General features: G+C 41.7%; 1 protein-coding gene and 1 long non-coding RNA gene across 4 annotated transcripts; one reads left to right on the plus strand and one right to left on the minus strand.

Annotated features, from left to right (window-relative positions):
* Positions 1–22342: 22342 nt before the first annotated feature.
* Positions 22343–221078, plus strand: EGFR (epidermal growth factor receptor). Of its 2 annotated transcripts, none has more exons than XM_037493498.2 (28): positions 22343–22452; positions 146114–146265; positions 147098–147281; positions 150076–150210; positions 153985–154053; positions 154855–154973; positions 156786–156927; positions 157981–158097; positions 162586–162712; positions 162808–162881; positions 163595–163685; positions 166228–166427; positions 167357–167489; positions 169894–169984; positions 171409–171566; positions 175781–175816; positions 188888–189029; positions 190340–190462; positions 191068–191166; positions 195834–196019; positions 205081–205236; positions 206067–206142; positions 209249–209395; positions 210933–211030; positions 212832–212999; positions 213344–213391; positions 214034–214139; positions 214906–221078. In XM_037493498.2, exons 1-28 carry the CDS (start codon positions 22365–22367, stop codon positions 215253–215255), a joined length of 3615 nt encoding a protein of 1204 aa, XP_037349395.2. In that variant the 5' UTR covers positions 22343–22364; the 3' UTR covers positions 215256–221078. The 2 variants fall into 2 exon arrangements, with proteins under 2 accessions (XP_037349395.2, XP_037349400.2); XM_037493503.2 differs by having other exon boundaries at positions 214037–214139.
* On the minus strand, positions 185760–188089 carry LOC119231756 (uncharacterized). 2 transcript variants are annotated; one of them, XR_008552072.1, is made up of 3 exons: positions 187941–188089; positions 187399–187528; positions 185760–185988 (listed from the first exon to the last, which is right to left on the minus strand). It is a non-coding gene; the product is annotated as an uncharacterized LOC119231756 (long non-coding RNA). The 2 variants fall into 2 exon arrangements; XR_005121944.2 differs by having other exon boundaries at positions 187885–188089.
* Positions 221079–288358: the final 67280 nt, after the last annotated feature.

Raw genomic sequence — 288358 nt, forward strand, 5'->3', positions numbered from 1 at the left:
TGAGAAAAATACGGAACTAAATGCTCTCTTAGTGTCAAGCTTTTCTATTAAAAATAAAAAGTTTTGCATAGAAATTAAACAGCTAATGCAAATTTTTAGGGATAAATGTGAAGCATTTCTCAAGATTCTTGAAAATGGCCAGGATAGCAAAACAATTTTGCTGCTATTATTGTTGTGCATAAAAGAAACTCACCTTGTGCTGTGCAAAACATTTCGAAATAAAATAATGCTAATTGATCATAAAATATCCATACTCAAAGAAAAACAGAAAAATGCAGAGAAATAGTGAGGTAAACACTTCTTAGTTCCATCACCCAAATATAATCGTGTTTTCAAAGGAATGCATTTCATTTCTTTCCATTCTATTTCCCTATATTGTAAAAGAGCTTGTTTAAATAGTTATCATCAATCATCAATTCTATGTACAATTCATGCAGCAATGACTATCAGCTGGGAAATATTTTCATAGTAATCACTGGCAGATACCTCCTCTAATCTACCTAACTTCTCATCTACTCATTGCTATCTGGGCTACAGAATCTCTGTTTAACATATCTAAATAAATGCCAGAATTCCATAGGTTCACTGTATATATAGATGCCTTATTTACCCTCAAGGGCAGCTTTGGGGGGGTGGGTGGCAGGAGGGGAGGGATTGGGGTCAAAATGGGGGGGTTGCAATTGTATGGGGAATATAAAAATAAAATTTATTATTTAAAAAATTAAAAAAAAAACAATTGTTAAAGTGTAATATTGCTTTTAAAATAAAGAAATATAAGTCTATTTGCTCAAAGTTACCCAGTGATCAATCATTGGGTCAATCATTGCCTTCAGGCCTCCAAATTGCTCTTCAGTTCTTCCTAGACCACTTCTATCTGTAAATCATCTGCACCCAAATTAGTATCCTGTAGAGGTGAATCTGGAGCTCCTCACTCCTCAGTTCTTAGGCTAGATTAGCTTTTTGGAAAGCTATAACTGAAAATATATGTGAATATTACAGTTCTGACTTGAAATTATAGGAAATGCAATCATCTATAACTCTGGATCTTTCTTTGGTGCTGAGCTCTTTATTTTCTGGAAGAATGAGATATACTCTGTAGTTCAACTACAGGAATGAGATATGCTCTATAGTTCAACTATATAACTGAAAAAAAGCATTTCAATAACAAGAATAAAATCTCAAAATCTTATCTATCCTTTTCCCCCCCATCTCTCTGTTTGACTGTGACTTGGCGTTCTCTGAAGCAGGACTGGTATTCTTGGAGTAGAAGAAACAATCTAGAAAGGTGAAAAGTTATCCTATAAAGGAGATATTTCAGCAAAAGGTCAGAACACAATAATTTCCCATTTCTCTTTAAGAATTGAAAATTGAGCCTCCCTGGTGGGTGCAGGTTGGGTGCAGCGCTGTGAAGCTGTCCACAGCCTCTGCAGTGCCAGTTCTATTCCCGGCCGGCGAGGGAGATACCCTCATGGCACAGCTGACCTCTCCTGCTTTGCCTGCTGCTCCCCTTAGCCATGCTTATGGTCTGTCTGCCTGTTCTGCTCCCCGCTCTGTCTCTGGTGAATCTTCTCACCCTCCCGCACCTCTGGCCTGTACACCAGCTATTGTATAAAAAAAAAAAAAATCAAAAAAAAAGAATTGAAAATCATTTTAGGACTTGCTGCCTTTTTTATTCATTTCCCTATCCTCACGCTTACAAATAGGGAAAGGGAATAACAAATGTAGCCATGTAAGCTCTGGGAGAGAAGTTGCTATAAGAAATCTTCTCCTTTCTCTTCTATGTGTCTAGTTCCACTTGGGTTCAAATGCACAGATCTTATTCCTGTGCACCTAAAACAACCCCTCGTGAGCAGAGTGAACTTAACTCAGGAGGTGAAGCATTAAGGCATGCCTCTCACCCTGCTTCCAAAATTGAAGCTGGGCCTCAAGGGAATGTAAAAAACATAGGTCCCAGTGTGGAGACACCTTGTCACGTGGGAGAAATGACAACCATCGGTGGAGAGACAGAAAACCACAAAGGCAGCAAAGGAGTCATTCAGTTCCTTTGCTGGGTCTTATCAGGCTCACAGAATATCCTTTGCCATGAGGACTCCGCATACATTCAAGTGACCTATTACAGAGATAATGTGTCCTAATTGCCTAGAATTGCACAGCATCACCTCACTTATCCAGGGGTCACTTGCCCAAACCGCCACTTGTCAGATCTTAGTCAAGAACCCAAGAGCAAAATGGGGCCCTTGAAACTTATTGAACTGGTGGAAAATTCAGACTTTGAGGTATAAGAACTTGATTCATGGAGAAGCCTCATGCAAAGGCAACTTCATTTTCACCTACATGTTTCTCTAAGACCATGATCATAGGAAGTCTCTACTACATTAGAAATAGCAAGTATGGGACCTCCCTGGTGGTGCAAAAGGTTAAGATACAATCTATGAAGCTACCCACAGCCTCTGCAGCAGGAGTTCGATGCCCACCCAGGGAACTACCCACATGGCACAGCAGACCTCTCCTGTCTCACCTGCTGCTCCCCTCAGCAGTGTATTTCAGTCAATGCGTCTGTCCTGTTCCCCACTCTGGTGAATCCTCTCACCCCCCACATCTCTGGCCTGTACCCCAGTTCTTGTATGCATAAATAAATCAATCTTAAAAAAAATAGCAAGTATGTAAAAGTTGATAGATGGTGAAGGATGGGGGGAAAATACCACCAGAAGTTAATCAACTCACAGCCACCTAGATATGGGTTCAGGTCAGAGGCTAATACATCTACATAACTCACCAGCTTCTCAGGGATCGCCACATCACAGCCCAGCCCAGTCTATGGATGAAGCTGAAGAATGATGGGTATCCTTGGTCCCTCCACACCCTTCGGATGGCAGCCCATACTCGAATTCTCAGACAAATCCTCCTCTAGCGTCTCTACTTGAATCATCCTGATACTATCGTTCTATTTTTCAGCATCTTTTATCTTTGCTACCCAGCACTTACCAGTTTCTGATCGTGTTATTTACAACTTGACTTTTTGTTACATTTCTCTACCTGCTTTGTGTTGTCAAATGTAAGAAGCTGCATAAGTAAGTGTTGGATAAATAAAGAAATCATCCTAAAGGAACATCTGCATTCCTGGATTGTATCACTTGCAAATCATTTCTTTAAGTTTAGCAATGCTCCTTAAAAAGATAGTTAAAGGGATGTTATTTCCTGAAAGGACAGGAAAGGTGGGGGAAGGTAACCAGCATTTATTGAGCAACCATCATGTACCAGAAACGTTAATCCTCACAATGACAGAGTAAAATAGGTATGATTAGTCCTCACTTCGCTGATGAGGAAATGAAATTAAGCAACTTTCCAATTTTATGCAATTAGTGGTAAAGTCTGGACTCAAGCCCAAGGTCCACATCTCATTACTTAGATGGGTAAGGCTTCAATTATCTTCACTTAAGGAGCAACTCATGCATAGTCTGGGACATTGGATGGGCCAGAACCAAGAACTGAGTTCCAAAGGGATTAATTAGAAAGGGAGGAAGGTCTTGTAGATTGGGGCTGAGTCAAGTCTGAGAGTCCAGACATGGAGACCAGGTTCAAAGGGCAGACATGGAATTATAAAAGGACAGAATCAAAAGCTAGGAGTCCTGTGAAAACAGGATCTGAGTCACTCTTCAGCCCACTTAAATCTGGCTTCCACCCCCCCCAAACTTCCCAAACAACTCTCACTAATGTCACAAATGACTTCAACATCACCAGATCCAATGGGTCATATTTGTTTCTCACCGTGCATGACTTCTTGTAGCACTTGGCATCTGACCATTTCCTCTTTTGTGAATCATTGTTTACCCTCTACCTAGCCTGGTCTTCCTCCTACCTATCTTTCCTGTCATCTCAGTCTAGCTTGCCACTTCATCCTCCACCTGGGTAATAAATGTGGAGGTTCTTCGAGATCAAGGTGAGACGTCCTTCTCTTCTGTCCCTCAGTCTTTCTCTCTCTAGGTAAACCCTTCCATTCCATGGCTTTAACTGTTATTTAAAGGTTAATGACCCTTTGAATTTTTATTTCCCATCCTACACTATACTTCTGAGCTTCAGACTTCACTAAGTGCCTACTTGGAATTGCAATTTAGATTTTCAAAGGCTCAAATGTAATATGTTCATATATAAAATCATCTCAATCCTGATTTTCTTCAATAGTTTCAATCTTGATGAATGAGTCATCTATGACCTTGAACAAGGCAGAAGATTACTGTGATCCCTTTACATCCCTCTCCCTCAATTTGTCGTGTATGTGTATATGCATGTGTGTATGTATGTATATATGTGTGTATGTATGTATTTTGAGCATATCTGTCTTCTGCCTTAATTGGTAGGCCCCACTCAATCTACATTGAGCCTCAATTTCTGGATTCTAGGCATCAATGATCTCCTTTCAGCTTGTAGCCCTATCCATGCCCCCTTTGGCCTCAGGGTTTTGACATATTTTATCCATCTGCCCAGAATGTTCTCACCCCTACCAACACCCAACCCCCAAAAAAAGCTACTTCTTTAGGAATCATTTGCTTCTCCCCCCCTCCAACATACACACACACTAGATCAAGTTCCCCTAATAGGTCCCTACAGATTATATAATTTGATTAGTGTCTTTCTCAATGAACTGTAAGCTCTGGAGGAGCAGGGTCCAAGGAGATCACTCATCATTGAAACAGCACAGTGTTTGCACAAAGATGATTTATCAAGTGAAAAAAGGGATGGAGGGAAAAAGGAAGGGGGAGCAGGGGAAGCAGTCCTAAGGGGATTTGTGAGTATGAGTGTTCATGGCTTATATATATGTCAGTCAGTGCCAGGCATGTCTGCTTACAGTGAGGGTAGGATGGTATTATCAGTGGAGAATATATGTCACTTATTTATTAGGCAATAAATGTTTGACTTGATATTTACATTTATTTGACATCACAAAGCTGAGTAATTGTTAATGAATTTTGAATGTTGATATTTCAGTAAATCCTATTTCCACACTACCTTTCAATTCAGAACTTAAGATATATTTCCACTACAGAAATTAGCAATAAGGTTTTTTTAAAAAGATTTATTTATTTATGCATACAAGAGCTGGGGTACAGGCCAGAGGTGAGGGGGGTGAGAGGATTCACCAGAGACAGAGTGGGGAACAGAACAGGCAGACTGACTGAAATACATTGCTGAGGGGAGCAGCAGGCAAGACAGGAGAGGTCTGCTTCGCCATGTGGATTGCTCCCTGGCTGGCTGGGGATCGAACTCATGCTTGAAAGGCTGTGGATTGCTTCATAGTGTGGTGCTTAACCCCTTGCGCCACCAGGGAGGCCCTGTGATAAGGTTTTTATTATTATTATTATTTTTAATTTGAGCAAGAGTGGACCTAAGATGACAGCCAAATTTGTGTATGATATAATATTGAAAGCAATTTTGCATAGAATCTAAGCAATGATATTTCCTATGCTGGCCTCCAGCTTTTCCTTCTCCAATCAGAGATTTCTTCAAAACACGAAACTCATCCCAGTGGATTTGGATTGCGCTCAATAGTACTCTGAGAGCAGCACCTAATCCTACCACCTTACTCACCACCTCTACTAACCCGCTCCCAGCATGGAGGGCAAAAGCTCCCAGTCTGGTTAGCCCCTGGACACAGTGCCTGGTACACAGATGGATGCAGTTAGGCCAGTGAAGCTCAATGCTGGCTCCTGGGGCTGAGTGGAGAAGAGAAATCTCTTTCCTTGGATGAGAGCATTGGAAGCAAATGAGCATCGCTTTCTGCTCTTTTCCTCTTTAGTTGAAGAGGAACTCAACACCCAGAGAAGGAGGAGATGGGTCAGGGAGACGACGTCAGTGGGCATGATTTGAGTGCTGGTGCCATTATGCTTCTAGGGTGAGTGAGATTTTCTGTGAAGAGCCAACTAGTATAGATGTTAGGCCTCTGGTCTCTTATCATGATGCACCTGACCTCATAATACCAAAGTTATCACAGACAATATGTAAATGAATATGCAGCATTATGTTTCCATAACATTTTATTTATGGATGCAAAAATTTGAACTGCGTATATTTTTTATGTGCCCCCAAGTATTCTTCTTTGGGCTGGTAAAAACTAATTTCAGTTTGCTGGCTTTAAAACAGGCCATCTGTCAGATTTAACCCCCCCACCCCCAACCCGGTCTGTACTTGCCAACACTCACTAAGCTTTTCAATAAACTGAGCTTGTAAATTCTTTTTTGGCTTAAATCAATCAGTGTTTTGGGATTTTTTTTTTCCTGCTATTTGTAAGAGAAAGAGTCCTGACCTTCTTAACCCACAGAATTTGTACCTAGGATTCAGTTTCTTTCTTTTCTAAGACTAAACAGCTAGGAGATCTAGCTGAGTTAATGGAAATGAAACTCTAAGCAACTCTTTATATTAGCTAAAATTTAAAAAAGTAACTTAGTTGTGAAATTTTAGTGAAAGTGAGACTGAATTATTGCTTCAACACCAATATGTACTATTCATTTAAACATTAATAAAGCAGTTTTTTGTGTGTTTTCTTTTTTTTTAATATATTTTTCTTTTTTTTAAAGATTTTTTTTAACTTACGCATACAAAAACAGGGGTACAGGCCAGAGGTGCAGGAGGTGAGAGAATTCACCAGAGACAGAGTGGGGAACAGAACAGGCAGACTGACTGAAATACACTGCTGGGGGGAACAGCGGGTGAGGCAGGAGAGGTCTGCCACACTATTTGGGTAGCTCCCTGGCCACCATGTGGGTATCTCCCAGAGATTGAACTTGTTTGGATAGCTTCATAGTGCTGTGTTTAACCCCTTGCACCACTAGGGAGGTCCTGTAAGTGTGTTTTCTTAAAAGCTTGAAACTTAATGGAAAGAACCTATTTGAGAATGGTATATTTGCATTTGATCTGCCAGGTTGAGCTCTCCAAACTAGAAAATATAGTATTAATTAATTTGATATTAATAATTTCATCATTGTCTCAGGTAGAATGTATTACTAGCCCAGAATATAACATTGACAGTATATTTAACAATTCCTTCATCCATTTGCCCCTCATTCAAGTCTGTCTCAATTTTCCATTTTTCTCTCTTTCTGCCCATTACGTCTTTATTAGTCATTAAGTTGATTCTTGGTGTTTTAAAAAACTGATCTTTTAATTTAAAACAAAGGGTGATAAACATAAGTTCTATAAATCAATCTCTATGCCAATAATTAACCCAGTCATATACTCTACAAGTTTGAAATACATGCTTAAAGTGACTTTTGAGAAGAGGAAATGGATTTTGTTACCACAATGCACATCCTAAAGTTGATAGTTGAAGTACTCAGAGAGGCAAACTAAACTGAAATTTAAGTAATGGATTAAAAAAACAGCAGTCTGTGAACTGCATCCATTTGTGTATCAGGCCAGGGGCTAACCAGACTGGGATCTTTTGCCCTCCATGCTGGGAGTGGATTAGTAGAGGTGGTGAGTAAGGTGGTAGGATTAGGTGCTGCTCTCAGAGTACTATTGAGCGCAATCCAAATTCACTGGGATGAGTTTCATGTTTTGAAGAAATCTCTGATTGGAGAAGGAAAAGCTGGAGGCCAGCATAGGAAATATCAGTGCTTAGATTCTATGCAAAATTGCTTTCAATATTATATCACACACAAATTTGGCTGTCATCTTAGGTCCACTCTAGCCCAAATTAAATAAATAAATAAATAAATAAATACCTTGTAATGATATGCTACTCTTTGTCCCTCTACCATAACAAAATTACTCCCTACAAGTTTGTATGTTGTCTCTGAGGGCGATGACTTTTACACTTTCATGGTGGCAGTCACTGCAACCAAATTACTGTGCTTGTTTTCACCTATAATTTTGCATTCCTGATGCTTGGGCAGTCTTCATGGTGACCATGACTTAGTGGTACCATTCCTTACAAATACTGTAGTTCCCTCACATGGAAAGCAAAAGATTGTGGGTACTTCCTTGATGTTATAAGAAATGCTTCCTTAAAGTATATTTCTTGGTGTCAGCCTCTGAGAACCATTAGAGTTCCTTTCCCATTTCCTTTTTCTATTAAGTAATTCCATCTTGGATTTAGAAACTGTCATATAATCTCCCTTCCAGATCATACAGGTTTGCTCATCCACTTTATGGGTGTACCAAAACCAAAAACAGTAATTACATTACAAGTCCCTCTATTAAACATCAATTCCTAACTTTTAACTACAGATATTTACTCCAGTCAGCACAGCACATGCATGAGTGAAGAGACCCTGCATCTTGTGGGGCCTAAGAGGTTCATGGCTCTACAAAGTCCTCCCCTGCCCACGTCTGACCCACCACTGGGACAATCAGTCATCCAGCCAGGAGGGCAGCCAGCAAAGGCAGCGGCAGCCTTGGTCAGCCAGAGTCCTGAATCTCATAAATACTGCAGTTTCTTTCATTGGGTCACTTTTATAGTTTCTACAGCACTTAAAGGCTATTCAAGCTCCTCTAGTCTCCAAACAGTCAAAAAGAAGTTGTGAACAAGCAGCAGGAAATCTGGGAGTCTGAGGTCTCATCCCGGACCAGAAGGCCCAGGAGAGTGACACCAGCCTCCGCTGTGTCTACTGTGAAGTCCCCAAGTCTCACAGAGTTGAAAGCTGGTCCTTTCTCTGTACAGGGCCAGCTCACTAGAGGGGTAGGTTGGCACACCTCCCTCAGAGGCCAGATGAGGACTGCAGACATTGGCGCTTATCTGTTTGTACCATAACTTATAATGGCGTTTGAATACCAGCTATATGATCTTTTGTTGCTTTAAGAATGAATTGAGTGGCTCCAAGAACATAAACATTTTTACAGATACTGAAGCTTTTCAATATTGCTCTCAAAATTTTAGAATGCTAGGAATTAATGTTCAGTTTTATCCCGAACTCTCTAGCATTACGCACACACACACATACATACATATATGTGTGTAAAAATCACTGAAAATTATTTTCAATCCTATTTGAGTTACACATTCATATACTCATGTTTCAAGTCCACTTACATTGATGGTTTTGCTTTTTCTTCACTATCATTTATAATCCCGTTTTAACCTATCTCTGGGTATCTGTCTCTGCTATATTTTCCCATTGTCAATTTTTTTAGTATATATTGCATTTTTTCTCTTTGCATTTTCACCTTAGCTGACTTGTAAATGACATATATGTCTACTATAAACTTTTATCAAAATATTAATTTACAATCTCATTATGAGGAATATTAATGAAACCATTAGATTGGTAATTAATGTACCTTTCCTAATCTTTCTTAGTTTAATTGGAAATTCTAACATCTCTATGATTTTAATTTCAGCTACAGCTAAATTTTTTCTGAGTGATTTTATTAGTATTTTCATTTAACTTTAGTTTGCTGGTTAATATTTTCAATGTTGAAATGTACTTTAGGCAAGAGATTCGAGTTTCTAGAAAGTTCAAGTGACTCACGCTATATTGTTGTTTGTGAATCAAGTCTTCTGGATTACAGATTGTATCTTGGTAAAGAAACAGTGAACATCACACTCCTGAGCTCCAACTGTTGTTATATTCAATTCTACCCCTACATCCTGCCCAAGGAAAACGTGCAGAAAGTCTGAAATACTAATAAAATCATTGCTATGCTAAGCTTTTAGACTTTACTAAAATACACACTGATTAGAGAAATGTGTCACCAACTCCTTCACCTTCCTAGCTCTTAGCATGCCACACTTCATTCTAGAAGAGAGATGTGAGTATAACCACAGTGTTTGCTTTGGAATATACTAGCTCTGCAGTCAACATCTAAATAGCATCCAATTTCCCTTAAAATCATTATTCCTTAGTGATTGTGGCAGAAATGCTTGGCAATCTTACCAGAATATAGCAGCTTTAAGGCAAACATTTTACATCAGCAGAAGAATAGGAGAGGTAGAATGTGCACTTGCCCTCCAACTAGGCAATTCTGCTCCTTGAGATATTTACCCAAGTGAAATAAAAACATATCCACATCCAGACTTGGACATGAATTTTCACAGCTGCTTTAATGCTATTGATAATAACTAAGAAGAACTGGAGACAAGTCAGTGTCCAACACTCTACATAAATGTGCATAAGTACACCAAATAAAGCTCAATGGAAAATAGTGAAATGCAAATTTAAGACATAGAAAAAAGCCCACTGAATACATGCATGTAAATTATACCTTAAGTTTCGAAAGCATAGATTTTTTTAAGGAATTATGAATTTGCTTTTAAAGATATGGGAGTAATGAAACCTCTAATTCTATTATCTTGTTTAAAACATAGAGACCCTCCCCATTACACTGAGCCTAAGTTTCTGGATTACATTTTTTATTTTTAATTTTTTTATTAATAATGTATCATTTTTTACATACTTGTTTGTTTCACCCTTTAGGTGTGGTCACCATAGTTTTCCCACCACTAAAACACCCATACTCCTCTTCCTTAGTCTATTATGCTCACTCCTCTCCTGATTTCTTCCCCTTCGCCCTCTCTCCCCCTCCCCTCCTGGATGGGTAGATACCTGGGAGTGGAATTGCTGGGTCATATTGAGATCCATTTTTTTTTTTTTTTTGATAAACCTCCACACTAATTTCCATAGGCGCTAAACCAGTCTACATTTCCACCAACAGTGTAAGAGAGTTCCTTTTTCTCCATTCTCCTCTCACCAGCACTTTTTGTCTTTATTTTATTTTTATTTTTTTTGGTTTTTTTACATGGACCATCCTCACAGGTGTGAGGTTGTATCTCAGTGTGATTTCAATTTCCATTTTCCGAATGATGAGTGCTGATGAACATTTTTTCATATGCTTTTTTTGTCATTTGCATGGCTTCTTTGAAGAAGTGCTTATTTAGTTCTGCCCATTTTTCATTGTGTTGTTTTTGTTGAGTTGTATGAGCTCTTTGTTGATCTTTAATATGATTCCTTATTACGTATATATTGGGCAAATATTTTCTCCCATTCAGTAGGGTGTCTCTTTGTTTTGGCCACTGTCTCTTTTGCTGTACAGAGATTTTTAGTTTGATGTGGTCCCTGTTGTTTATTTTTCCCTTTGTTTTCCTTGCTGCTAGAGATGAGCCCACAAAGATGTTTGTGAAGTTATGTCAAAAAGTGTTTGCCTATGTTTTCTTCTATGTATTTTATGGTTTCATGTCTTAACTCTAAGTCTGTTATCCATCTTGAGTTGATTCTCATGTATGGTGTGAAATAGTAGTCTAGTTTCATTTTTTGCAATTAGCATTCTAATTTTCACAGTATCATTCATTGAAGAATCGTCCCTTATTCCAGTATATATACCTCACTCCCTTGTCATATATTAGTTTTCCCTAAATGTGTGCTTTTATTTCTAGGTTCTCAATTCTATCCCATTTGTCTGTGGTCTGTTTTTGTACCAGTACCAAGTTGCTTTAATTATTAAAGATTTTAGTATAGTTTAAAGTCCTGAAGTGTGATACTTCCATTTTCCCCCTTTTTAGTAGGAGAGCTTTGGCAATTCAGAAAGCACAAATCTTCAAAAGAGGAAAAAAAGAAAATCCTTTTTAAATCAGAAGCAATGTACTCAGAAATTCCATTTGCAAATATATAAAATCAGTACTATAGGTTATTCATTTAACATTATTTGTAAATACTCTTACTGTCCTTCAAAAGGGAACTATGTAAATAAATTACAGTATATAGATAAAAAGAAATACTATACTATGGCAACAAAAATGAGGAACTTTAAATACTGATATGGAATGACCTCCATGATGGATCATTATATGTTCTTTAAAAGTGCAGAAAGAACACTGTATATGTAGTATTCGAGAAAAACTCCAAGGATATGAGAAGCCCAACTACTTCCTTAGAGAAAACTATGAAGCTGGAAGACTAGAGGTGGGAAGGAGCTTTTCATGCTACACAGTACTAACCTTACCTATTTTAAACCATGTGAATTTATTAAGTAATTCACATTTAAATTAAGTTAAATTAATTATATAGGCAGACACAAAAAATACTCCACCTTATCTCTTAACACTTAAATATTTAATACTTAAGTGCATCCAAAAAAATCAAGGCCTTTTCTCAAGGGTACTTTGACTTTCCACCTCCCATCTCATCTAGTCTCAGTGTGTGAGTCCAGCCCCTCCCTCTTTCTCCTTCCTGCTTTTCCTTATTCTCCACTGTGACCTCATTCTCCCCTGACCTTAGGAACATTTTCTCTAATATCCAAAGCAGTAGTGTCACAGAGGTGTCTCCATAAAAAGGGGAGGTTCTGTATTCCCTGCCCCACCTAATGAAGGGTAAAGTTGAGCAGAGATGGGAAACCAGAGAAGACTTGGAAAAGGACTTGGAAGAGGGCTGTGAAGCAGAAAACTAAAGAAGTCCCACTTGCTTCTCAGCTTTGGATTTGCACCATGGATATGGAAGGAAACTTGCAGTTGAGACATGTAAAGACAGTTGGATGAGATAACCGTGGGGAGGCCCACTGGGAGGCTAACAAGGGCAGCCGTTACTTTGATTTGTGCTTTGATTTTGTTTCTTTCATCCCAGACTTGCTTGCTGGCCCCTCCTGCCCCTGTCCTGTGGTTCCTGACCAGAAGGCACCTTAGACTTACAGCAAGATTTCAGACTTCATCAGACCAGCCTTGGCCCAACCATTAGGTAACATTGAGTGTTTTGTTGGGAAATTATTGTCCTTTACATCTTGTGTCTCTCTCTCTGCACATCATTCTATTCAGTGCTTTCACATTAAAAGTATGTTTTGTCTTTAAGCAGCAGATAGTAGAATCTCATTAGAGTATGCAGGTTTGGGGACACTGGGGTGCCCCTCAATATGCACACTAACAGTAGCACTGCTCCTCCATCCTCTTTCCACAGATCACTTTGCTATTCCTGAAATATAAAAGTTGTGACATCTACCTATAAAATATATGAAAAAAAAAGATATAAATTGGGAGACTTTTTCTCCTAAATGTGAAGATTTAATATAAGAAGTAGAGAAAGTACTTTAAAGATGTCAATACTTCCTAAATATTCATAAAAATGTATTAAAATTCTAACTTGGGCCACTCCTGGTGGCGCAGCGGTTGAGCTCTGGGTTGAGAAGCTGTCCAAAGCCTGTGCAGCGCCAGTTTGATCCTCGGCCACTGGCGAGGGTCCCACATGGCGCGCAGACCTCTCCTGCCGTGCCCACTGCTCCCCTCAGCAGTGTTTTGTCAGTCTGTTCTGCTCCCGGCTCTGGCTCTGGTGAATTCTATCACCCTCCTGCACTTCTGACCGTACCAGTACTTGTATAAATAAATAAATAAATAAATAAATAAATAAATAAATAAATAAATAAATAAATCTTTAAGATAAGATTCTAACTAAAACTTCACTTCAAGGAGACACTTGCCCCACCACTGCAGTGAAATTTTTTCTTGGTAAGGACATCAACAACATTCCAATGCCATTTTCCACTGAGGTCAAGGTATTTCTGGCTTGTGATGTAGCTGATTAAACCTCCTCTTGAAACCTGTTCTTCACTTGCCTCAGGACAGTAAATCAACCCCTCCTTTTCAATCTTTGCCTCTTCCTCTTATCTCCTGGGCTCTTCACATTAGAAGCTCCAGGGCTCAGGACTCTAATCACTTCTCTTTTCCATTTATATTCTCTTCTAATCCCTTTATAATCTCAATCTCAAGACTGTGAGTAGCATCCATACATTGATGACCCCAATGCTTAGACCTCTGACCTGAAGCTCAAACTCATATAGCCAATTCCTTCTCCAATATCTTCATTTGGAGAAGTCCTTTAAATATCTCACTCACACCTAGTAGGACCAAAATCCAACTCCTGGACTTTTGCCCTCTAAACCTCTCCCACTCCACTTTACACTCCAGTGAAGAAAACTACCACCTACTTCCTGACCAAGAGTTGGAGGTCCTCCTTGGCCCTCATCTTTCTCTCATGCCTCAGATTCAATTCTTCAGTAATTTGTGTTGACCCTTCAAAGTACATCCAGAATCTGACTATGTCTCACCATGCCCACAGCTCCCAGTCAGACTCACATATCACCTGGATTACACCCACAACCTCTTATCTGCCTTCAATGCTTTCTAGACACAGACAGACATAGGAGGGATCCAGTCAAGAATGACTGTTCAAAGTTTTGCTATCTCCACACATCTGGTTTTAGTATAAGCTGAAAATATCACAATGTCTTTCCAAGGCCCTGCAGTCCCCTTCCTCTGTGACCTTAGCTCCTGCCCCTATCCCATGGCACACTAGCCATGTTGTCCTCCCTGCTGTTCCCTATAACAGGGCTGCCTCCCAGGTATCTGAGGCCCCCACTCCCAGACCCCTGCTTGAATAGCTGCCTCTTCCATGCACTCAACTGCCTCCTTCCCATGAGCCTCACAGGTCCTTACTCTTCTTCCTTACTTGATTACTCTAAATAGCAATGACCTGATGGTACACCTGTCTCCTGGCAGTCTCTGCCTTTGATGGTGTGCTAGGCACTGTCCCAACAATTTAGGGATTGAACAATAAGCACTGCCCATCACAGATGTCTCTCAGCAGAGCACAGGTGCAAGTTTGATGACTGAGGAGTTTATCACATACATCAGACAATCTCACATTTCACTGGAACCTGCTGATGGCCATACTCTACTCGCTGTTCTCCTTGGGCCCAAACGACATGTGGAAACAGCACAAAGGTCTAGTCTCCACTAGTCCATACCCAAGAGTTGGTGGAGGGGTGACAAATCAATGGGAAGTGGCCAAAGCATCCCTGCTGCTGCTGAAGAGAAAAGATGGTGATATCTGTGTAGGAGCCACCTTGAAGTCATGCACCCCTCCTGGAGCCAGTCCTGGTTAAGCAACAGTCCCTTCACAGAGAAGGCATAATTACCTTTCCTCAGGGCCAGGAATGTGACATGTAGGAGAGGTCTTATAGGGACAAGCAAGTGGAGCCCAACATGAAGTAGAAGTTGTCTGACACCACAAAATTTATCTTAATCTTTATTTAAGCCTGGGATTACTATTCTCATAAGGCCAAGTAAAGGTGTCCTGTCCCAGTAAAACAAGAAAGATCTTCAGGTGGAGAAAGCTTAAGCCCCGCCCCCAGAGCAGGCTGACCAGGAGCCTGGCTCAGTCTAAGGCAAGCCTCAGCAAGGCACATATTAGGGAGGAGAGGAATCTGGACACCTGGCTGAGAAGCCACCTATCTAGGACATGGCCCTGTGGGAGGAGGAAGAGTCAGGCCTGCGCGTTAGGGCTGGGAGCTCAACTGCTGCTCTCAAGGTAGTTGGAGTCACCACAGTTGTCCATGACAGTAGGAATAGAAGCCCCCACGGCAATACCTAGAGACTTTTGGGGACTTTCTCTCCTTTGGCAGGAGCTAGGAAAAAGACACTGTGGGAAATCTAGCCAAACAACATGAAAGCAAATTTAAGAAAACTTCCCAAATCTCAGAAAAGGAAAGAGGGGGCAGCCACCAATATTCCTCTCCTTTAACCCACCAAGATGAGGGAAAACTCAATTCTCCCCCAGCTAACACATTTAAAAAGGAAAGATTAAAAAAGAAACAAAAAAAGTTCCTCAGGGGAAAAACCGGCAAAACTATAGAAAGCAGTTACATCAAATCTTTACTAGCACAATCACATTTTAAAGAGGCAAGCAATCAATGCTGGGCCAATCAGAAACCAATAACCATTTTCTGACACTCTGCAGCCTCTGTGGCACAGAAGCAGGGTTAACAGCCAGCCATTCCCAAGTAGAGTTAACTCTGCAAGGTCAAAACCTCATTCATGCTGGCTAAGTGCCCAGGGACGGGTAGGCCTGGGTTCCAGGGGCTTCTGCCTCTGGTCTTTGCAATGACCCTCAGAGCACGGAGCAGCCTCTCCACCATTTTCTGCACTTGACCTCAAAATCTCTACTGCACCAGCACAGCTAAAGTATACCTAAACAGCTGCACTGAAATCCCAAAATTAGTCTGGAGCTAAAGACTTCTCCCCACCCCCACACCCCCGAAGGGAAGCAAGATTCAAAGCGACCTCTGAAGAAAGGCAATTGGGAGCTATTGTGTGGTGCCGCTGTGGAGCCCTGCAGCCAGGCCAGCGTGCCAGTGGATGGCATGCGTGGCCGGCCTATTAGCCTGTCCATCTGCAGGCGGTGTGAGCACACGCTGAGGTGCCAGCCCACTTCGGGACATTCATGACCCTTTTTTCCTTGCAGCTGCTACAACAAATAGCAGTTCTTTTAAAGGCAAGAAACAACACCAGTCCTCAAGGTTCATAATTAGAAATCACAGGGGGAAAAAAATCACTGTTGCTAGTTGTGCCATTAGGAGACTAAAGGAGTATTCTTTAAAAAAAAAAAAAAATAAGACTAATTTTATGTTTGGATTGTTCATATGACCTTGAAGACTAACTGAAGGAGAAATCTAATGGGTCATACTTCACAGCTGGACTCAGAGGTGAGCTCATGAACTGGGTTTGTTTATTGCTCTGGGTGCATATAATAAAGCCAGGAAATCTCAGGGTGGGAGGAGAATGTTATATATGCAACCACAGGCCTCAAAAAACACATGCACAAGTGGTTTTTGTCAAATCCTGTGTGCTTGTGCCTCATCTACAGTGTTCCAAGTCTTAACAGTCCTCTGTCGCATGTGCTACAACCTACAAAGGGAAAAAATTGGCAGTTTGGTTGGAGAGATTAGAAGAATAAAATGTACTCAAAGTCACATTTAGTTGATGACAATTTTCAGTTCCCTTTCATGTCCCCCCTCCAACTATGTGTGTGATACACAATGTATGCATAATATTAGTATGTATGTGTTATAAGATATGTACTGCATGAATTTTAATATCAACCAAAATCTATAATTTAACATATAGCATACATACAATAATTTAAATATTTAACAAGGGGTTGTTAGTTTCTTCTACAAATTAAGATAGGTTGTAATGAAGTAAGAAATAATCTGAGCATCTGGAAACCTGTCTAAATCTCTTTCACATGCATCATGTAATGTCACCTACATGTCTCACTGAGGAGTCTGCTCCTGTTATCACCCTCACCTTAGCTCGGACTAGGGAGGAAGCCACACTACGAACACCACCAGCCAACAAGACAGAGAGAAGCATGCCTGGCTTCTGAAGGCCTCTGCCCAGATGTGAAATGTATGGATTCCTCCCATTAGGATTCTGTAGAGACAGAGAGAATTTCCACCCTCTGGGTGCCAGGTCCTGAGTGACACTCTACATTTCTCTACTGAACTACACTAATAGGTCTCCAGCAAGATTACTAGGAAGGATAGGCAAGCACTTGCCAAGTGATCTTACCAGGTGACAGAACTACTGTCACTGTCGGAAAATCTCACTAATTTCCGGTGACATAGTAATCTTCCTAAATGCAAGCATGAGAACTGTAGCTATATTTGACACCCTATTTTTTGATGGTGTTGAGAAATCAGTGGAGATGAGAATTAAAGAAGATGAGAATGGTTCTTACCCTTACACCTGCAAGCATGCAAGGACACACACACACACACACATCCTGGTCAGGTGACCTTTTTTACAGACTGATTTTAAGTCTCTGTCTCTCAGTCACTTTAGACTCACTAAGATTTAATAAGTGAGTGGGGAGTAAATATCATTTATTCCATCTTTGAAGGTTAATAACATATCTAACAAGTCTGAAAACAATAATTTTATTTTAACAATAAAATTTGCTGTTAAGATATCGCTCTTTTTTTACATTCTATTTAAGCAGGTGCCTACCCTGCCATCTCTGAAATACAGGGCTTTAGTCTGAGGTTTCTCCCCATCTGAGTTTCAGCGACTCAGGCTTTCTTTTGTTTCATTCCTCCAAAATTAACAACTACAAGAATTTCAAATTTACCATTCAATTGCAGAAATTAAAAACCCACTTATTTCGAATATCTGTAACCCTGCTGATAATTTTAAACCAACAATATTCTCCCCCTTGTGGTCCCTGAATACCTGGCACCATCTAAGAATGTTACTTGACTGGAACTTCTGAAGACTTTCTGAAAAGTGATCTCTTCTGAAGTACTTTGTTACATAACAATTTAAGATAGTAGTTTTACTGGTCTTTTAACTCTTTCTAAACAATATCCATTTATTAAAAAAAAAGAAATTCAAATAAAACATGAGAGAACTATTATCTGCATCTATATTCTGTGTGAAGAAAAATAAGGTGATAGAACTATCTCTCCATTTGTGCAGTACCTTGAATTCCTGTTTAAAAGAATGTAAGCTTGACAAGCGATCTTTGCCACATGATCTTTACAATATAAATTTTATTACAAAGTCTATTAAAGTTATTAAATTGTAAAATGGATAAAATGCCCCCCAAATACATCCTTAGTTGTTTCCTAATAAAGCACACATTTTACCATGCATTGCAGTTTAATACAGACAATTATTTTAAATAAATAAACCAGAATAAACATGCTGATTTGTAAAATAAGCAATGATATTTAATTCACTCATCCTCATAAACCTCTACTACCACGCTTAATTTCCTCCCACACCAGCTCAGGGTCAGGTCATGTACATGGTGTTTGCACATGCACCATACAGTGATGGACAAGGCTTTGTTCTCAGTTCTATAGCAGAACTCCATTTCTCCCAGCCATTCATTTTTAATTGTGTGTGTGTGTGTATTTCAATAGATATATAAATGGTTGAATTTATATATATATAAATATGTATATATGAAATTTCATTTGAGGTTTTCTCCCGTTTTTATGAAATGACATTGTCCACAAAGATTTCAAATGACTAATGAAACTATGCCTTAAATTGTTCGCTTTAAGTAAGAAACAATATTGACCATGGGTGACTGGAACAGAAGAAAGCAAAATCTTGGGTAAAGGGGAACTACTGCAATTGGACTCAGAGGGAGAGAATAGATGGGCTAGGCAACCAAGTCAGCCCAGGGGCACTGAGGAGCCTCAGTGTCTGGCCCATTACTGATCCTCCCCTCAAGAAACTGCAAAGGACCGACAGCTGAAAGATAAGTCTCTCCTGATAGCCAGCTACCTGATTCTACCAAATTTTCTTCCCGGAGGAAGAGACAACCCTGTCACCACATAGCTGTGTCATTTCAAAACATTTCTTTAGGAAAGCTGAGTGCATGTACATTGAAATAGAGACCTGATTTAGAAATGTCTGTTCTTCTGGAATGTGAGGGTTAGAAGGGACCTAAGTCCCTAGTCCACACCCCCCTTAGTGCACTACTCCAGCTTAACAACTTTCCTGATGATGGAGAAAGCCTTTCTCCTGGGAGGCAACTTAGTCCACTAATAGATAGCTCCAGTAGTTTATAGAAAATAATGTTTGAAATTCCCAAATCTGCCACCCTGGTATTTCTCATCAACACTAGCTTTGACCTCAAAGGCCAGAGAAAACAGGTGGTGAAATGCCACTCGTCTGAGCTAAAACTTCATCTGAACCTAAGCAAACAACCTGTTTTTCCTCCTATCCCACAACGTATATAGAGTCAGGGGATTCACTGCCATGTTCTTTCTAGGAAAGGTTAAACTCTTTAAAATACTCAGAAAGCTAAGAAGAAAACTGCTCATCAGAGGAGAAAAAAATATCTCCATCTTGTGTCTAGCAAAGGGAATGAATAGCCTGTGTTATGAAAATTAATAGACCTTATGAGTTTTAATGTAGGAAGCATTAGAGCTTCAGCATATATTTGTAAACATAGTATGCCTGGATGCTTTATCCAGGAATCTGTTGGACCAGCAGACATTTTGCTTCTACCTTCTCTAAAATCTTTCCAAGAGATGAGTTTGGAGTCCTGAAGTCCCTATTTGCTCAGGGTCACAAAAGTTGCAGTATGAGAGTGATGAAGACCATGGTCAGGATTTGGCTTCAAGGCTGGACTCATTAACTAGCTAGTGTGCTTTGGGCAAGTTAATTATTGCACCTCTCTAAGCCACAGTGTCATCTTGCTGTAAAGGCAGAAAAAAAGTGTAGCAACTCCTGAGTGGTCAGAGGAGCTTATTTCTGATCAGTACTTGGGACTATGGAATTAGTTTGCTCTTGTGTTCCTGTGTGACAATGCCTTTGTCTTGTATGTGGCTTGGGGATCATCTTGCAGAGACCCAGGTGGCAAGCAGCCATCATTCAGGACCCAGAGTAAACAAAATGCTGTCCTCTCAAGAGGAAGCATTTCTGCCATCTTGGCCATACTGCCTTTTCCTTAAATGTACCATGGATAGCAATGGAGTTTAACACCTGTCAAAGATCATGCATCATCCTGAAAGTCAGCCCTCCCAGCAGGATCTGGGGGAGAAACAGAGTTCACACAGGTGTCCCACCCATTCCTGGGCCTACCCATTCTTCTCTGTCACAGGAATCATCCAGTATGGAGTTGTGTACCTGAAGTATCACCCTCCCTCCTGAGTCATTGTCGCCATAAAGCTCTACTTTTTGAGATGCTGTCAGATCAAATCAAAGGATGTTATCATAGGATAACATACTATGGAGGTCCCAGCTATCTATTTCTAATAGACAGGTGTGAGAACGTGAAATCTCACACCTTGCCTGCTTTGGGGACACATGGGAGAAGTTAGTTGTCGCTCCAATTGATGGGTAATATGACTTTCACCAGCCATTGTATTTCCTTGATAAAGGGGTCAAAGCCAAGTTTTTGGTCTCACCTAGTAAGTGCACAGGAGCCTATGGAAATGTTCTGTACAACTCACTCCCAGCTTCATCCTACATCCACTGTTGTTTTTCTCCTTGACTTTCTTTAATATGTGTTACTTGCGTAGATGTGGTTTTTTTCCAAACTGTTACAGGTCCTTGTTTGGAGCATGTGGAGAGAACCAAACACGTGGCCTGAAAAACCTTTACAGATTTCTTCATCAGAAACTCAGAGGGCTCAGTGGCTGTCCAGATCTGTTAAAACAAAAGAAATAAACATCAACAACTCTAAATTCATAGGAAAAACTACAGGTCTTCCCAGTAAGAAGGAGAGCTTCAATCTGCACTGCTGCATGGAAAAGAGAAATACAAAAGTCTTCTCCTCTAGCCATAGAAAAGGGACTGGTTCAGCTCATTCTAAGTTTGTGATTTCTGCTCGCAGGAGGGGATCTGGTGGTAGAATGGGGCCAGAATACATTTGTCTTGTAGGCAAAGGAGCAGTGAGTGTTGGCATTTAGCTAACGCTCCTGCAGCAGGGGAAAGTCTAATTTCTTCTTCTTTTGGTAATTCATCAAATCTTTAGTGATTTATCCTGACATTTCTCCTACTGGATTTGCACAGGGCTGACTCAGGATACCGGGGTACCAACTTTTCTAAGAGTATCTGCACTAGTGTGTCAAATCTTTATTCTTAGCACCAAACTTTTGCAAAGTAATATACAGCACATATTCACTTTTCAGGCATCCCTGGTCAGTTCCTAGCAGGTGAAATGCTGAAGGCTCCCTTCATTCCCAGACACTTTATTCAACAAGCATTTCTTAAGGCCCATGTTTGTGCCAGGAGTTGTGTGCCCTCACTTCAGATGATTTCGAGGGTGCTTGACTGGTGCTTGAGAGCCACCTCAGGTGCCTGGGCCTCCTTCCACGCGGATGTGGGGAGGACCAGCGTGGACCAGGTCAGGCGCTAGCCTTCGGGATCCCGGTGTGTTATGGAGGAGCTGAGGGCCAGTATAAAGGGGATGGATCCCCCTCTGTAACATCTTGTCTTGAAACTGTTTGCCGGGAGTTTGTAAAATTCTGCTCCGTAATTTGGAGAGAGGAAAGGATGGCACAAATTCGCCTGGACAGAAGTGGGGTCACCTGCATAGCAAAGCAAGTCAGCGAGACCCCGGTCCGGAGGGACAGCTCAGGGGACGCCCACTCGGAAATTGCTGTGAGGACACCCGCTCGAAATTGCTGTGAGGACACCCGCTCGGGTCCGCACACCGTCGCCAGCCCGGCTCCCATCTGCGCTCCAGTCCCGGGCCGCCCGCGGTCCGCGGCGTCTAGTCGGTCCTGCCCTGTCCAACCCACGGTTCCTCCTCCCTCCTCCCGGCCTTCTGCTCCTCCCCAGCCCTCCTCCTCCTCCTGATCCCTCCTCCTTCCAGCCCGGCCTTCCCGCGCCGCCGCCCCCACGAGCGAGACTTCTGGGCAGCCCCCGGCGCGGCAGCCTCCGCCCCCAGCACGGTGTGCTCGCCGGCGCGCAGGCACCGGGTCCGGAGCGAGCCCAGAGCCGCGCGCCGCCGCCTCCCCGACCGGGCGCCCGGACAGGCTCCTCCGCGTCCGCTCGAGTCCCCGCCTCACCGCCCGCCGCGGCCGCAGCGCACAGCGCCGGCCCCGCGCGCACCCACTGCGGAAAGCGGAGAGCGCCTCGGGCAGCGATGCGACCCTCCGGGACGGTGGGGGTCTCGCTCCTGCTGCTGCTGGCCGCGCGCTTCCAGGCGAGCCCGGCGCTGGAGGAGAAGAAAGGTAAGGGCGCGCCCGCCGGTCCCGCCGCCTCCCCGCCCCGCGGCCGGCCCAGCCCGGCTCCGCACCGGCCCGCCGCCCGCCCCTCCTTTCCTGTTTCCTTGAGGATCGGCTGTGCTTCTGGCCGGGACCGTGGGAGGAACTGGATGTTTCGTTTCTAGGCTGGGCGAGTCTGGCGACGGGAGGTGCGAGTAGGGGCGGTCAGGGGCCGGGGCCGCGGGGCTGCGGGCGGGGTGTGGGACCCGCCACCCCAGGAGCTCGGCGCCCCCGCAGTCCTCGCAACTTTCTTTCCTAACTTTCCTGCGCTCTGGCACCCGGGTCCGTGCGCTTTGGCGCCGGGTGGTTAGGGTTCTTACGGTGCCAGCCAGCGCTCCAGCACGTGCGCCCTGCGCTGTCGGCCCAAAAGGCCTGGCCCGACCGGGGGCGAGCGCCCCGGGGACTTAGGACCCCTGAAGGAGGACTGGCGGAAATTCGGCTCCCGACTTCCACCCCGCCCCCACCGCCCGGGACGGGCGTTTTCCCGACAAGAACCCCCTCGCCTCCTCCCTCTACCCGTGGCTCACCCCGACGCCGGCTCGCTGGAACCCGCCTGGCCAGCCTGGTCCCGGCCCCGCCCGCAGGTCTCTGCAAGCCTTTTCCCGGGCGTGGAGCCTCGTACTGTGAGACCCGAAAACTCGTCTCTGTCACTACCTGTGGCTGCTGGGAGGCGAGAACTTAGTTTCCTCTTTGGCAACAGGGTGGGTGGGGTCGGACCGGTCCGTAGGCGCAGACCCCAGCGGGTCGCCGGCTCGAGCCCTCCCGCTGGCCCGCAGCTGCCTTCCTTAGCCTGCGCCCCTCGTGCCCGTGGGGTCTCGTTAAGTGGTCGCTTCCCGGGCACTCCTGAGACCTGCACCCCACCTGCGACCCTTTGGTCTTGGCTCTAGACTGTGCAGTGAAACTGAACGGGGCCGGGGACCCGCCGCGGCGCGACGACTTGGCCCTAGTCCCCGACCGTATTTTAATCCAGGGCTCACAGAAAACTCCCTCCTCAAAATTCCGAGATCTTCTCTTTGGGATGATTCAATTAGCTTTTGGAAGGCTTTGAAATTGGGCCAACCAAAATTTTAAACTTAATTTTTTAAAAAATACTCGATTGATGTCCATGGTTCACATGTGCCAAAATGTCCAGACTGAACATGAGCGAGTCTGGCTTCGTGACTACCGACCATAAACCCCTTTGACATGAAAAACATGCCTCAGAAAGTTTAATTGCACAATTTCAAAATCGAGCAGCAGGGCACCAAGAGTCAGGTCTGTGCTTGCCGTTGATGTCATTAGTGCCAGAGTTTAGTTTGGTGCTGAGAGCATTTGTTGGGGGAGCTTTAAGGTGTAATGTAGTGGTTCCCAAACTTTGTTGCATGTTAGAATCACTTGGGATTTTAAAAAATAAATAAATAAAAACCCTGTCTGGTCCTACCCCCAGACATTCTGATTTCATTGGTCCGCAGTGTGATGTGAGCCTCGGGATTTTTTAAAACTTTTGCATGATTCAATTGGACAGCCAGGTTTGGAAATTATCTGCATAGAGGAAAGATTGGTAGAGTCTCCAGAAAGATTACCTGCCACTGTGAAGAGCTCTTTTGGAACATCTTAACATCCTTAACATCTTAACAACCTTGCAATATATGGGAATGAAGGGGCAGGGTGATTTGAATAATAATGGATTATTCTTTTCTGAGGTCCTAGTGGAAAGCTTACCTGCTCTGCCCACCAGAGAGGGGCCTCCTCCTTTCTGATTTGAGCTGGCAGGCTTGGTTTTGCTGCAGAAATCTGCTGGTAGTGGGGTCTTCTGAGGCATGTGGTGAAACTGCCTTTCTGCTGCAGGGGACCCCTGCACTTACTTTAAATTAAGCTCTTAGACTATTGCAAAAGCATCCCTTTTCTCACTGCAGAAATATTCCAGTTTTTGATGCTACCCTTTGAACACAACAATTAGTGCCTGCAGGTTTGTTTCTGAGGAAAAAAAAAATAGAAATACCACTTAATTTGCCTGATTGTCCTGTAATTGCTTAAAATAGACTCCTCCTGAATAAAATAGTGAGAGTAGGCAAACAAATGCCATTTTGTTAAAGTAACAAAAAAGACCAAATATTAAGGAACAAATTATTAAAAATATAAGAATTGATTTCTTTTTTTTTTAACAAGAAATGTTGAAATCCTATATCAACCAATCCAGTCAGTTTTGTTCCAGAAAACTTACTCATAGAGATATTTGTTTGGTTCTAAAATACAGTGTTTTCTATTCATACTGTACTTACTGGCAGACACTGTTTTAAGTGTCATTTTAATCCTTCCATGCAGCATATGAAGTGGGCATTCTCATTATATATGCAGAAACTGAGGCAGAGAGAAGTAAATCAACTTTCCCACAGCAAGTAACAGGCAGAAGCAGGATTCAAACCCAGCCTTCTCTGTCAGGAACGCCTCTTAACCCCCAGCTCTGCTGCTTGTATGAGTTCTGGTTTTCAGGTGCATGAGCATCTGTGTCCCATGATAGGAGGGGACAGAAAGGCACCAGGGCATTGGGAGGGTCCTTGTGTGAGACTTGGAGCCATCTGCTGTCCATGCGTGGCGGTAAGCTTGGTCACCAAATCAACAATGAACTTGGAGATTGCTGGAGGGATGTTGAGCAAGCCCTTTGCTCTTACAAAATGGAAAGGTAAAGGTGTTGCTCTAGAGAACTCCTGGGTGGTATTCCAAGGATGCAGGAATTCTCAGCCACATGAGACTGCCTTGGCCTCACCCTCTAAGGACATTCCTGATTCAGGAAAACTGGGCCATTTTGAGAGAAACAAACATTGAGTTTTTGAATTGTATTTGAAGTGATGGCTCTTCTTTCTTCAGGGAGATCAAGCCAGAGGAACACATTTAGTCCTAGCTGGAAACAGGAGGCTTGTCCTCTCCTCCCAGCTCTGGGTGAAGTGACACATCACCTACTACCACAGGCTTTCGTGTCCTCATTACTGAATCCAGTGGATATTTCTTGAGTGTTCAAGTTAAAAAGGGTAGGGAGGAATCTTAATGATTTCTATTATTGCTTCCCAAGTATGGATCTTTAAGTCACTCACTGAGTATTCAGAATTTGCTTTTCAAATCTGAGACGGAAGCCAGTGGTATGTGCCCGACCCATATCCACCCTCACGTAGTTCTGTCTAGCAGTAACTGGCTGATAGTTGACTATCACTTCTGGCTCCATACCTTTATTTTTTAGTCCATAATTTTTCAAAAACATCTAAATTTGAAGAAGCTGATTGCCAAAATACATTGTACTACATACCTAGATTTGGTCTGTGCAATAGCACTAATATTTACTAAGATGTTTTTATAGGGAGCGTCACCCTGTTTAATAAGAAAATATTCTTGTTTTCCTTTGGTTCAAGCTCCAGGACCAACAGCTAGTGTCTGAAGCTTTGTTGAAAGGAATGGCAAACCAACTCTAATATTAGATTGATGATTATGGGTGTTTAGGGAAGAAAATCCCATCATGGTGCCCCAGGCCCTTATATAGAGATAAGATCAAAATGTTGGGGACACTCAGTAGATTACTTCACCCACACCGTGTGACTTGCTGTGGAAAGTGTGGGGTGTTTGTGTGTGAGTTTTATGAGGACTTGGTACACACAGTAGGACTGGGCTTGTTTAAAGTTAGGTTTTACTAACTGAGAAAAGATCAAGGATCTAAGTTATGGTTGTCCATGCGTTGTTTCCATGTAGATGCTATTTAAAAACTAGAATCTGTTCCTGAGACCCTGTACTGAATGGATCCCATCTTGTTTCTTCTGTCACTTCGAGAAATTTGAAATTATTATAATAAATGCTTTTATTCTCAGTTATTTAGTCCTGACTTACTCTTGTACCATTAGCATGCATGTGTGGACTTGAGCAAACTTCTTAGCTTGGCTATTCCATTTGATGTCATAATTTTGGCCCATACATCCTTTCTCATTTTCCTCTGAAAAGGTTATCTTTTCTAAGAAAATTCCAACAGTTGGCTCTGCTTCTCTAAGGATCATCTGCCATCAACCTATGGCATAAGCTGGTTAGTTTGACTTTAGGCAAGGGTTCAAGCTTTCAGATTTTTGTCAGATAACCAGGTTGACTGAAAATTTCACTTTTTCAGAGTCACTTGGGAAAGCTTCCTTTCTGCACATTCAGATAGACACAATTTATTCAGTTGTCTAGAAAGTTTCCTAAGCCAGATGGGAGTAGGGGGAGTGGTCAGGGCCAGTGAGCATAAGTGACTGTTTGCTTAGCCCTGTTAGAAGCTGAGTGCTGGACTTGACATTTTAATCTCCGAAGGCCTTGAAGTATAATATCACTTGCCTGCCCTGTTGACTAAGCATTTGTGAACCACATATGCTTAAAATAAATGTTACTCCTACCAAATTTCAGCATCTTGCTTCAGAAGGTATCAGTAGTAAATAAAAACTAGCATGGGGCCTCCCTGATGGTGCAGCGGGTTGAGCGCAGCGCTGTGAGGCTGTCCACAGCCTCTGCGGCACGAGTTTGATTCCTGGCCGGCCAGGGAGATTCCCACGTGGCATGGCAGACCTCTCCTGTCGCGCCTGCTGCTCCCCTCAGCAGTATATTTCGGTCGTCTGCCTGTTCTGCTCCCAGCTCTGTCTCTGGTGAATCTTCTCACCCTCCTGCACCTCTGGCTCCAGTTCTTATATAGAAATAAATAAATCTTTAAAAAACAAAACCAAAAAAACTAGCATGGGTGGGGTTGAGGGGAACAGATAGAATTTCCCTTTGCTCCATATCCTATCACATTGTGGTGGGTTCTCAGGGGAAGACCCAGAGAATCCTATTGTTTTCTGAATATTGCTGAAACCTTCATTACAAGAATTTCAAATTACACTTCAGGGGACTAATGGTTATATGGGAGTGCCTAGTGCACGACTCTAAAGCACCACAATTGTACCACATTACTAGGGGCCAGCTCACATGGCCCTGTTCAAATAATTACATAAGTTAACCACTATTGTTTGCCCTGAGAGTATAAGGACAAGTATTGCTACCTATTACCCCTTAGGCTGTTATTTGCATTTTTTTTTTTTTAATGTTGGAGCCACAGTGAGCAGTGTGTACTGTTCCAGCCATATTTTGAGATGTAGGAATGAATCAGACTTGGTACTTTCCCTAAAGACTGGCAGTCAATTAGGGGAAGAATGATCTGTAGATAACAAGTGTGAAACAATGTCATAGAAACAATGATCGGATTCTGTGCAGGGTAAAGAAGATTTCTTCAGGGTAAGATTTTTTCAGGGTAAAGAAGATTCTGTTGTTAATCTTTGCTTTTAGTTCCACCTGAGGAAGGGCTCATGTAAAGTCCAAAATGGATGGAATTATTCATTTGAGCCTGCAAAGAGCTGTTGGAACTTTCCTCAGATGTGAAGTGCATTTCAAGAGAAGTTCTGGCAGTAGCAGGAAGAGCTCTGTGTAATGGGTTTGAGTGTCATGAGAAGAGAAGGAGTAGATGGGGAGGATGTGGGTCATTGAGAACTTCGAATCCTCCTGTGAAAAAGGGGATCACCGTGGAAGTTGAGGCCAGGAGCTGTCATTGTTTCTATGCTCACTGTGGCATTTTAGAAACTGCTCACTGTGGCATTTTAGAAAGACAGCTCTGCCAGTAATATGGGGAATGGACTGCCGAGGCAGCAGTGAAATGGGGAGATGGGTCACTGCTGCAGGAGCGATGAGGAAGCAGGAGCAGTGAGGGCACAGAAGTGACTCTGCTTACCTGGAGGCAGAACACATTGACAACTGTGTCACAAGCATAAGAAATAGAGACTCCCAGAGGACACATGGGCTTCTGACTTGGAAGCCTGGACTGATACTGAATTGATTCACGGCAGCTGTGATGCTCGCAAAGCAGGGTCAATCAGGGGTATGAGTACTTAGATGGAAAAGTCCAGGAGGAGTAAAAGATGCATGTCTAGAGCCCAAGAGAGCAATATGGCCTGGACCTGACATTGTATTAGCTATTTCAGTGGCAAGCATTGTCTTTGGCTGTAGAACTAGCTGCCCCAGCCTATCTATGGTCACTGTTACCGTCCTTATTGAGCCATGGCAGGTTCTGGATTACCAGCTGCTTTCTGACTTAGGCTGCTATGGTTAACAGTGTATATAATAAAACACATTGCACATGTCAGTACATATGCTATATGTAAATAGATCCTCAGATGGGAACCACCCCTCTCTCCTTATTTCTTATTTAAGACAGCACAGATTACTTGGTTTAGTACATTACCAATGTACAAACAGTCCAAAACTAGGTGGAAAATTATTTTGTTTTTCTAAGCAGTAACTTTTGAAACTCGAACATACCTTAGAATTACCTAGGAGCTTTTAAAAAGAAGATACCTTGCTGCACTAAAAATCAGTTGAATCAAAAATTCTGGGTGCTGAAGCACTGCCACATACATTGTGTGAAACTCCTGAGTGAGTCTGATGAGTACATTAGGTGGTGTGTGTAGATTGTGGCTGAGAAGAGAATTTGTCTTTGTTCTCAGACTCCCATTTCTTATTGTCTGAGCTTCCTCAAGTTCCATGAACAGTATTTCATTAGTAAGTCAGCCTCAAAGTTGTTTCCCCCCGCCCCCATGAGTTGTTCCATGAAATATCACCATGGTGGCTCCCAGCATTGCTTCCAAAGGTGGGGACTCCCAGTCCAGCCTCTGAGTAAGATGCCAATGGGGTGAAGGGACCAGCCCTGCGGGAGGTTTGATAAACAACCCCTGAGCTCTAGCTTGGTCCCAGATACACTAAAGGAGCATGACAGCTCTGCTTGTCTGCAGGGGACTCCCATTTGGTAGGGACTGAGCAGGGAGACACCTGAATGACTTGCTGTAACACAATGTATTGTAATAGTTGCAACTGAGACTTCAGTGGGAACCCAGAAAAGAGAGTGATTTCTGTGATAGGGCTAGGCTCTCCATAAGAAATACCTGAGCTGGACACACAAGAATGGGATTTTGTCAGCTCTCCAGGCCAAAGGAAATGAATTAGAAATTACTGTGGGCCTGTGCTGCTTTAGAAAATCCCGCATTTCTTGTTGTTTTAAATATTTGAATGTTTTAGGAGCACAGGGGACTGTGATGATGGTGATTGGGTGCTTTGGGGAAGGAGATTCTATGGGGACTCAATGTGAGGGTGTGGGGGAGAAGAAAATATGGTCTAAAAAATGTAAAAAATGATAAATGTTAAAATAAAAAAAGAAAAAAATTTGAATGTTTTATAGCAGATGCTAAGGTTTTAGAATCCCCTGCTTTATTTTTGTAAATAACCGTGAGAAAATTGACAGTGTCACAAGTACAGTGGCCCAGGGTCACACATTTAAAAATTAAAATGGTCTTTTTTTTTTCTTTTTTTTCAGTGACAGTTGTTGTGAAGAATTGAGCAAAAGTTTGAACTATAGTTGACAGTTTGGCATTTACCCCAGTATCGTGATGAAAAAGGAAAGTGTAGTTTCACGTCCTTTATCTAACTCCTGCTAAAGAAAGGAGAGAATAAAAACAAGAGACAACATAACACCACATAACCCTACACACAATAAATATATATTGAAGTAGAAAACATCTTTCCAGAGCATTGCCACTTGGCACGTCTGTTTCCTAATTTGCTGTTGAAAATTGCACAGATTTGCCTGTTTATTTGAAGAGATCATTTGGAAACAAACAGGTAGAGTCATAGAAGATGAAGGATAAAATTTCATGGCTGGTGCTACATTATGTACGTGCCTGTATGTGAAAAGAAATAGAGAAGTGGTTTTTAGGCCACTGTCTATTTAGCAGTTGTTTAGAAAAGCATCTGTGAAGGACTTTATTTTAAAAGCAGAAATGTGATTCCTGGCGGTTTACAACTACAGACTCACATGCCTGCACATGGTGGTGATGTCACAATTGCTTTAGCAGTTGTATATCCTTACAATTGTATATCCTTGCAAGATCCTTGAGATCTTCAAGACTTTTTGCTTAGGTTCCTTCCTTTTACTGTAGATTTTGGAGAAATTCGATGCATCGCATGTAATCTCTGATATGACAAACCAGGCATCTGTGGAAAAGTGCATGATTTTACTTCTTTGCCTATACTCATAAATTCATCCTGTTTTATTGTCTGGAATAAAAACAAATCAGTTACTGTATCTGTGCAGACCCTTAGTGACAGGTAAGTGTGCCCTAAAAATATCTTAAGTAGCACTTTAGAAAGTTTTTCAGAAAGCTTGCTTTACTGTCAAAAACCTGGTTTTACTTGTTTGTCAGCAGCTATGGAATACCTGAAAATTATAGAAGAATCCATCCCATGGCTTCTCTGCATTTACACTGTAACTGCTGCTTCATTCCTATCCATTGAGTGTCATAAATGCCCAAAACTGTGCTGAGCAAGATAATTTGGCAAATAATTTTAAGTTTGATCTAGTACTAACCTGCAATATCTTTTTTAAACTAAAAAATATTTTCAGATAACATTAGAAAGTTAAATAATTATCTCTTTTACAAGAAAAGAAATGAAGAATCCCCAGTTTCATCTACCTTTGATTAATACCATATGAATGACAGAAAACAAAAGTAGTCATTGAAGAATTATTGTTAGTTTTTAAAGTTTTGACTTTTGGGGGCTTTTAAATATGATTCATTTCACAACTTCTTCTTGGCTTTGGTTTGTTACAAAGTTAATAGAAAATCAGAAAACTTATCCTTGTATTTACTTCTTGATTTCCTTATCTCTACTGCCATTTCCTGGTACTTTAATAGAATTTATGCATGGTTCTATTTATGAGTGAGAATAATGTATTGCCTTATATATAGCCTCCCTCCCGCCTTCCCTACCTTCCTCATTCTTGTTTTGCAAGCTGTTATGAATAAGCTTTTGCAGGGAAAGAAAATTCTGACAAATCACTGCAAATAAAAACCTTTTACAAAGGACTGCAAAAATACACTATGTAATTTTTTTAAATTAGAAACTGTCAAAGACAATAGGTGTTTATGATTTTTGACACAAATATGCATACACTTGTATCATTCCTTGAAAACTGTTGCTAAAGGAGTTTTCCTTAGTGTATAGCTTAATATAATTTTTCCTGTAATTGTTGTTAGTTACAGGGGAAGATAAAACAGGTTAGAACCCACCTTCCCAACAACTTCCATAGAACAACTAAGCTAAGTGGTTCTAAGGATCATTCTGCTGGAAACATATGTGAAATTAAAAGCAAATCTAAATGCATGCAAGATATGTATTTAGACATGTTTCTAATAAGTGTGCCATCCCTATAATTTAGATGCTAAAACATTGATGTCATAATAATAATAACACCTTGCATTTGTACTGCACTTTACAATTTACACAATCTCTCTCCGAGCCCAACAACCCACAGGATAGGGATAATTACTGCACTTGGAGGTGAGGGATCATAGTGCACAGGCTCACAGCAACTCTGCAGTTGGGCTGTGGTCACTTGGCTGATCAACATTTAGATGCTAAGAGCTCTTTCTGCTGTGGGACAGATGCCCCCAATACCAGTGTAAAATGTCCCACTTTGAAAAGTCTTTCGTTTACAGTTATTAATGCATCCTATCTCTCTTAGTCCTGTTTGTGAATCAAAAGATTAATAGAAGTGTCCATCAGCATTACTTATGCTTAATACCCCTCACAATTTCTTTCTGTTCTGCTCCATTTTGGAAATTTCTTTTGTATGAAGTATTTTTTTTTAAGAATTTAGTCTCTTCTATGTGTATTATAAGTGCCTGTTTCCTACAATAAAGGGTAATGAATTCGTGAGGCTTGAAAACATTTATTTTAGAAATTACAAGTGTGACTTTTTAAAGTTGTGTCATAGGGCCTCCCTGGTGGTGCAGGCAGTTCAGCGCCACCCTGTGAAGCTGTCTGCAGCCTCTGCAGTGCCGGTTTGATCCCCACCGGCCTCGGAGCAGCCCACATGGCAAGCAGACCTCTCCTGTCCCACCTGCTGCTCCCCTCATCAGTGTATTTCATTAGTCTGCCTGTTCTGTTCCCCGCTCTGTCTCTGGTGAATTCTCTCACCCTCCTGCGCATCTGGCCTGTACCCCAGTTCTTGTATAAATAAATAAATCTTTAAAAATAAATAAATAAAATAAAGTTGTGTCATAAACTCATACATTTGCCAGGACTATAAATATGTGAAGAAAAAAAGTGGAAAAAGCAATTTGCTGTAGCAGTTAAGTCAGTTAGCACATACCTGTGGCAAAATATGCTAGTTCATTTATATAGATCTATGAAGAGTTGTTTTTGTGTAATAAAAGAGATCACACATTTAAACTCTTTAGGAGGTGTAAACACCTTTCAAAAAAAAAAAAAAAAAGGAATTTGACAATAGAGTGGCACTCCAGGATTGCTGGTTTTCTTTAATACACACTTTGTAAGAAGTCATTCTGACTGCCATTATACTTGAAGCTCTGACTTTAAAGAAAAATTATTATAAAAGCTCAAAATTATCCACTTAAAGCAGGCTTGTTGATTGAATGTGTGGAATATGGCATGTGATGGTGAGTAGATTGCTCATTGATGGGGAGAAACCTTTCTCAAAAGGAATTTCGAAATTGTGTTCATTTCCCTCCAGTAGGAAGGAAAGAACTTCTTTTGGTTATTGTTTCTTCTTAACATAGTGAACACCTCATTATTCCAGCAGAAATTCCCCCAAAGGCATTTGTATTTCACAATTATAAAGTGAAACAGAAAAAGATTATGTATGTAAACTTAATTAAATGCACTGTCAGTTGTCATCTGTGTGCTGCAGATTGAGAGATGATCACTGAGCAGACATGTGGATTGTGGATTGTTAGAGCCTGTGTGTCAAATGCCTGGGACATAAACTTTTATTGATTTCAGGTACCATTAATATTTGGGCCTCTAAGTTGTACAAAAGTTAGTTGGGCAAAAGCTATCTCACTTTACTTTCCATCAATAAAAGATTGAGAAAGGGCCTCCCCTGGTGGCACAGCGGTTGAGCTCTTGGCTGCAAAGCTGCCCATAGCCTCGGCAGCGCCTGTTAGATCCCTGGCCACCAGCGAGGGTCCCACATGGCATGCAGACTTCTCCTGCCTCCCGCTGCTCCCCTCTGCAGTGTATTTCTCATCAGTCTGCCTGTTCTGTTCCCCGCTCTGGCTCTGGTGAGTTCTCTCACCCTCCCATGCTTCTGACTGTACCCAGTGCTTGTATAAATAAATAAATACATCTTAAAAAAAAAAAAAGTTTGCCAAGGCAGTCAAAAGTTGAGCAATTTGGTGAAATGAAGCAATATAAAGAGTCAATTCACTTTTGCCCACTGGAAACTCTTTGTTTCACCACAAACTCAGTGAAGTATCTGGTTTGGGGGATAGGCAGCTGAATGAGAAAATTTCCAGAAAAATGGGAGACTTGGTTGGTTATCTGAGTCCATCTTCCCTCCTGACACTGTATTGTTCTTGAAATCTTGGCTAGAAAAAATTAGGCTTTTAAATTTGTTGGGCAATGGCTACTAATTCTTCATAATGTCACCCTGTTAGAAAAAAACAAAACAAAACAAAACAAAACATTCAAATGATAGCCAAGGATAAAAGTAGCCATGAACGTGAAGCCTGGACCCTGTAATGGAGCCAATGGAAATGAAATGCCAAATGGGGGGACCCTGTAATGGAGCCAATGGAAATGGGAAGCCAAATGGGGGGGTTGCCATAGTATATTCTTCTCTTGGGGTTTTTGGGCTCCCTTCCCTACTCCCCACCCCCATACTAAGTTTTGAGAAGAGATTGGACTTTGTTTCTTTCCAGGTCTGTGTTCTCTCATTGAGGTGAAAAAAGACAAGTTGGATGAGTCAGAAAACACAGGTGATGAGGCCAGCGTGACGAACACAAGTTTGTAGTCTAGGGAAAAGTCTGGGTGATTTATGAACACCTTTTACAAGGTTGAATTTTAAAGCACACGTTAATATAGTAACCTATGTTTGCAACTGGTACCTTAAGTCTAAGAAGGGGGTAATGGGGACCTCCAATTTGTACCTAGCTGGTCAGGTAACAACCTGACCTTGACTTGGCACCTGAAGTTAGGAGAGGGAAAAAGGAGGAGCAGTCTCTTGTAGGACCAAGCCTTTAACCTGTGGGATCAACACTGTTTCTGGGTAGATAGTGTCAGAATTCAGTTAAACTGTAGGGTACTCAGCTGGTGTCCCAGAATTGCTTGCTAGATGTATAGGGAAACCCCCACCCATACACACAGCAGAAATGGGTGATCAAGGTACCATCAAGGCACCAACAAAGACATCCTCCACTTTATTTGTGATAAAGAGCATGCACCAAGCCATTCAGAGTCTTGTCTTGAAAATGAAAGCTCTCAAAACAAAAGTTTCCCTAATCCTTCCTGCTATGAGTGAGACCAATTGTATGGGGAATATAACCAAGATGAAAATGCATCATACAATGTGCAAAAATGAAAAATGATGTAAAAATATATAAAAGAAAAGAATGTAGTTAATAATAATAATAATAATAATAATACTTATAATAGAAATTAAAAACAAAAACAAAAGTTTCCACCAGGTGGATGTTTGTAAACTTCTCTTGGGTCTGAGTATGCCCAAAATCAAGTCTGTGAGTGATGTTGCCAGTATGAACTTTATCATAATAGGCTAAAAGTCCTATTCCTAGAAGTTTAGTGATTTTTTGTTTTACTCCTATAATTTTAGTGATTCTGGGAATAATCACTAACATTCAATATGGTCAATTCATTTTTTTGGTATAAAGAGACAATAATAGCCTTCTATCTCTATCTATTTGATGTTAGGGCCTTACTTTCACTCAAAAGATTGTTGCTTTTGTCTTTCATATCTTTGGCTAAGTGCTCCTCATTTACTTGTACAAACTGATGATTTATTCCTGTTCTATTTTCACATCAGGACTTTATCACTCCTGTGCCTGTGAAGTCTCCATTTCTTGCCTCTTTTATCACGCTTATCCCTTCTCTCTTTTCATCACTAAAGCACATGTGGAAATGATGGAAATGTACCTCTCCAGCCCAGCCTTTATGTCTTTGTGGTCCTCTGAAAGCCTGACCATCTCACAAGGAAGAAGACAGTCACCCTGCCTGGGAACCTCGGCCCCTTAAGCAATACCTAAGCTCCCTAAAGGGACAAGAGAATGGATCTGAGCTTTCCCTTTCAATTATTACTTGATGTGAAATTAATTGAGCTCTCTCAGTTGGAGCTAAGTTCACTTGTGATGGATTTTAAGCCACCACGCTGTTGCTAGCGATGGTTGTTTCCATCCAGGGCTCCACCTGAGAACCTCCTTCGGTTTCCTAACTCTCCACCTTGTTTGTAATAGGAGGGCAGGTGCTTATATGGAACCAGGAAAATTTACAAATTATTTATTTCTTCTATCATTATTTTTGAATATGCAAGGTGAGAGACTGGTCATGAATTAACATATGCTAGAGATTTACTATTTTTAAACTTGTTTTAAGTCTGCTAGCAAAACTAAATTGCTTTTGCTGCAAGAAACACCAAAAATGAAAAAGCTAATAGTTCAGCGATGATCATTTATCTCAGAGGCATTGCTAGCAGGATAGTTGCTTAAACAGTGAGAGAATTTATGAGATCTTTGATTTACAAATAGGCTAAAGGGTGGTCTAGCCCTTGTGTGGTTTACACCCTCGTGAATTTTGTGGACCCACGTGGTGCCTTCATGGGGCTGTGACCTGCTTGGCGGCTATCCATTTGAAACATGGAAGGCACAAAGTGAAGGGTCTGTCATGTTGGGGTCTAGAATATTAACTTATGGTTAGCATTTTTTTAAAAAAAGTTAGATAGGGAAGAAAAAAAATGTGTGTTAGGAAGGAAGGATTAAGAAAGTTAACTATTGCATTGGTGGCATAATAGTGAGCACAGCTGCCTTTCCAGAAAGTTAACTATTGTACCTCCCCTCCATCATGATTTTAAGCATTAAGTTCTTCATGTTCAAGACACCTTTTAGAGTAGATATTAGTTGGAACTCAATGTTTTGATCTTATATTTGTCAATAATAATTTTATTTAATATAGAAGTTAAGCAGATTTTTTATTGTATAATTCTTAGATCTTAGTAAAAACAAAACATTGAGTACCTTATAGAAATATGAAGTGTAGATTGCTGTATAGCAGAGATTTTTGTTGTTAACTATTTTATCTTTAAAGAACTATAAATTCACAGGAAGTTGCAAAATAAGCACTGGGAGGTCTTGTCCACCTTCCCCTAATGGTAACGTCTTAGCGAAGTTTTAAATATTTAGTTTGACATCTTTATCTAGTATTAACCTAGGCTAAAAGTCTAGTATTAACCTAAGTTAAAAGCTCACTGTTTTACTTAGCTAGTGAAGGGATATTATAAAAATCATAGCCTTCACAACACTGTCTAGAAGTTTTTTTTTTGGTATGTAACATTTGGAGGTCATGAAGGCATGAGGAGAAAAATGAAACAAGGGATAGAGGGAGAAGATAGACACACAGACAAATAGAGAATTAGGGAGCTAGAGAAACCGATCAATTGAATGGTTGCATAACCCAAATGCCCCCTTGTAGTTTTGGGATGAATTTGCACATGCTAAGTTCATTTTCATCTGTTTGGCCTCTTTTGCTATCTTTAGTTTAAGTATAGTTGCCTGAGACAAGGGTCTTCAGATGCTGTGATGTCATGTTCCTGATCAAATGATCAGATGGAAAATCCATGAAACTACACTTTTTTGATTTGTATACTTTTCTACATGAATGTTATACTTAATGTAAGTTTTAAATACTAGATTCACAGTCACTTGGTAGAGAAGCTAAAAACCTACAGAGAAAGCCAAAATTGTATTAGAAAATTCAGGATCCCCAAGAAGATATTGCACTTCAGAGTCAATGCAGTGCTTCTTTCTTTGGCATCTTAGATAGTGAAAAGATCTCTTTTACTCAAAGTGAGACTCCTCTTATTGTTACTTCAATTAACTCTACATTAATTACGAATTATTTTTAAAATAGGGTTGAAAGTGGGTAGCAACAGGTGACCCACTCCTACCCCTTTACATATATTTAGCTCCCTCTGAGGAAAGACTCCTCATCTAACAGGTGTCAACCAGCTGCAGAATCTTTGCAGAAAGACAGTGTCACTGAGGGTAACAGCTGACTTTCCTGCCTGTTTTCTCCCACTCTGACTCTATATTCAGATCCATACAGGGAAAGAGAACAGCAAACCTGTCCCCTGGAAAGAATGTTCCCGGTCCACACTGCAGATGTGTCCACATTCAGGGGTCCTCTGGTCAATGGTCTCCAAAGCTTTTCATTTCTCCATGCTTGTTATCTTGCACAGCCGTAAACTCTGCAGTTTCAGTGGTGTTAGGTTGTGTTAATAGATTAGTGCAATTAGGCAGAATCTTGTGTGCCTGTCCACTTTCACTTTTCAGTTTAGTTCAACTCGTAGGCAGTATCACATGTTTACTGTGGACCAGAAAATTGCTGCTGCCAGTTACATGGACAGAGCGTGTAGTCTGTGCCTGTGAGGAGCCTAGAATTCAGAACCCCACTCAACTCATCACATTTCCAAAAGTGAAAATTTAGTCTCATGTGGTTTGTGACTTCTTTGGAATGGGAAGGTGCTCACAAGGAGCCAAGCTGGGCTCACTAAACAACAACATCAAAGCCTTTACTCACTGTCTTATTTGAATAATCACATGAAAACCAGCCTCATTTCCCTCTTTCCTCTTCATCTGAGTGACCAGTGGACAAGTCTCAGCACCTATTCTCTCAGCAGACCTGAATTAGTTAAAAATACAGGTATTCACATTTCTCAGTGGACATCTGAATTGTTTACTAATAAGCTTGGTAATTGTAAGAGATGTAATTTCAGCCTGCTGGTAGAGCTGGTCCTCATTGTCAAAACAGGTGTTCAACTCCCATTTTCATTTTGTCTGGAAGATTCTGACTTCTTTTTTTCTGTCCCCAAAACATTAATACTTTTTCCCCAAGATCTCAGCTCTGAATGCCTCTTCAGAGGTGAATGTTTTGACACAATGGGGAGATGGGAGCCAATTGCGAGGCAGTCAGCCATCTGGGACCCTAGTGCTGGACAAACCTCTGCACCACCACCACTTCATTTGGCACCAGGGAGGTTTATTCTGAAGACTGGGGTACTGAAGGTTGAAGAGGGTGAGCAAGGTGATTGTGAAAGGGGAGGTAGAATGAGAACCCCAGATGATCTGGCTTTAAGAAAAAATATAGACAGTGAGAAGCTGGAAGTTTGTCTGTTGTGCCCTGCTTCCTGGAAAATCCATGTACCATAGAGAGACACTCCTATCTGAAGATCATCAACCCGAGTCTAAAGACATCAGAAGGCAGGAGCGTGAAAATGATGAGTGAAGGGCGCTGGAGGAAGCATATGAAGCCTGCAGCATATGAAGCTTTGCAGCAATATGAAGCTCCAGAAGAAGACCAGCACAAATAGGAAAGAAAATGTGTAGTGAGTGCTGAAGGTGTACTGATTTATACATTTATTGAACATTGACAGTGTTCACAACTTGAACTGGCTCCTGAGATGCAGAAATGTATTTGATGTCCCCACCCCATACCTCCCCATGGAGGTTATTAAGTAGTATTGGTACAATGATGGAACTGCTCTACAGTTACTTCTCCCATTGAGGAGCCTTTTGAATTTACCCACAGACTAAGCCATGTGGTAGCAATAAATCACAATTGTGTGTGTGTTTGTATGTGTGTGTGTGTGTGTTCAACCCCACCTTACAGTCGCCTTTTTTTTTTTCAGATTTATTTATTTATGCATACAAAAACTGGGATGCAGACCAGAGGTGCAGGAGGTGAGAGGATTCACCAGAGACAGAGTGGGGAATAGAACAGGAAGATCTACTGAAATACACTGGTTAGGGGAGCAGCAGGCGAGGCAGGAGAGGTCTGCTGCGCCATGTGCGTTGCTCCCTGGCCAGGGATTGAACTCATGCTGCAGTGCCTGGCAATAGCTTGATAGCACTGTCTTTAACCCCTGTGCCACCAGGGAGACCCCTTACAGTCACTGTAGCTTAAGGATTTGAGAGGAGGAAAGAAGTTTTGGTTTTATCAACTATACATATTTACCATGATTTCCTTTCTCTTGGGTCATTCATGTGCTGCCATTGTCCATTGCCTGAAAATAGTTCTTTCAATATTTTGCTCAGTGTTCTTGTTGTTTATAGCAGGAAGAGAGTCTGGCACTTATTACTCAGTAATGTTCAGAAGCAAAAGTGTGTGGATGACATTTTATAACTTAAAAACTTAGTTGCACAGGCAGTTCTTCCACAGTTGGGGTCCATGGAAATTGTTTTCCTATTAAAAGGGCCTATGTATTGTTAAATTTGAAAAACATCAACCAGTGAATGCCTCTTGGGTATCATGTCTTTTCACATTCCTTATTATTATTATTATTATTAATTATATATATAATATATATATATACACATCAATTTTCATTTTTGTGCAGTGTATGCATTCTTATCTTGGTTATAGTCCCCATACAATTCCCACCCCCCTGGTTTTGATCCTACCTCCTCCTCCCCTCCCTGTAGTGTGTCTCTGGTTTATAGTTGCTTGTTGATTTTGATTTTTACTTTATTATAATTAGTCTTTTTCCCGGTCCCTTATTTAGGTTTTCTAAATCCCTGCTATGAGTGAGACCATCTGGTATTTTTCTTTTTCTTTCTGGCTTATTTCGCTGAGCATGATCCCTTCCAGCTCCATCCATGTTGCTGCAAATTGCATGAGTTTATCTTTTTTGATTGCTGAATAATTCTTTTGTGTAATCGCAGCAATTGCAAGGAAAGCAGTCCCTCACCCCTGGTACCCCATAACAAGCACAGAGAAGCAGGGAGCTGATCATTCCTGAGGTCTAAGGATGGAAAATCCAGAAGATGGACCTCTGAGTTCACTCTTATCGGACACCTTTTTCTAAGTCCAATTAAGTAAGCTCTAACCTCTGACCTCGTAGCTCATATACTCCCGGTGAAACAGAAATCCAGAATTCCATGAATGTGTCACTGAGAGTAAACAAGTGTGTTTAAACAAGTTTTGTATAGGTAGAGTCAGTGTTGTCTCCATTAGATCTGGTCTCAACAAGGAAAGTTGCTTATTAGAAAGTTTTGTTGCAGGAACCCAATGCTTTCTGCATCAGGTTTGGAATCTGACCTGGGGGAAACCCAAAGAATGATTTTTTTTTCACCCAGGAAAATATAAAGAGCGGATTATCTCTTCATATCTATATATATATTGCCCATAAACTTTCTGCACAATTACTATATGAATTTCTTCAAAGAAATAATTCATCCTGAGACTCAGCTAAATTCAAAGTAGAATTCAGAGATACTTAATAAAATGGTGGGCTTGGCAGACTGTATATTGTGTAAATCCTTTGTTTGATATAACTGGAAAATTTTCCATTAGAGAGAAGTTTAGGTAAATGCAAAATGGGTGGATTAGATCTTCGTGATTTATTTTACTCACTGCTGTTTTTATGTCAGAATTGTGTAAAATATTACAAAGTAGCACTTAAAAGTGCCTTCTTCAGCTCTTCTTTATTCTGTGTTTCATCTTTGTCTCTAAAAAATAGGAGAGAGACTTTATATCTGTTTTTCAGTGTCTACTGAAACTTTGAACTACTATGTTTTGGAGTCAGCTTGCCTTTTCCCAGAAAATCTAAGGTTAACATTAAATAACTGCATGTTTATCCAATCTTGTTTACAGGAGCATTAGAAATTTGGTAACCTTTGTATATACTTTACACTGTAAACTAGGTAAGAGGTTATTGGAACATTTAGAATTGCACTATAAACTTCCAAAATTTCAGGTGAAGGCTACTGCATTTATATCAGAAGGTATTTTTTATTCATTTAGGAGTCAAATTAGCTGTATGAGAAAGAATAAACATATGTAATTCTACTTGGAAATCTCTACAGAAACCTGGACAACTTCACGATCTTCACCCAAACTAATAAGGCCACTTTGACTTGTTTCCGGCAGTGAGAAGCCCTTAGTAAATTCAGTCTGGGCCCTCAGTAGTTAATGTAGTGACTACAGGGTGCCAGAGTCATCGATTATGGGTAGAAGTTATAGAAAACATGGAGTGGACCTGTAGCCTCTGTACTTCTTTTTTGTCATTCTAAATTGTTTACCATCATTTATGTTCTGATAGAGCTATCTCATTAGACTTTGAGTTCCATGCAAAAAGTAGCTTTATGGTGCAGTCAGCCTGTGATTCCCATACCCTGAGATGGACACAGCAGGCACTAAGTAAATACCAGCAGCATGCATTCAATTGAATATCTAAGGTGTGACTGCATTTCAAATAGACTTCTGAAATCCCAACACATCTGTTTATTAACTGGAAAGTATGAATGTTTTACAAAAAGAAAAAAAAAAGACTTTGTTTATACCAGTAAGTGATTAAATTGTATTAATTTCAATTCCTGGATTTTCTCACTACTTTTTTTCACATTTAATTTGGAGTACATGGGAAAACAAGTATGTTTAAAGGAGTGTGGTGATTGTTTTCTTACTTACTTTGCTTTTCAGGGACTTCATCTCTAAAGTAGAGAACATATGTTGGTTAAAACATATTTTTAAGGAATTATTGGTTGGATTAAAATGAATGGTTATCAAGGCAAACTGTATCTTAATGCAATCATGATTAGACCTCTTCATATTTAAGAGTCTAACAATTGTCTGCAGTATTCATCATTATCCAGAAAATTCAGGGCTATAGACTTCTATTTTTTTTAAGAAGTTGGCAGGCAGGTCAGAGAATATATGATATTCAGAGTCCCTCGGTAATCAAAAACACAACTAATTATTTTTGCATGGACTATGATAAAGTGATTTTATGTGCATAAAAATATTATGACTATGAGAACACTTAAATATTGAATTAAAAATAAGCTTGATTTTCACTTACCTGGGAAGTAGCTATTAACTGTAACCTTGAAAAACAGTATGAGCAATGAACTTGCTCCATGCCAAGTGTCATGAAAGTCAAATAGTTGCTGGTTATTGATTAATGACAAAAGACAGAAGTCATGTCCTTTCTGTCTGGATCTGCCCAGAGTTGGCATGATGGTCAGAAGACCACAGGTACAAAATGAGGAGTTAACAGTGGAATAAAATTGAATTCCAAGAACAGGGAATGTAAAGTTCATTTAATCCTGTGACTTATATCCCAAATACCATATACGTATTTATATTCAGTGCAAGATTTCCCAGTTTTCATTCTGTTTTCCATATGGCATGGGTGTGGTGAGAAGGGGTTAATGTTATTTACTCTGTGTAAAAGGAAATTACAATGATAAAACATTCTGAATCATCTACCATATGAATTTTTAGATCTTCAAACCAGAAGACATAAAATAGAGGGAACCAAAAGAAGTATTTAAACAAAATAACAACAACAGGCAAACTTTGCAGGCATACAGGAGTCTGGAGAAGAGTTTGGTCTTGACTTTGACTTACAAGTTTAGGAGTGGTCTTTGTTTTACCTTTGGTAGTGGAAATTAGACTTGTGACTGTGAGTTCTCTTTTGTTGTTTTCAAAATAAGAATATCACATATCTAATATTGTGATAAACTGATATCCTTTAGCAATATAAAGTACAGCCCTGTATTGGCAAGTGTTCTACCTATTTCCAATCTAATGGCATCTATCCCTCAAGCTGTCATTTAATGACCGTGTATTACATGCAAGGCACTGGCCTCAGAGTTAGTACTTTGAGTATAGCTCAAAGTATAGCATAGCTCAAGACTTGAGTCCAAAACCTGGCTAGTAGACTTGGGGAATATAGAGCTCTAGACTAGTTCATAACTAGGGACAGTTTTGCCATCACTATCCCCACTCTTTGCCCCCAGGGCCATTTATCATTTTCTGGAGAAATTTTTGGTTTTCATCCTGCAGTGTGTTACTGGAGCCTGGCAGATAGAGTCCAAGGATGATGCAAAGCATTCTCTGCTGCACAGGATAGCCCCACGACAAGCAATGATCCCTGTAAGAGAATGCTAGTAGTGCAGAGTGGAGAAAGCCAGACTGGGGCCAAGTCAGCCACATTCAGCCTTTTCTTTTTCATCTTCTTTAATATTGCATGAGAATACACTCATATTTTTTATTCCTCTTGTTTTGGAATTAGTGTTTCCTTTGTTTGGTTCCGTTTGTGCTGAAAAGCGCCCCAGCCAGCAGAGAGCTGGCATTCCTGACACACCGGACCTGCACCAGCTTGTCCAACCTGAAAACTCACCAAGTGAAAGCAGCGTCCTGTGAAACTCCGTAATTATGCCCATCCATAAACTGGCTTAAGAAGGAATCCATGTGAGGCGCTGGAGTTAGAAACGGGCCGTTCGCTGTTCTAGAAGCAACATAAATTTAACATAAAACACGTGCTTTTCTTTTTCCTTCTCCTCTCCTCCCCTTCCTGGCAATGCAAGCATGTCATTAGGTAAAGAAATCTTTCATCACAGCGCTCCCTCAGAACCAGAAGAAAAACCAACTTGTTTCAGCCCCACTTTGTCATGGTAAGAGGCAGCTGCTTCATTCTGAAATCTACTTTCTCTTGATAGCAGCCTGCCCAAGAGTGAAAATATATTTAATAGTATTATACAAGTGAGTAGTACATGTATATCTATTTCTGTTTTGTGGTACTTTAAAACAATGCTCTTTGTGCCAAGATTTTAGATCGCTGCATGTAGAATAGGGGTAGCAAGCCTCCTGCCAGGCAGAGGTCCTAGTGTCAGCACCAAAATCCCCAACAAGTCTGAGAAGTCTCTGTGTTTGGCTACACTTAGAGGGAGTTAGCGGACAGAGTCTTGGAACAGGGCCACACCCTGTGGGACGTTCCCTTGGCAGTTGGGCAGGACAGGTGACTGAGAGTCCTTAGAATTACAGCTCACCTTGAAAAACAGCTCTGGTTGTGAGCCTACATTCAATATCATTTCTTCCCCTATAAATTCTGTGAAACCATAAAATACGACACTTTCTTGAACTTCAGAGTCAGACCTGTAGCAGTGCCTGGCCTAGCGCAGGTGCTCAATAAATACTTGGTGAGTTAATGCCTGGGCTAAGAATTGAGGAGGTCTTAACCCAGCTTTCTGATATAACAAAGAAACTAAAGGTCCACAACAGTTCTGTGATGGAAAGAAAAAGGCAGCTTCATGACCCAAGATTTGTATGGCCCTGGCGACCATGTGCTGGTAGATGCCCAGGAAAACTGAACATAAACCCCTGCTGGTACAGATATCTGCCACTGTACTTTTCTGAGATTGCTAAAAAGTCCTCCCCACCCCCATTGTTTTAGTTAATGTCTCTTTTGCTGTACAGAAGCTTTTTGATGTAATCCTAGCTGTTTATATTTTCCTATACTTTCTTTGTTTTGGGGGAATGAGTCTTTAAAGATATTGCTGAGATGTAGGTCTTGTAGTGTTCTACCTATATTTTCTTCCATATATTTTATGTTTTCAGGTCTTATGTGCAATTCTTTTATTCATTTTGCATTGGATTTTGTGCATGGTGTGAGGTAGTAGTCTAGTCCCAGCAATTCTACTCTTAAGAATCTACCCAAGAACACAAAACATTAATTCAAAAGGACACCTGTGCCCCTATGTTTATTGCAGCACTATTTACAATAGGTAAGATATGGAAACAACACAAATGCCCAAAAATAGATGACAGGATCAAGAAGAGGCAGTATATATACATAATGGAATACTATTCAGCAATCAAAAAGATAACCTAATGCCGTTCACAGCAACATGGATGGAACTAGAAGGGATAATACTCAATGAAATAAATCAGAAGGAAAAAGAAAAATATCAGATGATTTCATTTATAGGGGAATATAGGGCACCCAAGTAAGGGATCAGGAAAAAAAATAAAAAAGCAAAATTAACTGGCAACTATAAAACAGAGAAATTTTGCAGGGGAAGGGAAGAAAGAGGAAGAGGGATCAAAGCAGAGTAGGGAAGAGCACAAGGGACTATGGTGATAGTGCACGGGTAAATTGGTGGTGGGAACTTTATGGGAACTACACCTGAGAGGAGAAAGTATGCTTTGTACAAAAATGAATAATAACCTAAAATATATATAAGTCAATATTTTTTTTAAAAAAGGTCCCCCAAATTGTTCTGCAAATGTTTTTGAGTCTGTTCTTACCAATCTCTCTTACTATTGGAAGATATCACTGGTAAATGTGCAGAGTGAAGAGGAAATAGCATAATTGGTGTTTTGTAAGTATGTTAACGTAGTTAAAATACAATTGTTATTCTTGTTTTGTCAAGAGATACTAAAAAAAAATGCCTTGTTTAGATAAGTAACTCTAGGAAGCATTTTATAAAAGGTCTTAAATTTATGTTTATTTTTATCAATGTTTCCCCTGAAAATAGTTGAGGCATTTTGGGAGAGTCACAATATGATATGGCCATTCCAGAAACTTTTTTTTTAAAGACTTATTTATGCATACAAGAAGTGGATGTTGACCAGAAGTGCAGGGGGTAAGAGGATTCACCAGAGACAAAATGGGGAGCAGAACAGGTGGATCTACTTAAATACACTACTGAGGGGAGCAGTGGGTGAGACAGGAGAGGTCTGCTGCACCATGTGGGTTAGCTTCCTGGCTGGGATCAAACTCATGCCACCCCACAGTGGCTGGCAATAATAACCCTGAGACTTTAACCCTGTGCCACCAGGGAGGCCCTATTCCAACAACATTGAAAGTACAGGAGTTCAGTCTAAGGAAAGGGAGGCCCTTCACCAGCTCAGAAACCCTGGCCATAGGGAAGTCCTTTCCAGGCTATGGTCTCAACTCCACACCTGGTTTGATTGTTTCCTAAATCATTGTACACAAAGCTATCTCTGGGAGTATCTGCTAGAACATTTAGTTACTGAAAATATCGGTTTAGAGGAGTCTGCATTACTGGAGTGTTGTTACGCAGAAACACTTTTTTAAAAAGGGTCTAAAAAGAAAAAAAAAAAACTAATGCATTTAATCAAACTGGTTTTAAATGAAAAATACATTATGTATACTCTTGAAGCTGACTTGCTCCTTTTAAAAGATTGTAAGTAAAAGGGTCAAAAAATCTTTCTGTGGTATAGTTAATTTCAAAATAATATAAGAAATTGATGTAGCTCAATAGCTAACCCCCCAAATAATCCAATTAAAAATGGTCAATGACTGAATAGACATCTTCCAAAGAAGACAGTCAGTCAGATGGGCAACAGGTAGTAAAAAAGTGCTCAACATCACTAATAATCAGGGAAATGCAAATAAAAATACAATCAGATATCCTTCACACCTGTTAGGATAGCTGTCATTAGAAAAGATAAAAGATAACAGTTACTGATGAGGATATGGAAAAAGGGAACCCTTGTGCACTGTTGGTGAGAATGTGGTCTGGTGTAGTCATTATGGAGAACAGTTAAAGAGAGTCTTCAAGAATCCAAAAATACAGAATCCAAAAATCCAAAAATACCATATGATCTAGCAATTCCACTTCTGGGTATTTATCCAAAGAAAATGAAACTATTAATTTGAAGAGATTACTGCACTTACTTCCGTGCTAATTGTAGCATTATTAAGGATAGCTAGGATATGAAATCAATAGACGTGTCGACAGATGAATGTGCAAGTGAAATGGATTTAATGGAATATTAATCTGCCATTAAAATAGGAAATCTTGGCATTTAAAATAGCATGGGTAAACCTGGAGGGCACTATGGTATGTGAAATAAGCCAGATAGAGAAAGACAAACACTCTGTGATCTCACTTACATGTGAAGTATTAAAAAAAATAATTGAACCCTTAGAAACAGAGTTGAGCTATGGCTGCCAGGGCTTGGGTGGTGGAGGAAATGGGAAGATGTTGGTCAAAAGATACACACTTCCAGTTATAAGATGAGTAAGTTCTGATGATCTCATGTATAGCATGGTGATTGTAGTTAATAATACTGTGTTATATACTCAAAGTATTGCCGAGAGAGTAGACTTCCAGCCTTCTAATAACTACACCACAAATGCAATATGTGAGGTGATAGGTGCATTCAAAAAGGAAAAGTGTGTGCTGTGTCATTTATACACATATGGTTAGAAAATAATCAGCCAAATGAAAATTCCTGACATATTCATTAACTAGGAAAATATTCCCCTGGGGAGCAGAAACTTCTCTTTAATTTTTACCCCATTATTTTCTATTTCTTAATGAATAATATATTAATATACTATATGTGTACATTATAGTTAGATAACTAATCATTTATCAGGGGAATATTCTCAAAAAGCTTTTTTTTTTTTTTTTGTTAACAGGAATACAATTTAAAAAAATAGCTTAGTCCACTGGTTTTCAATCTGTAATGAGACATGTTTTATAAGAATTTTGTTAAGGGCCTACCTTGGTGGCACAGGGGGTTGAGCGCCGCACTGTGAAGCTGCCTTTACAGCGCCGGTTCAATTCTGGCTGGCCAGCGAGGGTCCTGCATGGCGCGGCAGACCTCTCCTGTCGCACCCGCTGCTCCCCTCAGCAGTGTATTTCATCAGTCTGCCTGTTCTATTCCCTGCTCTGTCTCTGGTGAATCCTCTCACCCTCTCGTGAATCTGGCCTATACCCCAGTTCTTGTATAAATAAATAAATAAATCTTTAAAAAAAATTTTGTTTAGTGACATGTCCATCTGGGGTGAGGTGTGTGCAGTAGGTGACAAGCATGTGCATTGTGTAAAGCTGTGCAAGTGGGGCCCAGGGCTTGCCTGGAATGTGGGCTGTAAGCACTGATGAAACTGGGGAAGTTTAGGTAAACACAGCTGGAGCTGCCCTGTGGCCTTCGGGTGACCTTGGACATCACTACTTTACCTTTGCCAATGCATGTGAATCTTCTTCAATTTCTTTTTATTTGTAAATCAGGTATCTGATAAAAGAATTTATATTCAGAACATACAAAGAACTCTTAAGACATAATAGTAAAAGAAATAACCCAAATAAATTATCAGGCAAATAATTTGGTTAGCTGCATCTTCTTTGGCAAGGTAGGCTCTTCTGTGATGCTCTTCAAGTGGTTTTGTCTGTTTTTGATTAGCAAACTTTCGCGTGAGCAGTAGAATTCAGTGGGTAAAGGCAGCTCTTTACAAACTGACTGGGTCACACTTGGGCTGCGCCTCTTGCAAGCTGTGTGGCCCTGGCCATCATCCAAGTATCAGATTCCTCAGCTTAGGAATGAGGGTAGAGCCTTTGCCTCTGTTGGAACACTAAATGGGATGGTGCTCACAGCTTGGTATGGATGTTCATGGAGATTCTATGGTACTGTCCATAGAAAATATAGTAGCAGCTGACTGAGAATTCAAATAAGAAGAAAATTAAACCCACTCACCTAGAATACATTTTCTTTTGAATGACTTTAATATTAAAATAGCATAAAATATTTATGAAGGAGCTGCACATCAAATATGAGCTGTGTATGAATTAATGGAAAACTATACACAAGTGAACAGTGGTATAAACAGAAGTTAGACACACCAAGCCAAGGCCCAGCAAGGCTCCCCAGTCTCTGTTAGTAATTATTTCTCACACTTTCAACTGCCCTGATTTCAGGATACTCAGAGGACCTGAACCAAGACAGGAAACTTTGGTTTTATGGGCCAGTGTTTGGATTATTGCATAAAATTGAGATTAAAATCATCAGACCATTGTTGCTTAAACTTAGAGCCACCAATTTAAATCTTCACTGCAAGTACACTGGCAATGCTGGCAGCAGCCAGCAGCCAGTATAGTGTCTATGAAATGTACAAAGCATGACCCTGTTATTTCAAGTCAACCCAAAGCAAATTTTTGTTATCTTTCTCTTTTGAGTCACCTAATTTTGCAAATTGTATATAGTTGATAGTGAGCTGTCTCAGCTATGCTTCAGTCAGTTCAATGCTTAAAATTTAAATTTTACAAGAGTCTTATTACATTTTTTTCAAATGCCTATTACTGTGTCAATTCTAACCAGTATACCTTTCTGGGAAACATTTTATATATATATATTATTTTTTTTTAAGGAAAACGTTCTGCTATGAATGTATGTTGTGTCTAAGGCTTATCCACCTCACTTTCCCATGATATTAAAAGTAAGCATGCTATATTTGTGATATGAGTGATATTCAACAAGTCCCAATATCACATACTCACAAGAATAACATGCTACTATTTTTGACAAGAATTTTGAAAAGCAGTTTGAAATTCTTTTATTAGAAAAAAAAGTGCTGCATCAGTATTTGTATTGATGATTGGTGGAAGTGCATAACCAGAATCGGCTCGTGCTCTCACAGGCTTTTACAGAGCTGAGTGGTTTCAGGCCCTGTGCTCCAAAGATAACTGAGTCAGAAAAACATGGACCAAGTTAGTGGAGACTTAGGACCCAGCCTAGATATTTAGACCTCTGTTGCTTCTTTAACACCAGAAGGAAGAAAGTCATTTAGGGAAAACCCAGCTGTAAGAGGATGACAGAAACCAATCAGTGTAATCTCACTTAGAAGAAATGTCTTTTTTTTTTTTTTTAAAGATTTATTTATTTATTTATTTATTTATACAAGCACTGGGTACAGTCAGAAGAGCGGGAGGGTGAGAGAATTCACCAGAGCGGGGAACAGAACAGGCAGAAGGACCGAAGTACACTGCTGAGGGGAGCAGCGGGCGGCAGGAGAGGTCTGCGCGCCATGTGGGACCCTCGCCCGGTAGCCGGGGAGCAGCCGGGGATCAAACCGGCGCTGCAGAGGCCGCGGCAGCTTCGCAACCCAGCACTCAACCACTGCGCCACCAGGGAGGCCCCGAAGAAATGTCTTAAGGTCAGGGGGCACAGATACATAAAGATGGAACTAGGAACTAAAAATGCTATTTTTACATATTTCCAATCCTTTAAAGTAATGGAAGTGCTATTTATTTTTGGTATGTATGTTTAGCAACAGTACTTTGGTCTTACTAATGCAACACAATTATTACCTGACTTCTTTTACTTAGGTTAATAAAACTGTGAATCCATCCACATTGTAAACATCAATCTGATCTTTATACGTTGGTTATAGAAATAATGGTCATTGACATCTCCATGGAAAGTTCCATGCCAGGTTTATAAACTACAGGAGTAGAATAGAATTTCATTTTATCTTTAGTATGGGGAAAGTTCAGAATTACTGCAATCTCCAGTCCCAGTGGATTTCGTCACCAAAACACTTCCCTCTTCATGATATCTCCTGAAGCACAAATCCTGAGACATATCATCCAGGCCTCTCCACAGATATCTCCCTGCATGCAATGTCCCCCCTAACCCCTCTGCCACACACCCCACCCTGCACTGGAGAGGGGAGGACTATGCTTTGCAAGCAGATGTCAGCCTTTGAACATTTCTACAGAGGAAATTTGACACTTCTTCCATGATTCCTTTTGACGATTGGGATTAGGTGTTCCTTCATCAGTCATGCTTTCTCCTTTCCTCCTTCAGTCTCCTGCCCTGCTCAGCTCAAGGCCAGGCCTCTCCCTGCTGTGTGCTGCCCCTCTTCCTTTCCCCCCCATATCTGCCGTGGTTCTTCCTGGGGCCACAGGACCAGAATGAGGCCTCCAAAAGTTTCAACAGGGCAACAGAGAGCAGGCAGGTGCTTCTATTTACAAAATAAAAACTGAAAAGAATTCCAGACTCTGTGTCCCAAGATCAGAGCTGCACAGACCCCTTGTTTAAGTGCAACAGAAGGCAGCTGTGCCGTTAGAGCTGAGCTGGAATCTGGCCGACTCTTACCTGAGAGATTCGTGATCTCACCCACCCCTCTGGAGACACTCAGGGTCTCTCTAAAAACACTGCTCGAACCTGGCTCTTCACCTCCCAGCCGCTAGTCTAACTGGACTGAAGCCTTCTCTGCTCAGCTCCACTCTTCTCACTCTCTCTCTCTCTATGGTGGTAAAATATGCACAACACAGTATTTACTGCCTTGACCATTTTTAAGTGTGTAGTTCAATGGTATTAAGGCCATTTACAAGATGTGTATAGGACTCTTTCATCTTGCAAAACAGAAACTATCCCTATTAAACAACAGCTCATTCTCCCAGCGCCCTCCCCCAGCACCCACCACTCAACTTTCTGTCTCTTATGATTTTCATGACTATGACCTCACATGAGTGGCTCGTGCAGTATTCTTCCTTTTGTGACTGATGTGTTTCACAGCTTAAGGTTCTGGAGTTCATCTATGTTTAAGCATACTGCAGAAGTCTTTTCCTTTTTAAGGCTGAAGATACCATTATACGTATTTGCCACATTTTTGGTTTTCTAGTCTTGAGTCATTGGCCACTTGGGTCACTTTCACTTATTGGGGATTGTGAGCAGTGCTGCAGTGAACATGGAGGTCCGCTGTTCTTTCACAACCCAAATCTGACCAAGTCATTCCCCAGCTTGAGTCTTGCACAGCTTCCCACACCTGTGGGATAAAGGCCAGTGTCCTCTAGTCTCCTCTAAGCTCCCCCCAGGTCTTGTTAAACAGTGTCCTTTGCAAAGTCTTGCATTTCCATCCCTCCATGCAGAATGCAATTCTAGTACTCTTATCTGGTGAAATACTCTGTCAAAGAAAATACCGAAAGCCAAGAGCTCCAGTGCCCCACCTCTGTGTAACCACCAGCGCAGACTTCTCCCTGTCCTTCCTTTACCATAGCCCCAGAGCCCCTGCAGGAGTGAGATCTGCTCTCTGTATATCTGTGTCACCTCCAGCACCTGGGCTCCCGGAGGGTGGGCACAGCATCCCAGGCATGCTGATTTCCATGCACCCTGATCTGAAATGTGACCCCTTCTCTGATGAAGCACCCCACTTACTGGAAGGTCCCATGAGCAGCGTGATGGCTCCCCCTTCCTCCAGGGAGAGCTGCAATGAGTTTATCTGTTCACAGAGAAATGGCCTGTTCACAGGCATGGCTGCACAAAGATGGAGTTCAGCCTTCCCCATCAAGTCAGGGCCACAAGCCTCTGAAGTCTGCTAGTCTAAGGTTGAAGGGATCTTGCTTTTTTTTTTTTTTGCCAAAGATTTTATTTTTATTTATTTATGCATATAAGAACTGGGTTGTAGACCAGAGGTGCAGAGGGTGAGATGACTCACCAGAGACAGAGTGGGGAACAGAACAGGTACATCTACTGAAATACACTGCTGAGGGGAGCGGTGGGTGAGACAGGAGAGGTCTGCTGTGCCATATGGGTCAGCTCCATGGCCAGGGATTAAACTCATGTAGTGGCTGGCCATAGCTTCATAGTGCTGAGACTTTAACCCCTGTGCCACCAAGGAGGCCTATGAATGGAGCTTTCTAAGAGTTGCACCCATGTGTCCAGCCCCCACCTGCTCTCCAGCACCCCGTCACCCCACTGCCCTCCACTCACTCAGCTCTGGCCACCACTCAGTTTCTCAAACTGAAGTTCTTACTCCTCAGAATTTGCACAAGCCGTTCTCTCTTGTCCCTGAGATCACCTTTGATATTATTTGTTTACACTTTAAATGGCTCAGCCCTACAAAGGCACAGCTCTTACCTGTCCCCTCCCTGTGCATTCATGGGCCTGTATGACAGCTCCACGGACACAGAGGACATTGAATTGCAGAAGAACCCAGATCTCACTCTGCACCTTCTTCAGCCATGCGATGTAGGTCAAGTCCCTTGTCCTCCTGGGGTCTTTGTTCATTTTCCAGAAAATAATAAGAAAATTCCCTCTTCCTTGGGGGTTGGAGAGCTCACACGGAGGGGCCTGCATGGTTATGCCCAGTAAAGGCTAACTCCGACCTTGCAAAGGAGACTCACAAAATCCCTCCCCCTTACACAAATTATTCATGATGACAAATGTATTGGCACGCGGGCTCTCAGGAGCGATTTGGCCAAGTCCCAACTGTACACCTAGGCCTTGGTGTCCTGAGCCTTCCCCTTTAACCCTTTCACTCAGCAACAGTCAGACTTTTCTTTCAGCAATTAATCACTAATTATTAGTGCTGGAAATAATAGTGTAATTCTACCTCATGCTGGCTGCCTCATGCTGGCTGTGTTCTGTGGAAGGCAAGCTAAGTGCTCCTATCCTTAACAACCTCAGACTCAGGTCCAGCTGTGTGGCTCCTGGAGGAATAGGCAAGTGCAGCAAGTCCCCTGCTCCTGGCCCCACATCTTCAGACAGGTGGTGCTGAAGTGCTCCTGGCCTCGCATCTTCAGCCAGGTGGTGCTACCAGGCTTCATGCACCATGGCTGAGTAAGTAACCAGGAAAGCAATGCACAGAATCCTCTGGGAAGGGGGGGCCTGCACAGCACCCAGGACTTCTGGTGCCAGGGCTGGCAGGTGGCACTACTAAACGTAATGCACGGACTCAGGTGGGGGAGCTGTCGGGAGAAGCAGCAGGTGAGAGCTTGCACAGCTCTTTAACCCTCTTGATATCTTCCTGCTTCATGCATGAGCTCAGCTATCCAACATCTGGACTAGAGAGTAACATTTGGAGGAAACAAAGAAAACCCAACTCCTAGAATTAGGAGGCTCCCTGTCCCTTCTCTCTCACAACGGTGCCCTTCAAACACTTTAGGGATACAGTTTTGATGCGAAAGATGTTATTTTAGTTTTCTAACTCTTTGAGCATATTTGCGTTTCTTCAGTCAAGGAGAAAATGCAACCCACTGCACATTCTTCAGGGCAGACTATTTTAATTATTACCAGTTTAATGTGTTTTGCTTATTTAATGAAAATCCCTGTGGTTCCCTGACATGCTTCAATGTCATAGTTTCTTATTTCATGCAAAGACTTTACTGCCCAACTCCTGCAGCAGGAACGCACTCCTCAACCTCAGGGGCTGGGAGGGCCCTAACCCCAGGAAGATGACACTAACCACACAGCCCAAGTCACTACTGCAAAAGTTCCAGAGGCCTCAGCTCCAAAGGACAATGCCTGCCTGCATGTGTGTGCTGGGAATTTCAGCTGCCTGAGGCAAGTTGTCAAGACCACTCTTTGAGATTGGTGTTTTCTGGCCTTCTCTGAAATTTTCCAGTTTTGATAGTCATTGGAGCCACCTCCCTGCTGTGCATGTTTCTATTCCCAGGAGTTTCACAAAGTGATGACAGAGCAATGCCTGTTTCATTCGAGAGCTCCATTTACATTGCTTTCCATGTAGAAACCACGATGCCAGCCTGGGCAGAGGTGGACCAAGGCCTGGGCCAGTGCCTGCTGGAGGGTCTCATGCCTGGCCCCCAAGAAGGTCCTTAGTTTGTCCCGGCTTGGGATGGGCTGATCTAAGAGAAATGTGAATCTTGGAATCGTTTTCTAGCTAGCCAGGGCCAAGAGGCAAAGTTCACAATTAAAATGCGGAGAAGGTTGGAGAATGGAAGAATTCCTGCTCTAATTTTGGTCGGCCTGCCTGTTCTGCCCCACCCACTGCCCCTTTGTCCAGGTGACCTCAGTAGTGGCACATTTCCTAGAAGGACATCTGATTCCGGCCATTCCTGTCAGGTGATTCACCAGAGCTCACACTCTTTCATTTTAAGTCCTTAACTGATCTGCTTTCCAATGAGCTAGTTTTGTTGGAAGCAGGCAAACCCGATTCCCCAGGGTCAGTGATGATGTCTTCATCCTCCAAGGAAGAGTTTCTGTTTTCCCCAACTTGCAAAAAAGACGTATCAGCAATTGCTGAATGCTGCCCTTCTCAGGGGCTCCATAAATCTTGGAAGAGGAAGTTGTGCTTGCCAGGCTGCCTGTTCTTACTTATTTTCTACCCCAATTCTCCATCCACTCCCTTTATAGAAGGTCTAAGCACTTCAAGTCTCACTCCCTAAAACCACCTAACCTGCTCCCCTGGGAAGGGATCCATTGCCCCCCAGCTGTAGTAAGGAACCTTGGTATTCTAGTCCAGCCCCAACTTGACCTTGGGTGACCATAAGCAAGTTTCTCAGAATTCCAACCCCATGTCAGTCTCTCTTTGATGTGTTCCGAGCTAAGTCAACTTAGCTCGGAAAACATCTCCAGGAGAATTAAATGCCATTTTGAAGACAGCAGGAAGAAACCATGTTTGTCCAGACAGGAGTGGCTATAATTTAGCCATCCCAGGAGCCTTTTAATGCTTCTTGTTCCTGACTCACCTTCGGGGCTGGGGCTCAGAGAGAAGGGAGAGTCCTGATGTTCTATGGGTCAGCAAATGTGGTGCTCCAGGCCATTAAACACTGATGGTGTCCTTTGTTCCCAAAACTGGGACACTTAATCTCAAATGCGGCTTGACCAAAAACCTGATTCTGAAAGTCTGGACCTCCTGGTGGCCAGACCCTGCACACAGAGCAAGGGACTAGGTGGCCTGGTGCCTCAGGCATTCACGTACCTCCCACTGTTGTGGGTCCTTGCAGTTTCCTCATGGCCTCACTGTTTTTACATTCACTCTTTGACCACCCTTCCTCCCCCCAGCACCATCCTAACCCCACTAAACACACTTCTGCATGGTTAAAGGCTTCCTCTGCCTTATGGACGCAGAGCATCCCTACAAGCCCAGACCTCCTAAAAACTGCAAGTTCAGCTGTACCTGTTCCTGCAATGCCCTAGGTACTCTCAGTCCTATCCACATGGGCACCATGTCATATGTCCCAGCCCACCTCATCCTCCCTGTCCTTTGGGACCCTGTGATGACTAGCTTGGGCCAGCCCCCACCATCTCCCATGAGAATGCTATCATTGTCTCCTGCTTGTCTCCTTGCTCTGTCTCAGAGATTCTCTGCATCAGTGCTAGAGCAGTCTCTGAAATGGTGAGTCACAGCCTTGGCTGCACATTGGAATCACCTGGGCAACCTTAAAAATCCTAACACTGGCCCCAACCCCTGAGATTCTGCTGAGGTTGGTTTGTAATGGGGCCTTATGGCAGGTTTTGGAAGCTTTCCAGTGGTTATGCATAGCTAGGATTGTTCTAAAATGTTTTAAAATACCAATCTGATCGCATTACTAGCTCCTTAAGTGAATTAACTCCCTTCATCTACGTTCCAAATTGAAAACTTTCCTATAAAGTTCAAAACTGAATATATATCAGTAGACACATTTCACTTGTGCATTAGCTCATTTACCCCAGAGGCACTATTTAGGAAGTGCTTACTATAGCTGTGTTTAGCACATTATATACCTACTAGTACACAGGATAATTTCCCCTTAGCTGCATGCCTTGAATGAGCCACATCTGTGCATCCAAGATCTTCTCTCAATTTCCGTCTCCTTCCCTAACAGTGACCTACACACACACACACCAATGCTACTGTCATCTTTACTGATCCTAGTCATGAACTCCTTCAATTTGCATCTTTGACTATTTTCCCCATGTTTTCTCTCAATTAGATTTCTCCCTACTTGAGGTCAGTTTCTTGAGTTCTGTGAACTCAGGTTGCTTAAATGGTGCTCAACAGACCTAGATAAAAGAAGGGCAACTTCTGGGAGCCCCAGAACCCTCATCTGTGTAATGGCATTGGGCTGGCTAAGCCACTGTGCTCCTCCAGCTCTACGCTTGCGTTTGCTCTTAATAATTAAGTGATTATGCAACAATTTATTCATTAAAAAGATCATACAGGGCCTCCCCTGGTGGCGCAGCGGTTGAGCACTGGGCTGTGAGGCTTCCCGCAGCCTCTACAGCGCCGGTTCATTCCCCGGCCGCCAGCGAGGGTCCGACCAAAAAAAAAAAAAAAAAAAAAAACCAGATAATACAAAAGGTGAATTAGACCCTTAACTACTAAAAAATAATTCACAAAATGTGGAAACCAGATAGGCAAGGGCAGATTGAATAATAAAGGCATCTGTGATTATATAGTGATTGTGGAATTTTAAGAGTTTTATAGAATATTCATAAGTATGTCTGATATTTAAATAGATAGTCATCCTATGTTTATGTGGATGGTGGTAACCAGAAAAATTAAGAAAAATAAAGGAACTTGTTTAATGTTTTATAATCAGTATAGCAGCTACCAGTGTTATTTATGCAGTTTCTGAGAATATCATTTTTGATCTGAAGATCTGATTTCCAGACTGGTGATAGATAGCCAGGATCTAACTGTCAGAAATATATTTCTACCCCTCTAAACAAACTCATTTGAGTATGCAAGAGGAACATGATGAATTATACTTCATTTGTCTCTTATGGTTCCCACTTCCTGTATTATTGCTTTGCCTTTGACAGTTGTCTGGTATCCTTCCGGTGGCACTTTTCTGTTCTTTGTTGTGGGAGCTCTTTTTGTCCAGTTTTTAGCTCTCCTGTGCGTAGCTACATTTATATTTAGTAGTAAATTTGTTGGCATGGGGTGAGTAGAAGTTCTTCTTATGCCATCTTGAATCCTTAATCAACAACTCTCTGGTAAATAATAAAGTTCACTTTAAAATGAATGGAAAAATCTAATTTCAGGTTCAGTTGTAGGTCAAAAGTCCATGTGTTCCTTAGTCTGTTTGTCTCCAATTATCTTATGGAAAATTGTGAGCTTTTGGTGTGGAAATAATTTTCTTTAAGGCAATATTTGTTGAGTGACTGACGGAATGAAAAAACACCGATTGCATAAGTGTGAAAAAGATCTGGGTGTTTTAGTTGGCTGCAAGTTCAATATGAGCCAACAACAGTGCGACATGGATGCTAGAGTATTAATAAAAGCACAGTGTACTGAATTCAGAAGGTGACCGTCTCGCCCTCCCCTGTGCAGGTCAGCGTGTGTGGAGTGTGGTGTGTAATTCAAATCAGATTTTAAAGGGGCCACTCAAGCTGGCCTTTGTGGGGTGGAGCATAGCCAAGAGGGTGGAGAATCTCTGCCGAGTGCTGAAAGCACAGAGAGACCTAGCCCTGTGGACAGACCTCACCATGCAGCTTCCGCAAGTGTTTGGGGTGCTGTGACCTGGGAAAGGAGTCGACATGCTCTCCTTGCTCCAGAGGCAGAACTGAGACAATTGAAGTTACAGGGAGGCATATTTTGGATCAACCTAAGAAAGAATTTCATAAACAGCTAGAAAGAGCCTAAAATGGAATTTGCTGTTCATAAATTTGTAAATGCCTCACCCTGGAAGTGTTTAAGCAAAATTGGGATGGGCACTGTTAGTAATCTTCTCTCCATAGAGGAGATGCCAGCATTCACCAGGAATGTGGGCTCCCTGGCTACTAAGTATCTCTAATTCAAACTTCTCATAAATTAACAAAGCTTAGAATTTCAAAGAAGCCACTGTGTTAAAGTTTGTGACTTGGATTTCTCAGTGACACTTACACAAAACCAGTTTCTTCCACAGCCGTTACACAAAAACCTAAAATTTTTAGTTAGATTAAAACTGAAGTACAAGAGAAAGGGCGTGTGTAGCGGGTGTGGTTACATTTTAGCAGTTTATTACACTTTACTATGAACTGACTGCCACTTCGTACAAAATGCAGTCTCGCTAGCCTTCTTTCTTATTTGGGTCAAGTCATTGATTTTCTAATATAAATTGAGGGTGGGGCTGGACATTTTGAAAATCCTCGGTCTGCATTTTGAATTCAGTAAGTTGAGAACCTGTGTGGTCTCAGCAAAGCCAGAAGACAGTTCTGCTTAATGCTATGCTAGAACTCTGTTGTGTGGGAAAGAATCATGTGAGTGAAGACTTTGCCGACTCAGTGACACCGACGCACTGAAGTCCATTTCATTAAGGTTATGTATGCTTTTTAAATACTTTATCAGAGTCTAAAAACAAGTAGGAGTTTTGTTATTAACCAATTAAGAACAGCTTAAATACAGTATACAGTATATTAAATATAACACCTTAATTAAGAATTTAACTTGGTAAATGTTGACTTAGTGATCCAAAATATATGTATTTGGAGAGCACTAGCAAAATAAAAGAAAAAAGAGCACAGTGTTTAGCGATGGTAAAGCTGAAACACGTCAGAAGGACTCAGAATTTCCAGAATTTCTTTTTCTCTTGGTCTTGGCTCTGCCTCCAGAGATTTCAGAGTTGCGGGTGAATATGGGAGGAGTCTGTGAGAACTAATAGAAGCGACTAGATTGAGCAAAGAATTAGTCTTGCAGCCACAGAGCATGCAGCTGACATTTCCAAGTACAAAAGGAACAGGAAGCAAGTGTCACCTGTCTCTAAGCCAGGCAGTGGTCTTTCTCGGTGGTAGTATCACGATAAGCAGTGAAAAAAAAAAACAAACATTTATTTTATTAATGAACAGTCTTTATTTTGTGGAGACATTTTTAGGTTTCAAGAAAAACTGAAGGGAAGGCACAGTTCCAGTAGCTCCCCTTGCTCCCCCATCTCCAGCTTTCCCTTTTGTTAATGATCTTCACTGGCAAATGTACTTGTTGCAGTTGATGAGCCAGTAATGATACATTATCATTAATAAGCTCACAGTTCCCAGCAGGGATCAGTCTTGCTGTTATGCCCTCTGTATCTGTATCTTCAGGCTTCACATCCATGGATTCAGCCAACCACAGATGAAAAGTGTGAGTTATGTCTTAGCCCATGATGGTTCGATGGTTCGTCTGCACTGAACATGTGAAGGCTTATTGTGGTCATTGTGCCCTGCAAAATATAGTATAGGAAGTATTTACAAAGCATTACCTTGTATCAAGTATTTTAAGTAATCTAGAAATGGTTGAAAGTATATGGGAGGATTCACATAGATTATATGCAAGTACCAACCCATTTTATATAAGGGGCTTGAACATCTGCAAATTTTGTTCTCCGTAGAGGTCCTGGAGCCCATCCCTTTCAAACACTGAGGACATCTCTGCCTCCTATGGATTTTGACATGTATTTAACGACATATATCTATTTCTGTATCATACAAAGTAGCCCACTGCCCTAAAAATTCCTGCCCACCAATTCATCCTTCCCTCAAAACTCAGCAACCATCTAACCCTCTAACCCTATACTAAATATATTTATTCTTACACTTTGTTTTACTGCATGCTTACCATATTTTGATAATGTGAAAGTACTTAGCCTGTAATAGGTGCTCCATGTAAATTTGTTAATAAAAAATTGTATGAGTGCATGTATAATCCAAGTTTTACTAGATTTTTATCCATTACATCACCGTGGTGAGAAAACAGTGTTTAATAGAGACGTGCTGAGTTGACAGTGGAAGTGTTCTTGACCCAGATAACATCTGGGTGGAAAATGAACTAGAGACTCAGAAAATCATCACTTACTTCTGGGTATTGGGCACTGCTGGCCTTAGGGGAGCAGACAGCCAGCCTGGGAGCATGTGCTGAGTGTCCACTGGTGGTTCCCGGGGTTGCAGGCTGATCTGTGTTGGGCATCTGAGGCAGCACCTGAGGCTTGCAGGCATTCCTTTAGTCCCCACAGAACAATTTAATTCTAATTCCTCTCCATTGTTCTCAGTTGTCTTGTCTTATCTTTTCAAGTGTACACGTTTATGCACTTTTAATCACAGGGTTGTCATTTAAAGTTATATTCTTATTTCATTAAATGAATGTACTCTAGTTAGCTCAACCATCCTCATATTGGCCAGTTTTTTTTTTTCTTTCCTTACAGTTCCTGATATTTCTGTGTTCAGTCAGAAGACAGAAAACTCCAGTAGTTTTATACAAAATTATTTTTCCCTTTTGTATTATTTCCTTAGGGTATATGTAATTTAAGAAGTGAAACTACTGCAATCTCATGGTAAATTTTTGAATTTCACAGTGTAATGCTGATTTTTTCAAAGTCCTACATTCTACAAGTATAATAAGGCACAAAAGTCTTTTAAAATGGACATTTTCTTAGTATCTTTTCCATTCATTCCTTGTATATGGATTGCCAATCTATTTCTAGTCTAATCTAATAACTCTCTAGATTAACAAGTGCCCCTCAATAAGTGTGGCCACAGTGGGGTTCTTGTTGTTTTGTCTCATTTCAAGAAGATGTTTTATAACATTTCATCTTGTGTTTTGGGAGCCCTGGCTGGTTGGGAGCCCTGGGCAGGTGGCTAACTGTGTGATAGACACCCTAGCATAGAGATGATTTTGGGCTTGATCCCAGTGTAACAATGCAGTTCCCTTGGAAGAAGAGATGAACAGATTTTTGGAACTGTGTTGGCTACAAGGCCTAGAGGAAGAGCAGGGCTTTGGAGCAGAGGCCAGGCTCACTCCCATTTCTGCCCATTACCCATGACATAGCCATGTGAGTCTTAGAAGTGACATGTGTCTTCTGATTATTATAGTGGGAACTCAACAAATGATCGCTGTTTTCAGTTGTATTACAAGGGACACAGCCACATCGATGGTACTTTAATTTTGTCACTTATCAGTCTTTGAAGGTGACCCTAAGGAAGATGCACTACATGTTGAGAGATGCTTCTGGTGCTGCTTAAATACGGGCAGACCACAATCTGAGTCCCCCATGTGACTGCTCTGGACATGTTTCTACTAGCAGAATCTGTATTGAAAAACATGTCTCCCTGTGAAACAATTAAAGTGAATGGGGTAGATTTGATTGATCATATTTAATAAGCCACTTGGAAATCGATATGCAGGTCTCCTGTGTGTCTGAGGATTCTGCCTTTTTTTGGAGCTGTGTGTTGAAGTTCAGTTCTCAAGTCCCAGTCCTGGGAAAATTGCAGGGCCTTTACAAACAGGCCCATCCGTGACATGGATATCAGTGGTCCAAATGCGGAGAGCAGTGCTTCCCACTGCTCTCAGCTGTTTCCAATTAGCACAATATACATAACCTGGTTGTGTCTTTATTGGTACAATTCTCCCATGTCCATGCAAATTTTAAAAGCACAGAAGGAAAGGAGATACAAAATGGATATGTTTCAAAACACAACAGCTATTGCACGAATGTCTTTGCTTCATGATAGGAGCCCTTCATAGACCAGGTTTGCTGTATGCAAGGCAAACTTTTCCCTATTACAGACAAGAATCTCAAAGGGTAAATATATATGTCACTATATAAATATAAACATATCTCTGTGTTAAATTTCATTTTCCATATGTGGATTTTTGGAACCAAGACAAATGAAACTTAGCCAAGAAACTGAATAAGTAAACCAATATGATCAAATATCCCTAACTTACTGGTTTGTTTATAATGTTGATATAATTTATGCAGCATCCAAGAACCTGTTGAACATCACAGACATGAAAGTCACTGAATGTACACCATTGCGGAGATGAGCTGATCTGAAGATCAGCTGCTGGGCACTCTATCCTTCTAGGGTGAAATTGGTGGTTTGCAATTGTAGTGTTCTGTGTGATGGAACTCTACTCTGTAGTCTCAGCTGCAGGGAGTTTTGGGACCCTTGAGGAACAACTAAAAGACCCCAATAGACCAGAAGGGGAACTCGATGTTGGGGATATGTGGAAAGAAAGAAATCTACCTCTTAGGAGCCAAAGAGCGCTGAGAAGGCTAGAAAACCAGAGATGGAATGAAGGAAGTAAAACCAGATCAGGCATCGGCTCCAAGACTTTGTAAAGAAGGAAACCATTTCTGAATAAGATTAATTTTCAGACAAGACAGGAAGTTTGGAAACTTTCTCTTTTGAATTTGTGGCCCACTGTGTAAGAGACGAGTAAATATAAGGGGCTTTGGAAGTGTATGCACAAAAATTGAAGCAATATGAAAGGGATAAACGGTAGAAAAATGGGAGAGCTACACCAACATACCCCTTTCTTAACCTTTAAATAAGACCTAGAAATAATTCACAAACAATTGTTGATCATTACATACCTTTTCCCTTGAATGAACATGTGTTTTCTTTCTTATCACTGCTTGTTTGCATGAAAGTATTCATGGGTTTCTAAGGATAATTTTGGGGTACTTGGTTCATTATATTTGTGCCACTTGGATCACGATTGATAGGCATGCAGACAGCCATGTGCCACCGCACAGTCACAGGATGGTTACACAAAGGTGACAGGCGGGTGGGGGTGTGGTTCACCCTGGATCCCAGTTGTCCTCATTCCTCCCAGTTCTTTGGAAATATCAGAAACTGAATTGTGGCACATTGGAAAGGCTACTTAAAATGCAATGCTATGCCCTGAACTTGAAAATAAGCTTTTAATCGAAGTTTGTGGAGCCTTTACTGCTCTCACAAGATGAAGCTCACTGTGTTGTGAATGTGTGCCCCAGGCCAGGCACTGCACTTTAAGCCCATTATTTCATTGTGCTGGTGCTTAAGAATAACCTACAAGAGAGACACCATGGGTCCTTTTTTATTGGTAAAGAAATGAAGGTGGGGGATCAGAGAGGTAGAGTGATTTCTCCAAACTCACAGAGCCCAAGGCTGTGTGCTGCTGAAGCTGTTTGATCAGCTCTCACACATTTCATCTCCATTCTCATTATTTAGAGTCAGATGGGAAGAACAGACTGGGTCAGGTTTCAAACAGTAAGAGAAAGGAAGGAACATATGCCTGGAAGCAAGAGTGACTGGCCTCCTGAAACTGGCTTCATGTACCTACTCTCATTTCCATCCTTTTCTGCCTTTTGGCAGTTTTCTCTCCCCCACATTTCCTCTCCACCATGCTCTTGCTTGAAACCTCTTCCCTGGTGAAATCATTAAAGTCCGAGATTTTATTTCCCGTTGGTTCATAATTTCAGATGGGGCCACATGTGTTGATACAATTGGAAAGTAGTGGAATTCTTTAGACCACAAGCAGTATTGTGGAGGGTTTGAGTGTGTGTGTTTAAGATTAAAAGACCAGGTGTGGAGAGGAAATATAACGAGCAAAAACCAGTTTTTGAAAAGCGAATACTAAACCTACACTGATGGAAAAGTTCTCTGCCCACAAGGGCCTCTCAAAGCGTTTTACCATCAGCACACATGCTACCATAGCCTCCTGAGCTGGCCAGAAAGAGTATGTCATGGGCACAGAAGGAGGCTCTGGAGGGAGGTGCCAATTTCAATAAGGATCCATGCAGGAGAGGAGCATTGCTCTAGGGTGGAACCACTTAACTAAGACATGCTTTTCACAAAGGAGACAAAGAATGAGGCAGACATGTCCCTCAAGATCAGAGGCTGTTCTTACAGGTATTGGATTGTAATTCAACTGCTGTCTTCTTAAACTGAAATTAAGCTACATTAGCACATAGCTCTTGGAATTATTTGCTTGGTGTTATACATTATACTTGCTTTTCTTGACTTTTCACCACCACCTGAAATCTTAAGGAAGTAAAATGTTGATATGCAAAATAGGGCCTCCATGGTGGCACAGGGGATTAAATCACAGCACTAGCAAACTATCAACAGACACTGCAGCACAAGTTGGATCCCAGGCCAGGGAGCTAACCCACATGGCACCTGTCTGTGGGTGACTTGACCTCTCCTATCTTGCCCACTGCTCCCCTCAGCAGTGTATTTCAGTAGATCCACCTGTTCTGGTCACCACTCTCTCTCTGGTGAATCATCTCACCCCCTGCACCTCTGGTCTGCACCCCAGTTCTTGTATGCATAAAAAAATAAAATAAATCTTTAAAAAGCTTAATATGCAAATAGAGGGTTTTGATTGTTTTGTTACTTGAGCATCACTGCCCTTTGTAGCTGATGGAAAAGCTGATGGAACGACCTTTGAGCATTCTTATTGTTGTTGCCCCATTATGGGTGATGCACAACATGTAAGAACCATATCAGGTATTTTCAACTTAATTACCTGAGCATAATAAAAGATGGTTTTCTTTTTTTTAAAGAAAGGACGATGAGTCTTTCATAGACTAAGGATAAACTTCCATATCCAGGTGAATGTCAGTTTTTGATGTACAACAGAACATATTTCTTTAAACTTTAGGTTACACATGCCTGTGGATATAGAATGTACGTTTTAATAGTAGGTTGTATGTATTACTCACAGGTCATGTTTGACTGTCAAATGGAAGTCATCTTAATTTATGATAATTGTGTCATGTTCCTCCCAACCAGAAAGCCAATTATGCAACCTTTATCATCCACACAAGAAAAATAATTTAATGGAGTGCTCACTGCAATTTCATAAATCCAAAATTGGATATTTTCCACAGAGCATCCTACATTGCTTTGGTAAGGAAGATATATTAACATCAAGATATCCAAAAAAGACCCCTCCCCTATTTAGTCCATTTTCCTATTTGTGAAGCACAGACCTCAAAGTGATTTCACTGAGGTCCATAAACATTTCTGCTTTCCTCTTTGGGTCTCTCAGACTCTCACTTGTCCCTATTTGTTGATATTTTCAGTGTAAAAATAAAGCCTGTTTAGAAACTAGAAGCTTTTACATGTTCACAAGGGAGTTAAGAAAGTTGGGTTTTCTCACTGACCTTAGATTTCTGAATGCTAGAAATTCAGATACCAACTCTAAAACAAAAGTCACGGGATAAAGGTGTGAAAATAGACACAGATGTGACCAGCTCGTGACCAGCAAACACACCCACCTCATCATGCATGTCTAGCATCACCTGGTCCACGTGACCACCTCCCACCCCAGAGAAAGTTCAGCCACGAACCAAACCAAATAGAACAGCATCAGCAAGCATATAAGGAATGTTTTAGAGACTTTTATCCAAGAGCACTAAATGGATGTTAGTATGGGTTCCAGAAGTCACTCCCATTATCTGGAGGGTCATGTTTTCTGGTGTTTGTTTGAACCTGGGTTGATGGGGGCGTGTTGGGGATTTCCCCCTCTTTCTTAGAAATGTAATTCTGGAATTCTTAGTCTTTCTGGAGCTTCTTGATGCTTTCTGGGTTTTTCAAGCATAAACACGTTGATGTTCTGAGGCTGTTACTCCTGAGGGAAGACGGGGGTGGGGGGGCCCGAGGAACTGTTTAGCTGTGACTCATATGTCATGTGGAAATTCCCCATGCAAGTGACTCTCAAGAGTTAATGCACTTTCAAAGCCTCTAATTGATCATTCCAGAAGAGTCATTTACTCACTAGAAGTATCTGGGTGGATACTAACACGTGTATCCGCAACAAGATTAGTTCTATTTTAAGATTAAAGTACAAGGCAAGAGCTGGAGAGTCATTAACAACTGACAGCCAGTTTCCCATTTTTGAGAGTATTCATTAAAAGATTCCTGTTGTAGAAGGAATAAGAAATGGCTTGGGATCATGGCACCATGAATCATACTGTACGGATGTTAACTCTGCTGGGAAAGGTATGTGAATAAACTGGAGGGGATAGAGCAGCACCCAAAGGTGTTGGGTGGTGATGGGCCATGGCCTCCACTCCTTTTCACTAACATGTTTTGATACCCGTAGCAGAGCTGAAGGCAGAGGGACAGCAGAGTGAGTGATTTTTCTAGCAAATGAAGCTGAGTCATGTAGCCTCTGTCATTCCAAAACTATTCTTTACTACTACATTCCTTTCCTCTCGCCTTCCTTTATAACTCTGATGTCCACTTCTACTGTGTATTATGAAAAAGATACCAATTCCAAAAGGCTGTAGGTTGTTTCTAGCATAATTTTCCCCTTGCTAAGACTAATGATTGAAATACGCTACAGATACAATGTCTATATAAGGTGCAAAAACAGCTCCATGGGTAAGTGGGGAATCCACCCTGGAAAGCACTCACCTCTCTGCCTTGCCTTTTGCAAGTGAACATTTCCCTCCATTTGGAAAGACATTGTTACTCTTCAGAAGGTGGAGAAGCTCAAAGTCAGAAATACAAAGTAACATTTCAAACCAACATAACCTAGTTTGTCTTTTAAGCCTGTGGTTTAAAAAAAATCGCAGAATTGATAACTGAAGATTTAATGTTGTGGCATTTAATAGAAAACAAGTCATCACTATGCCTTCTGTTATGTTCAGACATTTTTCCCAAATACAAAGAAATGTTCTGTGTGTGTGCAGTCTGGTGAGTGAGCACGAGCAGGAGGACAGGGATGCAAATCCAGGTCACAGCACCAAGTGCACATAAATTCAAGATTTCTAGAAGCAGATCAGTTCAAAATGCACTATAACAAATCATCTTGAAGGCCTCACCAAGGCATGTCTTCCCACTGTCGTGTGTGTTGTGCTGAGTTTCCAAAGAAGGCTGTTCAATAACTTGTTTCTTTTTTAAAAAGATTTATTTATTTACTTATTTGTTTGCTTGCTTATTTATTTATTTATTTATTTATTTATTTATTTATTTATTTATTTATTTATACAAGAACCGGGGTATAGGCTAGATGCTCGGGAGGGTGAGAGGATTCACCAGAGACAGAGGCGGGAACAGAACAGGCAGACTGACGAAATACACTGCTGAGGGGAGCAGCGGGCGTGGCAGGAGAGGTCTGCCGTGCCATGTGGGACCCTTGCCTGCCGGCTGGCTGGGATCAAACTGGCGCTGCAGAGGCTGCAGCAAGCTTCACAGCATGGTGCTCAATTGCCTGCACCACCAAGGGAGGCCCTTAATAACTTGTTTCTTAGATTGATATTAAGAAAGGGTAAATTCTTCCTGTTCACAGGGTTGGGGGGACATGATGGAACATGGACTCAGAAAAAAGGAGCATCTCCTACTACTAGAAAGGCCTCTCAGTACAAAAAGTCTTTCAGGCACCAAAATCATCTTTCCTGGCTCCTCTGCTCTGAAATACACTGCAACAAAGACTAGTGATGTACACAGTTCTTAAGCTTGAAAACTGATACAGCAGGAAAAATATGTGATTTTTCACTCACACATATTCTAAAACGCGGAAGTAACCAATGCATTCATATGCAGAGTTAAAATTACAGAACTCAATATGAAGATTGGTGATTCCAGGAGACAGAACGGGAGGTCAATGTGCCTGAGCTGACCAGGTGGTTCTGGCTGACAGGACCTCTCTTCTAGTGCGTCTCTGGGCTAAGCTGAGGTGGGAAGACCAAAACCCCTGCAGTGCCTGGACCTGGGACTGCGCCAGCTGAGAATAACTTCATTTGCAGAGTTCAGTGATAAAAGGCAAGAAAAATAACTCAAGCTGGAAAGTGCTGCTGTATCCTAAAGTGCTTTCAAAATCAGTTAGGGACACAGTACATGGGAAGAAATGAGACAATTATTTCAAACTCTTCCATTTGCTTGAAGTCATTCATATAGAAAAACATACACTAAAGCAAGTAAATGAGTGACCAAACAAGAAAAACAATGGAAAAAGTTCCTGAAAAGTTCATTGCTGGTGAGTGATGTTCAAACCTAAAGTGAGGATCCCCCTTGCCTCAGCAGTCAAAGAAAATAATCATTGTTTGACTTTCTGTTTGGAAATAACAGAGCAATAATGATTCTCCATAGACAAAAAAGTCCTCAGTTAACAACACTCTGTCTCATATATTCTTAAACATCAGGCTTGATATTGAATTTTTTTTCTGGAAATAGAGAAGGATACAAAGGCAAGTTTCCAAACTACCAGCAGCAGTCCCTTCTCTTTTTTTCTTCCTGACCTGCCCCTGCTTTCCCTGGGGTCAGTGTTTCCATTGGCTTCAGTTATTTCTGGTGGGAGCAACCCCAAATTAGATAAGCTTTCTTTAAGACAGCCAGTCATCACACAAGGTCATGACTAAGACTGCTGGTGTTTCGGGTGCAGGGCACAAACACTGTCGGCTAGCTGGATACTTAGAGGTCTCGTTACGCTTGGTGGTTGCTGTTCTCTCCTCCTGCCCATCTCCTCTCCTCCCAGTTCAAAGCCATCACCTTGTGCTCTGTGGGCAGCAGCAAATCAGTGCCTCTGCTGAGATGCTGAATGGTCCATTGGCCCATTATGCTATCAACATCTAAGAACAAACATGGGTGAAGTTTCAACTCTAAGATTTAAATATGTGCATGCATGCACACACAAAACCATGAATTCATGCATGCACACACATACACATACATATATATACAACTAGAAATAGTCTTTTAAATATGGTCAGATGCTGGCAATAGAAGGAGACTATGCAGTCTCCAATCTGAGAGTTTCCTTTTGTAGACTAGAGAATTAAGGTCCATGCAGATGGTCAGTTTTGTAAGAGGATCGTTGATCCTCTAATATATGCTGTAATTCGAAACAAGTGCTGATTTTAAAAGCAAACATACAAACCTGTACAAGGAGTCATAGATGCATACTTGGATCTTCTATTTGTTGTTCTTATCTGCAAGTAGAATAATCCATCAACTGCTACATCTTTCTCATTGTCCCAGAAAGGAAAGGATGTGGAGAAAAAGGAAAGAATTTTTTTTTTTATATAGAGGCATGTTTTTATTTATTTGTTTGTTTTTGTTTATGCACACACTGGGTACAGTCAGAAGCGCGGGACGGTGAGAGAATTCACCAGAGCCAGAGCGGGGAGCAGAGCAGGCAGAAGGACCGAAGTACACTGCTGAGGGGAGCAGCGAGCCGGGAGCAGCCGGGGATTGAACCGGCGAAGCGCTGCAGAGGTTGCGGGCAACTTCGCAACCCAGCGCTCAACCCGCTGCGCCACCGGGGAGGCCCGAAAAAGGAAAGAATTGAAGGAAGATGAGGTGCTTTCTTCCCAGGAGAGTGCATTTAATCTTTAAGCTTTATACTTTAGAAAGTTTTGCTTAATTCCATGGCAAGCTGGGTTGCTCATCCTGCAAATGTGTCTGATGCTTGGAGCAGGTGAGGTCTGTCCTGCTATTTGGAGCAGGGGATGACATGGAGAGTGGTCCAGAGTGCGTTGTAGCTCTTCTGTTATTCCACAGTGTCTAAATGTTTGCTTTGAGACCAAGAAGCTTCTTCCCACCCCAAAACCAAGCAGAGAAAATACTGTTGAGCTCCAACAGTGGTAAAGAAGTAGAAATGGATTCGAGGATTTGTGTCATTTCAAAAACAGGAAGAACTATGTAGTAAAGCAGGGACCTGCCATTCCCATTCCATTAATTTAATGCAGTAATAGAAAACTCATCAAAGATATAAATGCATATGCTTACTTATAAACTTGACTTTTTATATTTTTGTGTTAAGGCTTTAGACACAATAGGAAGGAAGTGATTATCACCTCCTGTTACTTATAGTTTATATATATATATATATATATATATATATAATTCAGTATCTTCAACAAAATTTCACAATTTTTTAAAAGAGAGAATTAAGAACAAACAGCCTGAGTATATTGAAATGCAGGGCCCAGGTTACTCTCTGTAGCATCATGATAACTCATCTTCTTTCTCCATTCAATCTCCCTTCAGATTGTGAAAGCCTTTCCTTTCTGAATAGTTTCACCGCTGTGTGCATGTGTCTATTCCCACATGTATAGTTCACAACGACTCTAAATAGATACATTTCTACTTAAACATTAAGGTTTGGAATCTGCATTTCAAATATCTAAACAATCACATCATTTTCTACAAACTGTATTTCAAAGAGAAAAAGAAGACACAATTTATTTTACAAAAATAATCTTAGCATATTCAGGTCACGTATACAAAGATGTTCCCGAATGTGACTTATCTCTTTAAAGATAATTAACACAGTTTTCTGGGCAAAGCTAGGCAAAATATTCAGTATCTTAGCAACATAACATAATAGAGCCAGTGTTACAGCACATTTTTCTCTTAGATCAGATCAGAAAGTACCACTGAGAAAGCCGTGCAGAGGAACCTAAAAGAGTTCTGCCGTCGCTGTGGTCAGTAGGTAACCTGCAGGCACCTACTTGCCTGAAGCACACCATGAGCAGGACTTTGTGCAGCTCCTTTATATGTCAATACAGGAAGGTGAAATGTGTACATGTTCTAGTGTTCCAGTGCAAACTTACATTTAACTCACACAGCATTCATTCAAGCATCATGGCTGTTACTAGAAAGAACTTTGGGACTTTATTCTTTAATAAATCTTTGCACGGACTTAGCATACACAGTGAACTCAATTTTAAAGTTTCATTTGTAGCATAAGATCAGAGTGGAAAATCACAGATGCTGGAGTAAGATGAATGAGGTACAAAATCCCCACTTACCAACTTGGGTAGTTTAGTTCATTCCTGAAGCCTCTTGTGCTGTGCTTCCTTCTTGGGACCTTGGCTCTGAGGAATAGCACTTACTCCCAGGACTGCGGTGTGGCATGACGTCTGCAACGGGTGTCAAGTGAGCAGTGCCTGGCGTGTGGTATGTTACTGCTGTCACTACTAATGCTGGTGAAAGGTTCCCTTTTTAGGGAAGTGACTTTCCTTGCAAAGGCACCAACTATCAATGCATAAGAACAGCTTCCTGTCAGCTCATGTATCCATTTATTGTTTCGACTAATAGGACAAATATCTTTATGACTCTGGCCATACGACAACCAACTATTTAGTTGTGTTTAGATAAATACTGACAAACACTTGCAAAATTCTTTTTGTGGTCCTTAAAGAGATCATTAAAAGGTGACTGTGCAAGAATAAGATGTCAGCAGTCAACCAACATCTCCAAGTAAACCTGTTTTCTTTCCATGTGTATCTGCCAGGTTCCAGAGTGTCATATACAAAGGAGTGTCGTTTTTTTAGGTACTTGACTATATAGTTCTGTGCATACACCGTCTGAAAAGTTACCTGATATCAGTCTCAAGTGTCCCCATTAATGTCTTATCACTTTTAGATAAGAATTACTCGAACTTCACTCCATCTGATCCCCCTTGGAGCCAGGCTTTTGGAGAACGACCTGACCAGTTTTGCCCTCCGTGGTTCTCCCTCGAACTGATACACATGTTTAGCTTCTATATATCTTTTCTTCTACTGCTTAACCATTTAATTACCTGTGATTTGTATAAATACTGAAGAACTTTCTTCAAATATGATCAGGATTCATCAAAGAAGGAGTCATTAGATTTGGAGGTGCACCACAATGTGATGGGGGAGTGCCGTCATCCTCATCACTCTGGGGACTCAGCTTACTCTGTGTGTGTCCCCTCAATATCCTCATCTCAGCTTGTTTCCTCTTTTGTGGGGATACCTGAGTGGACCGCCTTCCTTGTGGGGGACCTGTCGTGAGAATAAAATGCAGCACCCAGTGGAGAAGCACAGCACCGCGTGTGGACGAGGCAGGGCTAGAGGTCCAGGGCCAAGTGCAGAAACAAGGACACGAAGCAGCCCAACTCTCTGACCAGGACTTGAGTGGACCCCACATTTTGTGGGTGGCATAGGGGGAACTTTATGAAGTTCCAGTTTGAATTCAAGTTTGAATTGACATATCATTGGATCTTAGCTAAGTTAAGAGTTTTCTTTTGTTCCATTTGTCCCATGAGGAGAGCAAGACTCAGACATGAAAGTGATTTCTAGAGTCATCTAAATCTCATTCCTGTACTTTTGCCATCCTATTAATTACATAGAGACACCCACATCTACGTCAGATTGGGTTTCCCCCACCTCTTAAGATGTTATCGGTTTTGTATAAATAAAAAGCAAATATGCTGTTGACTTAGTCTAGCAATTATAATATATATTTTTCTTTCAAGACATTGCATGCTTACCGGGATATGCATTCTCTACAAGAAATAAATTTTAGGCAAGTATAATTAAAACACTGTTTACATATCTTTCCCTTTATATTGAAATTATAATCATTTTTTTCTATTGAGTTAAAATAGCTCTTTCTGAGGGAAAGTGAGTTTCACTACACGTGCCACCTGATGTGGTAAGGCTTGCAGGGCCCCTGACAGGTGCTCCTAGTGAGGTTTACACAGAGGCATCAAGACAAGGCCACAGTGCTTGGGGCTCCCTATTCACTGCAGGGCCCCCTGGCTGCCACAGTGTTCCTCTGGCAGAGCGTAAGCTCTTTCTAGGTGCATACTGTTAACCCTACAGAGTACATAGAGGCGGGCTTCCCACCCTTCCTGCAGGCTCTGAATCACTCGAAAGTGCTTCACATAGTTGTTTTGAAAATGAGTCCAGTCCAGAACCACAACTTCTGGAGGACCATATGTTCACTGTACAGTCCCATTTGAGTCCCCTCCTGATTGATCAGTTACTTTGTGAATCTAATATTCTTGCTACATTTACATTCTGGCTGTCTCCAACTTAGAACTGAAAGTTATGACCATGTCACCACAATAGAGCACTGGTTTACAGCTGGTTTCCCTCATCTGGTTTGTGTGCATAAAATAGAAACAGAAAGTGTAAGTAGTAACATACTATTCTTTCACTCAACCTGAAAGGCCACTAAGTCTTTTCAGAAACATTTTTGATGCTAACATGAATACTCTTTAGCATCTAATTATTTAAATCTTCTGACCTATTTTCTAAACACCTGCTGCATTTACCATGGATGTATAGTATTATTAAAGGATATCTAATATTTAGGAATGCATGTTTTATATTATAAACTACTACTAAAATTTTTCCATCATTTGCAGTCAAGGGAAATTTGTGATCACTTATAAGGTGATTAGCTGGCAAAAATCAAAAGTATTATTTTCTGAAGGAAGCTGAGGACTAAAGACTACTCTAAATTTCAATTAATAAATAGAGTTCTCTTCAGAAGGGTGTTTCAAGAAAACATTTTCTAGAGAATGTATGGTATTTTTTAGAAATCTTTGGTGAAGGCTCTCACTAAAACAGTAAATCAGTGGAAAGCCAATGTAATAGCAACTCCAAGAAGCATCTCACAACACTAGTAAAATTACATTGTCACCCTCTTAACACTGACAGAGCATTTGTAAGTCAGGGCAGAGAGGTAGCTGCTGCTTGAGCAGGTGGGGACTCTAATCTAAAAAGGAAAGCAAATGGACACAGTAGAACTTACAGCAAAGAGAAACAAATGTTTTTGATGACTCCATCAGCCAGAGACACCATCTCTGACAATGTGGCCTTCGCACGTCTGTGTGCAGCCTCTCCCTGTTCTAGGCCGAGCACAGCCTCCAGGCTCCCTGGCACCTGGAGTAACCACATTCATTTTGCTCTGATCCTTTTTTATGGAACTCATTTTGTCAATCGAGTTGTAAACCCGACAGAACTTCTTGTCTTAGGGCTTTTATGCTGGAGACAAGTTATACTGAATTTCAGAATATACTCACTGAGTAGACTTAGTAACAACAACAAAAAACAAAAACAAGAAAAAAACCAATGTATTTTGGAACAAATTTGTTAATCTGAACTTTCTCCCAGATTTGCTCATACCCTCATGACAGCTGATAGATAATTGTGTCCCTCCTAAACCCTGGGAACACACCCCCTTGAACTTGATTACAGAGGCTACCTGGAATCCAGGTTTCTCTGACGGGGCTTCAGAAGGCAGAGCCTACAGCGAGCGGGGATGGGCTCAGGGCTGTCCCAAGTGTACCGCAGCTGCCTGCTCTGGCAAGCTTGGAGCTACATGATGTACCCAGGGATTGGAATGCTTTCGTTTTTTTAAATTGGTTTGTAAATAGCATTGCACAAAAATCCATGCAAATCAACTCTCCAAATCAGAGTTTGATGAGCTAAAAACACCATTAAATTAGATGGGCTGGCTTTCAATTGGTGAGGGTACCATAACGGTTCTTTAAAATAAGACAAACACATTGCATGATAATTTCCATTCAACTGGAAATGTCCAAGCCTGTTTACCTCAATTGATTGTCCTTGTCCACTTGTCCAATTCAGCAATTATCCATGTGTAATTAGTTATGAATAGCACATTTGAAATTAAGACAACTCGTAAGATACTGCTGCTATTTTTATGACATTCTTTCAGCATTGTTTTATCAAATTGAAATGTATTAAAATCCAAACTAGATGTTAGTTTATTAATTTTTCATGTAACATACCTTGCTGAAAATGTGAAATGGGACATGATTGTCATCATAATTGAATAGAAAACAGAAATGATAACAGATTTTAAACATTCTTAAAACCCAAGAAAGACTTTAAAGTTCCTTCAGTCTACGAGGCAACACTCAGGGAACCCAGAAAAAGCTGGTTGTATTGATTAAAGAGAATCCCAGTAACTACTGTGCCTTAGAACTTTTGGTGATTAAAATTTTGGGAATATTGCATGGCCGGGACTTAGGAACACAATTAATGTAAAGAGAATAATTCTCCTTTGTACTTTATCACCTGATACACCCATTTTCACACACACACCCCCAAAACACACACCAGCCAAAAACAAACAAGCAAATACATGTTTGCTTTATCTACATGCACCCCTTTATCTACCTCATCTATATGAATTTTTCAAAGCTCATCAAAGTAAGAACTATTTCATACTTGATTACTGCCTCTTTCAGTACCCCTCTCCCCAAAGGAAATAACTTCTCCTTTAAATTTTACTTGTATAGAGCCCCTCAGTTTTGAAGAAGTTGTTCATGTATATATTGTCACTTCCCTATTAGATTGCAAAACCTTTCAGAGCTCCCCTATATTTTATGAACTTTGTAATGTCTCACATTGCCCTGTCCATGATCAATAAACACATAAGTAAAACAGTGAGTGAGTGAATGAGGGGGATATACTAGCAACTGAGAAACCCAAATTATTTCTGCTTTGAAAGTTCACTACAGTCATGGGACACAAATTAAAGATTAAGGGACACAGATTAAGTCATGGGACACAGATTAAGGCCAGATTAAAATTGCACAAAATTCCATATTAATACCAATATGTCAGTACAGTTGTTAAACACCCATGTAGTAATGGAGTTGATAAATTATTCAGTGTCTTAGTGAGATCAATTATAGGTTATTGTTTAGACTCAAAAAGTCCAAAGAAGACATTTAGATCAGATCTTCATCCTTTATAATTTAAGGTGAAAATTGGCAGTTTAATATTCCACGCTAGATGTGGCATTTTTAAAAATAGTTCCAGCAGAGTATCTGGCATGGGCCTCGGACACACAGAAATTCCTTGGTAATCACTGAATATAATTTCAGTGAAAAAGATCATGTTAAATCTATACCATAGTTTCCCTGGGTGGTTAAAATAGTACATAAGTAGATATTTAGTGCAACATAATCATGATACAGCTTCATGGTTAAATTTTCTGATCTTGGTCATTTCATTTACATAGAGAGTGAGAATTTGCCTTGTCTGTTTTCTAACAGTGAAAATCACCTGTTATGTGATGTGTGTTGGCTCATGCACCCAACCACATATATTCTAGTCTGATGTCTTGCAGCATGATTGTGATGTAGCTACGTGGCAGAGGTGTCAACTGAGTGGGGTATTCAGGCTATCCAGGCCAGGGTGGCTCTTTAGACTAAAGTACCTGAAAGAACCAGACTTGCTGGGAACTGGAGCAGGCAGGAGTGGGAACTGAGGGCTCTCCAGAAGAATGGAAAAGGCCTCAGAAGCCCTAGAAACTCATTGGTGATAGAGTTGTCATACAAAACAGATGCTGTTCTGGTTGCAAGCTCAACTTTTCTTTCAAACTGAGGCAGCAAGAGAGCTGAACATTATCCCCTGGACTGGGACTGACGCCGCCAGACTTTGTTATGTTTGGCCAGCAAAGCTTCCACAATTGTGGCATTTCTCCAGTTAAAAGCTATCAGAGCCTGTGGGGTGGGTGTGGAGGGGAGGAGGAGAGCAGGAGGTACTGACTCTCTGGGGGTAAAGTGCACACAGGCAAGAGGGCCTGCCTCCTCCCTGGCCAGGAGCAGTCCAGAGTAGGTTGCATGTGTACCTCGCAGCTTTCTAGAAACTTTGACGTGTTTACCCTTTTCCCCTTTGTGATATGTTCCATACTCGAATGTTCCATTGCCTGTGGGTGTGGGAAGGCAAGGAAGGCGGGGAAGAGTGACCGTGTAGGGGCCAAGGTAGAAGCAGATGAGGGGCATTCTGTCAGCCGCACTCCACCCCAGAGTCCCCAGAAGCCTACACAGAGCACAGAAGTTCTCTAAACAGCTGTGCCTTAGGGCACCCCAAAGTCTCCAGAGGTGACAAGCACATTTAGAAAGATTTTTTTTTTAATTTTTTAATGACTAAGGCATACATACGATTTGCACTAAACCCAGTGATACCTTGGAGCACAGGTTTTATAAGCTTCTTCATTCTTCCTCTCATTGCAGTGCCCCAAGGAGAATGGATTTTACACATTGTCAGGTGTCTTCCATACTCATAGAAAAATGTTACATCTACTTGTCAGTTTTGGGATTACACTGACACTGCAGTCAATGAGTCTGTTGAGTTTAAGTACCAGTGACGTGGGCCTGGCCTGGACGCCGAATGGTCCTCAGCACAGCACCTAACTGGGAAGGGCCGAGGATGGGCAGTCCTTGGGCACCACGAGGTCTCTGGCCCAGGTGTCTGTCCATCACTAGTGCCTTCTCCACAGAGAGCGGGGATAAGACAAGAAGAAAGTCCGGAAGCTCTGATGTTGTGTGGCCTCTCATATCCCATGAGGCATGACACATGCACAAATTCAGGGCATCTCCAGGTACCAGGCAGCTGCCAAGTTCAGTTCTGGTTTCAAAAGGAGGAAGAGTGGGAGCATGTGGGAGTTTTCCCTCCGTGCAGCCCTGACTGATGGCACCTGGTGCAGCTGCTCCAGCTTGGCCACAGAGAACAGGCCCACAGGACACCCACATGTCACTCAGTGACTGTGCAGATGAAACAGGGCAGACGGTGGACTGGGCAGAGAAATGCAACCACAGAGGGGCCTGACATGGAGCATGGAGGCCTCTATCACTGAGGGCCCCAAATGGGGGCCAGGGTCAGAGCAGAGGTCGCTGCATTTAAATAGTGACTGTTTTAGGGAAGTGGGTGCCCCAGAGAGGGCTGTGCAGGGAGGAAGACAGATGGCCAAGAGCAGCCTGCTGGACTTTAAAGATGGAAGGAGCACAAGTGCTACTATTTACATGCTGAAAAGTGTTTTAGAAAATTATGTGAAGCTGTTAGAATCGAATATTTCATTTTATTTCCCCCAAAGCTATGTTCTTTCCAGGTTCTTCTTTCTAAGGCTAGGATTAGAATGATAAATGAGGTAGGTGTTGGATCCTACATTTAAACTGAGATTTGGTTCAGCCTAGGTTTTATTGCATTAATTTCTATTTTTAAGAACATTGCACACATACTATTTATCCTGATTATGAGTCTTCAACACCCCCTAAACTTCTTGTCCAAGGAGCAGGCTGTGCTTGCTTCGTACCTTCCATCACTGACCTAAAAAACCTGAGAAGAGAAAGGAAAGAAGCCCTACTAGTTTATAACAAAGTGGCTCCCTCCCCTGGGAGTGTCCAGCAAAACTGAAAAGTTTTGAGTCTGTGACCAGACTGAGCCTCTGTCTATTTTGAGAGCTCTGTATCTATTCTACATATGAGTACTTTGTCAGATAGGAGGTTTGCAAATATTTACTCCCCAGTCTGTAACTTGTGTTTTCCACCCTTGAATGGGTGTTTTGCTGAACAAATGTCTTCAATTATGAAATTCAGTTTATCAACTTTTTTTTTTTGTTCTGCACCGAACTCCAAATCAGAGGTTTTCTCTTATGTCGTCTTCTTACAGTTTCATAGTTTGATTTTTAGACTAAATTCTATGATCCATTTTGAGCTTATGTTTGTAAATTGTGTGAGCTTTAAGGTGAGATTTATTTATTTATTGCCTCTGAAGTCTATTTGCTTGATCTGAGTTCAAGATGGATTGCACAGCTAAAGTCAGGAACTTTTATTTTGTGTCTAATACCTGTCAGTGACTGCCACTTGCAGTGTGGAACAAATGTGGGACATTGCTCCCTGTGAACTATGACCTGGAGGTGACACACTGACATCCGTCATTTGTCAGGGGGTGGGGTGCTGGTGATGATGATAAACCTCCCTCTTTAGAAAAGTGCCCTGGAAAAGGACACAGTACAGAAATGAAAGCTCGATCCTGGGTTGTACTGAAATCATACACATGCTTGTTGCGTTGATGTCAGTTTACAGGTAGAATTTTTCCTCATGGGACGCAACAGCAATTTGATTTAAACAGAAACATTTGTCAGGGCTCTGTGAAGATAATGAGTGGAAATGATTAACAAGACCATTATCAGTGTGGACTTTTGGCAGCAAAGGAAATTATATAGGTGGCCCAGCACATGTACCTGCATCCTTGATTCTGTGGAATCTCCTTCCCCTTCCGCTGTAGGAGGGGATGCAGCGCTGAACAGGGAGGGCCAGCAGTTTCTCAGCATTCATGCTGCTGTATGAAGCGGTCTTGTGTAGACTGTATCCATGTGCTTCACTGTGTAGTGCAAGCTTCCATCAAGGACTGGGTCCTTCCTCAAGAAGCTGGGTCATGAGCTAACTGGACTACAATCCCTCAGGCTCACCTACCTATAGCCACCTGCTACTCTTTGGAGTAGCCTCTGAATTTTGGAATTCTTGGTGCCTCCATGGGCAGAGCAACTCCTGTGGATAAGCAGGCAATTACCAAATTACCCACCAGCCCAGGTGGGAAGGGTGGCTTCTGGGTAAGCACAAGTCTTTAGTAACTATTGGCAGAAGCCCAATAGAGATGGGAATTCAGGGGGTTATTTTGTAGCTATTTTATTTTCATTTACAAGTTGTTTTCCTCTATCCAGAACATGATTTTGTCTTTTTTCTTGATTATTCTATGAAGGATTTTGAAGCCCATCACAGGCACAGGAAGTCACAGAAAAGATTCCCAATACTATCGAATTCAGTGACTTACAAACATTTTTACCTTACCAAAGCAAGAACTATAGTTTAAAATGCCATATATAAAGTTTCATGAACTGTCCTTTTATCTTTCGCTTTGTCCATTTTCTTTTCTCATTGTTCTATTTCTTTTTCTTTTTCGTTAAACCGGTCTTACCCAACTCCAGGGATTTCACACTGCTGAAACGAGAGCCACAGTTTGAAACACCAACTCCCCACTCTGTGGCATGCCTCCCATACAAAATAGGAAATCGAAGCTGTTAGTGGTGATTAACCCAACTTTGTTCAAAACTAGTGACAAAGTGGCAGAGTCCAGACTAGAAAATTGTTACATCAGATATGTGAACAAACTGGTGTCCTTCATTATACCTCGCTGATAGAAAAACAGCCTGGAACCTTATACATCTACCAGACACATTATATTGTCGCCACTGTCCTGTCCTCCCTCTGCTCCCACCCCTGCCCCATGTCTCCTTTATAAGCAATTTTGATTTCATTTTCTGTCTCCAACCTGCAACTACATAGCCTTGTAGAGACTTACAGAGTTAAACTCAGCCGGTGGCACCTGAGGCTAGAGAGCTGCTTAGACACAGATGCACCCAGGAGAATAAAGCAGGGCAGCCTCCTTGTGTGGGTATTTTCTGGAACCTCAAACATGGGCTTATTTTGTGATAAATCAGTGCCTAAGATTTGCATTTTATCGCCTTACAGACTTTAAGTCTCTGGATCTGTATGTGCAACCAGCCACCCCTCCATGCTGCTCCCAAGTGCTCTCTGTCTGGGAACCTTCCTTTGTGTCTATGCAACAGGGGTCTCTGCTGAGATTTTCCTGTTTCTGGTGAGATGGGAATTCAGGCAGCCATTGCATACCAGCTCCCGGAGCTGGTGTAAAATACAACCAAGTGGGTGACTTAAAAGAGTAGAAATTTATTCTTTCACAATTCTGGAGGTCAGAAGCATCAGCAGGACCGTGTTCACTCTCAAGCCTGTAGGGGAGAATCCCCCGCCTCTCCAGCTCCTGGTGCTGGCAGCAGTCCTGGGCAGCCCTGCCTGGCACCATGCATCACCCCAGCCTCACTTCCATCATCACATGGCCATCTGCTTTCTCCCCAGGTGTCTGTCTGTCTCTGTATCTTCACAGTGTCTTCACATGGCCTCCCCTCTCTGTCTGTGTCCAATTTCCCTTTTCCTTTATGAGAACATGAGCCATTGAAACCTAGTCTAGCATGACCTTATTTTAACTTGATGATGTATTGAAAATGAAGTCACATTCACAGCTACCAGAACAATTAAGCTCACAAATGTCGTCACCACAGCACTTCTCCTTGGAGACCTTGATGTTAGTGGTCTTAATCACTGCAGTATCACAAGTGACGTAGACCCTGAAACAGAGGATCTCAAAAATGCTTTGAAAATCTTATGTTTACTTCCTTAGCCTGCAGACAGCCAGTCAGCCTTGAAAGCCAGGGAATGGCTTCCTTGGATTGTCCACGATTCACCCCGTGGAGCTCTGCCGGTGGCCCAGAACAGTTGTGGCTATGCCTTGTGTGTGTGCCAATGGCCCAGCCCCCTGCTGAGAACCATCTTGGCTGAACTTGTTCTGAGGATGACACACAGCAGGTCTCTCATATAGGGGGACCAAAATCTGTCTGTATTATATCAGAGAACAACATTATGTCCTGGGTTTTAAATCCCTTCTGGGCTAAGGGAGAACTCTGGTGAGACCTCTGTGGGTAATAACTGGAGACTGAGAGAGGAGAGAGTCTTTCACTTCCCCCCCCAAAATTTGCTGCTTTCTACTCAAATTTGTGTTTTAAAAAATGTGAACTAGGGGCCTCCCCTGGTGGTGCAGGCGGTTAAGCTCAGCGCTGTGGGGGTGTCCGCAGCCTCTGCAGAGCTGGTTTGAACCCTGCCGGCTGGCGAGAGTCCCACATGGCGCGGCAGACCTCTCCTGTCTTGCCCGCTGCTCCCCTCAGCAGTGTATTTCATCAGTCTGCCTGCTCTGTTCCCCACTCTGTCCTCTCACCCACCCGCGCGTAAATAAATCTTAAAAAAAATGTGAACTAATATACCAAATACATTTAACATTGAGATATACTGAGAAGTCTTCGGTGAAATCCACTGTCTTCATGTCAGTTTAATGAGTCACTGGGAGACATACTGGGAATTCTGGCCAGGACCAGGGTGTACCCCAGTGTTCTGAATATAAGAAGTCAGGAGGAACTGGACTATACAGATTGGCAAGATTAGAATCCTAAAACACAGACTCTGATGAATGGGACAGAAGAGGAGAAATCTATTAATAACAAGATCAAGGCAAAGCCAGCTGCAGAGATGAGGGTATGGGGGATTGGGGAGAAGAAAGCTGGTTTAGCAAATGCACCCATAAAAATATTTGAGGTTAAGTTTACCATAATGAAATAAGAGCCCAAACTATGGTGTTATGACAAATTACCATGAATGTCATGGTTTTAAGGGCACATGTATCATCTCAAGTTTTTTGCCTGTATTCTCAGAGACCCAATTGCTATGAGAAAGGTGGGTTCTCATTGGAGCACATGATTCTCCAAGCTCTTCCAAGTTTTGGGTAGATTCCAGTTCCTTGAGGCCCTTGGCCCTCAGGGCTCTGGAGTCTGCCCCTTTCCACAACCCATTCACAGCAGGGCTGTTTGCTTTTTTGTGGCCATAGTGTCACCATCTGTTAAGAACTGCCACTAACTAGGTCATGTCCACCTACAGCACTCTCCCTTGTGATTTGGGACCTTAATGACCTCAGCAGAATCCCTTCACCTTTGCCACATAACCTAATCATGCATTTGGGTCAAGCTGCATTTCAGGGTAAGTGAGGGATACAAAGCTGGTAAATTGACTGGAAATGCTCTGTTCCGAGGCTGCTTGGGGAGGGATATTTGTATACTGTAAACATGTATACATTTGCACATTGGGAAAAATCACAATGACAGAGGAAGAGAAACTGGGGGTTTTTAACTGGGGTGGGTATACTAAGGATGTAAGAGGCTTCTTGAAGGTTGTTACTGGGAAAGAGGAATTTGACAACCTAGTGTTTTGACCTTTGGGGCGGAGTAAGGACACACCAGTAGGCTTTCATTCCAGCCCTGTGGGCCCACACAGCCACATCCCTTCCTGGCTCACCAGCTCATTTCTGTCTGAATACCTGAGTACAGCCCATGATGTTATCAATGATGCTAATAACTCAACAAACAGAAATAAGTGGCATAGGCACATTTTTTACTGAAAGGTATGCTTAAGGGAAGGTATGTTCAGGGAAGATAATTCCTTCCTTCATTTCTCTACTCCTTCACATAATGATCATTTAGTATCAGAAAGTTGGAGCAACATTGGGCCTCCCTGGTGGCGCAAGGGGTTAAGACGCAATGAAGCAATCCGCAGCCACTGTAGCACCAGTTTGATCACCGGCCAGGGAGGTAACCCACATGGCACAGCAGACCTCTCCTGACTCACCCGCTGCTCCCCTCAGCAGTGTATTTCAGTAGATCTGCCTGGTCTGCTCCCCACTCAGCCTCTAGTGAATGCTCTCACCCCCCGCATCTCTGGCCTGCACCCCAGATATTGTGTGCATAAATAAATAAATCTTAAAAAAAATGAAAAAAAAGTTGGGGCAACAGAGCTTTTCAAAAGTTCATGGCCTCCCTGGTGGCACAAGGGGTAAGACAAAACCTACAAACCTATCTGCAGCCGCTGCATCATGAGTTCGATCCCCGACCAGGGAGCTACCCACATGGCGCGGCAGACCTCTCCTGATTCACCCACTGCTCCCCTCAGCAGTGTATTTCAGTTGATCTGACTGTTCTATTCCCCACTCTATCTCTGGTGACTCCTCTCACCCCCCACATCTCTGGCCTGTACCCCAGTTCTTGTATGCATAAATAAATATTTGGAAAAAAAGTTCATAGTGTCTCAGTGCACAATGGCCAACCTACCTCATAAAAAAATCCTCAGAGCTGTTTGGACATGCAAATAATACATACCAGGTTAAACAAAATGCTAAGGCAGTGTTGTCAGTTGCATTATGCCTGAGGTTTCAGAGTGAGTTCAGTTACCTCTTTCCCAGTACATTCATGCAAATCTTTTTCTTTTTTTTAAAGATTTTTATTTATTTATTTATACAAGCACTGGGTACAGTCAGAAGCATGGGAGGGTGAGAGAATTCACCAGAGCCAGAGCGGGGAGCAGAGCAGGTAGAAGGACCAAAGTACACTGCTGAGGGGAGCAGCGGGCGGCAGGAGAGGTCTGCGTGCCATGTGGGACCCTCCTCCAGTGGCAGGGGAGCAGCCGGGGATCGAACCGGCGCTGCAGAGGCTGCGGGCAGCTTCGCAACCCAGCGCTCAACTGCTGTGCCACCAGGGAGGCCCCATGCAAATCTTTTAAATCTTGCAAAAACACAGCACCATAGCTGTCTTCTGTAGGTCCTTTCCTCAGCTTCAGGAGGAAAGGAAATAGGAAGCTCTGGGTTCCTGGTCAGATGGACACTGCCCACAAATCCAGGTCTTCCATCCACTCCCTGGTAATGACTCCATGTTACTTTTCTTCTCTAAGAACTGGGTCTTATCTTTAAGGGAATAAAAGAAAAAAGGATATTAATTTCTTCATATGTAATAATCTACTTTTTGAGACATGGCCTCTGAGGTGGCTGGACAGGAATCCAGGAGTTTCATTTCAACCATATCATAACGTCAATGGTGTGGTTAAAATATGCTAAATGGGGTTTGCTAAGTATTAGAGAAGAGAATTAACATTTGGAGAGACTCCCATCTGCCAGGTCACCTAATTGTCATATGAACTTTCTAAAAATAAGGAAATAGGGGTTCACAATGGCCCCAAATGACACAGCGGTAGATGGAGAACTCAAGCTAATGTGTATTCAGTTCCATATTCCCCCACTGTACCTGCTGCCCTAAGTTTGACGGTGTTCATGCTTTGTGTAAGTTTTCACCTTGCCCCTCCACTCCAGGCTAGTACCCTTCTCCACCATAACCTCCTTGATGTTCAAACACACAATGTTAGCGGGATTGTAAAAGCTGCTATTTGTCGAATGCACGCATGTACCAGGCCCTGTGGAAGATAATTGTCATGAATTATCTGACTTCTTTATTGCCTCACAGTTTCCCTGTTTAATATCTCCCTCTTACTGCTAAGGACAATGAAGCCCAGAGACTGAAAACTTTCCTCTGTTTCACACAGCTGGTGAGTGTAGGGCTTCCAATCAGAGGCTCTTCTCATCTTATAACCAGTAATTATGAGCTGTAAGATTGAAAAAATGAAAGACTATGGGGATCCAAAAAAGAGATTATTTCACTCCCTTGGAGGAAAAGTGAGCTCTGGAAAGAGAAATATCACTAGAGTTTGGGGGAAAATGAAGCTGTGGCTTTTCTGTGAGCCAATTCTTTCCTGGCAGTATCTTGGAATAAAACCAACTATAGCAGAACTGTCCGTTTCCTTAGGCGCTGCAGGTTGACTTTTCCCCTCTAATGCTTTCATCTCCCCCTTTTCTTTTGCCTCATTAACTTTCTGCCCTTCTCACCAGACTGCTGTGCCACCCTCCTGAGGCAGAGGAGGCTCTGTGCACTGCTAGAAGCTGGGAATAGGGCTGGAGGGCTGAAGAGGTAGAGGTATGGTGGGGCGGAGACTGACGGGACAGCAGCAGCAGATCGCAGGCCAAGCTGGAAAGACATGTGAGGTGTGGCCCATGAGAGAACAGGAATTTTTTCTTTTCTTTTTGTTTTTCCTCCCAAGCCATGAATCAATCTCAATGTCTCTGTCCCCTTCCTCTGTCTTTTATCCCTCGCTCTGTCTGTTTCCCCTTGCATGCTTGCACTCTGTGCACAGTACTATCCTAATATTTCTCTTTTCTACAGACAGGAAATGAGAAACCAGTTTTTTTCAGGCCATTCAGGAAGTTGTCCAGAGTTATAATGGCCCATTATCTAATGGTCAGAGTTTACTTAGGCTTTCACTACTTCCACTGCCCACTTAAAACAAGGAAAAATATTTTCCTCCGCAGCCATGAGTGTGCTATTTAAATCTGACCACAGATGCTCATACTCTGCTCATTCCCATCAAGAACTCATAGCAGCCATGCTGTGTCCTCTAACATGATTTGATTTTCTCTTCAAGAGACTTCTCATTTTTTTTTTAAATCTGTGCTCTAAGCATGAGGTTACAATCCTCAATGTAAACCAGCATTCTTAGAGAACTGATTGAACCTGCTCGGGCTCTTGTTAAATGCAGCTTTCTAGGCCCTGCCTGGTACCAAAGGTGAGATTGCTCAGACAGGCTCTTGGTGTTCACCCCAGCAGTCCTGTTCCCCACACCCAGAGAAGGAAGAGCATTGCTTCAGGTGGCCACGCCTGAAGCCCATAAGACACTCAAAGATAAGGAGGTGCTTTTCCCTGACACAGGGTGTGTGCATTTTATCAAGCGCACTAGTGACGGAAGCAGAAGGTGCAGAAGTGGTTGCTTCGTGTCTCACGTGCCCTTCTGCTCCATTCCAGCCTGCAGCAGCCTCTCCTCCCGCCTCACTCCTGTCTAGCTTCTCACCCTCTTCCCATATCGCTCCTCCCTGATGATCCCCGCCCTCCTGTTACCCCTTCCCCCATGTAGCAGTGGGAAGGGCACAGTGCAGGATTTTTATGATTTGAGCAGACGGATAAAGGAGGAGTCCTGGAGCCCTCCGTGGCTTTTGCAGGCTTTTATTGGTATCTGCCAGGTACATGGCAGGCAGGGGGGTGGGGTGAGGAGAGGGCGGGGTGGGAGGCTGGACAGCCTCCCAGCCCCCAGCAAGTCTTCACACTTTCTGGGCTCTCCAGGGTGTTCTCTCATGGCCTTTACTTCTCTGCTCCTTTTGCTCTGTTGTTCTGCTGGAGGCTCTCTTTTGCTGTGCTGGTGTCTCTGTGACGCAGCCCTTATAAGCCCAGTCTCTCAGCCCAGGTGTGCCACCTATGCAAGCCCACACCCCATCCAGGTGCCCGCCGTCAGGCATGCATGCCAGACCACAGGGATCCACCATCACTCCTGACACCATCCACCAAAAGCCTGACACTTTTTACCTTACCCTACCCCCACCAAGTCTCCCTCATTTCTCCCCCCTCCTCCTCACCCCTCCCTCCCTCTTGCCTCTCTCCCTCCTCACCCCTCCCTCCTGCCTCTCCCCTCTCCTAGTCTGTACCCTTCCCTCTTCACTACTCCATCCTCCCTCCCCCTCCTCCCCTCCATACCTCCCCTTCTAATGCCTCCTCTGTCCTCACTGCCCCTCCCCCTCCTGCTCCCGCCTTGTTCCTCAAATCCCCTCCTCCTTTGCTCCCTTCCTTTTCTCCCCCTCTCCTCTCTCTACCCTCTCCTTTCTTACTCCTGCATCCTCTGGCCTCCCTCTCTCCTACTACCTCACTTCTCCCTCCCTGTGTGTCAGACCATGGAAAGGAACTGCTATCACTAAACCTGTGTCTTCCTAATCCTTTAACCAAAAGGGAAAACAGGTATGTTTGCTGGTAGCTGTCTGAGGAGGACCCATGGGAGAAGTGATAGCTGGCACAGTGGCCTCTGTTCACACCCTGCTGTAACGGAATAAAAAGCATGTGCTCTCCCCCATGCCCCTGATATCCCCAGTGCCTGCCCAGGGGCCATCCCTCTCTGTAGGGAGCAGGAATGGCCACTGAGCAGGTTTTCTGATCCCATGCAGACCGGATGAAGGAGGAGTCAGGGTCCTCAGTGGTTTTTGCAGGTCTTTTATTGGGATTTATCAGGTACACGGCAGGCAGTGGGGCTGGGAGGCCTGCCAGCCTCCCAGCCCCCAGCAAATCTTCACTCTATCTGGGCTCTCCGGTGATCGGTGATCTCTGCTTCTCTCTGGCTTCTGTTCGTTCTCGGCTTCTCCTGGCGTCCCCGTGACGCCACCCTTAAAAGCCCAGTCTCAGCCCAGGTGAATCCCATCTATCTATGCCCACACCCTATTCCAGGTGCCCGCCATCAGGCATGCATTCAGGACCGCAAGGATCCATCATCTATCCTGATGGCAGGAGGGCAGAAAAGCCTGACATTTTTCCTTACCCTACACTCTCCCAATTGGGTAAGCAGCCCCACAAAACTGAGGTGCCTGGATGGGAGAGGGACTCAGCCCCAAGAAAATGAGGACCCCTTTTTAGACTCCATATTCTGTTCCCAAGTATCCCTGCTCTAAAAATAGGATCAAACCTGGGAAGAGCCCCTTGGTCAAAGGACCCCAGGAAAAAGCTCAAACTCCACTCTATAAAACTGCAGCACAGATACAGGAAAGGTCCTCAGGATGCCTTGTGAGGCAGAACCAGGTATATCTCATACCCTTGCTAGAAATGTATCTGCACAAGGGCAGTTTCCCCCAAGCCTCCCTGAATAAAGCCCAGGTCACACTTCTGGTTGTTCAGATCACACAGGGTAATTTCAGAGTAATCTTAAAGTCAACTGCCAGGCATCTGCACTTGCAAATTAAATGCCCAGCACATGATTCTGGGAAGGTAATCGTTCATTACAAAACAAATTACAGGGAGCACCTGTGGGCTTGCACCCTTCCCGTCATCACGACTTTCCCTGTCATTACCAGAACCTATCCTCCCTCTGGCCTAATGAGAGCCTCCTGCATTCTGCTAATGGGAGCTGCCTTATCAGCCCTGTCTCTTTACTGCTGACACTGTTTTCCTTCTGGAATGAAAGGTCTTGCGTCTCACTAACGTCCCTAGAATCTGAAAACATCAGACCCTGGAGATTTGCCAGCCTCCTTCCTGTGTCCTCCATACAAGACCGCCTTCTCTCCCTCCTCTGCGCCCTCCAGCACATCTTTCTGTCTCCCTTTATTTATTCATTTGGTTGCATTTTAATTACACGAAACAAAAGCACCTCCCTCTGTAAGTTCAGTGCTGCAGATAGAATAAAAAGCAAGAGCTGTGATTCCACCCCTTTCAAACTCAACCCCACTGTTGAGAATCGGGGATGGAGAGGCAGGGAGTGGGTCTCTTCTAAACTTTTTCTCTGAATTTTATATACAAATATATAATAAAAATAGTTTATATGACTTCATAGACTGCGTATTGTTTTGCCAATTTTATTAAATTAGTTTCACTTTACCTGGGCTGAGACTGTGTTTTTAAGGGCGGCGTCACAGGGACGCCAGCAGAAGCTGAAAGAGAAGCCGAGAAAGAAGCAGAGAAGCCGAGAGAATGCCGGAGAGCCCAGACAGAGTGAAGACTTGCTGGGGGCTGGGAGGCCTGCCGCTCCCCAGCACCCTTGCCTGCTGTGTACCGGTTAAATCCCAATAAAAGACCTGCAAAAGCCACTGAGGACTCTGACTCCTCCTTTACCCGGTCTGCTGGATCAGAAAACCTGCACTGGTCCATTCCTGCCCTTACACCAGCAGACCGGGTAAAGGAGGAGTGTCCTGGAGCCCTCAGTGGCTTTTGCAGGTTTTTATTGGGATTTACCAGGTACGCAGCAGGCAGGGATGCTGGGGGGCCGGGAGGCTGGCAGGCCTTACAGCCCCCAGCAAGTCTTCACTCTTTCTAGGCTCTCCGGCATTTTCTGGTGGTCTCTGCTTCTGCTTCTATTCGTTCTGCTTCTCTAGGCTTCTCTTCTTCTGCTGGCGTCCCCGTGATGCCACCCTTAAAAGCCCAGTCTTAACCCAGGTGAATCCCATCTACCTATGCACACATCCTATTCCAGGTGCCTGCCATCAGGCATGCATTCAGGACCACAGGGTTCTGTCATCTATCCTAATGGCGGGAAGGCAGAAAAATCTGATACTTTTTAACCTTACCCTACAACCAGGTACACCGCAAGCAGGGGGTTGTGGGAGGCTGGCTGGCTGGCCTCTCAGTCCCTGGCGAGTCTTCACTCTTTCTGGGCTCTTCGGCGTTCTCTTGTGGCGTTGCTTCTCTGCTTTTCCGTTATTTCGTTCTCTCGCTCTGCTGTTCTGCTGGTGTCCCCGTGACACCATCCTTATAAGCTCTATCTCTCAGCCCAGGTGTATCCCATCTAAGTAGGCCCACACCCTATTCCAGGTGCCTACCATTAGGCATGCATTCAGGACCACAGGGATTCAACATCACTCCTAATGGTGGGAGGGCAGAAAATCCTGATACTTTTACTTACCCTACAGATAAACTTCATCATGATCTCACTGATTTTCTCAGCAATGCAGCTAGAGAGGTACCAACCCAAAGAAGTACTATTGCCAAGATCACCAACTTGATAAGGAGTCAAGCCAATATTTTAACTCCAATTTCTAATTTAAAGATCAGTATTATTTCACAGAATCATCATGTTATTAGGGAAGATGCCCTCAACTTTGCAAAATGGTCTTTTAAACGAAAAGAGTCACAATGATAGAATGCAAATGTTTTTACATCTCTGTATAGGTTAAAAAATAATGAAAACTGCCACCTTGTTAGATTCTGGTGACAGTTTCTAATTCAGAGACATTTAGCTGAGAAGTAGTACCTCACCAAGGCAGATTCCTCTAGCCCAAGTGCCCCTTTATTGTCACTGTAAGCACAGGGCCAAGAAGAGTGGATCAGTGTGAGAAATGCCAATCTGTTGGCCAAGAGTTCCCTTCTTCAGTAAACAAGCCTCAGCTGTGATCCACAGTCTAACTAGTTGCAAGATCCTTGAGTAGAATGTAAGCTATGGCAGGGCTGCCTCTCAGACAAGGCTCACACCCTCCTGAGGAGCCATACACAGGTGGCAGGATGCTACCCTAACTCAGTGCACTTACATGCATGCACACATTGCCCCTGTGGTGCAGCCATCCCAGGCCAGGCAGGTTCATGGTTGATTCGGGCAAACAGAAAAAGAATCTTGGCGCCTTAGGTATATCTGACATACCTTTAATGCTGAAGCAGGGGACTGGATACACAGACAGACCAGCAGGCAGGCAGGAACCAAATCTCCTAGCTCCTGCAATACCCAGCTTCTCAGCCTGCGTATCCATGTTTTTGGTGCACGTGCCCCATGCCCATGCTCCCAAGCACCTTTTTGCAACAATACAGTATCACATATGGGTAATGAAACCTGAGAAGAAAACAAAGCCGCAGTTGGTGGTCACAGAGCTGGTGGCTCAAGGCAGAAAAGAGATTGTTACCCCATGTTCTTTACAACACACACACACACACACACACACACACACACACACACACAGAGTTAAAGTTATGAGGAACAATTAAACGCTCTGAGGAAACCCGGCCAATGATGTGGCTGCACTCATACATGTGCACTAAGTTAGAGTAGGACTTTGCCAGCTGTGTGTGGCCCTTGGGAGGCTGATGAGCCTTGTCTAAGAGGTGAGTTCATGTCTTGTGATTCCCACTCAAGACAGGATTCTGAACACAATGTTGTGGGTGAAATTTGTAAACTGTTCCTGTCTTCCTTTTGCATTTGACTTGACAATTCAGTTACATGCTGAGTCCTGCAGATTCATTGAGGCCTGAAAACGCCCTGGAGGCTGAGATGAGGTGACTCCCAGTCTAGGGGAGCATCCTCTCCAGTCATCTGGCAGATCTTTGAGTAGGATTCACATCCATTGCACTTGGAGCCCTGCAGTGCAGTTCATCACATTCAGGCTTCAATTTCTTTCTTTCTTTTTTTTTTTTTTAAGATTTATTTATTTATTTATACAAGCACTGGGTACAGTCAGAAGCACAGGAGGGTGAGAGGATTCACCAGAGCCAGAGCGGGGAGCAGAACAGTGGGCGCGGCAGGCGAGGTCTGCTGTGCCATGTGGAACCCTCGCCCAGTGGCCAGGGATCGAACGGGCGCTGCAGAGGCTGAGGGCAGCTTCGCAGCCCAGCGCTCAACCACTGCGCCACTAGGGGAGGCCCCAGGCTTCAATTTCTTGTCATACCATTGTGTAGGGCACTTGTGAGTTCAAGAGAGACCTAGCACTCACCTACCCCTATGTTTTACAGACACCACAAATGCAGGGAGCAATATTATCCTACTTTTCATTCCCTAAAACTGCTTTTTCTTAATTTATTACAGAACTGGTTTTGAAGAAAGTGTTTTATGTCATATGACGAAGCTTCAGGGAATTATATACCCTCTTGTCAGTTTAAAACAAGCCATCCCACTGCATGTCTGTGAGCACCAGGGGCAGCAGGTGAACCCCATTCCTGTGCTGGTGATTATAGCATCTGCCCTGGCGTCAGACACAGGCTGCTCCAGCTGGTGGTGCAGCTCCAGCAATTTCCAGATAATAAATGTGGTTTTGATGATGTAGTAGAGATGTGTTAATTTAGAGATTGGGGTAGTGATTAGGAATTTGGAGCTACTGCTAGCCTTTCTACAAATAGCCAGCTAGCATATTGAGTGAGAGCCTGAAAACCTGTGGAGAAAGTTCACAGGATCCATTATTTTGTGTATGTCCTTATAAGTTGTCCAACATTTTGTGTCTATACAAAGTCAAAGCCCAGAGGTAATGAAAAGTAATTTTGCCTATGTGTGTCCTAATTTCCTCAGCTGACATCCAGAGAAGGTGAAATGGATGGTCTAAACTCTTGTGCCGTAACAGCTCTGCTGGGATCGGGGTTTTAATGTGTTTTACCAGTAGAGTCCTATGATAACTGGTCTTGTCTTGTGCTCTCTTATTCCTACTTTCAGTGTTTGATATTACAGAAATCATATTGCTGTGCTTTAAAAAAGAAATGCTTTTCTGTTAATGGCTGTATTGTTATTTTTATACCACTGATTTTGGAATCACTGGCCTGGCCAATTTAGAGCCAAACATTGGCAACACAGAGTTCATTTCTAAGTCTGGACCTAATTAATGAAAACAAAGCCAGATCCAGTCTCACCTCAGTTGTGTGGTCTCTACATCTTTCCTTACAGATCTGTATTCTGGAAACAGTAATTTCTGTTCATAGCTGTGGATAATTGATAATAAAGAAGTGATTTTTTTTTAAGACTTATTTATTTATTTATACAAGCACTGGGTACAGTCAGAAGCACAGGAGGATGAGAGAATTCACCAGAGCCAGAGCGGAGAGCAGAACAGGCAGACTGACAAAGTACATTGCTCGGGGGAGCAGCGAGCTGCAGGAGAGGTCTGCACGCCACGTGGGACCCTCACCCGGTGCCCGGGGATCGAACCGGCGATGCAGAGGCTGCGGGCAGCTTCGCAACCCAGCGCTCAACTGCTGCGCCACCGGGGAGGCCCAAGAAGTGACTTTTTGATGGGGAAATTTCATCTATACCAGTTCTACTAGAGTCTAGGGTTCTGTTTGTTGCATTTTTGTGTTTTGTTTTTTCAGCATAGTAGAGCTTTCTTAATTTGGGGCATAAAGAGATTCAAATCTGTTAATCAAGGACTAATTTCTCTGTTTCTCAGGAAGTGTGGTTTAGGCCTTCACAACTGTGTTCGCTCCTTGCTTGGCCATCACTCTGTTTCCGGTCACATTGTAGATGTGCTTGGTGGCCCAGGGAGTTGCTGGGAAGGCATGGACATGCGGAGGTGCTGACAGACATGGAGCAGTTGGTATCATAAAGTACCAGCTATGATACAGATGATGGCAAAACCATCCACAGGACAGGAAGTGCACTAATGGAGGCTTACATCCAGCCAGTGGGAGATAGGTGCATCGTATAAAAAAGAAACCTTTTTACAAAGCTTTTCATGGGCTCATTGAAGTTATGCTTTCTCCATTACAAAGGAAAATTTGTCCTTAAGAGGCCTGCTTGACTGGATGACATGTGCAATAACGTTTATTCACTTGGAAACTAGTCTCAGAGTTTCCATTGACTGGAGAGGAGAAAATGAATTGGCCTAAGTCAGCATCCAGTCCTTATCCTAAGGAGAGGAGGCAGCTGCCTGTGCAAGTTGTTCTTCCTGAGCACAGCAGCAGGTTCATGGTCAGCCTCTGGGCAGCCATCAGGGAACAGGCTGGCCTCTCCTGTCAGAGTGCAGTCATTGAGGGCTTTAGGGATTTACTTTGGGGACAGTAGAAAGACAGGTGCTGGGGGAATCCTAAAAGTTGGAGACCAGAATCTAGGCCATGGAATCTACGTTGGGTCCACAGTGAAAACAGAAAGAGGAAGTTATCATAGAACGTTCTACAGTTTCCTCTGGCATCATCTTTTCTGGCTGATGTATCTGCATAGCTATCTCAGAGCCATAAAAAGAAGTAAATACCTATTGTGTGGGGTCTGTTGCTGTTCCTCAGAACTGCTGTGGAGTTACATTTTCATGTGCTTATTTTTCAGATTCTGGACAAACCTCTGTTTGGCAGATGATGCAGAAAAATTGAAATATTAGAAAAGTCCAAATTAATTTAGCAGAAGCATTTTGGAGAATTCAAAACCATGACCTATAGTACTACAAATTCATTGACTCTTAACTTTAGTTAAGCAAAAGAAACAGAGTTCTGGGGGACATCTGAACTTGGAAAACTGCCTGGAGGAGTTTGGAAGACCTGAAAAGGAGGCTGTCCTAACTCCTGGAGTAGTTTGCTTAGTCACCTTTCCTCTAAGTAAGGCTCAAGATTCAATAACTCAGAATTGCTCTGTCATTCTCTAGTTGAATTACCTTGCAAGTAGGGAACAAAGATGGTAATTTCCCTGAGGACACAGGCTGTCTTTATTCACCATGGTCCATGGATGCAAACCTGTGGGAAATACTGGGGGAATGAATTCCTAACCTTAGAAAACAATCATTCTCAGCCAAACAGGAAAATTAGTGTAAATACAGTTTGCTTGTTGGGCTTCTTTGAGTCTTTAACACTGATACAGGAATGATTTCTGGAAGGTTTCATAAAGTAGTTTTACAGTCATGGGGAAAGGAGAGAAATGTATCTTGAGACTAAAGTTTATGTTTTGTTGTGATTCAGTAAAACTATGACTATCCCTCTTGGTGGTCATCATGTAAGAGTGAGTGTGTGGTTCTTGATTCCTGGTAGTACTTATAACACCAGCCATTATTGAAAAAAGGGTCTTGTTTAGTGCTGTACATGGGTGTTTCCACTCTGCACCCAGAGAGACAGGCACTTTCAGTGCTCAGTGCTGAAGGCTGGAACCAAAGTGGGTGGTGAGGTCCACTGATGGCCTCAAATCCGAAAGGGGACTGCAGGGCGGCAGCAGCCTCAAATCCCTGCTGGCTGACCACAGTGCTACCTCAGGCCAGCAGTCTTATCTCTGGTGCCTTTTACCTCTGACTTTTATTTCTCCCAGTAAAAGAGGAAACAGATTTATTTTTTTAAATCTGTGACAGAGTAAGCAGTAACAGAGTTCAAGCCCCTCCAAAGGGAATGACGCCCACATTCCAGGTCGCATGGGCACAACCCAGGCTCTGCTCCCAGTGATAGATCCATCATTCAGTATTTGTCTCTTAAGACCCCCACCCCAGCACTTACAAGACTCAGACCCACAAACGTGGACCCACCCTGCAGGGATGTGCTGTCTTCTGTCTATTCAGTTTCCTCTCTACCATGCAAAATTCAAAAGGTCAAATCACTTAACCTCTGTAAAACTCAATTTCCTTTCCTTTAAAGTAGGGAGAGTACTGGGACTGTTATGAGGATTAAGTGAGAGCTGCCACAGAAACTCAGTAATGTTAGAGCCATTATTCTGAGTCTCCTCTCTGTGACATTAGGCCTCCTTGGAGAGTCATTTCCAAAACCGGTTCAGGGAGTGCTGTGTTAGGCCTGTCCTCAGTGGGGGACAGCCTGGTTCAAATAACTACTCCTCTCAGTGTATTTGTGGGGTTGAGGCTGACTTAACCTCAGTTTCCTGATTTATGCAATGAGAGAATTAATAACTGATGCAAAATATCACATATAGAGACACAGGCACACACATGTACAAACACATACACATAGACATAGATGCACATGGATACACGCAAGTAGACACACACAGACACAGACACACAGTGCACATATGCACAGTTACATACACATCCACATGAAAGCACAAACACATAGACATGGACAAGCATACACACACACAGACACACACACAAAGGCTAAGTAACATTTACTAGGTCAAGAGGAGAAAGTGAAGTTCATTTCCATGTTTTCCAGAAGGAAAAACAGAGACACAGTTTGCAGCCAGTGAAACATAGAGATGGTTCCCAGCCCCTCCTAAGTCAAAATTTTGTCTATGAAATTTCTCTCACAGTGCAGTACATACTTAGGTGTTTTTAACATCCTTTTAAAAATTTTTGCTTTTGTATGGTCTCTTTTATTCTTATATAGTCTCATTATAAGAAATGATTTTAGGTATGCAGCTTCCCTCAAAGGGGCTGAGGGTAAATGGAATAAAACCATACTGAAGTCCCCATACAATTCCCAACCCCCCCTTGGTTTGATCCTACTCCCTCCTCCCCCCCATAATGTATCTCTAGTTTATAGTGGTTTGTTGATTTTGATTTTTAATTTATTATAATTAGTCTTGTATGGGGACTATAACCAAGATGAAAATGCATACATTGTGCAAAAATGAAAAACAATGTAAAAAATATATAAAATTAAAATACTACTACTAATAAAAATAAAACATACTGAAGTCTTGAGATACAGAATCTCCAAGTGGGAACAGAAGCCCCTAACACAGCGACAAGAACATGAGGGCCAGCCTCACCACGCGCAGGTGGAAACAGGCCCCCACGCACACTTGTGATTTCATAACCCGTGCACCAGGGGCGCCCTGCCATCCTGAGCCTCTGTGAAGGAGTGGGAGCGAGCAACATGGGCTCCTGACACTTCCCACAGGGCCAAGTGGGTGCAGGGAGGGTAAGGGACTGTGCTTATTCCAGAATTTCCTTCTCCTGCTTTCACCTACACATTGTTCACCGGTTCGCAACTCTGGCTACTCACCGGAACCACTGGAAGAGTTTTTAAACACAATTACCTACCCCAGAATGATTAATTCAGACTCTCTTCAAATAATAGTTTATTGTTATTATTATTTTGTTCTTACATCATCATAGTCCCCATAGTTCTGCCACCACTATATCACCCTTGAACCGTCACCCTTGTGTTCTTCCCTCCCCTGTTTTGATCCTCTCCACCTTACCCCTCCCCTGCTATATGCCTCAAATTTATGGTCAGCTTGCTAATTTTGAATTTTTCATGACCCTTTTGGTTTCTGTATATTCCACATATAAGTGAGACCATCCGATATTTATCTTCTGACTTATTTCGACTAGCATAGTCCCTTCCAGCTCCACCCATGTTGCTACAAAGGGCATGAGTTTGTCTTTTTGGATCACTGAGTAAATATATTGCAGCTTTTCGATCCAGACAACTATTTTGGGGCATCAAATGACAGTTTATTTTAAAACCCTCTAGAGCCTCGGATGGCTTACTGAACGTCTGATTCAATACCAGTCTCCAAGTTTCCCTTCCCTGTTATTGCTTGTAAGTGGCACACCCCTATCTGTGCCCTTTTTCAGAAGGAAAAAGAAAAATATCAGATGGTTTCACTTATAGGAGGAATATAGGGCAGCCAAATACAACTATAAATCAGAGACATTCCACAGGGGAATGGGAGGGAGAAGGACCAAAACCAGGGTGGGAAAAACACAAAGGTCTATGGTGATGGCGCATGGGTGAATTGGTGGTAGAAATTCTGGGGGGACTACACCTGATGTAAAATATATATAAATAAGGAAATTAATTTTTAAAAAATGTAGGGATTTGTTTCACTGGCAAGTATAGAAGTGTGAGTTTATGCATCAAGGTTTCTTATTACTGATTCAGTTGATCATTTTGCACTAGTTCTGTTGCTAAGCAGCTCACACTTACATTGGATGAAGAACTCTTGTTGGCATACCCTGAATTATCCTAAGTCACATTAAGGAGGAAGAGCAAACACTGCAGCCCCTGTGGGGATGGTCTTGGCCAACAGACCCCTCAGTTATTCCCCATGTTGTTTTAATAAAACAACAAAACGGTAACCAACCTATCTGTTAAACAGCAAATGGATGTCAATTACCCCTCATACCTAGAGGGAATTAACTTGTAACACTAATGAAGCAGAAACCCCTTCCAAAGCCCTGGGTGGTCCTAGCAGCATACTGGCAGGGTCTCATATTTTCTGAAATCTACCATAAGGAAAACATTTTGTGAAATCTTTGTGACTTCTCATTCCAATTATTCACTCATCTACCTAATTTGTACACATAAGCCTCAGAGCCCAGAAACCCCTGTCTCCCCACTGCAGACCCCAGGGAGATAGGCTGCATATCAGCCAACGTTGCTGTAGGTCAGTGTACAAGGAGCAGTATCCAAGATGGGTTCTGTGTTTGGTCCAACATTATCCATAGGGTGACTCCACATGTGAAAATGCCAAGTTGGTACATATGTGTGCACTGGTGTGTGCCTCTAAAAGTTATTTTTGCCCCATGCCTTTCTGTACTCTTGATCTTTCTCTAAACTTTATAAAAATGGCATTTACTGTATTATTTTTCTTGATTTAAAAAGTTTAAGTGTTTTTTCCCCAAAGGAAGTTTGGAAAATATTTTATTATAATGAGAAAAAATTCTCAAAAAGTATGCTCCACAGAATTAACTGCTGCTAACTTATCTAAAATTGGTGGTTTTCCTAATGAAGAACCTGTAGTGAAGGTGGTTTTCCCAGTACAGACCCTATAGCGAAGACCCCTTATCAGAAGCTGAAAACATATAGATTTTTCAACATCTAAATAGCCTGTCTGAATAACCAGCTTGTGGACTAGCTAGGACCAGGTTGAGAGACAGACTTCTGGTCACCCACTGATAGTAGATGGAAGCATAGAGGATTTCCAACAACCAGGACTGGTTACATGTGAAGTGGTAACTTGATATGATAAAATTTCCTCTGATAGTAAAAATACTCACAGATAATTATTTGTTAAAGTGAAAAGTGAACCTCTCTGGTGGCTCAGGGGTTAAGTCACAGCACTATGAAGCTATCTGCAGCCACTGCAGAGATCAAACCCCCGCCCACTAGGGACCTAACCCACATGGCGTAGCAGACTTCTCGTGTCTAGCCCACTGCTCCCCTCAGCAGTGTATTTCAGTCAATCTGCCTGTTCTGTTCCCCACTCTTTGTCTCTGATGAATCCTGTCACCCCTCACACCTCTGGCCTGTACCCTAGCTCTTGTATACATAAATAAATAAATCTTTAAAAAAATAAATAAAGTGAGGGCCTCCCCGGTGGCACAGGTGGTTGAGTGCAGTGCTATGAAGCTGTCTGCAGCCTCTGCAGTGCTGGTTCGATCCCCAGCCAGGGAGAAACCCATATGGTGCAGCAGACCTCTCCTGTCTTGCCTGCTGCTCCCTTTAGCAGTGTCTTTGGTCTATCTGCCTGTTCTGCTCCCCACTCTGTCTCTGGTGAATCCTCTCACCCTCCTGCACATCTGGCCTGTACCCCGGTTCTTGTAAGTAAATAAATCTTCAAAAGAAAAGATAAAATAAAGTGAAAAGCTTTGCAATGTATTAAGTGAGAAAAGGCAAGTTTCCAAAATTATATGTAATAAGATCCCATTTTTGTAGATCACCTACCATGGGGACATAGAAAGAATTCTGAAAAGATAAATGCCATGAGAATATCATTGGTTACTTTCCTTTTTTTTCATATTGTCTTATCTATAATTCCAGTTTTGCTTCAAAGGACAGGCTTCCTCCATCATTGTAAGAAATTTAAAAAGTATAATCAAAAAGGGAGTATCAGGCCTCTCCTGGTGGTGCAGTGGTTGAGCGCTGGGCTGCGAAGCTGCCCACAGGTTCTGCAGTGCCGGTTCGATCCCCAGCCACCTGCGAGGGTCCCACATGGCATGCAGACCTCTCCTGCCGCCTGCTGCTCCCCTCAGCAGTGTACTTCGTCAGTCTGTTCTGCTCCCCGCTCTGGCTCTGGTGAATTCTCTCACCCTCCCGCTCTTCTCTCTGTACCCAGTGCTTATATAAATAAATAAATAAATCTTAAAAAAATAATAATAATAAATTTTAAAAAAAGGGAGTATCAACAGGCAAACCTATTCTGTCTTCCGTTTCTGGTTTGAAGCTTCAGTTTCCTTACTTGTTAAAAAAGTGCAACAAGGTGTTGAAATACAAATAAATTAACTGTAAAAGGTGTCCCAGTGTTATCTGTGAATCAGTTTGCTAAGTGTTATGACTCCTGACTCTGGAAGTCTGACTTCTAGGCAGTTCTGTGGGAACCACCGCAGGAGGCACAGACCATCAAGTTGGGACAGAGACTGCACCCACATTCAGCCACCAGAATACTCTCAGTTTACCTCCATGCTTTTTCCTTTCTTTCACTCTCCTTTCTCATAGCCTCACAGAGGAAATTAAAATCACTTTCTAAAATACTCCTGCGTTCTTTCTTCCTGTCCTTTTCTCACGCCATGGTGTGTGGTTTTCTCTGTATTCCTCTGTTAATTTATCCTCTGGAATTGGAGGTCCATGGTTCCATGCCCAGAATGCCGTCAGATGTGGTTGATCTTCCCCCACATCTGATCAATTACACAGAATTTTCAGACCATATTAACAGCTATCCCTTCTGGGGTAGGGCAGCCACGTGGTTTTGTCTTGAGCCATGGGGTGAGTGATTTTTTTTTTTTTCTCTAATTCTACATTTGGCTGTCAGAGTTGGAAGTCAGCGTGATGGTACAGCCAGAAGAGTGAAGTTTATGTTCCTGTCTATTAAAAATAAAATAATTGTTGGAAATAGCTGAGCAGGACAATTGGTTCCAGAGGCACAGACAGCATTCAGGTGCCAGCTAGGAGAGGGCACTTGGCACTTGTAGCTTGAAGAGCTACAGGCAGTCACTGAAGGACCCTCTGCTTTCAAAACTACCATTTCTGGGGGCCCTACTATCACTGGCTGCAGATCCACTTTGAGGGCAATTCTTCCCAATCTTTGACCTGTGGTGGGGTGGGGTATCCTGCTGACAGTTCTGGGACTCCTCACCCAGAACTGGGTTCATGAGAAAGCACGGTGTGGATTTCACAATCACTCCCAGTGCCTTCTGCCAACTTCTCGGAACAGATGTGGAATAAAAAAAAAAAAAGACAAAGGACCCCCAGTCTCTACTTAAGACTGTAACTGAGGAACATAGGCTAATCTCATTTAAAATCTCAGAGAAGGAACCAGCACATTAATTGTACTAAGGATTACAGATGCTACAATGTAACTTCATCTATGGTTTCTGTCTTTTCTTTTTCAAATTTTTCTAGACACAGGGTCTAGTAGCACTCCAGATATGTCAAAAAGAAGTTTCCATTGTGGGCTTGCTGATCAATCTGAACAACAAGCCAACATTTTAGCATCTCCAAATCCCCCTCGCACAAGCAGGCTCAGGTCCCTCCAGACACCTGATCATGCCCCTCAGAAGGAGTAGTGCTTAGCTTCCACCTAAGATGCCCCAAGCCACCTGACCCAGTTTTCTAATTTTACTTATATCAAGAACTTCACATAGACAGTAGCTTCCTTGGGCTTGTCATGAGCTCACAGTCGTAGGATAGCTCCCATCACATAGCTCCCATCACAGCTGTGTCGTGCACACAGCCGTCCTCTGTGACCTAGCAGATGTTCTGTGTAAACAATTGTATTAATTACATCTTAAAAACATTGTGCTCGCCAGATCCTCTGGGTTTGGGTGAAGTCTGAAGTGGGCGGAAGGCCCTCAAGAGAGAAATGTCTGCAGGAAATTCTCCCCCTCCTGTAGCTGTCTGTTTTCTGAATTGTCTTAGAGCCACCACAGCTGTTTACTGCAGAGCCCTGCTCACAGCTGTAATTACTCCAGGCTTTGAAAGGGATCTCTGCTACGCTTTTAGAGGACCGTGCAGGTGGATCTTATTGTCATCCCCGCGTGAGTCCTTAGGGTCTTGTGCTCGCTGAGATGTATGGTAAGAGAGGTCACCTGAGCCTTGAGTGCCCACCAAGCTGTCTGCTCCACGAGCTATGCAGAACCCCTGTCACTGCCAGCACCCCAGGGTGCTCCTGAAGTCTCCATTAGAACATTCTGATCATAGGGAATTTACTGCCAGAGACAGGGTGCTCAGTTTTTTTTTTGACAGCACAAATATTTTCTTTTAAATTGCTGTTAATACAAGTGCCTGTGTCCCTGTATCACCTTTATGCTGACCCCTCACACTACATGAGTGTTTTTCTTTGTGCCAGCCCCTCAGCTTAAAGACAGCTGATCTCTAGTCCCCAGCTGACAGCCCCTCCCTCCACCAGCCATCAGACCTGGTCACTCTGACAAGCCCTGTGAGCAAGGGCTGACCAGGAGGGACCAGAGCTTCCTGGGCAACGGGAGGCTTCGCCCAAGACCTGTGACTCTGACCACTCCTGCCCACCCCACCTGTCCTGTGTACTCGGGGCTTGTGACCTAATGAAGTATTTGCCATCTGTCCCTTTAAAAATTAAGTTTTATTGTGAAGGTTCTGAGGTTAACGTGGGGCTGGAGGGAAATGGACTGGGGGATTCTAGGGAATGGTGGTAGGGAAAAACAGGACACACAAACATTTGACTATTTAACATATCAAAATCTTAATAAATGTCAGTATTATCTCATTTTATCTGAACAATTACATGATAAAGTTACTATAGTCTTCATTTCCCTTGTATTAATTTTATTATTATTATTATTATTATTATTATTATTATTATCTGATGCCCAATGTTACAATGTTGAACATGAAAGCAGCAATTCATAAAATAAAAATATCTAATGAATTTACTGCCTGGTCAAATACTATTCTCCACTTAAAAACTAAGATATATTTTTGTCTAACAATAAACTAAATCTAAAGTAATCATTTTAAACACCTTTTTATCCTTCCTTGTTGAGGTCACCTCAGGTCTGATTCTGTAACCCGACATTCAAGGCAAGACAAGCTCTTCTTGACTTTACTTCATCCTGCTTTGTATGGCTTTATTTACTGAATTATGATGAAAATATTGAATTCAAGACTGGGCCCTACATTATTAACTCCAAAACCCTTCATCTCCTTAGAAATCAATCCACTTATCAACAGGCTGTGCTCACCCCATAGGACTCCATGAAATCCTGTCAGCTGTATCCTGCCTTTTCTGCAATTATTTGGGAGATCTGGCAGATACATTGTATCTGTGTGTCTTATTGATTCCCCTTCTGCTCCATCTATCAATCCTGCAAAGCTGCCCAAAATGAAGCAAGTTAGTCTCATATGATCTACATTTCCTGGAAACCCTTGATGTACTCGTAACAGATTATTTGTCTTTAAAAAGACATACATCAAATTTTAATAACTACATTTTTTCCTGTGATGGGTATTTATCCTCATCTTCTTTGCCATTTCGAAAATTAGAACAAGTTTGACAGTCAACAGTATCCCACAGTGCACTCTATTCTCTAGGATTCCCTAAGGTTGAACAGGGGTAGCTCAGCAATTTTGAGTCCTGGTCTTCCTATTGCTTTTCTATTTCACTTATATATTGTTATTTAAGATTGTAAAAAATATTCAAGAAACTCCTTCATGTTCCTTGGTATTTACCCAAATGAATTGAAAGTGAGTATCCACATAGAAAACTGAACATAGTTGTTAATAGCAGTTATATTCATAATTATCAAAAGTTGGAAGCAACCAACATGTGCTTTAGTGGGTGAATAGATAAGCAAATATCCAGACAATGCGACATTAGCCATCACGGAAAAGAAATGAGCTATCCGAACAATTCAACAAATAAATAACAGATAACCCAATTAATAAATGGGCAAGGATATGAACAGACAGTTCACTAAAGAGGATATCCAGAAGGTCAAAGACATAAAAAAAAGTGTTCATCATCACTCCCAATAAGAGACATACAGATTAAAGCTACAATGAGATACCATCTCATACCCATGAGAATGGTACATATTAAGAAGACACCCTGGGCCTCCCTGGTGGCACAAGGGATTAAGACACAACCGATTAGTTTGTCCGCAGCCATTGCAGCACGAGTTCGATTCCCGGCCAGGGAGCTACCCACATGGCTCAGCAGACCTCTCCTGACTCACCCACTGCTCCCCTCAGCAGTGTATTTCAGTCGATCTGCCTGTTCTGTTCCCCACTCTGTCTCTAGTGAATCCTCTCCCCCACCCCAGTCCCACCACGTCTGGCCTAGACCCCAGTTCTTGCATGCATAAATAAATACATGAATAAAACTTAAAAAAAAAAAAAAGAAGACACCCAAACAATGTTGGAGAGAATCAGAGAAAAAGGAACCTTATTACTCTATTGGTGGAGATGTGAACTGGTGCATCCATTATGGAAAGCAATCTGGATTTAATTTAAGAAACTAAAAAAGGAAATACTATATGACCCAGCAATCTCACACTTGGCCATATATACACAGAATATGAAACCGTCAGTGAAAAAAGCCATATGTTCTGCAGGGTTCATTGCATCATTACTCACAATAGCAAGGTCAGGGAAGCAACCGTCCGTCATCAATGGTTGAATCAAGAAACTGCTATCTATATACACACCATGTAGTGTTATGTAGCTCTAAGGAAGGATGATAACAGCCATTTGCAACAAAATGGAGGGAATTTGAGAAAATTATGTGCAGCAAAGTGAGTCAGAACGATAAAAATAAATGCTGGACATTTACATAGCAGGTAATTCAATAATGTAAAGCACTTTCAAAAACTAGTGGGTTTTAATAAACATCCTGAGGGCTCTGAGCTTAAGAGGAAAGGGTGGGGTGTGGGGAGCTGGGAAAGGAACAAGAGGATACAAGGTATGGTGGTGGTGGGGAAAGAAAAAAAAATGAACTATCAAGACATGAAAAGGACATGTAATAAACTTAATTGCATATTACTATGTAAAAAAGCCAATCTGAAAAAGGCTACATGATTCCAACTCTATGACTTTCTGGAAAAGGCACAATTGGAGACACTTAAAAAGATCAGTGGTTGCCAAACATTAGGAGGGAGGGAGGGATGAATAAGCAGAACACATAGGAATTTTAAAGCAGTGAAAACTGTTGTATGATACCACAATATGGCTTCATGTCATTATACATTGGTCTGAACCTATAGAATGTGCAATGTCAAAAGTCACCCTTAATATAAACTGTGGACTCTGGGTGATAATGACACGTCAGTGTAGGCTCATAGATTGTGATAAATGCCCCACTGTATGGGAGATGTTGATGGTGGGGGAAACTGTGCATGTGTGAGAGCAATGAGTATGGGGGAAATCTCTGTACCTTCCCCTCAATTTTACTGTAGTCATTAAACTGCTTAGAAAAAGTAAAAAAAAACTAATAATAATAAGACTTCTGACAAAATTTTTCTTAAGACATACCATATAGCTATTGATTGATATTCTAAATTAGAGTAAATGGTAATGTTAAATTTTGTTCAAAGCTTGAAGGAGATGGAAAGTCAATTCCTGCAGATTTTGCAAGCCTTGTATTTGAAAGGAAATTTTAAGATAGTACAACTAAAAAAAAAAAAAAAGGCAACATGCTTTGACTCTGGATTTTTGAAATACATCTAAGTGGTTTTCTTTTCCTCTGGAGAAATTGGGAAGTTTGGGAATACAGAAAATATAAGGAAAAGAATCCCCAAATGGGTCACAAAATCTCTCTTTTTTAATTGCTGTTTTGTTACTAGATAAGTTTCAGGAGGATAGCTTCACACCTTGATAAATGTATATTCCACACCATACCTACCACCAAAGTTCTAATATCATTCACCACCATCCATTCAACACCCTCTATCCATTCCTCCTACCCTACAATCCCCTTCCCCTCATGTTTTGTACCACCATTCTGTTGTCAGAATCTAAAGGTTTATTGTGTTTGTTAATTTACTTTGTTTCTTTATATTCCTCATGAGTGAAATAGCTGGTGTTTGTCTTTTTCTTTCTGACTTATTCCATTAGTATCATTACCCTCAAGGTCCATCCATGTTTTCACAAACAAGATTTCATCTTTTTAATAGCTGTGTAGTATTCCTTTTGTGTATATATAGCATGGCTTCTTTACTCAGTCATCTGTTGATGGGCACTTGGGTTGTGTTTATGTTTTGACTATTGTAAATAATGCTGCAGTGAGCATGACTTTCTGAATTAGTGTTTTTATATTCTTTGAATAAATACCCAAACATAAGATAATGTTAATTCTTATTTTTTTTGAGTACCTCCATACTGTTTTCCGTAATAAGTTGGCTACACCACCTTGCATTCCGACCAATAGTGAGTTTATTTTTCTCCACATCCTCATCAATACTTATTTTGTCTTATCTTTGAGATCGGGCATTCTCACAGGTGTATATTTTTGCACTGAAGTTCTTTGGTCCAGTTTCAGTATTTTCTTCCTAGAGATTTGTAAGCTGTTTCGAAACATCTCAGACTTATTTGAGGCTTCTGCTGTTCAAAGACCTTGAGTGCATTCCTGGGCAAACTATCACTACTCACTAAAGAATTCTCTCAACAACCATTATCTTCACAGGCTGAATTGCTAAAAAACAATGCCAAACAAACAACTAAGACTTTCATTATTTTGAACTCTTGTACAGGAAAGCCAGAATGCTTTATTAAATTAATAATCAGGGCCTCCCTGGTGGCACAAGGGATTAAGCACCACACTATGAAGCAAACCACAGCCTCTGTAGCTCCAGTACCATCCCCAGTCAGCCAGGGAGCAACCCACATGGCAAATCAGACCCCTCTTGTCTCGCCCGCTGCTTCCCTCAGCAGTGTGTTTCAGTCAATCTGCCTGTTCTGTTTCCCACTCTGTGATGAATCCTCTCACCCGAGTCTCTGGCCTGTACCCCAGCTCTTGTATGCATAAATAAATAAATCTTTAAAAAAAAATAAAAAATAAATAAATTGATAATCATTGCCTAGTCTTGACAAATCCTTAAATATATGTCCTCTCTCAGCATTATCTGAATTGTAAGGAATTTTAAAAACTAATTTACTAATTAATGTTATGACAGAAGTCTTTTATTGTAATCTGTCTTAAAAATATCTCTCATTTTCTAACACCCTCTAATGTATTTTTATAAAAATACCCTTACAAAATTAATCAAATATTCATGAACCTGTAGTGTTGCATTAAGAGACAGAGTTGGAAGCTGGAATATCACTTTAAGTTCAATCTAAGGAAGGAATTTGTGTGATAGAGCTAGCAGGTGGGATGCTTTGGGAAGAAATGAGATATGGTCGATGGTGGTGTCCAAATCTGAGCAAGGAATATCAGAGGGATTCAGACTTAGAGTATGTTCTTCTAAACATAATAGTCTGTCAAAACAATTTCATGTGTAGAAAACATCTAAATATTCTGGAACCTGCTTTCCTTTTAATGTATTGATATACAATTGATTGTAAATATACCAAATACTATTTGGTACTATTCATGCAGGTTTCGTAATCTCTGGTTGCAATAATAGCAGATACTGTATAAAAAGAATATTTTAATTCATGAGAGTTGATTTTTTGATTTGGTTTCTAAAAATTCATTATTTACATTCCATTGTTTCATTTTTATTTTTCAATACCAGAAGGATAGACATGGTTTGGCTTATAATAAAGAGCAGCAATGTTCTTTTCTGCCTGAGTCAAAACCCTATTTATAGGATATATAGTACATGTGCCCATAGGAGCACCATGGACATGCTGAGAACGAAAGAATATCTGCTGCTAATAATAATAAGAAATGCTTATCAAGTACTTTCTCTGTGGTAGGCTCTGTCCCATGGGGTTTAGATTCTCATTAACAACCCTATGTGGCAAAAAGCAATGTAAGCAATTCAGCCTGAGGATACTGAACTAAAGACCCTAAGTAAATTTCCCAAAACCACACAGCTAATAGATTGCAAGCTGGATGAAGCCCAAGTCCTTTGGTTTCCAACTCCTCTGCCACCACTGCCTTGGGTAAGTGATGCTGGACAGATGGAGAGCTAGAGTCACACTGGATTCAAGACAAGCTGTGTTTCAATCCTGCACCAGTTTTCTACTGACTGTGTGACCTTGGCAAGGTCATTTTCTAGACCTTATAATGTTATCATCTATGAGTTAAGAAAAACTAAGCCCTTTTGGGGGGCTGACTTTGGGGTGCCAAGGATGTGTATGGCACTCATGCCCAATATATTAAGTTGATATTTTGCCCCAGGACAAGCAGCCGCCTTTGCTCATAGCCTGACTCCTCCCAGCTTTTCCTCCTTCAAGTGATGCAGGACTCAGCTCAGTAACTTTATAGGGCCGTTGTCTCTTTTCAAAATCCATGTTAATGGCCCTGCATTATTTTTTTGTTGTTGTTGCTTTCCATTGAAATAGTAAGTAGGCAGCCTTTCAGGGAAAGTGATTTAGGATAATTTATTGTTTATAGTTTGGTTTCATTTGATGTAATGCAGATCAGCTGCTCTGAGAAAGCTACTCAAATGGAAGGGACAAATTTAAGTTAATATGCTATTCAGGGCCTCCCCTGGTGGCGCAGCGGTTGAGCGCTGGGCTGCAAAGCTGCCCGCAGCCTCTGCAGCACCAGTTCAATCCCCAGCCACCCTCTCCTGCTGCACCCACTGCTCCCCTCAGCAGTATATTTCGTCAGTCTGCCTGTTCTGTTCCCCACTCTGGCTCTGGTGAATTCTCTCACCCTCCCGCGCTTCTGACTGTACCCAGTGCTTGTATAAATAGATAAATAAATCTTTAAAAAATATATGCTATTCAGTGATAGAAATATTATTAATAATGAATGACTACCTTTTTTGGTTAATATAGTCAGTTATTCTATAGAAATGCTTCTTTAAATTGTGCAGTGGGTGTTTGCTTCAGATTTTAGGATTTGGAGTATGATCAATATTTTAAATTATTTGAGCTTGTGATTGTTGCATCTTTGCCTTTATTGCTTATTTTTAGCTATCTTGTCAGATGTCAAATACTCAGGCAGGAGCCATACATTCAGTTATTAAGTAGCTCTTTCAGAAAAGTGTATTTTGTATGCAATTATGGCCAGGAAAAGAGATTACACACGTGGAAAACTGAAAGAAGGATGAACTCTAATGGCTTCAAGTACTTGAGATGAAACTATTTCATCTGTTACTTTTTAATACCATTCTAAGTGGTTTCTTAATTTGGTCCTGAGTTTTTAAAATGGCTTTCTTTTGTTAGCCCAGAGGGGTTGATGCTAAGACTGCCTTATAAATCAGGGTGTTAGAAGTATATCTTCTATGACCTAAGAGATCTTGGGTTTGGGGGAGTGAGAGGATACAAACTTCCATTAATAAGATTGATAAGTTCCAGGGATTTAATGTCCATCATGGGGACTGCAGTTAACAATACAGTATTATAAACCTAAAATTTGCTGAGACAGTGGATCTTAAATGTTCTCCATATGCATACACAAATAGCTCAATATGTGATAGGATGGATGTGTTAATTGTCTTGACCTTGGTAGTTATTCCACAATGCCTAAATTTATCAAATCATACTGTAACCTTTCAATATATACAATTTTATTTTGTCATTCATTCCTCAATAAAACTGTACAAAAGGGGAGAATCTAGTAGTTTTAGTGCTTTACATGTACCTCTAATTGTTTCTCTCCTTTTCATCATGAAAACAGTTCCTGCATAAATGACACCTGTAATGAATGAGCTGTGAGCACAGCCCTGGGAGCATTTCAGGAGCTTTGGTGCAAAACCTAAGCCATCTAGCTCTGACTCTGAGGACTTTATGTCCGGGGGGAATCAGTGAACTTATTCCAACTAGAGTATGTATAGAAAGAATAAGAAAATCCTGATTTAATTCTAAATCTTGTGTATATTTCACCTTATTCTGTTGTGTAATCTATTTTAATTTAGTTGATTTGGCAAGATCTCTTTGAGCGATGAGGCATAATATAAAACAAGTGTTCTATTTGATGAGTGACCTTTTAAAAACTAGTTATTTTTATTCTCTCCTCTGAAAGAAGTAGAATAGTGAGAATAAGTAATAAAATATTTAAGCATGAGAACTAGAAGGGCTGACACATGGATTTCTGGACTTTTTCATGAAAATAAGAAAATTCAAGAATTGGAAAAAGAGGTTTGCAGCGAGTCCATAGAGCCCCAGGGGTAGTCTGTGTCCCAGGTTTCCGGCTGCAAGGGCTGTAAGGGCTGCAGTAGCAGGCCTTACCTTGGCTAAAGAGCAGGCAAAAGTGTCATGCTAGGATGTGAAGACAAAGGCCCTGGTAGGATATTATACATAAGCATAAAAGCTAATAACCCTCCCCACCTCACTCACAAAGCCTGTATGGAATTAGCTTTAAGACATCCTGTTCCCCCTAACACCAGCACTGTCTGGGATGATGTGAGCCTGAAGGTCTCACTGTTGGGTCATACCCACTCTGTGTTTAGGACTGAGAGCTGTAGTACCTCTTATTCCGGGTTAGAATTCCCTGATCCTGCCATGTTGCATTTCCTCAACATGTAGCCTTAGTGTGGTAACTTTTTGTTTATTCCGCAAATCTGCAATGCAAATGTGGATTTTTAAAGACAGTTCCTTTAATTGATTTTATCAAAAATTTAATTGGTATTTAGAGATCTTTGTCCCAACAATGCCCTGTCAACAAGCATGCAGTGAAGGCACAAGGGAATTCCACTTGTCCAGAAAACATCTGACTTCGGAGGAGTCACAGAGACAGAATAATATTTGCATTTCAAATTGGAAGATGGCTTTGTACAAGTGCCTATACTATGTTATCTAAGAGTTTGTTTTCCTCCATGACATTGTTTTCACCTACTTATCTGAAACATTATTGAAAATACAAGACTACTTGTAAAAGCAATGGTTTGCAAACGAAGAGAACTATTTAATCCCATGTAAATTGTTGTTGTTGTTATACTATGCATAAAAATCTCAGGAGACAAGGGCTGGTTTATAACTCAACTGCTGGAGTTTTCTGTATTTCTTCCTCTTCACTTGTTATCCTTCAAAGATGAATCTGAAACAAAAGTTCTATTCTTTTAAGTTGGCATAAGTTCTGAAAGGTGATTTTTAGCTGCAAATTGGCTCATTCCAAGTGCAGGATTCTCTGCCCTTGAGTTAGTCTGTTTTTCATGTAGGGGCCCAGGAAAGCCATGAACAAAGGTTTGATAGTCTAGTCATATAGTGTGGCATAATGGTCATACATAGACTCTTCTGGAAGTGTGATCTGGGGCAGATAGATGTGGTTGACAGCAGCTTCATGAGGCCATTGGTGCTGCTCCCATCTCCACCCCCAAAACCAACACAGACAAACACTCCCTCAGAGCCTCTTGTGAGCTGAAGCAAGGATGGCTGGTATGCAGAGCAAAGGAGGAGAGTGCCGGCCAAACCTGCTAGACCACTTCTGGAGCAACATTGTGCTTTTCTGATATTCAAAGTAACATACTTATAAATATTTAACAGTAAGACCTTCAAAAATTACAAAAATATATGGCGTAACGTGAAAAATCCCCATCGACCTTGCTCCCCACTCAACTGAGAAATCACAAGTTTGTTGCTTTCCCCCAAATTTTACTGATCACATAGTATGTCTGTGTGTATATATGGGAATGTGTGTGTGTGCATGTATGGATATAGGCAATGAATTTTCAGCAAAAATAAAATCCCATTCACATTGTAATTCATAACTTAGAGCTCATTACTCCTGCTTGTAATCATGTGCTAAAAGTTCCTTTTCTTTTTTAACTTTATACCTGAGCACAAAGCAGTCCTTTCCTAGCTGTCCTGTATTCCAGTGTATGGGCGAGCCCCAGCCTATCTATCCAGTCCTCTTGTTGGATATTTGGTATATTTCTATAAAAAGGTTGTGTTAGGGGAAAAGGATGTCCTAAAGCTAATTCCATACAGGCTTTGTAGACTCCACCCCCCACTCCAGACCAAAGCCAAAAGACACTGGGAACTCCAAATCCCATCACCACCAAAGGGAAGGTGGCTGGAACCTGAGGGTGGGGTTAAGCAGCCAGGTGTGGTATAAAGCCAGACACATGGGCTTTGGAGGGGTTCCCCCATTGAACGGGTTGCCTGGTTGTGGGTCCTCACCTGCGCGCTTAAAAGGGATTTATTAATACTCCACTACAGGCACACACAAAAGGTTAATAAAAGGTTTATTTACAAGGGAAAAGGAAATAAGGAAAATGTACAACTCAGGGAGAAAATAGGGAAATAAAGTCTTTAATGCGTCAGCCGACCTGGAAACCCAAAAAGCACTCTCAGAGCTGGCCGGACACTGTGAGCTGGCGGAGAGCCAAAAATGGGGGGACCCCTCCAAAGCCCACGTATCTGGCTTTATACCAGCCTGGCTGCTTAACCACACCCTTAGGTCCCAGCCACCTTCCCTTTGGTGGTGATGGGATTTGGAGTTCCCAGAGTCTTTGGCTTTGGCCTGGGGTGGGGGTGGAGTCCACAAAGCCTATATGGAATTAGCTTTAGGACATCCTTTTCCCCCCTAACAAAACCTCTGGTCACAAAACTTAAGTTTTTTTTTTAAATGTTGGGGTTACATTTTTGCCCTTCCACATGTGCATCTGTTCCACTCAATCTCCACCAAACCACACATGCCAATCAATACCCCTCTGCTTCCCTCCCCGCCCCCCCCGCCCTTTGCCGGCTCACTCCCTCCACCAGCCTTTAAATTCTTCACTAAGTTCAAGATTTATCCCTACTGTATTTTGCCTGTGAGTGAAACCATCCAACATTTATCTTTCCCTTTCTGACTTATTTCACTCATCTCACTACGAATCAGAAGTCACCTTTTCTTTATTCGTGAATAATAGTTGAAGAGCTGAGGTTGTTCAGCCATGACAGGAAAGACTGGAGGAAATTGCAAATATGATCCCCATCCTATAAGTTTAAAGGACTGTCATTCAAACACATTGTTGGACTCCGGGTGGAAGAATGACAGAGGGTGAGTTGGTGGAAGTGAGACAGTGTGCAAACTTCTGTAGGCTTATTAGAAGTACAAATGTAGGGAGTGCTGGCACCTACCAGGCCTGGCCCTTCACAGCAAGGATACAGACTGAGCAGGGTGCCTGCCCTCGGGAGCTTACATTTTAGCATGGAAATACAGGGGGAAAGATAGAAATAAACAAGAAAATTTCTGGTTCTGGTCATGCTCAATGGAAAAACAGAAGGTGGTGTTATAGAGAGAGTGAGGAAGAACAAGGAGCCACTTTTAACTGGATAAACAGAAAGGCCCAAGTCAAAAATAGGCTACCGTTTTAAGAGTAAATTCTGCAACCCTGGAAGTTAGAAAGGAGATATGTTCATGTGCATAGAGGATTAAGTTATGAGATCTGCAAAGTCATTTAAAGTCTCTTTCCACATAAAATACATTGATGTAATCCAAGCAAAAGGTATTAACAGTGGTTCATATGTTTTCCAAGTATCACGTTTTATTGCAGTCAAATTTCTTGTCAGATCAATTGTACAGAATATCTAGAGGAACAAAAGATGAGGCTTTGGGATGTATTCCCAGGTACTGTGACTTCAGGCTAATTTTGCCCTTGAGGTATGGTCTCATGGCCATCTTAAAAAATAATCAAGGACCTGCTCCAAGGCACAAAGCACAATGCCTGTTGCTTACTGGTTGGGAGTGATTCTCTTTGCCAGGGACCAAGCAAAAAGCAAGACGAGACAGGTCCTGAAGCCATAACTCAAAGCTTTACTCTCTTTCCCATATGAGTCATTATTCGTCAGAATATTACCTTTGCAGAGAGGTTTAATTCCATTTCAGCCCTTAAAGTGATAGCTGCTTCCTCCTGGCTTAGTTCTACTCTTTGTCCCAAAGAGCAGATCCTGTCTATCCTTTGGGCCAGGACTGTGGGCAGGCATTTATTTGCATGACAAAGAGGCCAGTTTGATATTTCAACAAGCAAAAACAAACATATGAAATCATTCTCTTTTTAAATGAGTTCCAAAATAGTTCTCTTGTGAACTTCAGAGGAAGAGGAAACCCAAATCTTCATCCACAGTTGACTATGCATTTGCTGTCTGTGCATGACCTCAGCAGGCTGCCTGTCCACATGGAAAGAGGTTATCAAGATAACTGAATGTGGAAATAGACTAAGGTTTAAAAAGAGAAAAAATTGAGTAATAATAATACAAAACACAATATTATCGTTATAATATTCTCTTGGGGAAGTGGGTAAAGGAGAAGATTCATATGAATCTTATGAGAATTTGCCAAGAAAGTAAAGTTTTAAACTTTCATAGTAATGTAGTGAAAGTGAGAGAAAAGGGTTTCCGTAGAGACATTTGCTTCAATGTATTGATCACCTCTAATCCTGCAAGATAACAAAATAGAAGTGTGTGTCTATAAAATGAAGCTTGCTTAGCCTGGGGAAGGCAGGCAGGGGTTGGGCACAATCCAGGGTTTTCGATGGCACCAAAGTCAGTGATTTACAGGTGTTGGCTTTAAATCTTAAATATGTTAAGATTATTAAAATATTCATAGCTTGATTAACATGTAGCCATTACCAAGAAATTCATGAGAGTATTTCTGTGTGGGCAGAATCAAGGAGCCAGGCAACTCTCTTCTGTAATTGCTGGGTTTCTATGCTCCTTCCCCTTCATGTCCGGAAGTTGAATTTGAACTATTGCTTTTCAGACTCTATCTGGGACCAATTTTAGCCCCGCTTTCCTTTCTCCTCTTCTCACTGGCCATCAGCCACCAGACTGTAGTGACCAGCTGGCCCCTGGCAGATCTGGGACCCAGGTGTGAAGTCGCTGGAAAAGCATTTCAAAGCCAAGAAGGGAGTGATTTCATTTTCCATTGACACTATGCAGAAATGAGGGGATTCAAGTGCCTTCAGAAAAGCTTCCTTCCAGCAAGTGGAGTTTTGGGGAGTTTCCAGACTTACACTGCTTTTATTCTTGGAAGCACCATTGTTGCTTTTCCCCCCTTCCATTTATATCCCAGGAACTGATTCAGAAACCATAGAAATTGGATTTGGAATCGCTGAATGCTTGCAGACAGCTGACACTACTCTTCCCAAGAAATCCTGCCAGCTGGGTTAGGGTACCAAGTGGTGCATGCTCTCCTGGACTGGCCAGCTGAGTCCTCCAATTCCAGCGAGCTCACATCTTACAGCAAAGTGCACTCGAACTAAAGTGTTTTTGCTTCATTCTTTAGACATTTTGTGGTTTGGGGCTCAATCAACCAGGGTATGATTTGCAATCCACAGTAACCGGTTTCAGAGCAGCTGCCCAATGAGACAGGTTTCATCTTGCTTGCTGGGTTGTGTGTGTGTGTTGTTTTTTTTTTTTTTTTTTTTTTTTTGTTACCATCACACCTTTTTTTTTTATTAGACTTGAATTTCAGTTTCCTGAGCCTCTGTTACTACTGATTCAGACAAGCTTTCTAAGCAGGACCTACCAGCATTCTTGAATAAAATGCAGCAATGAATATTGCCCAAGATGTGGTCTAAAATACATTATAGACATCATTAATATCCAGATTGAATATAATCCTGTGGAAACGAAGTTCTTAACTTGAAGTATAAGTGAGCTGGCTTTGCCTCAGGAGGAACATTGAACTGAATGAGTTCAGTTAAACAGGTTAAATTAAGATAAGATCAGAATAGACTAGTGTTAATCTGAGAAGTATTTTACACTCCTTATGTTAGAGTGTTCTTCTATCAAAGACGTGGTCTTTTCTGTTAGCAGCCCACTAGGTAAATAGCCATATAAATACCACATTTATCAAGTCTTGGGATGGTGCAAATAAAAGGAAACAGGAAAGAGGTGAAATGCATACCATTGATTATAAGTTACTTTGTGCGGACATTGTGCTAAAAACTTTTGCCCTATTATCTCTTTTACCCCAAGAGTCACCCCAGGCTGATGTTCAGAGGGGATTTAGACTCTGGGAGAAGTTGATGATGGCTTAAGATCACATGCTAATACAGGACAGAGCTGGACCTGGGGAACTCAGGGTGTAACTGAAACTAACACCACCTAAAACATCTTTAGCTGATCAGTGGACAGGACTGATAAGCAAAGGGAAGTAAAAGCATTCCCATATTCCACCTGATGCATAGAAGTTGCCTTTTACATATTCCTTCCCACACTGAAAACAAAACAACACAACAATAAGAATTTAAACTGTTCTACAGCTGTCTGCCACTCTAGTCTGAAAACTTTCACCAAGAATCACTTTCTAAACCTTCTGCAGTTCTTAACTATCCACATAGAGATCAGCACTATTTTAAGTGTGGTTAATCATGTTGACCTCTGCAGTTGAATGTCCTCCTGTCATCTGGCCTTCCGGTGGTCTGAAGGCAGCCATCAGAGATAGCAGTGCCCTGCATGGGAGTGACAGAAGTGGGCCAAGCTGAGATGCACCACTACCAGGCAACCAGGCAGCTGGTGGGAGGGGTCTGTTACTCAAACCCATAATTTGGGGTCAAAACAAACAGATGATTAGCTGGGGGTTGTCACTTTCAATCAAGGGCTTTAGCATCGTCTAGACATGGCTTCGTAAGGAGACCTGGGGGACTCCCTGATGGCTGCAGACAGGAAGCATGGAGGAGGGGCTGTAGCAGGTCCAGATCAGAAAGCTGGCTGAATCCAAATGCTTTCTGCACATCAGTAACCTCATGTGGAAAGTGACAGGGGATTTCCTACGTATTTCTCAGACTTGCTATTAGAAGTGAAAAATTAAAATGGGTATGAACACTATTTGAAGTGTGATATCTTGACCATCCTTGTAGGTTGGCAGTCATACTGGAACTACAGCCAAAGTCCCTAGATTCCAGCCTTAGTCTTTTATGAGAGGTGTCAATTGGATCATTTTGATACTTACGTAATCAAAGGAAGATGAATAACATCATTTCCTGTAGACTCAGGGTGTCTACACAATTTTTATTCCAAACTAGGACACTTTTGAGAGTAAAAAGAGGGTGGTAACTGGGCCATACCCTGGAACCATAGAATGGAGAGAATCATCAGGGCAGAAAGAACCATGCTTCCCACACAGTTAAGGAGATTTTCAAAATACAAGTTGGAAAGAGATTTTGTTACTCAACTTTCAGTTAAATAGAAAGCTCAGTGAATGAAAAAAAAAAAAAATTCCCTAAAATATTCTGACTAATTATGACAGGTGCTGATAGTCTGCTGACTCTGTCTTATGGTTGTGGTGACTAAAGGAGATAAATACGTGCCTAATGTAGTGAGCATTCAGTAATTTGTTCATTCAGTAACTTGTTCAAAAAGTCTCCTAGTCAAATCACCTTCCACCCAGACAGTTTCCTTATTTTCCAAGTGAAATCTGGTTCTGAATTCATTTTTTCCTCTAAAGATGTGAAAAATCTTTGATATGCATCAAACATGCTTTTCCCATGTAGACAAGTAAATCATCCTCTCTTCACAGTTCCATTATTTTAGCCATAAGTGTTTCCCAATAAGGAATCTGTAAGGGGAAATTCAATAAAAAACTTCAGTTAGACTCTTACCCAAAACACAGCTTTTGTTTAACATTTTGCTCTGTAAATTCACAGAAGCTCAATTCTGATACAAATATCCATGAATACTTAGCTTTGACTAGACCCCAAGGTGATTTGATAAGAAGCAGGATTTTCCAAGAGAAATCTCAAACCAGCAAAACTAAGGAATGTGCCAGATGAGGAGTTTAAGGTAACAATTATTACCATGCTCGCCAATTTAAGAAAAACAAAGGGTGATCAAAATCAGGAGAATGACAAAGATCGAGAAAATATGATACTACAAGAATTACTGGATCAAAAAAATACTATAACCATATTTTAAAATGCAGTCAAAGGGCCTCAAAAGTAGACAAACATAAGAAATGGAGAGAATCAGTGAGCGTGGAAGCACAGTAGAGGGGAACACACAAACAGAATAACAAAGAGTAAAAAAGAAAATGAAAACAGTGTAAGAGTTCTTTGGGATACCCCCTATATCATTGGGTTTCTAGAAGGAGAAGAGAAAGAGAAAGGCATACAAAATGTATCTATAGAAATCATTGCTGAGAATCATTTCAATCTGGAAAATGAACAGATGTCCTAATCCAAGAAACCCAGAATTCCAAACAAAATAATACCAACTGACACACTCCAAGACACTGTATAATTAAGGTAATGAAGGCCAGTGACAAGGACAGGATATTAAAAGCATTGAAGGAAGGAAAAGTAATCTGTAAGGTTAGACTTCCTCAGACTTTTCAGTGGAAACCTTACAGGAAAGATAGTTATACTATTCAAATAAAACAATTTCCAGCTTAGAATACTTTATCCTGAAAGATTATCATTCAAGGCAGAAAGAAGGATAAGAAGCTTCACTGAAAAGCAAAAAATAAAAGAATATATAAGAGCAAGCCATGTATGAAAGAAGTACTTAAAGGGCTCTGTTAGAGTAACAATGAAAGCAATATAGAGGTGACAGACATCTAAATTATACAATGTGGAAGATGAGGAGAATAAAAACAGCCCATCAGAATTAAGTTTGAGATCAAGTGATCCAAAGGGCCACAGATAGAGTCCATTAGAAACTAATATCAGTAGATGCAACAAACATGAAGCAGAAATTGTTTGGCCTCTGGAATTGTTTATTATGAATTCAAATCTAGCTAGAATGCCCACATACCTCATGAAAGCAGGATGCATGCCTTCCTGCAGTCACCTTGGGCTGCACTGGGGGACTTGAACAAATCTTGCTGTCCAGGTGTATCCTAGAGTTTTGATATCCTTGGTCTAAATACTCCCTGGGGACACTGCTCCAAAAAGATACTGCTAATGATGTCTTCCCTTTTACTTCACATTTGATATCTTCTCCTTGACTTAAAATATAAGACAAGTCCATTCTGGTATATTAGAAAAATATAGAGAATATTAAAAGGTATTTAATTTTGTTAGAACACTCAATTTTATATCTGTGGATAATAATTTATTTAACTCTTCCTTGAAACTGGACAATTGCAAAATTTTTAGCTAATATATTTTTTAAATCTACATTTCTAATTTTTTATAAGGAACATTGGCTTTGATATAATTGGAAAATTAATTCTCTTCTATAGTATCCCTGTCCAATAGACTTAAAATGTTGGTATATTGTATTTGTGATTTTTTTCTTGGTATTACCACAAAAAATTAAATATGCAATTACAATCTGTTTAAATACCAGATTTTGAGAGAAGGAAGTTGCACAAAATTAATGAAACATTGCAATTTTTTAAGTTCAGATGAAAACTCAATATAATTTCAAAAAGTATCCTAATCTAAAATGTCACCAACACTCTACTTAAACATAAGTACAATAAAAATGTGTCAGACATTGATCTCTTTTAACTTCAAGATAAACTGTAAGGATCTGGCCTGCCAAGATTACAGCAAACACACCACAGGGTAAATATTCAGTTAGTGATTGCTGTTTTTCTTTTTAATTGATGTATAAGTGACATTTAGTAGTCACTTCTTTCTATGAATTCTGTTAATAAGTAGTATCGTTCTGTATCGTGTTTAAGAAGTTATATTTATCATCACCTAAGATTTTAGCTGTGATAATCAGTCCCCAGAAGGAAGATCGACTCTCTGGACTCTAAACCTCAAGAGCTTCATAGCAGCCTTCTTGAGGGCAGAGACTCAGAGGCATTCATTCACCAGTCCCTGGCAGGGGGGGCCTCAGGAATAATAGGGACACACCCATAGTCTTCATGTTCCTCCTACAGTTCCCTCCAGATGTCCATGATGCTGCTGACGGGACCTAGTCATTCATTTATGTCAAGTCTGTCAAGTACAAGAGCTTCCTGTGGGCCTTTCCCTCTCCCACCTGATTCCATTCCTACAACAATGTTGTAGTGTCGTTGCTGAGTAGCTGGACAGGTTGGCTCCTGGATTGCATACCTGGAATAGAGAATGACATTTTATAAAACCCTGTAATCCTCAAGGTGATCATGTATATTATTATGTTTTAAATAACACAAGTTGTGTGTGTGAAGATGCGTAGGTGCTTGTGCACGTGCACACTCACACACACAGCATTTCCCAGGTCACAAAGATAAACATCTTAAATGTATTTCTAAGTGAAGCTTCACTAGTTTTTATTACCTTACTCAGGGAATGTGGAGGAGGGGGAAAGAACATGAGGGTCTTTGGTTGTTATAATCTTAACTGTTTGACACTGGAAAATATATTTTGATCATAATCATTTTTTAAAGATTTATTTATTTATGCATACAAGAACTAGGGTGTAGGCCAGAGATTCAGGGGGTGAGAGGGTTCTCCAGAGACAGAGTGGGGAGCAGAACAGGCAGATCTACTGAAATAAACTGCCGAGGGGAGCAGCAGAGACAGGAGAGGTCTGCTGTGACATGGGGCCAGCTCCCTGGCCTGGGGGTATAGAACTCTGATAGTTTCATAGTGCTGAGACTTAACCCCTTGCGTCACTGGAGGGCCCTTGATCATAGTCTTTAAGAAAGATTATCCTAGGAAAAAAAAAGTTTGGCAGAAAACATTCAAAAAAGTTACATTTACTCTTGGTTAAATCACTCCAATATGCAGGTAGTTGCCCTGATCCTGGGCTCTGGGAAAGTCAGGACTTTCGTCCTCTGCTTCTCCTCTAAGGGGGCAGCCGAGACTTCCACACCTGCATTGTGCTAGGAACTCCACCCCTGCAGCTCTCCATGAGAAATCCCACCACCCCAGCATCTCTGGAGGCACCGTGAAGGGTCTGAGCTGTCAGGTCCTTCATGCTCTCTCCTCTCCAGCATGCTCCCCTCTGATAACCAACTCCTGAAGGAACTTTGTTCCACCCAAGCAGCTGCTCTTCTCCTAGAATTTTTTAAGCAAATTTTTCTTTCAACTATAACATAAAGTTAGAAAAGAGTGCGGATCAAAGGCTTGCAACTTGACAAACGCACACCCTAGCACCCTTTTGTAGCCAGCACTCAGCTCAGGACTCAGGCCTCTTGCTCTTCTCCTGGGGTCTGGCAGCCACATTCTCCTGATGCTAAGACCAGGGTTTCATTTTGCCTTTTCTTGAATTTTGTATAAGTGAAATCATCAGTATAGACTTCTATGTCTGGTTTCTCCCTCAACATTATGGGCACAAATGTGCCCATGTTGTTCTCTGTGATTGTCTCTCTCATTCTTGTGTCTCTGAATTCACTGGGAGAGAATCACAGAGTAGTCTGTTGCACCAGTCACAGGTGTGAAGGTCGTCGCCCACCCCCTGCAGTCATGAGATGGTGAATATTGCAGGACATGTCTCTTGGTGTGCTTTTGTGTACACTTCTCTTAGACATCTGTGAGAGAAACTGCTGGGTCACAGGGTCTGAGTTTGCTTAGTTTTTTAATGATATTGCCAAAAAGTTTATCAGAGTGACTTGAGCAAGCTACAGCTGCGATGTTTGAGTGTTCCAGTCACTGGATCATCCTCAACACTTGTGTCATCTGACTTTCCATTTTAAGACCTGATACATGTGCTCCCTGCAAGTGTATTGATGAAAATTAATATTAATTAACTTTAATAAAAATTAATCAGCTCTCTTCAAATTCATCAACCTAGCCTTTAGTGTCTTGGAGAACATACAGACCAGAGTCAAGCAGATTTGGGCTTAAATACTGCCTTTGCCCTTGTCAGCTGAGGAAATTCACATTATAAATCTTGGTTTCTTCTTTTGTAAAATTGCTATAAAGGCCAGTATTAAGTGAAGATTCATCAGCATAATGTCTGAAAATAGCCAAGTCCTGAGGTACACTAGATTCAATCATGGCTTGTTGTTCATATCTCAGTCCCTACAGATTATTTTTTTCTTTTTTAGCACAAACTCATGTTTGTTACAGAAAAGCTACCAGGAGGGTTGTGTATGGCTTTCAGCCACAACCATGACCACGGATGGTGAACCAATGTGTGGTCTATTTTGCTTTGTTCTCTTCTCTGATAATGTGAATTTTCATAGTTTTCCCATGGCCATTCCTAAAACCAGAAAGGATAATACTCAAAAGAGAGCTTGGAAGTTATCCAGTCCAACAATTTACTGCCCTAAAACCATAACTGAGCCTCAGAGAGATGGAATGTCTTCTGAGACCATGCAGGTGGTTGTGGCCTCCATGTAATTAATATTCACCCCCCCCATTCTAGTGCTAGTGCTGGTTCCATCATGTTTGTTGCCTCTAATAATTATAAGTCTGTTTTTAAGCAATAATGACGATAACTTCTGACATGCAGTTGCCAGTTCCTAAGTGGTTCTCCATAAAATCCCAAAGATTGTTGTGCATGCCTCCTATATTACCTAGCTTTTCAACAGATTCAAAGGGAGATTTCTTTACTTTTTTTTGATTCAAAGAATTTACAGAGTCGATAAGGATGTGGTTAGAGAATTTCTTGCCATCCTTTTTTTAGATCAGTGAACGTTTATTGAAGGAGCCGGTGAATGGATGAGATACCACAAGGAAAGCTGTAACCATCTAGGAGGCAGGGACATTTCCTCTGGGAAAAACCTATTTTCTCAGTCTCACATTTGGTAATGATGTTACAGTTAAGCTCCAAAAAAATAAACAAGATGATTTGTCAAAACAGAAGGACTTTTGGTAATGGTTGCTGCTGTGGGAGGACATTTGATAGTAAAAAGGGATGGCTCTGGATGAGGGGAGACCCCCCCCCCAGAACATGCTCTGTAAGAACCCTGAAGGTAGCCCAGCAGGGTCTTGCTGAGAGCATGTTGTAGAGTTTTCACAGGCATTTTACAGGATACTCCCGGTAGATCCGGTAGGAAACTGCCTTGTAGGGTTGCCACATGTGATCAGCTGTCAAAACCACTGGTGAGGTGTACTTGCTGCCACAGTATTCCAAAAGACAGAGTTTGGGGGCCTCCCCAGTGGCACAGTGGTTGAGCGCTGGGCTGCGAAGCTGCCCGCAGCATCTGCAGCACCGGTTTGATCCCCGGCTGCTAGTGAGGGTCCCACATGGCACGCAGATCTCTCCTGCCTTGCCCACTGCTCCCCTCAGCAGTGTGCTTCGTCATTGTGCCTGTTCTGCTCCCCACTCTGGCTCTTGTGAATTCTCTCATCCTCCTGTGCTTCTGACTGTACCCGTGCTTGTATAAATAAATAAATAAATCTTTAAAAACAAAACAAAACAAAAAAAAAGAGTTTTGCAGCCAGAGGAACTGAGTAGGTATTTTGATTGGGACATGGGAAAAGGATTCGTAGGAGGAAAAAGAGTACTCAGTACACTACTAGACAACTTTTTGAAAAGGCCTGCAATTAATTGCAAATGAACTTTATAGCTTTCACATCTTTATCAGATTAGCCATACTGTGAAATCAAGGTCTTAATAATGATACATTATTAAACAGATGGGTTGGTCTGAGGTGCACACCTGTGTGAAACTGGGCCCAGAAGAAAAGAGAAAGAAGGGCATCCAACCCAAATAGGGATGACACCCCCCAGATTTAGCATCTGTAAGTCCTATGTGAGAATTGCATTGTCATCATGCTTTCATATTTTGGGAGCTTTGATAGTCTCCAGTGAAAGTTAAATGTTTGCATTTATTCCTTCATTTGTCTTCATAAGCTGGTCAGAAGAACATTACCTTCCCGGTTTTAGCAGAAATGCCAGAGCAAGGTAGCTTGGAAGGTAAGTGAGCATGCCATCCCAAAGCCCAGCATAGGAAGCTGTGTCTGTATTTCCAACGCCTCCTCTACGCCTGGAAGGGTTATCTCCTGTGGATTAACAAACACACAGCAATCACCCACGTGGGGCGGGCAACTGGCAAGTCCAATAAACAGCAAGCCTGCCCTCCAGGCGGTCCACATCCAGACTATGATGGTCTGGTGCCCCACAAGGGCAGGCACTGCCAGGGCTGAAGATTGAAGCAGCAGATTAGATATCAGCCCAGTCACCTGATATGATCCTCAAAAGTTTGCATAACTGTTGTCCAGGTACCAAAACAACAAGAACACTGGTTTAATAATTTCACTTAAAAAGCTCAAACTGGAAAGCTAGAGTTCAGCTTTAAAGCTACATTTCAAACATGTTTTTATTTTTAACAACTTCTGTCTTCCAAAGAAGAGAAAGACGAGGGCCGATGGCAGGCGTAGAGAAAGCCCAAGACCACTACCCTCTTTCCCGTTGTTCATTTTACAACTAAAGTGGTACTATGTTTATCATCGCAAGAGAAATGTATCATTATTAAGACCTTGATGCCATAGTATGGCTAATCTGATAAAAAAGTGAAGGCTATAAAGTTCATTTGCAATTAGTAATTGCAGGCCTTTTCAAAGACTTGTCTAGTATGTACTGAGTACCCTTTTTTCCTCCATGCACACTACATATAATTGTCTACAAATCCTTTTCCCATGAGATGTGACGTAGTAAGATAACAGACTCAGAACTGAAAGTCAGACTCTTTCTTTGATATAATAAGATATGAGATAATTGCTTGATACCAATTCATCCTGTGGAGTGTTTAATAAATGCATCTACATTAATTAAATGTTAACTGCAGTTAACGATACTACATTCTATACTTGAAATTTGCCAAATTAAGTATCCGCACACACAAGGTAACTGCGCGAGGTGATGTATGTGCTAATTAACGTGATTGTGGTCACAATGTGTATGTATATCAGATCATCACATTATACACCCTAAATACATACTATTTTTATTTGTCAGTTATACGTTAGTAACGCCGAAGGAAATATATGGGAATAACGCTGGCTCTGATGGGATGCCTCTCCAATAAATGCCTAATGCGTGGACACTAGCGTTTCAGCAATGTCAGGCATGGCCTTATCCCAGAGAATACCAACATGCCTTTTCCCATCCTTCTCAGAGACTGAATTTCTTCAGCAGATAATCTCTCTGTTCTGGCCACTCCACCAAAACTCATCTAGGAAGGGCCCAAAGAACTTACCACCACCATCTTCGTGCTTCATCTCGTACTTCCCTTCCACTTACTTGGTTTTGAAGCCTTGACAACACACATCTGCATTTGTCTCCGTGTTCAGTGACCCGATAGCTCCTGCTCCTCCAGGCCCCTTCACCTCCCTTTAGTGCTAGGAAGGTTTCTTCCATCCCAAGGACATGTTCTGTTGCAATCAGTGTCCATTCTAAGGCTCCCTAATGCTTCCTGCATCACCTCTGAATCTGCATTTTTACAAACTCCCTAACAATCCATCTGCCTATCAGGGTTTGAGAAGGGGTCTGATGGGAAGGGGTGTGATGAGCTTCTGAAGTATAGCTATTGCTGAGGTCAGAGTTCCAACGGGGAGACCAGACACACAGTGGGGAATCTCTTTGTTTCTTGGAGGCAGTAAAGCCACAGCCATCCACCTGGCCCTGGGAAGCTGTTTTTTCTCAGTTTCTCTCTCAGGTTGCATTTCTCTCAGTGAGTTTAGGTGCCATCTCCCTGATGTAAGAAGTACAGACAGGAGGCTTTTCTGAGAAGCTGCTGCCCAAGGCTGGAGGGCCTCCCCCTCCACCCCCATCCCACTTGCTTGTGCCTGTCTGTGTATACACAATGGCCAAAAGGGCTTGTTTGTGACTTGTCTCTACTTCCTGGTATTCTGTAAGAATGACTCAGTTCACACATGGATGTTGAATAACTTTATTAATGGCCAAAGGAAGTGCTTTCTTGGTTTGACAGTCACTTCCATTCTTGCGTTTGAAAGTTTCTCACTTTAGTAGAGAAAGGAATGTTTGACAACAGGGAAAACATTTATGTGGAAATGACCCATCTGAAACCCAGCTACTCATTTTTCCTCCTGAGTGTCCGATTAGCGGTGGGGGAGGCACTCACTCAGTGTGTCCTCTGTCTTCCTTCCTAGGCCAGCAGCAGCATGAGGCCAAGGCCACTGTGTGTCCAGTCCCAGGCATGGGCTACCACATATTCAGGGCCCAATAAATTTCTGATGAATGATCAGGAATGGATTTGTTTTTCTTGGAACGTTGTTGGCACATCTTGAAACACTCTATGGAGTGGAGATGGCTCCTCAAACTGCATCTTATCATTATTATTTCATTTTCCCCTGGTTATGGGTCCATCTGACTTAAAAGGCATTATTAATATTGCTTGTAAGAAGAAACGTTGATGGAAATGAGTCAAATGGAATTATGGTTAGAAACTTGCCAGGTGTCATTTTTGGGAGATTAGATAACTGTATTTTCTAGTGCAGAGAATCGCCTGTTTGTTACAAGTTAGGACTTTGCTGGACTGGTTTACAGGGCCAGGGGGAACGAGATAAGTGAATCTTCCAGTGAGAGGTCATCTGTTTTGAAAGCAGGGAAGATTCCATGAGCCAGATCCAAGTGTTACAACATCGGGTAATGTCTCAGACCATGCAGGGTAAGGAAGCCCCAGCTGAACATAAAACAAGAATCCCTCATGCTGTCCTCATTGAAAGGACATGTAATCCAAGCCTTTGCATGCTTTGATGTTTATGGTCAGGAGTAGCTTTGGGGATAAAACTCTGATACCAGAGAAAAAGTGAACTTTTTTCACAGGCCTTCAAGGGAGCAGGCTACTGCTTTATTCTGCCCTAAGCTCTGTTCTTCCAGATGCTTTTCCATGGAAGAGGCACAGAGCACATACTACTGTCCCCCAGGAACCAGGGGGTGACAGGTGTAACATGTGGGTTTGATGGCAGCATGCCTTCTTTCCTCTCAGATAAAGGGCATGGTCACTTCTTGATGGGAAGTACGAAAAGGTTCTACCCTTGTAGAGTTTTTATTGTCTTGCTAGCCAGCTGGCTGCAGCCATGCTCTCTGTTGCTCTGTCTCCCTTCTCCACAGCCGTCCTGGCCCATTCCTGGTTCAGAGAATCACCATTAAACACAGACTAGAAACACAGCGCTCTGCAGCATTGTGGGTGTTTTTTTGTTTTGTGTTTTGTTTTGGTTTGTTTTGTGTTTTGTCTTTTGTCCGACCGCCAAGCTTTCCTGGATAACTCCAGGTAACTGAAGTTAATATTAAAAAGAACTCTTGACCAGAATAAAAAGTCATGTAAGTGATCCATGCATGTGTGTACTGTGATTCATTCACTCATCTGACAAGAGCTTTTGTTATCCTGGTGTTCCAGTGGCTTAGCTGGGAACAGGGAATATTCTGCTGGTTCTGTTCTGAGCACGTGGCTCCTTGCTCTCTGATTCCATCATGTGTGCTGTATTGTACACTTAGCGTTTGTTACAACAAATCTCATGTTGTGTTCTTCCACAGTAACATTGTTAAAAATGTTTACAGTCATGTTGTGTATATTATTTTTTTTAAAAAAGGTCAATTCAGATCACTAAAATCTCTCTCATCCATATTAGGAGTTCTTTATTGGTTCTTTATTATCCCAGAATGGTTAGAGGGTGGATCTGAGTTCACTTTATGGGAGAAATGATAACAATTTCCTTCGGTAGTCTTTGAAGCAAGCATATATTTAATCAAAGAAATCTCCCTGAGGACCGCGGGACCTCACCATAACCCATACGTTCCATCCCCGAAAGCTCAAGCACCTGCATTTCACTTTCACCTTTCCCCCTCCTTGCTCTCCACCTCCCTCTTGGAGCACTAGCCCTCATCATCTCGACTTTTTTAATGTGATATTCCTTTTAGCCATTCCTAGGTAACCTCACATCCTTTCTTAAGCAGCCTAAAGGCCAATCTCACACCATCGCCCCTCACTTTCCACTCACTCCTAGTCCACAAAACCTTCTGTCCCCACTACTCCTGTCATCTTTCTGATCAGCCTGCTCCTCCTGCAGTAGCCTCAGGACCCACTTTCTCAGGAGATGTACCTATCTTCTGACTGTCCCTTCATCTGTGCCCAGATTCTCTTCCTGTCTTCATTCTCCCTTTTCTTCTTTGCACAATGCCATTTTATTCTCCAAAATGCAACTCAGCTGTCAGATCCTCCGGGAAGTAGTTTTTAGGTACCCTCTGTCCTCTTAGTTGCAAATTAGCTATCTGAGCTGTTGTTTTAACTTGTTTCTCAACATGTCCCACTGCCTGTGCCATCGACAGGCCTTCAGGCAAAGGCCAGTGACTGTGCCTTGTGTTCAGTAAATGCTCCTGAATGGATGGATTGAACAGTTAATTAACAGCTCATAGTAACACACCTTCAAGCAAAGATCACTTTAAAATAATCCATATGCTGGGTCATTTTAGAATGATCACAAGGCTGATTAACGATCTACAGAGAAATCACAAGATGAGGTCATGGATTTCGTTTTAATCTACCAGCTTATTCTAGAAGATATTAACAATTATCTACCTACCTCAAAATTTTTTCATGCTATGTCTTAAATTTCTTGTCTGGAAAAATATATGACATGTGACTATTGACCCTTTGTGGTGTAATCTAATGAGTTTCTAAGTAATTCATGGAATGATGATGACATTGTGGTCCAAGCCAAGGAATAAAATAGACAATATTTGACAAATAAATTTATCTGCTCACACAGTTAAAAACAAGATGTTCAAAATTTACTTATAGAAGTTAGCATTATTATTCCTTTTATAAACAGATATAAAGAAAAATATAGCTAAGGTTCTCTGCTCTAGATTATTATACCCTAGAAAAGTTGTTTTACTTGCTATGAGCTTTCTGGCCTTTACTTCCTTTATAGTGTAGTTTGTGGGAAAATACATTTCTGCATGCTTGAAGTGTACCTCTTTGCATAGCTCACTAATGTACACAAATACTTGCAGGCTATACTCTGAAGAGCTTCATCTCAAGGTGTTTCATTCACAAGGCTTTGTAAGAAGAGCTTTAGAGCTGCAAAGTGACCCTAATAAAAATGTCAGTTTAAAACCAAGATGTATTTGAGAGGGAACGTCTGCAGAAGACAAAGAAAGTGATCAAAATGTGTAGTAAGCCTTAGAAAAGACTAGAGCTACTGAGCTTCCCCCAGCTCAAACCTAGAATTCAGCCTGTGTGTATGTTAGTCTGTGTGTATTTTGTGTAGTCCTGAAATCTAATAAGGCGGGTACATAAAGGAAATGGATGGGAACAAAAACACTGTAACTTAAATTACAGGGGAAAACTTTGCTCTAGATCAGTCACGGTTTTAAAATGTCCGGACTTGTTGATATTTCCTCCCGTGCTACTGGCACAAAATGTCCCTATGACATTCCATACAACTTCAATCAAATCTAAAAGCTTTGTTACAGCATGTTTTATTGATATCAGTATACTTCAAATCTCTACCAGGTTTCTGCAGAGGCACATTAGGCTTGAAATTGTTAAACCATTCAATTCATACCTGAATACTATATAAGATATGAACTGAGGCTCTGGAGTCTTGATTGACTCTGGCATTAAATTTCCAGGTTTCCAAAATTGCAAAATAAGTTCTAAAATATGGCGGTGTTCATCATAGTCTGTGGTTGCAGCCTATGGTTGGAAAACTACAGTGTACCCTCTATGAATAACTGTGGACTTCAGAGTTTTCATGAAATCTGCATGGTTGTCATGTTCGGATTTAGACAGGGCATAACTAAGCCAAAGAATGGATCCCTCTGGGCCAACACACTTGGTTGACTCAAGCCCAACAGGAAGATAATCAGAAGCTCTCACCTCCTGAGGGGCCCCAGGCAACAGTCATCCACAGTCCGGGTGAGAAGACTGGCCGCCATACAGGGTCAGCCGCTGCTCTTACCCTGTCCAGACTTCATTTACAGTTGTCCCCTGGAGTTGAGGCTCTAGTGCTCCTGACTGCATGAGTAGCTCCAGCAGCCTAGTTTGTTACTTGGGAAGGTGAATAGCTCTGGGCACCACTCTCATCCATGCTTCTGTGCCCACGCCATCCCCAATGCTGGGGTTCAGACTCCTCCTCCCATCAGGTATTCTGGTGAGCATGTGCAAAAAGCTCCCGTGCAGAGGCATTTCCAGGATATTTTGTTAAGATGCAGATACTAACCCTTGAAAGCTGACTGTAGAACTGAAGCATCCAGAGAGGAGGGGGAGAGGGTAAGAACAAAGAGGGAAGGAAACGCAGTGGATTGTGGTGGTGGAGTATGGTTGAGTTGGTGGTGGGTGCACAACAGTGGCAGTACCTGATGAGGCTGTCTTAATAGTACCTCAATTAAAAATAAATATTTTGTTATTTATTTTTTAAAAGATTTATTTATTTATTTATACAAGAATTGGGGTACAGGCCCGATGCATGGGAGGGTGAGAGGATTCACCAGAGACAGAGCGGGGAACAGAACAGGCAGACTGACGAAATACACTGCTGAGGGGAGCAGCGGGCGAGACAGGAGAGGTCTGCTGCACTATGTGGGACCCTCACCGGTTGGCCAGGATCAAACCGGCGGTGCAGAGGCTGCTGACAGCTTCACAGTGCAGCACTCAACCACCTGTGCCACCAAGGGAGGCCCTAAATATTTTTTTAAATAAAAGAAAAAAAACTAGGGAAATGTTAAAAAAAATGGAGATTCTGACTCAGTAGATGTGTAGTGGGGCTCTGACTCCCCATTTCTGATAAGCTCCAGGTAAACCACTTGTCTGTCCACACTCCCTTGAGGCCTCAAGGCTCTTCTTCACTTGGCAACAAGGACTTTCTTTAAGTTAAAAGAGAGATTATTTTATCTTATGAAGGTATAACATAGTATAGAGAAAATACTCTTTAGTCATAAATAAAGTATGCACCATCAAAACCACATGCTTGGTCGTAAGGAAAAGATCCGTGTTTGAAAATACAGGCTATTGTGCCTCATTCCACCCATCCGCTTGGAGGGGGTAAGCCACAGTCACCACAGCACTGACAATGCTGAGCTCATCACCACCAGCCCTGGCGCCCATCGTGATGGGTGCCAGCTCTTCCCACAAAGCTCACATGTTCCCAGGAATCATTCTTTTTTGTGAGACTGTTGCCTCGTGCTTCTAAATAACTTAGGCAATTAAACTTTTTGTTTCGAGTAATGCATAGAATCACAGGTAGTTGTAAGAAATTACGCAGAGAAATCGTGTGTACCTTTTGCCCACTTTCCCTGTGGGAGCACCTGGCACCATCACTACCAGGATGTTGGCACTGACACAAGCAAAGTACAGAACATTTCCATCACCATGAAAGTTTCTCCTTACACACCCACTTCTGGGTGCCCTCTAGGTCCTTCTCCAAAAAGCAGCTGATATTTTTAAAACACAAATCTGGACATGTTTCTCCTTGTTTGAAACCTGTCAGCAGCTTCTCACGGCTTTTAAAATGGACATTAAAATCCATAGCAGCAAGCCCATGAGCTGGACTCCCTGCCTCTTACTTGCTTCTGCTCTCTCAGCTTCTTCTCACTAGACTTCTCACAGAGCCTTTCACCATCAGCACCTCCTACAAGAGCCCCCCAAGCCCCCCATATAGTAGGCCAAATTCCTCATGTCCATAATTGCTAAGCCCAATGGCCACTCCTCAAGGAATCCTGCCACAGCTGCAGATGATCAGCTGTCTATACTCTCGGAGCACCCCAGCTGGTATCACAGCCATCCTTCATTGTCAAAAGGCTCATCATTGCAGAACTGTCCCCCATGGATTTCATGAGGCAGGAACAGTTTCAGTCCTGTAGCTGCCATGTCCCTGGACCTCACCTAGTACCTGCACACACTGACGCTAAGATGACGATGATGACAGCGGAGATAATGAGGATAAAGTCAGCTCTCATGAGCCAGACATACCTTTACAGACATCAACAGCTTAATGCTATGACAACTCCATGAAGGAGGTATCTTTTACCTTCATTTTATAGATGAGAAAAGTAAGGGTCAACCAGGAGAAGTAATTTGCCCAAGGTGACATCACTGGTGCCCACAGAACTGGTTCAAAAGCAAGAATCTACTGAACATGACCGTACTCTGCCAGGATGTCCAGCCCCTGTGCACCTGGCCACCCCTCCCTGGTAAGGTGTTCTGTGAACACTGGCCAGATGAACAAGGAAGGGAAGTGTTTCTGGTGCTGGCTCTGATTAACTACTTGCAAAGAAGCCAGACATGCTCAGAAATTACATGGGGCCTTTATTCTGTGATCTTGATTCTTAGTAGTTTCCAAAATTGGGTTGATTTTTTTTAATAGCTTAAGTATTAGATAGATATGAATTAAGAAAGTCTAAATTATTTGCAAGTGTAAACTATAAAACACTTTGTAAATGTTATTTTATTTGTGAGGGAATGAGTGGACATTCATTATATGAAAGTATTGTGGGATTTGGAATATAAAATTTACTTAGGAACTGTACTATAAAGCAGACACAAATATCCAGCAAACCTAAACACCCGCATTTAACCTCAAATCAACACCAAATGATAATTGAATAGACTTGCAGGGGGGGTGGGGGATCGCAAGTATATTTCTAGAGGTAACAGCCATTCCCCAGTGAAAACAAAGGTATTGTCTAATTAATGAGATTTCTCTGGCCCTTTGCACAGCAATTCTTATTCTAGTTGTTATGTACTGTTTTTGGTCTTCTGTTTCTTTTGCAAATTTCAATTTACATTTGATGAGTGGTTGATTCTGCTACCCAACTTTTGGACTGTTTCTAAACATAAAATTGCAATTCCAGGTAATTCTGCCACAAAGATGCGGGTCTCATTAGGAAGGTGGGAAGCTAGGAGACGACTCAGTCTAGTCTCACCAAACTAACAGCCCATGCTTTATCCAGTTGTTCTACAGATGAGTTAAATGTTTTAGTAATCCTAAAAATTGATGTGCTTTTTCCATGAAAGGAAGTGTTCCCACATTTTCCAGAGGAGAGGCATCTCTAGCCTTACTCCTTCATCCTCACATTCCCACCCCCTCACCCTTGCCACCACCCACACAACATCTGTAGTTCTGAAACTCAAAGCACAAATTATTGTAAAAATTAATTGAGCTTACAAAGAAATGCTTGTGTAGAAAACTTTCTCAGCTTTAAGGAAAAATAATCTGGTTTGAATAACCAGTCAACAGAGTAGAAATTGTTTATTAGAAGACTTTCCTGCAACTCCTTAGGAGTAAACCCCTTCTGCTACTACCAGCCCCCTTTCTAAAGACTTGACAGCATGCCAGAATAAGCAGCCAAAGGACGGGCTCCATGAAAAACATGCAGCACACACTCATCATTTTCACTTCTCTGGTTACTGTCCTCAACAACTTAAAAAGCAAAACGCAAACAAACAATAAAAGTGCTTTAGATTACAGATCGAAATATATGCCATGTGCTAGGCCTAGGCCTCCTGGCCATTAAAGGCCCCTGGACACCATCCTCATGCAGCAAAACAGCCTTGCAGGGACATGCAGACCCAGACTGCCAGGAATGAATTTATCTCCACTAACATGTTCTGTCAGATTGAACAGGACAGCCAGAGAAGCCAGGTTTGGCACAAGAACAAATAAAAAGTTTTCCCATCTCCTGGAGTGATTGTTGATCCTGGATTGGGTGCTTAGACATATCATACAGCTTTCACTGTGGTGGTTTCTAGACCCAGGGACTTGACTCCAGCCCCATCATGCTGTTGTTCCTTGCCCGTAATTATCTGGAATTTCCTAGATTTGACCTCACAAGCAAGTGAACCGAGTTTCTTTCACTGTAGAGCACACTAATGAAAGTCTGGTAACTTGCATTAACAGTATCTGCAATTGGAAACAGCATTTGTGGTTCCTGGGGATTAATCTCTAATTTTCATCAAGGGAAAAAAAAATAGGGTTCCTTCCTTCAAGATAAGAAAATCCACTCCAATGTTTTCTGACCTAGAATTACTGCCATGGTGGATGTTTCACCTTCATCGTTGCACTTAAATGTAAAGGCTATTAAAGAAGTTTAACCAAGAGGAGAATTTTAAAATGTTAACAAGCAAGGCAGAAATGTAAATGTGAAGGTAGGAATCCTTTCAAAAGAAGATGTGAAATATGCTTTGTGAATCACCTGTGTGAGTTATTTTTATGCATTCTCTCAGGTGGTCACTCACAATGAAACAAGGATTGCAATAACAGGTTTTCTTGTGTGTTTTTCTGACAACTCCATGTTCTTGGAAGATATCATACAGTTAAAATATGTTCAATCAGAAAATAAGCTTTCAACACCAGAATTTTGTATCTTCAATCAGTAGCAAATTCAACTCTATTAGTGTAGTAGGATGTGATAGAAACTAAAACCTAAGAGAAGCCCAAGGAAGGAAAAATACTTTCTCATCCAAGTTAGAGAGGAATTTGCCATCAGTCCTACTATTAATAAATGCAGTGAGGATTCCATCTTCATTGTTCAACTGCCATATTAATTACTAAATGTAAAAAGAAGTGAATCAAGACTGCTGAAAACTTAGATTTGATAATGCAGATATTTTAGTAATAATATTCATCCATCTTTTATTGCTTGCTGAGTTTCTCAGTATGATAAACTAAAGGGAAGCCAAAGGAAACATAATGTTTGCTGTTCTCAGATGACATATTATTCTTTAAAGAGACAAAATGTGCTGTGAAACAACAGAATGCTCTCACCATCCAAGTATGAACCAGTGCACATCTCAAACAGGCCACCACAGGGCTAGGGGAGCAGGGAAGCAGAGCCGGATGGGGAGTCTTTCCAGAGGATGTCGCTGGGAAAGGAGGCCACACACGTGGAGCTCCCAGGAGTGTGAGGAGGAGGAGCTTCTAGAGGAGCCCTGGGTGAGAAGCAGTCATTGTCTTCAAGTGTCTGCAGGGCTAAAGATAGAAGAGAAGTAAGTTGTATAAGGCAGAGGAAATGACCAGGGGACTAATTCAGATAGTCTAAGGAATGATTGTGTGACTGATTTATAAATACCTGAGGGCCTGCTTCACAAAATCTTAGCCAAACTGCAACTCTTATAACTCACATGGTCATGCAGAACAAGATGCATTGACATGAGTATAGAAAGTCAGGGTTCCTGGATGTCATGGGGTGGGGGCAGGTGTGCTTCACATCCACTCAGGATGCCTAGAGTTGCAACACTCCCACCCAAACACACACACACACACACACACACCCTGCACCTGTGGATTGATTTGCAATACCTTTGTATCTTCAGTTCCTCTAGCTAATGATAAAATTAGATCTTAATCCCAACAAAACTCTTTGGGGATTGTTTTTGGGGGGAAGTGAATCACTTCAACCAGATTTGCCTTCTAGAAAGTACCAGATAAAGGAAAATCTAATCATATACTTCTGACATCCTGTTAGTCCTTCCTCTAACACAGAAGTTGGCAAGGATAACCCATGGGTCAAATCTAGCCTCCTGCCTGTGTTTGCAAAGAAAGTTCGATTGGCACAAGATAGGGCTTCCGATTCATCACTGGTCGATGACTGTGGTGTTACTGTAGCAGCAGAGTTGAGCAATTGGAATGCAGACCAAACATCTGCAAACCCAGAACTTTAACTCTTTGGCCCTTCTCAGAAAAGGTTGCCAGCTCCTGCTCTGGAACATTGTATGGAATGCTCCGGCCTCTATTTTCTGGACTGAGAACTGCGGCATAGAAGCCAGCACTGCCCGCCATCTGCACTTGTTTCCTTCCTCAGGTGTGGGGGAGGAGGGGCCCATCCAGCACCAGATGTCATGCCTGAGAACTGTTGCTCTTAATCAACAACTCTCCTCATGGCAGCCAAAGGTGCATTACAAACAATGGTGTCTGACACAAAATTAAGACGCCTCTATGGCAGAAACTTTGTTTGCATCTCGCTGGCTGGTTCAACTCAACTGATTGTTCTTGATTTTCAGGTCCAGCAAGGGACTTTTGGGTCACAGAATGACCAGGGAAGGAGGCTCTGGTCCTCTATCAGGACAAGGCCTGCCTTTCATACTTTTTATACTTTGACTTCCTCTTGCCTGTGCTAAAGTGAAACTTAGGAGGAATTATTAAATTAGGTAGGAGTAGTGGAAAAAAATCGTTCCTTTAAAAATAGACATTAAATAGAAACACGTGCATACACGCAGCACACAAATCCAACTACACTTACGAAACCATAGGTCAGGCAAGGCCTTTTTCAAGTGAAGAAATAACAACAGTAGGAAATGTTCTGAGCAGCAAGCTGGGAGCTCTCTTAAAGGAATTCTCCTAAAAGGCACACATTAGGTGTGGCTTCCTCAGTCTTAAGTGCCCAGCACAGGCTCACAGGTCACATGTGGGTCCGGATGCTGTCCTTTTAAGCCATAGGGTCATCCCTGTGACCAAGGCAGGCAGGTCAGCCGAGATCAGCATCAGCTGTGCTCCTCAGTGGCAAGAGCCCAAGGCTGCTTGCCAGGCCACACACAACAGTGCGAGCAAAAGGGCAGGAGAGGTCACTCTCCGAGAGTGCTTGGGAGGAAGGAAGCAATTCATCCTGTTGGGATGCAGGCCAAATTTGATTTAGACTCATCATGGTGATATTGACAAAGGGCCTGCACATGTCAGGTGGTCTACCAGGGATTCTCCCATCACGTGAATCCTCCCAGGAGTCCTCCATTCTGTTTATTTTTTTAAAGATTTATTTTATTTATTTATGCATACAAATGCTGGGGTGCAGGCCAGAGGTGCAGGAGGATGCGTGGACTTACCAGAGAAAGAATGGGGAGAAGAACAGGTGGATTGACTGAAATACACTGAGGAGGGAGCAGTGGGCAAGTCAGGAGGGGTCTGTTGTGCCATGTGGGTTAGCTCCCTGACCAGGGGATTGAACTGATGCTTCGGTGGCTGTCGATAGCTTCATAGTGCTGAGACTTAACCCCTGGCACCACTAGGGAGGTCATCCATTCTGTTTAGAGATGAGAAAAAGAGAGTTAACATGTGGGCAGGCTGCCTCATCGGCCTTGTGGCTGTCCACTGTGGCTGGAAGGTGCCAGTCAAAGTCTGATTGTTTATTTTTCTGTAGTCAAACAGCTGACCAATAGCTTTGAAGTTTTTTTTTCTTTTCAAATACTTTATGGCATAAATATGAAGTACTGGTTCAAATAGTTCTTCTGAGAACCTGTTGTGCTTCTGTAGCCTGAAAATGAGCTAGCAGCAGACTCTGCTCAGTAGTAAATCCAAGCCACTCATCTTTTTTAGGAACATAATTTTTTTTTCCTGTCACTGCCCCAGCTCGTTTAAAGTTTAAATATTTTTCCAAGGCAATGAGTACTTCAGCTTCATTCTTGGTCACCACCTTTGTGTGTGTGTGTGTGTGTGTGCATGTGTGTGTGTGTGTATTATTTATTTATTCATATACATTTTATATCATTGTTCATTTTGTGCAATGTTTGCTTTCTCCTCTCAGGTGTAGTTCCCATAGAATTCCCACCACCAATTCACCCATGCACCATTGCCGTAGTCCCTTGTGCTCCTCCCATGTTTTTTTACACCATTTTATTAAATATGTTTTAGTTGAATAAGTGAATGAACAAAAAACAAGCAACCTGGCCTGCCTGGTGCAGAGCAGAGAGCAGGGGCAGAATGAGCCTCCCCAAATCTCAGCAGCACCACAGGTGTGGACTTCAAAATGCATTCTAGAGGAAGACTCAGCCAACAAGTCCACAGCCACATGGGGACTAACTCTGTCTTTGTCATTAGGAAGTATGTCATGTGAACCTGAACACATGTACAACAGAAGGAATGTCGCTAGGTGGAAGCTGAGCCTAGAGGAAAGCAATCTTGTCAGCCCTTAAGCCCGTGAGGGCATGTCTAGGAACTGCTCTCTGATGTGTAGCTGAGCTGTCCTGAGAAGTTGTTGAGGAAAATAGCAAGTTGCCACCACACATTCTGATGGCTTTGGGGTTGCTGGGCCTGTTGTCACGTAATGTACATGCCTTTCACACTTTCCTACTGTTTTCTTCTTGTCAGTTCTCTGCTGAACAGCCCAATTCTGTCAGCGTAAATGATTGTGCTACGTAGGGCGGTCTTGAGTCAAACTAGTTAGGTGTGAACCCATGTTCAAGTGATGGTCTTTGACGCCACCCACAATGTGGACTTTTTACTTTCCACTTCCTTCCAGACCTGTCTTCTCTGGACTTACCTCCTGTGAGAATAGATCATGTCTGCTAACCCCCAGCCACATGCTGCCTCATGCTCTCCAGTCACCTACCTCTGTGGTGACCACCAGCAAATCCAGTGAGCAAACCCACACCTTTCTATGGGTTGTTCTGGTAAGAGAGCAAGTGGCTCTTCAACACGTCCACATTCTGGTGGCAGGCACAGTCTTCTTGAGAAAAGGTTTAGGAAACCATGTGCAAATGTAGGAACTGATGTAATTCTTGACTCTGCACTGCCCTTCTCTGGTGGGTCTGAGTACTAATCTGAGAAAGCTCTAAGAGTAGGTCAGAAGATCCACAATTGCAGCGGAGGTAAAGGATATGAGTGGTGGTTTAGCCCACAAACTTTTGGAAGGGAAGTGGTATTATTCACTCCAAAAGTATGCCCATATGCAGAGAGAACCCCAGAACATGAGTAAGCTAGACCCAACTCAGAGAATAGAGAAATGGAACCTGAACCAGGAAGGAGATTACCTGGATGTTTGTAGAAAGGAAAAAACGGACACATTGAATTCGTACTGTTTGGATTTTCACAGAGAGCTTTTAGACCAAATCCAGTACACTGTCCTTCCTCAGGGTACCATATTCAGTCAGGGAATCCTCCAGTTTTATGCATATTATATAGATCATATGTCTAGACCAGTGGGATTTGATGTAGATTCTGAGATTTAATCTGATTTATGTGATTCCCCCTTCCATGAAGTTTAGTTCAGTACATGTGTTTGAAGAGCAGATGATCAAATACGTCACCAGGCACATAGTTAGGTATTAAGAGATTTATTGGCTTGGATGAATAAAAGATCAGTGGGTATTTTTTTCTGAAATATTATTGTAGTAAATTTCTGATAGTCAAATAAGAGGTCAAATTCACTAGCCACTCAACTACCTACAAAAAATGCAATGATTGCCAGCACTGTCACTTAAAACTTTGATTTCCGTTTTCAGCATCCTACTTTGGACAACATCCTATAATAATGAAAGTGATATTTTTCTTTTTAGAATATTGAAGCATCCCAAACTCCAATACATTCTATCAATTCTACTGAACAGGTTTTGTTGTTGTTGTTTTTTTAAATCCTTGGGGAGAAAACATTGAAGACAGATGGGCAGAAATATAGTGAATGTCTTGGTGCTGTGAATGCTGCTATGATGAAACCTCAGAGATTTGTATTTAGAGAGATTTGTGATTTGTGAAGCACTTCCATGTTCACAATTCCATTACTGCTCAAACCACCCCCCTTGTTAAATATTTCATGCTTGTCCCATTTAAACGCAAGAAAACTGAGACCCAGAGTGGAGGTGCCTGGCTGGAGGTCCACCCAGAATGACGCTGTTACAGCCTTCACACTGATAGGTATTTGGTGATGTCACTGGAAACATATTCCACATTCCCTCATAGAACTAGCTACCTGGGATTCAGACAGCAGCTAACTCCCAAGGAGTGGACTTGCTGTGCAAGGCATCCTGAGCCTCCTTGATATCATTTTTAAAAATCATACACATGGTTTAGGATTATTTTGATGACTAGGAAGAGAATCATGGAGATGGAAATTAACACAATTTGGTATTCTGCTCCCCAACTCAAAATTGAAAGAGGGTTTATTTTGAAATCTTCTGCTTGTTAACTTAATTAGAGTTACTTTAGTTTGCAGTTGTGTTGAACATGCCAAGGCTTGACATGTTGAGTCCAGTAGACATAGTATAATTTACATGGCAAATTATCAAATATTTAAGAGGACTTTTTGAGTCTTTCATGTGCATTTCCAAGTTGCAGTGTAGATTTAAACTCAATTTGACAGTCATCTTTGGATGGTTGCAAACTGAGAACTACTTACTAGTTTTGAAATCAAATACAACAAAATACAGAACTCGATAAAATAAAAAGTTGTGGAAAATATGGGGCCTCTTGGTGGTGCAGGGGTTTAAGTCTCAGAACTATGAAGCTATTACCAGCTACTGCAGAGTTTGATCCTAGGTCAGGGAGCTAACCCACATGGCGCAGCAGACCTCTGTTGTCTCACCTGCTGCTCCCCTCAGCGGTATATTTCAGTGGATCCACCTGTTCTGCTCCCCACTCTGTCTCTGGTGAATCCTCTCACCTCCCTCCCTCTGTACCTCTAGCCTATACCCCAGCACTCATATGCATAAAAAAATAAATCTTTAAAAAAAAAGAAAAAGAAAAAATTTTCACAATTATAGTGAGACTTTTCCTCTTTGATTATAGTGAGACAAAGCCTTCAATTAAATCCAGAGTGAATTTTAAATGCTACTTTATATTTACTTTTATTGTTTTCCCAATTGTTTCATTATGTCTCAACCATCAAGTTTCTATTTTCCTATTATTGCAAACTGTGATGTGAGTTGTTTTTTAGTCTAGTCTTGTTTTTTAGTCTAATTGTGTTTTTTAGTCATAATTTATAATGTTTTTCTCTGGGATAAATTTGTTTTATGCACTCCAAAACCAACATAAAGTAAATGGATTTGTATAGATCAGGAAAAAAAGTGCAACTTGAGCATTCTAAGCATTAAAGCGTCTGTGCGCAGTACATGGTATTTTCTAAACACTGCCATAGGTAGCTATTCTAAGCATCATTGCAGCTCTCATATACTCTCTCTTATTTAATTTCTTGTCAGCTATCTCTCATTTTCAAAACACTTTCATAAAACCAGTTAACATGAATAGTGCAAAACTTTAAAGATCTTGGGCCTCCCCGGTGGCGCAGCGGTTGAGCGCTGGGTTGCGAAGCTGCCCGCGGCCTCTGCACCGCTGGTTCGATCCCAGGCTGCTCCCCGGCCACTGGAGGAGGGTCCCACATGGTGCGCAGACCTCTCCTGCGGCCCGCTGCTCCCCTCAGCAGTGTACTTCGGTCCTTCTGCCTGCTCTGCTCCCCGCTCTGGCTCTGGTGAATTCTCTCACCCTCCCGTGCTTCTGACTGTACCCAGTGCATGTATAAACAAAAACAAACAAACAAATAAATAAATGAATGAATAAAATACGTGCCTCTTAAAAAAAAATAAAAATAAATAAAAAAAAATACTCTGGCAATTACTCTGTCTTTTCCCTTATGGGTTTTTTTGACTGTGTGTGTGTGTGTGTGTGTGTGTGTGTGTGTGTGTGTAGAAGAACTGGGGTATAAGCCAGAGGTGCAGGGAGATGAAGCAATCCACAGCCTCTGCAGCATGAGTTCGATCCCGGCCGGCCAAACATGGCACAGCAGACCTCTCCCGACTCACCTGCTGCTCCCCTCAGCAGTGCCTGTTTTGCCCCCCACTCTGTCTCTGGTGAATCCTCTCTCCCACTTCCCCCTCCCCATCCCTGGCCTTTACCCTGTCTCTTGTATGCATAAATAAATAGATCTTTAAAAAAAAAAAAAGAAAATGGGGCAAAAATAAAAGCAAAAGCAATCCAGGAGGTCAAGGGGAGAGAGCCACAAGAAACCAGCTACTTGGGCAGCCATTAATGTGTAATGGAGGGAAAGCAGCAGATTAAGACAATTACAAATTGACTTAGGCAATTCCAAAAGTGTTTAAGTAGATTTGGGAAAATGTGAAAAAACTTGTTTTAATACTGTGTCTTAATCAGTAGTACGGATTTGCCCAGGCTTGTGGACAAAGAGAGGTGTACACCCCCATTGACACAGGGATTACTCCATAAAATAAAGGGTATTTCAAGAGAGAAAGAGGCAGATTGCTTTAATGTTTAGTTAAGATAAATGGTTGGGGGGTGGGAGGAGAGGGCGTGTTTCTTGAGAAAAAGAATGACCACACCATGGGTCAGCACCAAATGTACCAGGATAATATTCAGGTAACTGCCCATCAGACATTTGCCTGAAGTGGTCACTAAAAGCACAACATGATGAGAGTGAGCTTTAAAAATATATGCTGTAAAACAGCCTGACCGAAAGGGTAACAGGCATAATTCCATTAACATGAAGTCCCAAAACAGGCAAGACTACTGTATGTGAAAAGAGTCCGAGTGGCAATTGCCTGTGACATTTGAAGCAGAGCTTGTCTGAGAAGGGCCCAAGGGGGCTGCTGGGGCGAAGGGGGCTGCCTCTGTTCTGATAGCATCATGGGCACACCAGTGTCTTGCCTGTAAGTTCTGGTATCTCAGAGTTCGTGGATGTTGCTTCAACATCGATGACAACAACTAGAAGCTCTATTGAGCTGCAATCCGAGGTATACCAAGGCGAAGTGTACTGCTCACTGTACTTTATTTTAAAATGCATCAAAATGGGGAACATAAAAATAAAATTAAAATAAAAAAATAAAATAAAATAAAATGCATCAAAAAACAAGATGGATAAAGTGTAATAAGTGAGTATAGTAACATGTTTATCTAAAGGTGTTCATGGTACACTTCTTTCAGCTTTGCTATAATTTGTAAGTCCTTATAATAAAATTTAAATACAAAAATTTAGAGCTCACTGCTCTTGATTCAGGAGAATTTGTCTTCAGATTTGCAAGTGGAGCAGATCACTAGCATTTTGTATAAAGCTTGACACAAACACTTTTGTCTGGTTTTCCAATGTATAATCCTATATTAAATATTCATTTCAATAAATTGTTTTAACACCTAAATTCATATTTTAATGAAATTCTTAAAGTACTATGTGACTTACTTTCCTTTTCTCATTTGCCATTCTGCAAAGGAGCTATGTTTGATGTTCATTGTTTGAATAAGCCTCGCTGCAGATCCAAATGTTCCCAATTCAGACAATACTGAAGGCCAGCATTACTCATGGAGGCCCCCTAACATCTGTCAGATACACCTCCTGTCATAGTACCATCACATTTCCCAAAAGCCATTTTAACAAAAGAAAGTCAAAAGCTTTTGCATTTATTCAATCTTCATAACAATTCTGAGAGGTCAATGTTACATCCACTCTATTTTTTTTTTTTTTTGTGGCACATAGAGTTTAGAGAAGTTGTTCTAAGTCACAAAATGAGAAAGTGGCCAAACACTTTCTCCTGAGTTAAAAACTCTTGCTCATTTTGCTTTTTCCATACCTGCCTGTGATTTTTCTTTTTAAGTAATTTTATTGATATCAGTTGTCTTACATGTAAATTATCTCACTGATTTAAGATTATACTTTTTCAATCAAAGAATTTAGGTCAAGTCATTCTTGTCTTCACCCCAAATTTCACTTAGATGATGTCATTCCATTTTGGACACAGGGCAGGAAAAACCTCAGGAAAAAAAACAACCTTATAATGATTTCTTGTAATACTTTAGTAATTAACCCTGGAACAGCATTCAGAATGGACTTGCCATAAACTGACAAATAATCTATCAACTGTTTTCTTGTTCTCAAAAGCAGACAGGCTAGATAGTTGAGCATTTCTGGGTTATGCAATTCTTTGCCATTGTTCAAAAAATAATGAAAAACTTCTGCATGAAAGTTTTTCTATATTTAGATTCATTTCCTCAGAATAGGTTTTCCAAATTGGAATCACCATGACATAGAGTTTGTTTATTTAAACAAGTTGTGCACTTACTTCCAGAGTGTTTTATGAATTAAGTTTCACGTCAGTAGTGTGAAATTTTGGTATTATCTATTTTCTGAAAATAAAATATATTTTCATAAGTCTTATTTTCTATAAAAAATACGACTACAGAATTGAAACTGGAAAGAGTGGGAGTAGGTGCAAAATGGGGAGGGGGCCAAGGGACTGTGGTGGAGGATTATGGATACTTTGCTGGTGGGCATGATGTGGCAACATGCATCTGAAGAAATGTGAACAGATATCCCTAAATTATATGCACTGTTGTAAACCAGTCTTACCGCAAAAAAAAAGTCCCCCTCCTTCTTTCTTGGTCACATTGATTAGGAAGTTATTCATCCTATTACTACTCAAGTTTTGCTTATCTTTAAACTTTCTTGATTCTATTATTTCTTGATGCCAGTAAAAAAGCACTTTTTAAAGTGGTTCATAATAATTGTAAACAATGAAGAATGGTGATAGGCAATCCTCAAATATTTTAGGTATTCATTTAGCATTTTTGAATAAATGGAAGATAATACAAGTATGAATTTTTTAAATGATTTTTTTTCTATAACAGGCTAAACTTAAATGGAATATTTCCTTTTATATTGATGGAAGTTTCTTTCTCATTGTTTTCAATAATAAAAATTCTCTGTTCAGCTGAGAGAAACTTACAAGCTGGTATCCTTGATCATTTAAAAATGAAAGCAACTAGTTTTGTTTTCATCACTCTGTATACTGAAGAAATTTTTCTGAAATTTGCTCCCACTATTAATCAGCATCGTTCACTTGGTGGTCAGGAAGGACCTCGCCAGTACTTGTGCCCACCTGATACCACAGTCTGTCCCTGGGCTAGCAACCTTTGTTCCCAGTGTGCCAATCAAAATGTACATGTTATTATCAAGACCCTGCGCCTACACTGGTGGTGGCATCTTAAGGACCTTAGAATTAGGAAATCATTCTGGCCCCATCAGCATGTGTTGCCGCCAACTGTGTACAACTGTTCCAACTTGTAATTAAAGCAGCCCATACTCCATGAAAAGGCAAACCAGAGATGTCGGATTGACCCCAACTATGGTTGGAAGAATTATGGAGTTATGCTGCCCCAGAGTCAGTGGAGAGGGGCTCCATCTGGCCCACCATCGGTTTCCATGTGAGAATCCTCTCCAACCCAAAACTTGAATGAGCCCACAGAAGGGAAATGAGGGAAAACCCCGGAGTAAAAAGGATGTGAAGATTGCTTCATATTTAATGTCAGTATAAATGCCTTGGGTTGATTATGTGGCGTCTGAGCTTGTGCTGAAATGCAAAGACAGACAGTCAGATGATGCACTTCAGAGCAATCCCCAGGTTCAGGGAACAAAGAAGTCTATAAACTAGACGTGTAAATTCAGAAAGGGCTCCTGAAGAAAGTGCCTGTATATTGACTTTGGCCTTGTTTTTGTACTCAGCCACCTGCTGCTGATTGCAGTCATGCCTTTACAACATGGAAGAATCTGGCCACTTCTGAATCTAACCCCAAAGCCAGAGGCCATATTTCCACACTCTTATGATAATTTCGGTTCAAAGTATAGTCCCATAATGAGCTCCCTGCTTCAAAAGCCCCAAATCTCTTTGTTTTGTTATGCTTGCCTAAACATGTCTTTCAAAGAGCTGCGTTTGTAAATAAGACTTTAATATAATCTCCTTTGCTTTTAAATATAGACTACCAAGTGTATTTCCATAGTCTACGTTTGTATCCTATTTTAATATGTTTTCCTGTGTTTAGTTTGCTACCTCAAAACAGGAGGGAGTTAAACATGCCTAGGTTGTATAATCGCAGGGGAGGGGCAGAGCAATTGCATGCATACCTGTGCCAGAGGGGTCACAGGGACCAACTGAGGGTCACTATGGCATCTCACTAGCCAGGTGTGTTTTTAAATGTGCCTTGTCATTTCTGTTATTTTATAAATATTGTGTGATTAGAGCTTTGATTTGTTCTTTGATACATCAGCTTAGAAAAATAGTTTTACTCTCCAGCCAGTTGTTTTTTGGGTTTTTTTTAAAGATTTATTTATTTATTTATACAAGCACTGGGTATAGTCAGAAGCATGGGAAGGTGAGAGAATTCACCAGAGCCAGAGCAGGGAACAGAACAGGCAGAGTGGCGAAAAACACTGCTGAAGGGAGCAGTGGGTGCAGCAGGAAAGGTCTGTACCATGTGGGACCCTCTCCGGTGGCCGGGGATCAAACCAGCGTTGCAAAGGCTACAGGCAACTTCGCAGCCCAGCGCTCAACCACTGTGCCACCGGGGAGGCCCCAGCCAGTTGGGTTTTAATTTATATCCTTGCCATGGATTTTTAAGTCGTACAATTTTGTGGTCAGAAAATAGTGTATGTTTTACTTATAAATAAATATCCTGTGGGTGCACAATAATGTGACATGTTATATTTTTGCAAAGTAAAAAGTTCATTATATAGTTGATAACTCAACATTGTAGTTTCATCATTTATATATTTATGTATAAATATATATTTATGTGTAAATATATGTTATTTTTCCTAGCTCTTATAGACCATTTAGTCTTAAAGATTTTCTTTCAATTTTCATCAATTTCCCCATGAATTTTTGACATTTTTAATTGCATGCATTATAGAATGAGTTATCCCTTATTAGGTACCTTACATGTATAAACTAAAATTTTTTTGTCATATTTGCCCATGGTCTTTGATCAGAATTAATATTGTAAGTAACCGAAGTAAACAAAGTTGAAATCTCTGAATATTGTTTTATGTTAGCTTTGTTCCTGTACTTGGCATTTCATGTAGTATCTTTTTTCCTTTTGTTGCAGTTTGCCAAGGCACAAGTAACAAACTCACCCAGTTGGGCACTTATGAAGACCACTTTCTGAGTCTCCAGAGGATGTTCAACAACTGTGAAGTGGTCCTTGGGAATTTGGAAATTACTTACATGCAAACGAACTATGACCTTTCCTTCTTAAAGGTTAGTTCAGTGAATTTCATTGTCTTACCCACATATAATAGGAGTGAATATATTCTATAAAGGCCTTGGTGAATTTAATGACATGTATTTGCATGTACCATGGCAATTATAAGTCCTAAGGAACTACAGATGCAAGTTTTATAAGGCTACTTTACCAGCTAGTTATGAAGAATATTGAAAAGACCAGGCAGACTGGCATTCCACTATCACCACTGATAGTGATAGTCATTTTTAATCATTGCTTCAGGCATGACATGCTGGTATACTGGCTCTTTAAAAATAAGAAGTCCCACTATGTAGCATTTGCCTATCTCATTGGGATAAACACTCCCCAGGTAGCTGATTTCCAGCTACCAAGAGTTTAACAACCAGTTCACAAAATTCCCAAGTATTTCACAATAGGTTCTGGTGAACTGGTAGGAGCCAGCTCAGAAGGCCAGAGTTTGCTGGTGGTTGAATTTTGGATTGTACTAGCCTTCTACAGGGGTCTTTCTTCCTTTTGCTTTTCTTTTTCTTTTGGAAAGGAGAATGCATGCAAGACCAACATAGAATAAATTAATAAAACATCTCCACTTTCATCTGAATGTGTTGAACACCAAGTCAAATTCAAGTCACAGCATTCCTCAGTAATGCACGTCACCCTTCATCATTGCCGTAGATGGGTAGGCAGAACAGCAGGAATCATCATAAAGCCTGTCACTTCCCACTTTCCCACCTGCAGTCACCTCTGTGTTTCACATGTGTCAGTCACTGATGTGCACAGTTCAGTTTGGTGTCCTGATCACCCAGACCCATTTTCGAGAAAAATTACATCTGAGTTTCATCCCCCTAGACCATTCAGGAAGTGGCTGGCTATGTGCTCATCGCCCTCAACACAGTAGAGAAGATCCCTCTGGAAAACCTGCAGATCATCAGGGGAAACGTGCTGTATGAACACACCCACGCCTTGTCAGTCTTATCCAACTACGGAGAGAACAGGACGGGGCTGAGGGAGCTGCCGCTGCGCAATCTACAGGGTGAGGCCAGACACAGGGACTGAGTGCTGAGAGCTACTCAGATGACACTCAGGGAACCTGTCACTCCTCTTCATTTGCCCAGAGACTTTTCTCATCAAATACAAGCATATTGCATTCAAGATGCAGCAGGTGAATTCCCAAGATAATAAATGAGAGGATGGGAAGGGAAGATTTGTGTCAGTACCAGTTCTTCCATGTTAGTGAGAAAGAGAGAGATAGTAAGAAATGGTAAAGGTTCTGGGAAAAAGTATGACCAGATGACCTAGTCTGGAAGAGAGACTTTCTGTGTCAATCTCATTCATTACATGAACCTCAGATATAAGGGATATATAGTAACAATCAACTCGTATTTGAGAGAGTTTCAGAAGAGATGCTATTGGATAGAAAGCCCAGTTTCTGTTAGAGATAGGGAATAAAGGCATTATGGGAGAAGCTGGAGTTCCTGTGAGTGGGACTCAAGTGAGGGTCCTGTGAGATGAGAGGGGATGGATGCTGATAGAAATAGAAGCTCACAGTAACTGTGTGTGGTGTCTTGCTCTGTGGCAGCTGTGGTGCCAGGCATGTTAAATCAGTAACTTCATCTAATGCCCATGCCTTCCTTCAGAGCATTACTCTCTGCATTTTTCAAATAAAGAGATGGTGCCAAGTAATCTTCCTTAGATCCCAAATGAGTGAAAACACCAGATGGCCACCCAACCTCTGCCCCTGAGTCCTTGCCATCCCTGTACCATGCACTTCTGATGGGAGATCCACTGGGAAGGGTCTGGAAGAGAAGGTGCAACAGAGACTTCCCAGGAGCCGTGGGGGCCCAGAGGCTTAAGTGCTGGGTTGGAATGATGTGTCAAAGCCTCATGGAACAAACTGCACCACCCTCTGGTTTGGCTCCTAGTTTTCCATGCTATAAAACTGCCTTAAAAATTCCCACCCACCTCTTCCTTGCTCGGAGCTCTATGGAGGTTGCTCTGTGTTTCTGCTGGCACTGAGGGCACATCCTTTCATCCCGTGGAATAGCCTGTCCATGTGCTCCCCACACCCCATCAGTCCGTCTCGCCTCACAGTGTCTCTGGTGACAAGCAGACATGGCTAGGACTTGAGGGCTCCACATCTGACCAGCCAGCTTCTGCTGCATGTTCAGTGCAGCTCAGTTTCCTCATCTTCAAAACTGTGGGTGACAACAGCAACCCTTCCCAGGGTTGCTGAGAAATTAAGTCAATTACTACAGACAAAGCACTTAGGAGCTATTTCTGCTGTTGCTGTCATTTCTGTTATTGGTATTGAAGTTGTATAAATCCAGATCACTTAATGTTATTAAATAGTCATTTAATATAAATTCAATACCATTGTTAATAATTAACTCAGTGCTTCTACAAAGGGAACAGTCATTAAATGTTGAAAGTAAAAGTCAAAGAATGACTGTCCCCCAATTCTTTGTCTTCTCAGTACCAGGCAGGGCCACCGGAACCCCAGCACCCATGCATCCCCTTCTTATTTTACTGTTGCTGATTGTGGGTGATCAGGCAGACCCCCGACCCTGACTCCCATCTTACACTCTCTTTCTGGACACCAGGTCCTGTTGTTTTCATTGTTGCAGCCTTGATGTCACTTTTCTGTCTTTCTCATCCTGAGTTCTCACAGAGTCTCGCCCACTTGACATCAGCCCCTCCCGAGAGAACCTTTCCACACGACTGTCAGACTTTACATCTGAAACTCCACAATTGGGCCTTTATCAACTTCCCAACCTCCTTCCCCTGACCCCTGTGTTCTGTGCCATCCTCTGAAGAAACCACTCAACTGTCTCTGCTGTGCCTTCATCCCCACAGCACCCTCCTCTCCTCCCCCAGTGTGCTATGGGAAATGTCATTTTTCTCACAGCCTCACTGCCTTTCCAGGGCGAACCCTGTTTTCTGTGCTGTACTGTGTGTACTGTGCCCACCCCTACCTGTGGGGGTGCTGGGCCTCATTTATGCCTCTGCTTGCATCACATGGTCATTTGACCATGGTAGGGGTCAACCAAGACCACATGTACAAACCAGTTAGCATGTACCCAATCCTTCCCTGTCTTGTGGTCTTCTGGGGGCAGGAGGTCATCAGTTCCTCGAGAGAAGCCAGCAAAGCAAATCATCTTTGTAGATCCGAAGCCCTTGGTACAGTGTTTTGTGCACATAAACCATTCAGTCAATGTTTATGTTTAATGTCATTGAGGTGACACTCTTTGTGCTCAGACTTGGATTTCTCATATCATTCTTGATTTTTCATGCCCTTCTCGTTCTTCCTTTGAAACAGCTACATTGTCCTTTACATCCTTTACATTTCTGGTATCCATTGCATGTCTGTGTCACACATGCCTTTTTCTTGTTCACCCCATTCTCACACCCTTTCTCCCATGACATTCTCCTGGCTTCCTCATTGCCTTTTCCTGTCACTCAGTCACCTGCTCTTCCTGTAACATTAGCCCCTTCCTGTTGTCATTCATGTCTGTCCAATCCAACTGGTCAGCCTCTCCAGAATCAACAACCCACTGTGCACTTTCTCTTCATGCTGTGCCACTGACAGGCTTCATCTTCTTCCTTCTCATATGTCTACATCTGATCATTCTTGCTCAAAGACACACTTCAGGGGAAAATCCTACCTCCCCCACATCAGTGTTATCAGTTCACTTTCCACCTGCTGCCATTGAAGCTTTATGGGAAATCTACTGCACTTCTAACAGAATGTAAGATGTAAAGAAATGCACACAGACATCGTGAGATTTTAGAGTTGAAGATTTGCTCACTGAGCTTCCTTTTTCATGCAGAAATCCTACAAGGCGCCGTGCGATTCAGCAACAACCCTGCCCTGTGCAACCTGGATTCTGTGCAGTGGCAGGACATTGTTGACAAAGATTTTCTGAGCAACATGTCAATGGACTTTCAGAACAACCCAGGCAATTGTAAGTGCTACCCAGTGTCCCCTGTCCCAGCTCCTGAGTGGGCCAGAGTCAGGGAGTGTAGGGTGGAGGTGAGAGAAGTCAGATCAAAGGTCAAGTCCCATTAATCTAATATAAAATGGTAGCAAATGAATTATCTGCCCCTAGAAAAAGATTCTCTAAGACAGGGAAGTGTGTCTTTCATAGTGACTGTTAGCACCCTTGCAGGCAGGACAGAGCCCCCAAGACAGCTGAGCACCGTGTGGCCATCAGTCCTGACTTGGCTTTTCCAGCCCGCTGGGGGAGACTGGACAAGGGTTGTGTGCTTCTGACAGACTGCCAGGACTCAAACTGGCGCCAGGCCCTCCGGGAGCATTGAACTGGCTCTTCCTCCTGAGATAACAAAACTGGGTGCAGTTTGTCCATGTTGCCCCTGGTGCTAACAACCTAGTCCCCGCTGTACATCAGGAAAGCAGCCATGCAGGGCATGCCTGCCAGGAAGCCTCTTGGTCTGTCCTTGAAGGAAACCAAGACGCATGCTTACAATGTCCCAGTTCTAGTCAGCAAATCCTTCCTGATGTCCTGGGTCATTCAGTTCTTTTAAATAAGAAACCAGCACCATCATTTTCCTCTTTTCTGTGGTATTAAATTCAATTCAGTGGTATTAAATACATTCACATCCATCTCCAGCACTTTTCATGATCCCAACTGCAATCCTTACTCATTAAGCAACCACGCACTGCTGTCCTCCCCCTAGCCCCTGGCACCCACCATCTACTATCTGTGTGTATGAATTTGTCTTCTCAGGGGCTTCATGTGAGTGGAATTGTATGGTAATTGTCCTTTGTGACTGACTTTTTTCATTATATATATATATATGTATGTATATTACTGTACTTTATATATATAATATATATATGAGAGACATTTAAGAATGAGACAATAAGAATAAGCCTGACTAAATCAAATGTTCATAAGGAAATGATGTTTAAAGCAAATAAAGGAAGAATCCTGTATTCAATAAATTGTTTTTGGAATGACTTAATTACTAAGAAAAAAATCAAAGTGACAGAACTACAAAGGATTTTTTAAAACAAACTGGGCTACTCCATTGGTAATACTGGAAATTAGAAATTATCATTCACCTCCACCTGTGTTTTCCCTGTTAGTTCCCTGACTAATAACAGTTCAGAAACCCATCTTTCTCCTGTGGAAGAAACACTGCCCCCACCTAGTGTCTTTCAGGTCTTATAGAGGCCTTCTGAGAACTTGTCTCGTTCAATTTTTGCCCAAAAAATTTTGAAAGGTGATTTAAGTGTTTTATGGCAATGGATTCAAGAAATGCAGAAGGGTTACCAAAGTGTCCCATCATTGTTATTTTTGAAGTCACATGGAATTTGAAGTTTGAATGGGTAGGTTTACCTGAAAGTTCATCACCACTTCATATACAATATAAAATTCCAAATACATATTTTACATATAATAAAATGTTGATATATATGTAACTGCTAGAAAAAAGGTGAATATAAAATATTTGTAATATCAAGTTGAAGAAAAAACAAATTCAGATAGCATAAAAGAAAATTGCTATATGAAAAAAAGTTAATGATGAGTTAGGAAAATTGTGCAATCAGATATTGTGCAATATCTGATTGCCTTGAAAAGGTTAATATTCTTGCTAATGTGGTTAAAGTACTCTTAGAACTCCTAAGAACAAGGTGAACCTCCCAATTAAAAAAAAAAAAAGTAGGCCAAGAACTTTAGCCCGCCTCTTCTTTACACACACTCACTCAAGAAATGAAGCAAAATGTTGTTTGATACTATAATAAAGAAGTTGAAATAAAGAAACATAATTTTTGCCTTTGCTAAACATAATTTTTGCCCTTGATTTTTAAATACATAAATCAGCAGAGAGGTGAAGAAAAAAAAATTCTCATTCTGTTTGTAGAAACATAAATTAATAAAACCTGGTCAGGGAGAGAATTTTGGTAATAGGTATTGAAGCTTTAAAACATGCAAACCTCTGACACATGAATTTGATGTCTAGGAATAATAAGAAAAAAATTTAAAAAGTGAATGAAGTCTTAAGAGTTGTAGAAAAATGCTTGTGTACAAGAATATTCCTTGCAGTCTTCTTACAATGAATTTAGAAATAGAATATATCTAAAAATAAGAGGTTGGTTGATTAAATTATAGGACAGCCTTGTTATTAAAAATCATATTAGGTAGAAAAATATATAAAGGCACAGAAGATTTGTCATAACATTTTTTAAAGATTTATTTATTTATACAAGAATCAGGGTACAGGCCAGATGTGTGGGAGTGTGAGAGGATTCACCAGATCTGGACAGAGCTGGGTACAGAACAGACAGACTGACTGAAACACACTGCTGAGGGGAGCAGCGGGCGAGACAGGAGAGGTCTGCCATGCCATGTGGGTATCTCCCCAGCTGGCCGGGGTTGAACCCACACTGCAGAAGCTACCGACAGCTTCACAGCACTGTGCTCAACAACCTGCACCACCAGTGAGGCCCCTGCATTTCTTTTTTTGTCACAGAGGGTTAAGAACAGAATTATAAGTTGAGCTTGAATTAATTGGTTGGCAAATGTTGGAAGAGTATTTTTCTTTTATGATGAGTATTTAATGTGGAAAATATGGGGAAGTAGAGGGTAAAAAGTAAAAATGACATGATGTACAATCACTTGGAACATTTTATATATTATTTCTTTTCTCTTTCTTTGCCCTCTTTCTCCCTACCCTCCCAAATGTAACTCCACTCATCCATTTGGGGTTTGGCTTCACCATTTTCCATTATTTTACAGAGAACCAGAATTACATTACACCATTCTCCTCTGGAGACATTTGTAAAAATAATAAGTAATATTGAATGGTGTCCTGGTTCAACAACCACTTGGCAATCTTTAGCTCCTCTGTTTGAAATCTAGATTCTCCCAGAGATTAAATTCTTCCTGACTGCTGGAGACTTTGGCACACACATCAATTCCCTTTAGTTACTGTGTCTTCATATTCAAAAATATCTATGCTCTGATCCCTTCTTAACAAATATGGTGGTCAGCCTGTTCTCTATATATACATATAATGCTTTGGTCTTCATTTTTCTCAATGCTGATAAATGCACAGCCAATGAGATTAAAAAACTTTGTAGCCGTAATTTTAAATGATTATTTATAGAAGCTGCAAAACATTAATCAGTTGCAAATATTTCTAGACAGTAGCTTAAAAATTAATGACTTACATTTTGGGTAACCCACAAAATGATACAATACACATTGGAAACATTTCAACCTTGTGCAACATTTGGACTCCAAGCTCTCTTGCTTGGAGTCTGGGAATTTTTATTTATGCCCATCAGCTCCCTGGGATGACTGACCCTCCCAGTCACTCAAGATGGCATATGAGAATGGGCACCATCCCACCAGATTATGCACCATAACCTGGCTGTGGAGACACTGGAAACTTCTCCAGACCTAAGCAAATTTGAAACCTACACCCTTGAGTTTACTTAAATCCCAGTTATCACGACCAGTGATAAGTTGATAATTTCTCTCTGCCTCTGTTTCTGCAACTAAAAAATGTTACATGACTTATCTTATTTTTCTTAAGAAAGTCTTTTAATCATCTTATAAACCAACGAGTCAAACAGAAAATAAGAACTTTGAAAACTATTCCTTGTTTCTAGAATTTCCTTTGCTCAGGGCTTGGGAAGGTGTCATCAGTTTTCTATTATTTGTTTTCCTTCTCCGAGATATGAATTAACTATTGCTTTTAATTTTTAGGCCAGAAGTGTGATCCCAGCTGCCCCAATGGAAGCTGCTGGGGCTCAGGAAAGGAGAACTGCCAGAAACGTAAGTCAGGAGCAAAACTCCAGGTGCCCCCTCCTCTTGTACTTACATGGTTGTTTTTGTTTTCCCTTTGAAGACTTCAAAAAGCACACTTGATTTTAGAGCCAGAGCTTGCATGAGCAATTGTCCTCAAATTCACTGTGTGTGTTATTCCAGTGTGAACTATTCGGGTACTTTGGCCTGTCAGCAATAAGTGAAAGCCAGAACATGGGTACCATTCACTTTCTGTGAATGTGTTGGACAGATTTCCCTGGCAACGGGAAACTTGTCGGTTACCTGAATCCCTACACTTCCTCTTTTCTCTCCCTTCCTCCCCTCTTCGTTGGCACCACGTCCATAGAAGCATGAGCAACGTTTTTCAGGTTCGTTTTTCTGTAGGAATCCTGCTCCAGGAGCATAGATGGCCTGGCATCTAGGGACATGTAAGCCCTTCATTTTAATGATGACATGGTTTACATCTTCTTAGCACTAATTCCTGGCAGGAGCTTTTCACCAGCAGCACCGTTTTAACAAGTATCTAATTATTTCCAGGTCTAAAAGTCTAGACTAAATCTGGTTGGTTTGCCTAAGTATGTGATTAAAAACAAATGGGGGGGAGGTAAAGGTACAAGAAAAGAATGGATGTAATCTAATTTAGTTTGACAACATGTGAATGTTTGGGAATTTTAACAAGCCATGTAATCGTGAAATCCATTCTCTTGTTCAGTTTTTCAAGCACTGTTTGCAAGTGCTCTAAGGTCCCTGGGAAGTGATCTTGCCTCCTCCCTGGCTCCTCAGCTCACAGCCATCTGTGCTTCTTTTCAGTGACCAAAATCATCTGTGCCCAGCAGTGCTCTGGGCGCTGCCGCGGCAAGTCCCCCAGCGACTGCTGCCACAACCAGTGTGCCGCTGGCTGCACCGGGCCCCGAGAGAGCGACTGCCTGGTAAGTGAGCCTGCAGCCCTCCATGCCAGCACTGCCCACAGCCCAACCCCTGGGGCTTCTCCAGCCCAGGGTATAAAGAACGGCCTGGGAGAAACGTGTCAAGTAGCATTTGTAGTAGCAGATGCAAAGGTTGCTCTTTGCCAGATGACAAAGCTTCTTTCATAATCCTGCATTCATCACATACTTTATGACCTTGGGCAAATTATCTGACCTTTCTACCTAGATTTCCTTGTCTGACAATGGCAGATCATAAAGTACTTCTCTACTGAGTGATCTAAATGACACAATGCATGTGGTGTCTGACCCAGCCCCTGGGTGTGCCATGAGAATAAAGGCCAAATATGTGTTATTTGTCCTTAAATGTTTATTGTGGCTGGCAGCAGCAGCATTGTAAAGCTATTTATTGTTTCACCTGTTTCTCAGTACCAACCTAAGGAGTTGACACCGTAAGGGTCCCTAAAATATAGAGAGAGATGTTTAAGACCCATCCAAATCACGTGACCAATGCATGGCTGGGGCTGCATTCAGATCTTCTGACCCTACTCCCTCTGCTGTCTCCACCACAGCTCAGAAGCCTCCTGCAACCCCACTCAGGCATTTCTTTGTCCCTGTGACTGTAGAAGGCTCTGACCAAAGCCTCATTATACCAGTGACAGTGATTCTACCTCATGGAGCCCCAGTGACTGAGGGTGGCACCTGAATTGTGATACTCTTGGAGGTCCTGGAGATGCCAGGCTGGGAAATGAGTCCTAATGTCAGTACTAGCAAGAGGAGATACCCAAGGGCACAAGACAGGGAGGCCCACCTAAGGTGGATGCCAAAAGACTCTGGTTTCAGGAAGGGGAAGATTTTTAATTCTAGAAGCTGACCAGCCCCAAGGAATTTGACTGGGTTGGTCTGGACTTGTTCTACTGCATAGCCTGAGGGGAGAGATGACATTTGATCAAGGCCACCCCTGTATTTGGTCTGTCCTATGGTCATGGCACCATTCCTCATCAAGTTTCTTTGTGGTCTGGCAATAAATTCTAAAATCTAGCCTCAAGGTTTTTTTTTTTTTTTTTTTTTTTTTTTAAATAAAGGAAATGTAAATTGAGTTTTAAAATGTAAATTGATACAACCATTTTGGAAAGCAATCTGATTTTCCTTACACTGAAAATGGAAATACTGCATGACCCAGCAATAACAATCCTATTCTTGGCCATGTATCCACAGAATATGAAACAAAAAACCCTTATGTTCCATAGTGTTCCCAGCAGCATTATTTGCAATAGCTAGGACATGGAAGAAACTTAAAATGTCTCTCAGCAGACAATTGGATGAAGAAGATGTAGTATATGCACACCATGGAGTATTATATAGCCATAAAAAGATTGAAATGCAACCATGTTCAACAGAACAGAGGAGTCTTAAAAGAATTATGTGTAACAAAATAAGTGAAAACAATAAAAACAAATATTGGACATAGGATTCTGAGCTTAAGGTGGGGAGGGTTGTGGTAGGGGCACAAATTAAAAATAAATAATAATAATTTCATTCCATAGTTGACACCCTACAGTGTGAACCCCTTTGTCATTTTGTAAATTATTAAAGTGATCTATTTTTCTCTAATCATAATCCATAGCTTATCATGGCTGAGACAGCATATTTAAGAAAAACCACGCTTTAAAGGGAGAGGTCCCCCTTTCATATTGCTAGATTTTTCTACTCTGTTCAAGCACCTGGACATTAAGAAGTGTCACCCAAGCTTTCTGAACAGAATCAAAACACTGAGCATCCTTGCCCAGCTTGCCCAGTGTGTATCCTCTGTGACAGGTCTGCCGGAAGTTCCGGGATGAAGCCACTTGCAAGGACACCTGCCCCCCGCTCATGCTCTACAACCCCACCACTTACCAGATGGATGTCAACCCGGAGGGGAAGTACAGCTTTGGTGCCACCTGTGTGAAGAAATGTCCCCGTGAGTCCCTCACTGCAAAGCCCTTCCAACAATCAGGCCTCCATTTCCTGTTTTCCTTTTTAAGGATCAGTAAATCCCCTGGTCTCTGGTCTGCTTTGAGTCGCTGTGTCTGCCTCCTTGTCAGACAGGTAGCAGGGCAGGACTGGGTGCACAGGAGAGGAGCTAATCTATCCAGCCGCTTCTCTGTGCGCCCTGTTGCTGCCATGTCTCAATGCTAGGACAGGAACCACACCTGGAACTGGGGTCCAGGCATAGCCCCCTGGCCATTGGGCATTTTTCTGTTTAGCTGTTAGAACAAACAGGTATTTGGGACACTTAATTGAAGAGTGTGCTGAAAGACTGGCCTTCTCAAAATTCTGGCAAAAGTGTCTCTTAGGAGAATTGTAGAGAAAGTTGTCTGACTTTGAATAATTTGGCCTTAGTTTTTGCTTATTTGAGTTCACATTCTACTGGTGGCCATGGTGTTTCAGAAAATGCTGACATAAATTATTTTCTAATAGAATGTACAGTTGTCTAGTCAAAAACCTTTGGAAAGCAATCTTGATTTCTAGGAAGGGAGATTAACTTAAAGAAATTTAAAGAACATTTATGAGATATATAGACATGAAAAGTTTATATTCTGTACAGAGAAAATGACTCACAAATAGAATAATAAGCCGTTGAAGGTAAATGACAAGTTATGATAAAGAAAAATTGCCACAATTGTGACACAGATCTAATCTGTGAGCGTTCAACCTACAGAAAAGAAAAAAAAAAAAAAAAGAGCTTTCAAGAGATGTTTAAACTGTGTCCATGCACAATGATTTCTCCCAGCACATTCATTCCCTGTCTGTGATGAAATATCTTTATTTCCCACTTTAGGGTCTGAAAAGCTATTAGAACTCTTGAGCGCGACTCCTTTTCTGTTTGCAACCTGTCATCTTTGTCATTGAAGTAATAAAACCAGAGGACCTGGGCCTTTTCATCAGTCCTCCGTGGGCGACACAGGCGTTTGTGTGTGGCCCCAGCACCTGGTACCACTGTCATCACCTCCCTTTCATGTCTCTGCCCCAGGGAACTACGTGGTGACAGACCACGGCTCCTGTGTCCGAGCCTGCAGCTCCGACAGCTATGAAGTGGAGGAGGATGGCGTCCGGAAGTGTAAAAAGTGTGATGGGCCTTGTCGCAAAGGTAGGAAGCATGCTCAGGTGCAGGACCAGGCTTTTACCTGTGGGGGAGCTGGGTGGTTGCTGCAGGTCTGCGCTAATGTCTTCAGGCCTAGAAGTCTGGTTCTTCCTTTGTGCTGTGCCCTGATCTTGGAGTGTGCTCAAGCCTAATTTATCCCTACTTATCTTTTACCTTTTATTTTGAAGATTTTCAAATACCCATAAATGTTGCAAGAAGAGTGTCATAAACTCCTATGTTGCTTTCATGTAAATATTGCAGCTTTTCTGGGGGCCTCCCTGGTGGCACAGGGGTTTAGTGTCAGCACTATCAAGCTATCGGCAGCCACTGCAGCATGAGTTTGATCCCCAGCCAGGTTGCTGAGCCACATGGCACACAAATCTTACTTGTTTTGCCTGCTGCTCCCCTCAGCAGTGTATTTTAGTAAATCCACTGTGTTCTGCTCCTTACTCTGTCTCTGGTGAATCTCTCACCCCCCACCCCTCTGGCAATACCCCAGTTCTTCTGTGTATAAATAAAAAAAAATGTAGCAGCTTTTCTTTATCTTTTTAAAGATTTTATTTCTTTTTGCATAGAAGAACTGGGATGTAGGCTAGGGGTGCAGGGGTGAGAGGATTCACTGGAGACAGAGTAGGGAACAGAACAGGCAGATGGACTGAAATACAATGCTGAGGGGAGCAGCAGGTGAGACAAGAGAGGTCTGCTGAGCCATGTGTGTTAGCTCCCTGGCCAGGGATTGAACTCAGGCCATAGTGGTGATAGCAATGAGACTTAACCCTTAGGCCACTGGGGAGGCCCCAAAGCTGCAGATTTTCATGTTTTGCCACATTGTTTTTGTTCCATGTCTGCATTTATATACTGTAATAAGCATTATGTGGTTGAGACATCAGCATGATAACTTCCACCTGGCTGCAGAGGTTTCACTTATAATTCAAGCCAATCACATATAATGACAATATAATTTGTGGGAGGAAATCCATATTATAATAATATAAGCATACAATACAATTCGGTTGGCAGTACAAAAGGGGTGGTGGGGGGAGACATGAACTACTAAAACAAGGTTTAAGAGACCAGCCTAAGAGCTATGCTCTGCGTGTAGAATGTTTCTTGCAGGGTGAGGAGGGAGGTGCTACTTCTCCAGGCAGAGCCTCTGGCAGCAGATGCCAAAATCTGGAGAAAGCTTCAAAGACTCCACAGGCATAGAGTCCAGAGGATTATAGATTGGCCTATTTCATCTCATATTTAAATGGCTGTGTAGGTATATTATCAGAGCCACCTTTTAGTTTTGGGGTTTGGCCTCTCAGTGCAATTAGGTCTGTCTCAATCCTTGCCTGTGTCTGTTTATCAATATCTTTGCAAAATAGTGGTCACTTTCATTTTAAATTGTAAACATTAGTCATTCTGTTTCATTTACATACATTTTCTGATCAGTCAGGATTATTGTAATTCCAATATATATTCCAAAATATTGTAATTCCAATTAATGTAATTCCGTATAACATCTACATGTATATGTGTGTGTTTGCCTATATGTTTTTCTGAAACATGTCACAGTTAAAGATATCAGAACACTTCACCCCTAGCCATGTCTTAATGCTTTCCTACAGACAGGGCATTCTCTAATAACTAAGACAGGTTCATACTTGGAATGTTAACATCAACTCAGCCCCACTTTCTAGAACTCAGTTTAATTCAGACTTCACCCCACTATTCCCATGTATCATTTCCAGCTGCTCATCCACCTAGGCTCATGTTTTTTATTTAGACGTGCTGCCACCATGCTGTCACCCGGTCCCCATACTCTTCACCAAGGGCCACTTCTCAGGCCATCTCCACTTGTTTGCTTTTCTCTTACGTGACCAGATGTTGTGGAGAATCCAAGCCAAGTGTTTTGCAGAATGTCTGTTTCCTAGTCTGGCTTTGCCAACTGCTTTTCCTGAGGTTGTGTTCAATAAAGCGTTTGGGCAGGAGCATTGCATAAACCATGTGAGTGCTTTCTCACTGCATCACACCAGGTGGCACATCCCATTACTGATGATGACAAATATGAGTTTGCTAAAAGTTGTTTCTGTCACATTTCTTGGTGGTTATGAGTCATTTCCCATGTCTGCCATTTTTTTCTATAATTGTTAGCTGACATTCTTTTAAAAAAATATTTTGTACCATGTAAGTTCATGAAATCCTTTTTTACTCAGTCTGTTGTAATCCACTCCTGCCATTATTGACTCCCATGTCCAAATCATCTCACCCGTAGCTGGCGGAAGTCTTTCTACCTGGCTCCCCTGTCCCTTTGGCATAGCCTATATTCCAGCCATTCTACTCAAAAGGTGCTACCCTACTATGTTGTAACTGTTGTAACTCTCAACTCAATGAACAGCTTCTGACCTTGAATTACCACTTCAAATGCCACCTTCCCTGTGATATCAACTGAAATAATTTCCCCTCTGCTCCAAATAGACATTCTGTGCACCCGTCTCACAGCCAGACATCCTTCAAGTCCATGTTGTCATATCCTCTCAGTCCCTTTGGGAAGTCTGTACTGATATGATCCCCATTTTACAGAGCAGGAAACTGAGTCACAGTGAGTCTGAAGGACTTGCCCAGGCCCAGCAGCCAGGGTGGTAGAGTGGAGGTGAAGTCCATGTAGGTGGGTCTGTGTCCTCCCCACCTCATGACCCCTGAGAGCAGGTGAGTCAGGCTCTGAGAGGCGAGTGTCCTCAGCTTCAGGAAACAACCTGGCAGAGGAGACCTGGAAAAATGAAAATAGGAATGTATGGGTGGGGGGATCAGAGGGGGCCAGGCACAGAGGAAGTAGAAAGAGAAGAGTTAAGCCACTGAAGGGAGATTACTAGCAGGGATCAATAAACTCAGAGATTTAATTTTGTATTCAACACACATTTTGATTATCTTGTAATCATCATGGCCTGTTTTTCTGCACACCCCTAATTCATATGCTCAGAGCAGTGGCCCAAACAGATCCTTGAGATATAGGACAAGAGATACTGGGCAAGGAGGAAGTGCCAGGAAAACAAATGCTTGATAAATGCCAAATCTGATGTGTCTATGAGTGAATATACAATTTATCTCTAAATTTAGGGCTTAAAATAACCCTCCCTTCACACACAAGCTGAGCAAGAATGAATGTTCTCTGACACATAGAATCCTCCAGACCTGTTATTAAACAGCAGGTATCTGCCCCAGGGCTTTCTTGCTGGAGTCACCTCCTTCTCTATCATCAGCCAGATCCTTAGAGGCCTAAAGAAACCTGGCCAATGAGTTCCCAACCCATAATGGGTTGGACCCAGCACAGGTCAAACCTGGAGACTCTCCATAGCTAGCAGGATGGGTTCACAGCCAGATTTGAAGTCTCTGTGCCACTGACATGGAATTCCTAGAACAGCAGAGTCCAGAGGGAGCTGGAGGATAACTGGCTTGGCTGTTTCCCAGAGGAGCAGAAAGGACCCATCCTGAAGGGAGATTTTTAGTAATTGTATGTCAAAATAAAGATAAAGCCTGAAGATGGGTACCAAGAATTGTGCTGTGAGTTCTCAAGGATAAATGGGCTGTAGGGTGGAAATGGCATTTGAGGTAGAAACTCAAGAGTAAATATAAATTCCAAAACAGGTTCAGAGTGTGGAAAAGGGCATTTGAGACTGATGTAGCAATCAGACACACATCAAGTAAACACAGCAGAAGAAGAGCAGTTTAACTGTGTGATAAAAAACATTATAGTATTCCCTATGATGTAATATCAGACAGCCATTAAATTATTTGTGAAGAGTTTTAATGATAGGACAAATGTTCACAGCATAATAAATGAAAAAACAAAAACTAACCACATGCTCACCATAGAGGATAGATGGAAGGAATGTTTCTAAAATGTTGAACACTCATAGTGAAATTGCTCGTCATTTTGGTCTATCATCTTTATTCTGTGTGTTCAATACTTTTAAAATACACTCTTGCTAAAAAAGAAAAGCTCTGCATATTGCTTCTGTAATATAGACAACGAAGCCACATACCAGGTTAGGGCAAGGGAGACTAGAGAAGAAGCGCTTCAGAGGGCACTGTCAGAGTTATGCACAGAAGCTGCCTGACAGCAGTAGGTGCATTGTGCTACTGCAGAGAAAGGAAAGGAAGTTGGAGAAGTTAAGAGCAACTGGACGCTATGGTCCAAGTGGGAAATAATGAGGAAGAGAGCATGCGTCCAGGGAAGGCAGTGACAGTGACAGCCTCTCCTCTAACCTGTACAACCCCAAGCCTGCTAACTTCCCAGTACCTATTAGGCCCCAATCCATGGTTGTTGAATGACTGAATGACAGCATGGCAGTATTGGTTCTCATGGCTAGAATTCCCTTCCTCCTACCCTCTGCCTAAGGAACCCTAGTTATTTTTTCTTTCTTTCTTTTTTTGAATTTTCTTATATTGTTGTTCCTAGCTATTCTTTATCCAACGAATGTGAATAGAATAAACATGTCCCTTATTTTACAGTTTGTAATGGAATAGGAATTGGTGAATTTAAAGACACACTTTCCATAAATGCCACAAATATTAAACACTTCAGAAACTGCACCACAATCAGTGGAGATCTTCATATCCTGCCAGTAGCATTTAGGGGGTAAGTAACAGATTAAGTTCCTTGTGTAGAGAAAGAGAATCTGCTTTGTTCACTGGTAGAGATTGCTAATCAGTAACCATAATTTCTTGTTTCAGCGACTCTTTCACACGTACTCTTCCTTTAGATCCAAAGGAACTGAATATTCTGAAAACAGTAAAAGAAATCACAGGTATGTGCTGGGCTTCAATGGGGAGCATATTTACTCTGCATGCATGAGAGGGCTGGACTCTTTTAAGGAAAGACTCGGTCATTTATGAGCTCACATGAACATGTTTATCCCTTGTCTCCCTGGCCCAAGCCCCTGTCCTAGTGGCTGGGACCCTCCTGGGCAGAAGGAGCACAGGCTCTCAAGCCTTGTGGACCGAACCTCACATGCTGCTTAGTCACTGCAGGTCCTGGGCTCTGTCTGTCATCAGAGCAATATGTTCTTCCCTCCTAAGAAGGGATAATTAGAGCGAAACATGGGGTTTTTTTGAGGATTTATTTTGTTTGGAAGATTTAAATAAAGAAATATGCAAACTTCATGAATGTATTGGCTCAGTACATGGCCCACTGTCATTGAGAACAGGATCCAGTTCAAAGTCATCAGAGGTGGAGCCGACAACACTCTGACTGCAGCACCATGTGACAGCCCATTGGATGGGCATTGGGGAGGCACAGCAAGAGATGGGGATGCCAGGGAGAGACAGGATGCACACTGTCTAATGTGCCTTAGCTGGCATCTACACGTGTGTGTACACACGTGTTGATGATGATAAAAAGTAGTTGATAAATCTTCACACTTTCTGCTTCTATTTAGTCTCTTGAGAGTCCTATAATAGTGTCTCATACAAAAGAAATGTCCAGGTGGTGTGTGTTTTGAGCTTTCCATTTGTGTTGTAGGGTTTCTACTGATTCAGGCCTGGCCAGAAAACAGGACTGACCTAAACACTTTTGAGAATCTGGAAATCATACGTGGCAGAACAAAGCAACAGTAAGTTTCCCTTCATCAAAACCTATAGATTATTTTTTATTTTGAAATAAAATATACAGAGAGTTTGAAATTAGACTTATGGAAGTGTTCCAAAGATAGTACAGAAAGTTGATATATATCCTTCACCCAGCTTCCCCTAATGTTAACATCTTACATAAGCATAACATATTATCAAAATGAAGAAATCAACAATGGAAACTTCTCCTAAGGTTAACATCTTCCAGGAACTTGATACAAGTCTGAAAATGAAAAATTAACAATGATCATTTCCCGCAGAGTTAACATCAACATAAGTTTGAGACAAGTATCAAAATGTTGAAGTTCACAAGGGGGCAATGCTGTTAACTAAACTACAGTTTTTCCATATGCCTTTATTTTGTTCTGGTGAACCCCACACTGCAGTTAATGGCATATCTCCTTGGGCCCTTGCAATCTGTATAGAGTTCCTGTGTCTCTTCTTATCTTTCATGGTCTTGACACTTTTGAAAAGTGCTGCTCAGGCGTTTTGTAGAATGGTTGTTCTTTTCTCACAGTTTGATTTAGATTATGCATTTTTGATGAGAAGAGCATTGAGGTGACAGACATCCTTATCAGCACATCATGACTTGAGGGTGGTGGGGGATCTGAGCCACTGTTGAACATTACATGTTGTCTCTGGATTTCCACTTTTCAAGTTTAACAGTGAAGTACATACATGCACATGAACACCATTAATGTAATAAGAGCAATGTGCTGTGGTGGGGAGGAATTTGGGAATCTGTTTGTCAAGCTTGCCTTGGAAATAGAACTGTTTCCCATAATTGACCCCTTAAAGGACTTTATTGTGTGGTATTAAATAAAATCTCAATGCAGCACATATAAAGTATATATTGTTCTAATACTAGACATACAGCTCTCATTGCTTCCTAGAAAAGCACATTTGCTCCTAATTGTCAGGATGCTTCTGTGTCCAAGATCCATAGATCAGTTTTCTTAGGTCACTGGTATGGTATCCAGTGGGATTAGTTTTAGGGATTCAAATAAAATGAGAATTATTTGTTTCTTTTCCAGTGATGCTCAGGCCATAGATATAAAGTAACCCCTGGTTCTAGGGTATGACCCACCAAAGCCAGCCCTGCCCTGCAGACAGACACAGTTTGTCCCCATTATCTAGTTCTCTTGGGCACATGTTGGGAGAGAATTCTTACAATAGTAGTGCAAATATTCTTCACAAGGCCCCTCAATTTTTCTCAGGAGGAAGATTGTGGGATGAGAGAAATAGGAATGGTAAGAATAGAAGGAAAAACAAGGAGTCTCCATATTCTGTTTTAAACATCTGTCATCTCATTGCAGTCTTAATTTCAGTCTCTTCATTCAGCACTCTCTCAACTAGCCCATTCCCACTGGTGTCCATCCTCACTGTGGGTATCCTTATGGATGGCCAGTGAGCCTCCTAAAAATGCAAATCTCTTTCCTGGGGTTTTCCTCTTTTACAAGCATCCCAAATTTCTCCACAAGGAGTACAATCTTCTGTGCTCTGACCTTTCCACCCTGCCAGACACCCTCTCATTTCTCTTACCTCCCCAATTCTGCCCCAGCTTCTGACTTTCAGAGCTCATCATATCAGCACCCAGCTGGTCCTCCAGATGGATCAGCACTTCCCTCCCTTTACTCTGAATACCTTTCATCCAGTCACTTGATATACACACATTGATCCTTGTAGAATTCTAAGTTTTGGGTGGTGAAAAAAAACATATAACTCCTGCTTCCAAGGGCTTCATAGCTATCACCTCTTCCAAGATCCCATGCCTTCCCAAACATCCCTCCCCAGCGTTGCTTAGAGACCTCTGCTCTTTGCCTCTCTGGTGCCCATTAGCACCATTCTCCTGTGCTGGCTTAAAATTTTCTCTCATGTAATTGTCTCCAGAGACAGGAAACATATCTTTAACCAACATAAAATTTGTCACATAATGCCTCAAATGTTTGTTCAACAAATGGAAGGATGGATGTGTGGAGGGGATGTGTGAGTAATGAGTGGAATGATGAATGAGTGAATATATATGGATTGATGGATGAATGGATGGATAGTTTGGTAAGTGGGTGGTTAGGTAAATGGATAGGCGTATGGATGGATGGTTGGGTAGGTGGAGAAAAATGAACGTGTTTCCACCAAGCAAAATAAAATAATGACATTAAGACATTTATTCAGGGGATTCCCCTGGTGGTGCAGTGGTTGAGCGCTGGGCTGCGAGGCTGTCCGCAGCGCCGGTTCGTTCATTCCCTGGCCGCCGGCGAGGGTCCCACCAAAAAAAAAAAAAAAAGACATTTATTCAGCCATTAGTGCTAAAGAGCTAAATGAACAATGAACTGGATTTTTCCAGGAAGACCTTCCAAAACCACTGTCAATTTTAAAAGTTGCAATATATAATCTTCCATAATATGACTTAACAATAAGTGGAAGACAGATTGAGTAAATCTTAAGTGGTCCTAAAAAACAAAAGAAAAGTTTTTGGTGATATATGTCTTTATAATTTTTCCCAATTTTTTTTTCTCTCCAATTTAGTGGTCAGTTTTCACTTGCAGTTGTCGGCCTGAACATATCGTCCTTGGGATTACGCTCCCTCAAGGAGATTAGTGATGGAGATGTGATTGTTTCAGGAAACCGAAACTTGTGCTATACAAACACAATAAACTGGAAAAAACTATTTGGGACCTCAAGTCAAAAATACAAAATTATAAAAAACAGAGATGAAAGTGACTGCAGTAAGTATGGCTTTGATTTGTTTGTGGAGATGGCCCAATGGGCCTTTTATTTGGATTTGGACACTCAGAGGCCATTCCCAAACATTTAAATTACTTTTTCCTTTTCTGAAAAAAAAAAAAAAAAAAAAATAGAAATCTGTATATTCCTTATTGTGAAGTTATCATGTGAGGTTTATCAGAACTTCTTCCAGATCACTCATTTCATAGGATGAATTCACCTTGAAGTTTAATCTAGAATTATTGGTGATTTAAAAAACTAAATTTAATATTAATTATTTTACATTTTAGTGATAGCTTCCTCTCTACTCGTTTCTGCCTCTAAGAAGCTACACATATGTGCACACAGGTGTGCGTGTGTGTACACATACACACACACACAAATGTATGAACATGTCCCAGTGACATTTTCAGTTATGATTTTTAGGGCCACAGTCGACTCCTAAAGCCAGAAATGCACCTTCACCTTGTTCTGGGACCCTGACTGCCAGCAGAAGAAGATCTGAGTTCCAGTGCTGATCTGATAACTTTGAGACCTTGGTCCATTTATTTAATATCATTAAGCTTTGGCTTCCTTGTCCATGAACTGGAGTAATTAATTCTAATTCACATAAATTATATTTCCTGGTAATTACTCTTTCAAAATGTTCAAGATATATTGAAAGAACTAAATGAAGTTCTATATGTAAAGTTATTGGCATGGCATTTAGCACCTGGCATGTCACCATCAGTTATGACTTTCATCAGCAAAACCCTATCCTGGTGATAAAAAGGGACTTGTAGTTGGCCTCAGGAAGTCAACTGTGTCATTGTGTTCTGGTCCTAGCATGTCTATGCAAGTCAATGTCACAGAGAGCCCAGCACACATTTATGGGTGTTGCCTCCTTGTTCACTGTTTCATGACTGACCTGCAGCTCACTCTGTCTTCTCAGAAACCATGGGCCACGTGTGTGATCCTTTATGCTCCTCAGAGGGCTGCTGGGGCCCAGAACCCAAAGACTGCTTGTCCTGCCGGAACGTCAGCCGTGGCAAGGAATGCGTGGAGAAGTGTAACATTCTGGAGGGGTAAGAGGCCTTTCACAATTCCTTTTTTTTTTTTAATAAAAAATAGACCAAGGATTACTTTTATGGGTTCAAGTTGATTCCTCCCCCTTCTTCATTTTTCTTCTGTTATTTGTTGGGAACTGTTAATCACAAAAGGAATCAAAGAAACTCTTATTATTACTTAAAACAATCCAATATTTTATGGAGTCTCGTACTGGAAATATTTTTTTTTTATGTTGCACAGAGTTCCTTACACAAGTAAGACAATGACAAATGGTTCGTACCGCCAACTCATAGCCATTTACTCTTTTCTTTGAAGTACAGTATTCCTGGTTTGTCAGATGTATTCATATAAATTATATTTCCTGGTAATTGCTCTTTTAAAATGTTCAAGATATACTGAACAGTGCAAATAATCTTATTTTTTAATTTTTTATGTGTTTTTCAGTGAAGTACTTTTTCTTACATCTTTGTTAATTTGGAGGCAGTATACGATTTCTCCCCTCAGGTGTGTTCACTGTAGTTTTTCTAGCATCCAAACACCACTCGCTCTTCCCCCACGAATCCCTCCATTTCAGCCCTCCTTTTCCCACTTCCCTTCCTCTGCCTGTCCAGGATGCCTCAGATCTATGATCAGCTTTCAGGTTGTCTTTGTCTAAGCCTTTACATGGTTTCTCCACATTGCACTGTAAGTGAAATCATCTAATATTTATCTTTCCCCATCTGACTCACTTCATTTAGCATAATTCCTCCTATCCACATTTCCACAAATTGTACAACTTTACCTTTTTTGATCACTGAGTAGTATTCTATTGTGTATATATACCACATCTTCTGATTCACTCATCTCTTTTGAGGCATTTAGTATGTTTCCATATCTTGGCTATTGTAAATAGTGCTGCTATACACATAGGAGTGCAGGTTTCCTTTCAAACTAGTGTTTTTGTGTTCTTTGGGTAGATACATAGGAGTGGAATTGCTAGGTCCTATGGCAGATCCGTTTTTAGTCTTTTAAGGTCCTCCACACAGTTTTCCATCAGGGCTAGACCAGTCTATGTTTCCACCAATATTGTAAGAGGGTTCCTTTTTCTCCACACCCTCACCAGCACTTGTCATTTCTGAAAAAAGTGTAAATAACCTTAAATTTAATAATGGACAAAGAAACAATCATGTAACAATTTTTCAGTTTATTTGTAATCAATGAAAAGTAAACCGTGATTCTATGGGAATCTTGACACTGAAGACTTTGAATGACCAGGAATAGTGACTAATAAGAAAGTAATATTTTAGGATAGAAACTGAGATCATTTTTTCATTTGAAGGAAACAAATTTTGTGATAGTGCCATAACAGTTACAGATGACTATGGGAAATCTTTTTCCTGTGTCGCTATCAGGATTTGGGCCACAGGTGGGATTTGAAATATTCAGGAGCAGGAACAAGTTCAATTCTGTAGGAATCCTTTAGGTGATAGGCCAAGTAACCTAACAGAATAATTTGCATAATTGATAGTGCTATTACAGCAAGTGAGAAATATTGGTGTAATCTTTATGGCTACAAATAGAACTAGTCTCCTGTTTTCAATGTTCAAGTCTCCTTAAATAAACAAGGTAGATAAATTAGCAGTGTTGGTAGTACCCACATTTTTCCATCAGAGACCAGGTGCCTTGCGCCTGCTCCCAGTTCAAGCCTGTCCCAGAGAAGTGCAGAGAAAGACTACAGGGCATATTGGGTTTAATTAGAGCCATGTCCTGAAAGGGGAATTTATGGCACACATTTTAGGTGTAGACATTTCTGTTCACTGCCTGGCCAGTATGTTTCAGTCTTTCCACACAGGTTTCAGTCTTTTCAAAAATTGTTTTGTCTTCTTGCTTAATATTAAACATTTTAAAATTTTAAATAAATATTTTTTAAAAAAATGTGGCGAGCCAAATTTTTCACTGTATTTCATTCCTACTGATTTTGGTAATAACCACTGACCAATTTTAATGTCTTTCTGTTCTTTTTCTGTGCACTAGGCTGTAATTACCAATTCTTTCCAGCTTAAATTTCCATGAGTCTGATAAGAAGCCCCTCTTAGGCACTATTTTCTATGTTTTCATTGTTGACTGGCTTGAATAATGTACAGAAACTGTGCCTATAAGAAAATGTCGGGAAGATGTTTTGATTATAAATGAAGCTTCCATGTGTTTATTCTGGGAGAAGATGACCAAGGACCAAGGATTCAGTTAATAGTCTCGTTTATTATATCAAAGGATAATCCTATAGCCCAACCATTTGCCTTTTACCTAAAACTGTTTTGAATATCTGAGAGGTAAATTTGTTTCTCCTGTAGGGTCGGACAGATCAACTCCGACGGTGGTCAGCTCCTGGAGTGTCGAACTGGCATCTTCAGGGACACTAATTGCTTTCCTCTCTCCTGTCAGGGAGCCCAGGGAGTTTGTGGAAAATTCCGAGTGCATACAGTGTCATCCAGAATGCCTGCCCCAGGTCATGAACATCACCTGCACAGGACGAGTAAGGAGCATATTGGTGTCACTCACTCATGCACAGGGAAAGCCTCACAGTCCCAGAACCACAACCAGGGCCCAGCCTCACATCACTCCATGGCTGCCGAGAACAGTCATGTGTGCCAACCTCCTAGAAAAAAAGGCGCCATCTCAGAGCTGGTCAGAGGCTCTGTGAGTGATGACTGAGTCCCAAGTCATCACACAAGCTGCCTGGATCACCATACGCCTTTTCTGTCCTGTGTCCCCAAACACATCACAAACACGGAAGTGGATGTGGTGTGTTGTCTGTTAGTTTTCACTATTTCTGACCTGGGTCATCATTGCTTTATTATTATAATCAAGCATCATCAAATTTTTGTTGAAAGTTTACAAATATTGAAAGATTAAAAAAAAACAAAACTCCTCAGAAAACATTTTAAAATTAAGTTTCATATCTACATGTTCAATAATAATATTTTCAAAGTATAATTGATAATTCAGCTATCTCTCACACCAGTGTCCTTATGTTGTTAATTCTCAACATTATTTCTTTAAGGATTTCTGTTTGAATTTGAGCACCAGTGGTCTAAATTCACTAATTGAGAACATTTTTAGAATGTCTTTCTAAATTGTTTGAGTGTATAGGCTGCTGACAGTAGTTTATAGCTGTGGTGGGTTAAATTTTCATCATGGAGATAAGGTGATGGGTGTGATACGGACTCAGTCATCCAGTTGTTCTGACTCTGGGAACACTTGAAACTGAAACAACAGAGAGATTCAGCCAACAGGCAGACACACCCTCACTCCTTTTATTTAAACACTTTATAAAATGTGTGGGGCATGACCCCCTTTGTTTTTGTGAGTTTGACCAGGACATTCCAAGGTTGACAAATAGAATCAAGTTTAGCATGTTACACAGTTAATTATGCAACCACCATTGCATTTACATCTGCTACCTTCTTGTCTCCAGAGAAACACTGATGTGGGTTTTCTAAAATTTACCTCAGTGAGTCTGACTTCCCTCAAGCTTCCCTTTAACTTAAAATACAAATATGCAAGAAAATCCTCTTGATCATTAAGGATATAAATACACTCTCTGACACAAACACACACACACACACACGCATATACATATACATATAATATACATATACATATATGCCAACCAAGATTTTTTCTGATAAGAAAAGATACCCACAATGTACAAAGTAAAATTAATAAGGTATATAGTATAGTTTCTTTCATTTTTCTATTTTATATGCATTTGTAGTCATGAAGGTTTCTAGTAGGCCACTACAGCAGTCACATCCGGTGAGTGCAGTCACAAATGAACCTCTTTCCTGAGTTACAAAACTCTTCATCATTTGACTTTTTCACAATAAGTATTTTAAGTAAAAATTACTCAAATTTTGAAGGAGACAGACATGAATGCATTTCTCCACCTCAATGCAGGGACCAGACAACTGTGTGAAGTGTGCCCACTACATCGATGGACCCCACTGTGTCAGGACCTGCCCTGCGGGTGTCATGGGGGAAAACAACACCCTGGTCTGGAAGTTTGCAGATGCCAATCGGGTGTGCCACCTGTGCCATGCCAACTGTACCTACGGGTGAGTGGGGAATGCAGAAGAACAAAATGTTTCCTATCCTGCAAATTCATAGGTTGGATGTGCCTGCAGAGTTTCCAGGGAGTACATTGCAGAAGTCTGAGTCAGTGTGCCTGGCCATGCAGCAGCAGCCTCCGGCCCATGGGCAGAGTATGGCTCACAAGTGCAGAGAGAAACCTCAGCCTCTCATGATGTTTGTATTTCTTTTTGCTATAATGAAATGACTCTTGCTTTCTGGTGTAGCTTCTAGTTATTACTGCTAATATATAAGCTGACTTTTAATTGGGGACATACATAGTCATCTTCTACTGATAGTTTTTTACTGAGCTTAGAAATAGTGTTTTAGTTCATGATCTTGATTTTTCAGGAAAACAATCATATCATCTCCAAAAATGGTATCTTCATCTCTTTTCTAAAAGTTTCAGCTTGTATTACGAGGGCCAAATTTTGCAGAATAATATAAGAAACAATGATTGTGGATATCAGAATGTTTTATTTCATGGTGGTGGGAATGACTGTAATGAATCAACAACAATATTTGCTAGAGTAGTCTGAGCTATTTATTATCTGACTAAGGGAATAGCCACCTATTCCTGACTTTTTTTTTTAATTTATTTTTTTAAAGATTTATTTATTTATAAAAGCACTGGGGTACAAGACAGAGGCGCAGGAGAGTGAGAGAATTCACCAGAGACAGAGCAGCGAGCAGAACAGGCAGAATGACTGAAATACACTGCTGAGGAGAGCAACAGGCGAGACAGGAGAGGTCTGCCACACCATGTGGGAATCTCCCTGGCCGGCTAGGAATTGAACCAGTGCTACAGAGGCTGCATCCAGCTTCATAGCACTGCTCTCACACTGTTGTGCCACCGGGGAGGCCCTTCCTAATTTTTAAATCTGAAGTGGATTTTGAATTTTACTAATTTCCTCCCTTATAACAATTTAAGTTTTTCATACCTTTCCCTTTATGCATATCAGTGTGTTGGTTGTATTTACTATTTGCTCACTATACAAATCATGGTAAAAACTGCTATTTTTTTAAAGTAATCTTTTTTATATTCCCCTAAAAATAAGTCATTTTGGAGCACATGCTCTGACATAATATTATATTGGCTGTATAAAATAATTGTATCTTTCCTTCTTTTGCTTCTGTAAACTGTGTATGTGTTTGCATGTCTGTGAGTGTATGTCACTGGGTTTGAGGCAGGGCTTGGGGAACCAGAAAGTCTTTGGGCAGTTGGAATTTTCAATAAATTTGCCTTATAGAAAACAATTCTGGGGCCTCCCCTGGTGGCACAGTGGTTGAACGCTGGACTGTTAAGCTGCCCGCAGTCTCTGTAGCGCTGGTTCGATCCCCAGCAGCGGGCAAGGGTCCCACATGGCACACAGACCTCTCCTGCTGCGCCCGCTGCTCCCCTCAGCAGCGTATTTTGTCTTCTGCCTCTTCTGTTCCCCCTCTGGCTCTGGTGAATTCTCTCACCCTCCCATGCTTCTGACTATACCCAGTGCTTGTATAAATAAATAAATAAATCTTTAAAAAAGAAAAGAAAACAATTCTGCCAAATGTAGACACAATTCAGTCAATATTTAAATATAAAATGTGAATTACTATTTGTTTAATGTCTTTTTATCCAAATAAGTTGTTATTGTCTGACTTTAGTCCCCACTACAATTATATTTCCTATTCTATGTCCCACTAAAACTGTATTTCTACAATTTCTGTTTCTCCTTGTATTTCAAGTACTATCTTGATGCTATGCTTTTGCCATACAGAGCTTCATCAGTATTTTACCTTTCACAAGAATGTTTACTTTCCTCATTCTTAGTCTTTTTTGTTTTTGGAAGAGCATACATTTTTATATAACTTTTTTATTACTATCTGTATCTTCTTCCAAAGTGAAGGACTTACATGAGAGGAATAGATTTATTTTTTTTATATTTTGTAGAATATTCATGGGGTAAGGAAAAATGGGAAAATTTTCTTTTATTGTGTATTTGTGATGGGCACAATATCAGATACAGTCTCCTTGATTCCCCACAGTGACTGCCCTACTTTCCCCCACTAAAGCACACTTTCAAAGGTTCAGTGATCCCTCCACTCACTATCTAGTCTAGGACGGGGAAGCCTGCTTCCAAAAGTCATCCCCTTCCCACCAGGGCAGTTCCCTTACCCAAGAGAAAAGATAAGGAACTTAAAACAAATCCATTTAAAATGGAACTACATTTCCCTTTTTTTTTAATTGAAGTAACATACCATTATAACATCCTACACATTTCCATCCATCTTGAAAATCAGCGTGTGTATATACTACCTGAAAGAACTACATTTTTATAGTAAGTAGTGAGAAATTTTCTTTTAAATTTTTATCCTAATAAGCTAAGTCATATAAAAAGTTTGCGTAAAAAAAGAATTTTGCCTATCTTAATTATATTTAACAAAAAATAAATCCAGCGGGGTCAGAGAATAACTTTTCTCACCAAATGAAATGACAGCATGCATGATAAGGCCACTTTTATTTAATATTCAACAATCATTTGTGCAAAATTATGCCGGGGCAACTTCAAGTTTCCCAGGGACCTCTTAATCTTTTATTAGTCATACCATTCACTCAGAGGGCACCTGTCTGTCACTGTCCTTGTTGGTCATCTCTTCAAATGGAAAGTGGCCTGTCCTTCCTTCTAAACTTCTTTAAAAAAAATTATTTTTGTGTAGAAGAACTGGGATGTAGGCCAGAGGTATGGGGGTGAGAGGATTCATAAGACCGAGTGGGGAGCAGAACAGGCAGATCTACCAAAACACACTGCTGAGAGGAGTAGCAGGCAAGACAGGAGAGTGTCTGCTGTGCCATGTGGGTTATCTCCCTGGCTGTGATCAAACTCATGCAGTGGTGGCTAGCAATAGCTCCATAGTGCTGAGATTTTAACTCCTGTGCCACCAGGGAGACCTTTTGAGCTTCTTATTTTTCAATAGTTTCTTGCCAGTAATCCTTGCAGGTTTTCCAGCAACACTGTCACAGGCTGCAGAAACCCTGCATCTTGTCCAGAATTTGCAGTTTTAACCTGCACTCATGTTGCATCACATCCATTCTGTGACAGTCAAGGAGCTGCAAGGCATCATGGGAAAAGTGCTAGTGAGAAGCCTTAGTTTGAGTAGGATTTGAAAAATCATCAGTGGTCATTCATCAGTAAAGGTTTGTTATCTGTGATGGCTTGGGTTTGCTGAGGAGAAAGTAGACTGTGAAATTAGGAGGCTTCCCATGTGGTCTACACCCGGAAGAGGCCTATGTAGGAACACAGGCCAAACACCCCATAGGGGCAAGGCTGTGTCATTTGGTATGTGGAAAAGGGAGCACAGCCCTCAAGACCAACAAGGCAGAGTGTAGCAGTCAGAGCCTTTGGGTGAAATGGGAAATGTCAGATCAGGTGACAGTGTCAAATGAGCATCCCAGGCCTCTTCAAACGTTTGAATGTAGTGCTTCATCTTCCCCTGGCCATGGGATGTCAGGATTTTCCACTTAACTAGCTTATTTTATTTTCTTATTTATGTTAGTACTGGCAAAGGTTGCTGCACATCAAAGCCAACTTATTCTGTCTTTTAAGATATTGTCCTATAATCAGAATGACAGCCATGGTCTCCTCCATGGGCAAGAGATGCTGGCTGCTCAAGAGTCCATTTAGGACAAATGTCATCTCTGCTGCACTGGAGACATTTCATCTGCATGAGGAGATGGAGCCAGCTCTCGCTCCAGCTTTTGGTTGTGACACCATCAATGTCATTTCCCTGCCATCAGACTCATGTCTCCCCTCAGGTGTTCCTCCCCCTACTTCTTAATCAGTATGGCCCAGAAGTGGTTCTCAACTCTGCTCCTTCAGCTCCCCTGCCATATTGCCATTTTGACATGCTAGTCAGCTCTACCTACATTAACATAATACATGGAAACATTTCACTAATGAAAACTAGAAACTGTCTACTTTGTTCAATGCTAGAATAATCCCTGTCACAGACATTCAAAAATATGTGCTGTGTGAATGAACAAATGAATAAGTTCATAATGCCTAAATGATTTACCACTGCCCCTATATTAAGAAGTAATGTGATTTTATTTATTTAAGAGTAATTTAATATATAGTGCCTTAAGAATCACTTTAAAATGTATCAAGAAAAAATGCTAAAAAGTTTGAATGATCAAAATGTGTTTCTCTTTGAATTCCTACAGCTGTGATGGGCCAGGTCTTGAGGGCTGTCCGAATGGGTAAGTAATAATTTTGTGTCTAATAAACTATCAGAAATAGCCACAATGCTAAGGATGAAATTGGTGTTTTCCCTGCATTGCCGCTTGCACTCTTGCCAGTGTGGTTCTACCTCCTCCTCTGGGCCAGCAGCAGTCCCCACTAGCATAGCCCACACATGGGACCCCCGGGCTCCCCTACCCACTTTGTCCAGGACATAGGACATGAAGTGTAGGGCTTCTCCGGGGAGCTGGGCTCAATGCCAGCACTTCAATCCACATAACCTGCATCTACCTTCTCTCTTATTTCCCTCACTAACCCAGTTGGCCTTATCAAACCCTATGTTTCAAGGACATGAATCTCAACTATGTTGGTTGGGGAAATAGAATAATGTAAGATGATTTTTGAATTCTCTAAGAAGAAATTTTTTTTTTAAAGTTCATTTTTTTAAAGTTCATTTGACCTACTTATAAGAAATTTGTAAGAACATTGGCACATGTTTTTGTGCAAATGATGTTACTAATTAATCTTCCAAACTCATTTACATTTCTCTCTAAAAATATGAAATTCAAGTTGACTGAAATAACAGTCTCAATGGTAGTTAAATAATGATTTTATTAGATAATCCCAAAAAGATTCATACCTGGGAAACAAATTTTACTCTGTGAGAACTGTTCCAACAATCACAAGTTTCAGTTTAGTTTACATACTTGTTACAGAGCATACAACACAGAAGAAGAAAAGGAACAGCAGTCCTTGATGTCGAAATGCAATTATTCTTTTTTTTTTAAGTTTATTTTTTATTAAAATTTTTATGTACATCACTGTTCTTTTTTTTTTTTAAAGATTTATTTATTTTATTTTATATAAGCACAGGGTACAGTCAGAGGCGCGGGAGGGTGAGAGAATGCACCAGAGTGGAGAGCAGAACAAGCAGAGTGATGAGGTACACTGAGGGGAGCAGCGGGCGGCAGGAGAGGTCTGCGCGCCATGTGGGACCCTCGCCCGGTGGCCGGGGATTGCACCGGCGCTACAGAGGCTGCTGGCAGCTTTGCAAGCCAGTGCTCAACCGCTGCACCACCGGGGAGGCCCAAAATGCAATTATTCTTGATGAGGCTTCTGGTTTTTAATCTATAGGTTTAGATCTTTCAGTTTCCTAAATTATCTTGAGCTAAAGAAATGTCAATACTATTCATGTACAGAGGAGGAAAAATGATGAGATTTAATCACTTTCCTGCTTGCTAAAGAATGCGCTGTGGAGACACAAAGGCTAGGTGCTCAGTGTTAAAATCTTTAGCTGGCTCCTGAATCATTCATGGGGAGGTGAAAGGTTGGCTCCTCACAGCCATCAGATTCCTGCGTGCTGCTTCACAGAACAGGACAGAGCCTGTTTTAACTTCATGCAAATAGCTTTGTTCTGTTGCCTGCTAGCCCAGGGATGGGGAGTCCCAGAACATTAAGAATATGTCCACAATATCCTCCCTTTTGATCATGATCAACCTTTAGTCATTGTATTTGTGACCAATATCACACCTTCCATCCAGCATTAGGGCACCTCTTGAATGTTTTACCTGTACTTCACCTAGAAGTGTGCATGATCACATCCACCTTCCATCATGATCCAAACCCTTAACCCTGGTGCCCTAGTGCCTTATCAGAAAATATAAAATTAAACTTGCGTTTCATTTGTCATTGTGTATTTTAATAATTCCATGTACTGGGCTATCATATTTTTTTTCACTTTTCCAAGATTTCTTTTATTTATTTATTTTTTAATTTATTTTATTTTATTTTTATATTCCCCATACAATTGCAGCCCCCTTATTTTGACCCCAATCCCTGCTTTCCCTGCCCCCCCCATAGTGTGTCTCTGGGTCATAGCTGTTTGTTGATTTAGATTTTTTCTTTCTTATAGTTACTCTTTTCCCTGGTCTCTTATTTAGGTTTTCTAGATTCCTGCTATGTGTGAGCCATCCAGTATTTTCCTTTTTCTTTCTGGCTTATTTCACCGAGCATGATCCCTTCCAGCTCCATCCATGTTGCTGCAAACTGCATGTGTTTATCTTTTTTGATTGCTGAGTAATATTCCATGGTGTATATGTACCACATCTTGATCCCGTCATCTATTTTTGGGAATTTGGGTTGTTTCCAAAGCTTAGCTATTGTAAATAGTTCTGCTATAATCATAGGAGTGCAGGTGCTATCATAATTTTTAAAGCCAACATCACTTGTAACTTTTATAATAGAGTGTAACAATAACATAATAATAATTAAAGCTATACTTACTTGTAAGAGAAGGTAAAGAGTTAAAAAGACAGCCAATCCAACCAAGAGTTCAGTGCAAACATGATCAGATTCCTTACCTAGCTGAACTATTCCATTTTCCCTTTTGTCAGTTGAGATTTGAACTTTGTGTGAGTTTCTGTTACTTTGTGGAGACTATCCATGAGTTCATCGTCCAAAGTTGTAGTTTCTCCTCAGGACATTGGATCTCTATGGAAACAATTTTATTGGGAGGTTTCAATTTAATCTCCCAGTCAATATTATCATAAGTCTGTTTATTCAATTATAATAATTTTACCCACTGTGCCTGTGTTAGATAGTTCAGAGTTCAGTCAAACAGTTGTGTCCAATTTCTAGAGGCAGTTCTGTAGGCGGGTGCAAGCAATAATAAGAAGCACATGGGGAAAAAACAAATGTCAAAAATTGAAGCAAACAACAAGTCGGTATTTCAAAGCATCTTCAGATGGCAGTTTCTCCTGGGTTTCAGCTCTCTGATGTCATCGGATATGTAGAAAACAGTAAATCATGTCCATGCAGTCACTGCAGTGACCTCTCTGAAGTTTTATCAGATTCTCCATTTCCAACTTCATGGTTTCAAGAGAAGATCAGTCAGAGGTTTTAATTAAACTAAGTCAAAGAGATTGGCAGGAAAAACTGGAAACCTTCATTTGGAAAGTCATACGCAGATACTAGTAAAATTTAGGAATCAATCCAGTTCACAGGGAGATGGTAAAAACTTTTAAAGTGATTAAGAGGACCATGATCTCATTTCCACAGAAAATAAGTTACTGAAATACATTTTTCTCTCCACTTTCACCCCAATTCTTCTAATAACCATGGTAAACTTTCTTTGTAAATTAGGTCTTAGGCAGGTTTTTTGTTTCTCTCTCTCTCTCTCTCTCTCTCTCTGTGTGTGTGTGTGTGTGTGTGTGTGTGTGTGTGTGTGTATGTAAACAGAGTAAGAACAGAAACATACATATAAACTCTCAATTTGCTTTTCTAGCATTTAGAATGAGTTCTTCCGGCAGGTTCTCAAGGCTCAGGGAATCATTCATGTATTCTTACCATAGTTCTTCCTGTGTTCCCTTTATCTTTGTGTAAATTCTCTTTTATTAAGGTCCCCCAAAAGCCCTGGGGTTCCTGGTTCCATTGAGGAGTGACTTTCTCTACCCTTTTCTCCTTTTCTGATAGAACTTCTAGAATCTAAAAATTTTACATTTTGCGGGCTCTACTCATGAAAAAAATCTAATTTACCATTGTTGTAGTCATAGTCAACTTAGGAGAATGTAGGTTTTTTTTTTAATATGGAAAAAGCAAAGCATAAGAGAACTAGTAATATTTTAAACAAGTCATTAAAATTTATTTTAGTCCTCCATAGTTCATTCAGCCCATGTAGATCTTGAACACTTGTTAGCAATATTTGAGTCCGGTTTTTTCCATGTGTTCTGAAATTTTCCATAAGCTCTAAAATTAATCCTCATTCATTTTCATCATAAATATTCATTTTGGAGTATTTACCAAAGTCATTTTCCTGTGTATTTTTATGAATACAAAACATTAGAATAAATGTCTTCTGTTAATGACACAAGACCTTAAAAGGATCATATTTAAAGATAGGATTATAACAAAATTGACAAGGATTTTTTTGTATTGTTTTTTTTTTTTTTTTTTTTTTTTAATAGAGGCATGCTTTATTTATTTGTTTGCTGGTTTGTTTGTTTTTTTTTTTTTTGTTTATACATGCACTGGGCACAGTCAGAAGCACGGGAGGGTGAGAGAATTCACCAGAGCCAGAGCGGGGAGCAGAGCAGGCAGAAGGACCGAAGTACACTGCTGAGGGGAGCAGCGGGCGGCAGGAGAGGCCTGCGCGCCATGTGGGACTCTCCTCCGGTGGCCGGGGAGCAGCCGGGGATCGAACCGGCGCCGCAGAGGCCGCGCGCAGTTTCGCAACCCAGCGCTCAACCGCTGCGCCACCGGGGAGGCCCGATTTTTTTGTATTGTGGCATAAACTATTTTAGAGTAATAACTGTAATTTACATGTAAATTATAACAATACACTAGACTTTTAGAAATTTCATATAAGAACACTCATATTAGTATTTACATGCATGCTCAGGAGGTTAAACATTTCTCCTTATGCGGCAGTGTCTCCCATGAAGTTTTAATACACTGAATAGTCTAATTTGTTCAATATCTGTCTTTCCACAGGAGGAAAGGAATCATTTTTATGAGATGCCTCAGGAATTTTTCTAAGACTTCTATTTTTCCATTTCTTTTCATTAAGCAAAGACTATTATTTTTAGAATTTTTCATTTCAGAGCACTTTTGTCATAAACATGAACATGTTTAAGATATTTTCATAGATTTATATGAAACAATATTAAATTATCCAGAGTGACAATTAAAGATTTTAAAAGCAAATATCTCTGACATGGTTCAGCACATTTCAGCTGACAGAATTAGATTTCTCTCACTGTACCAAGACTGAGAGTAAAAGAACACCAGATTTTTATTACTTAAATGGCTTACAATTTATTATTAAAGCTGCCCACAGCTTTTTTAAATAATAAAATACTTTGTCTTTTTAAGGGATGAAAGAAAATGTTTCCTTGCCTAAGTATACAATTAATGTTAAAGTTTAACCTTTAAAAATTCTTGAAACTGTTTAATTTTATCCAGTTGGACCACAAAAAGTTTCTTTTCCTAAGATTTCTCTTTCACAAAACTTTTACACTTTCCTTTTATTTTTCCATATTAAATAACCAGGTCTAGCTTGAAACTAAATCTTTCTTTTTCCTCAAAAAAGTCTACATTCATTAAACGTTCTTTTTTAGTGAATACATCTTTTTTCTTTACATATGGATATATTTTCATTAGCTTTAATTCAATGTGTTAATTAGAACTCTTATTCCTTAAATCTTAGTTTCCAGTGTAAGCAATTGTAAAAATTATCATAGCATCATATACAGTATAATTTTTAAGAAAAGTAGACACATTTTACTTGTAGATACAAAATTTGTTTAGTCTGCAATAAAAAGTCAAAAAAAATCTAAAATTTCAGTAATTAATATTTCAGCAGAATGAGGAAATAATACAACTAAGAGCAGAAATAGAGCTCAAAAAGACTACATAAAAAATCAATGAAACTAAGAGATGTTTCTTCAAGATGGTAAAATAGATAAAACTCTAGCTAGACTAACAAAAAAAGGAAGAGAGAAAACATTAATAAACAAAACAGCAAATCAAAGAGGAGAAATCACTATACATAGCACTGATAGACAAAAGATTGTAAGATATTACTGTGAACAACTATATGCCAATAAATTCAATAACCTTGAAGAAATGGATAAATTTCTAGACCTATGTTTCTACCAATATTAACCCAAGAAGATATAAATGAACTGAACAAACCAATCACAAATATGAAAGTTGAAACAGTAATAAAAAAAATCTTCAAAAAGGGGGAAGCAAATATTGTCTAAAAAAAGTTTAAAAAATGGTAAATGTTAAAAAAATAAATAACTAAAAAGCATTAAAAAAAATCTTCAAAAAGCAAAAACACAGCATCAGATCGTTTTACAGATGAATTTTATCAAACTTTTAAAGAACTAATGCCCATCTTGCTCAAATTGTTTTTACAAATACGGAAAGGAGAAGGGGCCTCCCCGGTAGCACAGCGGTTGAGCGCCGCTCCGCGAAGCTGTCCTTAGCATCTGCAGCACCGGTTCGATTCCCCGCCTGCCAGGGAGAACCCCATATGGCTAGCAGACCTCTCCTGCCTCGCCCACTGCTCCCCTTAGCAGTGTCTTTGGTCTGTCTACCTGTTCTGCTCCCCGCTCTGGCTCTGGTGAATTCTCTCACCCTCCTGTGCTTCTGACCTGTACCCCAGTTCTTGTATAATGTAAATAAATAAATCTTTAAAAAATATAATAATAAAATAAAAATACAGGAAGATGAAATGTTCCCTAATATAGCTGAAGAGGGAGATCCTATATTTCTAACACCAACAATGATATCAGCCAAGGTTACTTCAATTAAAAAAAAATTGAAAAAGCCATAATGTTTTTTATATACAAACAACAAACAAGAAGCAAAATAAATTAAGTAAAGGCCTCCCTGGTGGCGCAAGGCGCAACCTATGAAGCTCTCCACAGACACTGTAGCACGAGTTTGATGCCCGGACAGGGAGATACCCACATGGCGCAGCAGACCTCTTCTGACTCACTCGCTGCTCCCCTCAGCAGTATGTTTCAGTTGATCCACCTGTTCTGTTCCCCACTCTGTCTCTGGTGAATTGCCCCACCCCCGCCACACTTCTGGCCTGTAACCCAGTTCATGTATGCATAAATAAATAAATCTTTAAAAAAAGAAGTTAAGTAAATAACTCCATTTACTTGGTATTGGTGCAAAAATAGATACATGGAAATAAATTCATGCACATGCCAGCACCTAACCTGTGATTAACCATTCATGACCATAAAATAGGGAAAAGACGGTCTCTTAATAAATGATGCTGGAAAAACTGGAAAGCCACACATACAAGAATGTACTTTGGATTTTTCACTAACACAATATACAAAATTAAATTCCAAATGGATTAAAGATTTACATATGGGACCTGCAACAATAAAACACATAGAAGAAAATATTGATGTCACATTCTATTATATCAATAATAAAGATATTTGTGCTGTCTCAACCCTATGGCAATGTATTGAAAACAAAAATAACCAATTGGGATTACCTTGAGTTAAAAAGCATCTATACAGCAAAAGAAAATACAGGACTATTAAATAGACACCCTACTGAATGGGAGAAAATATACAACTGATAAGGGACTAATAGTTAAGATATATGAAGAACTCATACAGTTCAACAATAAAAAAGAAATAATCCAATTAACAAATGGGCAGCAGATATGAACTGACAATTCAACAAAGAAGACATCAAAAGCCTTAAAGGTATATGAAAGGTATTCATTATCACTTCTGATAGGAAAGATGCAGAGTGAGATACCATCTCACACCCATGAAAAAGGGACATATTAAAAAGACCCCCAATAACAAGTGCTGGAGAAGATGTGAAGAAAAAGGAATCCTATTCTATGCTTGGGGGAATGTGAACTGGTGATCCCATGTGGAAAGCAATCTGGATTTTTCTTAAAAAATCAAAAATGGAAATACTATATGACCCAGCAGTCTCACTGTTGGGCATATGTTCCACAGTGCACACAGCAGCACTAGTTAGAATAGCTAGGACATGGAAGTAACCTAAATCTCCTCAACAGATTAATGGATCAAGAAGCTGTGGTACCTATGCACCATGGAGTATTATGTTGTCATACAAATGGATGAAATGTAGCTGTTTACAATAAAATGGAGGGAACTTGAGAGAATTCTGTGCAACAAAGTAAATCATAACTACAAAAGCAAATACTGGACATTCACACAGCAGACAATGCAACAACTAAAACACTTTCAAAAGCTAGTGGATGGATATCAATAAACATAGGGGCTTCCCCTATGTTTAGGGGAAGGTCGAGTGTCCCACATGGCACTCAGACCTCTCCTGCCGCCCGCTGCTCCCCTCAGCAGTGTACTTCGGTCCTTCTGCCTGTTCTGCTCCCTGCTCTGGATCTGGTGAATTCTCTCACCCTCCGGCGCTTCTGACTGTACCCAGTGCTTGTATAAATAAATAAATAAATAAATATTTTTTTAAATAAATAAATAAAATAAACATAGTTAGGACTCAGAGATTAAGGGATGATGGTGAAGAAAGCAAATTTTGAATCATATGGAAGTTTTATGACCCAAGAAGTTGGATAAAATGAACTATTTAATCACTAATATATTCTGCATAATATTATTCATAATATTTTTTTGTATCGGTTAATACAATATTCTGTTACTGGAACTAATTTTGGCCCTCTTGAATTTGTGTTATAAAGAACCTTAAGAAAGCATAATTAAAGACAGTCTCTAAAGCAATTTCAGGTCTCCATCCTATGGTGAACATCCAGTGCATGTATTATCACTTGAAGTCAATAACTATGCAGCATTCTTCTCAGTTCATACAAAAAACAAGAGCACAGTAGTATTTTATGCTTTGCCTATAAAGATGAAAATTAAGTAACACAAAGATATGCAAATGGGGGGGATTTAAGGACACTAAGGAAATGTAACAATTAAAATAATCCAAAATTGTAAGTGATGAAATGTGAACAGGGTCTGTAGATTAGTGAATATTGTTATATTAGTGATACTGCCTAGGTTTTGGTAGCTATGTAAGATGTGAGCATTTAGGAAAGCAGCGGGAAAGAAAATAAGGGGCTGCTTTGTATTATTTTTCATCTTTTTTGTAAATCGAAAATTGCTTCAAAAGGAAAAGTAAAAAAACAGATAGAGAGAGAGATAGATAGATAGATAGATAGATAGATAGATAGATAGATAGATAGATAGATAAAAAGAAAGAAGTCAGGGTGGGGAGGGGGTGAAATCTTCCGGGAAAGCTTTAAATAAATTCCAATGAACGGTCCTGCCTCAAACCAATTATTAAACCTCTGGGTGTGGAAATATGTGTGTGTGTGTGTGTGTATATATACATATATATATATATATATATATATATATACATTTCAGCAGAATGGTTTAGATAGCCAATGAATTCCCATTATTAAACCTAATAAAAATTTAATTTTCCCAAAAAAGATTTGGGTAACTTTAGTCGTGTTAAAGGAAACAGATTCAAAATGGAGTTAAACTTCCATCAAGGTTTAATATCCAAGAGGTTGCAGCTTCAGCTTCTCCCTTGGAAGGAATCCAGATCCATTGTAGCAAAAGTCCTCGTGTCTAACGTAATCCTTTCCTTTCCTTATTAAACTTGCTCCACTCTCTAAAAAACTTTCCTGCTAAATGTTTTATTTATATTACCTTTTCAAGCAAGTCTACCTGATCAGAAAACTTTGTCATTCCTATTGGGTCAAAATTAGATTTGGTGACTTGGTCTTAACACAAAAGACTTTTTTTTTTTGACCCGTTATTTCTTGATACCTGTCATTAAAATTCGTAAGACCAAGTCAGAAATTTTTCTTATAAGGTAACATGAGCTGATTTTTTAAAATAAATATGGATAATAAACCTATCATATCCAATGTTAGAACTTTAAAGTCATATGTTTTAAATTAAACCATTAATTTTTTAAAAAGATTTATTTATTTATTTATACAAGCACTGGGTACATTCAGAAGTGCAGGAGGGTGAGAGAATTCACCAGAGCCAGAGCAGGGAACAGAACAGGCAGACCGACGAAATACACTGCTGAGGGAAGCAGCTGGCGGCAGGAGAGGTCTGCAAGCCATGTGGGACCCTCACCCAGCGGCCGGGGATTGAACCGGCGCTGCAGAGGCTGCGGGCAGCTTCACAATCCAGCGCTCAACTGCTGCGCCACCGGGGAGGCCCTGAACCATTAAATTTTAAAGCTGATTCTCATTAACCAAAATTATCCTAGATTGCACTTTCTTGGAAAAAACATTTTGAATTTGTTTCTATTGTATTTCTGAGTTTTGAAATAATTTATGTAGGTATAAATAATTTATACAGGTATAATTTATACAGGTGTATATATGTAAATATAATCATTACCATCTGCAGGTAAAGTAACAAAATATATACTTAAACATGCAGGCAGATGCAGATATTTCTTAGTTTATTTTTTAATTTTCCACATATAAATGTGAATCTTACTGCTTTGTAACAGTTGAAAAGGACTAGTTTATATTCTCACATAGCTAAGTTTAGCATCTGAGGAGAGGTGGCCAAGGAAGCTGCTTCGAACTCTTTTTTTCTATTTTCGTTCTTCTTTATCCAGTTGTATTCTGGGGATATTGCTGCCTTGCAAACTTGCAGTACTGGTTCTGCAAAGAAGAAAATACTGTCTTAGAAAAATTTCAGTCTCTGAATGTCATTTTCTAATTCAGCCAGTGTTAATCACAGTTATTATAAAGGTTCTTTTAAATATCTCGTTTTGTTTTTTTTTTTTTGTCAAGACGAACAGAAAACATTTTGATGATGTGAGAAAACCTCAGACTTGTTCCATAGATAACCAAAGAAAAGACTCATGTAATTTCTCTAAAGGCTGGTGAGAGTAAAACCCTGCTGTGTTCAGCCATAATTTTATAACCAAGCCCCAGTTTTCTGGAAGGAAAGGTGGGTGGTAATGCAGAAAAGGAAGATGACAAAAATAAAAAAGGTAGACTTTTTTTTATTCTTTTTAGTTTTTTTTTGACCCTACTGCACTCATTTAAGTATGAATTTAGCACACTTCAGAAGCTCAAAAGAGCCCCCTAGTGGCATTTGAAACCTGCAAGGCCTTTTAGTATTATGGACCTAAAAAGAATTTTCAAAGGCCATAATCTTGGTAAGACATGATTTTAAGGCCTTTCCTATCAAACTTTAGCTTTACTTTTAGAAACATTTTTGCTTGATTTCTGAGCCAGCTTTCTGTAGTTGCGTGCACAAGTTTATCAATTCCCGTGTATCCTGCCTTGATCTTCTTAAAGTGAGATCTATTTTAGTAACAACCTCCCATTTAGATAGCCAGTTACAAATGTGTGCCCTGTAAGTATTACACATAAATTCTGCCAAGTGCTGGTAGGTGACTGGTCACGAGAGGTCCCACAGGTTTTCCATGTTGGTGGTTTATTTCCCATACTGGTTCAGCGATCAAATCAGTGACTAAGGTGTGGGTTAGTGTGTGTTGCTTATAGCCCAGCTCCTAAGGGTGTCCCAGGTCAGTTCAGCCTCTGTGTCCTGGTTTTCTTAACAGTTAAAGTAATTGTAGGAGCTCAGGTGCTAGTGATCAGCCTTCTAACACTCGCCCTCCACCCCCAAAAGAACCAAACTATTCTGATGTGTAGTCTAGAATTCTCTGTGAGGCTACATCAACTCTCAGGAACTTATCTCAGACACCTCTGTTAGGTCTCCAATCACTTGAGACACTGTAGTGCCAGCCAGAGGGAACAAGGTGTCCTTTGTCTTAAGAGTCAGCCTGAGCTGGCTCTCATTCATGATAGATTTTGTTTTGATTAATTGAGCCAGTCTGTCAACTTAAAAATCCAAATGAAAAACTTAGTTTCAGTTGAAAACTTACTCCCTTTAGTTCTCTGGTTTAGATCCAAGAAAACCTGTTCATCCAGTTTGGAATTCCCCTCCCTGAAAGAGATAAAGTGCCCATCCAAACAGCATAAAACAATGGTTTTCTGGTTCTTGTAAACTCAAAGACCATCTGCCATTAGCTGGGAGGCCCAAGACCACAAGGGACTCACCCTTGCCATGGCTCAGGATGCTGGATGGGCCGAGTGGGCCTTGCTGGTACCAGGGTTCCAGGTCCCCTCAATGCTCTAAGCGTTCTCAGGCAGTTCTTCTGAGTCCATTCATTGTGTCCCCAACTGTTAACTGAAAAAAGTGTCTCAGTGATAGTTAGGCAAGGATTTTGTTATGTAACCAAAAAGAGGGATTAAACCTGGGAAACATAGATTTTACTCTATGAGAACTGCTCAGCAATCACAAGTTTCAGTTTAGTTGCTTTATCTGTTTCTGAGTGGCACACCACACCGAAGAAGAAAAGGAACAGCAGTCCTTGATGTCAAAATGCAATTATTCCTGATGGGGACTTCTGCTTTTTAATCTATAGGTTTAGATCTTTAGATTTCCTCAGTTACCTTGACCTAAAGAAAAGTTAGCACAGGGACTTAGCCACTTTCCTGATTTCTAAAGAATTCACTCTGGAGACACAAAGGCTGGGTGCTCACTGTTAAAATCTCTAGTCATTGGTCATTCCTGGGGAGGTGAAAGGTTGGTTTCTCACAGGTATCAGATTCCTGCATGATGCTTCACAGAACAGGACAGGGCCTGTTCTGACTTTCTGCAACTGACTTTGCTCTCTTGCCTGCTAGACCAGGGACAGTCAGTCCCAGAACATTAATTAAGAATATGTTCACACTCAGATGTGATGGTTACCTGAGAATGATGCCTTTAGAAAGACTCTAAAATTAGAATCTACAGATTCCAATAGTTCTTTTCCCAGAGAGCTTAAAAACCTAGGTTCTGATTTTGGGTCTCCCTGAAATTAGACACAACCCCCATGGGAGGAAGGAGCGGTTTGGGGCTGCGTGGCGACTTCCTCATCTATAATAGTCTTGCTCTTTACATTGAAAGCCTATTACTATATAGCTTCCTCCAGACCCAGTCATAAAGCAGGTCACTTAGGTGTGGTCTTGCGAGCTAGGGACCCCCCTCCAGGAGTCACACCACTGTCGAAGGTGCCCTTTCCCTAGGCTGGCTAATAGACACTTTATGTCCCGGCTTCTGGGGTGCTCATGGGTCTGGGGTTCTCCTGCATCTAAGGTGTTTCTGTACTTGAGCTACTTGTGAACCTAGGATACTCATAGATTCAGGGTGCTATGCTTCAAATGTGGACATTCTCTGGAGACACACACTGATAGAAAAAGCATCAGTGAAGTCTGAGTTACTTTTTTGAATTATGTGTTTTTATAATCAACACAGTTAAATATAATCATATGGAGAGGACCAGATTATTTTCTTAAATGCAGGAAAAGCAGGTGGGGGAAGTTGAGAGGAACTTTTTACTAGAGGAAGTTGGAAACTGCCTGAAACTCTTGGTTCAGAATGTTCTACTTTTGGAGATGGTTTCAAATGATGGCAGTGTATCAAAATATGCAGGAACATGTAAATTGCCAATGTAATGAAACCTGCCAGCAAATCTCACCCTCCCATGTCAACATTTCATTCCAGGTCCAAGATCCCATCCATTGCCATAGGCATCGTGGGGGGTCTCCTGCTGGTGGTGGTGGTGGCCCTTGGGGTCGGCCTGTTTGTGCGCAGACGTCACATCGTCCGGAAACGCACCCTGCGAAGATTGCTCCAGGAGAGAGAGGTGAGTGCTCCTGGCCCTGTGCCCCCCATCAGGGCCCTCAGGAAATTTTACTCTCCAAACCTCCCATTAGCCGAGAGGAACCACAGCATGCCCCCAAAATCACCCACCACCCCAGAGAGGAATCTCCCAGCACCCCTCTGAAGCCTCCACTAACCAAGACAGGAGCAGGACTAGCCTTGAAGACTTGTTTGAAATTGTGTGGTTTATTATGTATTTTATTTTATTTTTTTAAGATTTATTTATTTATTTATGTATTTATACAAGAACTAGGGTACAGGCCAGAGGTGTGGGAGGGTAAGAGGATTCACTAGAGACAGAGCGGGAAGCAGAACAGGCAGACAGACCGAAGACACTGCTGAGGGAAGCAGTGGGTGCGGCAGGAGAGGTATGCCACACCATGTGGGTATCTCCCTGGCTGGCCAGAATCAAACCCAGGCTGCAGAGGCTGCGGAGAGTTTCACAGCACTGCGCTCAACCACCTGTGCTACCAGAGAGACCTAGTATTTTATTTTAATTGTATTATTTTTTGTAATGGAAAAGCATCTCTGACTGCCCATGTATGTAGTTAGATTTTGGTACATCTATCCGTTGGAACGCACATGTTTCTAGAGTAAGTTCCACAGAATGGTAAAAATACAGACCCATGCACATGCCCAGCAGACCAGCCTCATGAATGGACCCCTTCAAGTTACTATGAAGGTGTTATTATTTGAAAAATGCCCCTGTCCACACCATGGCTGACTTCTGCGGTCTGATGTGACTGTCCGGCCATGTGCCCATGCCACAGTCCTGGGAGGAGGACCCCAGAGCAGCTCAGGGCGCGTGGCTTGTGTGTTGTGGGTCTAACAGCCTACTAAAATGACACCATATGAAAATGTTCCTCACCACAACATCCTCAATCCAGCTGCTTGACTTGGAAGCAAAAATGGAAATTGGTTTCTTGAAATGTGGCTCATTCAGAGCTCCTGGTTTATCCTCCTCTTTCATCATGTTCTTCAGGGAAGGTTCCATTCTCCCTCTAAATGAGAGCATCAGTTCTTGTGCTAACATGGGACCATGTGGCTGTCTGGACCTACCATACGCACTCGCACGCACACAGGGCACTTGGTGCTGAACTGAGGGGCTGCCCCAAGATGGGCTTATCAGCCCCTGCCCTCCATGCTGCTGAACTGGGGTGAGGGGTACTCTCTCCCTCTTGCCACCCCCTACGTTGCTGTATTCTGAGCTGAGGGGCCCTTACACTCCCCTTGTCATATATTGCCATTGCATTGAAATGAGCTGAAGGTCCCTGTTTCCTCCTTGTCTTGCAGCTTGTAGAGCCCCTGACACCCAGTGGAGAAGCACCCAACCAAGCGCTCTTGAGGATCTTAAAGGAAACAGAATTCAAAAAGATCAAGGTTCTGGGTTCTGGAGCGTTTGGCACAGTGTACAAAGTGAGTCCTCATGGGCAGGCCCAGAGCCCTCAGTTGCAGTCTGCTCATGTGCCTCTGAGGTTTGGCAGATTTCATCACGTTGTCGAGAGGGAATCTTCCATAATTGCATGACAAATGAGTGTTCCTGTGAGACATGTAGTCAGACACAGCATTACTGTGGGCAGCAGCCCTGAGCTTCAGAGGGCGAGCAGCACAGAGGAGGCTGGGGCAGAGGCGGGTCGGAACCTATACTTCATGAGAGCCTCTGAATGAAGCCCAGGTCAGGAGAGCTTCCTATTACTTGTTTTTCTGGATGTAAATGTGTGATTTCAATTAGGCCTTGACCTGGCATCTGGGAATTCTGAACAAAATGTTCTGCACTGGTTGCAGGGACACAGGGTTTTGTTTTTTGTTTTTATAATTTAACGAACTGCTCTGACTCACGAACATGGTAGGTAAGGGGCAGCTAAGAGACGGGACCTCAGCACCCATGGCCCTGGGGTGCAGAGCAGCTCCACATCCCTTCTCCTGTGGAGTGGGTTACCTACAAGCCATCCGGCTCCCTCAGCAGTGGCCTGCCACGGAATGTCAACTGCTAGTTCATGTCTTCCCTTTCTCTGTCACAGGGACTCTGGATCCCAGAAGGCGAGAAGGTTAAAATCCCTGTGGCTATCAAGGAATTAAGAGAAGCCACTTCTCCAAAGGCCAACAAGGAAATTCTTGATGTGAGTGTTCACTTTACTCTCCAGTCTCCCTCATTCCTGCACATCAGGAGCCTCCTTTGTCTGGTGGCTGCACATTGCTCAGTTCATCACTACCTTCTAAATGTTCACTTCTCCTGTCTTTTCCTTCTTGCCATAGTTGGTATAGTTCCCCCACAGACCTTCCCTTACAGAGAGAACTCACGTCTTCCACCCTATTATCTCTGCCAAAAGGATGGGCTTCTCCGGGGCCTGTTCCCAGTACAGTGGCCGCAAGGGTCCCTGCAGTACATGCTAAAGCTCAGGTGTGGCCTCCTGCACAATGTTGTTAGGATGCAGTGCTGGAGGCATAAAAAAACGTGATCGGATTTCACAGATCCAACCCGTAATTTCTTCTGACTCTGAAACTCCTGTTCATTTTGCTCCACTAAGTTATCTTTGAAATGGCTTTTATAAAGGCATCGGGATTAACACATTGATGCCAATTCTATTAACTGCTGTCCACCTCTGCATTTTCCCCAAAAATAATTTAAACCTCACTCTTCAGTGTCTGCTGGAGTAAGGTCTATACATTTAGTCTTTGTAAAGTTCCAGATCATTTTTTTGTTTTTATTTTCAATTTTATTGAACTTTCTCCACTTCCTTGGGCCTCCACTAGCTTGTATGGGGCTGCTGCACTCTTGGAAAGCAGCTGCCTGGAAGCATCTTTGGCAGAGCTATTCAAGGACACGCTCAGGAAGATCCGTGGAGAAACTGCTGGTCCCGTTGTGAGCAACTTTGGCTGTGTATGACAATTCCTGTTCTTGTCCCAGGCAAGCCAGCGACTGGGGATGAAGGACTCAGCAGCAGGTTAGGGAACAGAGTCAAGGAAAAGGGAAATGACTGTCTTAATCACCACAAGAATCTAGAGTCAAGGACAAAAGTCAGGTGCTATATTCCATACTCATACCTAACCCACAGAATGTAGAGTAAGCCAAGCAAATGTAGGTCTTTTAGTGTGTTTGACATGATGTGTTTCCCAGGAACAAACACACACTCTGCCTTTGTTTTTTCCAGGCAGCCCCCGCTTTCATAATTCTGGGCCACCCCTCTCTGGCACACCTCTAATGAAAGGTGATATATTCATACCATGCCGGAGGCGACCTCACACAATGAGGATATACTTATGCAAAATTATCTTTCATTTTAATGGTTTACAAATTAATGTGAAGCCATATTAACATATTGTCAACCCCCATTTAACAAAACTCCAAGAAATATAAGCCAATAAGTTTGTGAAGTGTCTTCATTACATACTTTAACTCCTTCACCTATGCTGTTAAAAAAAATTTAATATGATTTGTTTCTTTAATTCATTTTTACTAACTCAAGATTTTCTAATAACTTTCACAAAATAATGTTGTGTGTGAATAACTATACAGAGCAAGAGCTGTTTTGAAGGCAGTAATTATGTTTTCACTGAAAAGGGCTCCCCAGAATTTCTGAATATGGAGGAAATGCACTCTTGGGGGTAGGAAAGGGGTGGAAGGTAAAGACTAAAAAGGCAAAGAAGTTAAAAAGTCCCTATTTTGCCTCTTCTCACCTTTTGTCGTTATTTCCTTACTCCACCCCTTTTTTCTTCTTTCTCATCATCTTTTGCTTCTCCCCTGAGAGCAAATGTTCTCTTTTCTGCTCACTGGAGCCCTCCCAAGCAGGTGTGCAGGTGACAGGAGCCCACCCACTGATCGAGCAGAAGTCAGAGGCTCTGAGGCCAGTGTCAGCGTAAGCTAAATAGTGAGTCCTGCGACAGGACAGCTGTGGAGCTGACCATGTACTCTGACACACTCACACACACTCATGCATTCATTATCCGAGTAAGTAGGCATTCTGTTGCCTTCTGAGACCGGGCACTAAAAGCCTGCACAGGGAGGCCCCGTTTAAGTTGCTGTCAGTGACCTAGTTACCATGTAAAGGCTCAAAAATGTAGAGGCGCCTCCTCTTCACTGTAAGGTTAGACATGTGCCTCTGCTGAAAGAGCTCGAAATCGAGTAAAATCCTTTCCCCCAGTTCTTAACACAAAATATTCACAAATGAGAGTGATATGGAAGAAGGAAGGAGGCCAAAATTACGTCAGCAATTGGGACAAAATAATAGACTTTCGCCAAAGCCTTAAAGACACCTCTGCCACGTGACTCAGACGTCAGCCGTGGGGTCTCTGGCATGGGCAGTGCCTGTGGCCTGGTGTCTGATCCAGAGACTGCTGAGGAATGCCAAACATGCTTGCCGCGGGTACAGTGCACCTTTGAGATTCCAAGATAAACAACCAAGAACAAAGCTCACTAACTTCTGCACACACACAGGGGGGACATGTGACCTACAGCGTCCCCATTGTGCCTGGAGTAAGGCGGAAGTGATGGCCTCCCTCTGTGCTCTATCAGATTTTAACAGATCGGGGGCCTGGCAGGGCTCCAGGTTCTGTGTGGCTGACACCCACTCCTGTGTTCTACTCCCCGATTCCCGGTTCCAGGTCAGCTCCTTGCTGGCCCCACAACAGATGGGCTGCTCAAACTGCTCCAGTTTGCAGATTTTTCTCCCCTCTAAAATGAATACAATATGTTTCAAAATTTCAACCAGAACTTGAGAAAATAAGAGCAGCCAGAGGATCTCTTTAGTGTTATGGTTGTACCGTTTCCCAGACTCAGGGAGAGACATGATTTGTGCTTTTCTGGCAATCACATGGCCTATTAATTTTTCCATAGACTTTCCAGTTTAAATTTAGGGCAGGCAATGGAAAGAGAATGCAAAAACAGATTTATATATGGGCTGTATCTGGTGGCCAGTTAACCTTAGCTCTCTTCACTGCGCCACGGGGCAAACCAGGTTGGGGTGGAGGGGGGCGCGAAGGCTTCGGGACCAGAGCAAAGAGACCGGGATAGGGGCCCAGATCTGACTTAGAAACCTAAGAAATGTGGCCTCAGATCAGCAATGTTCACTAGGCCTCGATTTCCTCTTCTAACAAACAATGACCTCAGAAGAAAGCGCTCTGAAGGCCCTTTCCAGTCCTAATGTTTTTATAAACAGTCCTTCACAAAGGTGAAGGGCTGTTTGAATGTCCATAAATGTTAAGTATCTACTCTGCTCTTTAATACCATGGTGTTATGATCACATATAAAAGAGAAGAAATACAGACTCTACTTCAAGTAGAATGCCTCGCCTCTCAAGAAAGCTTCCAAACAAAGGTCCTACAAAAATATTAAAAGCTGGTCTCTGGTTTGCCTTCAGTGTCTTACTTTGCCGCTTTCAGTATACTTAACCCTGACGTTCGTGAGGCAGTGATATGCCCAGGTCTGTGTTAGACACCACTGGGATCACCAAAGAAGGGCAGGTCCAGGCCCCTTCCAAAGCACTGACCGCACTTGCAGAGGCAACACTGACAGATGTGGGAAAACTGAGGCAAGATACAAGCAGCGTGTGCCAGTAGGATAAATGCTAAAGAACGCTGGGAGCACGGACAGCTGGGAATGCAATCCTCTCCTCAGAGCTCGGTGGGAGGGACATTTCTCTAAATCATAAGGATACTTCAGTGCAGGTTATGAGTGGACTTCAGAGCAGCAGCTCTGAGCTTCACCGAGCACCAGAATCTCCCAGAGGCAGAATCCAGGCCTGCCTTCCTACATCTCAATCTATAGCCAGGGTGGGACCCAGGACTTTGCCTCTCGAGCAAGCTCCCAGACTGTGCTGAGACTGTGTCCCCCGGAGAAAAGTTGCAAGATGCCAGGATAGCTTAACTTAAATTCTGGGTCAGGGAAGCCCCTCTGAGGAGAGGGGAGGTGGAGGGGCATTGCAGACAACACCCTCATGGGCAGGGGCAGGACCTGGAGGGGTGGGGTGGGAACCTGGGTTTTGCTGAGCAGCATGGCTTTCTAGTTTGAAGACTAATGTGGAGGCACCACTGACCCTTTCTTTAGAAATGGACCCTGGGCAGCCAGCAGGGTCAATCACTGTAGGTTCAGTGCCTCTGGCATTTCAAAGCTGGAAGTGGTTGCACTGACAGGGCTTTTCCAGTTGTGCCTTGCAGAGGTGGCTAATGGATCCCAGCAGGGCTGGTGGCTCACTTAGGGACAAGCAATGTCCTGCTGAGGTGTGAGTCCCTTTCATGGCCGTCAGGTTGCTCGTGGCCCTGTGGGAGCCCTCCCCGTCACCCCTACAGTTCCGAGGCTAGAGCTCAGTTTCACTGGTCCTGACATTTTAAACTGCAGAATCTTAGAATTGATATAGACATCTTCCTGATGAAAACATCAAGTTTCAAACTTGGAGACTTCAGGTCTCATTTTCATGCAACATTTCCCAGTGGCAGGTGCCATCTGGGTCCCTGCATCTACGTGGAGAACCCCATCCTCTAAAAAGCACCTTTTCAGCTATTATGTAATGGTCCATCGTGAATGTCATCACACTAGATGCTTTGTGGACACACTTGTTCACTAGACCCTGATTTCCTTTTCTAACAATGACCTCAGAAGAAAGTGCTCTGAAGGCCCTTTCCAGTCCTAAATTTTTATAAATAGACTTTCACAAAGGACACAGCCCTTCACAAGAACACATTTTGAAACTCAAATCGTTCTTGCCTTCTCACCTGGGAACAGATATGCCTACCTCTGCCTATAAGCCCCCCTGAGGAGCATCTCTGACACTTCTGCTCCCTTCCCAAACAGGAGGCCTATGTGATGGCCAGCGTGGACAACCCCCACGTTTGCCGCCTGCTGGGCATCTGCCTGACTTCCACCGTCCAGCTCATCACACAGCTCATGCCCTTCGGCTGCCTCTTGGACTATGTCCGTGAGCACAAGGACAACATCGGCTCCCAGCATCTGCTCAACTGGTGTGTGCAGATCGCAAAGGTAAGTCTGGAGGAGACTGCCCAGCAGCACACATCCCACGGGACCTGCAGCTGCTCCAGGATGGAGCAGTCACTGCTTCTAAGGAGGCACAGGGGAGGAAAGAAAGCCCATTGGGAAACCAGCAACAGGGTCTCTGCCCAAGGATGGCTGAGCGTTTCCAGAGGGTGTGTATATGAGGCACACAACCTACATTTATTTTGGATTAAGTTGAATTGGTTCTCTTCTGCATTCATATCTGTGCCTGTCCCACGGTATGTTATAAATCTGCTCATTCAGCTGAATTTGAGCAAATTTTTCTTTATTGGACCTCAGTGTGGTTTGCAGTTAGTGTCCTTATTTCTTGGGTGTTCTTTCTGTTGAATGCCATAGTTGTTTGCAGCAGGGGAGAGGTGGCTTCCACCCAATCAGGAACTTAATAAGAATGGGAGAGGCTGAAGCAGGAGAGCTGGTGGTGAGTACAGTGTAGAGGGGCAGGTGCATGCACGTTGGAGGACTGAGATAAACAGAGGCCTCTGCTGGTTGGCCCGGACTCCTCACATGCCCCTGTCAAAGGACTGGATCCAAAGCAAGGCAGGGTCTGGGAGCACAGATGGGGCCAGGTTGTCTTTTAAGAGAAAGACCTTGCATGTTGAGGACCAGAACACAGCAATGACCCAGGTTTCCAGCTGCTCACACAGCCTCAACTGGACTTTCACATTCATCTCAAACCTGCCTCTCTTGATCCAGCCTGTGTCAGTCACTTGCAACCCAACTTGCTAAATTCTGTCTTCGACTGAGAGCGAATGTACTTTTACTCCATTGAATTTAAGGGGTTTGTGGGCAGGCCCTCTCTCTGAGCTGACATCATGGTAACCTTTTGTTATCCCCTTCCTGTGGGGCAGTGTTTGGGGGTGTTGTGGGGCCCACAGAGGGAGATAAGGAGAGACCACTCACCAGACTTGGTCCAGAACCTTATTGCTCACATCACCTCCGGTTGATGGGGCATCAGCCCTGCTGGATTACTCTGGAAAGGCCTCTAACTGTGCTCACTCAACCTCAGCAAACAGAGAAAGTGATTTAAAGACAAAGAAAAACGTGTTTGGGGCACTGCTAAGCTGGTCATTGCCCAAGACACTGCAAGACAAGGTCTTACCAGGAGCAACAGCCCTGGCAGCAACAGGATGTCCTCTGAAACAGGTTCTAGGCCAGAAGCTCAGCAACTAGGACAACCAGACACAGCACATGGATGTATGCTGCAGGCCATCTGGTGTGGATTTTTCAACAATAGCTACTGGAACGTCCCTGAACCCCTGGAAGGAGGGACACTGCTCACTCGCCACTGTGATCAGTGGTGTTTCTGCCATTCTCAAGAATTCACGCCATCCTTGTTAGATAGCGGTCCTGGACCAGGGGGCCTCAGGTGCCTCTGATGCTGTGGTTTTCTGAAAATGCTTGTGATTTCTGTGTGTGACTAATCATTTCCCAGAGCTGCCATGATAAATTGCAAACACTTGGCAGCTTACCACAGCTGAAGTGTGTTCTCACAATTCTAGAGGCCAGAAGTCCAGATTCAAGGTGTCAAGATGTGTTCCCTGCAAAGGCTCTAGGGGAAGATCCTTCCTTGCCTTTCCCAGTTCTGGTGGCTCCAGGTGTTCCCTGGCAGTGGCTCATCACTCTAATCTCTGCCTCCACCTTCAGCTGCTTTCTTTTATGTGATTGAGTCCATTCTCTTAAAAGATACCAGTGATGCCTAAATCAGGGATGACTTCATCTCAAAATCTTTAACTAGATTTAGAAAACCCTCTGTTCAAATATGGTCACATTATAAGGTTGTTGGTGACATGGAATGTGGGGGACTGTCTTCAGAGATTGGGGGACGTTAGTTGGCCCAGAGTATCTGAATATAAAATTATTCCTCATAACCTGACTCCTGAACTAAGAAATTCTTCCTCAGCTTTCTTCCCTGATTATCCGAGGCAAGAAATCGAAAGTATTGTCCTTCCTCCCCAAGCAGCCTGTTAACTTGCTTTATTTTTCTTTTAACGTTTATCTCACCCTGGGAAATCTGGTTTGTTTGCATATCACTTGAGTTTGTGCCCACCCAGCCTCCCTGGAGCTGGGCTCTGTAAGAACAGGGAGGGCCCTGGCTGCGTCCCTCTGCCAGGGCTGCCAAATCCACACGACTGTGGTTGCAGCGCCCGCCTGACTCATGAGGTGCAGCTCACCAGAGGTGCCGCATGCTTATAATCCTTCTCTAATAGCTCTTGTCAATTTTCAACTCCACTAAGTGACTCTCCCTGTGATGGGACACATCACCTCTACGAGTTATGCCCAACACAACTCAGGTGGACGCTAGATTCATTCTGACATTTGTAAATCATGTAACCTCAGTGAGAAGCTTAGACTTTTTGTTTTCTTCCCTTTCTGTAAAGGGTTCTGCATCTGTCCTCCTGGGTGATGAGGGTGCCCTATTCAGCCACAGGAACATTTGACATTAAATGTTCTCATCTTCCATTTCTGTCCCTTAACCTTAGCTTAATTATCTTGATCACTATCATTTAACCTGGATTACTGTCTTAATCTAGGTCTGCATCTCCCACTCTTGTGTCTTCTTTTGTTCATGAGGTTTTTCCCTCATTCCTTTGCAACCAGACATTTAAATCTACCTTTGTCAGCATAAATGGAAGTTTATTGGACCCCTCCCAAATTGCCTTCTAAAGCATACTTTAAAAAAGTGCAGAAACTGTACTATGACAGTCCTGAAAGTTTTCTGAGACATAAGTATGTTTCCAAGACATATATAAAATATTACTTCAATTGTAACCTGTTAGTTCAACCCACTGTGCTGCCGTTTTACTTTGTTTAGCTTTTCTTTGATGAAGTCCTTCCATACTGTGACTGACTGAGCTTTGTCTGTGACAGATGTGCTTTCTCATTCACAAGAGAAACTTTGTTCCACTGTATTTGAATAGTTACAGTGATAAAGTATCTGTCCCAGGAGAGAAATGGAGATAGTGTTTTCCTCAATTATAAAAGGAGAAATTTGCTCTCGGGATAGTGACTATTTATCTAAGTATTAAACAATTTCCTTTTTCAAAGTTTAAATTGAAACTACCAGAAGCACTTAGTTGCTGACCAGAAACTAAACTCCTGGCATTTTCAAAGTGGGAGTTATTGACTTCTAAATGAACTGTGTTCATTCACAAAAGCATGGACTGTCTTAGGAGGCTTTCTAAGTGTTAAAACTGTTATACAAGTTTCTTGTTCTGGCTATCCTGCAAAGAGAACAAATAAAATTACACCACCTAGGGCCTCCCTGGTGACCTAGGAGTTAAGTCTGAGTGCTATCACCACTATGGCCTGAGTTTGATCTCCAGCTAGGGAGCTGACCCACATGGCACAGCAGACCTCTCCTGTCTCGCCCACTGCTCCCCTTAGTCCCCTTAGCAATGTATTTCAGTATACCCACCTGTTCTGGTCCCCCCTCTCTCTCTTTCTGGTGAATCCTCTCACTACTGAACCACTGGCCTAGACCCCAGTTCTTCTCCACAAAAATAAAATAAAATAAAATAAAATAAAATAAAAGACAAAAGAGAAAAGGGGTAGCCTAGGAAGTAAACTAGGATGGGCTTGGGAGAGCAAAGGAAGCCACACCCTCTTGAAACAGAAAGTGAAGTAGATTCTGTTCTCCAAGTAAAAAACATGAACTTACAGAGATATACCTGCTACCAGCAGGAGATATCACCCTTCCCTAAATTCCTGGCTCATGAGGCCTAGGAACCTCACTCACCAAGAGTAATGTAGTTCCTTCAGAAAGAGTAGTCACTCTTTCTAGCTACAAAAAAAAAAAAAAAAAAAAAACCAGCTGATAAATCCCCAACTATATTACATGGTACAATAATGTCAGAAAATGTTCTGATCCAAAAGATGTTATCGTTAATTCAGTTTGGAAAAACTCACCTACCAAACTGCACTAATACCTTTGGGCCACACATCGCTCATTACAGCTAAGTTCTGCAGTAAATGAAGCTGTCTAGACTGTGACTAATCCAACATTTCCCAGGCTTTTTGAACAACAGAGCTTTCTTGTGACCTAACCCAGATTAAGATCTCACAGAATTGAGTTTTCAGACAAATGATAAGGTTTAAGATCCTTGAGCTCAGCCCTTGGTGAGAATTGCAAGCATGGGAGGGAGAGGCTCTCAGAAAGAAACTTGGTTATGGGTGTCATTCCTGAACCACAACTTTCTAAGCACAGGACTACACTTAATTCAATCTATGAGGTAACACTTATAAGGATAATCCTCAAAAATATTTCAGTCCAAGGGATCCATTTTCCCAATACATGCAATATTTAGCTTGGTGCAAGCTCATCTGGAAAGCACTGAGGGTTTTCACTGACATCACAGTCCACAGTCCATGCCCATGAGCCGCTGAAAGGAGAAGGGAGGAGGCGGTGGGGATGTCGAGTCCAGGGAAGGGGGGGAAGGCAATCATCCTACTCTGATGTAGCCAGAACATTCCAGCCACCATGTTTAGTTCTGGTGCCACCATGAAACCCATGTTGACAAATTCCTGTGTGGTGGTAGATGAGCAGAGGTGTGGAGCACGGCCTTTGTGCCTTTGTGCTGGAAGGAGGACTAGCGCCCTGAGGCTGACGCGGTGTTACAGAGGGACCTGGTTGTTCCCATACCAGCTTCCTGTTTGGGTCCAGGTGGGCTCTGGTGTTCGCCACCCAGGTCTATCCCAAATCCCCATGACTTTTCCATACTCTAGATTAGGATTTCATAAAGGTAAGGCCCAGGTGCTGCCCCTACCTCGCTGGCTAGTGTGCACCCAAGTGTAGTGATTCTCCCACTCCACAGCAGAGGGCCAGAGAGACCACTTCTAAGCACCCTTCACTTCAAAGCACATGCTGTGATTACCTGGGAAAAACAGGCCAAAATACAGATCCTAGTAAGTTACCAGATATTTCTGTTATTTGGACTATTTATTTCATTTACTCTGGCATTATAGTGGAATGATTAAACTAAACGATCACTTTACAATATGTCATTTAAAAGCCACAGTTGCTGGTTACTGTGCTAGTAAAGCATATTCGTGAACTTTTAGACATTTCACTTAGTTATTTCTTCAGCATTAATCTGTTGGTGTTAGATAGCATGTGAAGTGTGTGTGTGTGTGTGTATGTGTGTGTGTGACTAAATTGAGGAGTGAAGAAAGTGAATCCACAAAGAGTTAACAAGGTAGCAGGAAATGCCCTGGGCAGAACTGAGTGCAGAGGACTGGACCCCAGTGGCCACTGGGAAGGTGACAGGAATCAGCGAGGAGGTTTCAGTTCAACAGCCAAGTGCCAGGTATCAGGTATTGAAGAGAGTGGTGAAGAAGCCATTCTGTCCCTTACCCTCAGGAGCTCTGTCCTGAGAGGCCCTCTGTGAGTGAGGCACAGAGAGAGGTGGCCTGTGCCCCATGATGACAGCCCAGAGCAGGCTCCATGGCCACGATGCTGCTGAATGATGAGGGGCAGAGCCAGGGGAGGGCAGGGACAGAGGAGACCTGCAGGGTCTGAGCCCAGCTGCATCAGGAAAGCAAAGGTACCTCTCAGGAATTTACTTATGACAAAAATTTGAGGGGGAAACATAGCAGAGTCTAGGCCAGACATGATGGCAGCTAATTCAATGTCATGATAAAGAGGATTAAAGAGAGAGGCTGGATTTGACATTTAGGAAGAATCACTGGAGAGGCATTCAGTTCTCAACACTAGTGCCTGGGGGACTCTTGCTGGGCTCCATCCTCAGTGCTTTGTGTGGGTAGACTCATTTAATCTTCTGATAACCCACTTGGTATGTGGGGAAACTGAGGTAGGGTGTGTTTAAGTTGCCAAGGTCTCAAGTTAGTAAGCAGAAAAATCAGGATTTGACCCTAGGCAGCTTTGTTCCTGAGTTTATATCCTTCTCCAGAATTTGACGGCACAGCTCAGGTGGAACAATAGGCCATGAGTCCACTGTCCTCCCATCCTAGCACAGTAGGATGCGGTGTCACATGATCTCATCTGGAATAGGAAGTCTGCCTTTGTTGAGGGCAGGGCTCAGGGATGGGTAAGCCATGCTATCAACTTTACTTCCAGAACTTCCTGCAACCTCTCCATTTCTAATCTCTGCATTTTCATGCCACTAAGTCAATGCTCTCCTGACTTCTCCATGTGGTAGTTCATATAATAGAACAGAAACAGATCCCTTTCCAGCCTCTCACTCTGCACTCTTTCTAAGATTTGTAGGATGCCACAGCCCTGGGAAAACAGTCTTTAGATGAAACCCAGTCACCCAGCCCTTCCTTCTTCCAAACTTGTGCCAGAAACATCTTTAACATCCACGTAGCACACCCCATGCTCTGCTTTTGCACATTGTGTTTGGCTCTTCAAATTCCATTTTAACCTCAGTATTTCAAAATTCACCCTTACTGTCATGTAGTAATTAACAAAAATAAATATATTGAATTAAATTAGAGCGAGGATCTCAGAAGAATCAGGAAATGTGTTTCCCCAGCGGCCACATGGGTTGTGCTGACATAGCTTCCTGTGTGTGTCTGTTTAGATAGAGTTCAGAGGCACTATCACAACCTTATCTTTAGTGACTGGTTAAAATATAACTCCATGGGGCACTGAGGTGGCCTTTCAAAGGGTTTCCATAGTGTGAGATAGAGACAATGAATAGGGTTTCATCCAAGTTCAAATGGGTCTAATCTCATTGTTCCAAAATTATCTCTGACTTAAAACCTCTCCGACTGATTACCATGCACTCCAGGATATGTAAGCCGCTCTTTCCCAAGCCTCCTCTGAACACTGATGTTTTGAGAAAACATCACAATTTATTAAAGTTTCTCTGGCTCTTTAAAGCCCTGAGGGCAAGGGGTGGTGTGGAACCAAGTCAATTAGTAGATTTGCACAGCGACATAGACATATTCAGTGGCTTAGGGCCAAGGAACTAGAAGTTATTTGGGGGATACATTTTGGGGAGGATTGGCATCCCAAGAAATTTTAGGATCTGCAAGCAAATTTCTGTTGGAGGTGCCAGCAGAGAATTAAGGGCCTGACCCTGAGGACTCAGAGGATTTGGTCTGTGAAGCACTGGATTCTCTGGGTATGTGGGTACGAGGACTACAAGCCCCGAGAGGCTTCCACATAGATAATTTCAGGATCGTGTGGCACCTCACCAGGGTACATGGCAGTAAGCTATTACCATTCATTCAGGCATTGGCTAATAAACCTTAGCAAAATCATCCATTTATTCCTCAAAAAACTTCAGTAAATATGTGCCCAGTGTACCAGATTCTCTTAGGAATTTGAAGAAGCAGAATGAAAGTTATGGTAGTTTAATGAAGATGGAAATACCCTCTGAAGTTCTCCTTATAGGTTTCGTATACCAACACATTTTAAATAAAGGCAGAGGGACGGAAGAAGTGAATTGTTCCTTCATTTAAGGACTTATGTGTGCTTTATTACTCCCTGTATGTGCAGGCTTGCACAGTACATACATGTGCAACACCTATGCTGTGTGTTGACTACACAGGGTCCACGTGAGTGCAACATTACATAGTCTACACAATTCCCACATGGTACTGTCCACAGAGGAAGTCTTCAAGAGCTGTGTGATGAAGCAATAAACAAAAGAGACACAGCTGGAAGGGAAGAGAGAAAATAAGAGTGGAAACTGGGAGAGAGAAATACAGAGTGAGAGACAGGGAGAGAGCACAGGGAGAACTTGCAGCCTGGAGTGCAGCTGTTGGTCTAACCAAGGGGAGGTCAAGCATCATTAGCCCTTCTGAATGAGTAAGAGTAGGTCTTATTTAATAGAGATTTTACTCTTGTATAAGAATCAAGGGGACCAAGCACAGAAATAGTCAGGGTCCCATGAGTCAAAGGAGAGGGTGAAGCTGGTGAAAGGAGCCAGCTTTGAGAGGTGAGAGGTGACACGGAGGACCGAGGGGTCATCTGTTGGGCAGCATTTGCTCAGCTTCTGCTCTTACTCTCTCTCGCTCTCCACACACCATCCCTAAATAATAATTCTCCATTTTTAAGTGCTATTCTAGAACCTGTTGGTTCACTCTTGAGGAGACATTAGTCCCATTAGCCATATTTTCTGGCACAAGAGAAGTCTTAGGAAGGGAAACCTTTAAATCAAACAGCATGTTAAACATTCAGGAGCTTTCCAGATAATACAAGGGAGGTGGGAGTTTTATCTCTCAGCAACGATTCTGACACAACTGGATGTAGAAGCTATCAGGCAGGGGATTGGGAGTGACACCTTAAGAAAGCAGCTCAGTAACCATGTGAGTTCCATTGAAAAACAACAAACAAGACACAGTAGATAAAAGTCTTTTTTAATGTAGCAAATCACATAAGATAGGAGAACCTGAGAGTTGGCTGCACAGCACCAAGAAGGACTATCTGCATGCCTGATGAGGGCACCCTGCCTCCCCCACCTCTCACATGGTCTCAGCCCAGGAAGGTGAGAGCCCTTGGAGGCATGATGGGCAGGTGGGCAGTACCTGAGCCGCTTCCAGCCCAGGCTCAGCCCAGGGTTCTGCGCTGTCCTCTGCCACTTGGACCATCTGGACCTGAGACTGAGTACGTGAATAGAAAAAAGATAATGACTCAGTAACTAGGTATACCTTCATTTACTTGCCTTTCATCCATTTGATAGTTTCTAACACTTAGAAGGTGCAAGTTGGTCATCAAGAGAGTAAGTTACGTAGACAGGCTTCTCCTGACATGGAAAAGATAGGAGTTGTACGCATGTGACTTTATTATGTCTTTTATTGCAGTAACATTGGTTTATAACACCATATATGAGTCCAAGATATAGGATCACACCTCTTCAGATGTATGTCACCACACCACAGCCTCCACCAAGGCACCCATAGCCCTCCACCCTGAGCTACGCTCCAGCTTCCACAGAGTGCCTTGCCCTGTGTGCGTGAGCCCAGGTCTGTGCTATGTAGGGTATCCAGGAAGTACCATGCCCTCACTGCTCAGCCCCATGCTTACTTAGCCTCATGCCCTCACTGCTTGACCCTGTTTCAGGGCATGAACTACCTGGAGGACCGGCGCTTGGTGCACCGTGACCTGGCAGCCAGGAACGTCCTGGTGAAGACCCCACAGCATGTCAAGATCACAGACTTCGGGCTGGCCAAACTGCTGGGTGCTGATGAGAAGGAGTACCATGCAGAAGGAGGCAAAGTAAGGAGCTAGCTTGTAGACTAGTGAACTTTTCTTTCTTTGGGAACTACATGGTATGGAGACATTTTTGGATGTGGAGTCAGGTCCAGCAGCTTGCTCATCCCTGGTCTAAAGAATCTTCTGTTGGTGTTATGAGAAGAGGTGCTGTCGGGGTGGGATTTGCTGGAAGTGAGTACTGATCCATCCAGAGGTCAAAGGCAGTTAACAGGCATTCAGCTCCAGGCCCCGGGACCAAGGATCAGCTGCCTCCTCCCCTCAGGATATAAGTACCTTTGGAGAAACAACTAGGTAACACCACTTCTACTTTGATGGCACACTGCCCTGAAGATATCCCCAAAATACAAGAAGCTTCCTATGTTTTTCTGAAGGTTTCCAGGGTCCCCAGTGACTCATGCCCAGCCGGAGACTCAGCCAGGTTGAGGTGGAGCCAACTTCCTCCTCAGCCGGGTTTGGGAGTTCTGCAGGAACTTACCAGGGCCTCCAGGATGTTCCAGATCAGCTGTATCCTTCAGCCTCATGATGGCCTGTGCAAGATCCAGGGCAAATACACACAGGGCCTGACCAGGATCAGCTCAACAGTTTGCCCTGGGGCCAAAAGGCCTTAGTTGTGGTGTCCACCTGACCAACTCTGGGGCCATTTAAAAGAAACCTATTGTCTGCCAGACTTAAAGTCTACTGTGCAGCTGATGTGGAGCACTAAACTGTGGGGTCAGTGGAATGTCCTGACTTTTCCATATCAGTCACTTGTAGTTTGTCCCAGAATGATTTAATTATTTTCAACAGAGGGAAGCTAATGATTGTCATATTATTTTCTCTCTCATCATTCTAAGGTGCCTATCAAGTGGATGGCTTTGGAATCAATTTTACACCGAATTTATACCCACCAAAGTGATGTCTGGAGCTATGGTGAGTGGAAATCTGATGCTAATGAATTTGTACTGAGGCTCAGCTGGTTTGGCTTGTTCATTGATTTACATTATATGCTCTGTCATTCAAGAGTTTTCTCCCAAGACAGTAACTAATAACAGTGTAATACTTGCTGTGTGTCTGTTACACTAAAGAAACATGGCCAAGGAAGTTGAGTATAAATTCCACACTAAGTGTCACTGGGGTCTCAATGAACTTGTCAGAAGAGAGGGTCATGGGGGAGAGAGACTTAAACTCAGGAAATGCCTTCACCTGCAGTCACCTTACTTCTTGTCATGAATCCAGAGTGAACAAAAGAGAAATGACCATGAGGTTCAAGGGAAGAGTTCCTGATAGAGAAAGGAAGTTTTGTGATGATTCACCAGACTATTGTTTCCTGTAGTGAACTGGATTTTTTGTGTGTCAGAGGGAATGCCTGTTGAAAAGGCAGTGAGGATGTGTCTGGGAAAAGCAAGAAAATTGAGGTGGAGTTTGCCTCTGACTCTGAGGGCCTCTCACTCTCAGGACTGAGTCCCTGATCCCAGGTCCAGCTGGGATCTCCCCAGACATGTTGCCATGCTCCCGCCTCACTGCTTTTTTACAGGAGCCTTGCCTTTAAGGAAAATGTTCTTGCCTTGTAAGAATAACTGATTTTCAATGACCACTGCTAACTTCAACTGTTTTCACATTAAGTGCTCAAATGTCACCCAGCACTCTGCTGAGAGACTGTAGACCCTTCACCCTCTGTGCTAATTTGTGAGTCATCAGCCTCTCCTCAGCTACTTAAAGCAAAGGGGGCATGTGAAAAGGAACAGTCACCTACTTCCCTAGAAATGTATATTTGAGACAAGCAATATTGAAAGGAATTAATCAGTACAAAAACAAATCATTCAGGTTTCCACTTACTATTTTTTCCTTTAGAATTATTAACTTCCCAATATTCGAAATGTATTTTTGTTTTATTTCCTGGATCTTTGTCTCCTTTGCTAGAAAGCTGACTTAAAAAAGACAGAGCTATTTGTGGATAAATCACTCTATTTTCTATGTACCTGTGATCTGAGCTGTCTGCAACGAATGAACTAGATAAGGAAATAAAGCTGTTCTGATGCCTTGTTATTTTCAAGATGTATCTTCACTTCTCACTCTGGGTCCTCCCAGAGTCATCTCCCTATCACTACGCTGACCCAGCCCCTCCTCGGTGGCCCAGCAGGTCTTCTCTCGCCCTGTTTTGCACACTCTCATCTATTCTCCAGACAACAGTCAAAATACATCTTCTATGTCAGACTTTCACTTCTCTGCTTATCATCTTTGGTTTCTCAAGTACATTCCAGATAGTCTGAAGCCCTAACCATGCTTGATGGGTTGGTGGGTTGGTGGGTGGATGCTATCTCTCCCTTCCTCCCATGTTCCAGTCAGTGGGTGCCAACTAGAAGTCCACACCTGGTCCACATTTGTTGAATAAATGAAAATCCCCTTAAATTCGATGACTTAATTCCTTTGAATGATTATAACTGTTATTAGAAATTCAGCATCACTGTGGTGGTGCCTGTCAAGTTCCCATTTCAGAGGAAACTGTTGTCATTGATTATGATCTGGAATTGTTGGACCATGAACCTGGAATTTTAGTTTAGTAAACATATCCTTTATTCCATTCTCTATTCCAATCAAGGAAAAATAATTTAATAAGTTAGGCAACTATGTGGTCTATTTTGGAGTAAAGAGAGGATTCATCCCACCTTCCAGTCTCATCCATAACCCACACCAGGTAAACACACACACACATGCACACACACACACACACCACTCTTTCTCTATTTGTTCCAAACCCTGGAAAGCTTGCCTTCCCATGGGAAGTCACTGGCATGTTGAAACACAATGCTCAAGCCTAGTTAGATGAGCATTACCTGACTTCATACATCTTGAAATGAGATTTTCTGTCAAGCTCATATTGACTCTGTGGTGGGAAAGGATAGGAGAGTCTATTTTCTTGCCTCTATACCTTTGCTTTCCTTCACTTTTCAACCTTAAATTCTATATATTTTTTTAAATTTTATTTATTTATTTATTTATGCAAGCACTGGGTATAGTCAGAAGCACGGGAGGGTGAGAGAATTCACCAGAGCCAGAGCGGGGAGCAAAACAGACTGACAAAACACTGCTGAGGGGAGCAGTGGGCACGGCAGGAGAGGTCTGCGCGCCATGTGGGACCCTCGCCTGGTGGCTGGGGATCAAACCAGTGCTGCAGAGGCTGCGGGCAGCTTCGTAGCCCAGCGCTCAGCCGCTGTGCCACCAGGGAGGCCCTTAAATTCTATATGTTAATTCAGGTCATTGTGTTTTGGAATGGCCCCTGCAAAACCCAAGCAGATCTGTGGTAATATACATCTGGAAGGTCCAGTGTCTGAACCTTGGGGCCAGGCTCTATCATGGTCACCTCTAGTGGGACCACAGTAACCTTCCCTATCCAGGTGGGAACAAGCTCCATATAACACCGTCTATTTGGAGAGAGAGAGAGAGTTCCACCAAGAGAGGCCTGAAGATAAAAGGGCCATCAAAATTAGAGGTTATCTGAAGAAACACCAATTCTAAAATATTACTACAGTTATACTTTTTTAAAACATGGTAATTGATTTTGAAATAAAAAGTATGGGATTGTGATATTTATACAAAGGGACATAGATTTTTTGTTTGTTTCTATTTTTTTAAATTATTTAAAGTTTCACATTTACAGCTTTGTTTGGAATCTCCATCTTTCCGCGTACATAGATTTAAGTCACTTAGGGCAGAAGTCTGAGTGTGTAACTCCTGCACTGTAGCATAAGAAGTTATTAAGGTGGTTATATTGTCTGCTGTTATTACTAAATGTTACCATTTCTTAGCCACTTAGTGTTTGCCAGGCACTAAACTAACATTTCAGTTGTGTTACCTTATTTGACCCTGATGACCATCGTGTAAGGCAGATACTGTCATTATCCCACTGTGCAGAGAGGTAAACAGTAGGAAGCGAGTTGCCCAAGGCCACAGAAACATGGGCTTCTCAATAGTAGAAGCAGTAGGAACACTGATGACTAAAGACTATTGACTAATGAGTGACTGCTTCATCTTCTAGGAGTCACTGTTTGGGAGCTGATGACCTTTGGGTCTAAGCCTTATGATGGAATTCCGGCAAGTGAGATCTCCACCATCCTGGAAAAGGGAGAGCGCCTCCCGCAGCCGCCCATCTGCACCATTGACGTCTACATGATCATGGTCAAGTGTGAGTGGTCACAGGCAGTCTAACCCATGTGGCTGAACCTCAGCACAGGTCCATAGAGAGGCATGGCTGCCCTCATCAGACAGTTCAGACCTTTGGTTGTCTGAAGAAATGCCATCACATTCTTTTTCTTTTTTTTTTTACAATAAAAATTTATATGGCAGGAAGTAATATTTTATTTTTTTTAAATAATAAATTTTATTTTTATATTCCCCATACAATTGCAACCCCCCCATTCTGCCATCACATTCTTTAAGGCAGACGCTTGAGTCCAGAAACATCCATAATACCACTCTCACACATTCTTCCGGAAGCACTCATTGACTCACTGAGCACTGAGACCTGACATTTGCGATGTTTGCAAGCAAATAAATAAAATCAAAGCCTCCATAAGCCATTACACCAAAATATTCTGTTCTCTGTGTTGCTTAATGAAAAAGCTGCCCACACTGGGAAGTCCGTTACCAGAGAATGAATGTTTCTAAATGCCTAACAATGAATAAACACAAGAGGAAAATAGAATCAACATTTCAGTTCGGACTTAAACCTTTCAAACAGTGGATTTATGTGAGGTCCTCTACAATTTCCAAGTAAACATTTTGATCCAAATAAGAATGTGTAACTTGATTAACACATTATTCCACCAGAATCCCCAGTTCACTTGGCTTTGAAGGTAACATTATTTGTGTGGTGAGCATTTACACAAGGGAATATGGTAGAGCCAAATTAATGTAAATGTCAGTGCATTTCTGACCTTTGACCACAAAGTCCATTTATTTTAACTTCCTAGCTCTGCTCTGAGGAACTGGAATCCGGAGAGGTTACATGATTTGTCTAAGGTCACATAGCAATCTGATCTAAAATAGCTTGACATCCTGCTACTAGAAAATAAATGTGAACCCTCAGAGGCATGAGGATTTCCAGCTGATAACTGTTCCTCCTGTTTAATCCAGGCTTAGGCCCTTGTGTAATCAATGCACTAGCATGGTTAACAAAAGCTCCCTCCAATGGAAAGCGCTGAAACATCGCCTCTTACACACATGCATGATGACTGAGCATGCAATACAATGAAAGGAGCAGAGTGGTTGAGAGGCATTCCCGAACACCTGAGTTCTTCAGGGTCTCTGGATTTATCTAAATTAAATCTGATTTCCAGCATCCAAGAATGCTGGTTGAGTACACATGAAGGTGGATGTCAAGTAAGGACTGTGAGCATAGACACAAGGACTGGATCATCAGAAAAGTTGACCAACAGCAATACTTACAGTAAAGCTGCTGTATTACTAAGGTAGTCATACCAGAATGCTAACCCTGAAAGGGTAAATGTAGAAAATTACAGGATGTCATTCTGATTCACTCTATTGTGCTTTCATGATCTTTAAACAGTAATCCGGCCAGGACTTTGTCTTTCACAAAGATTAAGTGTCTGCATCACTTTCTTGTCTAAAAGTATCTCACCATAAATGGTTTCTTTAAGCTATGCCATCTTTCTCATTTCTTTAAGAGTGCTAATGGTCCTGTTTTCTTCATTCCTTCCCAGGTTGGATGATAGACGCGGACAGTCGCCCTAAGTTCCGTGAGCTGATCATTGAATTCACTAAGATGGCCCGAGACCCCCAGCGCTACCTTGTCATCCAGGTACAACCTGCACTTGCAGTCTGTTGGAAAAAGTCTTTCTAACAAGCATCAGGATCACCTGTCTCCAGCTCACATTATTAAATCTTCCAATGTGTCAAGGCAAGCCTGGGTAAGGCACAGGGAGCAGAGTAGAGGGCCTTTGTGGTACCCATTGCTCCCTGGCCACCCCTGCCGGCCCTCTTACTGACACAGCCTCCTCACACATCATCCCTGGGCCAGCTGCTATTGCAGTAAACAAAGCATCAGCTCAGTCCAGTGGAGAAGCAGAGACTTTTAGCAGGCAAATCTGACCTCATATACCTATTTCTCCCCTTCCTATGTGAGGCTCACAGGGTAGTTTTAAAGATTCAGTGAAATAATGCATGCAAAATATATTGCATAACGCCAAAAGTTCTGCTCAGCAATTCCTCTGTGTGTGGGTGTTTGTATGTGTGTGTGGTTCCCCAAACCTATGAGCAGTTCTCCAACACCATCTCAATGTCCTAGAATTCAATACAATTCTGACACTAACTACTCAGAGATATTATTACATCCTAGAGTGAGGGTTGAGTCCTACAAGTCTGCCACCTCCCCTACCCCAACTTCAGACACCAGTCTCAAAGCCAGGTAGTTACCTTTGCTTCTGACTGACAGACTATAAATCATAAGTTCCCATGAACCCCTGCTTGGATTCAATTAATTTGTTAGTGTGGTTCACAGAATGCAGGAAACCTGGTTACTTACTAGGCTAATGTTTTTCTTAATAAAAAGATATAACTCAGGACCAGCCAAATGGAAGAGGTGCACAGGGCAATATACAGGGGAGGGACACAGCTTCTGTGCACTCTGGGTGCACCATCCTCATAGCATCTCCTCGTATTTACCAACCCCCAAGTTCTCCAGAACCCATCCTTTGGGGACTTAGAGAGGTTTCATTACATAAGCAGGATTGATTAAATAACTGGCCTTTAATGTTTGATTCAACCCCCAGGCCAGCTCCCCTCCTTGGAGGCCATGGTGAGACAGAAAGTTCCAACTCCCTAATCACAGGGCTTTCCACTGGCAACCAGCCCCCTTACTTAGGTTCTTCCCAAAAGTCACCTCATTCATCACTTAGAATATTCCAAGGGTTTTAGGAACTCTGTGCCAGAAACAGGGACAAAAACCAAATACACATTTCTGATTAATCACAAAATCACAGCACCTAGCCCCAGAGTACACACTCAATAAAGGCTGATGCTGCTTCTCTTTCTTTTTCTTCCTAAGCAGTTTGTGTTTCACTTCAGGAACTTTTAGATATCAGGGAATTTTGAAAGTTTGCATTTCAGGCAAGGAGGCGAGGGAGTTGAGGGAAGCCAACTACATTCCTAGAACCAGAGGGATTTTTTTTTTTTTAGATTTTTTTATTTTAACATTTATCATTTTTTACATTTTTTTAAACAATATTTGCTTCCCCCCACCCCCTCAGATTGAGTCCCCATAGAATTTCCTTCCCCAAGGCACCCATGCACCATCACCACAGTCCCCTGTGCTCCTCCCTCCCTCCCTCTCACCCCTCTCCCTCCTCCTCCCCTGCAGGATGTCTCTGGTTTATAATTGTCTGTTTTTCCTTTGTTGTGGTTTGCACAGTTATTATTATTTTTTTACACTGATGTCTTATTTGGTTCCCCTATATTCCTGTTATAAGTGAAACCATCCGGTATTTTTCTTTTAAACTGATAAACCGCCAGGCACCTGCTGACAATAGATCCCTGTCCCTATAGCCAAGAAATGGACTAGTATCTCTCTAGGCCTTTCTAATGGTCTCAAATCTCTGCCCCAGGGGGATGAGAGAATGCACTTGCCAAGTCCCACAGACTCCAACTTTTACCGCGCCCTAATGGATGAGGAGGACATGGAAGATGTGGTGGATGCCGACGAGTATCTCATCCCTCAGCAGGGCTTCTTCCATAGCCCCTCCACCTCTCGGACGCCCCTCCTGAGTTCTCTGGTATGAAATTTTCACTCTTTTTCAATTTAGGTCTGCTGGTTTGAACCAATTGAGTTTTAGAGAAAATGATCCCCATCCAATGAGTTCACATGGGACAAAGTGGATTTTCACCAAATGGTAAAACCCAAATCAAATTGAGTCAAGTAAGCGTAGTGATTATTTTACTGCCTTACACAACTTGATGGTAATCATTTCTAAGGTCCACTGAAGAACAAAATTAAACCAGAACGAATGCTAGTTTTTCTAATGCTAATGAGCACACAAAACTAAGAAAGTTTTAGAACATCTGCTCCTTGACCCCCACCTCCTGCAATCACACATCAGCGGCTATGTTTCTTTTCCAGAGTGCCACCAGCAACAACTCCACCGTGGCATGCATCGATAGAAATGGGGTATGTATGAAGACCTAGTCAGCCAGAATCAGGCAGTAGCTCAGTGTTGGGGTTCTGTTAGACACTGACCTGGAAGCTCTTGATTTTCCTCCTAAATGCCCCGCGGGACAGTGGTTCCCTTTCCCCTGTCCTGAGGCCAGCACTTAGCCATGGCTTATCAGTCTTGTTAAAAGCATGGTTCTTGGATCTGCTGCAGCACCAAGGGGCTTGTTAGAAATACAGTTTCCCAGACCTGCTAACATAGGGTTTCTGTGCGTCGGCCAGCCTTCCTGAGAATACTGATGCACATCTTATGGGACCTTGTCTGGACCCACACTGACCAACAAAGAACCCTCCAGCCACATGTGGCTACTTAAATTTAAACTTTTATGGGGAAAATTAAGAAAAATTAAAATCTGGTTTCTCACACATTTGAAGTATTCAGTCATTTGTGACTGTGTCTGCCATGTGGAGGAGTAAGGATTATGGCCATTGGTTGTTACAGAAGCCCCACCAGACAGCACTGACCAGGGCCTTCCTAGGTCCGGGGAGGGAGGCATCTGCGGGGCTAATAGGAATTATGTCCTTCTGCAGCCCTTCTAGTGAAAATGCGTTGAACGAGGTCTTGGGTGGTTTTACATTGATACCTCTAACCTTCCCCAGCAGAGCTGCCCCCTCAAAGAAGACAGTTTCCTGCAGCGGTACAGCTCGGACCCCACCGGCACCCTGCCCGAGGACAGCCTGGATGACTCCTTCCTCCCCGTGCCTGGTGAGTGGCTCCTGGGACTGTCACAGTCCTTGACCTGTCCCTAGAACTGGCCCCCACCCAACCACCTGACCAGAGGTGGGGATGGACACAGAGAAAGGAGTGGGAGGCAGACATACCCAGGCACTGGGCAGTACACAGTGCAAGTGTGCCCAAGTTGTCTGCTAGTTTTTTAGGGTGAATCTACAGCTTTTCTAGAATTTGAAGCAAATATATGTGGGGGATATGGGTGCGAGTATGATGTGTAGGTATGAAAGTGAAAATGTGTGTGCTGTGTATGTGTGTGAGCATGTGTTTAAGCTCTGTGTGTATGTATCAGTGTGTGAGCATGTGTGACTATGTGAGCACATGTGGGTATATGTCTATGTCAATTATGTGTGAGCGTTGGTGTAAGAGTGTGTGAATGTGTTCAGATGTTTGTTAGTCCCCATCTCTGTCCTGGCTTCATTGTTGTCATGTAAAACATGCATTTTCCTAGTGGAAACTTTATCTCTAGGCATTCCCAACCTGCACACACACACACACACAGAGGCAGGTTATCCTTAGAGAACTTTTGCTTGGCAAAACATAGATGTGCCAGTTGTTTGAGAAGTACAGAAAAAGCGCAGTTTATTCCACAACAACAAAAAGTAGTGTCTTCCCAGGCTTGCTACCTGCTGTGGTTAGTACCTCATTGCAGAATATAGACTGGGGTGGGAGAGGCCAATGACCTCCTGCTTGATACTGTGCTTTGCTGATGACTTCATCTCTGATTTCTTTTCATTTTCAGAATATGTAAACCAGTGTGTTCCCAAAAGGCCTGCAGGCTCTGTCCAGAACCCTGTCTATCACAACCAGCCCCTACATCCAGCTCCTGGCAGAGACCCTCACTACCAAAACCCCCACAGTAATGCGGTGGACAACCCTGAGTATCTCAATACCACCTGCCCTTCCCACGTCAATGGCCCCACCCTCTGGGCCCAGTCAGGCAGCCATCAGACCAGCCTGGACAACCCCGACTACCAGCAGGACTTCTTTCCCAAGGAAACCAAGTCCAATGGCATCTTCAAGGGCCCTTCAGCTGAAAATGCAGAATACCTTAGGGTAGCACCACCCAGCAGTGAATTTATTGGAGCATGACCATGGAGAATAGCCCCAGCCATAAAAATTCCACATGGCTCACCCACCATGGACCCAACCATGGCAGCTACTCCTGATCACCAAGTCCTGATAACAAAACCTATGTTCACTATTGGACCATGAACTGGTTTTGCCATATTTGCTGTGACCAACCAGCCTTTCAGCCAGGAAGCCCTCCACTGGGATGCACCACAGGGAGTTGCAGGTATATTCCTGTGACATTCCTTTGTCTTCAAACTGTAAGCCTTCCACAAAATGGCATCCAGCAAGAATGTTGTCCATTTGGACAAAGTTCACCTTTAAATGAGGTATATTTGGAAAAAAAGCACACAACTATATATATAAGGAGTTTTATTGCTTGGGGACCTGTGGGGTTTTTAACTATAATCATTGACTTTGTTTTTAAGGGGCTTTTCTAACAAGGAAGAAGCTCACTCATAGCACTTGATGCACAAGTTGGTCCAGACCCAACTGTGACCTAGAAGCAAGGGCCAAAGTCTTCCAGCTAACACTTGACTTCACTGGCTCTGTGTCAAGACTCTTCCATTGTGAGACAATTAAGCAAACAGGAAGCCCTCCACATCCCAAGTAGGCATGATCGGTACTGTACCCAACCATGGGTATACAAAAGGATAAGCCACTTTGACCATTCCTGGGTGACAAAGAAAAGGAGGGGATAGAATTCTTCCTCAGACTTTTATATAAGTGTCTCCATGGTATTTGCTCTCCACTCACTGAACTAGTGTTTTCTAATTGTAAGTATTAGACTTACTTGTTTATTTTCCATTCCGTTGTTTTAAAACTCTATATGCTTTCCCTATCAGCAAGAGGAGACGGTACATCAGATAATGTGAGCAAGGCCAGCTCATATTTGATTCATCAGCATTTGGACCAATAGCCTTTAATTAAGATGGAGGACAATGCAAGAACCCCGAGATCTGAGTGTCAGATAAATGCACGAAGTCCTTTGGGTCAGGAAATATATGAAAGACTCCAAAAAAAAAAAAAAACTTCTTTAAATACTTATTTAGCCTCTCCCCAAAAACTATTTAGTTTAGACAATTTTCTTTTTACTTCACTTTAAAAGTTTTTATTCAAAGGGTACTGGGTTGGTCCCTGGTAAGCTGCCCCAAAGCCTCTCCCTGTGCTTTGTGAATAAAAGCATCCAGGTTCTGGGGCCACTGTGCAAGAACTTAGAGCCCTCCTACTCTGGGCAACTTTACAGGTGGAAATAAAGCTAGTATTATGTAGAGTGTGCAATGCAAGTGGTAAATATGAAATTAGAGTTTGAAGTTGAAGATAATGCATTCAGAACACCTACAGGTGCTTTAGAAGAAAAAACCATTTTTCCTCCTAGTAATTTCCCTGTCATTAGGGATCCATCTAGTTAGGACTCCGCCTTTTTTTTCTAATCTGAATGTCCCTGCAGCCTGATCAGTCAGTGGCAATCGTTGGCAGTGTTTTCAGCACTCTTGGTCAGCAACCACCATTTCAGTTTATCAAGGAAAATATGTTTCAGACAATATTTTCAGCTTACAGACACATACAAAATTTTCTATTTGCTTTGAAGTTATTTTTTGACACTCAGATGGATTAGGGTCCCACTGTTTTGTTACCAAAATGTTTTACTTTGTCTCCATGGAAATATAAACTATCTTCAATTTCATTATGTTCTCAAATACTCTTGTATGTCTGTGCCAGTCCGGACATTGCTACTAAAGATACAAAACTAAATAAAACATATTTCCTATTTCCAAGAAATTCACAATTTAGCAAAAAAAATGAACTGAAGTATTAACCTTAAAACAGCATGACAGGTGCCAGGTAAGACATGCCCACAGGCCCCAGGCAGCACAGATGCCAGGTGTATTCGGAGGTGTATTCAGCCAAGGAACAATGGAGCTGGGACCAGGGTGTAGCCACAAGGAAGAGAAAGTACATTCTCTGCGCCGGGACCCCTAACAAAGAAAGAGTCTTCCATGGAACCACTAGTAAAGTAGGTTTACAGACCACGTTGTCATCTTCAGGAGCCTGGGAATTAAGCTTGCAGTGATCCTCACATTTCTTATATGTGTCCCCAGTGGGGACTTGAATGAGTAAGATTAAGCAGCTTTGCTAGGAATCTGAAACGTATACCACTGTCAGTAAGCCACTTTTCTTATTCACCTCAGAACATCGAGAAATCTTGTAGTCAGAAGCTCACTCTGCTCTTGGGAACAGCAATTCAGTTGACTCTCACTCACTTGTTAAGAAACGGGTCAGTCAGGAGGTGCAGGACAACAATTTGTAGCATTTTTGTAACTGGAAATATTTTTCCTATACCATAATAAAACAGCAACGATTATTCAAGTTTTTTTCTTCTCCTTTGTATTTCACTTTTCCTGCATAAAATCTAGTTTCTAAATTCACTTAATTTTAAGATTTTTATTTCCCTCAATGTTGTGGCCACGTCTGTCCAGGCAGGAGCAGGGACCTGGTGGTGCTTCAGACCTAAGAGAGTAGATCCTGGGGCAGGCTGGTGCTGACTGTGGGAGTGTCAGAAGAGGGCTCCCCAGGCCTGCAGGAGATCCACAGCCCGGCCCTGCTTGGTCACATTTCAAAGCTATACTCAGTCCCTGTGTTCTTCATCATGGACACCAGACCTGGACGGCCTGTGTGCTGTTTCTTCAGGTCAGTACTAGAGACCTTTCCCAGGGGCCAGCCTCAGAGCTGGCCCTGGAAACTGGGTAAGGTAGGAGTTGAAAGTTAACATTTACATTGGGCACTGTCCTTACATAGGTCTTCTTATAAACTCTAAGGAGTCCCTTAATTAAACATAGGAAAATAATTGTGTCATCTCATAAAGTAGAACAGAGATGACTTCTTCCAAAGTCTGAACTTGCTTTCAGTCCAGTTATTCCTGATTCATAACTAGGAGCTCTATGGGGCCATCATGTGGCAACCCTGATAGCACAGCCAACAAATATATTGAAAATTCTTAAATTTGAGCTCTAGCTCTCCCCCAACTACAAACGAAAATCAGCTGTGACCTGCACAGCCACAGCAGGCACTGGTTCTCAAGTGTAGCTGCCCAGCGAACCTCCTAGATCCCAGCCAAAAAGTTTCTAATTGAACTTGTCTCAGAGACAGCCCAGGCTTAGGGACATTTTAGAGCTCTTCTGGATTATTTTGATGAAAACCAGAATTTAGGAAACACTTGTGAAAAGGGAAGTCCGTACAGGAAGAGACAGCCTGGTGGCTTCCTGCTCTATCTACTTCCCTGTAGACCTCAGCTGCACAGTGAGGACAAGCCTGGTAGATGATCACCCTCAGCTCCCACCCTCCCTGCCACTGGAACCCCCTGGTCAGCTTAGGAGAAGGGAGCTGGGTTCCTCAGACCAATGGAATTGGAACCTAGGGGGTTCCCCACATGATATTCATGGACAGCCAGAGTTGAACCCTCTTCTTTAAGGCCACCTTTAGTTGTGTGAGCCTGTGCATCCGTGCCATGGCCCCAGCCAGGGCAGAGTGAAAACGACTGGGCATGCTGAGGATTCCTGGTTCAACAACAGAACCGTGTGTCTGCACTGTGCCACGACTTGGCCTTGAGTGGCCATTTCCAAAGCCTCCAATTCCTTGTAACCAACAATGGATCCTTGAAGTGGCAAATACCCAGATCTGAGTGTTGATAAAGTGCTGATACAGTTTGCATTTTCTAAGAAATAGTGTTAGAAAATCAGTCTCTTCCCAGGGAATGAGCTGCTTAAGTTACAGCTGTTGAAATCGTCCTTGTGTCTACTTTGTGTTTCTTTCCTTTGATAAGCACATGTTTTCATTGTAATCATCTGTTTATATTTCTTTGCCTGGGGCTGTAAAACCTCACTGAATAGAAATCCCTACTTCTGTTACCAGCAACAACCAGAGTATCAAGGCACTACATTTTTGTACTATTAAAACCACATTCAGACAGGATTTTTAAATGTCAATCTATTTTTGTAACTTTTTGGAGGAATGTTAACTTCTTGATGTAGCACTGAACTTTGTAAGATATATTTCTAGGAAAACTCACTTTTCTACTACTAAGGAAATAGTTTACTTTAAAAAGACTACAATGGAATCAAAATTTGAAAGTGAATTATTCATTTAAAGGGGTTAAACTGAAAGAAAAGTTTCTTCTCTCTTCTAAGATACAACCTCACTGATGAGCTAAGCTAGGTCATTATCCTAATGAAGAAGAGGATGGTACTTTTTATATTTATAAAATTAGAAAGGTTGGAAAGTACATTTAGACTAGCCTTAATCTAAAGCAGTTTCTGTTGAGTTTTTGGAAGAGAATTCTTATCTGTTATCACTAATAAATGGATTCAATTGCATGTTACTCCACTCATCTGCCAATATGACCCTATAAATGTAAGAAAAGCAATAATATAGCACTTTGTTGATTTATATATACTAATCTAAGTTTGAGGCAAATATTTTTATTTTTATATTTACAGTTGATATGCATCTACCAATTTAGACTAGAAATATCTACAGATCCCTAATATTCAGCATGTTTTGGTTACTCAATATCATGATGAAGTCCATCCATGGTCTTACCAAGCCTTTCCATCACCATGCAGAAGGGAGTCTTAATCCCAGCTGCACAGCAATCTTATATAAAGAACTTTTGAAAATCACAAGGCCCATCTATACCCAGGTCAAATAACTGTGAACATCTAGAGATGAAACCCAGGCTGTTTCCTATATATAGCTCGTAATATCTTTCTGATGTACTACCAGGGTTGAAAACCACCAACCTAATAATTAGCCACAGGAGCCTGGAATTGCTGGCAAATTCTGCTGATGCTGGGACCTCAGGAACAGCTCCCAGCTCCAAAACCACCAAATCACGTGACCTCAGCATCTGCCACTGAGCATCAGGGAACTAGACAGAGGCTCTGGGACAGATGCCCAAGTACTAAAAAGGAGAGGATCTAGCCATCCATGAAAGAAAGGAAATGTAGAACAGATTCCCCTCCTCCATTTCCTCAATTAAAGGTAGACTGGTTGTAAAATAAAGAACATTCTTGCTGTTTGTGCGAACACCCTCCCTCTAATAACCAAGTGACCTTCATTTCCCAAGATAAAAGAAAACATTGACTTAGCAGTTACATCACAAAGGGTAGACGTCAGTAGGCTTGCATAAGTCGTTGGATGCTTTCCAGAGTCCAATAAGAGGATTCTTGCTTTAAGACACATTTTTAATTTTTTCCTAAGTGATATCTGGGTTAAAATCTAAAGCAATTAATATTTCTTTCTCTCCATGTCTGTCTGCACAACCACAATACGTCCTTTGATATCCCAAGTCCATCCTGTCTGAATTGCCGCAGAATCCCCACCCTGTCACCCAGCAGATGAAATAACAAGGTGTATTTACTTAAAAAAAAAAGTAAATAAATAAAAAGACCTTTTAAGTTACTTTGTCTACAATATCATCTTGCTCTACAATATAATCTCTTGGAAATTAAGAGATCCTGTGGATCTGACTAATGTTAGAGGTGATTCTGTTACCGGTTAACAATAGCAATAACTTCATCCTGAAAACAAGTGAGCAATGGCTTCTACATATGGTACATTTTAATATTGTAAGTTTTGCTATGATGAAAGTAGTATTTGTACAAAGAAAACACAAGATTCTCTTTTATTTGGTTTATACTGTGGATCAGAACATGTTGATTGTATATTGAGTATTAAAAATTTTTGATGTATATTATTCATTGTTCTTTACTTATAAATACCTTATAATAATAATATTGTATTCTTTGTTAACAATGCAACAGTGTTGTATTAGTTATTAATCAATAGGTGTTATTTCCTAACTCTAAAGTTAATAAAATTTATTTTTAGAGCAGTTTTATTTTCACCAACTGCCAAAAGTATAGGTACCTCCTGCTCACAGAGTGCAAAGTACAGGTATCTCCTACTCACAGTCCCTTCCTCCCGGCCCCATCCACATCCACACCCAGAGGCCTGGTATCAGTTCAATACTGGAAGTTTCCTCTGTGGCGGTGGAGTTGGGAAGCACCCCTCCCAGAGCACAGGCTCTCGATGCACATAATGCCTGCAGACTGAGCTCTCCAGAAGCTGCATCCCATTACCTGTTCACTTCCATCTAGGAGCTCTTTTCCAGATCCCCTTCATAGTGCCTCCAACTTCCCAGAGCTGAGAGGGAATTTCTTGATGGAAAAGACTTTTCTATGGCAAGTAATGTTTGCTTCTTTGGAGGCACCAAATTGACAAGAGTTTTGCTGTGATTCTGCTAAATGACAAACTTTGAAAGTCAGAGGAATTAATAAGCAGCAACTCTGTGAAGGGGCTTGGCATCAGCCGCTCACACTCACCATCGTGCACCCTCTGTGTGGGGAGAATTCCCACCCATCATGACTTTCATGCATTTCATTTAAGTGAGATGCTACTCACCCATTGAGGAACATTCCACCAAAACCAGAGGAAATTATTCTATTGTGAGTGAGGTGACAGTACTATGAACACTCAGATTCTTGTTTAAATACTTGCACAGAGAAATGATTAAAATGATGAGTCTTTGCATTTGCACCAGCCATAGGAGTGAGTTAGGTGATTTAATTCATCTCAACAGCTGAGAAAAAGTAAATGATACCCCTAAAGAGAGAACAGCGTCCAGAAACTGAATGTCTGTGGATGGCTGGGATGATGGGAGGTAGGATGCACAGGCAGGAAGGGGAGACATAGTTAATAAGGTGCTTAAAGAGGGCACAGGGAATTGGGCACCCAGCCTAAGAGAACAGTCCACCGCCTTCCAGGAGACTCTTGTTCCAGAGGAAGACGTCTAACCTCCCTCTCTGTTGCTGCTCCCCTGCAAGCTGGCCAGCACACGGAGACCTACCTTCTTCCTGACCCTGGAGGACCAAGGACAAGGGAGGCGTCCCCTGGCTCACAGGCACTGATGCCTGTGGTGTCATCTTGATCATTTCCAGGAAAACCATGCAGCCTTGTGTTGTTCATTCTGAAGATCATCAGTCCCCCACATACAATCTGTGTGGAATCAGGACATTAAGATAACGAAGGCCTTGCTTGTACAATAGGCAAATCGGGACCATTCAGAGTTCTCTGCCAGCCCCCAGGCCCCTGGTCTCCTGAGCTTCCACATCAAGGCTATGTGAGGTACCCAAGAAAAGACATGACCTTGGAGACCAAAACCTTCAATTAGGGGGGTTAGTGCCATATAGAAAGGTAAGTTTCCACAAGTGAGGTAGCCACAGGGAGTATTTTGGGGCACTGACCACCTCAAACCCAAAATATCCCCAGAGTGCAGACGGTGGGTCCCAACGCCAACGGAGCACCTGACCCCAGGACAAACTCACCACACCACAGTCTTCCCCATCCCAAAATTCTAGCTGAAGCTCTGTAGGGATGGGGCTTCAGCTTAAAGAAATTTTATCTTTGGACCAATAAATAAATCTGTAAAAGTAATCAGCACTCTCTAGGGAGAAAACCAGTTTCCCAAGATTAGGAGGTTCTGTGAAGAAGGATTGGGCTGTACCTCCAGAACTGCCTGGGAACCCATGTTCAAAGCTGGGCTGTCTCTCTTGAGACAAGTTCCCCATACTGGGCAGTGTTTCGGCTGCTGGTAAAACCAGCAAGGCCTTGCCTCCACACCCAGAAAAGCCATAGGTTATATCTGATTTTTGCCTTAGTCTCAAAAAAAGTAAGTAAAATAGAATTAAAGTCTGTGACATACAACTGTAAGTTATAAATGTGCTTCTTAAGGATCCTCACCCTCTGCTCTCCATCAGTCATACCACAAGCCCCAACAGACACGCCAGCCACAAAGACAGAATGACAGGTAAATCTTTCCATGGTTCTACCTTGAATCTCTTTCTCTCTACCTGAATTTCTCTCCCTCAGCACTGAGTTAGAAAACCCAGCACTGATGCTGGTTTTTTTTAAAAAAAAAAATTATGTTCTTTACCTCACTCCAGAAAGTTAACCCTCTGAACCCCCAGCAAAGACCATTCACCATCCCAGAACATCATGTGTGTGTATCTTCAACAAGAACACAGATGTCACCACACCCACTACTCTGGTTCAATGGCACATCACAACGGGCCACCCTGGGCCACTGTTTGGACATGGAAGCCTGCACAATGAAAAATGTTGAGCAAGCCTCCAGCCTGGGCTTGCTTGGGCACAGAATCCCTCATGTTCTCAGCACCTGAGCTTGGACAGAAGACGCGCAGCTGGGAAGCTCAGTGAACTTCTTGTCCTGCCTGAGAATGCAGGTCATGAACTAGAGGACAGACATCTGGGAAGACTAGTGAGATCCACAACCTAGGGTACCCCTCACCTGGGAAATGGCACTGCCCAAGCAAGTAGGACCTGATAACTCAACAGAAAGTGTGAAGTTGAAAGTTTCCAGAAGCCTTAAAGGGCCACTCGGTTTTCTAAAATGCATCATCTCTTCTTTCCTTGAACCAGTGATGCCATTTAAAAACCCAGTGATATTAGCACCTCTAGGTAGAAGTGGAGGTTGGAAGAGAGATGGTCGTTCTCCTTTTCACTCCAAAGACTTTAAAATATTCCAGAACATAGAAAAATATGGAAAGTTTTCTCATTCGTTCTATAAGATTAAATAGTATTAATATAAAATACTATAAGAAGCCTTACAACTTCATTTATGAATATAAATGTAGAAACACTAAACAGAATAGAAAAAATTAAATCATTTATTCCAGGATCTCAAGGACAGTTCAATATATTTTGTTTATATTTATGAAGAAAATAATAAAGAAAATGTTTAATAGGAAAAATGTTGACTATTATCACTTCTGTTACTCAAAAATTCTGAGATGCTGTGTTTTGGAGATAAGGAAAAACATCTTACTTATATACTACATATTTGCATCTTTAGAGTATAGTTAGCAAACCCTGTCCCCTGTCTACAGATCAAATCCAGTCACGGTCTGTTTATGTAAATAAAGTTTTATTAGAACATTGTCCCACCTATTCCTGCATGTCTTGTCTGTGACTGTCTCCACCCCACAACCAGTGCACTGAATAGTTGTAGCAGGGTTCCTACAATCTGCAAACCCAAAATATTTCCTATCCAGCCCTTTACAGAAGTTTGCTGAGCCCAAATCAATTGGCTAAAAAAATAAAGAAAACTCAGTAGATTAACCATGTATAAATATAATCAATAGCTTTCCTACATGCCATCAATCATTAAGTAGATAATGTAATGGAAAAAGAATCCTATTTAAGATAGCAACTAACACTATAAAACAGGAACAAAATTAAATGTGCAATGACAGTCTAAAAACAAAAACTATGCTGGCATTTATGAAAAGACTTAAAAAGTAAATTTCATTCATGGCTATGGTGACTTAGCCTTGCACAGATATTAATTCATCCCTAATTATTACATAAATTCAATGCTATTCAAATGAAAGCTCAATCATTATTGGGAAGGAGTTCTAGAACTTGGAGTCTAGAACAGAAAGTGTGTCCAAAATAAGCAAGCGGGCTTCCCTGGCAGCCTAGTGATTAAGTCTCAGGGCTATCAACACTGTGGCCTGAGTTTGATCCCTGGCCAAGGAGATAACCACATGGCACAACAGACCTCTCCTGTCTCCCCCACTGCTTCCCTTAGCAGTATATTTTAGTAAATGCATTTGTTCTGCTCCCCACTCTGTCTCTAGTGAATCCTCTCACCCCACACACCTCTGGCCTACACCCCAGTTCTTCTATGCAATAAATATATAAATCTTAAAAAAAATAAAATAAGGAGCAACATGGCGGCGAGGAGACGCTGCGAGTAAGATCTCCCATTAAAAAAAAGTGAATAGGGAGGAAAAGCGGCAGGTCCCAGTGAGAACTGGGACACGGAAGATAAACGGGTGACGCCAGCGAACTGCCCGAAGAAGAAACTGGCCATAAAAGAGGACTAGAAGGGAGGGAAGCGCAGAACCCTGCTCCCCTCCCCCGCCCACAGAGGCGGCACTCTCCGACCGGCAGAGAGGAGGGAACAACAAACCAAAACGGCCCACAAGAACAAACGACGCAGCAAGCGGGACTGTGAGTGGAAAGGAACTATTGCAGCCACCACACCCCGTGAACGGGAGCTGAGGCGAACCCTGCAGGATCCGCGCGGCGGTGAGCGAACGGTTCCGGGCGCCATTAGAGAAGAACAAAGACCCCGGGAGACGCGCACACAGCCCGGGCTGCCGGTAAGCTGGCGCGGGAAAGCGGTGCGCTTGGCGCACTTGAAAAGAAAACGCAGACCGGGATCCGGCTGCCCAGGTCCCCGCGCCTGCGACCTAGGCTTGCGGGGAGACGCGCTGAGGCCCTCACTGGGGTGAAAGTCCCTCCCTGAGTGAGCAGGAACCAGGCGCCCAGGCACCGGAGCAGGTGCAAAAGGCACCATTCCCGCGCCACTGAACTGGGCTACAGCCCGCGTCCTGGAACTGAGGGCTTTGAACTGAGACCCGGGCCACGAAAATTCGGGGCGTGGTTTCTCCACGACGGTGGGGCACAAGGCAGACACAGCACCCCAAAGCTGTTGAGGTGTACCCTACCATTCCCGCTCTGTTCTCTGTCCCACGGGGTGGGGGGAGGCGAAAAACAGCCCCCCAAGGACAATAGGAGAGATCTCTGGCGCCACCTAGCGACCAGGAAAAAAAAAAGTCACTAACACCCTATAAAACAGGACATTTCTTAAGACTGCTTGAAAAGGGCAGAAGGTTTCTGGAGGACCCAGTGGCCAGCCGGGAAGTTATTCCACGCCAGGCCCCTTCCGACCAGCAGTCTGAGCCCACAGAGGGAGCAGGCACCCACGTCCGGGGCAGACCGGGTGCGCAGAAGAGTGTGCCTGAAACCGGAGGCGCAGGGACTGCATCCCGCTTCGCCATTTGAGAACAGGGACATTTCTTCAGTAAAAACTGCCTAAAACCAGCAGAAAGCTCCCCCAGAAGACAGAGATGGCTCCCGGAAGAGCCAGAGGGGAGCGGAGAAGTTCACCCAAGATGTCAGTCAGTCCGAGCAACACAGTGTCCCAACGCATACGACAAATTAGAAAACAGACAGTAGGGAGTAGAAGAACCACACGCAACCTAAAAACTCCTCAGGAAAGAAGCACACCACAAAAAGAAAACCACTCCCCAGATTGCAACGACAGCAACTTGGAAGAACTTCTGAGCCTTCCAGAAAGAGAATTTAAAATTGCCATGATTAAAAAAGTGATAGATCAGAAGAAGGAAATTGAGTCCCTAAAGAGGGAAGTAAGAGAAATGCAGGAGATCAAAGAATTAATGGAGGAACTAAAGAACTCTGGGAAAAGCAATGAAAGCAGAATAGATGAAATGGAAGAACGAATAAGTAATCTTGAAGACACAGAAATAAAAAGAACCAAAACAGAAAAGGAAAGAGAAGTACGAAGGAAAAAGAATGAAGAAAGACTTCGGGAACTATCTGACTCCATGAGGAAAGGAAATATAAGAGTTATAGGAATTCCAGAAGGAGAGGAGAGAGATGTAGGAACAGAGAAAATATTCATGGATATAATTGAAGAGAACTTCCCAAATGAGAAGAAGGAGCTGAAAATTGATATACAAGAAGCAAGAAGAACACCAAACTTCCACGACGAAAGGAAAAACACAGCAAGACACATAATAGTAAAGCTCCCAAGAATCCAGGACAAGGAAAAAATAATGAAGCTGACAAGAGGGAAGACACAGATAACATTCAAAGGAAAACCGATCAGGCTGACATCAGACTTCTCTGAAGAAACACTACGGGCAAGGAGAGAGTGGAGGGACATAGTCAACAGACTCCAAGAAAACAGATGCCAACCAAGAATACTCTATCCCGCAAAGCTCTCTTTCCTCCATGACGAAAGAATATGGACCTTCCCAGACAAAGAGAAACTCCGGAATTTCATTGCGACTAAACCCCCACTCCAAAAAATACTACAAGGAATCCTAAAGCCAGAACCTCAGAGGGACGAATAACAACGAAAGAAGACCAAAAAAAAAAAAAAAGTTATTAAAAGAATAAATAAATAAAATCAAAGGAAAGACAAACATAATGGCAAATACAGATTCTAACATATCAATATTAACTCTAAATGTAAATGGACTAAACTCTTCAATAAAAAGACACAGAGTTGCAGCCTGGATTAAGAAACAAAACCCAACCTTTTGCTGTCTCCAGGAAACACATTTAGCTACAAAAGATAAAAATAGGCTCAAAGTCAAAGGATGGAAAACAATCCTACAAGCAAATGGGCCAAAAAAGAAAGCAGGAACAGCTATACTTATATCAGATAAAACAGACTTCAAACTCAAAAAAATAAAAAGAGACCCCAATGGTCACTACATTATGATTAAGGGGACAATACTTCAAGAAGAAATAACACTCATTAACATATACTCACCAAACGAAAGAGCACCAAAATATATCAGACAACTGTTGTCCTCTCTGAAAACAGACATCAGAGAAAACACATACGTAGTGGGAGACTTCAACACACCACTATCAACAATGGATAGATCAACAAGACAAAAAATAAGTAAAGAAACTAAAGCTCTAAATAAGGACCTAGAGCATTTGGGCTTAACAGACATCTATAGAACACTAAACCCAAAAAAACGGAGTACACATTTTTCTCAAGCGCACACGGATCATTCTCCAGGATCGATCACATACTGGGGCACAAGACAAACATCAACAGATACACCAAGATTGAAATCATACCAACCATCTTTTCTGACCACGAAGGCATCAAACTAGAAATAAATCATAAAAAGAAGGCAAGGAACTATCCTACCTCATGGAGATTAAAAGCCACACTACTGGAAGACCACTGGACTAACGAGGAGATCAAAGAAGAAATTAAAAAATTCTTTGAATTGAATGACAAGGAGGACACCAATATCCTAAATGTATGGGATGCAGCAAAAGCAGTAATAAGAGGAAAATATATAGCAATAGAAGCTCACATCAAAAAACAAGAAAGAACTCAAAGAAACAACCTAATCTCGAAGCTCAAATATCTAGAAAAAGAACAACAAAAAACCCCAGAACCAGTAGAAGAAAAGAAATAATAAAAACCAAAGCAGAAATAAATGAAATTGAAACTAAAAAAACAATCCAAAAGATCAATGAAACCAAGAGCTGGTTCTTTGAAAAAATCAATAAAATAGACAAACCCCTAGCCAGGCTCACAAAGGAAAAAAGGGAGAAAGCACAAATACACAGAATCATAAATGAAAGAGGAGAAATCACAACGGACACAGCAGAAATCAAAAGAATAATCAGTAACTACTATGAACAGTTATATGGAAACAAGTTCAACAATCTAGAGGAGATGGACAAATTCCTACAACTCTACAATCACCCAAAGCTAGATAAAGAAGAAATAGAACACCTAAACAGACCAATACAAGCAGCGAAATTGAAATGGTAATTAAAAAACCTCCCCAAAAACAAAAGCCCAGGACCTGATGGATTTACAAATGAATTCTACCAAAGATTCAGAGACGAATTAGTGCCTATCCTTCACAACTCTTCCAAAAATTGAGAAGGAAGGGACAATACCAAACACGTTCTATGAAGCCAATATTACACTAATACCAAAACCGAATAAGGACAACACAAAAAAGGAAAACTATAGGCCAATCTCCCTAATGAACACTGATGCAAAAATCCTCAATAAAATTTTAGCTATCAGAATCCAACAATGTATCCATAAGATAATTCACCACGACCAAGTTGGATTCATTCCAGGGGCACAAGGATGGTTTAACATCCGAAAATCAATCAACGTTATCCAACACATCAACAAAAAGAAATATAAAAAACATATGATAATATCAATAGATGCTGAGAAAGCTTTCGACAAAGTGCAACACCCATTCATGATAAAAGCCCTTGAAATTCTTGGGATACAAGGAACATACCTCAACATCATAAAGGCCATCTATGACAAGCCAACAGCCAGTATCATTCTCAATGGTGAAAAGCTGAAAGCAATTCCATTAAGATCTGGAACAAGACAAGGATGTCCACTCTCACCACTGCTTTTCAATATAATACTGGAAGTCCTAGCCAGAGCAATAAGACAAGAGAAAGACATCCAAGGAATCCAAATAGGAAAAGAAGAAGTCAAACTATCACTATTTGCAGATGATTGATAATATACATAGAGAACCCCAAAATCTCCACAGAAAAACTAATTCAACTCATCAATCAATTCAGTAAAGTGGCAGGATACAAAATCAACACGCAAAAGTCAGTAGCCTTCCTATACACAAACAATAAATCTGAAGAAGAAGAAATCAAAAAAACCACCCCTTTTATTATCGAAACAAAAAAAATCAAATATTTGGAATAAATCTAACAAAAGAGGTAAAGGACCTATACAAAGAAAACTATAAACACTGTTAAAAGAAATAGAAGAAGACACAAAGAAATGGAAAGACATCCCCTGCTCATGGATTGGAAGAATAAACATTATTAAAATGGCCATCCTACCAAAAGCAATATACAGATTCAATGCTATTCCAATCAAAATCTCAATGGCATTCTTCAAAGAAATAGAACAATTATTGATGAAATTCATATGGAATCACCCAAAAAACCCCGAATAGCCAAAGCTCTACTGAAAAAAAAAGAAGGAAATGGAGGCATCACACTCCCAGACTTCAAACTATACTACAAAGCCATAATCATCAAAACTGCATGGTATTGGAACAAGAACAGACACACAGACCAATGGAATCGAATAGAAAATCCAGAAATAAACCCACAGATTTATGGTCAACTAATCTTTGACAAAGGAGCAAAGACTATGCATTGGAGCAAAGAAAGTTTGTTCAATAAATGGTGCTGGGAAAACTGGGTCGCTACATGCAAAAGAATGAAGCTTGACCACTACCTCACACCATACACAAAAATCAACTCAAAATGGATTAAAGAACTAGACATAAGACCTGAAACCATAAAATACATAGAAGGAAACATAGGCGAAACACTACGGGATTTGCACATCAAAGACATCTTTACAGACACATCACCCAAAGCAGTGATAGTGAAGAGAAAGATAAACAGCTGGGACTACATCAAATTAAAGAGCTTCTGCAGCAAAGAGACAATAACAAAAACAAAGAGAAACCCCACTAACTGGGAGAACATTTTTGCACCCAACACTAATGATAAAGGACTGATCACAAAAATCTGCAAAGAGCTGATGAGACTCAGCAACAACAAAGAAAATAATCCAGTCAAAAAATGGGCAGAAGAGCTAAAAAGAAACTTCTCTGAAGGGGAAATGCAAATGGCCAACAGACATATGAAAAAATGTTCAACATCACTTGTAATCAGGGAAATGCAAATCAAAACTACCATGAGATACCATCTCACACCAGTGAGAATGGCACATATTAAAAAAACTAGCAACAAAAATGTTGGCGAGGATGTGGAGAAAAAGGAACTCTTGTGCACTGTTGGTGGGAGTGCAAACTGGTCCAACCACTATGGAGAGCTGTGTGGAGATTTCTGGACCTACTAAACATAGAGCTTCCATATGATCCAGCAATTCCACTCCTAGGTATTTACCCAAAGGACACAGAAACATCAATTCCAAAGAGCACCTGCACTCCTATGTTTATAGCAGCACTGTTTACAATAGCTAAGCTTTGGAACAACCCAAATGCCCAAAAATAGATGACTGGATCAAGAAGATGTGGTACATATATACCATGGAATATTACTCAGCATTCAAAAAAGATAAACACATGCAATTTGCAGCAACATGGATGGCACTGGAAGGGATCATGCTCAGCGAAATAAGCCAAAAAGAAAAAGAAAAATACCGGATGGTCTCACTCATAGCAGGAATCTAGAAAACTTAAATAAGGGACCAGGAAAATGAATATAAGAAAGTGAAAATCAAAATCAACAAAAACTATGAACCAGAGACACTTTTTGGGGGGGTGGGGGGGGCGGGAGGGGAAGGATTGGGGTCAGAATGGGGCGTTTGCAATTGTATGGGGGAATATAAAAATAAAATTAAAAAAAAAAAAAAAAATTAAAAAAAAAATAAAATAAAATAAAATAAGCAAGAACATTTGGAATGTGCAAACAACTGAGTAGTGATTAATGAAATAAAAACATATAGTATAAACACCAACAATTGAGCTCCATGCTACCAATGTAGTCACAAAATAATTAATAGAAAGAATTAGGAGTTTGTGAGCAGACACATGTATACAAGAAAATGTAATATCTGACAATGACAACATCTCCAGCTAGAGGAAAATTAAATACTCTCCAATAAATGGCTGTCGAGAAAAACTTCCACGACTTTGAAAATTAATTCACTCTATTTTTTAAACCCCAAATTCCATATCAACTAAAGAATATCCAAAAATAAAACCAAAACTTAGTCCAAATGTAGGTGAATATTTTTAAACTTAGGAGGGAAAGATGATTCTAATGCATAACAACAAAACCCCAGATTTATAAAGATAGAGTAATTATATGGTTACCTAATTTTTTTTAGTTTTAAAGAAAAAAATAATTAAAAAGTCAAAATTCATATAGGCAGAAAAAATTTTAAGACTTATCAAAGATGAATAGTTCATGAAGAAGGCAAATGAAGCCATAAAAAGTGTGAAGCATCCCACTAAAATTATGGCAATGTATAGAAATGGACAATTCATGGAAATATTACAAATGACTAATTATGCTTAAGAAAAACCTATGTTTATGTTCAGCCTCACTAAAACTCAAGAAATATTCCATTAAAATGAAATAATAATCACTTTGCCATATATTTTTGGTGGGAATATAAATTGTCATAAACGTTTTGGGAAGACAATCAAAATCTTATGTGTCTTTATCATTTGATATGCTAATTTCACTTGGAGAAATAAATTCTACAAAAATACTATTATGAACAGGATGTTGACCCTGAAATTCTTAAGTTGAAGTCATAACCCCCATTGTGATGGCCTTTGGTGATGGAGACTTTGGAGGTAATAAGGTGTAGATGAGTCTAAAGGGTGGGTCCCCCATGGAAGGATTAGTGTCCTTATAAAAAGAGAAAGGAGCGAAAGCTTGCTCACTCTGCCACGTGAGAACATAGCAAGGAAGCAGCTGTGTGCAAGGTAGAAAGAGGGCCCTCTCCAGAACCTGAGCATGTTGGCACCCTGGACAGACTCCAGGTCTTGAGACCAGAAGAAATAAACTCTATTTAAGCAGCCCCCACAACACACACACACACACACACACACACACACACACACGACCCCATATGTAGGATATTTTGTTTTGGCAGTTAGAGATAGACAACCATCGAAACAATTATAACAAGACAAATGAAGGAATGTTCACTAAAACATTACTTATAACAGAGAAAAATGGAAAATGTTAATGTCTACTAAAATAGGAAATTATAAACAAATCATGGAATGGCATAATATGGAATTGTGTGCAGTTTTAAAAGAAGCATGATGAATCAATGTGCAATAGCTAGAGATATATCCCGATGCTAATGTTGCAAATGAAATAAAGTTGCTGAGCAATATTTTTGTTAAAAAAAAGAGTTTATGAATCTCTGTATAAAGTGTGTGTTTGAGTGAGAGTATGAGTGCATCATGTCTGTGTAAATGTGGAGTGTGTGTCCAAGCACACACACAAACTCAATCTGGCAACCATCTGGTAATATTTATATCAATCCATTAATAATTGAGCTTTCTGATGAATTGAGAATAAAACATTCAATAATAAAGTGGCCAGCAGGGAATTTTGCTTTTTATTAACTACACATCTATGTTGTTTGGATTTTTATTGCACATACATTACTTTGGCAAGTGCCTTGTGACAAAATTTAAGGTCAGTTCATAGCTTTTCCCTCTACTCGTAGCAAATCATTTTTTCTTCTTCCTAATCTCTCTCTCCCAAATAAAAACCTTGTGATAGTATCTTCTGGGAAAGCCATCAAGGAAGGAGAATGCAGTTCCTTCCTTGTGGCAGGAGTGTGTGTGTGAGATGTGGACATTGTGTGTTAAGTGTACAAGTACCTGGGATGACCAAGAATCAACGTACAGCACAGGTTGGCAGAACCTTCTAGAACAGGAATATCTTTATGTGCTCAGCTGCCATAACAAATTGCCACCAACTTGGAACTGAGCCAACAGGCATTTTCTAGAGGCTGAAAAATGTAAGATCAGTGTGCCAGGAAGTAAATTCTTGGTAAGATCCTCTTTCTGGCTTCTAACAGCTGCGGCATTCCCAAGCGTCCTCACACAACAGCTACAGGAGAAGGAGCCAGGTCTCTAGGTCTCTTCTTCCATCATCCCACCCCAGCCCCATGAGATCCAAATGACAGAAGACTTTAGTGAGACCTGTAATCTACAGTGTGAGATCCAAGTGACAGAGGACGTTAATGTGGGTATGTGTCCTCTACAGTGTACTTAATATCCAAGTAGGGCCTATATCAAGTATTACTTCATTCAATGATAAAGTATAGCTTTATCAGAACTTACTTAAAAACTAAAGTATTAGACTGTTATCGTTTTTACACTGATGTCTTTTTTTTTTATTAAATAATAAATTTTATTTTTATATTCCCCCATACAACTGCACATGCCCCATTCTGACCCCAATCCCTCCCCTCCCGGCCCCCACCCCCCAAAAAGTGTCTCTGGTTCATAGTTTTTTGTTGATTTTGATTTTCATTTTCTTATAGTTATTCTTTTTCCTGATCCCTTATTTAAGTTTTCTAGATTCCTGCTATGAGTGAGACCATCCGGTATTTTTCTTTTTCTTTTTGGCTTATTTCGCTGAGCATGATCCCTTCCAGCGCCATCCATGTTGCTGCAAATTGCATGTCTTTATCTTTTTTGAATGCTGAGTAATATTCCATGGTATATATGTACCACATCTTCTTGATCCAGTCATCTATTTTTGGGCATTTGGGCTGTTTCCAAAGCTTAGCTATTGTAAATAGTGCTGCTATAAACATAGGGGTGCAGGTGTTCTTTGGAATGGATGTTTCTGTGTCCTTTGGGTAAATACCTAGGAGTGGAATTGCTGGATCATATGGAAGCTCTATGTTTAGTAGGTCCAGAAATCTCCACACAGCTCTCCATAGTGGTTGGACCAGTTTGCATTCCCACCAACAGTGCAGAAGAGTTCCTTTTTCTCCACACCCTCGCCAACATTTGTTGTTGCTAGTTTTTTTAATATGTGCCATTCTCACTGGTGTAAGATGGTATCTCATGGTAGTTTTGATTTGCATTTCCCTGATGACAAGTGATGTTGAACATTTTTTCATATGTCTGTTGGCCATTTGCATTTACACTGATGTCTTATGTGGCTTATTCCTGCTGTAAGTGAAATCATGCAATATTTTTCTTTTTTTCTTCTGGCTTATTTCACTGAGCATAATTCCTTCTAGCTCCATACACGTTGCTGCGAATGACCTGGTTTTATCTTTTTTTGATTGCTGAATAATATTCATTGTGTATACATACCACATCTTCTTGACCCAGACAAAGAAAAAACAGACAATTATAAATTAGAGATGTATGCAGGAGAGAAGGTGCAGAGAGGGATCAGAGGGAGGGAGGGAGGAGCACAGGGGACTGAGGTGATGGTGCACAGGTGCATTGGTGAAGGAAACTCTATGGAGACTACACCTGAGGGGGTGGGGGAAGCAAATATTGTTTGAAAATGAACAGTGATGTAAAAAACTTTTTAAAAAATAATTAATAAAAAAAGAAAAAAAAAACTAAAGTATTAGAAATGGTCATGGATTTTTTTTCTTTTTTTTTAAAGATTTATTTATTTATTTATACAAGAACCAGGGTACAGGCCAGATGCGCGGGAGGGTGAGAGGTCTCACCAGAGACAGAGCGGGGAACAGAACAGGCAGACTGATGAAATACTGCTGAGGGGAGCAGCGGGTGAGACAGGAGAGATCTGCTTCACCATGTGGGACCCTCGCCAGCTGGCTGGGATCAAACCCACACTGCAGAGGCTGCAGACAGCTTCACAGTGAGGCACTCAACCACCTGCACCACCAGGGGAGGCCTGATTTTTTTTTTTTCTTTTGGTGGAGAATGTAATTACTCTTTTCATTATTCTGTAGCTTGTTCTCATCTTCAGCTATATTTTGGAGACCTCTCTCTATCATAACATAGAAATCTTGGTATTTTTATATCTAAATATTGTGCAGCACTCCATATTATGACCATGGCTCCTTTTCATTTCCTTTTTTGTTTTGTTTTCTAACTATACAGAGATATGTCTTTTTTTTTTCAAGTTTATAGTTTTTATTGAGGTACTGTCGATTTACAATACTGTATATAATTTAGGGGTATACAGCCACACCTCTCCAGATGTATTTTCCCATTCCACACCCACCAAAAAAGCACCCATAGTCCTCCACCACAGTCCATTGGGCCCCCTTCCGGCTGTGCTTCCCACCTTTATCCTTCCTTTCTGGTAGCTTCAGCCTGCAGACTTCTAGGGTTCTGCAGACTTCTTGGGTTTGTTTTGACTTAGTTTTGGCCATAGTCTTTTCTAAAGCTGCTGTCTCCTGGCTGCTAGACCTTTGCAGGTTTGTTTCTAGCCCTTCACTATTATGAGCAATGTTACAAAAGGACATTATTTTACACGCCCTCTTGTATCCTCTGAAGTCTCCCCCAGGGGTACTGCACTAGGGAATTGCTTTATCAAATGCTGGGATAAGCAATTGCCAGAAGAATACAAGAGAACCATTTCTGCATATCCTTGTTAGTTCTTAGTATTATCAAATTTTATTGTTGTATCAATTCACTAGAGTTGAACAGTTGGTATGTTTTTGTTTTTGCCCTTGATTTTGGTGTTTGCACTTTCCTACTGAAGATGAGCATCTTTTCAAATGTTATGACTACATATATCTCTATTTGATAATTTATATAAAACATATAATAAATATAAATAAATATAAATATAAAATTAATTACTTTTAATTTACTATCCAAATTCTTTTGTACATTTTTCTTCGGGGATATCTATCTTCTTTGTATTGACTTAGAGGAGTTTATTATGTATCCTGGATTCTCACTTACATTTTCTTTTGGCATATATTACATATCATAAATATTTTTATTGCCAAACATAATTTTAACATTTTATATCAAAGTTTTGGTACTTGCTTTGTGTTTTGTTTTAGAAGACCTTCACTTCCCTGAGAGCCATAGCTATTATCTCATGTTTTCGTGGGCCACCAGTATATTTTGGTTTCAGCTTAATGAGTTTCAACAGAATATCTGCCCTGTACAATGCCAAACCACATGTCCTCCCAGTGAGACCATCTTTTATGTGGGTGTGCTCCTCATGGCACGTCCAGGCCAGAGTCCCCATACCACTAGCTCCACTTTCCTCACCACCATCAGTTCACACCCTCCCTCACAACCTCCTCATGTCCCAACATCCCAGCTCTTGATGAAAAAAAGTCAGGGGCACAGTCTGAATGACCCCTTCTTCCAGTTTCCGGATCCTAACTGCATAGCCCCAGTGAAGCAACGCCTCTCCTGCCACCCACAGTGCCTGAAAGCTAAGCACTCCCCTGGGACTTACCAATAGGAGGTTCATGTGATTTCTGGATAATATTACAAATACTCCTCTAGTGTTTCCTGGTAGAGTAATCTCTCTCCACATAAATTAGCAGGAGTGGGTGGTAGTGAGGGGGCCTGAAAATCTTGGCAACTTCTGTCAGAGCCTGGAGCATCTCACCAAGAGCTCTCAGAACCCACTGCCTGATAATCAACTCATGGCCCTGCATCTCTTCTTCCCAGGGCCAAAAAATACTCCCTCACATCCCCAAGTGCATGTGAATGTCAGTAAGAGTCCCTGCTTCCCTAGAGCTGGGCAGGCTTCCTACTTCTGTGTTTTTCCCCCCGTGTCCCTGTGTTTCTCCCCCTGTCTCACTCTCTATTCATCACTTGTTCTGCCATATTCTCGGGGGCTCCACTTTAAGAAATACCATGACTTCAGTTCCAGTCAACAAAAAAGGGAAACAATCCTTTAGGAATGGATCTGGCTGCAAATAACAGAAAACAATCTGAATTCTAAGATTTACAAGCCTTAAGCAAAAAGAAATTTAATACCTCACTTAACCGTAAGCCCAGGTATAACCCACACAGAGTTAATGCAGTTGTTCATGGGCCTTCAGTTCTGGCTCCTTCTCTCCACACAGCCATCCTTTTGTGATGGGGATTTCATCTTCATGCTGGTTTGGAGGATGGCTGCCATATCCAGAGACAAGTCAGAATCTCAAGCAAGAAGGAGGAAGGGTAGCCAGATAAAGAGAAATGCCAAGTAGACAAGTGCCTGTGAATCAGAGAGTTCTTTGAATCAGAAAATCTAGCTGACTGGGAGAATAATGAGAGTGCCAGTGCCTGTAGGCAGTCCTGCCTCATCCATTTGAGATCCCCAAGATAAAGAAGTCTCTGCCACCTACCTAAAAATAAGGATTGCACTAGGAGAAAATAAGAGGAAACACTGTTGGATAGCCAAAGGACACGAGAAGGAGAAATCTGGGGGGAAACAGGACTATTTTAAGGGGATTAGATGCACCAGGTCATGGTCAGTAATCCATCACAGCTCCCTCCAAATGACAGGGAGTGCCCTGAGGGACTTGCATGTGTTTCTACAGTGGTGGGGATGCTACGGAGCCTGCAGTTATACTGCCTACTTTGCCCAGTGTAGAGCAGAACCTTAGAAAACTAACAAAGACATGAAGAGTCTGACCTGTAGGAAACAGACTGGAAGATAGAATATCATGCCTGAGCCCAGCTAAGAAGATCCAAGTGAAGGTCCAAGAAATAGTCTCAGGAGGAAATTGGAAGGCAGTCGTGATGTTAAACAAAATGGTTGATTGTAGGACTTGGGCAGATACCCCAATATTAGAGAGAAAAGTGGGATTTGTGTATGTTGTAGGACCCAGAATTGCCCCATGAATACTGAGAATAAGGTTGAGAGCAGTAAGACTAATTCTAGCCTCTATTACTGGAGGGTCCGACTGTCTACCCGCCCAGACCATTGCTGGGAATTACCAGGGCCTGTTAAAACTGACCCGAATTGTGGCAACAACAGCCAAGGAGGCAGCCCTGGCAAACAGATGTCGACACAATCCTCCTCACAGTTCCTGTTCACCTGCACTGTACTCACCTGCCTCCTTTGTATCTAGCACATAAGCCAGACCTTCCACGTCTCTGACCCAGGTGCTTTGTTTGTAACCCCAGAGGAAGAGTGGCGAGGATATCCCTCCCTTCTGTTCCTCCCCAAGTTCCCTTCTCAGTCATGTGGCTTGGGTTTTGATTCTTCTTAATGAGGTTTGCCCAGGTACCCTCTGGTTTGCTTTGGCATCATTGCATCCATTCAAGATTGGAGCTACCTTGCCCACACCTCACTTGGATAATCTAAGCTGTGAAAAGACACTTAAGTTCCATAAAATGTTCATGCCTCAAGCCCTGTGCACGGGATCTGGAACCCTTTTATTTCTCCCACCCTCTTCCTCCCAACTGGAATTCTAGCTGTTGCTTAGAAGTGCTGCCCCCTTGCAATCAGTAAGCTTCCAAGACTCCAAATGCATTTATGTTCTTGCTACAGACTTTTATGACTTTGTTGTCTTTTGCAAATTACAGATTAGTCTTTGTTTTCTACCTCTTAGTCTCCCCAACTTAACTCTATCTAATAAGATATGACATGAATAATTGGAACGACCATTTGCTCCAGAACGAGAAACAGCAAATGTGGCGTGTGGTCTCATTTATTTTGATGCTTTCTTTCCTAAACAACATACAATGAAGACCTCTCTGTGTTATGACAGAAATCTTGAATTTTTTTCTATCTAAATATTGTGTAGCACTCCACGTTATGACCATGTCTTCTTTTCTTTTTTTCTTTTTACTTTGTGTTCATTTTATTTTGCTTTGTTTTGGTTTCTAACTATATAGAGAATTTCGGTATACCTAGTTTTTTCAATTGTATCATTTTTATTAAGATATTATCAATTTATAACATTGTATATAATTAGGAGTATCCTCTTGCTAATAAATTATTTTAAATTATTAGAATAAAATGTCTTATTTAATAAAAACAGCAGGATCATTACAAATTCAGAAGCTGGCTTAATATCTTTACCCTTCCCTTACTTTTTGACCCACCACCCAAATAAGAATTGCCAGCAATTTCCATGTGTCTCCTGTGACATACATTGCAGTCCTGGACTGTATATTCAATCATCTCTGACTCTTTGAAAAAGTCATTTTATCACAAGTGAACGCATTTTTAAATAATGTTATTTCATTCTGCTTGACCTTTATCACTCAAAAAGTGGATTCCTGTTTAGGTGGTCTCTGGAGTTGAGTTCATTTTCTCCTCTACATTATGTTGGCAAGGTTACACATGATTTGTCAAATTAATTTCTTTTCAGTGCTTAGTTTCTTTTACATTCAGGGTAGAGATGATGAGAATCACAGGCCCTTTTCCTCTTGCTTTTCACCTTTTTTCTGTCCTCCAGGGTGAATTTTGTAATGGTTCATTCTGTGCAGTGGAGTCAGAGTGTTGATCTTGCCAGGTAGGTGAGGGTTTGTACACACATACCCATAGGATAAGAGGGACAACTGTGATGGGTCATAAATATGTTGTTGGTCTTCTGGTGTAGACTAGCTTTGCAAAAGCAGAAAGGCTGTGTTATTTATCAAGAAGGCACATGGGTGAGCGCCAAGTTGACAAGGTCACAGCCTATTAAAGAGCTAGTGACCATGATTTACCCCCAACACGAACAGACTTCAGGCTGAGTCACATTTCTCATGTAATTTCAGTCTCAAATCACTTTCCACAAGATCTTAAATAAGAATGCAAGAGCCTGCAGCACGGCAGCTTCCAGGTCTGGTCTGGTCTCCAGGTTGCTAGTCATCCACTGAACTCTAGAGGGGTCTTCCTCTCAGCCTCCATCTGCTTGTCTCTAAAATAAGGACACTGGGTCAGGTGCTTGTGGAATTCCCTGTCCTCTGGGTTCACAATTCTGGCATCCTTAACTTTGAACCATTACTTGCAAATCCAGGGTGAGAGTGTTGCATTTCCTGTGTTATGTGCTTGTTCATCAAAGTTCTACGGGGCAGAGATACCAGGCTGTTTGATGGATCTACTTCACTGAGCACAAGTGTGGGTTGGAGGTAGACCAAGGCTAATCAGAGTGAGGGTAGCCTCAGTTTTCCTTCTGCCCAACAAAACAACATACCTGTTTGGGCCCAGCCCATCCATATGCTTTTTCCAATAAAAAGATGCTTGCAGGCAAATTCACCATCATGATTTTATGCTGACTTCTGATTCTGAGATCAGAAGGTCAAGGAAATACCTGTACCTATACCATAAGTAAGTGTGGCTGCCTCTCACAAGGGGATGAGGACCACAGCTTCTCTTTGTCCTAGAAACTCACCTGATCTCTTCACCTCACTACTGGGCATTGCCTCAAGCAGGCCCTAATAGTGAGGGGTGGACTAGGGGCCCCCAAACTCTACTGCCTCTGAAATCCCAAGATCATTCTGTCCATAACAAAGGAAATATGCAGATATGTATTTCCAGCGAGCTCAAGACAAAGAAATAAAAAGTTTTGATCCAGATGTTACCTCCCCCCAAGTCTCAGGTTTTTGTTGCATATCCCTTGCATGCCTGGCACACTGTTTTTATACAAACTGCCAAGGTTAGGATAGAAGCGACATTATTCTCACTTAACAGATGAGGAAACTCCACTTCAGACAGAAGTAACATTCTTAATAACATACTTGTTAGTCACAAACACTGGTGTTGGGGTTAGTATTTGAACTGAGTACAGGCTGCTTAGAAGATAGATCACATATGTTTTTGCTCAGCGGGAAACAAAGTATAGAAACTGGGAGGCTTTTCAATGCCGGGAACTGCTAAATTGACAAAGTCTGATATCCCATTTAGACATGTGCACTTCCCAGGCCAACTTCTCTCTCGTCACTGCTTTTAAAAATATAATGGGAGGGCCTCCCTGGTGGTGCAGGCAGTTGAGCACAGAGCTGTGAAGCTATCCGCAGCCTCTGCAGTATGGGTTCCATCCCAATCGGCCGGCAAGATACCCACATAACACGGCAGACCTCTCCTGTCTCGCCTGCTGCTCCCCTCAGCAGTGTATTTCAGTCTGCCTGTTCTGTTCCCTGCTCTGACTCTAGTGAATCCTCTCACCCTCCCGCACATCTGGCCTATACCCTGGTTCTTGTATAAATAAATCATAAATATATAAGTATATATATATGTATATATATATTTAAGATTATATATATGTTAATGGGAGAATAAAGGAAATTGAAGCATGTCTAACTTCTGTAATAAGCTTCATACAGAGACTGGGAAGAAGCTGTTTCATTTGTTTTGTTTTATGTTCTCTGAAAGAAGATAGGAGTGGAGTTGGATGATACCTGAGGAAGTGAGGTTTATCTTTATTGGCAGTGAGAAATTCATCTTAGCCATTGGTGACCTGAAATGAACACCAGACAAGTCTGGTGCTTTTTGTCCTGTCTTAAAAAGTTCAGTGATCCTGCAAATGATTGTTTTGTCTCTCTTCATGATAGCAATAGATTGTTTTCATTTAAAATCACATAATACAACTGATTTTTCAAGGAACAGTTATCAAAATACAATTTTTGTATAAAACACATTTATTTATGTTTATTAAATTTTATAACCCATGTTAAGGAAGTAAAGGCAATAAACATCTCATTCACCAAAGAAGCATCTGTTGTGTACCTGCAAAATAGGATTTGAGATATAAGTACTATGAGATAGTTTGATATAAAAGAAGGAAATTAGAAATATAAGCACATAGGCTCCCAGTAAAGAGCAGTAAACTCCAAGAGTCAAGCTAAGGAAAGAGGAATTACTTGAGGCTGAAATGATGATGGGATTGTTCGAAGCAAATCTACCCTTATATTATGGCCTAAAGATCATACACTTCTGCAGAGATATAATAACTGATGTGGGGGAATCACAAAACCAATCAACAAGGGAGTCTAGACAATGCAGCAAGGCGCTTCAATGACAAGGTCAGGTCTCCAATTGCTAAGATAACTTCCAGAACAAGATCTCTACCAACCAAAACAAACATTTGAGTACAAGGCTCAATCCAAGACTTTACTGGGACTGGGGTGCATGGTGTTTCAATCATAAGAAAGCAAAGTCTAAAAAAAGACTAGAAAACAGGATTGGCTTAAGGTGACCCCACCCAACTAGAAGCTTGGCTCCAGCTAGGAGTAGGATTGGGAAGACTTTGACCTTTGAGGTAGGATTAACAAACTGAAGCTTTGAGGATTCAAGATTGGAGCAGAGAGCCAAGTGCTCTCAGATGTGGGCAAGGCCAGGTAATCCTGCACTCCTCTCTGAGTCTGTGCTCAGGTTACCTCTCCATTTACATGTAAATATTTATCTTAGCATCTACATGTAAATATTTATCTTGCCCTAACTCATAGTAACACTGGAATGGGGGTAAAAGATTCATTCTCTCTATATTGCTTGAAAACCCATACGATCTGTATTTTATGCGGACATTTTAAAACCAAGTTTGTGTGCAGACATCACAAGGGCCTTCCTTTGGCTAAAAAAAAAAAAAAAAAGGCTTCTGAGAAACAAATAATGTACTATTCCCATGCCATAATCCATTTACTGCTAATTAGAGGGAGCATATTAAAGAGAGTATCTTCTTCTGAAACCCTAGTTCGGGGCTCAAGGATGATTTGCCAGTAATAGGTCATCATTTCATATTCCATGTTAAAGGAGAATAAAAAAGTAAAAATGTGCAATGAGCCTATGAAAATGTGCCAAAGCATATTATCTAGAGGAAAATCAGACTTCTTAATGTATAAGTACAATTTTCTCATCAATTCAAAATGACTGGTTTATGGAATCCCTACGTGCCCCAGCCTGTTCCCAAACATTAAGAGCCATAAACCATCAGTGTGCCCCAGTGTTACATAAAATGATATTCTCTCTTTAGAGTGGGAGCAAAGTATAAGCTATTTAAATTTCAGTTTTGGGAAACAAATGTTAGTCTTCTAGGGCAGTAGGTATTCTGGTAAAAAGCAATAAATAAGCTACAATAGCAAAACAAGGAATTGAGAGAAATAAAATTCAACAACTGCCTTCCCCACTCCCCTCCTTTCCTTCTCATTCTACTTTTGCCCCTTAAAAGACAAGCTGGAGTGAAGCAGAAGGAGAAGGAGCAGACACAGGGGTGGCCATGCCCAGGCTTTTCCAGGACTGAGCTAAGACCATGCTTCCAAGGTGTGCTAGACTGGTGCCCCAAGGCTCCAGCAGGGATTCTGGAACCAGCTGAGTTTCATTAGCTGATTTTCTGAAGGCAGAAGTGTCTGGGCAAGGTGACAGGAGAGCCAGGTGGCTCTGCCTTAGAGAGATGAGGAGCTGGACAGGCAGGGTCTGCAGACACTGTCTCCTTGGATTCCAGCCAAGTTGTGCTTTGACACCTCAGAAATAGAGAAGCCCTGCAGTTGTGAGTCTGAAAGCTGGCGAACAATGGAATCTCATGCCCCAGAAGATTCTGCAGCAGCAACCAATATTTGGGGATGAAACAAAACTTTCTCAGAGCAGAGATAACTTCTTGCAATTTTCTGCCACCCTCTTGGGTGCCTCATTTTAATCTTTTCCTAGTTACTCCCCTTAATCCTCTCTGCACACTGGCATGCTCCCATCCTGTCACCAGTCTTCACTGATGTGACAGGGTGAGAAAAGCACTGCTGTGGACACACATGGGTAGGAACCTAACTCAACACCTTGGTCCTGTAATTACAGGCAACTCATGTTGTGTTTCACTTTCCTTGTGTATAAAAAGGACAATGCAATGCCAAGGTGAGCTGGAGGTTTTCTGTGGGAAGTTTGCTGCTGCATTATTCTGAGCCCAGAGCACATACCTTCCCATCACCAATGGTGCCAGAGCTCTTCCGTCCACCTGCCCTGAGGAAGGCAGAGGGCGCTCCTGCTGATGTCACCTGGCTCAGAGACACGTGCTTTGTCTGCCTGTTTGATGTTCCACTCCTGCCCTCAGAAGCAATTTCCACCTCGTGACGAGACCAGCCTGTGTCCCATCCCTGGGGGTGGACCAGGGCAATGCACCTACTCCACACGCACCCCCCCCCAACCCCAGCGTCAGTCCCAGCAGCAGCTCCACACAAGCTTTACTCAGTACTCCATGGGTGCTGGCCTGCAATAGACAAACCATAGAAGCAGCCATTAGATTCCAAGTTATGGTGAGTGCAGGGTCGCTGGTGCGTGTCCTGCAGGTGTGTTGAGATCACAGATCATCACAGTGTCATGAAGACACAGATACAGATAAAACTTCTTGCAGTGTTTTGTTATCCATCTGGGCCCCTGGTTTCAATCTTTTCCCAATACAGTACCCAGATGAGTAGTACCAGCAAATGATACTCTCCTCTCCCCGTGTTATTGTGACTTCTTTGTTCTTGCCCATGCTCAGGTGTCACTGAAAGTTAACTAATAGGCCAAAAAAGGTAAAATAAGAACAAACTGCATTGATGACAGGTTTTTCTCTTATGTGGATCTGCCACACCTCTTCTGACTTAGTCTACTTGAAGACAGGGACTATTTCATCTCATTTGGAAAATGCAGCAACTCATATATTACAGACCTGGTCAGAATCAAGGAGACTTAGAAATGTCACCTCTGCTAAGGAAACTCCTCTGGATGTGCATCCAGAGCCTTTGTTGAGTCAATGACTGGTGGAAATTGTATGTGGGCTGAAATTCTAAAATAATGTAAATGTTGAAATTTCCTAAAAGGAAAGACTGCATTACAAACTAATTTAATTCCATGCAAAGGGCAAATGAAACTAAAGGTATAAAAGACACCACAAGTAACGGAGAAGACACATCGGCCCCATGTCTCCCTTCAGGGCTAAGTGCAAGTACAGGGAGAGCCCGTCACAGGCCAGTGTCCATGGCCTTGCAGTTTCAGGGCTGGTTGGTGGTGGACACTGAGGCTGGATGGCCATGGGGATGCAGGACCACTCTGCAGAGAGAGATGGGAGACATGCCAGGAAGGAGAAGATGAGAATCAGCTCGGAGAGATTCCCACGAATCTGTTACTATTTAAACTACATAATAAGTAATGATCAAAACAGATCCTAACCAAATTGGATTCCTAAGTCTCTACCAATGTCAGATAGATAAGTAAAGGAGAAGTGAAAGCTCTTTCTTAAATTAGAATGCCAACTAATAAATACAGAATAAGATGGAAATTTCACAGCACTGACATCTGCATTGATGGTGCCAAAGCAGTGACAATGAAATCACCAGGGTCTTCACATGAAGAAGTCAGTGACTCCAAACTGCACAGACAGACACTGGCTATTTAGCACATAGTCACAGTGATGAATGACAAGTGATGACACCAGCAATAACAAAGTCAATCTCACTAATATCCTTGATAAATTAGCAAAAGCTGTTATTTATATAAATCTTGACCTTTTGATGTCTGTACTTTTACTATTCCAGAAAATGAAATGAGAAGTGCAAAGCATTTCCACCATGAGCTGAACAGTGGTGGTTATCTCAGGGAAAAGCATGCTTGCCAAATCCAACTTGCAAGCTGAGCTGGCCAGTTTTTTCGAGGAATGCCATTGTTATATGAAATAACAATTTTCAGACAAATACATTATTCATCTTGGGTATTAGGCAAACATTTTCTTAAAAAATGAATAAACCCAGCCTGATACTTCAGGGAAAGCAACTGAGAACACTAGTTGCCAATAAGAAAATATACACTTTTAGAAATAGAACAATTATTGATAAAATTCATATGGAATCACCAAAAACCCCAAATAGCCAAAGCTCTCCTGAAAAAAAAAGAAGGAAGTGGAGGCATCACACTCCCAGACTTCAAACTATACTACAAAGCCATAATCATCAAAACTGCATGGTATTGGAACAAGAACAGAAACACGGACCAATGGAATGGAATAGGAAATCCAGAAATAAACCCACACATTTATGGTCAACTAATCTTTGAAAAGGAGCAAAGACTATGCACTGGAGCAAAGAAAATTTGTTCAATAAATGGTGCTGGGAAAAGTGGGTCGCTACATGCAAAAGAATGAAGCTTGACTACTACCTCACACCATGCACAAAAATCAACTCAAAATGGATTAAAGAACTAGACATAAGACCCAAAACCATAAAATATATAGAAGGAAATATAGGCAAAACACTACATGACATGCACCTCAAAAACATCTTTACAGACACATCACCCAAAGCAGTGATAGTGAAGCAAAGATAAACATCTGGGACCACAACAAATTAAAGAGCTTCTGCACAGCAAAAGAGACAATAACCAGGGCCTCCCCAGTGGTGCAGTGGTTGAGCGCTGGGTTGAGAAGCTGACTGCAGCCTCTGCAGCGACAGTTCAATTCCCGGCCACTGGCCACTGGCGAGGGTCCCACATAGCCTGCAGACCTCTCCTGCAGCCCGCTGCTCCCCTCAGCAGTGTGCTTCAGTCCTTCTGCCTGTTCTGCTCCCCGCTCCTCTGGCTCTAGTGAATTCTCTCACCCTTCTGCACTTCTGACTGTACCCAGTGCTTGTATAAATAAATAAATAAATCTTTAAAGAAAAAAAAAGAAAAATAACAGGGAGAACATTTTTGCACACAACACTAATAATAAAGGACTTATCACAAAAATCTACAAAGAGCTGATGAAACTCAACAAAAACAAAGAAAACAATCCAGTCAAAAAATGGGCAGAAGAGCTAAAAAGAACTTCTCTGAAGAGGAAATGCAAATGGCCAACAGGCATATAAAAAAATGTTCAACATCACTTGTAATCAGGGAAATGCAAATTAAAACTACAATGAGATACCATCTTACACCAGTGAGAATGGCACATATGAAAAAAACTAACAACAACAAATGTTGGCAAGGTTGTGGAGAAAAATGAACTCTCCTGCACTGCTTGTGGGAATGCAAACTGGCCCAACCACCATGTAGAGCTGTGTGGAGATTCCTCAACCTACTAAAGATAGAGCTTCCATATGATCCAGCAATTCCACTCCTAGGTATTTACCCAAAGGATACAGAAACATTAATTTCAAAGGGCACCTGTACCCCTATGTTGATAGCAGCACTATTTCCAATAGCTAAGCTATGGAAACAACCCAAATGCCCAAAAATAGATGACTGGATCAAGAAGATGTGGTACATATACACCACGGAATATTACTCAGCAATCAAAAAAGATAAACACATGCTGTTTGCAGCAACGTGGATGGAGCTAGAAGGGATCATGCTCAGTGAAATAAGTTAGAAAGGAAAAGAAAAATACTGGATGGTCTTACTCATAGCAGGAACTTAGAAAACCTAAATAAGGGACCAGGAAAAAGACTAATTATAATAAAGTAAAAATCAAAATCAACAAGCAACTATAAACCAGAGACACACTACAGGGGGCGGGGGGCACAGAGAGAGGAAGGATTAGCGTTAAAATAAGGGGTGGGGTTGCAATTGCATGGGGAATATAACCAAAATGAAAATGCATACATTGTGCAAAAATGAAAAGTGATGTAAGAATTATATAAAAGAAAATATTAAAAAAAAAAAAAGAAAATATACACCTTCAGCAAAAACTAGAATTTTGGAAAATATGTCTCCCACCATGTGCTTGACAGTTTTCTGGTATCTAATAACTTCTCTTAAAATGCAACATGTCAGTATTTGAAGAGCTTCATAACACAAGGGTCCAGTGTTTTCCAAATGACCAGTGTCTGAAATCATGCATGGATAACACATCTATTCAAACTGCAAAAGAGAACAATGAATTTTAATGTAAGTATGAAAATTGACATGGTTTCAAATTCTAAATTGCAACTAACCTTTAAAAAATTACTACTGGGCCTCCCTGTGGTGCAGTGGTTGAGCGCTGGGCTGCGAAGCTGCCCACAGCCTCTGCAGTGCCGGCTCCATCGATCCCCAGCCACCAGAGAGGGTCCCACATGGTGGGCAGATCTTTTCTACCACGCCCACTGCTCCCCTCAGCAGTGTTTCTGGCCTGTCTGCCTGTTCTGTTCCCTGCTCTGTCTCTGGTGAATTCTCTCGCCCTCCCGTGCCTCTGACCTGTATCCCAGTTCTTGCATAAATAAATAAATCTTTAAAAAAAAAATGAAAAATGATGTAAAAAATATATAAAATTTAAAAAAAGAAACTACTGCTGTTGAGTTTTGGTGTATTATCAAAAAAGAAGATTTGTAATGCTCAAAAGGATAATTAAATATTAAATTCAATTAAATTAATTAAATTTTATTTAATTAATGTTATATTTTAAATAATTAAATTTTTATTTTATTTATTTATTTATTTATTTTGCCTCCATACTTATTTAGTTTATTCCAACACTCTATTTCTTTAAAAATAAGGGCTTTCAACTATATGGAACTACAGAATCAAACACATTTCTCTGAGCTCTTCCTCCTGGGACTCTCAGAAGATCTGGAACTACAGCCCCTCATCTTTGGGCTGTTCCTCTTCATGTACCTCGTCACCATGTGTGGAAACCTGCTTATCATCCTAGCTGTTGTCACTGACCCCCACCTTACACCCCCATGTACTTCTTCCTCTCCCACCTGTCCTTGGCTGACATCGGCTTCAGCACCACCACCGTCCCCAAGATGCTGGTGAACATCCAGACCAATAGCAAGTCCATCTCCTACACGGGTTGCCTAACTCAGGTGTCTTTTTTCCTCCTTTTTGGATGTCTGGAAAGTCTCCTCCTGGCCGTAATGGCCTATGACCGGCTGGTGGCCATCTGCCACCCCCTGCACTACCGGGTCATCATGAACCCCCGCCTCTGTGGCTTGTTGGTCTTGGTGTCATTATTTTTTTAAATAATAAATTTTATTTTTATATTCCCCATACAATTGCAACCTCCCCATTCTGACCCCAATCCCTCCCCTCCCGCCCCCCACCCCCCAAAAAGTGTCTCTGGTTCATAGTTTTTGTTGATTTGATTTTCACTTTCTTATAGTTATTCATTTTCCTGGTCCCTTATTTAAGTTTTCTAGATTCCTGCTATGAGTGAAACCATCTGGTATTTTTCTTTTTCTTTCTGGCATATTTCACTGAGCATGATCCCTTCCAGCGCCATCCATGTTGCCGCAAATTGCATGTGTTTATCTTTTTTGAATGCTGAGTAATATTCCATGGTGTATATGTACCACATCTTCTTGATCCAGTCATCTATTTTTGGGCATTTGGGCTGTTTCCAAAGCTTACCTATTGTAAACAGTGCTGCTATAAACATAGGGGTGCAGGTGTTCTTTGGAATTGATGTTTCTGTGTCCTTTGGGTAAATACCTAGGAGTGGAATTGCTGGATCATATGGAAGCTCTATGTTTAGTAGGTCCAGAAATCTCCACACAGCTCTCCACAGTGGTTGGACCAGCTTACTCTCCCACCAGCAGTGCACAAGAGTTCCTTTTTCTCCACACCCTCGCCAACATTTGTTGTTGCTAGTTTTTTTAATAAGTGCCATTCTCACTGGTGTAAGATGGTATCTCATGGTAGTTTTGATTTGCATTTCCCTGATTACAAGTGATGTTGAACATTTTTTCATATGCCTGTTGGCCATTTGCATTTCCTCTTCAGAGAAGTTTCTTTTTAGCTCTTCTGCCCATTTTTTCACTGGATTATTTTCTTTGTTGTTGTTGAGTCTCATCAGCTCTTTGCAGATTTTTGTGATCAGTCCTTTATCATTAGTGTTGTGTGCAAAAATGTTCTCCCAGTCGGTGGGGTTTCTCTATGTTTTTGTTATTGTCTCTTTTGCTGTGCAGAAGCTCTTTAATTTGATGTAGTCCCAGCTGTTTATCTTTGCCTTCACTATCACTGCTTTGGGTGATGTGTCTGTAAAGATGTCTTTGATGTGCAAATCACGTAGTGCTTTGCCTATGTTTCCTTCTATGTATTTTATGGTTTCAGGTCTTATGTCTAGTTCTTTAATCCATTTTGAGTTGATTTTTGTGTATGGTGTGAGGTAGTGGTCAAGCTTCATTCTTTTGCATGTAGCGACCCAGTTTTCCCAGCACCATTTATTGAACAAACTTTCTTTGCTCCAATGCATAGTCTTTGCTCCTTTGTCAAAGATTAGTTGTCCATAAATCTGTGGGTTTATTTCTGGATTTTCTATTCGATTCCATTGGTCTGTATGTCTGTTCTTGTTCCAATACCATGCGGTTTTGATGATTATGGCTTTGTAGTATAGTTTGAAGTCTGGGAGTGTGATGCCTCCATTCCCTTCTTTTTTTTTCAGGAGAGCTTTGGCTATTCAGGGTTTTTTGTGATTCCATATGAATTTCATCAATAATTGTTCTATTTCTTTGAAGAAGGACATTGAAATTTTGATTGGAATAGCATTGAATCTGTATATTGCTTTTGGTAGGATGGCCATTTTAATAATGTTTATTCTCCCAATCCATGAGCAGGGGATGTCTTTCCATTTCTTTGTGTCTTCTTCTATTTCTTTTAACAGTGTTTTATAGTTTTCTTTGTATAGGTCCTTTACCTCTTTTGTTAGATTTATTCCCAAGTATTTGATTTTTTTTGTTTCAATAATAAAAGGGATGGTTTTTTTGATTTCTTCTTCTTCAGATTTATTGTTTGTGTATAGGAAGGCTACTGACTTTTGCGTGTTGATTTTGTATCCTGCCACTTTACTGAACTGATTGATGAGTTGAATTAGTTTTTCTGTGGAGTTTTTGGGGTTCTCTATGTATAATATCATATCATCTGCAAAGAGTGATAGTTTGACTTCTTCTTTTCCTATTTGGATTCCTTGTATGTCTTTCTCTTCTTTTATTGCTCTGGCTAGGACTTCCAGTATTATATTGAAAAGCAGTGGTGAGAGTGGACATCCTTGTCTTGTTCCAAATCTTAATGGAATTGCTTTCAGCTTTTCACCATTGAGAATGATACTGGCTGTTGGCTTGTCATAGATGGCCTTTATGATGTTGAGGTTCGTTCCTTGTATCCCAAGAATTTCAAGGGCTTTTATCATGAATGGGTGTTGCACTTTGTCGAAAGCTTTCTCAGCATCTATTGATATTATCATATGGTTTTTATATTTCTTTTTGTTGATATGTTGGATAACTTTGATTGATTTTCGGATGTTAAACCATCCTTGTGTCCCTGGAATGAATCCTACTTGGTCGTGGTGAATTATCTTATGCGTACATTGTTGGATTCTGATAGCTAAAATTTTACTGAGGATTTTTGCATCAGTGTTCATTAGGGAGATTGGCCTGTAATTTTCCTTTTTTGTGTTGTCCTTGTTCGGTTTTGGTATTAGTGTAATGTTGGCTTCATAGAACGTGTTTGGTATTGTCCCTTCCTTCTCAATTTTTTGGAAGAGTTTGTGAAGGATAGGCACTAATTCATCTCTGAATCTTTGGTAGAATTCATTTGTAAATCCATCAGGTCCTGGGTTTTTGTTTTTGGGGAGGTTTTTGATTACCATTTCAATTTCGCTGCTTGTAATTGGTCTGTTTAGGTGTTCTGTTTCTTCTTTATCTAGCTTTGGGTGATTATAGAGTTGTAGGAATTTGTCCATCTCCTCTAGATTGTTGAACTTGTTTCCATATAACTGTTCATAGTAGTTACTGATTATTCTTTTGATTTCTGCTGTGTCCGTTGTGATTTCTCCTCTTTCATTGATGATCCTGTTTATTTGTGCTTTCTCCCTTTTTTCCTTTGTGAGCCTGGCTAGGGGTTTGTCTATTTTATTGATCTTTTCAAAGAACCAGCTCTTGGTTTCATTGATCTTTTGGATTGTTTTTTTTTTTAGTTTCAATTCATTTATTTCTGCTTTGGTTTTTATTATTTCTTTTCTTCTACTGGTTTTGGGGTTTTTTTGTTGTTCTTTTTCTAGATCTTTGAGCTTCGAGATTAGGTTGTTTCTTTGAGTTCTTTCTTGTTTCTTGATGTGAGCTTCTATTGCTATATATTTTCCTCTTATTACTGCTTTTGCTGCATCCCATACATTTAGGATATTGGTGTCCTCCTTGTCGTTCAATTCAAAGAATTTTTTAATTTCTTCTTTGATCTCCTCATTAGTCCAGTGGTCTTTCAGTAGTGTGGTTTTTAATCTCCATGAGGTAGGAAAGTTCCTTGCCTTCTTTTTATGGTTTATTTCTAGTTTGATGCCTTCATGGTCAGAAAAGATAGTTGGTATGATTTCAATCTTGGTGTATCTGTTGATGTTTGTCTTGTGCCCCAGTATGTGATCGATCCTTTTGTGGATTTTCTTCTCTTTTGTGGATTTTCTGTAAACATTTAAGTCATAGCAGCATTCCACAACAGATCCAAGAAAAGTGTAAAATACACAACAGTGTGGCACCTCATTTAATTTTCTTTGGAAAATTATTTTACATATAATTATTTATGTTAACATATAATTGTTTACTGTTGCTATTTTTTTTAAAGGCTTCAAATAAAGGGTTTAATCTACTGATTTTAGTGAATTAATTAAAACTTTTAAAGTTCTTGACTTTGATTTCTAATTCAGTAAATAACTGAATGATTTTAACCAAATAAACAAAAGCTCTTTGGCGTCCTTAATTTTTTTTTTTTAAATGAAAGATTCCTGAAAAAAAAATATTTAAGAATTGCTGCCTTCATACAAAGCATTCTTAGGGAGAAAAACTTTTTTTCCTTCCTGCTAGATTCCTTGAAAACACCAAGTTGCTAATGACCTGGGACCCTCTAGGGCAAGGAGGGGCGAGGCTAGTTAGCAGAGACTCATTTACCTACAGACACGGCTGGCTCCGTGGGGCACATCTCCTTTCAGGTAGAGAGCCCGGCTCCGCCACAAATGTGGCACAGGTCACAGGTGACCTCAGTTAAGTCTAAATGCTTCTAAAATCCAAGATCCTGTAACAGGACAGACACATTCCCACCTGCAAGCTGCTAAGGCTGACTTGTGTCCCCCAAATTCACGTGTCCCCCAGTGATAATAAGAGGTGGACCTTAGAAGTAATTAGTTTGGAAAAGGCCACGAGGGTAGAATCCATGATGGAATTAGTGACCTCATCACCAGAGAGCTCACACCCTCCAGGCACACGGATAAGGCAGTCCTCTGCAAGCTAGAAGAGACTCTCACCGAGAACCAACTCTCTTGGTAGCTTGATTTAAGATTTCCCAAGTCCCCAAAACCATGAAAGATAATTCCGTTGTTTACGCCACTCAGTCTGTGGTACTTTATTATTGCAGTTCGAGCTAAAACACAGACATGCCTATGACAAAGTAAAGCTAATTCATGAACCTGACAATCGTGTGCTATTCACACTGCGGCACCTGCAGCTGTGTAACAGGCAGTGATGTGCTGTCACACACGGGTCCCAACTCTGAGTAAGGCTCCTCAACTTGCTCTTTTTTCCAAAAGTCTTAAATTTCTTTTCAATTAGAATAACATGCACATGCTTTTCAAAAATCGAATAGCGTAGAGACACTGACAAAGAAAAGCTATTGTGTCTGCCTGCTACCTTCCTCAGTCCCACTGTCCAGAAACAAGCACATTTAGTCATTTCTGATTTGGTTCTCCCATAGACGCCTCTGAAGTTCTCAATAACAAGTTCACAGAGCCATTTCTGGATTTACCAGTTTCATGTACTCACAGTTATCTTTCTGTTATGCTAAATGACTTAGTTTGCTTATAACCCCAATATCTTTCCATAACACACTCACTGGCTTTATGTGTGGGTGTGCGTATAAAAGTACATGTACATAATACATTTCCCAATTTACCTATTGTTTACCTTTATAATTTTAAATTATGCCCTTACATCTGCAAAATATGGATTACCTTACCAGCTAAGCTTTCAGGGATCATATGCATAAACTGGCTATCCATGACTGAGCTCCTTATGAACCTTCCATCCTTTCATAGTGCCCATCACCTGCATTTGGGGGGACTTACATGTGTGTTCCAGGAGCCTCCCTCCCCCTACATCAGTGACAACCTGGTGCCTTCTAGGGCAAGGAATTGCTGTCTTCCAGGGACTCTCTTGAGGGTTCTCATGAGTAGCTCCACTGTTTCCTAGATCCCACAGCTAGTTGCTCCTTATTGCAGGAGTCAGGCTTGCAGCAATTTCCCAGAACAGACACATTGGAGCAAGTCTCCAACCATTAATTAAATTCCATCATTAACCATTAAGCATGATGTTAATAAGTCGGAAGAAAAAAGAAAAATATTGGGTGGTTTCATTTATAGGAGGAATATAAGGGAACCAAATAAGACATCAGGGGAAAAAAACAATAGCAATAAAAAACAGAACAAAACAAAACAAAAATAAACAGACAACAATAAATCAGAGATATTCTGCAGGGGAAGGGGAGTGAGAGGGATCAAAACAAGGGCAGGAACTGCATAAGGGACTAAGGTGATGGTGCACAAGTAAATTGGTGGTGGGAATTCTATGTGGACTTCACCTGAGAAAAGAAAGCCAACATTAAAAAAAAAAAAAAAAAGAAAGCAAACATTGTTAAAAAATGAACAATGATGTAAAATATATATATAACTAAATAAATCATATAGTAATAAATAAATAAATAAATAAATGTTTCATAGCCTCTTACTAGCATGGGTCTCTTTCAGGACCCCAGGGAGGATCTTTGATTTAAGGTCGCATGATTGTATGTTTTTGTAAAACCTGCAATATAGATAGTTTACACTAGTTGGTCAAGACAGTTCTCTCCTATTTCCCCCTCTACCCCACCTCCCTAATTGTAGAGTGGTGCACAAGCACATTTGAAGTTTGTCTAAGGGGAAGTGGAGTTCAGGGTATGATAAATTTAGATATAAGAATGGCAGTTGTGCTCCTGTTGGTTGTCCAGTGAAGAAGTGACCCCCAGGAGCACCCCACCCTCTGACATCCTCACTCCCCACAGGCTTCACTGCTGCAGGGCCTGAGGACATAGCCCTCCATGAACACAATAACTCTCAGTACCGGCAAGAAAAAATAAAATTTTGATCCGTCACAACTGAATGAATTGAATATTGCTATTTTCTCCATTAAAAAAAACAACACTGCAGGGGCCTCCCTGGTGGCATAGGGGTTAAAGAGAGTTCTATCAAGCTATCACCAGCCACTCCAGTGCCAGTTCGATCCCCAGCCAGGGAGATGAACCACATGGTGCAGCAGACCCCTCCTGTCTCAGCTGCTGCTCCCCTCAGCAGTGTATTTCAGTAGATCTGCCTGCTCTGCTCCCCACTCTGTCTCTGGTGAATCCTCTCACCCCCCACACCTATGGCCTATACCCAGCTCTTGTATCCATAAATAAATAAAAATAAATCTTTAAAAAAACACTACAAAGTTGTTGTGATATGAAAAAGCAATTTAAAAGTACAGGGAAAATGGAGGATGCAATTATGATAGAAATCAATCTGAGTCAAAATTTTTCTAGATTTTATGTTTGTAATATTTAAAGCTAATATTTATAATTAATGATGATTTCTCCTATGATTCTAAATAAATATTCATTTTTGTTCCTAATTACATCATAGCAAAGTTAAAGGGCAGGGAGAGGGGAACCCCAGAACTCCAAATCTGCCTGCTTTAAATAGTTTCTGCCATCTGCCACATCAAGACAAAACATACTTTAGTGTGTAAGACATTTAGCGGAAAGAAACTTTAACACAATTAGTGTGCAATACAGAAGAGACAAAGAATATAGTTTCCAAATCAAGCACCTGAAGTTACCTATGGGTAAATGTCCAGCCAAACAGAATTAGCCCAAAGCAGGGCCACTAAGGCCTGAAAGCCTGCCACAAGTCTAAGGCAACTTCTAGCGGGGACCCATGGAAAAGGGCCAGAAACAGCCCGACAAGTCTGGAAGAAAAAGAGCAAAATCAAAATAAAAGCTGTCATTGTTAACCTCCCCACAGGTCTCTCATCATGTCTGTTTCAACCAGTCCATGACCAAAAGACAAGCGCAGTTTCTTCACATGTCTCTCTGCTCCATGTGCCTCCTCCAGGTCTCCTTCTGGCTCTCCATCCTGCTTCGTTCCTTCCTCAGTCTCCTCTCCAGTTTCTTCCTCCTCCCTGCTCAGCAACTCTCCCTTGGGTGGGGCCAGGAAACTATAACCTCTCCTTTTCCTGGGGACCACCCTGTAACAGTAATGTTTAATGTTTTTCTGAATGACGGTCCCTCAAATTATGTATAAGCTGCAGACCCCACCAATCCAGACAAGTCTGGAAGGAACCAGTCACTATATTGGAAGCATGTGTTCTGAGGCATTGCAACTTCAAAATAACTTCTATGTGATAAATAATGTGACTGAGTGAAGAATTCTAAGCTGAATTTATTTCTCAAATATGAAAGGCCAGGCTCAAGGAAACCATTTTAACTCCTTACTGAGTTTGGAGGAGCAGGGTGAGGTGCAGACAAAATGACAGCAGGCTGGTTAACACTTGAAACAACCACTGCCATTATGAAATGGAGAAATTCTTCTTGCAGCCACACCAGGGTGACTCCTGGGAATTCTGTCGGGTGATGGGGCTGTGCTCTTTAACTCTAGGAGGCTGTCATTTTTACTTTTGTGTTTCAATTCTAAAATGTCACAATTGTGTGTTTCTCATGCCTCTTGTTTTCATTCCACCCTGGGATTTCTCATATCATTGGGAGGTCACCTTGACCTCTCTGTGCAGGAAAGCACACTTTGGTTTTGAGTGTCCAGAGAGTGATGGGATTATAAACTCCTCCCCTAGGGAATGGCCCCGAAGCTTTCCAGCTTATTCCCAGAGGTCACCTTGCACAACTGGCGGAGCTGGTCTTGGTCCCACTCAGGATCAGCATGTCCTCTACTGCTCTCCACTCACATCTGGTCTTTGCTCCCTCCAACGTCTGTCACGTTCTTTCCTTTTCATGTCATGGACATGATCTGGGTACTTATGCTCCGAAATGGTCTTTGCGTTTTACTCTTTCTCCTGATACGTGGATGTTCACTAATCATTTTAGTTTCCAAAAATCATATAGAACTTCCTTTTGCATGCAGAATATTGCCTGTGGTGCTGGGGGCTCTAGAAGGAGACCCTCTGGCTTCTGGTTTCATGTGGCAGCGTCCTCCACCTCATCCTCCCCACCATCCCCAGCTCAGACTCCAAACCTCTTAGCTCATCCATCTGGGTGGGCTCACCCCATCTATCTTGCGGCATTTTGCTCATACTCCACCTTGTCTCGTTTCCAAGCACCCTTATTCTCCCCACCAAACTAATCTCTCCTCTATTCATACCCCACCAAACTTGCAAGTGTAGCTCTTACCTTGAATTTCCTGTGTGCTGTCTCACCCTCAGCTGTGAGCACCTGCAGGCAACAAACCATTGAACCCTCAGCAGCCAGCACCAGTGCTTTGCATGTTACACAGAATTTTTCATTTAATTGGAGATGATGGACGGAGGCATGTTTCTGTGAGTGGAACCTCCTGAGTAAGAAAATTGAGAAAAGCCAGAGAGAGACCCAGATTCCTGCCTATTTTTTTTTTTTTTTTTTTTTTATGGAGGCTTAATTTACATTTTGGGTTTGCTACAACTTTGCGTCTTGGGTTTCAGAAAACTGCAAGAGGAAAACTAGGGCCCTATGAGACTCTTTACTCTGGTTTTACCATTAAAGCATAATCAGAACCACCTCATTTCAGCTCGTGACCCAAGTTTAAGGTTAAGAGAGGAGAATCAGATATCTCTCCATAGCCCATTGTGTGAAATGATCTCTCAGATTATAAAACCAGGTGACAAACCCAGCACATCTGAGAACTATGGCCCTCACTCCCTCCAGGTGACTTCAGTTGTTTGGAACTTAGAAACCAGCATATGCTCTGCCTCCCCAGCCCCACCCTGCCCAGTAGGCAGGGAGCCCCTGACCTGGACTCTGAACACATTCAGAGAGATGGAAGGAGGAGCAGTACTGTATGAAGTGTTGTGTCTAAGTTTGATCAGGAGCAAGTAGCAACCACCTTCTCCCAAGACGACAACATTTTACCAGCTTCACAAAAAAGCAGGAATATGAAAACGAATTGAATATTTCTCCTCCCTCTATTAGCACTGCCCTTTGTGTCCCCCCAGTCTTTGTTTCCTTTTCTTCTCATATGTTTTGGTCAAGGGAAGACTGAAAATTTAGTTCTTATACAAAACAGCTGGATCAGTTAAATGTGAGGCTCAATTAAAGAAAAAAATTACGAGACTAAATCTAATCTTTGCTACCAATATTACAAATTCCTTGTTCACCAAAACAGTTAAATATTTAAAGAATCAAACTCAACAATTTTATTTATTTTCTTTGATAAGAGGCAATAATGGAAGTTTTAATAAAGTTAAATTTTAAATAGGCCTCAAATGGTGGATTTCAGTTTTTTTAATTAAGCAAGTGTGTTTAATATGGGTAAAAGTCCAATAATTTATCTGTCTGAACAAGTAGACAGTGTAGTTGGGGGATTCAGAAGCACACACTCCCAGGCAGTGATGTCATTCTGTGTTTTTATAACCCCCATAAGTCAGTGTCCACACACAAAATCATAAACATGAAGGACCTTAACAGGTAACATGAAAAAAGAGAATTAAAACTCTGTGGCCTCTCCCAATCAAGTGAGTTCAATTAATGTTGACTCACTCATTCAGTGCAGCTGCTTATCAACTCTAATAATATAATGTGGATATCTTTCCCTAGGAATATTCACATCCAACACTTATCACCACTATGACATGTCTGTTCATGTATTAGCACCATTCTGAGTAGATGTTTTAAGCTAGGTTGGATTATAGGTGAGTATTCAAGTGGTTTCTACTGAGTTTCCTTCATAAGTAGGATTAAATCTCACATTCCCCTGAAATCATATACTTAAAAACATCTTTTGGCCTGTAATTTCTTGTAGTCACCTTATTAACTCATCAACTTTTAAAAATAATCCTTCCGCTATAATGATTATATTCCTGAAAGTATCCCCCACATTTTTTTAATTATGTCAATACATGTAGGAGATAACTGATGGGATAATTTGGGAAAAACACTATCAGGAAAATAATCTAAGTTTTCCATAATTGTTCAGAATTTCATATTATTAAAACAATTGAATAAAAAATTGAATAATTTGTTCTACACATTTTTGTAAGAACAGGTATTGTTTTCAGCAAGGTGATTGATTTGCTGATTTGTAATGTCCATCATGCATAACTTGGACAGTTGTTTCTACATTTTAGAGAGCAGAGCACTAGGGAATATCATTTCAAGTTGGCAATGTAAATCAGTTGCGCAGTCAATATTATTAACATATTTATTTCACATGCTTTCATTGCATCCTATGTTATGTCCATGATTATAACACTTTCAGTATAATTCAACATCTAAGCAATTTGTGCAACCAAGAGTTGAACATGTATAAGGATATACCTTTTCAAAACTATCTTTTATTTTTTTAACCACTATACCAGCCAGCCAGGAAGAGGGTTATATACAAGAAGCCAAGTTTCAGTGATTACATTTGGGATTATAACCACTGATTGATTATATATTTTTTAATGATTTTTTCATTATATGATTTTTCTTTTCTTTTTCTGGTTTTAAGTACCATTTTTTTTTATTTCCTCCACCAAAGCACCCATGTCCACAACCCATTTCCCCCCTCCTTTTTTACTCACAAAATTAAAGCATGTAGAACATACATAATAAACTTGGAAATTTTTTTCATTTAAATAATTTTTTTTTTTTTTAAAGGAACTCTTGGTCTTTATTTTTTTTATTTATTTATTTATTTATTTACACAAGCACTGGGTATAGTCAGAAGCGCGGGAGGGTGAGAGAATTCACCAGAGCCAGAGCAGGGAGCAGAACAGGCAGAAGGAGCGAAGTACACTGCTGAGGGGAGCAGCGGGCGGCTGGAGAGGCCTGCGCACCATGTGGGACCCTCCTCCAGTGGCCGGGGAGCAGCAGGGGATCGAACCAGCTGCGGCAGCTTCGCAACCCAGCGCTCAACCGCTGCGCCACCAGGGAGGCCCTAAATAAATGTTTTTTTAAGATTTATTTATTTATACAAGCACTGGGTACAGTCAGAAGCACGGGAGGGTGAGAGAATTCACCAGAGCCAGAGTGGGGTAGAACAGGCAGACCGACGAAATACACTGCTGAGTGGAGCAGTGGGCGCAGCAGGAGAGGTCTGTGCGCCCTGTGGGACCCTCACCCAGCAGCTGGGGATCAAACTTGCGCTGCAGAGGCTGCGGGCAGCTTCGCAACCCAGCGCTCAACCTCTGTGCCACCGGGGAGGCCCCTCATTTAAATAAATGTTTTAATCATCTCCCAGAAGCCGATGCCTTTTCTCTTCAGTTGTATCAGCCTTCTATCTCTTAGCCCAAAATGACTGCTCTACTTCTAGTCATAGCATCAACATTCCAGGCAAAAGGACGCAAAGGCAAAAAAGGGGGTGCCTCCTGTTATTAAGTGGTTACATCCATGCTTTGCTTAATCTGTCTGACATGACTACTCACACTTCACTGTAAAGGGAAATATGATCTGATTCAGGTGCCCTTATTATTTTACCAGCTAAAAATGTGGTTTGTTTATTGTAGAAAAAAAAGTGAGAACATATGTTGGCCACTACCAATGGCTTCTGGCATAGGGAGTAAATTCCAAGCAGACGCCTAATTAGATCATCAAAGGGATAAATAAAAAGCTTAAGTGGGAGATAGTCCTATATAAGAGAGACTCTGGTGTCAGGGGTCTGGGAAGGGAAGGCTGGAGACATAGAGGCCTAGACACAGAAGTTCAGGAGACAAGACAAGATTGCTGACTTCAAGAAAGAATCCATGGAAAGAAAACAAAATTTGGTGGAATTTTTAGGGAAATTTTTGTAACGCAAACCCTCCAGCCACATATTAATATTTACCAAATCCTCCCTAAGTATCCGGGCCTTGATATGGACCTGGGATCATCTGGGCAGGAGCAGGAGCTGCTGCATCCCTGCTTCAGGCACGCAGGGGGCAGGGTGTACCGAGAGCAGTGAAACACCAGTGTCTCTGTTCTCTTGTAGGTGGTCACTGGCCCATGCAGGGAAAGACTCATTCACCCCTGAATGAAGAGACCGCTCTGATTGGGTGTATCCTACCCACACTGTTTACAGTTCAGGGCCCTTGCTGGTGGGCATCTGTGTGGGTGACTGCGATGCCCCAGGGACAGGCAGAGATCATTTGGGCCCCGAGATCCCTCCTTTACGAGGAAAGCAGGTGTGCACCATTCAAACTGCAAGTCCAATTTGTGCCACTAACGATGACTTTGGCGTTTTCCTGGGGACTGGGGTATGGTCTTTTCTTGTTGTCACCCTAGGGTGCATTTCCCATTTTGTTTTTCTGGATCTGAACTGGTTTCCTGTTGGAACAAGGGAAACAGGTGCTTGTGTGGCTCATCTGGTCTCATGGTCCTGAGGGTAGAATGGAGAGAGTCTTGACTTGAGGAATTGGGTGTGAGGAGTGAATTCTAGGTAGAAATCACAACATGAGAGAAGATAAGGAGTTGGGGAACCAGAATACAAAATCAAGAATCAAGAGCAAAGGGAACTGGAGAACACCTAGCTCCTAAAGTTCAGCTAGAGAGTTAGAAGTGTCCTCAGACAAGTGTCTCAATCCAGGGGCCACAGCAGGAGCACTGCCTGAGGGTCTGAGGAATATGAGTAAGAAAACTGATCAGTTAATGACAATGACGTTTAACCCCAGGTGCATGAAGAGCAGAGGAGCTGTGGAAAGCTCATCACAAATCTGACTAGATCCAAAGTCCAAGTCCATCTGAGAAATTGGTTATAAAGCATGTGCTAAATATATTTAATAGTTTCAGGATATTTAAGCTGAAACACCCCTCTCAAAAGGTGGCCAGAGAAGCTGATGGGTGGAATATAATTCCTGGGATTGTTTTTGCTTCAAAAGCAGCACTGGGGAGCAAGCCAGGAAGAGGCACAGAGACACAGGTGCCGGGAGGGAGGCCTTCCCGCAGCTGACCTGCTGGTGATGATGATGATGACAATGAGAACCATGGCTGCTCTGAGAACTCAGCGGGAAGGTGCAGAGAAGACAAAGATAGGGAGTTTTGACGCCAGTGTTTCCTCCCGCACCTCCTCCATTCTGCCACTGTGGTCACCGGTGGAAGTTTTCCACCCCAGTTTCATATCTAGGGACTTCATATTTGAAGATGGTTTTGTTCTTCCAGTTTGTTGTGCTTTAAGTTTGTTCCTTTAAGTTCTGTGGGGTTGGGCTGGAGTGTCACTACCACATTCCCTAAGTACATTTTTCAAAAGCTGGTATCCCTGGATGAGAGCCATAGAGTTTTGCATACTTCTAGATATTCTCCTTCATGCTCAACTCAAATCAGGTTTTATTGCCTTATTAGTGTCCCTGTACCTTATCCTGGTGCCTGTGAGTCCTGATTTGTGGTCTCAAACCCTCTGGGCGGGCTTCCCTGGTGACCTAGGGGTTAAGTCTCAGAACTACAACCAGTATAGTCAGAGTTTGAGCCCCAGCCAGGGAGCTAACCCAATATGGCACAGCAGACCTCTACTGTCTCGCCCACTGCTCCCCTTTGCAATGTATTTCAGTAACTCCCCCACTCTGTCTCTGGTGAATCCCCTCATCCCCCGCAGCTCTGACCTACACCCCAGTTTTTCTAAATAAAAAATAAAAAACCCTCTGGGCCATTTCTCAAGTTGCTCAGGAATCTCCACAGAAACTTTCTCCTGGGGCTGCCCTGACATATCAGAGTTCCTCAAGTCCATAACCAAAGCAGACCCCTCACCTAACAGCATGACAAATGCATACATTATGCAAAAATGAAAAATGATGTAAAAAAATATATAAAATTAAAAAAAATTAAAAAGAAATAGAACAGTTCAAAGCTTTCATCTTTTGATTCCTCCATTCTTAAAAAAAAAAAAAATTAGGGCCTCCCTGCTGGTGCAAGGGGTTAAGACACAACCTGTGATGCTATCTGTAGCCTCTGCAGCAAGAGTTCGATCCCCCGCCAGGGAGTTACCCACATGGCACAGCAGACCTCTCCTGACTTGCCCGCTGCTCCCCTCAGCAGTGTAGTTGGATCAATCTGCCTGTTCTGTTCCCCACTCTGTCTCTGGTGAATCCTCTCACCCCCACACCTCTGGTCTATACCCCAGTTCTTGTATGCATGAATAAATAAATGTTTTTAAAAAATTAAAGATAACATCAGGGCTTACCAGTCCAGCTGCTTGTCCTTGGTGTCTTGCCTTTATTGTGCATCAGCGCTGTGCTGGGTGAACTCCACAGCACCCAGATAACCACCCTGCAAAGCAGTCTCCTTATCACCAAGTCAAACAGCTGCAGGGGCTGCTCCGCTCAGGATGGTGCTCTCAGAAAAGTGTATGTTTCAATTAATAATATTGAAGTGATGAATTGTTCTAAGAAACAGTGATTCGGGTTTTTCTGTTTAATCTCAGTACAGAAGGCAGTGTGTTTCTGTGACTGGACAACACAAAACAAGATGTTAAGTGACTTCTGAGATCTTACCTACCCGCTGATACTTTTCTAAACTCAGTTTCCAAATGCATCTCTCTCCGCATTAGTGCCTCTTGATGTTTCTTATCTGTTAAAAGCCAATACCTTTAAATAATCAGTGCCTGTTCTTATAATCTATGAATGTAATCCTCCATATTATATTTTTATCAAATATTAATGCTCTCCTAATAATGCCTAGATTAGAAACCAAAGTCCTTCGAAACGCCCACAGATTGCTGGTGCCCTCTGCTGGTGAAGTGTGGCAGGTGCAAAGGAATAGATCGAGGAATTAATGTCAAGTGGGATTCCCAAAAATAGGTATCAGAAAAGAGTGATTCAGAAGTTAAGATGAGTTCCACCACCCATTCTTCTGATGACTGACTTGCTGACATCATATTAGTGACATCCCCCCTCCCCTGGTCTCAACAGTCTATTCCAGAGTAAAGATTTTGAGTCAGGTGATCTACAACGTTCATAGATGCATACATTTCTGGATAACATAGAAATCAATCATATGCTATTGCCAAGGTTTTACAACCTGGTGGAGAAGCAATTAAACTCCCGGAACCACCATACACTTCAGGTCAGTAAAATATCACCTATTTCACTTTGAATTATTTACTTTCTACAAAACTGAGAAAAAACTTGGGACCAAAGACAAAGAACCAGCTGATGTTCCCACATGCCTGTGAGACCAGCATGATCTCAGTTCTTTCCTGGGGCCTGAGCCCAGGAGACAGCAAGCGCTCACTCCTCACCTGCATTGCTTCTCTTTTGCATTTTTCACTGGTAGGTGTGCTCTAAGTTGTATATTTTCTTAAACACAAGACTCTTACTGCTGGTGAATTGACAAGCTATCCTGAAGAAGATAGGTTAATCCTTGATTGGCACTGACTTTGAAGAGGGTATAGCCAAGTTGCCTGATGCCAGCTATGTTCTCTGAGCCCTTATTTTCTCATTGCTGAAAGAGTAAGGATTTTATTGATGATATGAACATAAAACTAGATATGAACATAAAACTGAACCCTGAAGAACTTTGCATATATATATATATATATATATATAGCAAAGTAAACTAAAAAGGGAAATCCAAATTCATGCAAAAAGAAAATGAGAAGGTCATAAATTGCAAGATTATCTCAGGGCATCATTTCCCTAAATAAAACTCCCATGAGAGACTCCAAGGAAAAATTAATTACACAGACAAATACTTTATTTTCTCCCAGGATATTCCCAATGCCTGTCAGTATGTAAGTCTATATCAGGTCACATTTTGCCAACAAGTTTTTGCTTAAAAAAATGTTCAGTTTGTAGAGCTGTTTTAACTTTCAGGGTGGCAAAAAAGGACATTAAACCTGTATTAGAATCCATAAAGCATTTCTAGTTTAAGTGACTCCTATGTCCCTGGTTTCTTCAAATAATTGATTTTTCAATCTATTTTTAGTTTACACAGATATCAGTAACCACCAGGGTTAATAAAGGACTAAATTATCTTAGAAAATGTTTGTCATGTAACCAAGCACATGAGAATTTAATAAGCGTGGGTAATTATTACCACCTAAAATGGAAGGCATCCCTTTCTCTCCATGGCATCCCTTTCTCTCCATGGAGGGATGCTGCACCAGAATTGCCTAACAGACAGTCCATGTCACCCTTCACACAAATTTTCTGAGCCCCAAATTAGGACTGATAAAATGACAAATATAAGTAACAACAAAAACCACAGGACAGACTGAACTCAGCATTCATTTAGATGAACATACAGAATACACAAATGATATGAGAGATGTAGAGAGATGGACATGCAAAAGTGGAGTTAATTGTGAAACAATTGGACTGTTCTAGAATGCCAGGTTTATGTTTGTCATAAATTCTCATTTATTATAGAAACTGTAGGAGGAGGGAGATGATTCTTCTATCTAATAAATACAGTGAATGTCTCTACATTTTAACTCATTTGAATGCCACTTGTATTGTGGTATGTTCCTGAAATTAGGATCTTTTTTTCAACCTCCATATACTTCCTTGTCCTGGTAATACTGAATATATGATCAAAATAACCATCATTTCCATGTCAGATCATGATCATGTAAGAATGGGTCCCATATGGATTCTCTACACTGTTTCTTTGAGCCATTGTTGATGTTTATGCCTGTACTACACAAACTTGTAGCTTTGTTAGCTTTATATAATTCTTGAAATTGGGTAGTGTGGGTACTCTGATTTTGTACTTTTTTTCAAAATAACTGGATATTCTAGGTCCTTTACATTTCTTTGTAAATTTTTTGAATCGTGTCAATTTCTAAAAAAAAAAAAAACCCTGCTGAGATTATGATTAGGATTGCAGTGACTACCAATTTGGGGGACAACTGATACCTCAATAATAATGAGTTTTCCAAACTATCAACATAGTATATATCTTTCCATTTATTTTTCTTTAATTTTGTTCAGCATGATTTTGTAGTTTTCATATAGAGATCTTGCACATTTTGTACAGTAAAGCATGTTTCTATTTTTATGGTAAGTGAAACATTTTAAATTTCATTTTCTAACAGTGTGTTATTATATATTAAATTCAACTTGGTTTTTTTTTGTATTCATATATACCCTGCAATATTTTATGACATGTAATAATTGTTTCACAGATTCCTTAAGATTTTCTATGTAAATAATCACAAGTCATGATTCTAAGTAACTAAAAACCAGATATGAATAATATGGTGGTATAATACACTTCCCTAGATCTTCCCTTTAGAACCCTAGTTAAATATAAAATCAATGAGGTTCCCTCTGATGGTCATGTCAGGGCACTAGAAATCTACACATCATTGAGGATGAAGGCAGGTAAATTGGGGATAGTGGAGATGACAAAACTTGACTTAGAGAAACAGACTGCTGAGTGAAAGCCTGATCCTAGGTCCTAGAGAAGGGAGGGAAGAAACAGTATAGAGATTTATGCATTCAGACCAAGAGAATCCCAGACCAAAAGAGGAGAGGTGTATCACACAGGCTGGGAAACTAAGGAGGAGGGTGGCACAAGGAGCATTGAACTTCAACTCCCCCTCGCTCCCATTATGCATAGCAGAGCTAGCATCCAGAGAGTGCAGACAATCCTTGGCCTGATGCCCGTGGGAAGAGGGAAGTAGTGGGCCAGACCAACTGAATCAGGTATCCTCCCCTCCCACCAATTGCAGTTACTAGATCCCTCATGTCTCCCCACCCCTATAAATGTAGTGTTAGACTCAGATTCCACTGGCTACACCTACTACCTCCATATTGCCTGTGGTGATGACAGAGATTCATGATATGAAGGACTCAATAAACAGATCTAGATTGCTATATAAAGCTGTGGGAATAGTGCAGCCCTAATCGAAGAATAAATCAGTGAGTTCAAAGATAGAAACCAAAAAATGATTCAAGTGGCAGAATAGAGAGAAATAAGATTTTTTTAAAATGAAAATTCGCTGCAAGAGCTATCTGATACCATTAGGAAAAGAAACAAAGGATGATGGATATATCAGAAGATGAAGAGAAAGAGAAGGGAACAGTGAACTTATTAAAAGAAATAACAGCCAACAACTTTCCAAATATTGGGGAAAAGCTGAATATACAAGTACATGAAGCCAGGGCCTCCCTGGTGGCACACCAGTTGAGCGCTAGGTTGCAAAGCTGCCCGTAGCCTCTGCAGCGCCGGTTTGATCCCCAGCCACAGGGCAAGGGTCCTACATGGCGCGTAGACCTCTCCGGCTGCCCGCTGCTCCCCTCAGCAGTGTCTTTCGTCAGTCTGCCTGTTCTGCTCTCCACTCTGGCTCTGGTGAATTCTCTCACCCTTCTGACTGTACCCAGTGCTTGTATTAATAAATAAATAAATCTTTAAAAAAAAAAAAGTACATGAAGCTAATAGAACAACTGGTCATCTAAATGCAAGCCCTATACCAAGACACAGATTAGTGATCAAAAGTCCAAGACAAAGAAAAAATATTAAAGGTGGCTAAGGAGGCAAAAGTAGGTAACATGTAAAGTACTCCCATCAGACTATCATCAGACATCTCAGCAAAGCTCTAAAGGCCAGGAGAGAGTGGAACATATTCAAAATAGTCAAAGCTTAAAACTGCCAGTCAAGAATTCACTAACCTGCAAAATAATCAAGGAGAAATAAAGGCTTTTACAGATAAACAAAAGCTGAAGAAGTGCATCAGCCCTGACCCTCCCTTTAAAAAATATTGAAAAGACTTTTCAGAACCTGTGGAATGTAGCAAAATCAGTATTAAAAGGAAAATAAGTAGCAATTCAGGCCTACCTCAAGAAGCAAGAAAATGCTCAAACAATATAAACTTTCTCCTAAATGAACTACAAATAAAAGGCAAAACCAAAAAGCAATGTAAGGAAGAAAATAATAATAATAATAATAGTGATGAAACAGAAGTCAAAAACACAATATAAAGGATCAATGAAACCAAGAACTGGTTCTTTGAAAAGACCACTAAAATAGACATACCTTTGGTGAGACTCACCAAGAAAAAAAGAACTCTAATAAATAATATCAGAAACAAAAGAGGAGGAGTTACAACAGACACAAAAATATAAGGATTATAAGAGATTGCCAAGAACATCTATATGCCAACATATTGAACAACGAAGAAAAATGAATAAATTCTTAGAATTACATAGTCTCCCAAGACTCCCAAGAATCTCCCATCTCTCTATCAGGAAGAGAAATGGAAATTCTAATTCTAGATCAGTCACCATCAAAGACATTGAAATAGTAATCAAAAGCCTCCACAAAAACAAAAGTTCAGGACTAGACAGCTATGCTGGTGAATTCTACCAAACTTTCAAGGAAAAGCTAATGCCTGTCCTTCACAAGCTCTTCAAAAAAATTGAAGAGGCTTGAATTTTATGAGACCAAAATTACCCTGATTCTACAATCAAACAAGGACTATACCAAAAATACAGATCAATATCCCTGATGAGCTTAGATGCAAAAATTCTCATTAAAATTTTAGTAAGCCAAGTCATGATCAAGTGGAATTTATTCCAGAACTGCAAGGATGGTTCAGCATATGCAAATAAATCAATGTGCTATATCACATCAACAAAATTAATAAAAACCATATGATCATCTCAATAGATGAAAATAAAGCATTTGACAAATTCAATTTACAATAAAAACTAAATAAAATGGTCATAGAATGCATAGTAATGCAAAAATTTCTTGCTTTACTTTACACAATGAGCCATAGAAAGAGAAATAAAGAAAACAGTCTCATTTACAACTGCACCAAATATGATACAATATATAGGAATAAATTTAACCAAGGAAGCGAAATACTTGTTAACTGAAAACTGTCAGATACTCCTGCACAGAACTGAAGAAGATTAAAAAAAAAAAAATTGAAGGCTACCCCATGCTCTTGGATTGGATGAATTAACATTGTTGAAATGGGCACTTTACCTCAAGCAATATGTAAATTCAGTGTAATCCAAATCAAAATTCCAGCATTCTTCATAGAAATAGAATAAAGAGTCATAAATTTTTTTTTTGAAATATAAAAGATGCAAATAGCCAAAATGACCACAAAACAAAAGCTAGAGATGGGGGAAAGAGCAAAATGGAGGTATCAGGCTCATTGGCTTCAAATTATACATTAAAGTGATAGTAATCAAAACAGCATAGTATTGGAATAAAAACAGATACACGAATTGATGAAACAAAATTGAGAGCGCAGAAATAAACACACACATATATGGACAACTAATTTATAACAAAGGCATTAAGAATATAAAATGGAGTAAGGAAAATCTCTTCAATGAATGGTGCTGGGAATACAGAACAGCCACATGTAAAAGAATGAACCATTATAGACCATTATGTTACAACATTCACACACAAAAAAAGGTATCTCAAAATTAACTAAAGACTTGAATATAAGACCTGAAACCACAAAAAAATCTGGCAGAAAACATATGTGATAAGCTCCTCAACATCTGCCTTGGTGATATCTTCATGGATACATCTCTGGCAGCAAGAAAAAGAGCAAAAGTAAACATGGGACTAATCTAAATAAAATTTTCTTCCTCCATGCAAGTGATAAGGGACTGATTTTAAAGATCTATAAAGAGCTCACACAACTCAACAAAAAGAAAGCAAACAATCCAGTCAAAAAATGGGCAGAAGAGCTAAAAAGACAACTCTCCAAAGAGGAAATGCAAATGGCCAACAGATAACTGAAAAAATGTTCAACATCTCTTACAATCAGGGAAATGGAAATCAAAACCACAATGATATGCCACATTACACCAATGAGAATGGCCCATATTAAAAAACTTGCAACAACAAATGCTGGCAAGGTTGTGTAGAAAAAGGAACTCTTACACTGCTGGTGGGAAAGCAAAATGGTCCAATCACAATGGAAATCTATGCGGAGGACCCTCAAAATACTAAAAATGGAGCTACTATATGACCCAGCAATTCCACTCTTAGGAATCTACCCAAAGGTCATAAAAACATTAATTCAGAAGGAAACCTGCACTGTTTTATTTATAGCAGCACTATTTACAATAGCTAAGATATGGAAACAACCTAAATGCCCCCAAACAGATGACAGGATCAAAAAGATGTGGTATATATACACAGTAGAGTACTATTCGGCAATCAAAAAGATAAACTCGGGCCCTCCCTGGTGCCACAGCAGGTTGAGCGCAGCGCTGTGAAGCTTTCCACAGACTCCACAGCACCAGTTTGATTCCCGGCTGGCCAGGGAGATAGCCACAAGGCGCAGCAGACCTCTCCTGTCTTGCCCACTGATCCTCTCAGCAGTGCTTTTGGTCCATCTGCCTATTCTGCTCCCCGCTCTGTCTCTGGTGAATCCTCTCACCCCCCACCCCCGCCGTGCCTCTGGCCTGTAACCCAGCTCTTGTATAAATAAATAAAAATCTTTAAAAAAAAAAAAAAAAAGATAAACTCCTGCCATTTGCAGCAACATGGGTGGAGCTGGAAGGGATTATGCTCAGTGAAATAAGTCAGAAGGAAAAAGATAAATATTGGAGTGCTTCACTTATAAGAGGAACATAGATAAATCATATAAGGGATCAGGAAAAAAATAAAAAAGACAAAACTCACAGAGAAACTATAAATCAGAGACATTCTGCAGGGGAGGGGAGAAAGAAGACACAAAACAGGGGAGGCAAGAGCACAAGAGAATATGGTAACAGTTCATAAATGTCATACTGGTGGTAATTTTATGGGTATTACACCTGAGAGGAGAAATCAAACATTGTACAAAAATGAACAATAGCATAAAAATATATAAATAAAAATTAAAATTTTTCTGCAAAGCAATAGAAGCCATCATTAAAATGAAAAGGCAACCAGCTGAATGGGAGAAGATATTTGCAAATCATATATCAGACAAATGGTTTATATACAAAATAAAGAACTCAAAACTAAAAATAAAAAACAAAACAAAAACAAAAACAGACAATTCCTTTGAAAAATGGGCAGAGGATCTGAATAGACATTTCTCCAAAGAAAACATACAGGCCAACAGATACATGAAAAGATCCTGATCACTTCTTGTAATTAGGGGAAATTCAAATCAATAACATCACCAAGGTATCACCTCACACCTGTGAGAATGACTATTATCCAAAAGACAAGGAACAACAAGTGCTGGAGATGATGTGAAGAGAAAAACACCTTGTACACTGTGGGAATGTTGATTGATGTGGTCATTATGGAAAGCAGGATGGAGATTCCTAAAAAAAAATAGACTAGAAATCACACAATCCTGCTACCCCATTTCTGAGTAGCTATCCTGAAGGATACAAAAGCACTCATACAAGGAGGTGTATGCACCCCCATGTTCATGGCAGGATTATTATTTACAATAACCAAGAATTGGAAAGAGCCTAAGTATCCATCCACAGATGAGTAAATAAGTAATATGTGAGAGACCAAGAATAGCCACAAGTATGCCTCAGTTTTCACAGTCACAGGAGTCTCAAGCACCATGGTCTACAGCACCCTGGGTGCTTCCGAGGGATGGGCAAGAGCAGCACCAGCACAACCACCATGTTCATTATGTGGTGCAGTCTGATTGTGAAGTCCATCATCCAGAAGACAGGGCTAGCATCAACACCACCTACCACCTGGCAGGCCTCGTGTCCAACTCCCTGGATGATAGCCTTGCCCTCTCTAGGAGTTTCCTGCAACTGGGCACTGGCCTGAGTATGAGTCTGAGTGGGCTGGTAATTGGCTTTGCCTTCAACATTATGGGGGAACTTAGTGCTTACCCCAACTCTTCATGGGTGTGATCCTGATCTTCATGTTTGCCGAGGCACCGGACATCACCAGTCTCATTATTGCCCTTATCCTCTTCACAGAGTAGTCATTATCCTAGCCTACCAGTCCCAGAATATGATGTAGAGACCACCTTGCTCCAGAAAATGAATAACCTGATATACACACACATGGCAGCCGCCTCTCTTCCCCAGTAGCTGGTCTTGTGAATACATAGTATCTTAGTGCCTACTGTCTGTTGCACCAGGTATTTCTCCCTCTTCCCCCTTCCATGGACATCTGGACCCACCTTTCACCTTCCTGAGCCCTGACCAGTAAGAATGGAGTCTTTCATTACCCCCTCCACCCCATCTTCCTTAGAGTACTCTGTGTGTAACAATGATTACATGTGTCATTTTCTCTTCAATGGCATTTATAAAGATTGGCATGTTCTTGTATCTGAAGAGCAGCCCTCATATCCTTACTTTAGGGCGATCTTAAGGAGAGTGTTGTATTTTGGGGTCACCATTTGCTCTGAGATTTCTTGTACTTAACCACTCTTCTCCAGCCCTGAGCTGCTTGGTGCAGCAGGACCACAGGCCACTGAGCTGTGTCTAATAATGTTCTCAGATGTGGGTGGGGGAAGTTTTGGTAATGATAAATATATATATACATATATATATATATATATATAGAGAGAGAGAGAGAGAGAGAGAGAATACAAACACACACAATGGAATATTACTCAGCTATAGAAAAAAAAAGGTGAAATCTAGTCATTTGCCACAACATGGATGGAATTGGAAGGGATTGTGCTTAGTGTAATCAGAGAAAGACAAACACCATGATTTCACTGATGTGGTACACACACAAAAAAAACAAAGACAAATGAACTAAATAACAAAAGAAAAATGAAAAGAAACTTTAGATTATAAGAACAAAATAGTGGGAAGGAAAGTAGAGGATGGGTAAATAAGGTAAAAGGAGTCAAATATACGATAATGAATGAAAATTAGATTCTGGTAAGAGCAGCAAGATGGAGGCAGTATGAACATACTATGTTCACTTCCTCCACATAGTCACAGCTAGGTTGCAGCAGAACAAAGCCAACAACTCCTGAAGGCAAAAAAAAATAAAATTACAGCACATACTAGGAAAAATGTCTAGAGGATGGCATTTCGGCAAGCAGTGGAAAGGCTGGGTGGGTAGGTGAGGTGAGCCCCAGGGGCCCCGCTGGCCCAGCAGAGCCAAACTGACAAGGCAAACTACAGCAGTAACCAGATTTGGGGAAGACTGTGCTAGGGTTCAGGAAGCAAAGCTATAATTCGGTAGCCCAAGAAATACAGTGACTGCCAGAACAGAAGGATTAAAGAAAAAAACCAGAGAATGGTCAGCATGGCAGCTCAGACAAATCTGGTCCACATCACAGGGCTTTTTCTTCTCAGACATTTCTTTTCAGAAATTAATGAGCCTCACAGTATGCCTAAGTATTTCTTAGGTTCCTCAAGGGTCTTGTCTCTGTTGTTTATACCCCACCATGCTAGCACTGACCTGCTAAGACACCCACAGTCCTGGGCCCTGTAAATGTGCCATCTACCCTGGTCTCGCTGGACCTCACTCAGAATCCTGTACCACTGAGGTGCAGCTGAGCCTGACATTCCTCCCCAGGGTTCCAACTGCCTCCTCAGGTCCAGCCTCCCTCCCTAGGACTCTGGCCTATTTTCCCTGATCCCCCGCCCTCCCATTGACACTCCTGTATAGCCCAGAGTTCATGACAGTGCTGAGGAAGACCATAAGGTCTGTGAACTTGCAGGGTGGCCTTGCAGCCAGGGCTCTGTCTCATCACCAAGGAAGTCAGGATCACTTCCATAAACCTTGGGAAATAAAGGGTCAGGCAAAGTCCTGGTGAGGGCACCTGGACAACAGGGGCAGTAGCTCGGGTGTCAGGTGGGCAAGATGGAAAGTGTATTCCATAGTAAGCACTCCAGGCTTCTGTGCATTAGCAGCAGAGTCGTCACACTGGACAAGTTCATGGAAATCCGCCTCCTTGGACTCCAAGCCCCAGTAATGAGCTGTGTCTGCTCTGCTAGCTGTTGCCATCCTCGTGCTGAGATGGAACAGCCCAGCCAGGTGGCTGCCTGCTGATGAGGGGATATCCAGGGCCCTCGGCAATCCCCGTTGCCCTCTACTCATCGCCATCACTGCCACTGGTTCCAAGCAACCGTGATAGGAACCCTCCACTTGTTCCCATACTGCAAGGTCTTCTGTCCTGGAGACCTGCATGGCATTCCCCCCTGGAGCTCACTTCCTGTGTTCTTTGAATGGAGGCAAATTTTCTGCCTCTGTGAGACTGTTAATTCCCTGTAAAGCGCCACCAGGGAGCTGGTGGAACAACAAATGAAGTTCATCAAGTCAGATGTGTGACTTGACCTGGTGCTGGGCTGCAACCTTTCTGCTTTATAGCCACCAATCCCACAGTGCCCCTCTCCATCCTGCACCTCTCCACACTTCCAGAATTCCTTTACTCTCTCACTCCTCTGAAGATGACGTCCCACTTCTCTCTGCTCTGACACCTAAACCTCCTCCCTTTTTTGACCCTCCACAGCATCCCACCAACTTCGCTGAGTGTGCAGGGGTAACAGTCTCCCACCACTGCATGGCGAACCCCCTGTGCCTGAAGCTGCAGGCACCCTGCTCTCCATGGCAGTTGGTGAACTGTCCTTGCACCTTCCTGTGCAGAGCCCCCCTTTGCAACCTGGAGCCCATCTCTTCTCTCAACTCAAAGACTTTGCTCCTCCATCATCTCCCTGCCTGAGTGGTGTCTATTTACCCACTCTCCTGGATTATCACTATAAACATGTTCTAACATGTCCTTTTAAAAAATTCTCTAAAACCTATGATCCCCCTTGAGCTGTTTCTTCCCTCAGTGATGGCTCATTCAAAGGGCCCTTTGCTGGCCCCTTACCCAGTAAAGTGATCCCAGGGCCCAATCTCAGTTCTCTTCTCTCACCTAGCTTAGCCATACCCAAGGCCCACTCATCCATTCCATGGTTTTAATGACATCAAAATGTTCATGATTACTAAATGTCTATTTCCAACCCCAGTAAATTGCCTGAGATCTGAATTCAAATACCTCAGTACTTACTTAGATGTCTAGGAGTGGTCTCAAGTTCAATAAAATGAAAATAAAACTCTTACCAACTTCCCCCAAACTTTCGGTGTCAGCAACCGTCTCCATTTCTACTAGGGTACCAGTGTCTTTCCTATTCTTCATTAACTCCTCTTTCCCATTTACCATGAAATTCATCAGAGGGTCATGCTTCTTTTGCTTTCATGAATCCTGAATCCAACCCCTTATTACCAAGGCCCATTTTTTGCTCTGGCACAGACTGCTGCCTGCACTGGGAACACCACAGACCCTGGGGCAGGACAGAGGATGCAGAAGCAGCAGGGACAAGAAACTTTCCCACTAGCATCAAAACCAGTCTGCAGAAAAAGGACCCAACCATCAGAACCTCCCCCAAATCACACGAGAATATGTAGAAGAGACAGGACTTGAACCTGAGAAGTCCGACTGTGTGGAACACCTGAAGGATTGCCTCCTGACTAATAAAATCTTCATTGTCAGGATGGAGAGGGTTGGGCATATTCCGTTACCTCCTCTCCCCCACCATCCACTCTCATGGTCATAGGTTGTACATACATGCTGTGCAGGTAACAAGGCCATTTTTACTGCACAAGAGAGCAGTAAAATTTGTATATGCAAGAAAATGGCCAATTGGGCAATTAATCCAGTGGGATAAGGGCTCAGGAGGCAGGAAATATAGGAGAGACCAGAAGAGGGACAAGACGCACAGAGGCAGTTCCTGAACCAACATAGAACTTCTTACTGGATTACAGGGTCTTCTTCTTTGGTCTGAGCCTTGGGAACAACATCTAAAAATCACCTGGGCCATTACCACATGCCCAAATTGAGTAGGCATAAGTTCTCGTTGTGATCACCAGAATGATTTGGGGCACCTAACATACAGGTTTCTAGACCCAACTGAATCAAAACATCTTGGATGGCATCTAGGAATCTTTACTTTTAGAAGCTTCTTGAGGAATCCTACAGATTGTCCAAATTTGAGAACTGTGGTATAGAGTGGGAGAAGGAGATGATCAAGGCCTGCTTGATAGCCAGATTCTCAGCTGATTCTCAGCTGTCTTCTGAATTACATGTCCTACAAAATCCCTGTCCACAAGCCTTTGTGATCAGGAGGATGTTGCAGGAGTAATGATGTGTGTTTTATAACTAGGTCATAAAAGACATCAAGCTTTCCTCATTTTCTCTCTAGATGATATGACAGACAATGTCATGAGGACACTGCACCCTGTGGAGAAGCTCACATGGAAAGAAGTCAGGCCTCTACCAACAGCCAACATCAACATGCCAGCCCCATGAGGGCACCATCTTGGAAATGAGTAGCAGTTCAGTGGCATCTGCAGCCCTCCCTGAAATACTGACTTTTTTTGAAAGACTCCAAGTTGAAAGCACACAACAAAGCCTACTACTGAATTTCTGGTTCACAAAGCAGAATGCAAAAATAAATGTTGACTGTTGTTTTAATCTCCTGTGTTTTGAGGTGATTTTTAAGCAAGAAAAAAATTAATATACCTGGAATTATCAGGGACACTTCATGGAGGAAATAAGAAGGGAAGGCATTTGGTAGAAGAATAACTTAGATCAGAAATGATACATTTCACAGAAAGTGAAATAGAGAGCTGTACATTCATCCCTGTGGCAAGTTTATTGTGTTTCTCCAGTGAAAGTGCAGTGTTCCTCCAGGGACAGGACGGCTGGCACCAAGCACAGGAAGGCAGAACTTTTACAGCAAGCAAGCCTGGAGCCTCATGGACACTGTCCTTTTCTCCAAGCTGAGCTGCACATTAAGGACACCCAGAGAACTTTAAAAATGTTGATTGCTGGTCACCTCCCCAAGATTCTGGTATCACTGGTCTGGGCCATGCCCTGGGCCTGGGAAGTCTTAAAATCTCCTTAGGTTATTCTCATACACAGCTCTGGTTGATAACCATTGGTATTGACAAAGAACTTCAATATCTGACCACAGCTAGACTGAATGTGTATGTGGCCAGGGTCAGCTGAAAACTATGTGCATTAGTTTTAATGTTACCAGTGCACAGGATGCTGGGACCAGGTGCCCTAAATTCAGTTTACAAGGGCAATAATTGAACAAAGAGCCAGTAAAGACTGTATACCAGTTTTCCATAGCTATTGACATAAGCCACAGTAATTATCACTCTTGATTTGGGGGTTTGACAGAACTCAGTTAAAGGGTTCTTATTTGGACTCTTTCATGTAACAACACAGTGGCTGAGGCTGGAGTTCTTGCTGAGGCTTCTTCACACATGTATGCTGTTGATGATGGCTATTGTCTGGGTCTTGTGTGAGGCTATTGGTGGGACATCTACATGCAGACTTTCCACATGGCCTGTGTCTGCTCATAGCATGGGGACTAGTAAGCATCCCAAGGGAAACGATCAGAATCTATAGGATCTTTTCTAATCCAGACTTGGATTTCATGCAGGTCACCATGATTTATCACCAAGGCAGTCACAAAGACCCAAGTTTGGGGTGTTATAGACAAGAGTGGGTACCCCAGGTAGTAGACTTCCCGAGGGTGGGCTGAGCCTCAGGTAGGTCTCCTGATCCCAAAGCCCCCCTGCACAGCAACTTTCCCCACAGCTCTAAAGCAGCCATGAGGAGGGCTGAGACTAGGGGGACTACAGTGACCATTTACTTGGACAGGACATTAGATGACTCAGCAGTGACTAGCTTCCCATCAGTGGTCTCCATCTTCTTCTTCACAAACTCAGCATTGGAAGAGTTGATGAGGCTGAAGTAACTGGAGCCCTCTCGCTAGAGCCAAAGCTGGACTGGATGGAGCTGTAGTCGAAGCCAGGGCACGAGAGGTCCCCACAGGCCAAGCTCAGCACACCTGAGTTGCCTCTACAGTCTTAGGAGGACACTCATGTTCTGCTTCACAGACTGCAGCCAGCTCTCCTTGCCCTCCAGCAGCTTGCAGCAGAGAGCAATCTGTGTCCTGAGCCAGCTTCTCATTCATGAGCTCCTGGTACTCACGCACCTGCTGTACAATGTCCTGTTTGGCATCCTGCAGGGCAGCCTCCAATTGGGAGTTGGCATCCTAATATCAGCCCCTGAGTCCATAGCATCAGCATAGCAGCAGCCTCCAGGGGAGCTCTCTGGCCTTTGAGGTACTCCATGTCAGCCTGGAGTCTGATGACATTCTCCTTGATGTTACTGAGCTGAACGGAAATGTGTGGACAAAAGGCAGGCATGTCCCGGACTATAAATGGTTCTTCTTTGGTCCAAAGGCTTCCTTCTATAACACATAGCACATTAACAGAAAACAGGAACTAAAAATAGTAAAGGATTCAAAGGAATATAGACCATAAAGACCTGCTTTTTGTATTCAAAGCTATTGACTTTCCTAAGCAGAGACAGGGTTTGTAGGAAGCTGATGGCCCTTTCACAAGTCCTCTGCCTTCCCCTTGCTGTCTCAGCATGTTTCCGGGGGCCCAGAAGCCAGTGGGGGCAGGTCCATCCTCGGCTTCTACCTGGGTTCTGTCCGTGTTTAACTTCTGCCTCAGGCAAGTTGCTAACTTTCTCTGGCTTCAGTGCCTTCAGTTACACGAGGCAAATAACAGGCCGTGTTGCTCTGACACAATGGTATGAGGAACAAACAATTTTCAATATCACTCCAGTAGCCCCAAGCAGGAGGACATGCTGAATGCTGTCTCTTCTCAGTGGCCCAGGAGTTGGCCTCAGGTGGGACTGGCCTGGGCTGGAACACAGGCAGGTGTTGGGGGTGAGGTTGAGGCCACAGGCTGGGTCCTCCCTTGTGACAGCTTCATGGCCTCGTAGGCTCCTTTAATTCTCCAGGCCTTGGGCTGTTGTGAGACTCAGAGGGGATCACATTCAGCTGTTGGCATATCTGGATGGGTTTCAAAGTCTACATTCCCCAGATAATTGCCCCTCCCTCGGTCTTAGGTTCTGATTCTGTTTCCTATATTTTGTGATTGATCCTTTCAAGTATATTTCTCCTCAGTTCTTTCTCTGGACTCTCCAAATTCTCTCTGGTTGAACCTAGGAATACAACTGATACACCTTTCCTGGGTACTTAATTCTCCTAATTAGCAGTGAAAATTTCAGTACGGCCTAGTCTGAGGTTCTCTGTCCGTGGGAATGCACGTGGATAAAGTGCTCTTCTGGGCTGGGAGTTGAATTTTGATTAGGATTTAAATCTTCCTAGCACTGCTAACGGCAGATGGCAGTGGTTCCTAATTATTCCTAGATTTTGAAACAGGTTGTCAAACTCAGTTTGGGAGGTAGGAAAGAATCCAGGATGCCAATCTCCATGCTTCAGATCTGGCCTGGGGAAGGAGGAGAAAGGAAATATGTGAAAATTGAGACAGGAGAAGGATGAAGCAAGTGTTTCAAGTGCCCATCCAAGTGCCTCAGACAGGTCACCCTGAGGAACCCTTACACAATAGCTTCCCCGCCCCTCAAGCTGAAGCTTCCAAAAGAAACAAGGAACCAAATGTGGTCTCAGCAAAATTTTAGGAACTTGTCCTGCCCCCCACCACACCCACCTACTCTCAGGAGGGGAACTCTTTAGGAAATAAAACTGGACAGTCATAATCTAAAACTGCATGCATTAAATGTATATGACCTTTTTCATATCAAATGATAGCTCAATTAAGTGGTCTTTAAAAAAAAAGATTTATTTCTTTATGCAAGAACTCGGGTACAGGCCAGAGGCGCACGAGGGTAAGAGGATTCACCAGAGACAGAGCAGGGAACAGAACAGGCATACAGACCGGAAACACTGCTGAGGGGAGCAGCGGGCAAGACAGGAGAGGTCTGCCATGCCATGTGGGTATCTCCCTGGCTGGCCGGGAATCGAACCCGCACTGCAGAGGCTGCGGACAGCTTCACAACGCTCCTCTCAACCCGCTGTGCCACGGGGGAGGCCCAATTAAGTGGTATTTTAAAAAGTCTTCAAACATCTGTCTTTCATCAACATCAGTTGCAGGATTTAAAGAAAATAAGTGAACATGTCAATAGGAATATGTTTAAAGATATTCATCTTAGAGTTATTTATAATAGATTTTGGTAATAAATTATATGAATTACATAATGAAATACTACACAGCCATTAAAAATTATCTTGAGGAAGACTGTATTCCCATGGTAAGATTTCTAAACTATGTGGGTAAGTCAAAAAGCAGATCACAGGAGTATGTATTCTGACATCATATTTCTCATTATTTAAAGGCAGGGAATGGTGGGGGAGGGAGGAAGAGTGGGAGGAAACAAGAACTTCACTAAGCAAAAATGTCAATATTAATTAATTCTAGTTTGAGGTATTATAAGTAATCTTTAATTGTTACAACTTATGTATAATCAGATTTTTCCCCACCACCATCTCTCCTATGTGCATGTCTCTTTCTCCCTCCTTCCTCTTAACCTTAGAGCCCTCATGGTGTTTATTAATATCCACTAGTTTTTATAATTATCTTACTTTATCAAATTACTTGCTGTGTCAATGTCCAGTGTTAGTTTTTGTCATTCTCACTTGCTTTACTACACATAATCCCCTCAATTTTGCTGAAAATGGCTGTTTCAGTTTTCTTGTGGCCAAATAATACTCCATTGTGTAGATATACCACATCTTCTTGATCCAGTAGTCTATTTATGGATATTTAGTTTGCTCCCATAGCTTGGCTATTATAAATAGTACCACAATCAACATTATAGCTATCATTTTTTTTTTTTTTTGGACTCATGGCTTCATGTTCTCTGGACAGATGCCCAAGAGTGGATTGCTGGGTCATACTGTATTTCCATTTTTATTTTTTAAAGGTAAACTAGATCACTTTCCATAATGTTACACCAGCTTATATTCCAAACAACAATGTAATCGAGTTCCTCCTTTCCCACATCCTCTCCAGCACTTATTGTTAGGGGTCTTTTTTAATATGTGGGTAAGAGATGACATCTCATTGCGATTTTAACCTGTATCTCTCTTATTGAAAGCAATGAACTTTTTTTCATATATCTATTAGCCTTCTGGATATCCTCTTTGGTGAACTGTCTGCTCATTATAATCAGATTTTAAAAGTCCATATTTACAAAAATAAAAATTACCTACACACATCTAGATATAACCATCTCATACCTTACATGTATATTAAAGAAAGAGACAAAAAACTTTTAGATCAAAATGTTAAACTTTAAATGTAATCCTTTGAAAAGGGAAGGTATTTGAGGGATGTGGGCCTTACGTTTCTGACACATATCTCTGATTTTCTTAGTTTGAAATATTAGGAATTGAGTGAGCTTTTGTTTTATTTATAATATTGCCTCTTTCGTAAGACTCCTATATCTCAGAATTCCACTTACCATAGATATTCAACTTACCAACTTTTAAAATGAACAAAATTGCTTGCAAAAGCTCAAGCACAGTTTCTTCCCACCCACAGTAGGTAGCAATAAATGTGTGGGGTAGTTGAAGAGACAAGACAAAGGGCAGGAGAGTTGCCTAGGAGAATAAAAATGTGATGGCCAATAGCGGTGATTCTCCCACTTAGCTGTGTTCATTACTATTAATTGGCTCAAAAAGGAAACGGGGGCCTTTTTTTTTTTTTTTTAAAGATTTATTTATTTATTTATGCAAGCACTGGGTAAAGTCAGAAGCGCGAGAGGGTGAGAAAATTCACCAGAGCCAGAAAGGAGAGCAGAATAGGCAGAGTGACGAAGTACACTGCTGAGGGGAGCAGAGGGTGGCAGGAGAGGTCTGGTGGCAGGAGAGGTCTGCGCGCCATGTGGGACCCTCGCCCACGGTCCGGGATTGAGCCGGTGCAGCAGAGCTTCGCAGCCCAGTGCTCAACTGCTGCGCCACGGGGGAGGCCCCAGAAACAGGAGGCTTGATCAAGGTGGGTTAGAGGCCAAGATCTATAGCTGCAAAACTCTCTGTGGCTTATTAGGAGTTTGAAGCGAAAGAGAGACTGATACAACGCCAATAATAATTTCCTCAAACTAGGAGGAAAGCAAAACCATTTTTCAAATAGCATAAATACTGGTTTATTATTTTTTCTTTGATATATAAAAGATTTTCTTTGGAATCTTCCAAAGTTATGATAAAATTCCAGTGGGGATAAAGATCCAAACTTCGGAAACTTGTGGATATAAAAGATATGCACCTGAATTACTTATTCTAACTATTAATAAATACCAGTTAAAAACTATAAAATATTAAATGTAGACAGACCTTTTCAGATCACATAACTCAATTTTTCTCCAATTTTATCATCAAGAAACCAAGGGTGGGCAACATGCCATGTTTTTCATAGCTCTCAAAACTCCAGGGCAGATGCTCAAGTGGAGACAGCCAAGAGCCCTGCATGTGGCTGGCTCTAGCTGACTGGTACCCAGTCAGCAACAATAATTGACTTTAGCCAAGTCCACTCTCCTTGCTTTCTCAGCCAATAAAATTTAATACTTTTGTTCTAAAACCCCATTCCTAAAGCCTAATAGACCCCTAACCCCTGCGCCTCCTGGAGTCTCATACTCAGAGAGAACTCCCCACAGCAGTCTTTTCTTGTGCTTTTGCTAATCAGTAAACCCAGATTTTTTGCTTCCCCTCACTAGTGTCTGGAGTTCTCTTTTCAATCTTATTTTTTATTTTATATATTTTTACATCATTTTTCATTTTTACACAATGTATGCATTTTCATCTTGGTTATGAGCCTGTAGCTCCAGGTAAAGTAGGCTTCAAGGTCTGTGACTACTTCTTACTTCTGGGCCCTTTAACTCCTCTTTTTCCCATAGCAGACAATTTGATAAGCTGGGAAAAGAAATAGCTCTGATATACCCAGGCTGTAGAAATTAGTGGAAAACCAAAAACTAAAAATGAATCAATTTATGGCAGCAGGTGTTCAGACCGAAGGTCATCAGCTTCTTTTTTTAAATTTTTGTTTATCAGCCCACACAAGCAATAAAATTCTTGGAAAATTAAAAAAAAAAACTCCAGGGCAGAGCTTTCTTTTCAGGATACTTCAAGGACAAAGTCAACAGAATGAAAAAAAAAAAAGTCAACAAAATGACCTTCATATCTCTTCAAAATCTTAAAATGTTTTACTTACTGGTCTTTTTATTGAATAACTATGGACTCTTGAGTCCTGCAGACCTCATCACAGATCCCCATTCTTATAAGTGAAATCTGAAGCAAAATATTTAATTTTCTTTTTTCAATTTAGTTTTAATTTTTTTAATTTATTTATTTATATATTTAAATATTTAATTTTCTTAACCAAAATATCCTACTGTGATCAGTGGCATAATAATATCGATCCCATAGGATTGTTGTTCATAATAGATGAATTAATACATTTCAAGGGTCTTTTTGGAGTTGATATTCATTCCTTCTCTTCAAATAGAGGATTTTAAAAGACATACCTAGAATGACTGAGTTCAGAAGGCATTGTGAAGATCACATAAACTCAAATCCCAAAACCCCATATGGTGACTTAGTGGCCCTCTGCCCTTTGTTTCAACATCTCCAAATGACAGAGATTCTATCTGTAAGAGCAGTGTTTTAATTTGGGAACCAGTCTGACTTTGGGAAAGTGCTAGTGTCTTAGTGTCAACTCCTTAAGGTCATGCGAATAAGTCTTCCACATTTTAGCTCTCCATACATTTGAAGACACATTTTACACTTCCCAAGCCTTTTCTCCTGTAAGCTAAGCAGTCTCTAAACCTTCAGTAAATTCATTTTGGCACATTTTAAGTCACATCACCATTCTGACTTTTGCTTCTAAGTTCCAGATTATTTATAGATCTCTAAACATGTGGTTCCAGAAATAAACATACTATTCCAGGCACTGTTGACCAGCACAGAATAATGGGGGGCTCTCACTCTCCGCCTTCTAACTTCTATACTTGCATCAATGCAATCTAAACTCATTCTAGCTTTTTTTGGCAGTCACCTCGCAAACCAATGACTCATACTGAGATAACTTTCATAAATTCAGAAGTCTAACAAGAGCTGCACAAAGTTACATTGTCCTCATTCTGCATGTGAGTAAGAGGGTATGTAGATCATGATCAAGGTTTTTCCTGCTAACTTCTACTTCTCAAGACCTTTCTGAATCCTTATTGGTCCAATAATTCAATGTAATATATAAGTGTGAAAACCATGCCTTCTGTTTTGTCACATCTCAGAACTGGAATATGAGGCACAAGGCTTTCTTATAGCACCCTGGAGCAGGTGGAGTTAAAGAGAGAGTTACGACCTGAAACGACCATTCCCAGGAGAGTAGGTGCCCAGAGGAATGCTCTGCCTGGGGGGAGAAGCAGGGTACCCTCTCCAAAGGACATGACCAATTTAGCCATGACTCTGGTCACAAATAGCCTTAGTGTTTCCAAATGAAGATCGTGGAGTCCTCTGAGAGGTTGTGATGGAAGAATCTGAGACAAGATAGGAGACAAGAGACAAGATCTAGGGTTGCTCACCCAAGGGCTACAATTATTTGGAGTGTGCAAAGAAAAGACTTGATCGATCAAAGAGGAGCTAGCAAAACAGGACAGAAAGCACAATGGAAACCCAGTCTTGGCAAATGAGCCTGGGAAGCCAGGACAAAGTCATGGGGCACAGGGAGCAATTCCTGATCCCAGTCTAGGGGTGACAACATTTTGGCAAATTTACCTGGACAGGATTGGTTTGGAGGCTGGGATGAGAGGATGTGGTGCTGAGATGGGTCCAGAAGGAAGCAGCTGGGAGTCATGGAGATGTGCCCATCATTGCAGTCCCTGCTGAGAGAAGAGGAACCAGCTGAGACAGGGTTATGACGCTGACTCTAGCCTCTTCATTTGATTCCTTTTGTGTATATTTTTCTCCATTTCTCTCTAAAGTGTGATTTCATAAATAGAAAATATCCCTGTAATTTCTTCCTGATGTTTCTTGTACCTTAAATAAACAGATGGATATTGTAGGGTAAGTGATGGTCAGACTTTTACGCCATAGGCCTCTGTGGCCTTGAATGCAGAAGGCTCATGGGAGTGTAGGCTCAGGGCACACATGCCTGATGGTGGACATGTGTAAGTGTGCACACCTGTGCCTAGGAGGTCAGGGATATAAGGGCAGTGTTATCTAGAGATAGTGCAGCCGAGAACAGTAGTTGAACAGCTATGAGAGGGAAAGCCCAAAGAGAAACGTGTAGGGCCTCCCTGGTGGCGCAAGGGGTTAAACACAGCACTGTGAAGCTATCTGCAGTCACTGCAGCATGAGTTCGATCCCCAGTCCTCCAGGGAGCTACCCACATGGCACAGCAGATATCTCCTGTCTTGCCCGCTGCTCCCCTCAGCAGTGTATTTAAGTAGATCTGCCTGTTCCGCTCCCCACTCTGTCTCTGGTGAATCCTCTCATCCCCGCACCTCTGGTCTGTACACCAGTTCTTGTATGCATAAATAAATAAATCTTTAAAAAGAGAGAGAGAGAGAGAAGTGTAAAAATTTGCCAGGGACTGGGAGGTATGCCAGCCTCCTGGCCCCCTGGCCTCCTTGCCTTGCCAGCCTATGGGCTTGACCCATAACAATTGGTATAGAAATATCATTAAAGCCTGAAAAACCCACTGAGGGCTCCAAGACTCTCCTTTGTCCCTCTGCCTGCCTGCTCTGCACCTGGTTGCTGGCACTACAGATATTTCAATAAATAGGCATCAGACACCAATTCTCAACACTTAGACCTCATTGCATTATCATTTAACCTGCATTTCCAAAAGGATAATATGAAAAAGAAGTTCCAATACCTTGTTGAATTTTAGTAGCACTATTGACCAGTGGGCCAATCTCTCAATTTTATAACTAAATACTCCCATATAGTTTTTAATTGAATCTTGTGCCAAATTCTAATCATCTCTTACTATGCAAATACAGACAAGTGATTTGTTTAACTATTCTTTAAGCCTACAGTCTCTACTACATAGGATGTAGCTTACTCCTCTTAGAGAAAATAGAATCATTTGCTCATCTTTAATCTTCTTACATTCCCCCAAATACCTGTGACTTTGAAAAACTACTGGTCATCACTTGGTGAGTTCAACTACTCACTGTCTGAAGTTCCTCGGTCCAGACCTATAGAGTAAGCAGATAAGCTCTCAGTAAAAGTCACCAACTTGACTATAGCCAGACCACAGCTATGTTCTGTTTCACTCAAAAAATGTTTTAAAAACTTTGAAGACATCCCATAAAATCAGGATTCCAGCACTCTTGAAATTTGGGAGTTGTGAGACTCCTAGACCCCACCCCCCAGTGGGAGTCAGGCATCCTGGGACCATGCATGTCTAGCTTGCCTGGCCCCACCCGGCCCACTGACCACTTTCTATCAACTGCTTGGCCTCTTTGGTGAGGATTTGGGATCCCTGATTTAGAGTTTATCATTTTACATAGACACAGTTTTCTCCTTCTAGCCATAACCTTCCTACTCTGAAGTTGATACTCACCAAATGAGAAGCAGGATGCAAAATGTAAGTTAGAGTAATAGCAAATGCCAATGATTCACTTCACACTCAATGAACACACTGGTGGGAGGTGTGGTCATTGCCCCGTTTACAGGTGAATGTGCTAAGGCTCCAGGCAGTTAGTCAACTGTCCCAAAGGTAAGATCTTCTCCACCTTCTGTTCAATTAACACAGACACATCTGGATCTTCTCTGCTTTGAACCCAATGTTCATAATACTTATTTTCTTTTTTTAATTAATATTTTATTTTATATAATTCTTACATATTTTTTTCATTTTTGCACAATGTATGCGTAATCATTTTGGTTATATTCCCCATACAATTGCACACCCTTATTTTGACCCTAGTCCTTCTTCTTCCCTTCCCTCCCCCACCCCCATAGTGTGTCTCTGGTTTATATTGCTTGTTGATTTTGATTTTTACTTTGTGTTAGTTAGTCTTTTTCCTGGTCCCTTTTTTTTTGTTGTTGTTGTTGTTTTTGTTTTGTTTTTTTATAATAAATTTTATTTTTATATTCCCCATACAATTGCAACGCCCCCATTCTGACCCCAATCCCTCCCCTCCCGCCCCCCACCCCCAAAAAGTGTCTCTGGTTCATAGTTTTTTGTTGATTTTGATTTTCACTTTCTTATAGTTATTCATTTTCCTGGTCCCTTATTTAAGTTTTCTAGATTCCTGCTATGAGTGAGACCATCCAGTATTTTTCTTTTTCTTTTTGGCTTATTTCACTGAGCATGATCCCTTCCAGTGCCATCCATGTTGCTGCAAATTGCATGTGTTTATCTTTTTTGAATGCTGAGTAATATTCCATGGTATATATGTACCACATCTTCTTGATCCAGTCATCTATTTTTGGGCATTTGGGTTGTTTCCAAAGCTTAGCTATTGTAAACAGTGCTGCTATAAACATAGGTGTGCAGGTGCTCTTTGGAATTGATGTTTCTGTGTCGTTTGGGTAAATACCTAGGAGTGGAATTGCTGGATCATATGGAAGCTCTATGTTTAGTAGGTCAAGAAATCTCCACACAGCTCTCCATAGTGGTTGGACCAGTTTGCACTCCCACCAACAGTGCAGGAGAGTTCCTTTTTCTCCACATCCTCGCCAACATTTGTTGTTGCTAGTTTTTTTAATATGTGCCATTCTCACTGGTGTAAGATGGTATCTCATGGTAGTTTTGATTTGCATTTCCCTGATTACAAGTGATGTTGAACATTTTTTCATATACCTGTTGGCCATTTGCATTTCCTCTTCAGAGAAGTTTATTTTTAGCTCTTCTGCCCATTTTTTGACTGGGTTATTTTCTTTGTTGTTGTTGAGTCTCATCAGCTCTTTGCAGATTTTTGTGATCAGTCCTTTATCATTAGTGTTGGGTGCAAAACTGTTCTCCCAGTCAGTGGGGTTTCTCTTTGTTTTTGTTATTGTCTCTTTTGCTGTGCAGAAGCTCTTTAATTTGATGTAGTCCCAGCTGTTTATCTTTGCCTTCACTATCACTGCTTTGGGTGATGTATCTGTAAAGATGTCTTTGATGTGCAAATCACGTAGTGTTTCGCCTATGTTTCCTTCTATATATTTTATGGTTTC

This window comes from Talpa occidentalis, unplaced genomic scaffold, assembly GCF_014898055.3.
Source record: "Talpa occidentalis isolate TD23 unplaced genomic scaffold, MPIMG_talOcc4v2.1 talOcc4.10, whole genome shotgun sequence".
NCBI lineage: Eukaryota > Metazoa > Chordata > Mammalia > Eulipotyphla > Talpidae > Talpa > Talpa occidentalis.

Coding starts and splice junctions, on each gene's coding strand:
- EGFR (XM_037493498.2), top strand. CDS start 22,365: ATGCGACCCTCCGGGACGGTGGGGGTCTCGCTCCTGCTGCTGCTGGCC. Junction 156,928..157,980: donor CTGTGTGAAGAAATGTCCCC/GTGAGTCCCTCA, acceptor TCTCTGCCCCAG/GGAACTACGTGGTGACAGAC. Junction 189,030..190,339: donor GATTGCTCCAGGAGAGAGAG/GTGAGTGCTCCT, acceptor CTTGTCTTGCAG/CTTGTAGAGCCCCTGACACC.